We start from the raw sequence: 284,180 nt of genomic DNA, 5'->3' as shown, positions 1-284,180 counted from the left end.
TTCGGGTTTACTTCGTAAACCCTCAACCCTAAACCCTAAACCCTAAACTCTAAACCGTTCGTGTTAAAATACTCAATCTAAACCCTAAACCCTAATTTTTAAACTCAAAACCCTAATTTCTAAACCCTAATAGCTAAACCCTAATTTATAACCCCCTAATTTATAACCCCTAATTTCTAAACCCTAATTTCTAACCCCTTAAAAAAAACTCAGCAACAAAACATTCAATGCATTGAATGTTTTTATTTTTTTTTCTTCTGTTATCCCGTCAAAATAATGACATTCATCACAAAGTGTCTATTTTAAATGTTCATAGTTTCATCTAATCTATAATGTTCGTGAACAAAGTTTTTTTTAAAAACGAAAAAAAATTACTTCCCCCCAAAAAAGTGATTCCTCTTGATTATATATATATATATATATATATATATATATATATATATATATATATATATATATATATATATATATATATATATATTAGATGAGTACAAATCGAATAAGCAAATATGGACCACAAAATATCATAAAACTTCAATTTAACTTAAAATGCATAGAAGGGTAAAAAGGTCATTTTAGTAATTATAATTAATAAAAATTAATTATACAATAATTAACAAATTATGAACCACTTTCATCACCACCACCCACCACCACCAACAACCACCACCCACCACCAACCACCACCACCCACCGCCACCCACCTCCACCAACCACCCCCACCACCACCAACCACCACCCCCACCACCACCCCCACCACCAACCGCCACCAACCAACACCACCAACCACCACCCACCACCACCACCGACCGACCACCCACCACCACCACCCACCCCTACCACCAACCACCGCCTACCACCACCACTCACCACCACCTACCAACCACCACCCACCACCACCAACCACCACCACCCTCCACCACCACCAACTACCACCAACCACCACCTACCAACCACCACAAACCACCACCCACCACCACCACCACCCACCACCACCATCACCAACCACCACCACCACCACCACCACCTACCACTACCCACCACCACCACCACCCACCGCCATCACCCACCAACCACCAACTACCACCCCCCACCACCACTACCTACCACCTACCACCCACCACCAACCGCCACCCACCTACCACCACCATCCACCACCACCAACCACCCCCCACCACTACCACCACCCCCACCACCAACAATCACCACCCCCACCACCCACCACCAACACCTACCACCACCCACCACCACCATTAATCATCCACCAACCACCACCACCAACCACCACTACCTACCACCACCACCCACCACCACCTACCACCGACCACCCACCACCACCCACCCTACCACCAACCACCGCCCACCACCATCACTCACAACCATCACCACCCACCACCAACAACCACCACCATCACCTACCACCCACGACCACCTACCACCCACCACCCACGACCACCTACCAACCACCACCCTCATTGCACCACACTCTCGACAATTCACCACCCCATTACACGAGGTTTCTTCTTTGTTCCTAACAATGCCTAACGCCAACCGACTTCCTAGCACTAGCATGGAAACTATTATTGTACTAGAATTCTGTCATCAACGAGTTCTCACCTCGTCAACCGTCGCACTTCATTACACATCTCACCCTATGCTTTCCAACGCCGTATGAGCCTCTTGCCTTGATCGTCCGTAAGGACGAACCCGACATTCTAACCTAATCTCAAGTCTCAAGATACCTCTTACAAATCCAGGGACCACACCCCACGTACCCAAGTGTAACGACCCGTCAAAATCGCTATTGACGCGGCACGTTAATCATTGATTTCACAGTGAGGTTTTGACCTCTATATGATACGTTTTGATAAAATATTGCATTCATTAAAATAAGTGACTTTCTAAACATAAAAAGTTATAAACATGTGGGCGAGTGCTTAGGTATAAGCAAAATCTCAAAATACATAAGTCTTTAATTTACAGGTTGACATCATAGTCCAATTATTTATTACACAACGCAGTTTTATTTTGAATGCAATAAACTTTATACAAAGCATGAGAGACTCCATGCAGGCAACAAGCACAATACGGTTTCACTGTATCAAATAGTGTTTTACCGTAGCACTGTAGCAAAATACGGTTTCACTGTATCAAATAGTGTTTTACTGTAGCAAAGTCGTTTTTACAGTAGCAATTAGTGTTTTACTTGTACATCTTATAATATATATATATATATATATATATATATATATATATATATATATATATATATATGTATATTTACATAATATTAAATCATATAGAGAATTAGTTTAAATTAGTCAAAAAAATTTCGGGTCATCACAGTACCTCCCCGTTGGAGAAAATTTCGTCCCGAAATTTTGAGTAGTACCTGTTTCATGAGCGATATCAGTGAACAAATGTGGATACTTTTGCTTCATTTGATCCTCACGTTCCCAAGTAAACTCGGGTCCTCGTCTAGCGTTCCAACGAACCCTAACTATCGGTATTTTGCTTTGTTTTAATTGTTTGACCTCATGGTCCATGATTTCAACAGGTTCTTCGACAAAATGGAGTTTATCATTAATTCGTATTTCGTCAAGAGCAATTACGACATCCTCTTCAGCTAAACATTTCTTCAAATTTGACACGTGAAATGTGTCGTGAACACTACTAAGTTCTTGCGGTAGCTTTAATCGATAAGCAACTGCTCCAATTCTTTCGGTGATTTCAAAGGGTCCTACGTACCTAGGACTTAGCTTTCCTCGTTTACCGAATCGTACAACGCCTTTCCAGGGTGACACTTTCAACATGACTTTGTCGCCCACTTGAAATTCTAGCGGTTTTCTTCTTACATCAGCATAACTCTTTTGGCGACTCATGGCCGTTTTCAATCGCTGTTGTATTTGAATGATCTTTTCGGTGGTTTCGTGAATAATTTCTGGTCCAGTAAGTTGTCTTTCTCCTACTTCACTCCAACAGATAGGAGATCTGCACTTTCTACCGTAAAGTGCTTCAAATGGCGCTGCGTTGATGCTCGTATGATAGCTGTTATTGTATGAAAATTCTGCCAACGGTAAGTGTCGATCCCAACTGGTTCCAAAGTCAATCACGCATGCCCGTAACATGTCTTCCAATGTTTGTATTGTTCTTTCACTTTGACCATCTGTCTGTGGGTGATAAGCGGTGCTCATATCTAATCGAGTTCCCAATGCTTTTTGTAATGACTGCCAAAAACGTGATGTGAATCAAGTGTCGCGATCAGATATGATGGAGATAGGTACACCATGCCTGGAAACTACTTCCTTCAAATATAGGCGTGCTAATCTTTCCATACTGTCTGTCTCCTTTATTGGTAGAAAGTGAGCTGATTTAGTTAGACGATCAACTATCACCCAAATAGTATCATGACTACTTGCAGTCCTTGGCAATTTCGTAATGAAATCCATGGTTATTCTTTCCCATTTCCACTGCGAAATTTCTGGTTGTTGCAGTAATCCTGACGGCTTTTGGTGTTCAGCTTTGACCTTTGCACACGTCAAACATTTGCTTACATAAGTAGCAATTTCTATCTTCATATTAGGCCACCAATAGAACTTCTTGAGATCGTGGTACATTTTCTCGTTTCCTGGGTGAATTGAGTACCTCGTTTTGTGTGCTTCATCCAGTACTAGTTGCCTTAGGTTACCATGTTTTGGTACCCATATCCTACCAGCAAAATACAAGGTTCCATCGGCTTTTACTTCAAGTTGTTTTTCTAATCCTTTGCTCATTTCACCTTTTTCGTTTTCTTCTTTTAAAGCTTCTAACTGTGCTGCTTGAATTTGTTTTGTGAGATCGGTATGAATTGTAATGTTCAAAGCTCGGACCCTAAGAGGTTTTACTCTTTCTTTCCGACTTAGGGCATCAGCTACAACATTAGCCTTTCCGGGGTGGTAACGGATTTCACAATCGTAATCGTTTAACAACTCTACCCAGCGACGTTGTCTCATATTGAGTTGTTTTTGATCAAAAATATGCTGAAGACTCTTATGGTCGGTGTACACTGTACACTTGGTGCCATATAGATAGTGTCTCCACATTTTGAGTGCAAAAACTACTGCTCCAAGTTCCAAATCATGCGTCGTATAGTTCTTTTCATGAATTTTTAATTGTCGTGAGGCATATGCGATAAATTTTGTGCGTTGCATTAATACACATCCTAAACCTTGGCGCGAAGCATCACAATAGATCACGAAATCATCATTTCCTTCCGGTAATGACAAAATGGGTGCAGACGTTAACTTCTTCTTTAATAACTGGAATGAGGATTCCTGTTCCGTGGACCAATCATACTTCTTTCCCTTTTGAGTCAATGCAGTTAAGGGTTTGGCGATTCTAGAGAAATCTTGAATGAATCTTCGGTAGTAACTAGCATGACCTAAGAATTGGCGGATTTGTGTTGGAGTCTTCGGTGTTTCCCATTTACTAATGGCTTCGATCTTGGCAGGGTCAACTTTAATTCCATGTTTACTGATAACATGGCCCAAAAACTGTACTTCTTGTAACCAGAAATCACACTTTAAAAATTTTGCGTACAATTCTTCTTTCTTGAGTATCTCTAGTACCAGTCTTAAGTGTTGCTCATGTTCTTCCTTGTTCTTCGAGTAAATCAATATGTCGTCGATAAAAACAATGACAAATTTGTCTAAATACGGTCTACAGATGAGATTCATTAGATCCATGAATACTGCTGGAGCATTAGTCAATCCAAAAGGCATGACTAAAAATTCATAGTGACCGTAACGGGTTCTGAACACGGTTTTAGGAACATCTTCTTCCTTCACTCTCAGCTGATGATATCCGGAGCGTAGATCAATCTTAGAATAAACACTTGATCCTTGCAATTGATCAAACAAATCATCAATCCTCGGTAATGGGTACCGATTCTTGATCGTTAATTTGTTTAATTCTCGGTAATCTATGCACATTCTCATAGATCAATCCTTCTTCTTGACGAACAGAATAGGAGCATCCCAAGGTGAAAAACTGGGATGAATAAATCCACGGTCCGATAATTCTTGCAACTGGTCTTGTAATTCTTGCATTTCTGAAGGTGCAAGTCTATATGGGGATCGGGCTACAGGTGCGGCTCCTGGTATGAGATCAATCTGGAATTCTACACATCTGTGTGGAGGTAGCCCCGGTAATTCTTCTGGAAATACTCCGGGATATTCTCTTACAACCGGCATGTCATCAATGCTTCTTTCTTCAGTATCGATCTTCTTTACTTGTGCCAGAATAGCATAACAACCTTTTCTTATAAGTTTCTGGGCCTTCATACAGCTGATAAAGTTCAGCTTTGAGTTGCTCTTCTCCCCATAAATCATTAATGACATTTCATCCTTACGAGGGATGCGGATTGCTTTCTCAGCGCAAACAACTTCCGCTCTTGTTTTGGACATCCAGTCCATGCCAACGATTACGTCAAAACTTCCTAATTCTACGGGTATCAAATCGATTTTGAAGGTTTCACCAGCGAGATTTATTTCGCAACCATGGCAAATGTTATCGGCTTTTATCAGTTTACCATTAGCAAATTCAATAGTATATTTATCGTCTAGAGGCAATGATGCACATTTTAGTTTAGAACTAAAGTCTTTACACATATAACTTCTATCAGCACCCGTATCAAACATAATAGAAGCTAGTTGATTATTAACGGTAAACGTACCCGTGATAAGATTAGGATCCTCATGTGCTTCACTGGTACTAACATTAAATGCCCTCCCACGTGCGGGTTCTTTGTTCTTCTCCTTATCAGGGCATTGATTTATAAAGTGACCAGACTTCCCGCATCCAAAACATTTCTTGACATCGGTCGGTTTTGTATTTACTTCAAAAACGGTAGCATAACAATCTTTCGCCACATGTCCTTTCTTGTTGCACTTATCACAGACCACTTGACAATAACCTGCATGATGTGTGTAACATCTTTTGTAGAATGGATGGGGTCCCTTATAGTTTGGACTTGCAGTTGCCCCATCTTGTTTACCTTTAAAAGTTTCTTGTTTCTTCAAGTGGGTACTTTTGCCCTTATAGTCTTCCCATTTCCTCTTTCCTTCAGTTGTCTTGACTTCGGTAATTGGTGTCTTAATCGAACTCTCTGTGATCTGGTCCATGAGTTGGTGTGCCATTGTCATGGCTTCCTGCATCGTATTCGGTTTGGACGATGTAACATTTCCTTTGATATTGATCGATAAACCGTCAATATACATTTCTATCTTTCGTTTCTCGTTTGGCACCAATTCGGGACACAACAAGGCTAGTTCCATGAAATGCTTTTCATAGTTATTGAGATTCGCGACGATAACCTTCAGATTACGTAACTCAGATTCCATTTTTCTGATCTCGTTTCGATGACAGTACTCCTCGATTAGCATCTTTTCCAGTTCTTCCCAAAAGATATCATATGCCGTATCTATTCCTTATGCTTTAGCATAATTGTTCCACCAAGTAAGTGCACCGTCTTGCAACGTGCACGAAGCATACTTTGACTTGTCTCCGTTCGCACAATTACTGATTTTGAAAACGGACTCCATCTTTTCAAACCATCGGGTTAGACCGACTGGTCCCTCGGTCCCACTAAATGTCTGTGGTTTGCATCCTTGAAAAGTTTTGTATGAGCATCCGTTTCGTGAGTTTGTGTTTACGGCTGCTGCTTTGGTTGCTGCTTCGGCTGTTGCTTTTGCTGCCTCAGCTGCAGCAATTCTTTCATTCACACGTTTCTCGACTAGTTCCTCAAACTCAGCATCCGACATTTGAGACATGTTTCTTCAATAAACACAACAGATATAATTTAATCATATAGAATATTATAGGTAAAATGAGTTGTCAATAGTTAATCGTAGCATATTACTAATATGAACCAATTATTATAAAAGCCTTTTCTTCTTATTCGCATTTTATAATTATTTCTAGGGTATTACCTACCCGTTAAGTTCATACATAATAGCTAGTACAAGGAATTAACTACTAAAATCCTAATAATATTCCACTATAAAAAAATTATAGCGAGTTACTACGTTATTATGTAATAATAATAAGAAGAAGTAGTAATAATACAAATAATCATTCCATGCATTTATTATTAATAAACCAAAATAATACAATACCATACAATACCGATATTTTACATATGATTATTCTACATAACAAGATAGAGTAGCACACATAAGCAATAGAATAGCGCATGAAAGATTTATGGTTGCGAGGTCGTTTATTCAGAACTATCAGAAACTTCTTCCCATTTGGTTCTCTCTGCCAATTGTTTGTGTGCACATGGTCCGACAGACATTCTAGCAGTGTATTTTATTTTTGGTTGGGGTTTTGAGGTACCCGTTGCCTCAGTGGGTTTAATACAATAAGGGTGGTTACGGATCGAATGGTACTGTTCCTTTTTTAATAATTAAGGATATTTTATTATTGTGGTTGTTTTTATTATCTATAGCAAGTTGGAATTTCTCCTTAGTGACCTCTTTTATTTCATTAGCGAAATCCTCCTCCTTACTGATCTCGTCTGATGACGAACTGTCTGAGTCATGTGTAGGAGAATATGATGACGAACTGCGAGAATATGTACCGGTGGTCATGAACCGAAATCTGCCAGGCGTAATAGGCACAACCCGCCCCGTCGGCGGTATATCTGGACCAATGTCCATATTCGTTTAGAAATGGACGATATTCGTTTACTCCAGAGATCATGGGTCCATGCCAACGATACTGTGGCTCCGGAAAACTAAAGCTGGGTGGAGCTGGAACCTCCTCTGGGTTTACCGGGAGTTGAGATTCCCCGACTAACACAATTTCTTCTTTAATAGGTATTGAAACGCCCTTTTCAGTTGTGGATAGAATAGATTCAGTGTCCGATTCCGAGTCGTACAAAATGATAGGATTATAAGAAGTCATCTATCACATAATTGAAACAACAATTACGTTAGCATATAAATATATCACATATAATGTTTTTGACCAAATGATTAGAAAAAATCAGTAAAAACAAATATGGTCATAGTCCAGACTCACTAATGCATCCTAACAATTACCAGTTAAACACACTAATGTAATTTCTGGTTCCCTATGACCTCAAGCTCGGATACCAACTGTAACGACCCGTCAAAATCGCTATTGACGCGGCACGTTAATCATTGATTTCACAGTGAGGTTTTGACCTCTATATGATACGTTTTGATAAAATATTGCATTCATTAAAATAAGTGACTTTCTAAACATAGAAATTTATAAACATGTGAGCGAGTGCTTAGGTATAAGCAAAACCCCAAAATACATAAGTCTTTAATTTACAGGTTGACATCACAGTCCAATTATTTATTACACAACGCAGTTTTATTTTGAATGCAATAAACTTTGTACAAAGCATGAGAGACTCCATGCAGGCAACAAGCACATCACAGCGGAAGCAGTCTAAGTACCTGAGAATAAAACATGCTAAAAAGTCAACACAAATGTTGGTGAGTTATAGGTTTAATTGCTCGAGTCATAAACATATATAAAGATAGACCACAAGATTTCATTAAAAGTTTATCAATAGATTCTACGTAACAGAGCACCCTGGTAACTAAACTTAACGCTATATTGATAATTACCACATTCATTTTAATACACGCAAACCAACGTGTCATAAACTCAAATAACATACGTCCGTTAAAAGGCTAGCACTCTAGCTCGGACGGGGATGTCAAGCCCTATGGATCCATATACAATTATTCGCCCCCACCAGTCCATATCCTATGTACTGGCAGCTACTAGTTACCAAAGCTAAGGGATTTCCGGTTAACTCAGTGTAGAATTTAGTATGTACTTGTGTCTTATCGCGTTTAAAATAAATTGCATGTATTCTCAGCCCAGAAATATTTAAAGTATTTAAAAAGGGATCTATAACTCACAGTTCAATATTGAGACTCAATATTGTAGGCAAATTGCGTAGACGTAATAATGGTAGATGACTATATGGTTGGCCTTGGATTCAAGAACAATATCCCGAACAATACCCAATATTTCCTTAGCTTAAAGCGGTTTGAAACCCGAATTAAAACACCCTCGAATATACTTTATTATTATTAAACTTAAATTAAAAGTATAATTATAATTATAAATTTAAATTTAAATTACATATGAAAATAGAATATGAAGTATATCGTCGAACAAACTGGCCTTTTATAGTACTTTTCGATTTACTGTAGCTCCTGCGATCGCATGAGTTTTCGGTGTTTTTGCCATGCGATCGCATGGCCGCCTTTTCCATTTTTGTTTGCTAGTTCGTCGACATCAAATAGTGTTTACTGTAGCAAATAGTGTTTTACTGTAGCAAAGTCGTTTTTACAGTAGCAATTAGTGTTTTACTTGTACATCTTATAATATATATATATATATATATATATATATATATATATATATATATATTTACATAATATTAAATCATATAGAGAATTGGTTTAAATTAGTCAAATTTTTTCAGGTCATCACACCAAGCAAACAACTGTGTGTCTCTATATGAGACAGTCGGAACTAGAAATCCTCACCATACCATCGTCCTCATAGTGGAGTAATCCATTAATGATTCCTACAACAATGTTCCCCGAACAGGGAAAAACGACAATCCATCTCAGCAAAAACTCAGAATCACTCACAAACACCATCCGAACTTTACGCCATCCTGATAAGTTTTGTGAAAACACCCTTCATGATACACTCAAACAATCACTTCAAAATTCCCAGATTGATCATCATCGGCCTCCTATCACTTACTAGTGACACCTGATCGCTCCTCATAAGAGAACCGACTCTTCATTCGAAACACATCGTCATAGACTCCACTCATGGCACCCTCGAACCATAACTCAGCGGTCGAATCATCCGACCTTAAGTCCGTTACCAATGCCCCGTTACTCTACATAATAGGAGTTAGAATCCTTATTGAGGTCTAGAACGGTTCTTTTCAACACATCTTCCGATATAACACTACCTGAGCGTCTTCGTGCGGTAGTATAAACTCCCCCCACTTAGATCTCTGCTCCACATTCACATCGCCAAGATGATAACACCTTGCAAATTCACCGCTCTCCGACGGGCATGACCACTCTCATCGTTTGTCATAGTCTTTGAATTCTCAAGAATTCACCTAAAGCTATTATAGCTGACGTACACAATCACCCTTTAGCGTCATTCAAACAATGACATAACGCCTACATAACGTGTACCTCGCACTCCGCCTCTCCGTTATCCACAAGGTAGACTTATTCAAAATTCTACCTACACCTCCAGACCTAGACATAAGCCACCTTGCTTTACCAATTCTACAATTCAGTCGAATCCACTCAACCTTTCATTCGCTTAACCATCCAACTTCCGACATACGTTTACTCACTCTCATGGGAAAGAGTGATCACTACGGCATCGTGAATGCGTCGCCCGCATTATCAACACCTCAACACCTCCCTCGACTTATCCGACCGTCAAGTCCGAGCCCCACCGGGAAACCTCATACACCCAATTTCGTTAAAGAGACGAGATTCACCCGTCTCACAAATTTATCGTACACACGCCATCAAACTTTGCTCCAACGTTGAGCATACGAAGGATCTTAGATTGTCCCTTTTTTACTTCATACGAAGTGTATACTACAACTTTCTCAAATTTCGACTCTCGCAATTGTCGAATTGTTAAAATCCGTCGTACAACACGACCATCCACTACTAGCCTCAAGGGTCTCTCACTGGTTCCCTAAGCACACCACGACTTCATCATCATCGGAGGCGAACATCACACTAGCAGGTATATAAGGGTACCTGACGCAGTGTCTTACCGACTCTCACCATCCTCTATCGAGATTTAAAGACTCGACCACTAGGGTTCCATACACCCGATGTCACCCAATACTTAACCTAATGACCTGAGGTCATACCTACTCAATGAACCTTACGGCTCACAAGACCACCAATCTTCCCAACGAACACACGCCACAACGAACCCGCCTAAGCTAAGTAACATAGCCTAGCTAAATCCTTCACAACGCACTAGGGATTGCTTGGTAACACCAAGGCTTACACTCCATCGCATACCGACACAATCGTCAATACGGGAAAAATTCCATAAGGAACTCACCCTAATTTTGCAAACATCTAACGCGAACCATCATCGATAGGGTCTTACTCCGCAAGTTTAACGACCCAAGCACACTCTGATACACCTTCATAGTAGACGACCAACAACCAAAATCACTACCGGGTTCTCTAACTACGTACTCACCCGAGTATCATCACAAAAATGCACCCAATGACTCACCGTCACAATATCATCAAGGGTAACCCACTATTAGAATCACGACATGATTCTCTAACCTCACACTCTACCGAGTGTCGTCACATATCACACTCATGAGACCTATTATATCCCAACACGGGATCCTAGTCTCCACTACACGCTCACGTAGATCATCCTAGTCACGGTAAATCACTATACCCAAGTGAAAGGACCCGTTCATATACATTATAAACGATTCACAATAGTTGATTACATCGCGAGGTATTTGACCTCTATATGATACATTTTATAAACATTGCATTCATTTTTAAAAGACAAACTTTCTTTACAATGAAAGTTGACGGCATGCACACCATTTCATAATACATCCAACTATAATTGACATAATAATAATCTTGATGAACTCAATGACTCGAATGCAACGTCTTTCAAAATATGCCATGAATGACTCCAAGTAATATCCTTAAAATGAGCTAATGCACTGCGGAAGATTTCTTTAATACCTGAGAATAAACATGATTTAAAGTGTCAACCAAAAGGTTGGTGAGTTCATAGGTTTATCATAACAATCATTTCAATATATTAATAAACCACAAGATTTCCGTTTATAAATATATGTACACTCGCAAATGTATAAAAGTATTCTATAAGTTGTAGGCACCTGGTAACAAGCCTTAACGTTCATGTTTTACCCTCTGAAGTACACCAGATCAGGTGTGTTTAAAATAACCTCGAAGTACTAAAGCATCCCATAGTCAGGATGGGGTTTGTCAGGCCCAATAGATCTATCTTTAAAATTCGCGCCTACCGTACATAGACAAGTAGTTTAATGTTACCAAGCTAAGGGTATATTTCTGGTTTAAACCCACATAGAATTAGTTTTAGTACTTGTGCCTATTTCGTAAAACATTTATAAAATAGCGCATGTATTCTTAGCCCAAAAATATATATTGCAAAAGCAATTAAAAAGGGAGCAAATGAAACTCACAATACTGTATTTCGTAGTAAAAATACGTATAACGTCATTTAACAAGTGCAAGGTTGGCCTCGGATTCACGAACGTATCAATATTGAGATTCAATATTGCAGGAAAGTACGTAGACGCAACGGAGATGATAAACACTAGATTGACCTCACGAGCATACCCATGAACCATACCCATCACCTCCATAGCTATAACCCATAATTTCCTTAGCTTCGACTCATTAAAAAAACTATTTTGAAATCACTCGGACAGTACTCCGTCGTAATATTTTATGTATACTAATAATATCTTGAAATAATACAGAGCAAATATATATATATATATATATATATATATATATATATATATATATATATATATATATATAAATCGATTGAGAGAGTTTAGAGAAATATATTTTCAAGTTTCTATGAAATAATGAAACCTATTGAATTCTATTTATAATAGATTTTTGAATTATTAAAGTGAATTATTAAAGTTAAAGTAAAGTAAAGGTAAAGTTAAAGTATAGTAAAAGTATAAAAACTATGTATGTATAATACGCGTATAAATATATATAATATTAATTTAAATTGTTATATATATTTAATGAAATAAAATATAAATATCGTTATATTTATTATACTGGTTAAGTAATGATTTGTCAAAAGTGATTCTAGATATTTATAAAAGTTATATACATTTTAATAATAAAGTTCTTTTTAAACTGAAAACGTCTTTGTACGTTTGAAAATAGATTAATAGAATATTATGGAAACCAATTCTCCACTAACTTTTGTCTAAATTTCGTAAATGACACTTTTTATTTTTATTTATAAATAGCTTTATAAATTATTCCGAATATCGTTAAGATGAATAGATTTTCTCAAATCATAGTGGACCTCTCAACAGAGACTTGTAATCATAATTCAATGTTTCTGATAATTCAATCATTTAATATATTTTTTTTAATTTCGTCGATAATCATATTGAAACAAATACGTTCATATAAAGCATTATATGTTTAAATACTTTGTTGACATTTTCAATTTATAACATATACACATATACATACATATTCATATATGTTCATTTAATGGTTCGTGAATCATTGGAATTTGGTCGAGGTTTAAATGAATGTATAAACATAGTTTAAAATCCTTGAGATTTAACTTAACAAACATTGCTTATCGTGTCAGAATAATATAAAGATAAAGTTTAAATTTAGTCAGAAATTTCCGGGTCGTCACAGTACCTACCCGTTAAAGAAATTTCGTCCCCGAAATTTGATAGAGGTCGTTATGGCTAACAATGAGAATGTTATTATGACGATTATAAAGTTTTATCATGTCTAAGAAGTATGGATAAAATAATTCCATTACTCAAAGCGTATGAGGGAAGTTATCGTAAATGAAGGAAATAAGATTATAGTAATTCGTCATATCTTTTGACATCATCACAATTGATCTCCGAATTTAAAGAAAATCTTTGTAATCTATGTTGGATTTGATGCTTCGGTGATTAAGGAGATTATGATTCTCTTCGAATTAATACGATAATCCATCTTAATTTCTCTGTCGGGTATTTCATTATAAATCCGCCTCCTTCGTTTCCATACAACTCACACCTTCTATTCTTTCTCCCTCAACTCATATTTTAAGGTATTTGTCAATATGTTTCATCCAGTACTGATTCTCGATATACTCCTCACTTTCATATCTGTCGTTCTTCTTTTTTATCTGCCTCCGGAAAAATCTATTTACTTCTACTATACTCTCGATTTTATAGTGTTTTTAGTTCTTTCGTGTCTTTATATTGCTATATGCATCGATATATACGGTTTATAATTTTTGGGTGGTTGTTGGGTTTTATATCTTCCCTTATATTTCAAAGCCCCTGCTTTTGTCTTCTATAATCATTGACATCCACAATTAATGCTCCCTTCTATTTGCTGCGATTTATACTCCAATTTCTATTTTGGAGTTTTGTCCTTTCGTTTCTTCTTCTTGCGAATAAGCAACGTTTGTAATGGTCCAGTATTCGCAGATATGAATTTAAGAATGAACATAGTTAATGTTCTAAGAAGGAAATGGTAATGGCACGATCTTGATTTGTTAATTTACCAGAATATCCTGAAAAGACCGAATCATCAAGAAAATATATTCTTGATATTTTTAGAGATTAAATAGAATACAAGATTCGTGTAACATGGAACATGATGACGGCATGGTCTGTGAATTGTCATGTCCCATTAGAAACTCAGCATGACTTACTGTAATATAATCACGTTGATCAAGTGTCATTATATTATACTAACTCATGCTTCAGTTCCCAACACTACTTCAAAACATTCATAATTTAAACTCGAAAGTTTATAGAATATAGAAACTAATAGTTTCTTATATGCTGTAACACTGATAGCGCAAAGAGATAAATGACTTCAGATAAGATTAGTTGTGAAAATATATTCAGAAATATCGCGGATATTTATAATGAAAGATATGATAATAACTTAGAATTTCTAATATTGATGGATGATGATGAAGATTTGTCTGTAAAGGTTTAGAATAAAGAGTAAGGTATTCGTTAATGACTTTAGCAGGCACTGAATCATTTGGATTCTTTGAAGGTAGATTTAGTCTTTGTGATTTGTCCACAGCCTCCTTCATAGTCTGTTCAATCCATTTTCCAGTTCCAAACCTTCTCTTTTTCTCAGCTTTACCACCTTACTATTCTTTGTCATCAAAATTTTTACTGTTAAGATCGTTTATAGTTTTTGATGCTTCGTCAGCATTTCAAGAACTAGTTTGCAGTTCAAAATATTTTTCAGAACTTCACATTCAAAGTATGTAAGTCCAGGAGATAGACGTTTTACGTACACATATAACTGTTGGTGTAGACATGCTGCGAGATTTCAAAATACTGGTTACTGTTTTTCGATGATTCGTATGACAATTCTCGTTACAAGATGCGAATGAGTAAATGATGTGATTTCAATAAATATAATGATTTTTCGAAAAGTCAAAGATAATTGAAGTTGTTGGTAAGTTTATTGCTAAGGTGGCGAGATATAAAAGGTCCCCAGTAACGATGACAAAAGGGCAACGTATCTATCGAGGTTATAATAAGACTAGTCCGACTGAAAAGTCAAAGTTGACTTGCTGGAGCTGTGACAAAACTGTCTACTTTGAAAAGGAATTGAAAAGTCATTTTAGCTAATAAATGCCAAAGGGTCTGACACGGATACGCGTCGAACTATGACTTTGGCTTCGAGAGCTTTTTAGGTACATAAATGTGGGTAATATATGGTTGGATCATCATCTCGATTGTTCATTGTTTGAAGTGTCTTCAAAAACTCTGGAGAGTTTGAACACAGTTTGTAATCATTAATATACATATGATGTTCTAAGATTTTGAATGATACAAATATTTTTGTGAGTTCCATGAATAGAAATGAGGTTCTAAGACAGTTTTAAAGTCAAAGTATAGTTTTGAAAGATGTAGAAATCTAAGAGTGATGATTTCGGTTATATCTTGAATCGAATTCTGAGATTTCAAAATCAGAATATGTAATTAGATTTTGAATGAGTATGGTTGTTTTGATTTCTATAAAAGAATGTATATTGTTATGAAAGTAGGGAGTATAATGGATGATTTGCTGAATCAGATTCGAAGAATGTAACATATTAATTGTGAATTTATATATCTCTCGGGTATTACCTACCCGTTAAAAAAAAAATTTCACAATTAATATTTTGTACCAAAGAATTTTATTACAGTCTTTATGGAAATATATATGTGTATATTTCTTCAGATGTAATATAGATTTAATGAGTTAATATTAAATTAAACTCATTTGATTTATGGTTAAGGCTAGGATAGATAATTTCTAAACTTTAGAAATTACATAATCGTCGTAGAATGTTTCCCCAATGAAGTTATGAATCAATACTTCATCGTTGTGGTATTCCTTGGTATCTACATGGCGTATGACATCGATGCTCGTGGGACAGATTGTGAAGTTGAGGTTTGCGATGCGGTTGTTGTTGGTGGTGGTAATGGTACTGTTGATGTTGTTGATGGTGGTACTGGTTATGCTGCTGGTGCTGCTGCTGGTGTTTGTAACCTTTGCACCATATTCTCCAAAGCCACTACCCGAGCGCGAAGCTCGTTGACTTCTTCTATTACACCGGGGTGATTGTCGGTTCGGACGAGCGGATAGATAAGATCTAGAATTTGGTGTAGTATGTAATCGTGACGAGATACTCTAGAAATAAGAGAGAAAATGGTGTTTCGGACAAATTTGCTGGTAAGTGCTTCAGGTTCATTGCCAAGAGGGCAATGTGGTGGATGAAAGGGATCACCTTCTTCTTGTCTCCAATGGTTAAGTAGATTACAAACCCATCCCCAATTCATCCAAAATAGATGATGGCTAATTGGTTGATCCATTCCGGTCACGGTGCTTTCGGAGCTCATGTGAAAATCCATATCGGCATAGCTGTCAGAATCCGAGGAACTCGAACTGGTTGAGGGATCCATCTTGTATGATCAGGGAAAGAATTTTTTGGTATGAAATAGATTGTAGAATTTAGATTTGGTATTCTTCAATACATAATTTACATATGTATATATAATACCAAAATCCCATAAATTACGGAGGAATCTTTGAAAGATGTCAATCAAAGTTCACAGTAACAGATATGCTAAGATAAGAATTCGTCTATACATTATTATGCAATAAATGTAGGAAAACGCGTCTAGACTTAAGAATGATAAGCAGGTAATTTCCTAAGGATGGTAAGTAGATGATTTCCGACTAAAAATGATAAGCAACTTTTGACATTCAGACACGGTCGAAGTCCAGACTCACTAATGCATCTTAACAACTATCAGTTAGACACACTAATGCAAGACCTGGTTCGCTAAGACCACCGCTCTGATACCAACTGAAAGGACCCGTTCATATACATTATAAACGATTCACAATAGTTGATTACATCGAGAGGTATTTGACCTCTATATGATACATTTTATAAACATTGCATTCGTTTTTAAAAGACAAACTTTCTTTACAATGAAAGTTGACGGCATGCACACCATTTCATAATACATCCAACTATAATTGACATAATAATAATCTTGATGAACTCAATGACTCGAATGCAACGTCTTTCAAAATATGCCATGAATGACTCCAAGTAATATCCTTAAAATGAGCTAATGCACAGTGGAAGATTTCTTTAATACCTGAGAATAAACATGCTTTAAAGTGTCAACCAAAAGGTTGGTGAGTTCATAGGTTTATCATAACAATCATTTCAATATATTAATAGACCACAAGATTTCCGTTTATAAATATATGTATACTCGCAAATGTATAAAAGTATTCTATAAGTTGTAGGCACCTGGTAACAAGCCTTAACGTTCATGTTTTACCCTCTGAAGTACACCAGATCAGGTGTGTTTAAAATAACCTCGAAGTACTAAAGCATCCCATAGTCAGGATGGGGTTTGTCAGGCCTAATAGATCTATCTTTAGAATTCGCGCCTACCGTACATAGACAAGTAGTTTAATGTTACCAAGCTAAGGGTATATTTCTGGTTTAAACCCACATAGAATTAGTTTTAGTACTTGTGCCTATTTCGTAAAACATTTATAAAATAGCGCATGTATTCTTAGCCCAAAAATATATATTGCAAAAGCAATTAAAAAGGGAGCACATGAAACTCACAATACTGTATTTCGTAGTAAAAATACGTATAACGTCATTTAACAAGTGCAAGGTTGGCCTCGGATTCACGAACGTATCAATATTGAGATTCGATATTGCAGGAAAGTACGTAGACGCAACGGAGATGATAAACACTAGATTGACCTCACGAGCATACCCATGAACCATACCCATCACCTCCATAGCTATAACCCATAATTTCCTTAGTTTCGACTCATTAAAAAAAAATTATTTTGAAATCACTTTGACAGTACTCCGTCGTAATATTTTATGTATACTAAAGTTAAAGTATAGTAAAAGTATAAAAACTATGTATGTATAATACGCGTATAAATATATATAATATTAATTTAAATTGTTATATATATTTAATGAAATAAAATATAAATATCGTTATATTTATTATACTGGTTAAGTAATGATTTGTCAAAAGTGATTCTAGATATTTATAAAAGTTATATACATTTTAATAATAAAGTTCTTTTTAAACTGAAAACGTCTTTGTACGTTTGAAAATAGATTAATAGAATATTATGGAAACCAATTCTCCACTAACTTTTGTCTAAATTTCGTAAATGAAACTTTTTATTTTTATTTATAAATAGCTTTACAAATTATTCCGAATATCGTTAAGATGAATAGATTTTCTCAAATCATAGTGGACCTCTCAACAGAGACTTGTAATCATAATTCAATGTTTCTGATAATTCAATCATTTAATATATTTTTTTTAATTTCGTCGATAATCATATTGAAACAAATACGTTCATATAAAGCATTATATGTTTAAATACTTTGTTGACATTTTCAATTTATAACATATACACATATACATACATATTCATATATGTTCATTTAATGGTTCGTGAATCATTGGAATTTGGTCGAGGTTTAAATGAATGTATAAACATAGTTTAAAATCCTTGAGATTTAACTTAGCAAACATTGCTTATCGTGTCAGAATAATATAAAGATAAAGTTTAAATTTTGTCAGAAATTTCCGGGTCGTCACACCAAGTCAAACTCAATAGCACCCACTACTTAGAGTGGCTATAAACTCACCAATCTCGCGAGTCCACCTAGTTGCCCTAAGTGTTTATATTCACCGTAACCCTCCTCTACCTACAACGCACCCGATGTGACAAGCACATCACCCAAAACCACCGCAGTCTAGGAACCATTACATGACTCCACCTGAAACGACTCCAAAATTGCTCCCAAACCCAATGTCAGTCTACTTAATCTAATATACTTGTTTATCGACATGTATCCCAAAGTCAACATAATCTAAGATCTACATGACATCCTACTCATCACTAACCTCTTCTAACCATGTCACGTTTCTCCGTTCGATACTCAATATATCGTGCTCGTGTGACAAGATAAACGATTGTAATAATGTTGATCAGGCATTCTCACAAACATGTACTTTATCGCCTTTACATGACATAAGAAGTACTTTACGTGGAGTGAGGTGACATTCACACAATCCTTTACACAAATTCTACTCATATAATTTCACATTCGCAATTACATGCATACATATAAAATCATTGAAAATAATCAGTACATAATAATGCTAATTACTTTCTTATATCCCACAGGTATTAAGCTTATATCAAGGCACATAAAACACAACAACTAGTTCGGTTCATACCATCAAACACGGTCCCACAAAATTTCACGTAATATGTCATTCCTACGGTTTAAGTCTAGGAAACTCTACTCTACAAGCAAGTACCTAGATCCCTTAAACCATGCTCTGATACCACTTTTAACGACCTCGACTAATTTTCGAAAAACGACAGTTTTTTTTTTTTTTTTTTAAAGATCCCACTATGGGATCTCAACCGTCCCACTATGGGATCCTGTTCTGACCAAAACAAGAATGGCCACATTTTTGCACATTGACCCATTTTCCACCTATTTCGACACCAAACCATGTTTCATTTCAAATGTAAGTAAATCACCACTTTTAACGAGTTTATATCATGATTACAATACTTGATATTAAGCCGACCCGTTACAACATTAGGTGGCAAATTCGACCCATCTTTACAAAATGTGGTTATTTTAACCCAAATGACAAAACGACAACCAAAATCTCAAAGCATGATTCTTGGGATATCACTATCCCACCCAAAGCACCTAGCATAAGCACAAACAAGTCTCGGCTACATCACATCAAGCTTAACCGCATCGCAAAGCATTAAAGGCATAATTCGACTAAGCATATATCTTATCCATTCTTGCTCAATCCGTAACCTATAAAAAAGTTAAACAACAACGGAGTAAGCGAAAACGCTTAGTGAATACAACAAATATATACGTGTATGCATACCGTCAACCACAATCAATCTATCTCGTACATCAACCAAGGATAACTCATGTCATCCCGAGGTTTGACCATACCATCGTGATACAAACCCCCTCAGCATCCCAGATGCCGGCTCCAGAAGTGCCCCGTACCGAACACTAATATAGAGACTTCCAGCAATACATCGAAGTACCAAATTGGACACTCTAGTGTGCCCTGTACCGAGAACACCTAGAGGCCCCACCTGCATCCCGGATGCATGACCTCAAACTTAACGCAAAACGATAAGTAGGTAACCAATGTCCCAAGGACTCTTTCATATTCCGGCTTACCTATCATTCAGCCATCCACAGTCTCACGGGGCGTTAAAGGACCCCCGCCTTCCCCATTATGCATACATATACATATCCATTGTACTCACATTGGTTGAGAGATTATCAATACAAAGCACAAATAAGCAATAAGTCAATGCAAGACTTTCAACTTCAACAAAGCACGATCCATAATCAACTTCCAAGTAAATCAACCTAGTATACAAGCAAACACACATACACATTACAACATAAATAACTTGTCTCACAAGACCAACTTCCTGGGGTTTATCATTAAACCCCCAATCTCATCTTTAAACATCATATAACTAGTTTCAAGACTTATAACCATAAGTCTATCCGATTTCCAAAACTCAATTTGACAAGTTCAGTTACTATACTCACTTTAATACACAAAACTCAATTTGAGAGGGAGTGAAACTCCCCTTCCGTAAATGAAAATTAGTTGTTTTCAAAGCACGCGTGCTTGTATTTGTTTTTATTTTTATTTTTTACTGATTATTACTTGTAGTATATTGATGTTTTTGTTTTTTTATTTTAAATAAATAAATTAAATCTTAACATAACATCATCAAGGAGTCTAGATTTTTTTTTTTTTTGATTTTTTTATAAGCTGCTAAATAATTTTTAAAGACATCAACAAAAGTCTCTTTCTCTCTCTCTCTAAATACTTTTTCGGGTTTACTCCGTAAACCCTCAACTCTAAACCCTAAACCCTAAACTCTAAACCGTTCGTGTTAAAATATTCAATCTAAACCCTAATTTCTAAACCCTAAACCCTAATTTTTAAACTCAAAACCCTAATTTCTAAACCCTAATAGCTAAACCCTAATTTATAACCCCCTAATTTCTAAACCCTAATTTCTAACCCCTTAAAAAAAACTCAGCAACAAACATTCAATGCATTGAATGTTTTTATTTTTTTTCTTCGGTTATCCCGTCAAAATAATGACATTCATCACAAAGTGTCTATTTTAAATGTTCATAGTTTCATCTAATCTATAATGTTCGTGAACAAAGTTTTTTCAAAAAATGAAAAAAATTACTTCCCCCCAAAAAAGTGATTCCTCTTGATTATATATATATATATATATATATATATATATATATATATATATAGATTAGATGAGTACAAACCGAATAAGCAAATATGGACCACAAAATATCATAAAACTTCAATTTAACTTAAAATGCATAGAAGGATAAAAAGGTCATTTTAGTAATTATAATTAATAAAAATTAATTATACAAAAATTAACAAATTATGAACCACTTTCATCACCACCACCCACCACCACCAACAACCACCACCCACCACCAACCACCACCACCTACCGCCACCCACCAACCACCTCCACCAACCACCCCCAACACCACCAACCACCACCACCCACCACCACCCCCACCACCACCCCCACCACCAACCGCCACCAATCGCCACCAACCAACACCACCAACCACCACCCACCACCACCACCACCACCGACCGACCACCCACCACCACCCACCCCTACCATCAACCACCGCCCACCACCACCACTCACAACCTCCTCCACCCACCACCACCTACCAACCACCACCCACCACCACCAACCACCACCACCCTCCACCACCACCAACTACCACCAACCACCACAAACTACCACCCACCACCACCACCACCAACCACCACCCACCACCCACCACCACCATCACCAACCACCACCACCACCTACCACTACCCACCACCACCACCACCCACCGCCATCACCCACCAACCACCAACCACCACCCCCCACCACCACCACCACCACTACCTACCACCCACCACCAACCACCACCCACCTACCACCACCATCCACCACCACCAACCACCCCCCACCACTACCACCACCCCCACCACCCACCACCAACAATCACCACCCCCACCACCCACCACCACCACCCACCACCACCCACCACCACCACTAATCATCCACCAACCACCAACACCTACCACCACCCACCACCACCACTAATCATCCACCAACCACCACCAACCACCACTACCTTCCACTACCACCCACCACCACCTACCACCGACCACCCACCACCACACCCACCACCACCACCCACCACCACCACCACCTACCACCACCAACCACCACCACCACCCACCCCTACCACCAACCACCGCCCACCACCATCACTCACAACCATCACCACCCACCACCAACAACCACCACCATCACCTTCCACCCACCACCACCCACCACCACCTACCGCCCACCACCCACGACCACCTACCAACCACCACCCTCAACTACCACCCACCACCACCAACCACCACCTAACAAACACCACCACCCACCACCACAAACCAACACCCACCACCACTACCAACCACCACCACCCACCAATCACCACCCACCACCACCACCACCACTTACCACCACTCACCACCACCACCAACAACCACCACCATCCACCACCATCCTCCACCCACCACCACCACCCACCACCAACAATCGCCACCCCCCACCACCCACCACCACCAACCACCAACAATAATCACCACCACCAATCACCACTAACCACCATCACCAACCACCACCAACCACCACCACCCCCCACCTCTACCTACCACCCACCAACCACCACCAACCACCACCAACCACCAACACCACCCACCACCAACAATCACCACCCTCTACCACCACCAATCACCCACCAACCACCACCAACCACCACCAACCACCACCACTACCACCCACCACCACCACCACCACCAACCACCACTACCAACCACCACCACCCACCCCCACCACCACCACCCACTACCAACCACCATCACCACCACCCACCAACCACCACCACCAACCACCACCCCCCACCACCACCAACCACAACCAACACCAACCACCACCACCTACCACCACCACCACCTCCCACCCCCACCACCACCCACCCCCCACCACCACCCACCCCCACCATCACCCACACCCACCACCACCAACCACCACCCACCACCACCACCACCTACCACCACCAACAACCACCACCACCCACCACCACCAACAACCACCACCACCACATACCACCCACCACCAACCACCACCACCACCTACCACCACCAACCACCACCCACCACCACCCACCCCCACCACCACCCACCACCAACCACCACCCACCCTCACCACCACCCACCACCAACCACCACCCACCACCAACCACCAACAACCACCACCACCAACCAACAGCCACCAACAACCACCACTAACAACCACCAACAACCACCACTACCAACCACCACTTACCACCACCACCAACCACCACTTACCACCACAATCACCACCATCTTCGAAAAATATTTATCATTCATCTAAATAAATGTATCATTCATCGAAAAACATTTAGCATTCATCGGAAAACAATTATCATTCATAAAACATTAATCATTCTTTAGAAAAAATTATCATTCATCTAAATTAATTTTCATCAAATAGTTATCATTTTTTTTAAAATCGGTTATCATTCATATGAAAACAATAACCATTCATCACAAAATGAATATCATGCATTAAAATATTTTTATATCATCAAACATTTTAATAGAGTTACAAAGTAGTGGAATTTCAAATAGTTGATATAATATAATTAGTTTTATTAAAAAGTATAGGGCATTCCGAGAATCGAACTTGGGACCTCCCGCACCGAAAGAGAGAATCATACCACTAGACCAAATCCCCAATTATCAAACAATTATCATTTATCTAATTGTTGTCATTCGTATAAAAACAATTATCTTTTATCAGAATACGGTTATTATTCATCATAATGCTATCATTCATCAAACACTTCTCATTTATCAAAAAACAGTATCATTCATCAAGCATTTATCATTCATCAAAATACCCGATAATTGATAAAAATACCAAATGAATGATAAAAGTAGCTGATGAATGATAAACGTTGAATGATAAAAGAACGTGATAAATGATAAAAGGCACCCGATGAATGATAAAAATACCCAGTAAATGATAAAGATAGCTGATGAATGATAAAAAGGAGGTGATGAATGATAAAAAGGAGGTGATGAATGATAAAAATGGGGCGATGAATGATAAAAATTAGGTGATGAATGATAAAAAGGAGGTCAATGATAAAAAAGGATTTAATGAATGATAAAAAAGATATAATGAATGATAAAAGATTTGCAAAAAATGAGGTGAAGAATGATAAAAAACGAGATGAATGACAAAAAAGAAGGTGATGAATGATAAAAAATAAGTTGATGAATGAAAAAAAAAAAAACAAGATGAATAATAAAAGGTAGGTGATGAATGATTAAACACAAGATGAATGATAAAAAAGATATAATGAATGATAAATGAATGATAAAAAGAAAGTGATGAATGATAAAAATGAGGTGATGAATGATATAAAACAAGATGAATGATAAAAAGGAGATGATTAATGATAAAAATGAGGTAATGAATGATAAAAAAATAAGGCGATGAATGATAAAAAAAAACAAGATGAATGAGAAAAAACTAGGTGATGAATGATTAATTTTTTTTTTACCATTCATCACCTCATTTTATATCATTCATCACTCACAAAGTTATCATTCATCTTGTTTTTAATCATTCATCACCTCCTATTGTCATTCATTTTGTTTTTTTATCATTCATCACCTCATTTTATATCATCTCACTCGAGCCACTCATCAATCTACAAGAAGCAAAAAAAAAAACTCAGAAAAAAATTACCACAACGTATGTTATTCCGTCCTGATTAGCTAGAGTACTAGTGCCAGTAAGGGTAGACATATTATCATTTATTTGCCTTGATGATTTTTGAATGTACTAGTTTTCATATATTAAGTATATATTTGAGCTAAGTGTATGAAAGCACAAGATACCTGCAGCCTCTCTCGCTGTATGTGCAGTAGCTGCGACTTTGCTTTCTAGTGCACTAATTTGCACAAAAGTATTTTCATTTCTGCAGCTCTGTAATTTTCAATTATTAGAAAGTGTGGTAGAATTCAAGTCATACAAGGAGCTTAAAACACCGTTGAAGCATTAGAGTTACCGTTATTGTGAAATATAATCACCAGCATCATCAAGACTTTTCCGAATCAATAATAAAGTTTATTAAGTAGTAGCAGGTAAAAGTTAAGTTAAAAATCTGATAATCAAGTGCCAAACCTGAGATTGAATTTTGTCACTAAGAATCTGATATATTTTAGACCTTTGAAGTTGATCCACAATGCCTATCAGACGATTAATCTACATCACCAAACTGAATATTAATAGATATCTATTTGATAATAGCTGATAAAGACTTTTTTTAACAGGATAAGGAAGCATACCATATGCACATTAGACTTATCTACAAATTGAGCCAAAAGTTCCTTAATTTCTTTAGAAAGCATTGTATTTATCTGCATAATAGAATCACAAAGTATAGATTTTATCAAACCGGTTTCACGAGCATATATAGCCGTGCAAGAATTTATAACAAACCTCGTTTGGATGTTTAAACTGGTGTACAGTGGATGGTATTCTTATCTCACTTGGGACTTCATGAGTTGTGCAATCTTTTGAGACATTTGGGCTACTTTGAGTTCTCTCAGAAATTATATCTCCATTTGATAAATTTTCCTCCGTTAAGGAATTAAGGTTGTCATCATGCAACACGTTGTGTGGCTCTTCAATTGATGGACTTTCACAAAACTCACCATGCAAATTCTGAACACCATGAATTACAAGAGTCAAACAAACTTGAAAATAATTATCAATATTAATATATTCATATTATATCATCAGATTATATAAGCTAAGCTTAGCCAAACTACTTTCAAAAGGGAGAATTAATCATTATATAAGGTAGCCTTGGGCTTCCTAGTATTGCTTCTAAGTAAAAAGTAGACATAACAAACTTTGCATAAGCGAATTAAAGCATAAAATATCACATAAAGAATGATGGATTGCAAGGCTGATTACATCTTGCTCACGTTTTTAATGTTCTAGAGACCTTAATAAGAAATGATGAGCACTGACCTTTTGACAAGATTGAATATGTGTCCTTTCATGTGTAACCATAGAAGTTTTGGTCTCTTTCCTGGCTATGTCACTTTCTGTAATGCTAGTATGAAACTTCTCAAGTTCTTTATCCTTCAACAAGGTTATTGAGTTCCCATCTGGTTCTAATTCAGTGGAAATTAACGAACCAATATTCTCAATGGACAAGTACATAAATTGTTAGGTTTCAGTGACCATAATTCATTCAGGCATTTCATCAAAATTCATCCAGGCATTTCATCAAAATTCATTCAGACATTTCATCAAACACTTTGAGTGCATCATAATAAATAGTTTATTTTTTATTAGCTGCACGAAATTATAGTTGGTGGATGATGAAAAACTTAATTATGATATATATACTAGTAGTGATTAATAAATCATTAACAAATTGAGGTTTTACCTTAATAAACTATTGTGGTTCATGGTGAGTTGCAGATACAAAATAGAAGGATCTATTACATCTATAAATGGTGAAAAATGGTGAAGACGGAGCTATTGTGGTTCATGGTGACGAGAATCAATTGTGTGAATTGTGTCAATTAGGGTTCTGAGATTAGGGTAGAAGGTAGATAAGGAATCGTGAGTGAAAATGAAATTTGGGGGTTGAGGGAAGGTTTTACAGGAAAGAAAAGGGAGGAAAAATTAATAGGTGATAATTATAAAATGACCATAATACCCTTCCGTATTTTTCAGGCTTTTTACTAAAATTTACAAAATGAGAGGTCCATATTCACTTATTCAGTTTGTACCCCATTTAGTGCTTATCCATGGATTGGTCCAATATATATATATATATATATATATATATATATATATATATATATATATATATATATATACTCATAAGAAAGGCTATTTATTTACTGTTCATGGTTGTCTTTTGTGGGTTGTTCTTGGCTAGCTGTTTTCATGTTTTTTCTTTAGCAACCTAATTCAAGTTCCTAGGCTCGACTTAATGGCTGGTAACTTTGGATCCACTTCAGCTATTTTGCAAAAAGTTTGGACTGGCGGAGAAACCCTGACCCCGTGTGCCTTTGACACCCATACCGCCCACCCCGTAAGGGCTAAGTATGCCTTGTAAAATACCTCCCCCTAATACCCACAAGAAACTTGCAGGCTGAAGAATCGAACTTGCACCCATTTATTACATTAGGGCATACTCCTGTGGGCCAAGGGATCATTAGCAACTGGTACCATCTGAGCTATTAACCATATAGAATGAAATGATGATTTTCACAATATTCTAGAGTACCCCTGAGTAAAGGAAAGTTTTACTTAATTACTACGTGGACATATGTATTTATTTACAACGCATCACATGAATTCTTTTATTATAATTATAATTATAATTATAATTATATAATATAATTTACAGATGTTGATTTCTTGATTTCTCAAAGGGTGAGGTGTATTCTCTTCTTTTATTAGCCGACACGCGTCTTTTACCAATTGAAGCTTCATCTTTATCATAACCCCATTTATATTCATTTTCTACCAATTACCACTACACTTTCAAGGTATTGTTTTGCATGGAAATTTTAATTATATACTCCGTATATGCTTTCTAATTCTAATTATTTACTTTTCGTGTTCTATATCTTCAGGATTAAACTGCTCACAGTTGACGGGTATGATTTTTTTTTAAAAAATATATGTCCATTTTATTTTGTTTTTTATAGCTATATTATGCGATTTGTGTAGAAAATTAGGTTGTGCTCTGCTTTTCATGACGTCAACTTCAAGTGCTTAGGTTGCTTGTTTTTGTTCCTTTTGTTTTGAGTTTTCATCATATGATTTTTGCTTAGGTTTTACAGTTAATTTCCACATTTTATGTTAATATCAGTATCAATGCCTTTTTCTTTTAACAATCTATTAACTATATTGTGTTGATTTGTTTTAAAATCAATCAGAATCAAAATTAAGGACGATGAGTGTCCACAAGCAGATGCTGAAAAAGATTCTGGTAGCCAGAAGAGGAACTGAAAGTTCGGCCACCAGTTCGGCCACCACTTCCGGGACAAGCAGCCTGCGTTGTTAGCGCGGGTATGAGTCACAAAAACATTAAAAAAGGACCCGATCCCATTGTAGCGATTGTAGAGTACGTGTATCATCAGCTGTCTACGATGATGTTCTGATTTGTTTGAACATATTGAAAGACATATTAAATTCTATGAGCGTGGGCAGGAGGGAGATATATCAAAATCATGGAGTTAATTGATGTTTAGCTTATAGAAAAAAAATTTAATAATGATACAAAAGAGTTTGTTATATCTCTTTGTTGTAGTTTTTGATGATGATGATAAAAAAAAGAGTTTATGTTGGTGAATTGTTGGATCATATTAAAGTGAACTGGTATTGCAGTGGTGTATGTTTGTGAGCTTTTCATTCATTTAGTGTCGGCGTGTAATATATTGGAAATGAAATTGATTTTCGTTTTTGTACAATGTATCGTATTTCTTACTATGACACTCATTTTACAAGTTTATTGGATCACTATAGCGTGCGAGTGTTCTTCCGTTAGAAGACCCTCACCAGATCATGCATTAATAGCAAATGTGAAGGGACTTTCTATTTTTTTATTCTTGATGATACAAAACATGTGTTATGTGTTATGTGTTGTATTTGATGCCGATTAAAATTGATTTTAATGTTATTGTTTTCTCGATAGGAATTTTGAATATACATCGAAGCAACTGGCATCCTTGTGATGTTTAGGTCTTACCTATTTCTTTTATTTTTATACGCATTCAAAAAATAAGAAGTTATTTATTTTTCAATAATATCAAGTGTTACGTCACGAGCCTGATCACTTGTTATCCAAGTTACCGATTTACTTAACATGCTATTCATTTTACAAGCTTATTATTCATAGATTATTAATTAACACATGACAATAGATTGGTTGCCTCATGGGCGTATGCACGGCAAAAACTGACTAGTGTGTATATATATATATATATAGATCAATGGGGAAGTAACTAATCGGGGGAAGCAAAAAAAAAATTCGTTTTTTTGGAAAAAAAATTCCGGCATCAAGATCACACGAAAATATGAACATTTAGAAAAAACACTTCTTGATGAATGTTATTATTTAGGCGGGAAAACGATCGACAAAAATAACATTCAAGATAATTTTGTTCGTGAAGAATATGAACGTTTTTTTCCATGTTTTGTGAAGTAAAATTTAGCTCAATTTATGTAACACCCCGTTTTTCTAAACATGACGTTTGTGACGTCATTTGATATCCAAGGATGATAATTTAATCGTTTAGACGTATTGAGTTGACCGCATTTGACTTTGGGTGTAATTAAAAGTGAAATTGGTTTGATCAGGTCCCTCATCGCGTTCCCTAAAGGTTTATCGCGTTCTGATGTGTCGCGATACGCGACAGATGTGGTTGAGATGCGACGGCATAGGAATCTCAGCTCCTGATCAAATATCGAGTTCAAGTTTAGTGTGTCACGTTTGGAGGTGTCGCGTAACGCGACAGGGTGTCGCGAAACGCGACAGTCACGCTGAACAGACAATTCTGGCCCGTTTTTAATGGCTATTTTGGGGGTATTTTGGGGGTATTTTGGCATGGTGAACGGGTTTTAAGCCCTAAATCAGTTCCAAACATCATCTTATCTTCATTTTCACTCAAAAACACTCTCATCTCCAAACCCTATATAGAGATTGAGTTTTAGAGAGAGAGAACTCCATTGGGAGAAGAAGGAGGTTGTTTCGGGTCAAACCTCAAGTATTAAAGTTGTTCATCTCGTCGACGGCATCCTTTTGGTGGTATTGGTAAGTCTCAACTCCGAATTTCATCTTTGTGATTTGATATTCAAGTTTAGGGTTTTGGAGCTAGCTACTTATAAAACCCATTTAGATGGTGAAATGGGTAATTGTAGCTAGTTATTGTTGATGTTGGTGGGTTTTGGGTTGGTTAATGATTTAACCATGTTTAAGGCTTGTATGTAGTGTGTAATCACTAGTATTAGTGATTATAGAAATGTTGGAACCACTTTGGGTGTATTTGGGTTAACTAATTTTGAAATGGGTCAAAATTAGAGTTTAGGTGTCATATTGGGCAACATTGGTGTTTAACACTTGTGATTGGGTTTAATTGGCGTATTAGGACCATTTTCACTTGTGTTAGTGATTATTGGCGCGGTTTGAGCTTGGAAGTGCAATTTGGGTCGAAATTGCACTAGTTGTCAATTTGGGTTGATTTGTAAATCCACCCTAATTGTGTTGTTGTGTTTGTGATTAATGGAATAGGTACTTTCCATTGGCGTGTTGCGGATTATTGGATTTCACTTCATCGAGGCGTTTAAGGTGAGTGTAAATTTACTATGCACATGTGTATGTGTGAAATGGGTGCGTGTGTGTAGAGTGACCCTTGCTTGGGTTTACTCTATGTTGTTGTGGTTGAATGGACTCCTCTTGTGCTCCGGGTCCATGTGATACGCTTATGCGATGAGGTTTTTTTACCCATGGTGTTATGAATTGGCTAGCGCTTTGGATAACCCTTTTTGGCGATGGGTTGCTAGCATTTGTTGTTGAGGAAATGAATCCCAGTTAGTGCGGATTCATGATGACTCGGGTTGTTTCGGTCATCTTGTTGAAGTGGTGAATTTCGGGTTGTGCGAGTTCACTAAGGCTCAGGTAGTTCGGCCATTCTCGGTTGTCAATGTGGTGAAGGTAGTGAATCTCGGGTAGTGCGAATTCACTAAGGTCCGGGTAGTTCGGCCAACCTTCATGTGGTTTGGGTTAAGGGTTAACCTTATCGATATTGTTGATTATATTTATTGCATACGCGTATATAATTATGGTTGTGTTGTAGCTAATCTTGTGACGTTAGCTTGGTGATTACGTAGCGTGTAGCTACTTTGTGTATTGTGCTCTTTTGTAGTTTGTTTACCATGCGGATAAGGTATGTGTTATTTTGATGCTTGGTGATGCTTAGCCATTTTATGCATATGTATGTGTATAGTATCTTTATGCATATGTATGTGTATAGTATCTTTACATTCACTAAGCATTAGTATCCTTAATGGAAGTAAGGAGATTATTTAGTTCCGTTAATTCGTTGAGGGCCCTTCCGTTTGGTGGTCGTGTCCAATTCCATGAGACGGTTGTCGAAGAATCATTTGATGTGAGACGATCTGATACCGTTGTTACTTTGTTGGATTCAAGCATGAAGAGTCTTCGAAATTGTGTACAAAACTTTTCCGTTCCGCACCAGTTATCTAACCAAAATTTTGTGTCGTTTCCATTACCGATGCTTTTGGAGATCGAAGAGGTGAAGTTGGCTCCGAGGTTGTCAGCTATTTTTCCGGCTTTAATGATCTAGTTCCAAATTGTGCGACCTGCAACATTTCTGGATAAAACATTAGTCCAAACCCCACCCCCCCCCTCCCCATATATGCTCGATATGATTTTAACCCAAAGTGCATTCTTTTCATTGTGAAATCTCCACCACCATTTACATAGTAGGGATAAATTTTTGCAAAAAAGCGACCCAATGTTTAACCCACCTTTATCGTATGGCATTAGAGAGTGTTCCCATTTAATCCAGTTAATTTTATTTTCCGTACTCGAACCACCCCAGAAAAATAATCTTCTCTTAGTTTCAAGTGAGTTAATGATTTTAATAGGCGCGTGGAATAATGAGAAATAGTGTAGGGGAATACTGGATAGGACAGATTTAATTAGGGTGAGACGTCCTCCATATGACATGGATTTGGCTTTCCAGTCAGAGAGGCGTTTGTCAAACTTTTCGATGATAGGCTGCCAGGAGGAGGCTTTTGTAGTGGGGATGCCAATTGGGAGACCGAGGTAAGTAAAGGGGGTTGAGCCCGCTGAACACTCGATGTAATTGGCCATCTCCACAACCTCATTATGTGGGACCCCGATACCATATAGGTTACTTTTTTTAAGATTGACTTTTAGGCCGGATATATTTTCGAAGCATTTTAAGAGTTTGGAAATATTTTTTGCGTTTTATCTGCTCCATTCGCCAAAGAAGATAGTGTCATCTGCGTATTGGAGGTGGGATACCACGATCTTGTCGTGACCAACACAAATACCACGGAGTCGATCATTTGCGATGGTACGTTTGGCGAGGATGTTTAGTGTGACGACCCGGAAATTTCTGACCAAATTTAAACTTAACCTTTATATGTTTCCGACACGATAAACAGAATTTGTAATGTTGAATCTCAAAAAGTTTGGAACTACATTCATGTAATCAATTACCCTTTGACCGTGTTCGACGATTCACGAACAATTATGTGTATATAGATATGTATATATAATATATAATATTAACTGAAAACATTAACAATGTATTAGATATATGATACTTTACATGAGCGTATTTGTTTCGATATATTTATCGACAGAATTAAGAGATAATATCAAATGATTGAATTATCAGATACATTATGATATGATTACGGGCCTATGTTATGAGGTCTACTGTGATTTAAGAAATCTATTCTTTTTGACAATATTCGGAAAATGGTAAAGTGATTTATAAGTAAGAACGTGGAGTGTAAATAACTTAGATGTTGGATATCGACAAGTTAAGTAACTCGACATTTTTCATTAAGATGATTTCATACGTTTATTTAACCTTTGGATTTTATCCCATGCTTCACCAACAGACTGTAATTTAAAAACTTGAAACCTATTATGAATATATATAATTCTACTTTTCTAAAATGTTTTATGATATAACGATTTAAATTAATATTAAATATATTTATATGCGTATTATACGTACATAGTTTTATACTTTTACTATACTTTAACTTTACCTTTACTTTACTTTTAATTTACTTTAACTTTAATAATTCATACTTTAATAATTCACTTTAATAATTCACTTTAATAATTTACTTTAATTATTCATACTTTAATAATTCACTTTAATAATTCATACTTTAATAATTCACTTTAATAATTCATACTTTATTAATTCACTTTAATAATTCATACTTTAATAATACACTTTAATAATTCATACTTTAATAATTCACTTTAATAATTCAAAAATCTATTATAAATAGAATTTAATAGGTTTCATTATTTCATAAAAACTTGAAAATATATTTGTCTAAACTCTCTCAATCGAATTACATATACATATTTACTTAGTATTATTTCAAGATATTATTAGTATACATAAAATACTACGACGGAGTTATATTCAGACGATTTCAAAATAAGTTTTCAAACGGGATAGAGCTAAGGAAATTATGGGTTATAGCTATGGAGGTTATTTGTATTGTTCGAGGGTATTACTCGTGAGGTCAACCTAACGTTTATCATTTTCGTTGCGTCTACGTACTTTCCTGCAATATTGAATCACAAAATTGATACGTGAGCATTCATATCTTATCTTTTATATATTAATAGTGTATCCCTGACTAGTGCTCGAGTATATATGATTATGCATGTTTGTATGCTTAGTTTCGTCGTTAAATAGTTTATGATAAATCACGAATTTGATACATATGCTACTGAGATAAGGTATATGATATGCATGTCGTTGAAAAGCTAAAGAAAAATTAATAACTTTTCATTTAGAAATCGTGTGGTTTCGATGAACGGATTAAAAGATATGGTAAACTGAATTATCATTAATTTTAATATTATTATTAAAACGATTATTATAATTGTTATCAGTTGATGTTATTACTAAAATTTTATTTATTACTAAAAATTAATATTTTTATTGAAACTATCATTTTATTATTTTTATCATTATTATTGTTATCAATATTATTTTATCAAATAAATATGCGTACAAAGATATTTTTACCACACGTAATATAATTACATTAATAATACATACCACTATATTTTTATGATATTAAGTGAATTTTATAAATTTTATTACTTGAGATATATAAAAGTATATTTTTATCATATATGAATTTTAATATAAATTTTTATTTATTAATAAATGACTTGTATTATTTAGTACAATAAGATCTGATAAATATATTTAAATATATAAAACGACTATATATAAGTTATATAATAAACATGTATAGATTTTGGAAGTCATTTTGGGTCAAGTTGACTTTTGTTGACTTTTGCATGTCGGTCTCGAGCATTAGGATTGTGATATACTACGACTTGACCTAAATTGTTAGATAGATATTGACCAAGGTTCATCGCCGGATACTACCATAGATTCATCAAGGATTTCTCTTTGGTTGCTCGTCCTCTAACCGCGTTAACTCACAAGGGAAAGAAATTCAATTGGGCGACTGAACAAGAATTCGCATTTCAAATCTTGAAAACAAAGCTAACCACTGCTCCTATCTTGTCACTTCCCGAAGGCAATGACGATTTTGTTGTATATTGCGATGCCTCAAAACATGGTTTTGGGTGTGTGTTGATGCAACGAACGAAAGTCATTTCTTATGCTTCTTGACAACTCAAAATTCATGAACGAAACTACACGACACATGATCTCGAACTCGGAGCCGTTGTCTTTGCACTTAAAATGTGGAGACACTATCTTTATGGAACCAAGAGTACTATCTTTACCGATCACAAAAGTCTCCAACACATCTTCGATCAAAAGCAACTAAACATGAGACAACGAAGGTGGATTGAAACCTTAAACGATTACGATTGCGAGCTTCGTTACCATCCCGGAAAGGCAAATGTAGTAGCCGATGCCTTAAGTCGAAAAGAAAGAGCGGTGCCTCTTCGTGTCCGAGCCTTAAACATCACCATCCACACCAACCTTAATAGCCAAATTCGGGTAGCCCAAGATGAGGCTCTCAAGGATGAAAACATTTCACACAAGCTCTTAAACATTCTCGTCTCTCGATTCGAAATTAGGGAGACCGGACTCCGATATTACGCCGGAAGGATTTGGGTGCCTAGCTATGGGGACCTACGAAGCCTTATTTTAGATGAAGCCCATAAGTCACGATACTCGATTCACCCCGGTGCTAATAAGATGTACCACGACCTTAAAGAACAATATTGGTGGCTGAACATCAAAAGGGACGTAGCTACTTATGTTGCCAAGTGTTTGACATGCTCCAAAGTCAAAGCCGAACACCAAAGACCGTCCGGGTTACTTAAACAACCCGAAATCCCGCAATGGAAGTGGGAAAGAATAACGATGGACTTCATCACCAAGTTACCAAAGACAACAGGCGGTTATGATACCATTTGGGTTATTGTTGACCGTCTCACCAAATCCTCACACTTTCTCGCTATGAAAGAAACCGACAAAATGGAGAAACTTGCACAACTTTACATTAAGGAGATCGTAGCTCGACACGGTGTACCTTTATCGATTATCTCCGACCGAGATGGCCGTTTTGTTTCTAGATTTTGGCGTACCTTGCAAGAAGCGTTGGGAACGCGTTTAGACATGAGCACCGCATATCATCCCCAAACCGATGGACAAAGCGAACGCACAATTCAAACCTTGGAGGACATGTTACGAGCTTGCGTGGTTGATTTTGGAAAAGCTTGGGACAAGCACTTACCTCTCGCCGAGTTCTCTTACAACAATAGTTATCACGCGAGTATTAAAGCCGCACCTTTTGAAGCGTTATATGGCCAAAAATTTCGTTCACTTCTTTGTTGGGCCGAGGTAGGCGACGTGCAAATCACCGGACCCGAACTCATTCACGAAACCACCGAGAAGATTGTACAAATCCGAGATAGGCTTCGGACGGCCCAGAGTCATCAAAAGTGCTACACCGACAAAAGATGCAACGACCTCGAATTTCAAGTCGGTGACTGAGTAATGTTAAAAGTCGCACCTTGGAAGGGTGTAATCCGTTTTGGGAAACGCGGGAAGCTAAATCCGCGGTATATTGGTCCTTTCGAAATCTTGGAGCGTATTGGAACCGTTGCTTATCGTTTAGATCTTCCGCCCCAATTGAGCTCCGTTCATCCTACCTTCCATGTATCTAACTTGAAAAAGTGTCTTGCCAAACCCGATATCGTCATCCCTCTCGAGGAACTTACTATTGATGACAAACTTCATTTTGTGGAGGAACCGGTTGAAATTGTGGACACCTCCGTCAAGACATTGAAACAAAGCCGAATCCCGATTGTCAAGGTTCATTGGAATGCTAAAAGAGGACCCGAGTTTACTTGGGAAAGGCAAGATCAAATGTAAAAGAAATACCCTCACTTATTCTAGATTCCGGAAACGCAAAATTTCGAGGAAGAAACAACGACTACTACGCCTACTTAAATTTCGGGACGAAATTTCTTTTAAGGAGTAGGTAATGTAACATCCCGCCTTTTTCCGTTTACCTTTCCGTTTAACTATTTAAATTCCGTTATATGATTATGACATCCCTCGTTAATACGCGTTTTAAAATATCTCGTTTAGGTAATTCACGCACCCGCAATCGAACTCGAGGGACTAGTTTCGCCAAAGTGCCAAAGAGGTGACTAGCATTTGACTAGTCAACCCACCTCCTCTTTCTTTTCCATTTCATTTTCCTTTTCTTTCTATACTTTCCATTTTTCTCTCAAATCTTCAAACAAAGAATCATCATCTAAATCCAAGCTAGCGGGTGTCTTGCAAAACAAATTACATATTTGGAATCCTTGCAACTTCCTCTTCGATTCCATACCGATTTCATTACATTAGGGTAACTTTCTAAAATCACTAGATTTTGTGTTCTTGATATTTTTAACTTATAAAGTTGTTAATTAGTGTCTATGGCTCAAGTCTTACATGAATATATGATTTATATGTTCGATTTTGTTATTTGAAGTAACTAGCATGAACATAAACTTTGGTGTGTTTGATTTGATGATTTGGTTGTTTGAATGATGTTAAATGTCATAAATGCATGTATTAAATGTGTTCCTAACATCACTAGCTTCAATTTCATGTGTAGGTTGCTTGAGAAAACTCCATAAACTTGATTAGTGATTTTGGTGAATTTGGGTTAGGGTTTGATAAGCTTGAAATGAATATTTGATGCATTGAATGCCATGAATTATTGTTAGTAAGTAGTTAGTTGTATTGTATGCTTGATTATCTACAAAACGGCGTGTTTTATGTATGCATTAAATGCCCGAATCATAAATATGCACTTGTAAAATTTGAAGCATTAATTGTGTGCATTGATTGATCATTTGATTTGAAAAGTTGGTTATTGCAAATAATGTTTTTGGTTGATGAAATGTGTTTAGTTGTGTTCTTTGTCAAATTAGCTTTCCAACGATATAAAATACGTGTCGTAAGTGTCTACGGTTTGTGATTTGTGTTTGATCGAAGTTAGGAAAAAGACTTGAACAATTGAAACTGACCAGGTACTAGCACCCGTTAAATGCCGCGGCGCGGCAGCCTTTGGTCGCGGCGACACCTAAGGTGTGTACAGCTTCTGACCTATATGTCAATTATATGAAAAATGTTTGGCACGCTATGGACCTCCGATTCATATGAGACTTGTTCTAACATGCTTATATATGAATAACTAGCATAGAAAAATAGTTCGAGACCCGACCCGAACGCGTTGACTTTTTCGTTGACTTTGACCGACCAAAGTTTGGCTTTTTGTCAAACTTAACCGAATGATTATGCAATCTTCCTAACTTGTTTCTATACTTGTATCTTGCATGAAACTTGACAAATTGATTCACATGCTACATAATCGAGTCGTAACGAGCCATAGGACTAATTGAACATCTTTGACCTATCGTGTTTACCGTTATTGATACGACCTATTTGTTTAGGTCAAGACTAGCATTATCCTTTGCACACGTTACTTTGTGAAGTACTTTTCATACGTGCACTCAAGGTGAGATCATAGTCCCATCTTTCAAACAACTTTTATGCTTTAAACTATGGGATGAGAAACATATACGTATCATACTTTTACACATTGAACACAAGTACGAAAACGAACATTCCACGTACGGGTTTGAACGAAAATCCTCAATTCAATTATCATTAGTTACACTTGCAGGGTGTAAACGTGAACTTATATTATGTGATCACATGGGCTTGACGAGCCTCATTCGGACGGTTCGCTACCGTTAGCGGATGAAATATATTTTCAGGTCTAGTGTATGTTCTAACACTACGCAAAGGGTACAAAACACTTAAGTTTGATAATTGGGTGCCCGCGAAACAAATAACAACTTTGGAATGCAAATGATTTTGATAATCATATTATATTAAATCTTGTGGTTCAAATGCAACGTTTACTAAAACACCTATGATTTCACCAACTTTTTCGTTGACAGTTTTCTATATGTTTTCTCAGGTCCTTGAGCGCTACTTGATACATGCTTCCGCACTCTTTTTGATACTTGCTTGGATGTCGAGTATACATGCATAGTTGGAACGTCTTTTGACTACTTTAAATTATGTCGCATAGGTTTCATTCGTATGTTAAACATTGTAATGTAACTAGTCTTTTGAACTACATTTGTAAACTTGAAACATCCTTTTTCTTATGAATTGAATGCGACATATTTTGGTCAAACGTCATGTTAAAAGACTTATGACCACGTAACGGGACCTAAGTAGTCGGCGCCGTCAAACATGATTTGGTCGGGTCGCTACACTTTATAACTGTTTTACGCTTAGACACAAGTACTAAATTGTTAACTATGCTGTCATGCTTTGATTCATGCTAAATCCCTACCATAATATCGTTAATTGCTACGTTTAAATGCAAACTTAATTATTGTGAATAGGCCTATTGAGAGTAACGTCTCTAACCATTCGACCGTTGGTCTTTGGTTACATAATAATGATTCCACGACACTGACAGTACAAGGTGTCATAGGGTAAACTTGTTTAGTAGCGATATTACAAACTGCAGCAACACTTTTAGATTGATATTTCTATATCAATCAACTTTAAACTAAATCTTGTGATCTATCATTATTATCAAAATCATTGTTTATGATAAACCTATGAACTCACCAACCTTTTGGTTGACACTTTTAAGCATGTTTTGTCTCAGGTATTTATATATTATGCTCTCGCTGTAGAACTTTGATGTACTTAGAAGTCAAGCCATGCACTGGGACCAGAGTTAACATCTGCGTTAATGTCGATTTTGACGGGGTGTTACACCTTTTAACTTCAATCCAAACTAGTCGACTTTGAATAGAACATTCCTCCGGGTCCCATGGTTTTATATCATCGAACCAATTCCAACGGGGGTGTTTTTTACCAAAACCTTGAGGGTTAAGAACCTCAAAGCTGTTACGCATGTCATCAAATAATAGTAGAATTTGCTTACCCCCTAAGTACTTGGGTACGAATCCAGTGAGGTTTTCAGCTCGACAAATTTCATCAAAGTACTCAAGGTGTTCGACATTTTTGATTACACCGATAAGGGCATGACCAAGGAGATCGATAAGCTTGTCGTCTTTTGGTATTTTAATCGAGAATTCTCTATTAGCGTTGTTAACAGCAAGAACAGGGAATGATTGTGATGTATGGGTACCGTTGAGGATATCAGTGAATTTTCGACTATCAACAAAACTATCACGACAGTGTTTAGGCATATCATTGGGCAGGCTAGTTTTGATGTTCGATCGGTGAGAGTCAGGAGGGTTTCCATGGTGACCAGTACGATTGTGGGCCTTATAAGCAACAAGAAGTTTACCTTCAATCTCAATCATATTGAGTTTCGGTTCCATTGCGTCTATGAGATGATTATGTATATTTCTGTATCGAACAAAACCGAAACGGCTACCATTCTTCAGCCTTTTTTTAGGGATATACACCTCAAAGATTTCGCCATATTTTTTCGCCATATTTTTTGAATAATCCCCATAATTTCAGAGAATTCCATGTATCAGGAAAGTTAAAAAAGAGGAAGGATGTAACCGTTTTGTTATCTGGTTTTTGTGAGGAAGGAGAGATCGATGGTTTTCCAAATTTGTTGATTAGGGTTCTGGCATGTTCCTGAGTTTTGAACCGTTGGTATATGGAGTAACTTGCTGCATTTAGGTTCGTGAAGATCGAAGGTTTATTGTTAGTGTTATTTGTCTTAGGGTTGCTGTGAAAAGGAGGTTTAGGGTTAGAAGATGAAGGGTTTAGGGGTGGAAAGTCGTCTGTGGTTGGGATTGCTGGTTGGTGATCGATTTGTCTTTTCCGGTTTCTATCTACCTTAACCCAGATCCCGACATTATCAGGTTGGTATTTGATACCATTTATCATGTTTGAAGATCTAGTTTGTGTCTGGTTACTCTTCGATGAGAGTTTTTTGGGTGTGAATGGAGAAGTGGGAATTGAAAACATGGTGGCGATGATGAAAGACGATGGTACAGCAAAGAAGAAAAGAAGAGTTGCAGAAAAATAAAGACGTTAACGGTGAATTACTTACCTGATTTTGGCCGGAAATTGCAAGAGACGCAAGTAAGAGAGAGAGAGCATTTTTTTTTATTAAGTTTGATTTGGATGGTTAGATTTCATCAGCTATATATTTCTCGTGCTTTTCAAATTCATGTTCATGCTTCCTTATACTCTTTTTAACCCTAGAAGAACAAACTCATTTAACCTCACAAAGAAAGCATTTCCCTTGAAAGAACCTATCAATCTTATTTTGCTTTGTGATAACTATCCAGACTATGTATATATATATATATATACAGTTGTTTTTTTTTTTTTTTTTCTCCTGACATGTGTAATCAACTTAGAAAGACAACCCCACAAAAGCAGCCACACTATTCTTTCTCTGACTTGGCAATTTACACTTACATGTCACTAATTTGGCAAAAACTATTAGCATCCTTATCTTCCATCAATATAGTAGACTATGAGTTGTAAATGGGACCCACCTAAATTTGAATACTGTCTTAATATTTGCATTCATGATAGAAATAGAGATGTGTCTCATAGCTAATGATAAAAACCGTTTACCATATTTTGAAGTCAACAATGATAGGAAGCGGATAGTTCAGAAGATTAAATGCTGGATTTGTTATTACATAAACAAGTAAATTGAGAGAAAAAAACTATAGCAAAATGTTTCTTCTTTTCAAGTTTGTTGTTCTATTATCTTCAGTCTTCACCATTATTTATATTTACTATGGCTTTCACTTCGTTCCCCCTAGCAAAGCCAGGTTGCAAGAAACAATGTGGGAACTTGACAGTTGGTTACCCTTTCGGTATCGGAGTAAATTTAAATTGCTCGATAGGCAGATGGTTTGACCTGACCTGCGACTCGACTCATTATAACCCCCCCAAGTTGTTCTTGCAAGATGGAAATGTTGAAGTATTGAACATTACAGATTCTGAATTGCGTATTAAAGCAATTGTTTCTTGCTACGACAAATTTGGTCAAGTAGCTCAAGATGTTGCCGATTGGAATGACTTAGGCAGCCGCCGAACCTACAGTTTTTCGCAGAAGAATAAGTTCACGGTCATCGGGTGTGATGATTTTGCCATTATCAACGGGACAGATAGTGAGGGCGCCACCGTAGCTAGTGGCTGTTTCGGATTCTGTAATAATCCAAATGATGTGCCTGATTATGGTAATTGCTACGGACTCGGGTGTTGTGAGACATCTATACCACAGGGGCTTAGATATATTACGTCGTCTACGCTTTCCTCCTTTAATAACCACTCAAGTGTTTATGACTATGGCAATAATTGTGGCCGGACCAAACTTTTGAGTTTCGTGGTGTGCAGGATTTAACTGATGCTCCCAAATTGTTCACGCATATTTTTACACACTTGTAAGAAAGTGTGAGTTTTTTGTCAAATTCCTCACACTTATAAATATGTATAAGTTTGTTACATTTATAAATATTGAATGTTATTCAAACTTCACACTTAAAAGACAAAATTGCTGAAACGGTCCCTGTGGTTTGTATCAAAAAGCACGTTTAGTCCCTGTGGTTTTTTTCTGATGGACTTGATCCTTGTCGTATGTAACTTGAGCGGATTTAGTCCCTATTTCTGACGTCCGTTTAATTAAACCGTTTAGTGGACGCATGTGACAAAAACGTGATGGGTAATCTCGGTATTTTGCAATTTCTTGATTGAATCAAACCTCAGGGACTATTAATACACTCACCTAACTATCGTACCTAGTAAGCCATTGAAATTGAAACAGATGCTAAACCCTTGAACTAAAATTGTAACCTAAATCGACAATGGCTGAAGATCTTTACAGAATTAGACCAGAAGGTGTTGATTACGATCTTGTAGGCGTATACGGTATGCATTTGTTTAATTTTGTTAACCCTAGTTATCCATATAATTAGACTATCTTTTTAATAAAAATTATTTTATTTGTTTCAGCTCATTATCCACAGTATTTTTCGATTAAGCTTCACCATGGTGGTTATTTTACAAGCAAACCGGGAAGGGAATACGTCAATGGTAAGGTCACATACATTGATCTTATTGACATTGATACATGGTCTGTGATAATGTTGAATGATATCATTGAGGAACTTGGGTACGATGGTAGGAGTTTGATATTATTCCACTTTTTAAAACCAAATACTGATTTAGATTATGGATTACAAGATTTTGGTAGTGATCAGGATGTGTTAAACTTGAGTAAGTATGTAGATGATCACAAAGAAATATGGATGTATAGTGAACATGATTGGAGTAATGTATATGCCTCAATGAGTCCATCGAATCGAAAGAAACTTATCATTGAGGATATTGAAGAAGATGAACCAGTTGTCAATAAATCTAGGGTTAAAAAACATAGTGTTAAAAATGCTAGTCTTTGTAGAAATCTTGCATTAGAATATGGTGAATCTTCTCAGAGGCAAGGAGATAATGTTAACACCCAAGACAGTGTAGTGTTGGATGAGCATGTTAATGATGAAATTATAGCAGATGTTGAGCCACCTATTATTGAATATATTAGTGATGAAATTCTACCAGATGTTGAGGTAGATGTTAGTGAGCATGTTAATGATGAAATTCTAGCAGATGTTGAGCCACCTATTATTGAACATATTAGTGATGAAATTCTACCAGATGTTGAGGTAGCTGTTAGTGAGCATATTAACGATGATATTCAAGCAGATGATGATGCAGTTGTTGTGGATAATTTAGATGAAAATGATGATGAGTTAGTAGAAGATGAAATCCATCAAGTTATTGAAGACCATGTGGATATGAGAGACTTTAAGTGTACGTTGTCCAAGGTCCCTGTAAGTATTGAAAATAATTCTGAAAACAATGATGAAATTGAAGATGATTTAGAAGTACTGGATTTTGATGACTTTTCAAGTGGTGATGATGTTGATCTTGGGGATGATGCAGTAAGGAGTAGAAAGATAAAGGAAATCAAAAAGCAACAAAGATAGGGTACAGATTTAACAAAGACTTATTTCTGCTTGGGTCAAAAGTTTTCAAGTGCTGAAGAGGTAAAAGAATCAATTAGGGTACATGCTGTTGAAACTAGGAGGCACCTTTTTATAAAAAAAAAATGACAAAATCAGGGTTAGAGCTATTTGTAAAGGTATAGTGGATAAGACTAGTCAATCTTTGAAAAATGTACCAGAAGTGGGTACCTCATGTGGGGTGAGCAACAAGACAAAAAGCAATAAGGATGCTTTAAAGTCACATGAACAACCAAACAATAAAGAGGAAAAGCCAAAAAAATGTGAATGGGTCCTTCAAGTTTCAAAACTTCTACTTTTACATACCTGGCAAGTTAAAACCTACAAAGATAAACATACTTGTTTGCATTCTAGGGTTAATAAGCATTGTACCTACAACTTCCTTTCAAAGGACTTGCTTGGCCAGTTAGCAACAAACCCTAACATTCCAACTAAAGCTGTTAAGGCTCAAATGGAAGCAAAGCATGAAGTTCAAGTTTCTAAATACAAGGCTTACAGGGCATTGTGCAAGGCAAAACAGTTAATGAAAGGTGATTACATTGACCAATATGCAGATCTGAGGGATTACCTAGAAGAGTTAGTGAGGTGTAACCCAGGAACAACTGTTAGGGTTCAAACTGAAAATGCAAACCCTAAAGATAACACACATGTGTTTAAAAGGGTGTACATCTGTTTAGGTGCTTTGAAACAAGGTTTTAGAACTATTGGAAGGGATTTAATTGGTGTTGATGGTGCTTTTATGAAGGAGCCTGCTAGTGGACAAATGTTGACTGCAGTTGGTGTTGATTGCAATAATGGAATTTACCCAGTTGCATATGCAATAGTTGAGCAGGAATGCTTTTCATCCTGGAAATGGTTTTTGGAATTGTTAAGTTCAGATTTAGAGCTTACTCCAATGTCAAACTTCGCATTCATAAGTGACAGGCAGAAGGTACTAATTATATTTGTATTATAATTCACATTCATATTGCATCATAAAGCTTTTATTAAAGTCCCTATTATTATGTGTACAGGGTCTACTTCCAGCTATTGAACAATTATTTCCTTGTGCTGAGCACCGTTTCTGTCTTAGGCATATTCATGAGAATATGAAGTCAAAAGGTTGGAGAGGACATGCTTACAAGAATCATTTGTGGAACTGTGCAAGAGCAACTACTATCCCTCAGTTTGAAGCTGCAATGTTGGAGATGAAAAAGTTAGATGCAAAATGTCACAAATATCTATCTGACATTCCACCAAAGCATTGGGCTAGAAGCCATTTTACACACAGAGCAGTGTCTGATGTTTTACTAAATAACATGTGTGAAGTGCTCAATATGTGGTTATGTGATGCTAGGGATAAACCAATAGTGACAGCATTGGAGTATGTTAGAGAGTACATGATGAAAAGGATAGCTAATGTGTTGACCAAAGCTTCCAAATGTGATGGACCTCTCACTCCAACTGCAACCAAAATATTTGCTGTGGTACAGAAAGAAGCTAATAGTTGTGGTGTTATGTGGAATGGTACTGGTCAATATCAGGTTAATGGACCTCATGGATTCCAAGTTGTGGTTGATATGGAAAACAGAACCTGTTCTTGTAGAATATGGGAGATAACAGGAATTCCATGTAAGCATGTTGTAGCAGTACTTTATGACAAGTCTGAGAATTCAATTGATATTGGTCATGTTGAGAATTGGGTGCACCGTGTTTATAAATTAGAGACTTGGAAAGAAGCATATGCTTTTAGCATTAAACCTGTTCCTGGGAGAGAACTTTGGACAAAGTCTTCAGTAACTACAAAGTTGTTACCACCAAAAAAAATCAAGTCTGCTGGTAGGCCAAAGAAGTCTAGAAGGAAATCAATGGATGAGAAGGAAGAGGTTAGTGTCAGTGGGAAATTGACAAGAAAGGGAAAGACTGTAAAGTGTGGTCATTGTGGGCAATTTGGGCATAACCAGAGGGGATGTGGAAATGAAGGCATTGGAGAGAAAAGGAAGAATCCAAGTGAAGCTACAACAAGTGCAAGGGCAACTAACAAGAAAGGGAAACAGGCTGCTGTTTAGGTACTTAGTTTGATGCTATTTAGTTATTGTCTTTTGAATATGTAATGTTAATGGTAATTGTCTTGTGAACATGTTGTTAGATGTTAATGTCACTTGAACTTGTTATTGTAATAGTTTGATGTTAGGGTATCTAACATATTTCTTTTGAACTTGTATTTTAATGTTAATGGTTTGTTCTGAATATGTACATGTAATGGTTGCTTACATTGACCTGTGATCCATGTCTTTTGAACATATGTCTTTTGAACTTGTATTTTAATGGTAATAATGGTTTGTTCTGAATATGTACATGTAATGGTTAATTACATTGACCTGTGATCCATGTCTTTTGAACATATGTCTTTTGATGAAAGGACCCGTTCATATACATTATAAACGATTCACAATAGTTGATTACATCGCGAGGTATTTGACCTCTATATGATACGTTTTACAAACATTGCATTCGTTTTTAAAAGACAAACTTTCTTTACATCAAAAATTGACGGCATGCATACCATTTCATATTACATCCAACTATAATTGACTTAATATTAATCTTGATGAACTCAACGACTCGAATGCAACGTCTTTCAAAGTACGTCTTGAATGACTCCAAGTAATATCCTTAAAATGAGCTAATGCACAGCAGAAGATTTCTTTAATACCCGAGAATAAACATGCTTTAAAGTGTCAACCAAAAGGTTGGTGAGTTCATTAGTTTATCATAATCCATCATTTCCGTAATAGTAATAGACCACAAGATTTCAGTTTCTATAAATATTCGTACACTCGCAAGTGTATAAAAGTATTCTATAAGTTGTAGGCACCCGGTAACAAGCCTTAACGTTCATGTTTTACCCTCTGAAGTACACCAGATCAGGTGTGTTTAAAATAACCTCGAAGTACTAAAGCATCCCATAGTCAGGATGGGGTTTGTCAGGCCCAATAGATCTATCTTTAGGATTCGCGCCTACCGTACATAGACAAGTAGTTTAATGTTACCAAGCTAAGGGTATATTTCTGGTTTAAACCCACGTAGAATTAGTTTTAGTACTTGTGCCTATTTCGTAAAACATTTATAAAAACAGCGCATGTATTCTCAGTCCCAAAAATATATATAAAAGGGAGCAAATGAAACTCACAATACTGTATTTTGTAGCAATTATGTATATGACGGCACTGAACAAGTGCAGGGTTTGTCTCGGATTCACGAACCTATATTAAGTATATATATTTATATGTTGGTCAATATCTGTCTAACAATTTAGGTCAAGTCGTAGTGTATCACAATCCTAATGCTCGAGACCGACATGCAAAAGTCAACAAAAGTCAACTTGACCCAAAATGACTTTCAAAATCTATACATCTTTATTATATAACTTATATATAGTAGTTTTATATATTTAAATATATTTATCAGATCTTATTATACTAAATAATACAAGTCATTTATTAATAAATAAAAATTTATATTAAAATTCATATATGATAAAAATATACTTTTATATATCTCAAGTAATAAAATTTATAAAATTCACTTAATATCATAAAAATATAGTGGTATGTATTATTAATGTAATTACATTACATGTGGTAAAAATATCTTTGTTCGCATATTTATTTGATAAAATAATATTGATAATAATAATAATGATAAAAATAATAAAATGATAGTTTCAATAAAAATATTAATTTTTAGTAATAAAGATAATTTTAGTAATAACATCAACTGATAACAGTTATAATAATCGTTTTAATAATAATATTAAAATTAATGATAATTCAGTTGACCATATCTTTTAATCCGTTCATCGAAACCACACGATTTCTAAATGAAAAGTTATTAATTTTTTTCTTCAGCTTTTCAACGACATGCATATCATATAACTTATCTCAGTAGCATATGTATCAAATTCGTGATTTATCATAAACTATTTAACGACGAAACTAAGCATACAAACATGCATAATCATATATACTCGAGCACTAGTCAGGGATACACTATTAATATATAAAAGATAAGATATGAATGCTCACGTATCCATATTGTGATTCAATATTGCAGGAAAGTACGTAGACGCAACGAAAATGATAAACGTTAGGTTGACCTTACGAGCAATACCCTCGATCAATACCCATAACCTTCATAGCTATAACCCATAATTTCCTTAGCTATATCCCATTTGAAAACTTATTTTGAAATCGTCTGAATATAACTCCGTCGTAGTATTTTATGTATACTAATAATATCTTATAATAGTACTAAGTAAATATATATATATATATATATATATATATATGTAATTCGATTGAGAGAGTTTAGAGAAATATATTTTCAAGTTTCTATGAAATAATGAAACCTATTGAATTCTATTTATAATAGATTTTTGAATTATTAAAGTGAATTATTAAAGTATGAATTATTAAAGTGAATTATTAAAATATGAATTATTAAAGTGAATTATTAAAGTATGAATTATTAAAGTGAATTATTAAAGTATGAATTATTAAAGTGAATTATTAAAGTATGAATTATTAAAGTGAATTATTAAAGTATGAATTATTAAAGTTAAAGTAAAGTAAAAGTAAAGTAAAGGTAAAGTTAAAGTATAGTAAAAGTATAAAACTATGTACGTATAATACGCGTATAAAAATATATAATATTAATTTAAATTGTTATATATATTTAATAAAATAAAATATAAATATCGTTATCTTTATCATACTGGTTAAGTAATGAGTTGTCAAAAAGAATAGATTTCTTAAATCACAGTGGACCTCATAACATAGACCCGTAATCATATCATAATGTATCTGATAATTCAATCATTTGATATTATCTCTTAATTCTGTCGATAAATATATCGAAACAAATATGTTCATGTAAAGTATCATATATCTAATACTTTGTTAATGTTTTCAGTTAATATTATATATTATATATACATATCTATATACACATAATTGTTCGTGAATCGTCCAACACGGTCAAAGGGTAATTGATTACATGAATGTAGTTCCAAACTTTTTAAGATTCAACATTACAAATTCTGCTTATCGTGTCAGAAACATATAAAGGTTAAGTTTAAATTTGGTCAGAAATTTCTGGGTCGTCACAGTACCTACCCGTTAAACAAATTTCGTCCCGAAATTTGATCGAGGTCGTCATGGCTAACTATAAAAATGTTTTCATGATGAATATGAGTTGATAAATAGAGTTTTATCATCATTGAGTAATATAGATAAAATAATTTGATTACGCGAAGAGTATAAGTGAAGCTATCGCAAGAGAGTGAAATGAGTAAACGTATATTCGTTTTAACCGATGACGTAGTTATGATTGATTTTCGGAATTCATGGAATTTAAAGAAAATCTTTGCAATAAGATTTGGTTCTTCGGCGATTAAGGAAATCAGGATCTTCTTTGATTAAATGCGATAATCTGTCTCGATTTCTCTGTATGATATTTTACTATAATTCCACCCCCTTCGTTTCTTTATTTCCACATCTCACACCTTCTAGTCTTTCTCCCCAATTCATACTTTAAAGCATTCGTTAATATGCTTCATCCAGTATTGATTCTTGATATACTCTTAACTTTCATATATGTCATTCTTCTTTTTCATCTACCACCAGAGGAAGTTATTTTCTTCTACCATTACCTTGGGGTTATTGTGTTTTTCATTTTCCCGTGTCTTTATATTGCTATACGCAATGATATACACGGTTTGAAATTTCGGGGTTGTTATCGGGCTTTATATTCTCCATTATATTTCGGAGCTTCATGCTTTCGTTTTCTCTTTCCGACCTCAAGTCAAGCGGATAATGGTCCAGAATTCGTAGATATGAATTTTTGGATGAACATAGTTAATGTTCCAAGAAGAAAATTGTAATGGCACGATCTTGATTTGGCAAATTACCAGAATATCCGAAAATATAGAGTTATCAAAATGATATGTTCTTAATATGTTTGGAAATTGGGTAGAATGTAAGAGTCGTGTAAACAGTACATGATGACAGTATGTTCTGTGAATCATCACGTTCCATTAGAAACTCAGCATGACTTACTGTAATATAATCACGTTGATCAAGTGTCATTATATTATACTAACTCATGCTTCAGTTCCCAACACTACTTCAAAAACATTCCTATTTTAAATTCAATTTTTTTTTTTTAGAATTTAGAAACTAACACAGTTTCTTTTTATGTTGTAACGCAGATATTGCGAAGAGATAAAAGATTTCAGATAAGAATAGTTGTGAAAATATCTTCAGGAATATCGAAGATATTATAATAAAAGATACGATAATATGGATGATGAAGAAGATTTGTCTGTGAAGGTTTAGAATAAGAAGTAAGTTGTTTGCTAACGATTTCAGTAGACACTGAATCATTTGGATCCTTTGAAGGCAGGTTTAGTCTTTGTGATTTGTCCACAGCCTCCTTCATGGTCTGCTCAATCCGTTTTCCAGTTTCAAACCTTCTCTTTTTCTCAGCTTTACCACCATACTATTCTTTATCATCAAACTTTTGACTGTTAAAGTCGTTTACAGTTTTTGCTGCATCATCAGCATTTTTCCATTTTCGGAGAACTAGTTCATGGTTTGGGATGTTTTTCAGAAAATTCACATTCGAAGTATGTAAGTCTAGGAGATAGACGTTATATGTATAACTTTTGACGTAAAATTGTCGCAAAATTCAAAATACTGATTGCTAATTCCCAGTAGTTGGTGTGACAATTATTGTTACAGGATGTAGGTGAGTACATGATGGGGTTTTAATGAATAAGTATAGTGGCTTTTCGGAGAGGCTTAAGTCGAAGGTTAATGAAGTTGTTGATAAGTTTACTGCTAATGTGGCGAGATATGAAAGGTTCCCCGGTAACAATGATGAAGGAGTAATTGTTATAATAAGGTTTATTAGTATAAACAAATGAAGGTGATTTGCTGGAGCTGTGACAAAACTGTCTATTTTGGAAAGAGATTGAAAAATTATATTTGGTAATAAATATCAAAGGATCTGACATGGATACGTGTTAAACTATAACTTTGGTTTCGAGAGCTTTTCAGATGCATGACAGTGGGTAATATGTGGTTGGATCATCATCTCGCATGTCTTTAGGAATTTCGAAGTGTTTGAACACATATTGTAATTGTTAATATACATATGATGTTCTAAGATTTTGAATGATACAAATATTTTTGTGAGTTCCATGAATAGAAATGAGGTTCTAGGACAGTTTTGAAGTCAAAGTATAGTTTTGAAAGATGTAGGAATCTAAGAGTGACGATTTCGGTTATATCTTGAATCGAATTCTGAGATTTCAAAATCAGAATATGTAATTAGATTTTGAATGAGTATGGTTGTTTTGATTTTTATAAAAGAATATATATTGTTGTGAAAGTAGGGAGTATAATGGATGATTTGCTGAATCAGATTCGAAGAATGTAACATATTAATTGTGAATTTATATATCTCTCGGGTATTACCTACCCGTTAAAAAAAAATTCACAATTAATATTTTGTACCAAAGAATTTTATTACAGTCTTTATGGAAATATATATGTGTATATTTCTTCAGATGTAATATAGATTTAATGAGTTAATATTAAATTAAACTCATTTGATTTATGGTTAAGGCTAGGATAGATAATTTCTAAACTTTAGAAATTACATAATCGTCGTAGAATGTTTCCCCAATGAAGTTATGAATCAATACTTCATCGTTGTGGTATTCCTTGGTATCTACATGGCGTATGACATCGATGCTCGTGGGACAGATTGTGAAGTTGAGGTTTGCGATGCGGTTGTTGTTGGTGGTGGTAATGGTACTGTTGATGTTGTTGATGGTGGTACTGGTTATGCTGCTGGTGCTGCTGCTGGTGTTTGTAACCTTTGCACCATATTCTCCAAAGCCACTACCCGAGCGCGAAGCTCGTTGACTTCTTCTATTACACCGGGGTGATTGTCGGTTCGGATGAGCGGATAGATAAGATCTAGAATTTGGTGTAGTATGTAATCGTGACGAGATACTCTAGAAATAAGAGAGAAAATGGTGTTTCGGACAAATTTGCTGGTAAGTGCTTCAGGTTCATTGCCAAGAGGGCAATGTGGTGGATGAAAGGGATCGCCTTCTTCTTGTCTCCAATGGTTAAGTAGATTACGAACCCATCCCCAATTCATCCAGAATAGATGATGGCTAATTGGTTGATTCATTCCGGTCACGCTGCTTTCGGAGCTCATGTGGAAATCCATATCGGCATAGCTGTCGGAATCCGAGGAACTCGAACTGGTTGAGGGATCCATCTTGTATGATCAGGGAAAGAATTTTTTGGTATGAAATAGATTGTAGAATTTAGATTTGGTATTCTTCAATACATAATTTACATATGTATATATAATACCAAAATCCCATAAATTACGGAGGAATCTTTGAAAGATGTCAGTCAAAGTTCACAGTAACAGATATGCTAAGATAAGAATTCGTCTATACACTATTATGCAATAAATGTAGGAAAATGCGTCTAGACTTAAGAATGATAAGCAGGTAATTTCCTAAGGATGGTAAGTAGATGATTTCCGACTAAAAATGATAAGCAAAAATTTTGACATGCAGACACGGTCGAAGTCCAGACTCACTAATGCATCTTAACAACTATCAGTTAGACACACTAATGCAAGACCTGGTTCGCTAAGACCACCGCTCTGATACCAACTGAAAGGACCCGTTCATATACATTATAAACGATTCACAATAGTTGATTACATCGCGAGGTATTTGACCTCTATATGATACGTTTTACAAACATTGCATTCGTTTTTAAAAGACAAACTTTCTTTACATCAAAAATTGATGGCATGCATACCATTTCATATTACATCCAACTATAATTGACTTAATATTAATCTTGATGAACTCAACGACTCGAATGCAACGTCTTTCAAAGTACGTCTTGAATGACTCCAAGTAATATCCTTAAAATGAGCTAATGCACAGCAGAAGATTTCTTTAATACCCGAGAATAAACATGCTTTAAAGTGTCAACCAAAAGGTTGGTGAGTTCATTAGTTTATCATAATCCATCATTTCCGTAATAGTAATAGACCACAAGATTTCAGTTTCTATAAATATTCGTACACTCGCAAGTGTATAAAAGTATTCTATAAGTTGTAGGCACCCGGTAACAAGCCTTAACGTTCATGTTTTACCCTCTGAAGTACACCAGATCAGGTGTGTTTAAAATAACCTCGAAGTACTAAAGCATCCCATAGTCAGGATGGGGTTTGTCAGGCCCAATAGATCTATCTTTAGGATTCGCGCCTACCGTACATAGACAAGTAGTTTAATGTTACCAAGCTAAGGGTATATTTCTGGTTTAAACCCACGTAGAATTAGTTTTAGTACTTGTGCCTATTTCGTAAAACATTTATAAAAACAGCGCATGTATTCTCAGTCCCAAAAATATATATAAAAGGGAGCAAATGAAACTCACAATACTGTTTTTTGTAGCAATTATGTATATGACGGCACTGAACAAGTGCAGGGTTTGTCTCGGATTCACGAACCTATATTAAGTATATATATTTATATGTTGGTCAATATCTGTCTAACAATTTAGGTCAAGTCGTAGTGTATCACAATCCTAATGCTCGAGACCGACATGCAAAAGTCAACAAAAGTCAACTTGACCCAAAATGACTTTCAAAATCTATACATCTTTATTATATAACTTATATATAGTAGTTTTATATATTTAAATATATTTATCAGATCTTATTATACTAAATAATACAAGTCATTTATTAATAAATAAAAATTTATATTAAAATTCATATATGATAAAAATATACTTTTATATATCTCAAGTAATAAAATTTATAAAATTCACTTAATATCATAAAAATATAGTGGTATGTATTATTAATGTAATTACATTACGTGTGGTAAAAATATCTTTGTACGCATATTTATTTGATAAAATAATATTGATAATAATAATAATGATAAAAATAATAAAATGATAGTTTCAATAAAAATATTAATTTTTAGTAATAAAGATAATTTTAGTAATAACATCAACTGATAACAGTTATAATAATCGTTTTAATAATAATATTAAAATTAATGATAATTCAGTTGACCATATCTTTTAATCCGTTCATCGAAACCACACGATTTCTAAATAAAAAGTTATTAATTTTTTTCTTCAGCTTTTCAACAACATGCATATATTATAACTTATCTCAGTAGCATATGTATCAAATTCGTGATTTATCATAAACTATTTAACGACGAAACTAAGCATACAAACATGCATAATCATATATACTCGAGCACTAGTCAGGGATACACTATTAATATATAAAAGATAAGATATGAATGCTCACGTATCCATATTGTGATTCAATATTGCAGGAAAGTACGTAGACGCAACGAAAATAATAAACGTTAGGTTGACCTCACGAGCAATACCCTCGATCAATACCCATAACCTTCATAGCTATAACCCATAATTTCCTTAGCTATATCCCATTTGAAAACTTATTTTGAAATCGTCTGAATATAACTCCGTCGTAGTATTTTATGTATACTAATAATATCTTAAAATAGTACTAAGTAAATATATATATATGTAATTCGATTGAGAGAGTTTAGAGAAATATATTTTCAAGTTTCTATGAAATAATGAAACCTATTGAATTCTATTTATAATAGATTTTTGAATTATTAAAGTGAATTATTAAAGTGAATTATTAAAGTATGAATTATTAAAGTGAATTATTAAAGTATGAATTATTAAAGTGAATTATTAAAGTATGAATTATTAAAGTGAATTATTAAAGTATGAATTATTAAAGTTAAAGTAAAGTAAAAGTAAAGTAAAGGTAAAGTTAAAGGATAGTAAAAGTATAAAACTATGTACGTATAATACGCGTATAAAAATATATAATATTAATTTAAATCGTTATATATATTTAATAAAATAAAATATAAATATCGTTATCTTTATCATACTGGTTAAGTAATGAGTTGTCAAAAAGAATAGATTTCTTAAATCACAGTGGACCTCATAACTTAGACCCGTAATCATATCATAATGTATCTGATAATTCAATCATTTGATATTATCTCTTAATTCTGTCGATAAATATATCAAAACAAATATGTTCATGTAAAGTATCATATATCTAATACTTTGTTAATGTTTTCAGTTAATATTATATATTATATATACATATCTATATACACATAATTGTTCGTGAATCGTCGAACACGGTCAAAGGGTAATTGATTACATGAATGTAGTTCCAAACTTTTTAAGATTCAACATTACAAATTCTGCTTATCGTGTCAGAAACATATAAAGGTTAAGTTTAAATTTGGTCGGAAATTTCCGGGTCGTCACATTTGAACTTGTATTTTAATGGCAATGGTTTGTTCTGTTCTGAATATGTACATTGACCTGTGATCCATATATGTGTTGAACATATGTCTTTTGAACATGTCTTTTATGTTCTGAACCTGTTTCCTTAAATTAGTCTTTTGTACATTACACAAGAACAAGTGTATTGAGTTGCTTAAAAAAGGAACATTTCATTGAACAAAACCAACATAATTCAACATGTACCAAAATACAATACCAAATTACATTACCAAGGTTGGACAGAAACAAGATAAACAACCCTTAAAACTACTAAAACAGAAAATAAAAACCAAACATAATCCAACTACAAATTAGCATCATCTTCAATGTTCTAACTTTATTCTCCAGCCTGTTTATCCTGTTCAATAACCCTGGGATAATGGCAACTGCACGTGCACCCATTGGCGGATCAGCCCACAAGAAAAAATTGCAATCGGACCACTGAAACACGCAAATAATAAAAAAATTAATTCAAAAGGATAGTTTTATACAATCTAATCACCTCGAAAATCGTTCATGAGTTCATCACTTACTCGATTTGGGCATGAGTAAAAACGACGACCTGGGTTTGTGTTCGTCCACGCACATTTACGCACGGCTACTTGACCACAATAACAATTAACCATTTTGAAGCAGCTCTAAATCGATCGAATTTCTAGTTCTAGGGTTTATATTGATAGAAAAGAGAGGAAAGAGATGAAAGAGATGAAGGAAATTAGGTGACCGGTGTTTGGATAGTTAGGTGAGTGTATTAATAGTCCCTGAGGTTTGATTCAATCAAGAAATTGCAAAATTCCGAGATTACCCATCACGTTTTTGTCACATGCGTCCACTAAACGGTTTAATTAAACGGACGTCAGAAATAGGGACTAAATCAGCTCAAGTTATATACGACAAGGATCAAGTCCATCAGAAAAAAACCACAGGGACTAAACGTGCTTTTTGATACAAACCACAGGGACCGTTTCAGCAATTTTGTCCACTTAAAATTATAGGAAAAATTTGTTCACACTTATTAGTGTATACAAAACACAAATTTAATCACATTTAAAAATGTGAGTAAAATTTGTTACACCTCATTTTTTCACACAAGGGGGAGCGTGAACATATCTAGTATGACAAAATTAACTTAACACTCTTAAATGTGGTTATATTTATAATTATACACACAAATTAGTGTGAACTTTTTTCCCCATACTTTTATGTGTGAAACTATAATGATTATCTACACTTATAATGGTAATACATTTACACACATTTACAAGTGGGGAATTTAACAAAAAAGTACACACTTTATAAAAGTGTGTAAATTTATGCGTGGTTAATTAGCAAATTTGTTGTAGTGGGTCCACTGTCCCAGCTGTGGTCGATTGGGTAATCACAGACAGCGAGAATTGCAGAGAGTGCAAAGGAAATAGTACATGTATTCTTCCAGATATAGGTGGGTATCGTTGTAGCTGCAAAAAGGGTTACGAGGGCAATCCTTATCTCGATCCAGGCTGCCAAGGTCAGTTTCACCTTTTAACTAACCCTTTTGTTGAGTGTATCCGACCTCTTATAAATTGTTACTGTTGGTGTTGGTTACTCACTTATGTGATGACGTGGCAACTTATAACACATCCCAAAGGTTAGCCACAATTTAGACTAGTCTTTAGACTAGTACGGGACTTAAACTTCTTATCTCAATTTGATTTGGGACGGGGGCAGCGGAAATGAAGAGGGGCAAGTGGTGTCACCCGCCCTCAGTGAATTTTTTTTTTAGTACAAAAAATTTGAGTTTTTTCGTTTCGAAATCAGTGGAATTTTTTTTGACTAAAAGTCTTCATATTTTGCCATTTTGCCCCCAAGGCTTCAAGATTTTGTCCAAAAACCTTCAATTTTAGCCAAAAAAAAAAAAAAAAAAAAAAATTCAAATTTTGCCTAATAACCTCCAAATTTTGCCTAAATACCTTCATATTTTGGCAAAAAAAAAAAAAAATTGCTACGCTTTTAAAAAGAATTTCGCCCTCAGTTTCCGCCACTGGACGGAGGCTGTTACATATATGGTTGCCATGCACATCGCCTGAACAAGTCGTCAAAACATACAAAAGTGAAAACGTAACTTTGAGTAAAGTTGGATACAAACACTAAACTCGGTATCTATTGAGTAACTTGTAAAGCACACAAAATATTGTGTAGAACACTCAGTTGCAACTTTGTTTTAGGATATGTCTGATATAACTAGTTGCTAAATGTTAGCTATTAGCTGATAGTTGGTAGTAGTTGATAACTTAGCTAGTAGTTGATAGCTGCTGCAAGTTATTTGAATATATTTATGTGTTTGGGATCTAAAAAAAGAAGGTAAAATGACAAAAACAACTATGAGTGTTATCTCAAAGGCTCATTCTAATAGCTTTTAGTTTTAAGGTTATTTTATTACGAACTTTTAGCTTTAAGCTTTTATGTAAAATCTCTTATCTAATGTAAAAAGCATCATTTTCTTAAAAGAACTTAAAGCTTTTAGATGGAGGAAAAAAGTTGTAACCTAAAAGCTCACAGAAGTAGCATTCGAGAAAAAGCTTGTAACTTTTTGTTATTATACTCTTTATTTTAACCCTTCTAACTATTCTGTTAAACACCTAAATACATATACTCCATTCGTCCAGAAATAATTGTCCCGCTTTGACTTTTTGAGTTTTCTTTTACAACCTTGACTAAAATTATATTCTCTTGTGTTATATAATATTTGTTGAAAGTTATACCAATAATAAAAAAAATTAAAATCGAATCTATTCATATAAATTTTATCAAATATTATATAGTATAAATAAATAAAAATATTTAAAATCAAAATTTAAGAAGAAAGACGTTGAACAGTCAAACGAGGCAATTATTATGAGACGGATAGAGTAAAAAACTATCAGCTAATTTTGCTAAACGAAGTTTTTTAAACTCCTTTAACCAAACGAAGTTTTTTAATATATATGGACCTTTTAATAGACCTTTTAATAAAAGTTGAAAAGCTTTTAAAAACTCTAAAAAAACTCCTTACCAAACATACCCTTAATCTGTGAAATTATTGTTACTAGACATGAACTAGTGCGAGGTTCCAGGAATATGTTATGGGAAATGTAGCAATACAGTAGGAAGTTACATCTGCACATGTCCAAATGGATATGAGCGCGATGCAACAGTGCTAGGTGGCTGCCGACCTTTTGCTAAAGGTTCAAAGTTTCCACTCATGATATTCACTTTAGGTAATTCATCGTATAAGCAACAATCTATTAATCTATTTTTAATACTATTAAATTATACTCGGTATTGTATATTTCTTTTGAGTAGTAAACGCACACACACCTATTTGTCCACGGTGGAAATCGAACTCACAACCTTAAAGTTGATAAGTTTCCTAGATATCACTAGGTCAGAAGCCCTTTGAGAACTGTAAACAATGTAGTAAACCATGGCCCATAAAGATCATGAACGCGTTCGATTATAATTTTATCTTAAAAATACTGAACGTAGAGGGTCATGCTACTCCGATTCTTCAAGAATCTTTGATGTGCTAAATCTATCCTATAAAAATTAAACTAGAAAGTCCTGGTTCGTTCTACATGGAACAGTAAATTAAAGAATTTAAACCAATAATTATCTTAATTATTGGGGAGTTTGAATTTGAATTAACGCAAAAAGTAAATAAACTTAAACCAATGGAGACAAAAGTATCTACTTAGAATCAATTCCGTAGCTAGGATTACTCAATTAAATTCGTTATTATCAATTGTATAATTGTGTCACTGTATTTATCCGTCGATTCCTACATTTTAATAACTACTAACTAGGGATGGCAATAGATCGGATATGGATAGGGTGATGTCGTATCCATATCCATATCCATTTAGTTTTTGTTCATCCATATCCATATCCATATCCATTTAGTTTCAGATCATCCGTCCATATCTATATCCATTGGATTAAGCCAGTGTTGCAAAACTCGGCCTACTCGGCCGAGTAATCGGCTGGAAGATCAAAACGAGAAATCGGTGTCTAACTCGCCCAATTACTCGGTCAACGCCGGTCAACGCCGGTCAAACGGTGGTCAATGACATCGGAAAAACTCAGATCTTGCCTGAAATATTTAAAGAGGAGGAAGGAGAGCAAGAAAAGGAAAAGGAAGAAGGAGCAAGGTGAAACCTGTCGTGAATTAAGGAAGACCACAACTTCTTGTATAGTTGACACTGTATATGAATAAAGGGAAGGAAGCGTGTCTGAATTTTAGATCTAGGAAGATGTACAGATCTTAGACACTTGATAAAAAGTGATATTTTAAATATTTTAATAATTTCTTTTTTTTTATCAAATGACACTAACAGCCCCTCAACTATTACCAAACGTTAATAATAAGAATAAATTTGATAATCACTCTTGAACCTTTGATAAAATGACAATAACAGTCCCTGTTATTTATATATTATCAAAATATATATATTTATCTTAAAAAGTCAACGAAAGTCAACATCCGATTACTCCCCCGAGTACTCCCCGAGTCGCCGATTACTCCTCAAAAACCTCCTGACGAGTACTCCCCGAGTCGCGAGTTTTACAACCTTGGATTAAGCGGGTTAATGGATATCCAATGGATATTAAAAAAAATGTTATAGTATTTTTTGATATGCGATTAAAACATAAACGTAGTATAGCAAAAATAAATATGACATGACATTAAAAATTCTATCCATAAAAATGTGTAATCTTTGTCGAAGATATAACAAAATTTGCTAAACTTATTATAAAACACTGATTATAAAAAATTAAATATGAAATTTGTAAGTTTATTTTGTTAGATATACATGTTTTATTGTAATATATTATAGTTATTTCATTATAGGGTTGAAAGCAAAATGTAAATCTAACGGTAAATGATCTTGTAATAGTAAATATATAAGAATATATCTATATTAATTTTTTTTTGTATACGTATTTCGGGTGGTAATGGATATATACATGGATGAAACTTTTCATCCATGTCCATATCCGTATCCATTTAGGTTCATCCATATCCGTATCCATATCCATTTAGGTTCATCCATATCCATCACGAAGCGGGTGGATCGGGTGGATATCCATCTGATCAGGTGGCCATTGCCATCCCTACTAGTAACCTAAGAATAACTGTCGTTAATCTAGTCACTAATCAATTCACAATCACAATCACTCAAGTAAATAATCTAACTTAGGTTGTTTTGGTGTTCCTTTACAACCTCACAATTATCGCAATAAGTATCAAGTTTATTCGTTAAACGTCTAGTTATTTCATCGGTGTCCCTCATATAATTCAACACATTCCTAAATCGTTCATCAATAACCCGTTCAAATTATCAATCAATCTAACCTTTATTAAACAATTAATAATTGCGAAATTGGTCAAAATGCCCCCATTTTTTGATTTGTTTAACACCATGCCCTCAAAATTTTGAAATTGTAAAAAATGCCCCTTATCCACGCATCACGCACCAGGCATGATGCGTGCATGCCCTTACGTGGTGCGTGTGTACGAGATATTCATCGAGACAACCCTTTTTTGTCATAAACATGCACCAAAAACCAAGAAACACACACCGTGCGTGATGCTTGGTGCATTATAACGACCCTCATTTTTCCATTCTACATTTCTCATTTTTCCATTCTATACTTTTCCTTGTTAAATGCCCAATAAAATAATTAAACTTAATAATTAAACTTTAATCGATAATTATTAAGCTTTAAGAATTATAAGATACGATAATTAACTTTGTACATTAATTGACAAGTTAATAAAAATAATAAGTTAATAAACTTTTGTGAGTAAATAAATAACTTTAAAACTTGTGTAATTAAAATAATTAAACTAGTATAATTAAGGGGTCATTTAAGCAAATTAAAGTGCAAGGTTTAAAGTGAAAAATGTTAAACCCTAACCCTAATTTACCCTAGCCGATTTTTAGAGGGAAAAATTACCCTCATGCCCTCCAAAATTTCAGCCCTAAGCAACCCTATAACCCCCTCTCCAAGTTCAACTTGTTCCCTAAGTAATTTCTTATAAAACCCTAATTCTAGAATAATCCTAACACTCCTATAAATAGGGACCTAGGCTAAACCATTCCATGTACCAAATCACAATCAAAAATCTCTCCCAAATCTCTCTCTCTCCCTCTCCAATTTTCGGCCAAAACCGAAAATATCACCACCACCACCATCGAAATCCACCACCACCTTCAAGGGATTTCCAAGTGATCTTCAAGTCGTTCTTCGTGTTCTTCAAGGTTCTTCGAAGATCTTCAAGGTGTTCTTCAAGTTTTTCAAGGCTTTAATCTTCAATCTTCATCGTGTTCATCTTTTCTTTGTTAATATTCTTGGATCTTCAAAGGTATAACATAAAACCCTAAACTATTTCCATAATTCTTTGATCTTTGTTTTAATCTATATTCATATAAATTCATAAACATATAAACATAAGAACAAACTTAGATCTATACATGTAAAATAATAATAATAATAATAATAATATATATATATATATATATATATATATATATATATATATATATATATATATATATATATATATATATATATATATATATGTATGTATGTGTGTGTCGACTAGAAGAAAAAAAAAGGGAATGAAACTTTGATCTTTAAAACCCTAGATACAATTACAAGATTTGTTAGTGTTAATTAAGGAAACAAAATAACTATATATACATATATATATATATATATAAATCGACATATACATATATATATGTAAAAAATAAATTTTCATATACATATATATATATATATATACACGACATTATATACATATACATATACATATTAAAACCCTAAACCCTAATTACACCTAAACTATACTACTTTAATCAAAACCCTAGTTTTATTAAAATCCTAATAAATAAATAAACCCCTAAACCCTGGACATTTATGAAACCCTAGGACATTAATTACTAAACCCTAATTATTTATTACTACTCTAATTAACTATCCCTAATTAATGAAACCCTAATACTACTTATACTATTAATTAACATGTATACACTATTACTATTACTAGCACCTATAATCTACTACTTATATTGTAACACGTAAAAATATTTTGGGATATGTATTAGAGATGTATAGATCTTCGAACTTTCTTGACGAATGGTTTCTACGAAACTCTAGGCGGAAGGGTTTAGATTTTCCGATTTAAAGGATCCTATAGCTCAAGCCCCTAGACCTGAAATGGCTATTCGAAAGGAAAGGGGTGATTGGAAGCTTATCTAATACGGCAAGTATCCTAAAATGAAAAAATACTCTTAAAGTAGAAATTTTCTAGTTATAGAAACTTACTAAAATAAGGAACTTACTAAAATAAGAAACTTTCTAAAAATGGAAACTTTCTAAAAGTAGAAACTTACTAGGAATGGAAACTTAGTAAGACAAACTAAACTTAAACACATACTTAAACTTAAACATGAGCAAAACACTTAACTACTCTTAAATGTCATAGATTGACTTTCCTGCTCACTCGTCCAACTTTCTATTCCGAGGAATAACTAGCTCTACTTACTAAGGTGAATTCATAGCCCCTCTTTATTGCTAGCAAACTTATTTACTTTTCTTGGGGTGAGACACATGCTGTTTTTACTTTTTACAACTTAGACACAAGTACCAAACTGTTAAACTATGCTATACCCGGCTATGTCCGACTAAGTAACTACAGTGATATTTTTAATTGCTGCTGCATGCTTAATTATTGGGGGTAGGCCTATCGGGAGTAACGTCCCCAATACATTTGACTAAGTCTTTGTATTACTTGATAATGAAATTTAAACCGACAAGGACAGACACAACTTGTCATGGGGCAAACTTGAACGTTTAGTCTAAATATCACGCTTTGGCATAACTTTTTTGATCCGGCGGGAGATCAACTTACAAACTAAATCTTGTGGTCTAAAACAACGGTCAAACTTTTGTTAAACCTATGAACTTCACTCAACCTTTTTGGTTGACACTTTAGCATGTTTTGTCTCAGGTGCTGTTTGATTCAAGCTTTCCTATCTACTGCTTATGTGATGCTACTTGGACATAGGATCAAGAGATTATCGCATTTATTACTATTGCATTTAAACAATTACATTATTCTTTTGTAACGACATTTCATTTTCTGCTGCGTACTCATTCAAGTTAATTTTATCATTTAGTATTGTTCTCGTTTATTATATTATGTTGGTATATTTTGATATTAAGTCACATTTCCCCCAGGCCCTAACTGGGGGTGTGATAGATTGGTATCAGAGCATAACCAGGCTGTTATAGAGAACCATGATTGCATTTTTATGTGTGCCTTATGTGTTCATTAGGGTACCTTAGCAATCTAGGAAACTATAACCTTTCCTGCCATAGACTTTAATGCACTTAGGATTGCCCTATAATCTTAACATTTATGCTTTCCTAAACTTGACTAAAAGATTATTATCAAAGTCTCTTTCCTAAATGATAGGATGTCAAGCTCAAGCGTTAACAAGCCCATCAAGGCAACTCACAACCCTACCACCGAAGTAGGTGTTGGACACTCTGTAACATCAAGGCCTGTTCGAAGTCCTTCCTACAGTCCTGCCTCACCGTCACCAAACTATAGCCCAAATACTCTTCGGAATTCACAAAGGTCTCCTCAATATTATCCAACTCCAATAATCGAGGATAAAAGAAAACATCATGAAGAAGCTGGCCCGTCAAGAAAGAGAGCCCGATCTTCATTTTACGATGGTCCTAAGTATGAAATCATGACTCTACGAAATTATACTGAGAGGAACATTGGAGGTCTGCTTCGCCATGTGGCAAGAGTGGAGCTTCGAATGGAGAAACTTATGAAAGAAAACGTCGAGCTAAGGAATGAGTTAATGCTGCTAAGGAGCGAGGAAGAACGCAACACTCGCTGGGATCTCCAGGAGGATGTGGACTTCCGAATGAAAATAGAAAGAAGTCGAGTCGACAAACAGCTTGCTCTAAGAGAGTACAACACCAATTCCGTTAACAATCGTGTTACCAACCTTTACGACAATCTCGAGTACCTCTACGAAAAGCAAAAAGCAAAGAACGAGCGATACGAGAAGTTCATCAAAGAATCTCTAGAATCTCAAACTGAAAAGTTGGAGAAACTTGTGAAGGATAACATGGAAAAAGTTATGAAGCAGTTTGAGGACGAAAAGAAGAAATATGATGACTACTTCAATCTTAATATTCTTTAGTTATCTTTCTATTTTTCATCTATGTAAAGGCTATGCCTTAAAACTATTTCTATTTCCGAATCGTGTATTAAGGCTTATTTAATGCCTAGTTCCTTAATAAAATAAAGCGTTTTATTTATATCATGCGATATTAATACTTTATCTTATTCCTACTTGTAATTGCTCAACCCTATAATCTGTTAACTTATCCGACTTATGTTCACTTATGTAGCGACATCATGGTTCGTCCAGCTGCACCTACTGTTAACAATATCGTTTTGACTACCGAGCAATTCCAACAGTTACTCACTACCGCACAAGGCAATGTTCAAGCCAATAATACCAATCCTCAACCGAAACCTTGTTCCTACAAGGTTTTTTCAAACTGTCATCCTCCTGCATTTAAGGGAACTGAGGAAGTTGTCGAGCTAGTTCGTTGGTTCGAGAAGATGGAATCTATTTTCCGTATTTGCAACTGTGGTGATGACGATCGAGTAAAGTATGCCACTAGCTCATTGGGTGGTAATGCTTTAACTTGGTGGACTGCTCATGCCAAGTCCGTAGGAATTGACAATGCTAATGCAATTCCATGGGATGAACTCAAAAGCATGATGGTTAACAAATTCTGCCCTCGAAGTCAAGTTCAGAAACTTGAAGCTGAGTTCTGAGAACTCAAGGTCAAGGGAACTGACATTGAGAACTATACCAATCGTTATCTAGAACTTTCTACTCTATGTCCTGAGATATTTCCTACCGAAGCAAGGAAGATTGAGCGGTATATTGAAGGTCTTCCCGAGGATGTACAAGGGAATGTTATTGCTGCCGAGAAGGTTACTCTGGATGCTCTGATTCTCATGGCACAAATTCTGATGTTAGCCAAGAGAAGAAGAGCGTCGGCTAATAAGCAGGTTGAAACCAAGGGTAATGATGGTAAGAGGAAGTTTGAGCCATCTCAAGGTTCGGCTCAGAATGATAATAAGAAGCCTGCGGATAGCACAAGGTTGAATTATAAGGGTACTTATCCTTTCTGTGTTCGTTGTGAGAGGCATCACCCAGGGAAGTGTAATGCGACCTGTTCGTTGTGTAAGAAAGTGGGACACGTTGCTAAGATGTGTAAGACTCCTCCAAAGGATAAGGCTATTGTTCCAGCCAAAGCTCCTCCAACCTGCTATACTTGTGGAGAGAAGGGACACATTAGTCCTAATTGTCCTAAGAAGAAGGATAATCCCGCTATTGGAGCAAATACTACTGCTGCGAAGGGTCGTGCTTTTGTTATTACGGCTGCTGAAGCTCGGGATGAGGTCATCACGGGTACGTATCTTGTCAATAATTGTTATGCAACTATTTTATTCGATACTGGTGCCGACAGAAGTTACGTGTCTAGTGATTTTTGTACCCTATTTACTGAAAAGCCTCAACCCTTAGAAACTAAAAGATTAATAGAAGTAGCCAATGGAAAGATTATCAAAGTCGATAAAATCTATAAAAACTGCAACCTAATCTTAGCCGATAAAGAATTTAAGATAGACCTTTTGCCGGTCGAGCTCGGAAGTTTTGACATCGTAGTTGGAATGGATTGGTTACGTCCATTACATGCTGCTATCATGTGCTACGATAAAACTGTAAATGTTCCATTGGGAAATAGAGATACTCTCATCATCCAAGGTGAAAAGAGTGGTTCCAATCTCAACATCATCTCCTGTATTAAAACCCGCAAATACCTTATGAAAAGTTATCCAGCTATTTTAGCCCATGTTAAGATGATTGAATCGAAAGAGAAGCGTATTGAAGATGTACCAGTAGTTAAAGACTTTCCCGATGTGTTTCCCGAAGATCTTCCTGGTCTTCCACCTCCTCGACAAGTTGAATTTCAAATTGATTTAACTCCAGGTGCTGCTCCTATTGCTAAAGCTTTGTATCGTTTAGCACCCTCCGAGATGAAGGAATTATCCAATCAGCTCCAAGAACTATTGGATAAAGGTTTCATTCGTCCTAGTTCATCCCCATGGGGAGCTCCTATTCTGTTTGTTAAGAAGAAGGATGGTACGTTAAGGATGTGTATTGACTACCGTGAACTTAACAAGCTTACTATCAAGAACCGTTATCCGTTGCCGCATATCGATGATCTGTTTGATCAACTTCAAGGGTTAAGCGTCTATTCAAAGATTGATTTAAGATCTGGTTATCACCAACTCCAAGTCAAGGAATCTGATATTCCTAAGACTGCTTTTCGTACTAGCTATGGACATTATGAATTCTGTGTCATGCCTTTTGGTTTGACCAATGCTCCTGCTATTTTTATGGATCTTATAAACCGTGTTTGTAAACCTTATCTTGACAAATTCGTTATTGTTTTCATTGACGACATCTTGATCTATTCCAAGAGTGAGGAAGAACATGAGCAACATTTGCGTATGATTCTTGAGCTCTTACGAAAGGAACAACTTTATGCTAAATTTTCTAAGCACGAGTTTTGGCTCAAAACCGTACAATTCCTTGGACATGTGGTTGATAAATATGGAATACATGTTGATCCTGCTAAAATCACTGCTATTCAGAACTGGGAGATACCAAAGACTGCGAAGCATATTCGCCAATTTTTGAGACTTGCCGGTTACTATCGGAGATTTATAAAAGATTTTTCTCTCATTGCTAAACCTCTTACAAGGCTAACTCAAAAAAGGAAGAAATTTGAGTGGTCCGAAGAACATGAATCTGCTTTCAAGGTTCTGAAAGAGAAGTTGACCACAGCCCTAATTCTATCTTTACCTGAAGGGACTGATGATTTTATTATTTACTGCGATGCTTCGAAGCAAGGCTTTGGTTGTGTTTTGATGCAACGAGAAAAGGTTATTTCCTACCATCTAGGCAGTTGAAGAAACATGAAGAGAACTATACCACACATGACCTTGAGTTAGGTGTCGTGGTATTTGCATTAAAGATATGAAGGCATTATCTGTATGGTGCCCAGTTTACGGTGTACACTGACCATAAAAGTCTTAGACACATATTTGATCAGAAACAGTTGAATATGAGGCAAAGTCGATGGCTCGAGACATTGAATGATTATCACTGTGAGCTGAAATATCATCCTGGCAAGGCGAATGTAGTTGCCGATGCTCTTAGTCAAAAAGACGATGTTAAACGTGTTCGTGCTCTAAATCTAAAAATAAAATCGAATATTATCTCACGAATCTGTGAAGCTCAATTGGAAGCTATCAAACCGACACTTATCGAAGGTGAAGGACCTATTGGTTTCGAGAACCAACTTCAAGTGAAAGCTAATGGTACACGGTACTTTGGCAACAGAATTTGGGTTCCTCGCTTCGGTAATCTCCGTGAAGTAGTCTTGGATGAAGCACACAAGACTAGATATTCTATTCATCCCGGTTCCAGTAAAATGTATCACGATGTGAAGCAATTCTACTGGTGGCCTAACATGAAAGCCGACATTGCTACTTATGTTAGTAAGTGTCTCACTTGTTTGAAGGTCAAAGCCGAGCATCAAAAGCCTTCTGGTCTGTTGACACAACTCGATATTCCGCAGTGGAAGTGGGAGTGCATCACTATGGACTTTGTTACTAAGTTACCTAAGACTTCAAACGGTAACGATACTATTTGGGTCGTAGTTGATCGTCTTACTAAATCTAGGAATTTCATACCGATCAAGGAAACCGACAAGATGGAGAGATTATCACAGCTTTATATTAAAGAAATTGTCTCACGTCATGGTGTTCCTATCTCGATTATTTCTGATCGTGACAGTCGATTCGTTTCTAGATTCTGGAAAATTTTACAATCTGCTCTTGAAAATCAACTCGACATGAGTACAGCTTATCATCCGCAAACTGATGGTCAAAGTGAACGAACTATTCAAACCATGGAAGATATGCTACGTGCTTGTGCAATCGATTTCGGTAAAGGATGGGATATACATCTACCTTTGGTTGAATTTTCTTATAACAACAATTATCACTCTAGTATTAAAGCTGCACCTTTTGAAGCTTTATACGGACGGAAGTGTAGATCCCCTCTGTGTTAGGATGAACTTGAGGACAGACATTTAACTGGTCCTGAAATTATTCACGAAATTACCAAAAAGATCATTCAGATTAAGCAACGTTTAGAAACTGCCCATAGCCGACAGAAGAGCTATGCCGACAAGAAATGAAAAGACATCGAATACCAAGTTGGAGATAAAGTCATGTTGAAAGTATCCCCTTGGAAAGGTGTTGTTCACTTCGATAAGCGAAGTAAACTCAGTCCACGATATGTTGGGCCATTCACAATCACTGAAAGAGTCGGTCCCGTGGCGTACCGATTAGAACTACCAACTGAACTCAATCAAGTACATGCTGTGTTTTACGTCTCAAATCTTAAATGGTTTCTTGCTGATGAGACACTCGTTATTCCTCTAGATGACGTCCGCATTGATGAGTAAATGCACTTCGTTGAAGAACCTATAGAAATCATGGAAGGAGAGGACAAACAAAAGCGTAAAAGCAACATACCTATCGTTAAAGTCCGGTGGAATTCGCGTAGATGCCCCGAATATACCTGGGAACGCAAAGACCATATGAAATGGAAATATCCCCATCTCTTCTCAACTGCTGATGCAAACGAGGAAACTACCTAAAAACTTCAGGACGAAGTTTTCAATAACGGGGAGGTACTATAACGACCCTCATTTTTCCATTCTACATTTCTCATTTTTCCATTCTATACTTTTCCTTGTTAAATGCCCAATAAAATAATTAAACTTAATAATTAAACTTTAATCGATAATTATTAAGCTTTAAGATTTATAAGATACGATAATTAACTTTGTACATTAATTGACAAGTTAATAAAAATAATAAATTAATAAACTTTTGTGAGTAAATAAATAACTTTAAAACTTGTGTAATTAAAATAATTAAACTAGGATAATTAAGGGGTCATTTAAGCAAATTAAAGTGCAAGGTTTAAAGTGAAAAATGTTAAACCCTAACCCTAATTTACCCTAGCCGATTTTTAGAGGGTAAAATTACCCTCATGCCCTCCAAAAACTTGTTCCCTAAGTAATTCCTTATAAAACCCTAATTCTAGAATAATCCTAACACTCCTATAAATAGGGACCTAGGCTAAACCATTCCATGTACCAAATCACAATAAAAAATCTCTCCCAAATCTCTCTCTCTCTCCCTCTCCAATTTTCGGCCAAAACCGAAAATATCACCACCACCACCATCGAAATCCACCACCACCTTCAAGGAATTTACAAGTGATCTTCAAGTCGTTCTTCGTGTTCTTCAAGGTTCTTCGAAGATCTTCAAGGTGTTCTTCAAGTTTTTCAAGGCTTTAATCTTCAATCTTCATCGTGTTCATCTTTTCTTTGTTAATCTTCTTGGATCTTCAAAGGTATAACATAAAATCCTAAACTATTTCCATAATTCTTTGATCTTTGTTTTAATCTATATTCATATAAATTCATAAACATATAAACATAAGAACAAACTTAGATCTATACATGTAAAAAATAATATATATATATATATATATATATATATATATATATATATATATATATATATATATATATATATATATATATATATATATATGTATGTGTGTGTCGACTAGAAGAAAAAAAAGGGGAAGGAAACTTTGATCTTTAAAACCCTAGATACAATTACAAGATTTGTTAGTGTTAATTAAGGAAACAAAATAACTATATATACATATATATATAAATCGACATATACATATATACATGTAAAAAATAAATTTTCATATATATATATATATATATATATATATATATATATATATATATATATATATATATATATACACACGACATTATATACATATACATATTAAAACCCTAAATCCTAATTACACCTAAACTATACTACTTTAATCAAAACCCTAGTTTTATTAAAACCCTAATAAATAAATAAACCCCTAAACCCTAGACATTTATGAAACCCTAGGACATTAATTACTAAACCATAATTATTTATTACTACTCTAATTAACTAACCCTAATTAATGAAACCCTAATACTACTTATACTATTAATTAACATGTATACACTATTACTATTACTAGCACCTATAACCTACTACTTATATTGTAACACGTAAAAACATTTTGGGATATGTATTAGAGATGTATAGATCTTCGAACTTTCTTGACGAATGGTTTCTACGAAACTCTAGACTGAAGGGTTTGGATTTTCTGATTTAAAGGATCCTATAGCTCAAGCCCCTAGACCTGAAATGGCCATTCGAAAGGAAAGGGGTGATTGGAAGCTTATCTAATACGGCAAGTATCCTAAAATGGAAAAAAACTCTTAAAGTAGAAACATTCTAGTTATAGAAACTTACTAAAATAAGGAACCTACTAAAATAAGAAACTTTCTAAAAATGGAAACTTTCTAAAAGTAGAAACTTACTAGGAATGGAAACTTAGTAAGACAAACTAAACTTAAACACATACTTAAACTTAAACAAGGGCAAAACACTTAACTACTCTTAAATGTCATAGGTTGACTTTCCTGCTCACTCGTCCAACTTTTTATTCCGAGGAATAACTAGCTCTACTTACTAAGGTGAATTCATAGACCCTCTTTATTGCTAGCAAACTTATTTACTTTTCTTGGGGTGAGATGTAACGACCCGGATTTTTTCAATCGTTTTATACATATGAGATTAATATTTACATAAATTAAACATTACCAACATGATAAGCAATCCAAATTGTTGAGTCTTGTGTTTTTGAAAAGAGTTTTACACAACGTTTGACCGTCCAATTTGACCGATGATATCACGAACTATATAACATACGATAATTATACAATTGTGTACATATACATATTTATACATATTTAACATGAACTAAGGATGTTTTAACATATCATTGTGTACTAATAACAATGAGTTATAAGTATACTATGAGACTACTAACTAAAGTTTTCAAAACGGAAACTATACGTAACGTTCTTTGATATATATACCTATAACCTATAATGCTTATACAAGTATCGTATAAATACGTATTTAATTACTTTTAAAGGGCTTAAATACATAAAATAATATAAGTATATTCACAAAAGATAGTTATATTTGAATTCTCGTTCCGTTTCCTCAAGATTTTTACACGTATACCTAGGATATATGTAACCGTATTGTACGCAGCTTCTAGATGTATTTACTATTGGTATATACACCTTTAATCATTCATTATTAGCAGCCATCTTAGAGTCAAAAATATGTGGAACCATTATTTATCAACTTGTATGACTAATGAGCTAAAAAACAAACTTAAGGATTTTTTTTCTATATAACAAGTAAATTCGTTTTTATGATTTCACCCCATTTTTCCATTCCATTTTCTTATACTTACACTCCAAATTCTCTCTCAAAATACTTCTAACATCATACTTGATCATCTCCAAGCATTTTCACCATCTTTTAGCTTCATAATCAAGGTAAAACTATGTTTAAACTTTGATTCGATTCATCTAAGTTATTTATCTTAAATCAAGATATAAACTTACTTACAACCTTTGTTTCTTTTTATGATTTCACTTCTTAATCTTCCAAGTCATCAAGAACAAGTTCATATCTTGTTTATTCAGTAACTTTCTTCATCAAACTTGAGGTATAACCTTGGTTCATCATCTTGTTCAATTCATATATGACTATCTTACTACGAATATATATAACAACAAGAACATAGTTTGAATGATTTCAAACTTGTTCGCAAACTAAATAGATCCTTCTAACTTGACTTTTAAAACACTTCAAGACCTGTAATATATCATAATGATATGCTAACTTAACAAGATACAACTTGATTTTACAAAGAACACCTTAAAACTGAATCTACGTCGTCGGAGTGCAACCGGGGGTTGTTTTGGGTTGGATAATTAAAAACCATCTTAAACTTTGAGTTGGAAGTTTATATTCTGGAAAAATGATATTTCTTATGAATATGTTAATATATAAAAATCTCATGGTGTAACTCAAAGTGTAAGTATTTTTGTAAAAATGATCATCTAGATGTTGTTTTTACAACGGAAATGATCACTTTCATAAGATTCACCAAAGTTTGACCTATAACCTGTGATTTTGAATGCAAACTAAGGTATTTACAGTTCAAATTCATAAATAATGACTCGATCCAAGGAAGTGGCAAGTTGAACCAACAAAAACGGAGTTATATTGAAGAAACTACGGCTAAAACAAAATTGGGTATCCGAAGCTAGTTTAGCTACGAAATTAATTGGAGTAAAACTAAACTAATCATATCTTTGCTAATTAATATGATATTTCATATATATTTACTCATGATTTAATTCTACATATTTCAGGACCACCCGTAAACAACACGAGAAGATTAATCATAAGACCTCATGATTGTACGCAACACGTCATTTGACAACACGGTACTTTATGTACGCAACACGTCATTTGACAACATGGTACCATGGGTCGAGATTAATTCCGATCAATACGAATACGATGGGGTCTTTATTTATTTTATTGAACAACTAATTGTGGACCACTAATATCAGACTACTAACTACGGACAATTAGATATTAAAAGTATTATAAGTATACATGTAACGATTATTTGAAAAGAAAACATGTTGATATATTATATATGGTTAGGTTCGTGATATCTATCGGAGACCAAGTCGTATATCTTCAAGACAAAAGTGAGTATATAGTCCCACTTTTAAACTCTAAATATTTCGGGATGAGAATACATGCATTTTATGATTTACGTTATGGATACAAGTGATAAAAATATATATATTCTACGTTGAGTTGTACCACTGGCATACTTCCCTGTAACTTGGTAACTACTATTTACATGCGGTATTGTAAACGCGAATCCTGTTGATAGATCTATCGGGCCTGACAACCCCAACCGGACTGGACGACCAGTATTCAACGGTTGCACAGTACTTCATTTCGGTAACTATACTTGGTACGGTGTAGTGAGATTTCATAATAAAGGGAATATGCGACGTTGATTAAATGTTAAGTATGGTTATCAAGTGCTCAACCGCTTAGAATATTTTTATTAAAACGTTTGTGTATATGAAATCTTGTGGTCTATATTTATAACGATGCTAGCATTAAATCTATAGCTCACCAACTTTATGTTGACGTTTTAAGCATGTTTATTCTCAGGTGATAATTAAAAGCTTCCGCCGCATTATGCCGAATTTAAGCAAGATTTGGAGTATGCATATTTGTGTCAAAAATAAAACTGCATATCGGAAGATTTGTAATGTGAAATATGTTGGAAATCGTATTGTTATTATCAAATGTAAAGTTTGTAAAACTAAGATTATCACTAAACGATAATCATTATTATGCTGTTTGAACCTTCGATTATAATAAAGGTTATGGTTTGTATTATAAAAACGTATGCAGATTCTGAAAAATGTCACATATAGAGGTCAATACCTCGCAATGACACCAATGAGTACGTGACGTTTATATTCGATATGAACGGGACGCTTCAGGTGGTATCAGAGCGTTGGTCTTAGAGAACCAGAAAATTTGCATTAGTGTGTCTTATCGAGTTTGTTAGGATGCATTAGTGAGTCTGGACTTTGACCGTGTTTGATTTCGAAAACTATTGCTTATCCTTGTTGGTTAAAAATTAATATGTAAATATTATGTGGTACTAACGTGCTAGTTGTTATGTGATAGATATCTGGCTTAGAACTTGTTATCAAATATTATGTGTTCCAGTCATTAACCTATCCGATGATGAAAACGACACCTTTGGGGAAGACTCACAATTTCCGGATGAATCAATTGAAGAGGAACCGGAAAGTGATCCTGAGGAGGAAGAAATACAAGAAATTACGAAAGACAAGTTCGAACGAGGAAAGAAACGAAAGGCTACTGAATTGGAAAATCCAAATCCCGAGTTTAGTGAGGATGTTGTGGCACCAACTCCACCAGACACTTCCACCTCTATTCCCGCTATTCGTATTAGTTCTATCCCGACATTCAGTTCTTCGGTCCCTCAGCCAAAACGCAGGGAGACAGCCAGGATAACCTTTAAGTGATTTCTTTGAACACAAACGTTTTGGGTTAAATGATGCGCTATTGTTTTAAACCATGGGATCATATAACGTTTTGTATAATATTACTAGTGTGGTTTGTTTAATGTTTGATGTAAGATAAGCATATGTAAAATAGTGAAGTGTGAAATGTAATAATTTTCATGGTTGTGTATTATTTGGGTGGTAGTAATTGATTTTCTTACTAAGCTATTAAGTATGAACTTTAACGGGTAGGTACTACCCTAGATATAATTATAAAACGCTAATAAGAAGAAAAGGCGTTTATAATAATAACTGGTTCATATTATTAATAAGCTACGATGTACTGTAAATATACACTACATCTATAATATTCCATGTGAATATTTTTTTTTTTTTCATTTTTATGGAAGATTATGGCGCGATTGAACCGAATGACGGAACAATAAATCGAGAAACTCATCAATCAGCGAGTGAACGACAGAATGTTATGGGTCAAGGCTGCAAGAGGTGCTGCAGTTAACCCAAATCGTCGTGTGGGATGCACCTACAAAGCTTTTCAAGGTTGCAAGCCCTCATCATTCAGTGGAACAGAAGGACCAGTCGGTTTAACCCGGTGGATCGAAAAGATTGAGTATGTGTTTAAAATCAGTGGTTGTATTGAGAAGGACATGACCAAGTATGCATCGTGCACCCTACAAGATAGTGCACTAACGTGGTGGAAAAACTATGTGAAGGCCGTAGTAGGAGATGTAGCTTATGATACTCCATGGGAAGAATTCAAAACAATGCTAATCAACGAGTATTATCCAAGGAATGAGGTTAGGAAGTTGGAAACTGAATTACGAAGCCTGAAAGTTGTGGGTACTGAACTCACCAACTACAATCAGCGATTCATGGAATTAGCTTTGCTATGTTCCGAATTGGTACCAACTGAAGAACGGAAGATTGAACTGTACAAAGATGGTTTGCTCAAAAATGTCAAGGCAAATGTTACAGCATCGAAACCCAAGACTATTCATGAAGCCATCACTATGGCAAATGAGTTGATGGACCAGATTATTCTGGATAAGAACACCGATGTCAAGACATCGGGAAACAAAAGAAAGTGGGAAGGTAATCATCAACAATCCAACAAGAAACAAGAAACCACGCAAGGTGCGGGTAGCGGTTCGAGCTCAGGTTACAAGGGACGAAATCCTTTATGTAACAGATGCCACAAACATCACTCTGGTTATTGTAATGTGGTGTGCAACAATTGTAATCGAAGGGGTCATCTTACTGAAGATTGTAGGGTTCCCGTTACAATTACAAATGACACCAAGACTCCTGCCACCAATGCAAATATAACTGCCTTGACCACTGTTAATTGTTATGGGTGTGGGAAACAGGGTCATTATAAGAGCCAGTGCCCGAATCCAGAGAAGAATAACGGACCTACACGTGGAAGAGCATTTATTATTAATGCTAGAGAGGCGCATGAAGACCCGGAGCTTGTTACGGGTACGTTTACCATTAATAACTTATCAGCGTCTATTATATTTGATACTAGTGCCGATAGAAGTTATATGTGTAGAGACTTTTACGATAAATTGAATTGTTCATCATTACCTCTCGATGCTAAGTACATGATTGAGTTAGCTAATGGTAAACTAATTAAAGCCGATAAAATTTGCCGTGATTGTAAAATAAATTTAGCCGGAGAAACGTTTAAAATTGATTTGATACCCGTAGAATTAGGAAGTTTTGATGTAATATTCGGCATGGACTGGATGTCCAAAATAGGAGCTGAAGTTGTGTGTGCCAAGAAGGCAATTCGCATTCCTCGTAAGGATAAAATGCCGGTAATGATTTATGGAGAGAATGGTAACTCAAAGCTAAAACTCATTAGCTGTTTGAAAGCCCAAAAGTTCTTGAAGAAAGGGTGCTATGCAATCTTAGCACATGTTAATAAAGTCGAAATGAAGGAAAAAGAAAAAAGAGCATCAATGACGTGCCTGTGGCAAGAGATTTTCCTGAAGTCTTTCTGGAAGAGTTGCCAGGATTACCTCCATTTAGATCTGTAGAATTTCAAATAGATCTAGTACCAGGAGCTGCACCAGTGGCTCGTGCTCCATACAGACTTGCACCATCTGAGATGAAAGAGTTACAAAGCCAGTTACAAGAATTACTGGACCGTAGTTTCATTCGACCAAGCACTTCACCGTGGGGAGCTCCGATTTTATTCGTCAAGAAGAAAGATGGATCTTCCGAATGTGTATAGATTACCGTGAATTAAATAAGTTAACTATCAAGAATCGGTATCCACTACCGAGAATTAACGACTTATTTGATCAACTGCAAGGATCATGTGTTTATTAAAAAATCGACCTAAGATCGGGCTATCATCAACTACGCGTCAAAGAAGAAGATATTCTGAAAACTGCTTTTCGGACACGCTACGGTCATTACGAATTTTTGGTCATGCCGTTTGGATTGACGAATGCGCCAGCAGTATTCATGGACCTCATGAATCGAGTTTGTAGTCCGTATTTAGATAAGTTTGTTATCATTTTCATTGACGATATTCTCATCTATTCCAAAAATGAGCAAGAGCATGAGCAGCATTTAAGGTTGGTATTAGAATTGTTAAGAAAAGAACAGTTATATGCCAAATTTTCTAAATGTGCTTTTTGGTTGAAAGAAGTGCAATTTCTTGGCCACGTTGTTAGTAGCAAAGGAATTCAGGTTGATCCAGCTAAAGTTGAGGCCATTGAAAAATGGGAGACTCCTAAGACACCAACGCAGATACGTCAATTTTTGGGCCTAGCCGGTTATTATAGAAGGTTTATTCAAGATTTTTCCCGAATAGCTAAACCATTGACAGCGTTAACACAAAAAGGGAAGAAGTACGAATGGACCTCTGAGCATGAGAGTGCATTTCAATTACTGAAGAAGAAGATGACTACGACGCCTATTTTATCGTTACCTGAAGGGAACGATGATTTTGAGATATATTGTGACGCTTCGCGACAAGGTTTTGGTTGCGTCCTTATGAAACGGAAGAAAGTTATAGCATACGCATCCCGACAATTGAAGATTCACGAGAGGAATTATACGACGCATGATTTAGAATTGGGAGCAGTAGTGTTTGCATTGAAGATATGGAGACACTATTTATATGGGGTTAAATGCACCGTGTTTACCGATCATAAAAGCCTTCAACATATCTTCGATCAAAAACAGCTGAACATGAGGCAACGTAGGTGGGTCAAGCTGATAAACGACTATGATTGTGAGATTCGCTATCATCCCGGGAAAGCGAATGTAGTGGCCGACGCTCTAAGCAGAAAGGAACGGGAACCAATTCGAGTACGAGCGATGAACATAAAAATTCGCATGAATCTCAAATCACAAATCAAAGAGGCTCAACGAGAAGCTCTTACTAAAGAAAACATAGGAAATGAAATAATGAAGAAGTATGAGAAGAAACTCGTTATACGGGACGATGGAATTCGATATTTTGCAAAACGTATTTGGGTACCAAAGTTGGGTGGATTAAGGAAGTTGATATTGAATGAGGCACATAAGACAAGGTACTCGATACATCCTGGAGTTGGAAAGATGTATCAAGATCTTAAGACGCATTATTGTTGGCCTAATTTAAAGACAGACGTTGCAACATATGTCGGGGAATGTTTAACTTGTTCCAAAGTCAAAGCAGAACACCAGAAGCCGTCAGGGTTACTTCAACAACCAGAAATCCCAGAATGGAAGTGGGACGGTATTACCATAGATTTTATCACGAAGTTACCCAAGACTGCATGGGGTTATGGCACCATTTGGGTAATAGTTGATCGTCTCACCAAATCTGCACATTTTTTGCCTATAAAAGAAACGGATAGAATGGAGAAACTATTACGATTATACATAAAGGAAATTGTTTCAAGGCATGGAATACCTATTTCCATTATATCCGATCGTGATAGTAGATTTACATCGAAGTTCTGGCAATCACTACAGGAGGCCCTGGGAACTCGTTTGGATATGAGCACCGCCTATCATCCGCAAACTGACGGGCAGAGTGAAAGAACAATTCAGACTCTTGAAGACATGCTCAGGGCATGTGTGATCGATTTTCGAAACGGATGGGATAAATATCTACCATTAGCAGAATTCTCGTATAATAATAGTTATCATGCGAGTATTAAAGCTGCACCATTCGAAGCACTGTATGGAAGGAAGTGTAGATCCCCTATCTGTTGGAATGAAGTAGGAGATCAACGATTAACTGGTCCTGAGATCATACACAAAACTACTGAGAAGATAGTACAAATCAAGGAGAGATTGAAAACAGCCTGTAGTCGCCAAAAGAGCTACGCCGATGTTCGAAGGAAACCATTAGAGTTTCAGATCGGTGACATGGTTATGCTAAAGGTGTCACCTTGGAAAGGTGTAATACGTTTCGGCAAAAGGGGTAAACTGAACCCAAGGTATGTAGGCCCATTCAAGATCATCGAACGCATTGGACCGGTAGCTTATCGACTCGAGTTACCACAACAACTCGCCGGAGTACATAATACGTTTCATGTTTCAAACCTTAAGAAGTGTCTTGCAAAGGAAGACCTCACCATTCCTCTTGAAGAAATCCAAGTCGACGAGAAACTACAATTCATAGAAGAACCAGTCGAAATCATGGACCGTGAAGTTAAACAACTCAAGCAGAGCAACATACCAATCGTTAAGGTTCGTTAGAATGCACGAAGGGGTCCCGAGTTTACTTGGAAACGAGAGGATCAGATGAAACAAAAGTACCCACATTTGTTTCCCGAGAACGCAAAATAGGTACAACTTTAAAATTTCGGGACGAAATTTATTTAACGGGTAGGTACTGTAACGACCCGGATTTTTCCGATCGTTTTATACATATGAGATTAATATTTACATAAATTAAACATTACCAACATGATAAGCAATCCAAATTGTTGAGTCTTGTGTTTTTGAAAAGAGTTTTACACAACGTTTGACCGTCCAATTTGACCGATGATATCACGAACTATATAACATACGATAATTATACGATTTGTACATATACGTATTTATACATATTTAACATGACCTAAGGATGGTTTAACATATCATTGTGTACTAATAACAATGAGTTATAAGTATACTTTGAGACTACTAACTAAATTTTTCAAAACGGTAACTATACATAACGTTCTTTGATATATATACCTATAACCTATAATGCTTATACAAGTATCGTATAAATACGTATTTAGTTACTTTTAAAGGGCTTAAATACATAAAACAATATAAGTATATTCACAAAAGATAGTTATATTTGAACTCTCGTTCCGTTTCCTCAAGATTTTTACACGTATACCTAGGGTATATGTAACCGTATTGTACGCAGCTTCTAGATGTATTTACTATTGGTATATACACCTTTAATCATTCATTCTTAGCAGCCATATTAGAGTCAAAAACATGTGGAACCATTATTTATCAACTTGTATGACTAATGAGCTTAAAAACAAACTTAAGGATTTTTTTTCTATATAACAAGTAAATTCGTTTTTATGATTTCACCCCATTTTTCCATTCAATTTTCTCATACTTACACTCCAAATTCTCTCTCAAAATACTCCTAACATCATAATTGATCATCTCCAAGCATTTTCACCATCTTTTAGCTTCATAATCAAGGTAAAACTATGTTTAAACTTTGATTCGATTTATGTAAGTTATTTATCTTAAATCAAGATATAAACTTACTTACAACCTTTGTTTCTTTTCATGATTTCACTTCTTAATCTTCCAAGTCATCAAGAACAAGTTCATATCTTGTTTATTCAGTAACTTTCTTCATCATACTTGAGGTATAACCTTGGTTCATCATCTTGTTCAATTCATATATGACTATCTTACTACGAATATATATAACAACAAGAACATAGTTTAAATGATTTCAAACTGGTTCGCAAACTAAATAGATCCTTCTAACTTAACTTTTAAAACACTTCAAGACCTGTAATATATCATAATGATATGCTAACTTAACAAGATACAACTTGATTTTACAAAGAAAACCTTAAAACTGAATCTACGTCGTCGAAGTGCAACCGGGGGCTGTTTTGGATTGGATAATTAAAAACCATCTTAAACTTTGAGTTGGAAGTTTATATTCTGGAAAAATGATATTTCTTATGAATATGTTAATATATAAAAATCTCATGGTGTAACTCAAAGTGTAAGTATTTTTGTAAAAATAATCATCTAGATGTTGTTTTTACAACGAAAATGATCACTTTCATAAGATTCACCAAAGTTTGACCTATAACCTGTGATTTTAAATGCAAACTAAGGTATTTACAGTTCATATTCATAAATAATGACTCGATCCAAGGAAGTGGCAAGTTGAACCAACAAAAACGGAGTTATATTGAAGAAACTACGGCTAAAACAAAATTAGGTATCCGAAGCTAGTTTAGCTACGAAATTAATTGGAGTAAAACTAAACTAATCATATCTTTGCTAATTAATATGATATTTCATATATATTTACTCATGATTTAATTCTACATATTTCAGGACCACCCGTAAACAACACGAGAAGATTAATCATAAGACCTCATAATTGTACGCAACACGTCATTTGACATAATGGTATCATGGGTCAAGATTAATTCCAATCAATACGAATACGATGGGGGTCTTTATTTATTTTATTGAACAACTAATTGTGGACCACTAATATCAGACTGCTAACTACGGACAATTAGATATTAAAAGTATTATAAGTATACATGTAACGATTATTTGAAAAGAAAACATGTTGATATATTATATATGGTTAGGTTCGTGATATCTATCGGAGACCAAGTCGTATATCTTCAAGACAAAAGTGAGTATATAGTCCCACTTTTAAACTCTAAATATTTCGGGATGAGAATACATGCATTTTATGATTTACGTTATGGACACAAGTGATAAAAATATATATATTCTACGTTGAGTTGTACCACTGGCATACTTCCCTGTAACTTGGTAACTACTATTTACATGCGGTATTGTAAACGCGAATCCTGTTGATAGATCTATCGGGCCTGACAACCCCAACCGGACTGGACGACCAATATTCAACGGTTGCACAGTACTTCGTTTCGGTAACTATACTTGGTACGGTGTAGTGAGATTTCATAATAAAGGGAATATGCGACATTGATTAAATGTTAAGTATGGTTATCAAGTGCTCAACCACTTAGAATATTTTTATTAAAACGTTTGTGTATATGAAATCTTGTGGTCTATATTTATAACGCTGCTAGCATTAAACCTATATCTCACCAACTTTATGTTGACGTTTTAAGCATGTTTATTCTCAGGTGATAATTAAAAGCTTCCGCTGCATTATGCCGAATTTAAGCAAGATTTGGAGTATGCATATTTGTGTCAAAAATAAAACTGCATATCGGAAGATTTGTAATGTGAAATATGTTGGAAATGTAAAGTTTGTAAAACTAAGATTATCACTAAACGATAATCATTATTATGTTGTTTGAACCTTCGATTATAATAAAGGTTATGGTTTGTATTATAAAAACGTATGCAGATTTTGAAAAATGTCACATATAGAGGTCAATACCTCGCAATGACACCAATGAGTACATGACGTTTATATTCGATATGAACGGGACGCTTCATGAGACACATGCTATTTTTACTTTTTACAACTTAGACACAAGTACCAAACTGTTAAACTATGCTATACCCGGCTATGTCCGACTAAGTCCCTACAGTGATATTTTTAATTGCTGCTGCATGCTTAATTATTGGGGGTAGGCCTATCGGGAGTAACGTCCCCGATACATTTGACTAAGTCTTTGTATTACTTGATAATAAAATTTAAACCGACAAGGACAGACACAACATGTCATGGGGCAAACTTGAACGTTTAGTCTAAATATCACGCTTTGGCATAACTTTTTTGATCCTGCGGGAGTTCAACTTACAAACTAAATCTTGTGGTCTAAAATAACGGTCAAACTTTTGTTAAACCTATGAACTTCACTCAACCTTTTTGGTTGACACTTTAGCATGTTTTGTCTCAGGTGCTGTTTGATTCAAGCTTTCCTATCTACTGCTTATGTGATGCTACTTGGACATAGGATCAAGAGATTATCGCATTCATTACTATTGCATTTAAACAATTACATTATTCTTTTGTAGCGACATTTCATTTTCCGCTGCGTACTCATTCAAGTTAATTTTATCATTTAGTATTGTTCTCGTTTATTATAATATGTTGGTATATTTTGATATTAAGTCACATTTCGCCCAGGCCCTAACTGGGGGTGTGATATGCATGGTGCTTGTTGGGCAAGAACTTTGAATGAACGTATCTTTTGAGTCGTTAAATAATTAATAATTTTAGCGAATAAGCATATCAACAAACTTTAATAACGGACGTTCATTAGTTAAGCATAAACATGAACAATTTAATCAATTATAATAACCATAAGATAGCAATCTATCACCTAGGTTCAATCATCTAAGTGAATACGAGTAAATTAGCTAGACATAGTAGTGTCATGCACAAAGAATAACAATTGCAAACCATTGTATTAATCACAAGAATAAAAGAAATAATTATCAAATAATAAATGAATCCAAAATTAAAAGCTAAGTGTTAAACCTCAATTACAACCATGAAAAATCCTTGAAAAATGACCTAAAAGCTGCTCCAAAAAAGTTATTTCGTAACTAGAAGTGATACCCTAATTAGGAGATTGAATGGGGTATTTAAAGGAAGCTAAAAACTTGTTATATACGTCCGAATCTCGCGTTTTGTGAATATACTTGCGTTTCGCGAGGTGCTTGAAACTTGAAAACCAAAACTGAAACGCGACCAAGTGACCAGGAACTGAAATCTTGAAAGTTTGGGGATTCCGCATATTGAACATCTATCTCGCGTTTTGTAAGGTCTTCAGGACTCAAGATTCTACTTTGAAACGCAAGATTTACAGCTGAAACTCGGATCCTTTTGTTTTCTTGTTGTTTGTCTCCGTCTCGATGTCGGTTTATGTTAAATTCTGATAAATTCATAACAAAGAACCATCAACACTTTCTTGACCATAATTCTTCATTTTAATCTCATACGAGCTCAAAGTCTTCAAAAAGTGTTAAAAATAATATCAATGAGAATCGATAACGCTAGTAAAAATGTGTATATATGTGGCGTTAGCGAATTCCTCCACACTAGAACATTGCTTGTCCACAAGCAAGACTAATCTCTGAAATCACCAACAAGTCTTCAAATAATACAACCTCTTCTCAAACAAATTCCCATAATGATTATGAACTTCCAAACTTCAAAATTACCAAATTACTTATACGGGTGGAACCAAAGTTTTAAGGTGGGTGTGCCATCCACTGTTGTCTTCGTGTTCAAGGCAACGACACGTTTACCTGATTAGTAGCACATATTTCATTAAACTCAGTGATGTGTTCATATGGTTCCTCATTGGCCATACCTCGGTAGGTTGGCAGGATTGAAATGAGTTAAGGTCGGACCTCAAATCTTCGTGTGTTTCCCCCTACCGGTGCGGGAAAAACAATGGGCAAATGATCCGCATAATCACCCGGTTGGTAGTAGGTGTCTACTCCTCTTTGACGTTCAGCCATTTCGGTTGGTAGAACAAAAACTTCCTCTTCAGTATCAGAATCTGACTTAGGAGAGTTTGGTGGAACACTTGAATTTTGTTCTAGTGGTGGTTGTGTGGATGTTGAAGCCTCTGTCGAGCTCTTCGAAATCCTTGTAGCTTTTCGATTAGCTTTTGCAGATTTCTCGATTTTCGAGTTTAAAGGCTTAAGATTCCGATTTCCCGACTTCCGAGTTTGCATACACTAACCTGCACTTCAACAAAAACAAGAATACCGAGCGTAAAACTGACAAAAACAAAATAAACAAAAGCACTATTTTTGGTTTTTAATGGTTTTATATTTTTTATGATTTTTTCTAATTTAACACAAAAGCAAATAAAATAAGAGCTTGCAAACCAAGCGCACACTTCCCCGGCAGCGGTGCCAAAATTTGATAGGTGTCGAAGGGTCGGTCAAACATAGCCTAATTACTCTACTTTAGATAGGGTAAGCATGATTCGTTCCACGAGAAGTTATGGTTAACTAGAAAGCAATTTCAAGATTGGTTTGATTGTTTGACTAAGAGCTACTAAGATTAATCAACTAATTTAAAGCTTAAAACTTAAACTAAAGTGCAATTAAAAATGTTGAAATGTAAACAATGAGAGTAAAACCTTTATTCTTTCACAATCTCAATCTAGCATGCATTCATTCAAACAAGTATTATGTTTACTAAGTGTTGATCAAATCTCATAGACAGGACTTCTTAAGTTCATCAATTTTATTATCTTGGGATTGAACTATGCAACCTAGAAAATATGTCTTTATCTCTAATCTATTTAACACTAAGTTGGATAAAGAATACACTGTTAAATCACAATAATTCAACTTGCAATAACAAAAACATAGAACTTGCATTAATCAACAATTGATTTGGTTTACAATATCATAATCCATAAGTATTAAAACATCATAAACCACATAACTTGAATGAAATCATACATGTTTAATTGTTTATGGAAAGGATAAAGTTAAGAAAACTAGCCAAACATGTTGGTGATGATAATCATGGAGATTCTTGAAGATTACATGATGAACAACACTTGAATCCTTGAGCAATGATGATTTTGGAGTGTTATTGTGCATTTAGGGATGATCTCTGCTGTGAAAACTGGTGGAAAAAGTGTGTTTTTCGTAACCCTAATGCTCCCTTTATATATGGGTTGGATAACTTGATCACAAAGCTATAATTCGTATTTCCCGGAATCAGAAAATTTGCATGGGCATAATTTATGCCAAGCCTGGCGTAATTTACGCCAGTACTAATCCCAATGTGGCGTACTTTTACGCCAGAAATTTAAATTTTCCCTGAAACGTATCTGAGATGTGGCGTAATTTACGCCAATACTGGCGTATTTTACGCCAGTGTTGAATCCTGGTTTCATTTTTAATCTCTCCATTCTTGTCCACAATTCGCCTTTAATCGCCGTTTTCGATCTCTTTTCACACCAATCTCTTTTCTCAACTATAAAACACAAAACCACATCAAAGTATCTCCTTTTTCACTCAACTATGGTTACTTTTGCGTTGTTAAGCATAAACGATCGTGTCAAATAAGGACCGATCAACTAATCGAGTCTGTAAAATCTTATATATGCTTTCAGTGTGTCTAAGCTATCAAGGTGTACTCTGTATCATCCAATTATCTATTCCACTCTAGACAAATTGTGATTCTTTGAGATTTATATCAATAAAAGAATAAGTTGAAAATTACTTGGACTCGTGTTGATTTAATTATTTGCTTAATTTTAAAAAACTGTTAAAATACTTTTAATTAGCAAAAGAAATTGTATTCACCCCCTACAATATTTCATGTTGTTAATCGGGACCAACAACTGGTATTAGAGCTTTCGATCTTGATAATTAATATCTTGTATCTGAATCTCTAAAAATAGTCGTCTATAACAACTCATCCTATCTCGAAAATGGTTCTACTAATAGACCACCAAGATGAATATGAAACTTGGAGAGATAGACTGATGTTCCACCTTGAGTCTATTGTCACTCTCATGCCTGACATTGCAAACAATGGCCCTTATGTCCCCAAGGAAACAATCAATGCTATTCCTGCTTCTACAGAATCCCCTGGTACTGAAGCCAGAGAGATTATTCTTCCTCCACATAAATGGGAGGATGAGGATAAGCGTCGTGTTAGTCTAGACCCAAATATCGAAACTATAATAGCTGTATCTTTACATAATCCTGTTTTCAGAATGATTAAAAATAAACTAAATGCTAAAGATATTTTAGACTATCTTGACCTGACTTACGATGGTAAACATGAGGTTAGACAAAACAAAATTATTACTTTAAAATAGGATTATGAACTGTTCTTTGCTTATAAAAATTAGACTTTGAAACAAACTTTCAATAAATTTAATTCTTTGATAACTGACCTAGACTATGTGAAAGTCACTTACACTGACTTTGAACATGTCAATAAATTCATTGACTCATTACCTGCTAAGTGGAAACCTGTTACTGACCTTCTTAAGACAACCCAGACTTTAAATTATTTTGATATGTCATCTCTATATGGTACTCTTTGAAACCATGAGAGGTAGAAGCAAAAATTGAGTTGAACATACAAGAGAACTTTAAATCTGCTCCAACTACTTCAACAAAATCTTCAAAGACAGAAGATGCTGCTCTTATTGCTGCTTCCAAGAAGAAATCCCAGAAAGCTTTGCTAGTTCAAAAGCTACTAGCTGAAGAAGAGACAACAAAAGGAAGTGAAGTAAGTGTGACTAAGTCAGAAGAATGCAGTAATGGTGATGATGTAGAAGGATTTTCTGAGGTTATGACATTACTTGCTAGGCGTTTCAAAAAGTTCAATCATAATAAAACCAGCAAGCCATACAGAATCAGCAAAAAGCCATGTTCTAGTTACTCTAGCATATCTGTAGCTGGCCCCAAATCTGAATGTTACAATTGTAGGAAGTTTGGACACTTTGCATCTGAGTGCATGTCTATAAAACCAACCTTACATGCTAATTCATTCTCAAAAGTTGACAAGTACAAAGCCATAAATGCTCAGCTGAATGAAAATACAAAGGTAGAGAAGAAAGAAAAGTAACCAGAAAAGGTTTTGGTGGCTGAATATCATGATTGTGATAAAACCAGTTCATCATCTTCATCTTCAGATAGTGAGTGTGAAGAAAAGTGCATTGGCTACTTATCTGGTCAAAAGTTGTGTTTGATGGCCAAGGAAGTTGATGATGAAGATAATGGTAGTATATTCATGACTGATATGAGGGAGGTAAATTACAAAATGGACTCACCTTAATGAAAATTTGAAATGCTGTTTAAGGTAGAAATTTTTTGAACACACACACACACACACACACACACACACACACACACACACACACACACACACACACACACATATATATATATATATATATATATATATATATATATATATATATGAAAAAGCCTACATGTTTGACAATATGAGAATTGATCTATGCAGAGCTAGCAAACGCGAAGAAAATTTCAAAAATTAAATTAAATTTGTAAACGAAAAGCTAAAAGGAAAAAAGTGATGAAATTAAAACCTTAAACAGTAAAATTTTAAAAATCAAAAATTAAATTTTTGCTCTACAAGCTCTTTACGTTGAGGCAGCAGAAGTCAAAATCTAGCTAGCCAACTTTAAAAAGTTCGTAGTTTCTTGGTGTACATATGCTCAACGCCCTGTTAAGTGTGTTAATGAGCAGGTGTCTGCCCAAGTAGAAGTTTTCTTTGCTGGTGACTATACTATTGCTGCTTCTCATGCAGAAGTTTCATTCATGGACCCTATTCCTCGAAACTGATCTTGAAGCTATCTTGTCAAATACTTTTGCTAAGATAGTTAAGGGTAAAAATGTCTTGACAAATAAATTTGTTAGATCTAAACAAACCCCACCACCGTCCATGAATGAAATTATGGAGAATGAAGTTAAATTTGAAGAAGTCAGTACTTCGTTTAGTGAAGTTACTGACCCTTCTAGTATCTTCTACATGTCTCCCAAAGAACTTGAGAAAAAAGGGATATAATCAACAATAATAAAAGAAAAATTAAAACCCAAGTTGATCAATCCCCCAATTTCTCAAAGTATTTCTCCTGCTTTGCCTACTTCTGAGATCTCTATTAGTCTGTTAGTAACTCAAGACCAAGTAGTAGTTCAACTATCTGCTAGGTCTATTGAATGCTTAGCTACTGGTGAACTAATTGATAAAGGCAAGACAAAAATCAACCACAATGTTGTTGCTGGTTAAAAAAGAAAGGTGCTTACAAGAGCAAGTCTTAAAAGACCAAGAGTGATGAATCACCTGCTGAGTCTTCTATGACCCAGATACTGGCTGAAAAGCTAGAAAAACTTTTGCTGGATGTTACCAATAACATTCAGTAGCAGAGTCTGACTCCTAACTCATCTAACCCTAACCAGCACAAGAAATCAAAAGTGAGAAAATGATACAACTGTGGCAGCAATAATCACTTGTCCCATCAATGCTCAGAGTATAAGAAGGTAGAAAGAGATTATTTTGATAAAATAGGTAAAATCCCCTATATACCTGCTGCTCAGACCTTGACCACATCTACTGGTGCTTCTTCAAGCAAACTAGCAGAAAGGAAGATAAAATCATCTAAGATGAATCTTCCAAAATCCATCCTTGGATGGATTCCCAAAAGAACTGATTTATTTGTTACTGTGCAGTGCATTCAAAATAGGAAAATATGGTATCTCGATAGTGGTTGTTCGAGACATATGACCAGAAGTAACTCTCTTCTGATGGCCTATAAGAAGAAAGATGGTACAGTGATTACTTACGGATATAATTCGTGTGGTTATACAAAGGCTTTTGGTACTTTGACTAATGGGAATGTCACTTTTTCAAAAATGTGGCATATGTCGTTGGGCTTAAACATAATGGCCAATATGTGTTTTAATGCTTTCGTTAAGGATTGGTATCCCTAATTCGAGAGACATGATGTGTTTCAATGTTTTCGTAACGATTGGTAAATAGAAGATCCGTAAGGTTCTTAACTAAACAAATAGTTCCTTAATTAACTAAAGAATCCCTCAGCTTAATGCAATGTCGAAACCATATTATGGTGCAATGTACTTTATTCTATCCAAGAGACTATTTCTAAGACCACATATAGTAGGGTTACAGCTTACGCTTACCACAACTGCTGCGCTTCGGTGTGTTCTTACTATGATTATTATGCTAGTGACTACATTGCATAGCTCAAAGGTTGGCCTTGTACTCCTAGTATGTCATAACCCGACCTTAACCATAAGGACGAATACAATAACATATGATTTCATCGCGAGGTATTGACCTCTATATGCGACATTTTTCAAAAACTGCATTCGTTTTTACAATGCAAACCATAGCTTTTATTACAAATACAAGGTTTAAACAACTTAATAATGATTATCGTTTAGCGATAATCTTAGACTTACAAACTTTACATGTGATAATAACAATACGACCTCCAACATATTTTACATTACAAATCCTCTGATATGCAGTTTTATTTTTGACACAAATATGCATACTCAAGATCTTGCTTAAATTCAACATGTTGCAGCGGAAGCTTTTAGTTATCACCTGAGAATAAACATGCTTAAAACATCAACATAAAGTTGGTGAGATATAGGTTTAATGCCGGCAGCGTTATAAATATAGACCACAAGATTTCATATATAAACGTTTTAATAAAAATATTCTAAGTTGTTGAGCACTTGATAACCATACTTAACATTTAATCAACGTCGCATATTCCCTTTATTATGAAATCTTACTACACCGTACCAAGTGTAGTCACCGAAACGAAGTACTGTGCAACCGTTGAATACTGGTCGTCCAGTCCGGTTGGGGTTGTCAGGCCCGATAGATCTATCAACAGGATTCGCGTTTACAATACCTCATGTAAATAATAGTTATCAAGTTACAGGGAAGTATGCCAGTGGTACAACTCAACATAGAATATATATTTTTAATCACTTGTGTCCATAACGTAAATCATAAAATGCATGTATTCTCATCCCGAAATATTTAGAGTTTAAAAGTGGGACTATATACTCACTTTTGCCTTGAAGGTATTTATCACGACTTGGTCTCCGATAGATATCACAAACCTAACCATATATATAATATATCAACATATTTTCTTTTTAAGTAATCGTTACACACACACACACACACACACACACACACACACACACACACACACACACACACACACACACACACACACATATATATATATATATATATATATATATATATATATATATATATATATATATATATATATATATATACTTTTAATACTTTTAATATTTTCTTAGTCCGTAGTTAGCAGTCCGATGTTAGTGGTCCACAATTAGTTGCTCAATAAAATAAATAAAGACCCCATCGTATTCGTATTGATCAGAATTAATCTTGACCCATGGTACCATATTGTCAAATGACGTGTTGCGTACATAAAGTACCGTGTTGTCAAATGATGTGTTGCGTACAATCATGAGGTCTTATGATTAATCTTCTCGTGTTGTTTACGGGTGGTCCTGAAATATATAAAATCAAATCATAAGTAAATATATATGAAATATCATATTAATTAGAAATATATGATTAATTTAATTTTTCTCCAAATATTTTCGTAGCTAAACTAGCTTCGCATACCCGATCTTGTTTTAGTCGTAGTTTCTTCATTACAACTCCGTTTTTGTTGGTTCAACTTGCCACTTCCTTGGATCGAGTCAAATTTTAAGAATATGAACTGAAAATACCTTAGGTTGTATTTGAAAACACAGGTTATAGGTCAAACTTTGGTGAAACTTATGAAAGTGATCATTTTCCATCATAAAAACAACATTTAATGATCATTTTTCTAAAAATACTTACACTTTGAGTTAAACCATGAAATTTTTATGTGTTAACATATTCATAAGAAATATCATTTTTCCAGAACATGAACTTCCAATTCAAAGCTTAAGATGGTTTTTAATTATCCAACCCAAAACAGCCCCCGGTTGCACTCCGACGACGTAGATTCAGTTTTTAAGATGTTCTTTGTAAAACCAAGTTATATCTTATTAAGTTAGCATATCATTATGATATATTACAGGTCTTGAAGTGTTTTAAAGGTTAAGTTAGAAGGATCTATTTAGTTTGCAAACAAGTTTGAAATCATTCAAACTATGTTCTTGTTGTTAAAATTTTACAACACAAAATAAGATAGCTATATAAATATGAATCGAATAAGGTTATGAACAAGGTTACTACCTCAATTTACTTGGACAAAGTTACTGTAAAAGATGAGAAAAATCTTAGAACCAAAAGAGTGGTGGAGTTGGATCAAAAGGTTGGAAGTAAACTTGTATTTTTGGAAGGATTATTGAAGTTTTCTTGTAAGGAATTTATTATGATGATTAAGGCTTGTTTTTGAAGCTAGATCTTTATGGTTATTTACTGAGATTGTGAAGAACACTTAAGGTTCCTAAGAGTGTATTTTTGGTTAGAGAAAATGTGTAGTAAAAATGAAATTGGAATGGAGTATAAATGGTGGTGAAAAGATGTATAAATTTGTAATATTGTGCAAAAGTCTTGTAATATGCCAAATTGATTAATCATGCATGCTAAGATCCAAAATTGGCTGACTCATGGCTGCTAATAAAGTGATTGTGATGTGTATATACTAATAGTAAATATGTATAGGAGCTGGGTATGATACGAGTACATATACTCTAGGTATACATGTAGAAATTTTGAGGAAACGGAACGAGAATTCAAATATAGCTATCTTTTGTAAATATACTTATATTGTTTTATGTATATAAGCCCTTTAAAAGTGATTAAATACATATTTATACGATACTTGTATAAGTATTATAGGTTAAAGGTATATATGTCAAATAACGTTACGTATAGTTATCATTTTGAAAACTTAAGTTAGTAGTCTCAAAGTATACTTATAACTTATTGTTATTAGTACACAATAAGATGTTAAACCATTCTTAGATCATGTTAAATATATATAAATACATATATATACACAAACGTATAATTATCGTTTGTTATATAGTTCGTGATATCATCGGTCAAATTGGACGGTCAAACGTTGTGTAAAACTCTTTTCAAAAACATAAGTCTCAACAATTTAGATTGCTTATCATGTTGGTAAGGTTTAATTTATGTAAATATTAATCTTATAAGTGTAAAACGATCGGAAAAATCCGCGTCGTTACAGTACCTACCCGTTAAATAAATTTCGTCCCGAAATTTTAAAGTTGTACCTATTTTGCGTTCTCGGGAAACAAATGTGGGTACTTTTGTTTCATCTGATCCTCTCATTCCCAAGTAAACTCGGGACCTCTTCGAGCATTCCAACGAACCTTAACGATTGGTATGTTGCTCTGCTTGAGCCGTTTAACTTCACGGTCCATGATTTCGACTGGTTCTTCTATGAATTGTAGTTTCTCAACGACTTGGATTTCTTCAAGAGGAATGGTGAGATCTTCCTTTGCAAGACATTTCTTGAGGTTTGAGACGTGAAATGAATTATGTACTCCGGCGAGTTGTTGTGGTAACTCGAGTTGATAGGCTACCGGTCCGATGCGTTCGATGATCTTGAATGGGCCTACATACCTTGGGTTCAGTTTACCCCTTTTACCGAAACGTATTACACCTTTCCAAGGTGAAACCTTTAACATAACCATGTCACCGATCTGAAACTCTAATGGTTTCCTTCGGACATCGGCGTAGCTCTTTTAGCGACTACGGGCTGTTTTCAATCTCTCCTTGATTTGTACTATCTTCTCAGTCGTTTCGTGTATGATCTCGGGACCAGTTAATTGTCGATCTCCTACTTCATTCCAACAGATAGGGGATCTACACTTCCTTCCATACAGTGCTTCGAATGGTGCAGCTTTAATGCTCGCATGATAACTGTTATTATACGAGAATTCTGCTAATGGTAGATATTTATCCCATCCGTTTCCAAAATTGATCACACATGCCCTGAGCATGTCTTCAAGAGTCTGAATTGTTCTTTCACTCTGCCCGTCAGTTTGTGGATGATATGCGGTGCTCATATCCAAACGAGTTCCCAGGGCCTCCTGTAGTGATTGCCAAAACTTTGATGTAAATCTACTATCACGATCGGATATAATGGAAATAGGTATTCCATGCCTTGAAACAATTTCCTTTATGTATAATCGTAATAGTTTCTCCATTCTATCCGTTTCCTTTATAGGCAAGAAATGTGCAGATTTAGTGAGACGATCAACTATTACCCAAATGGTGTCATAAACCCAGGCAGTCTTAGGTAACTTTGTGATGAAATCCATGGTAATACCATCCCATTTCCATTCTGGGATTTCTGGTTGTTGAAGTAACCCTGACGGCTTCTGGTGTTCTGCTTTGACTTTGGAACAAGTTAAACATTCCCCAACATATGTTGCAACATCTGTCTTTAAATTAGGCCACCAATAATGCGTCTTAAGATCTTGATACATCTTTCCAACTCCAGGATGTATCGAGTATCTTGTCTTATGTGCCTCGTTCAATATCAACTTCCTTAATCCACCCAACTTTGGTACCCAAATACGGTTTGCAAAATATCAAATTCCGTCTTCCCGTATAACGAGTTGTTTCCCATACTTCTTCATTATTTCATTTCCTATGTTTTCTTTAGTAAGAGCTTCTCGTTGAGCCTCTTTGATTTGTGATTTGAGATTCATGCGAATTTTTATGTTCATCGCTCGTACTCGAATTGGTTCCCGTTCCTTTCTGCTTAGAGCGTCGGCCACTACATTCGTTTTCCCGGGATGATAGCGAATCTCACAATCATAGTCGTTTATCAGCTTGACCCACCTACGTTGCCTCATGTTCAGCTGTTTTTGATCGAAGATATGTTGAAGGCTTTTATGATCGGTAAACACGGTGCATTTAACCCCATATAAATAGTGTCTCCATATCTTCAATGCAAACACTACTGCTCTCAATTCTAAATCATGCGTCGTATAATTCCTCTCGTGAATCTTCAATTATCGGGATGCGTATGCTATAAATTTCTTCCGTTTCATAAGGACGCAACCAAAACCTTGTCGCGAAGCGTCACAATATATCTCAAAATCATCGTTCCCTTCAGGTAAAGATAAAATAGGTGCTGTAGTCAACTTCTTCTTCAGTAATTGAAATGCACTTTCCTGCTCAGAAGTCCATTCGTACTTCTTCCCATTTTGCGTTAACGCTGTTAATGGTTTAGCTATTCGGGAAAAATCTTGAATAAACCTTCTATAATAACCAGCTAAACCCAAAAATTGGCGTATTTGCGTTGGTGTCTTAGGAGTCTCCCATTTTTCAATGGCCTCAATTTTAGCTGGATCAACCTGAATTCCTATGCTACTAACAACGTGGCCAAGAAATTGCACTTCTTTCAACCAAAATGCACACTTAGAAAATTTGGCGTATAACTGTTCTTTTCTTAACAATTCTAATACCAACCTTAAATGCTGCTCATGCTCTTGCTCACTCTTGGAATAGATAAGAATATTGTCAATGAAAACGATAACAAACTTATCTAAATACGGACTACAAACTCGATTCATGAGGTCCATGAATACAGCTGGCGCATTAGTCAACCCAAACGGCATAACCAAAAATTCGTAATGACCGTAGCGTGTCCGAAAAGCAGTTTTTGGAATGTCTTCTTCCTTAACACGTAGTTGATGATAGCCCGACCTTAGGTCGATTTTCGAGTAAACACATGATCCTTGCAATTGATCAAATAAGTCATCAATTCTCGGTAGTGGATACCGATTCTTGATAGTTAACTTATTTAATTCACGATAATCTATACACATTCGGAAAGATCCGTCTTTCTTCTTGACGAATAAAATCGGAGCTCCCCACGGTGAAGTACTTGGTCGTATGAATCCACGGTCCAGTAATTCTTTTAACTGACTCTGAAGTTCTTTTAACTCAGACGGTGCAAGTCTATATGGAGCACGAGCCACTGGTGCAGCTCCTAGTACTAGATCTATTTGAAATTCTACAGATCTAAATGGAGGTAATCCCGGCAACTCTTCCGGAAAGACTTCAGGAAAATCTCTTGCCACAGGCACGCCATTGATGCTCTTCACTTTTTCCTTCATTTCGACTTTATTAACATGTGCTAAGATAGCATAACACCCTTTCTTCAAGCACTTTTGAGCTTTCAAACAACTAATGAGTTTTAGCTTTGAGTTACCCTTCTCTCCATAAATCATTACTGGCGTTTTATCCTTACGAGGAATGCGAATTGCCTTCTTGGCACACACAACTTCAGCTCCTATTTTGGACATCCAGTCCATGCCGACTATTACATCAAAACTTCCTAATTCTACGGGTATCAAATCAATCTTAAATATTTCTCCGGCTAAATTTATTTTACAATCACGGCAAATTTTATCGGCTTTAATTAGTTTACCATTAGCTAACTCAATCATGTACTTAGCATCTAGAGGTAATGATGAACAATTCAATTTAGCGTAAAAGTCTCTACTCACGTAACTTCTATCGGCACCAGTATCAAATATAATAGATGCGGATAAGTTATTAATGGTAAACGTATCCGTAACAAGCTCCGGGTCTTCACACGCCTCTCTAGCATTAATAACAAATGCTCTTCCACGTGCAGATCCATTATTCTTCTCTGGATTCGGACACTGGCTCTTATAATGACCCTGTTTCCCACACCCATAACAGGTAACAGTGGCCAAGGCAGTTCTATTTGCATTAGTGGCAGGAGTCTTGGTGCCATTTGTATTTGTAACAGGAATCCGACAATCTTCAGCAAGATGACCCCTTCGATTACAATTTTCGCACACCACATTACAATAACCAGAGTGATGTTTGTGGCATCTGTTACATAAAGGATTTCGTCCTTTGTAACCTGAGTTCGAACCGCTACCCGCACCTTGCATGGTTTCTTGTTTCTTGTTGGATTGTTGATGATTACCTTCCCACTTTCTTTTGTTTCCCGATGTCTTGACATCGGTGTTCTTATCCAGAATAATCTGGTTCATCAACTCATTCGCCATGGTGATAGCTTCATGAATAGTCTTGGGTTTCGATGCTGTAACATTTGCTTTGACATTTTTAGGCAAACCATCTTTGTACAGTTCTATCTTCCGTTCTTCGGTTGGTACCAATTCGGGACATAGCAAAGCTAATTCCATGAATTGCTGATTGTAGTTGGTGAGTTCAGTACCAACAACTTTCAGGCTTCGTAATTCAGCTTCCATCTTCCTAACCTCGTTCCTTGGACAATACTCGTTGATTAGCATTGTTTTGAATTCTTCCCAGGGAGTATCATAAGCTACATCTCCTCCTACGGCCTTTACATAGTTTTTCCACCATGTGAGTGCACTATCTTGTAAGGTGCACGATGCATACTTGGTCATGTCCTTCTCAATACAATCACTGATTTTAAACACAGACTCAATCTTTTCGATCCACCGGGTTCCACTGAATGATGAGGGCTTGCAACCTTGAAAAGTTTTGTAAGTACATCCCACACGAGGATTTGGGTTAACTGCAGCACCTCTTGTAGCCTCGACCCATAACATTCTGTCGTTCACTCGCTGATTAATGAGTTCCTGGATTTCTTGTTCTGTCATTCGGTTCAATCGCGCCATAATCTTCAATAAGAATGAAAAAAAATAATTATTCACATGGAATATTATAGATGTAGTATGTATTTACAGTACATTATAGCTTATTAATAATATGAACCTGTTATTATTATAAAAGCCTTTTCTTCTTATTAGCGTTTTATAATTATACCAAGGGTAGTACCTACCCGTTAAAGTTCATACTTAATAGCTTAGTACGAAAATCAATTACTATCACCCAAATAATACTCAACCATGGAAAATTATTGCATTTCATACTTCACTATTTTACATATGCTTATCTTACATCAAACATTAAGCAAACCACACTAGTAATATTATACAAAACGTTATATGATCCCATGGTTTAAAACAACAGCGTGTCATTTAACCCAAAGCGTTCGTGTTCAAAGGGATCGCTTAAAGGTTATCCTGGTTGTCTCCCTGCGTTTTGGCTGAGGGGCTGAAGAACTGGATGCCGGGATAGAACTAATAGGAATAGCGGGAATAGGTGTGGAAGTATCTGGTGGAGTTGGTGCCACAACATCCTCTCTAAACTCGGGATTTGTATTTTCCAATTCAGTAGCCTTTCGTTTCTTTCCTCGTTCGAACTTGTCTTTCGTAATTTCTTGTATTTCTTCCTCCTCAGGATCACCTTCTGGTTCCTCTTTAATTGATTCATCCGGAACTTGTGAGTCTTCCCCAAAGGTGTCGTTTTCATCATCGGATAGGTTAATGATTGGAACACCATCTGAAGATTCTGGTTCGGAGTCGCTGAATGTGATAACAAGTTCTAAGCCAGACATCTATCACATAACAACTAGTAAATTAGTATCACATAATATTTACATATTAATTTTTAACCAACAATGATAAGCAATATTTTTTGAAATCAAACACGGTCAAAGTCCAGACTCACTAATGCATCCTAACAAACTCGATAAGACACACTAATGCAAATTTTCTGGTTCTCTAAGACCAACGCTCTGATACCACATGTCATAACCCGACCTTAACCATAAGGACGAATACAATAACATATGATTTCATCGCGAGGTATTGACCTCTATATGCGACATTTTTCAAAAACTGCATTCGTTTTTACAATGCAAACCATAGCTTTTATTACAAATACAAGGTTTAAACAACTTAATAATGATTATCGTTTAGCGATAATCTTAGACTTACAAACTTTACATGTGATAATAACAATACGACCTCCAACATATTTTACATTACAAATCCTCCGATATGCAGTTTTATTTTTGACACAAATATCCATACTCAAGATCTTGCTTAAATTCAACATGTTGCAGCGGAAGCTTTTAGTTATCACCTGAGAATAAACATGCTTAAAACGTCAACATAAAGTTGGTGAGATATAGGTTTAATGCCGGCAGCGTTATAAATATAGACCACAAGATTTCATATATAAACGTTTTAATAAAAATATTCTAAGTTGTTGAGCACTTGATAACCATACTTAACATTTAATCAACGTCGCATATTCCCTTTATTATGAAATCTTACTACACCGTACCAAGTGTAGTCACCGAAACGAAGTACTGTGCAACCGTTGAATACTGGTCGTCCAGTCCGGTTGGGGTTGTCAGGCCCGATAGATCTATCAACAGGATTCGCGTTTACAATACCTCATGTAAATAATAGTTATCAAGTTACAGGGAAGTATGCCAGTGGTACAACTCAACATAGAATATATATTTTTAATCACTTGTGTCCATAACGTAAATCATAAAATGCATGTATTCTCATCCCGAAATATTTAGAGTTTAAAAGTGGGACTATATACTCACTTTTGCCTTGAAGGTATTTATCACGACTTGGTCTCCGATAGATATCACGAAACTAACCATATATATAATATATCAACATATTTTCTTTTTAAGTAATCGTTACATATACATATATATATATATATATATATATACATATACATATATATATATATATATATATATATATATATATATATATATATATATATATATATATATATATATATATATATATATATATATATATATATATATATATATATATATATATATATATACTTTTAATACTTTTTATATTTTCTTAGTCCGTAGTTAGCAGTCCGACGTTAGTGGTCCACAATTAGTTGCTCAATAAAATAAATAAAGACCCCATCGTATTCGTATTGATCAGAATTAATCTTGACCCATGGTACCATGTTGTCAAATGACGTGTTGCGTACATAAAGTACCGTGTTGTCAAATGACGTGTTGCGTACAATCATGAGGTCTTATGATTAATCTTCTAGTGTTGTTTACGGGTGGTCCTGAAATATATAAAATCAAATCATAAGTAAATATATATGAAATATCATATTAATTAGAAATATATGATTAATTTAATTTTTCTCCAAATATTTTCGTAGCTAAACTAGCTTCGCATACCCGATCTTGTTTTAGTCGTAGTTTCTTCATTACAACTCCGTTTTTGTTGGTTCAACTTGCCACTTCCTTGGATCGAGTCAAATTTTAAGAATATGAACTGAAAATACCTTAGGTTGTATTTGAAATCACAGGTTATAGGTCAAACTTTGGTGAAACTTATGAAAGTGATCATTTTCCATCATAAAAACAACATTTAATGATCATTTTTCTAAAAATACTTACACTTTGAGTTAAACCATGAAATTTTTATGTGTTAACATATTCATAAGAAATATCATTTTTCCAGAACATGAACTTCCAATTCAAAGCTTAAAATGGTTTTTAATTATCCAACCCAAAACAGCCCCCGGTTGTACTCCGACGACGTAGATTCAGTTTTTAAGATGTTCTTTGTAAAACCAAGTTATATCTTGTTAAGTTAGCATATCATTATGATATATTACAGGTCTTGAAGTGTTTTAAAGGTTAAGTTAGAAGGATCTATTTAGTTTGCAAACAAGTTTGAAATTATTCAAACTATGTTCTTGTTGTTAAAATTTTACAACACAAAATAAGATAGCTATATAAATATGAATCGAATAAGGTTATGAACAAGGTTACTATCTCAAGTTACTTGGACAAAGTTACTGTAAAAGATGAGAAAAATCTTAGAACCAAAAGAGTGGTGGAGTTGGATTAAAAGGTTGGAAATAAACTTGTATTTTTGGAAGGATTATTGAAGTTTTCTTGTAAGGAATTTATTATGATGATTAAGGCTTGTTTTTGAAGCTAGATCTTCATGGTTATTTGCTGAGATTGTGAAGAACACTTAAGGTTCCTAAGAGTGTGTTTTTGGTTAGAGAAAATGTGTAGTAAAAATGAAATTGGAATGGAGTATAAATGGTGGTGAAAAGATGTATAAATTTGTAATATTGTGCAAAAGTCTTGTAATATGCCAAATTGATTAATCATGCATGCTAAGATCCAAAATTGGCTGACTCATGGCTGCTAATAAAGTGATTGTGATGTGTATATACTAATAGTAAATACGTATAGGAGCTGGGTATGATACGAGTACATATACTCTAGGTATACATGTAGAAATTTTGAGGAAACGGAACGAGAATTCAAATATAGCTATCTTTTGTAAATATACTTATATTGTTTTATGTATATAAGCCCTTTAAAAGTGATTAAATACATATTTATACGATACTTGTATAAGTATTATAGGTTAAAGGTATATATGTCAAATAACGTTACGTATAGTTATCATTTTGAAAACTTAAGTTAGTAGTCTCAAAGTATACTTATAACTTATTGTTATTAGTACACAATAAGATGTTAAACCATTCTTAGATCATGTTAAATATATATAAATACATATATATACACAAACGTATAATTATCGTTTGTTATATAGTTCGTGATATCATCGGTCAAATTGGACGATCAAACGTTGTGTAAAACTCTTTTCAAAAACATAAGTCTCAACAATTTAGATTGCTTATCATGTTGGTAAGGTTTAATTTATGTAAATATTAATCTTATAAGTGTAAAACGATCGGAAAAATCCACGTCGTTACATAGTAACTAGACATAGGTTCCATTACAAGAGTGTCATCTGTGGGAATCCATAGCGTGGGTTGACATACTTCAATCGTTGTGCCTCTGTTAAACGCACTACGTATCCGACATAGTTTTCTTACCAAAGCTTGACACGGATAGTGTACTCTGAATCGGGGTTCACGACTTCCCAATAACAGAGGCTATAACCACGTTCTATTAGTTGGAAAAGCGATTGCGTTTAAAACGTAATCGGAAAGCATTTAAACAGCATCACATTTCACATCATTATTTTAGCTTCATAACTAAGTACATCATAGCATACACTTAAAGATAACCACTCGCTAATCATGGAAATAACATCATCTATCGTAATAATAATGGAACACATTGTAAAAGATATATAAAAGTGATAGAAATAACCGTACATTAATCGAGTTTCGAAGTACAAAAGTGAAAACTTTCGATGCACCTCCAATTGTTTACATACTCCGTTTAACGCCTACTCTAGGAAATTATCACTAATTTATAATTATTTCATAATCCTAGAGAGAAAAACTAGAGAAAGAAGTGAGATTGAGAGTAAGAATGTGTGTGAAAAATGGATGACAAATGAGCCATTAAATACGCAAAATATGGAGTGAGCAAGTCGTGGAAAGAGGCTGGGCAGACCAGGAAAGCCGTGGAGAGAATCCGTGTGCATGGCCTCTGTGTTGATCATACCGGGTACATGAACCATGTGGGTAAGCTGTGTGCACGGGTTTCTTAGCTTGGACACCCCTTGGAAGCATGCTGTGGGCTGCTTGTTCACTGGATCAAAACTTGGTTCCCGAGGTCGTAACTTGATTTTCATCATTTTCGCTCTAGATTCTTCGTTTAAGTCCATTTTCTACGATTCTTCTTGCATCATCTTTATATTCACCTGATCTAACAAATAAAGCAAATAAGCGCTCAGTTCTTAAATAAAGTTAATTAAATGATTATTTTAGGGCTTAATAACGGGGATAAAAACATGACTTTTTAGCCGATATCAAGGACTATGGTGTTCATTTCACAAAGACCCAAATCTACTATGATAATACAAGTGTCATTTCCATTACCAACAATCCTATAATGCACTTAAGGACTAAGCACATTGATGTACGGTATCACTTCATCAGAGATCATGTTCAAAACGGAGATGTCGAGCTACACTTCATATCAACAGATCAACAACAGTTAGCAGACTTGTTTACAAAACACTGGATGAGGGACGTTTCAACTATCTCATTTATGAGCTGGGTATGCTTTAACTTTAACAAGTACGGAAAGCCTTTGCTGTCGTGCTGGGTCTACTGTATATAGGGCAAACCATCAGTACATAATGTGTATGAGTAGTGACCAACCAACACAACAAGGTTTTCTACTTAACACATTTGTAAATATATATGATAAATAGGTGACACAATAAAAATGATCCCAAATTAAATGGACCTCATTATTTTCAATGATTTGAATTTAATATGAGAAAAATTAAATGTAACAAATAATTTTGTATTTAATACATCAAACATTTTCTGTTTCAAAAAGAATTTGAATTTGAATTAAATATCTAACACATTTAATGCTTAATGGGAATAATGAGTGTTTAAGCCGTATAATGAAATGTCCCGTTCTTATTGATTAAAAACGTTCCATATTAATTGATTTCGTTGCGAGGTTTTGACCTCTATATGAGACGTTTTTCAAAGACTGCATTCATTTTTAAAACAAACCATAACCTTTATTTCATAAATAAAGGTTTAAAAAACTTTACGTAGATTATCAAATAATGATAATCTAAAATATCCTGTTTACACACGACCATTACATAATGGTTTACAATACAAATATGTTACATCGAAATCAGTTTCTTGAATGCAGTTTTTACACAATATCATACAAACATGGACTCCAAATCTTGTCCTTATTTTAGTATGCAACAGCGGAAGCTCTTAATATTCACCTGAGAATAAACATGCTTTAAACGTCAACAAAAATGTTGGTGAGTTATAGGTTTAACCTATATATATCAAATCGTAACAATAGACCACAAGATTTCATATTTCAATACACATCCCATACATAGAGATAAAAATCATTCATATGGTGAACACCTGGTAACCGACAATAACAAGATGCATATATAGGAATATCCCCATCATTCCGGGACACCCTTCGGATATGATATAAATTTCGAAGTACTAAAGCATCCGGTACTTTGGATGGGGTTTGTTAGGCCCAATAGATCTATCTTTAGGATTCGCGTCAATTAGGGTGTCTGTTCCCTAATTCTTAGATTACCAGACTTAACAAAAAGGGGCATATTCGATTTCGATAATTCAACCATAGAATGTAGTTTCACGTACTTGTGTCTATTTTGTAAATCATTTATAAAACTTGCATGTATTCTCATCCCAAAAATATTAGATTTTAAAAGTGGGACTATAACTCACTTTCACAGATTTTTACTTCGTCGGGAAGTAAGACTTGGCCACTGTTGATTCACGAACCTATAACAATATATACATATATATTAAAGTATGTTCAAAATATATTTACAACACTTTTAATATATTTTGATGTTTTAAGTTTATTAAGTCAGCTGTCCTCGTTAGTAACCTATAACTAGTTGTCCACAGTTAGATGTACAGAAATAAATCGATAAATATTATCTTGAATCAATCCACGACCCAGTGTATACGTATCTCAGTATTGATCACAACTCAAACTATATATATTTTGGAATCAACCTCAACCCTGTATAGCTAACTCCAACATTCACATATAGAGTGTCTATGGTTGTTCCGAAATATATATAGATGTGTCGACATGATAGGTCGAAACATTGTATACGTGTCTATGGTATCTCAAGATTACATAATATACAATACAAGTTGATTAAGTTATGGTTGGAATAGATTTGTTACCAATTTTCACGTAGCTAAAATGAGAAAAATTATCCAATCTTGTTTTACCCATAACTTCTTCATTTTAAATCCGTTTTGAGTGAATCAAATTGCTATGGTTTCATATTGAACTCTATTTTATGAATCTAAACAGAAAAAGTATAGGTTTATAGTCGGAAAAATAAGTTACAAGTCGTTTTTGTAAAGGTAGTCATTTCAGTCGAAAGAACGACGTCTAGATGACCATTTTAGAAAACATACTTCCACTTTGAGTTTAACCATAATTTTTGGATATAGTTTCATGTTCATAATAAAAATCATTTTCTCAGAATAACAACTTTTAAATCAAAGTTTATCATAGTTTTTAATTAACTAACCCAAAACAGCCCGCGGTGTTACTACGACGGCGTAAATCCGGTTTTACGGTGTTTTTCGTGTTTCCAGGTTTTAAATCATTAAGTTAGCATATCATATAGATATAGAACATGTGTTTAGTTGATTTTAAAGTCAAGTTAGAAGGATTAACTTTTGTTTGTGAACAAGTTTAGAATTAACTAAACTATGTTCTAGTGATTACAAGTTTAAATCTTCGAATAAGATAGCTTTATATGTATGAATCGAATGATGTTATGAACATCATTACTACCTTAATTTCCTTGGATAAACCTACTGGAAAAGAGAAAAATGGATCTAGCTTCAATGGATCCTTGGATGGCTCGAAGTTCTTGAAGCAGAATCATGACACGAAAACAAGTTCAAGTAAGATCATCACTTGAAATAAGATTGTTATAGTTATAGAAATTGAACCAAAGTTTGAATATGATTGTTACCTTGTATTAGAATGATAACCTACTGTAATAAAAAAAGATTTCTTGAGGTTGGATGATCACCTTACAAGATTGGAAGTGAGCTAGCAAACTTGAAAGTATTCTTGATTTTATGAAACTAGAACTTTTGGAATTTATGAAGAACACTTAGAACTTGAAGATAGAACTTGAGAGAGATCAATTAGATGAAGAAAATTGAAGAATGAAAGTGTTTGTAGGTGTTTTTGGTCGTTGGTGTATGGATTAGATATAAAGGATATGTAATTTTGTTTTCATGTAAATAAGTCATGAATGATTACTCATATTTTTGTAATTTTATGAGATATTTCATGCTAGTTGCCAAATGATGGTTCCCACATGTGTTAGGTGACTCACATGGGCTGCTAAGAGCTGATCATTGGAGTGTATATACCAATAGTACATACATCTAAAAGCTGTGTATTGTACGAGTACGAATACGGGTGCATACGAGTAGAATTGTTGATGAAACTGAACGAGGATGTAATTGTAAGCATTTTTGTTAAGTAGAAGTATTTTGATAAGTGTATTGAAGTCTTTCAAAAGTGTATAAATACATATTAAAACACTACATGTATATACATTTTAACTGAGTCGTTAAGTCATCGTTAGTCGTTACATGTAAGTGTTGTTTTGAAACCTTTAGGTTAACGATCTTGTTAAATGTTGTTAACCCAATGTTTATAATATCAAATGAGATTTTAAATTATTATATTATCATGATATTATCATGTATGAATATCTCTTAATATGATATATATACATTAAATGTCTTTACAACGATAATCGTTACATATATGTCTCGTTTAAAAATCATTAAGTTAGTAGTCTTGTTTTTACATATGTAGTTCATTGTTAATATACTTTATGATATGTTTTCTTATCATAGTATCATGTTAACTATATATATATATATCCATATATATGTCATCATATAGTTTTTACAAGTTTTAACGTTCGTGAATCACCGATCAACTTGGGTGGTCAATTGTCTATATGAAACATATTTCAATTAATCAAGTCTTAACAAGTTTGATTGCTTAACATGTTGGAAACATTTAATCATGTAAATATCAATCTCAATTAATATATATAAACATGGAAAAGTTCGGGTCACTACAGTACCTACCCGTTAAATAAATTTCGTCCCGAAATTTTAAGCTGTTGAAGGTGTTGACGAATCTTCTGGAAATAGATGCGGGTATTTCTTCTTCATCTGATATTCACGCTCCCAGGTGAACTCGGGTCCTCTACGAGCATTCCATCGAACCTTAACAATTGGTATCTTGTTTTGCTTAAGTCTTTTAACCTCACGATCCATTATTTCGACGGGTTCTTCGATGAATTGAAGTTTTTCGTTGATTTGGATTTCATCTAACGGAATAGTGAGATCTTCTTTAGCAAAACATTTCTTTAAATTCGAGACGTGGAAAGTGTTATGTACAGCCGCGAGTTGTTGAGGTAACTCTAGTCGGTAAGCTACTGGTCCGACACGATCAATAATCTTGAATGGTCCAATATACCTTGGATTTAATTTCCCTCGTTTACCAAATCGAACAACGCCTTTCCAAGGTGCAACTTTAAGCATGACCATCTCTCCAATTTCAAATTCTATATCTTTTCTTTTAATGTCAGCGTAGCTCTTTTGTCGACTTTGGGCGGTTTTCAACCGTTGTTGAATTTGGATGATCTTCTCGGTAGTTTCTTGTATAATCTCCGGACCCGTAATCTGTCTATCCCCCACTTCACTCCAACAAATCGAAGACCTGCACTTTCTACCATAAAGTGCTTCAAACGGCGCCATCTCAATGCTTGAATGGTAGCTGTTGTTGTAGGAAAATTCTGCTAACGGTAGATGTCGATCCCAACTGTTTCCGAAATCAATAACACATGCTCGTAGCATGTCTTCAAGCGTTTGTATCGTCCTTTCGCTCTGCCCATCAGTTTGTGGATGATAGGCAGTACTCATGTCTAGACGAGTTCCTAATGCTTGCTGTAATGTCTGCCAGAATCTTGAAATAAATCTGCCATCCCTATCAGAGATAATAGAGATTGGTATTCCATGTCTGGAGACGACTTCCTTCAAATACAGTCGTGCTAACTTCTCCATCTTGTCATCTTCTCTTATTGGTAGGAAGTGTGCTGATTTGGTGAGACGATCAACTATTACCCAAATAGTATCAAAACCACTTGCAGTCCTTGGCAATTTAGTGATGAAATCCATGGTAATGTTTTCCCATTTCCATTCCGGGATTTTGGGTTGTTGAAGTAGACCTGATGGTTTCTGATGCTCAGCTTTGACCTTAGAACACGTCAAACATTCTCCTACGTATTTAGCAACATCGGCTTTCATACCCGGCCACCAAAAATGTTTCTTGAGATCCTTGTACATCTTCCCCGTTCCAGGATGTATTGAGTATCTGGTTTTATGAGCTTCTCTAAGTACCATTTCTCTCATATCTCCAAATTTTGGTACCCAAATCCTTTCAGCCCTATACCGGGTTCCGTCTTCCCGAATATTAAGATGCTTCTCCGATCCTTTGGGTATTTCATCCTTTAAATTTCCCTCTTTTAAAACTCCTTGTTGCGCCTCCTTTATTTGAGTAGTAATGTTATTATGAATCATTATATTCATAGATTTTACTCGAATGGGTTCTCTGTCCTTCCTGCTCAAGGCATCGGCTACCACATTTGCCTTCCCCGGGTGGTAACGAATCTCAAAGTCGTAATCATTCAATAATTCAATCCACCTACGCTGCCTCATATTCAGTTGTTTCTGATTAAATATGTGTTGAAGACTTTTGTGGTCGGTATATATAATACTTTTGACCCCATATAAGTAGTGCCTCCAAGTCTTTAATGCAAAAACAACCGCGCCTAATTCCAAATCATGCGTCGTATAATTTTGTTCGTGAATCTTCAATTGTCTAGACGCATAAGCAATCACCTTCGTTCGTTGCATTAATACACAACCGAGACCTTGCTTTGATGCATCACAATAAATCACAAAATCATCATTCCCTTCAGGCAATGACAATATAGGTGCCGTAGTTAGCTTTTTCTTTAATAACTGAAACGCTTTCTCTTGTTCATCATTCCATTCAAATTTCTTCCCTTTATGCGTTAATGCAGTCAAGGGTTTTGCTATTCTAGAAAAGTCTTGGATGAACCTTCTGTAGTAACCAGCTAGTCCTAAAAACTGGTGTATGTGTTTCGGAGTTTTCGGGGTTTCCCACTTTTCAACAGTTTCTATCTTTGCCGGATCCACCTTAATACCTTCTTTGTTCACTATGTGACCGAGGAATTGAACTTCTTCCAACCAAAATGCACACTTTGAAAACTTAGCGTACAATTCTTCCTTCCTCAATACTTCTAACACCTTTCTCAAATGTTTACCGTGTTCTTGGTCATTCTTTGAGTAAATAAGTATATCATCAATGAAAACAATGACAAACTTGTCAAGGTATGGTCCACACACTCGGTTCATAAGGTCCATGAACATAGCTGGTGCATTAGTTAAACCAAACGGCATGACCATAAACTCGTAATGACCGTAACGTGTTCTGAAAGCAGTCTTTGGAATATCATCTTCTTTCACCCGCATTTGATGATACCCGGAACGTAAGTCAATCTTTGAATAAACAGACGAGCCTTGTAGTTGATCAAATAAGTCATCGATTCTCGGTAGTGGGTAGCGGTTCTTGATGGTAAGTTTGTTCAACTCTCGGTAGTCGATACACAACCTGAATGTACCATCTTTCTTCTTGACAAACAAAACAGGAGCTCCCCACGGTGATGTGCTTGGTCGAATGAAACCACGCTCTAAAAGTTCTTGTAATTGGCTTTGTAGTTCTTTCATCTCGCTGGGTGCGAGTCTGTAAGGAGCACGAGCTATTGGTGCAGCTCCTGGTACAAGATCTATTTGAAATTCAACGGATCGATGTGGGGGTAATCCCGGTAATTCTTTCGGAAATACATCGGGAAATTCTTTTGCAATGGGAACATCATTGATGCTCTTTTCTTCAGTTTGTACTTTCTCGACGTGTGCTAGAACATCATAGCAACCTTTTCTTATTAGTTTTTGTGCCTTCAAATTACTAATAAGATGTAGCTTCGTGTTGCCCTTTTCTCCGTACACCATTAAGGGTTTTCCTTTTTCTCGTATAATGCGAATTGCATTTTTGTAACAAACGATCTCCGCTTTCACTTCTTTCAACCAGTCCATACCGATTATCACATCAAAACTCCCTAACTCTACTGGTATCAAATCAATCTTAAATGTTTCGCTAACCAGTTTAATTTCTCGATTCCGACATATATTATCTGCTGAAATTAATTTACCATTTGCTAATTCGAGTAAAAATTTACTATCCAAAGGCGTCAATGGACAACTTAATTTAGCACAAAAATCTCTACTCATATAGCTTCTATCCGCACCCGAATCAAATAAAACGTAAGCAGATTTATTGTCAATAAGAAACGTACCCGTAACAAGCTCCGGGTCTTCCTGTGCCTCTACCGCATTAATATTGAAAACTCTTCCACGGCCTTGTCCATTCGTGTTCTCCTGGTTCGGGCAATTTCTAATAATGTGGCCTGGTTTTCCACATTTATAACAAACTAAATTGGCATAACTTGCTCCGACACTACTTGCTCCGCCATTACTCGTTCCGACACCATTTGTTCCTTTCGTTCTATTAACCCCTGGTCCGTAGACCTCACACTTCGCCGCGCTATGACCATTTCTTTTACACTTGTTGCAAAATTTGGTGCAGAACCCCGAGTGATTCTTTTCACACATTTGGCATAGCTGCTTCTGATTGTTGTTGTTGTTGCGGTTATTATTGTTGTTGGGATGATTGTTGTAGTTGCTGTTGTTGTTGTTGTTGTTGTTGGGCCGTTTGTTGTAGTTGCGATTGATGTTGCGATTATTGGGATAATTGTTGCGATTATTGTTGTAATTGCTGTTGTTGTTGTATTGGTGATTCTTATCACCGTTTTCCTCCCACTTTCTTTTGACTTGCTTCACATTGGCCTCTTCAGCAGTCTGTTCTTTAATTCTTTCTTCAATCTGGTTCACTAGTTTGTGAGCCATTCTACATGCCTGTTGTATGGAGGCGGGCTCGTGTGAACTTATATCTTCTTGGATTCTTTCCGGTAATCCTTTCACAAACGCGTCGATCTTATCTTCCTCATCTTCGAATGCTCCCGGACACAATAGGCACAATTCTGTGAATCGTCTTTCGTACGTGGTAATATCAAATCCTTGGGTTCGTAACCCTCTAAGTTCTGTCTTGAGCTTATTGACCTCGGTTCTGGGACGGTACTTCTCGTTCATCAAGTGCTTGAATGCTGACCACGGTAGTGCGTACGCATCATCTTGTCCTACTTGCTCTAGATAGGTATTCCACCATGTTAACGCAGAACCTGTGAAGGTATGCGTAGCGTACTTCACTTTGTCCTCTTCAGTACACTTACTTATGGCAAACACAAATTCAACCTTCTCGGTCCACCGTTTCAATCCGATCGGTCCTTCGGTTCCATCAAATTCCAAAGGTTTGCAGGCAGTGAATTCTTTGTAGGTGCATCCTACACGATTTCCTGTACTGCTAGATCCAAGGTTATTGTTGGTATGTAGCGCAGCCTGTACTGCAGCTATGTTTGAAGCTAGAAAAGTACGGAATTCCTCTTCATTCATATTCACGGTGTGTCGAGTAGTCGGTGCCATTTCCTTCAAAATAGTTAAATGGAACAAGTTAATCATACAGAATATTAAGAGTAGTTAATAGTATTTCGTAGCATAATATGAACTCATTTATAAAAGCTTTTTCTTCATATTAGCGTTTTATAAGTTTAAATTCGGGTAGTACCTATCCGTTAAGTTCATACTTAGTAGCTAATATACAATTCAACTACTACAATTCTATATGAAAAACTGATTATAATAATATTTCGCGTTCAAACTTTTATACAATATTTTACAAACTTACAATACCGCTTATTTTACATAAAGCATGAAATATAGCACACAATAACTTTGATACAAGATAGTTGTGAAGACAATTCTAGCTAGTACACAAGTCGTTCAGCAAAGGCAATAAAGACACGTAATTCATACGTCCAGAAACAAGTCATGCATTCTGGTTTTACTAGGACTACTTCCCATCCTTGGTCTTGTGCAACATAACCGTTATGGCCGTTGATAAGACAGTGTGTTGTAACGTCATCAAAGGGACGAGGGTTACGTAATGTCCAACAGTCCCGTAATAATCTAAAAACCTCATTTCTTACCCCAATTACCGACTCCGTCACTTGTGGAAACGTTTTGTTTAATAGTTGTAGCCCGATGTTCTTGTTCTCACTTTGGTGAGAAGCGAACATTACTAATCCGTAAGCATAACATGCTTCTTTATGTTGCATGTTAGCCGCTTTTTCTAAATCACGAAGTCCAATATTCGGATATATTGAGTCAAAATAATTTCTTAACCCGTTGCGTAAAATAGCATTTGGGTTCCCCGCAATATATGCGTCAAAGTAAACACATCGTAACTTATGGGTTTCCCATTGTGATATCCCCCATCTTTCAAACGAAAGTCTCTTATAAACCAAGACATTCTTGGAACGTTCTTCGAATGTCTTACAAACTGATCTAGCCTTAAATAGTTGTGCCGAAGAATTCTGGCCGACTCTAGACAAGATTTCATCAATCATGTCTCCGGGTAGGTCTCTTAAAATATTGGGTTGTCTATCCATTTTGTGTTTTTAAACTGTAAAATAGACAAGAGTTAGATTCATAAAAAAAATACTTATTAATACAAGCAATTTTTACATATATCATAAAGCATAAGAACACTATATTACATATATTACACCACACGAATACAACTATCTTATTCCGACTCGCTCGTTTCTTCTTCTTCGGTTTTGGTTCGTTTTGCCAAGTTTCTAGGGATATATGATGTTCCCCTAATACGAGCCGTCGTTGTCCACATTGGTTTAGAAAAACCTGGTGGTTTAGAGGTTCCCGGGTCATTGTTACAACTTAAGGACTTCGGGGGTTGACGATACATATAAAGTTCATCGGGGTTGGAATTAGATTTCTCTATTTTTATGCCCTTTCCCTTATTATTTTCTTTTGCCTTTTTAAATTCAGTTGGGGTAATTTCTATAACATCATCGGAATTCTCGTCGGAATCCGATTCATCGGAGAATTGGTAATCCTCCCAATATTTTGCTTCCTTGGCGGAAACACCATTGACCATAATTAACTTTGGTCGGTTGGTTGAGGATTTTCTTTTACTTAACCGTTTTATTATTTCCCCCACCGGTTCTATTTCTTCTTCCGGTTCCGATTCTTCTTCCGGTTCCGACTCTTCTTCCGGTTCCTCTTCGGGAACTTGTGAATCAGTCCACAAATCATTCCAATTTATATTTGACTCTTCATTATTATTAGGTGAGTCAATGGGACTTGTTCTAGAGGTAGACATCTATCACATAATATCAAACACGTTAAGAGATTAATATATCACATAATATTCATATGTTAAAAATATATAGTTTCCAACAAAAATGTTAAGCAATCATTTTTAAAGAAAACACGGTCGAAGTCCAGACTCACTAATGCATCCTAACAAACTCGATAAGACACACTAATGCAAATTTTCTGGTTCTCTAAGACCAACGCTCGGATACCAACTGAAATGTCCCGTTCTTATTGATTAAAAACGTTCCATATTAATTGATTTCGTTACGAGGTTTTGACCTCTATATGAGACGTTTTTCAAAGACTGCATTCATTTTTAAAACAAACCATAACCTTTATTTCATAAATAAAGGTTTAAAAAACTTTACGTAGATTATCAAATAATGATAATCTAAAATATCCTGTTTACACACGACCATTACATAATGGTTTACAATACAAATATGTTACATCGAAATCAGTTTCTTGAATGCAGTTTTTACACAATATCATACAAACATGGACTCCAAATCTTGTCCTTATTTTAGTATGCAACAGCGGAAGCTCTTAATATTCACCTGAGAATAAACATGCTTTAAACGTCAACAAAAATGTTGGTGAGTTATAGGTTTAACCTATATATATCAAATCGTAACAATAGACCACAAGATTTCATATTTCAATACACATCCCATACATAGAGATAAAAATCATTCATATGGTGAACACCTGGTAACCGACAATAACAAGATGCATATATAGGAATATCCCCATCATTCCGGGACACCCTTCGGATATGATATAAATTTCGAAGTACTAAAGCATCCGGTACTTTGGATGGGGTTTGTTAGGCCCAATAGATCTATCTTTAGGATTCGCGTCAATTAGGGTGTCTGTTCCCTAATTCTTAGATTACCAGACTTAATAAAAAGGGGCATATTCGATTTCGATAATTCAACCATAGAATGTAGTTTCACGTACTTGTGTCTATTTTGTAAATCATTTATAAAACCTGCATGTATTCTCATCCCAAAAATATTAGATTTTAAAAGTGGGACTATAACTCACTTTCACAGATTTTTACTTCGTCGGGAAGTAAGACTTGGCCACTGTTGATTCACGAACCTATAACAATATATACATATATATTAAAGTATGTTCAAAATATATTTACAACACTTTTAATATATTTTGATGTTTTAAGTTTATTAAGTCAGCTGTCCTCGTTAGTAACCTATAACTAGTTGTCCACAGTTAGATGTACAGAAATAAATCGATAAATATTATCTTGAATCAATCCACGATCCAGTGTATACGTATCTCAGTATTGATCACAACTCAAACTATATATATTTTGGAATCAACCTCAACCCTGTATAGCTAACTCCAACATTCACATATAGAGTGTCTATGGTTGTTCCGAAATATATATAGATGTGTCGACATGATAGGTCGAAACATTGTATACGTGTCTATGGTATCTCAAGATTACATAATATACAATACAAGTTGATTAAGTTATGGTTGGAATAGATTTGTTACCAATTTTCACGTAGCTAAAATGAGAAAAATTATCCAATCTTGTTTTACCCATAACTTCTTCATTTTAAATCCGTTTTGAGTGAATCAAATTGCTATGGTTTCATATTGAACTCTATTTTATGAATCTAAACAGAAAAAGTATAGGTTTTTTAGTCGGAAAAATAAGTTACAAGTCGTTTTTGTAAAGGTAGTCATTTCAGTCGAAAGAACGACGTCTAGATGACCATTTTAGAAAACATACTTCCACTTTGAGTTTAACCATAATTTTTGGATATAGTTTCATGTTCATAATAAAAATCATTTTCTCAGAATAACAACTTTTAAATCAAAGTTTATCATAGTTTTTAATTAACTAACCCAAAACAGCCCGCGGTGTTACTACGACGGCGTAAATCCGGTTTTACGGTGTTTTTCGTGTTTCCAGGTTTTAAATCATTAAGTTAGCATATCATATAGATATAGAACATGTGTTTAGTTGATTTTAAAGTCAAGTTAGAAGGATTAACTTTTGTTTGCGAACAAGTTTAGAATTAACTAAACTATGTTCTAGTGATTACAAGTTTAAATCTTCGAATAAGATAGCTTTATATGTATGAATCGAATGATGTTATGAACATCATTACTACCTTAATTTCCTTGGATAAACCTACTGGAAAAGAGAAAAATGGATCTAGCTTCAATGGATCCTTGGATGGCTCGAAGTTCTTGAAGCAGAATCATGACACGAAAACAAGTTCAAGTAAGATCATCACTTGAAATAAGATTGTTATAGTTATAGAAATTGAACCAAAGTTTGAATATGATTGTTACCTTGTATTATAATGATAACCTACTGTAAGAAAAAAAGATTTCTTGAGGTTGGATGATCACCTTACAAGATTGGAAGTGAGCTAGCAAACTTGAAAGTATTCTTGATTTTATGAAACTAGAACTTTTGGAATTTATGAAGAACACTTAGAACTTGAAGATAGAACTTGAGAGAGATCAATTAGATGAAGAAAATTGAAGAATGAAAGTGTTTGTAGGTGTTTTTGGTCGTTGGTGTATGGATTAGATATAAAGGATATGTAATTTTGTTTTCATGTAAATAAGTCATGAATGATTACTCATATTTTTGTAATTTTATGAGATATTTCATGCTAGTTGCCAAATGATGGTTCCCACATGTGTTAGGTGACTCACATGGGCTGCTAAGAGCTGATCATTGGAGTGTATATACCAATAGTACATACATCTAAAAGCTGTGTATTGTACGAGTACGAATACGGGTGCATACGAGTAGAATTGTTGATGAAACTGAACGAGGATGTAATTGTAAGCATTTTTGTTAAGTAGAAGTATTTTGATAAGTGTATTGAAGTCTTTCAAAAGTGTATAAATACATATTAAAACACTACATGTATATACATTTTAACTGAGTCGTTAAGTCATCGTTAGTCGTTACATGTAAGTGTTGTTTTGAAACCTTTAGGTTAACGATCTTGTTAAATGTTGTTAACCCAATGTTTATAATATCAAATGAGATTTTAAATTATTATATTATCATGATATTATCATGTATGAATATCTCTTAATATGATATATATACATTAAATGTCTTTACAACGATAATCGTTACATATATGTCTCGTTTAAAAATCATTAAGTTAGTAGTCTTATTTTTACATATGTAGTTCATTGTTAATATACTTTATGATATGTTTTCTTATCATAGTATCATGTTAACTATATATATATATCCATATATATGTCATCATATAGTTTTTACAAGTTTTAACGTTCGTGAATCACCGATCAACTTGGGTGGTCAATTGTCTATATGAAACATATTTCAATTAATCAAGTCTTAACAAGTTTGATTGCTTAACATGTTGGAAACATTTAATCATGTAAATATCAATCTCAATTAATATATATAAACATGGAAAAGTTCGGGTCACTACATATACTTGTCCACGAACCGTCTGTCACACCTTGAAAACGTACAGAACCGTCAGGATGAGAATACACGCTGATTATTTTTACAAATGCTTTTATGTTTAACACGAGTACTATTATACATATTGAGTTTTGTTCACAAAGCCCCTAGCTTGAATACTTTAATTACCTTCGGGTAAGCACAAATTAGATGAACGGATCCGTTAGGTTAGACAAACCTCATCCTACTATAACTGTGGTGCATTTACTTTGAACTATATGTACACTCGAACAAGTGTATACGTTTTTATGGGGTAAAGGATACGTGTAGTGTATACTATACGTAGGTATTTATGCTAGTATTCAAGTGCTGATGGATTATGTACTTTTTGCAAAACTTGGGTTGTGCTTATTGAAATCTCTGGTCAAATGCAAATGAATTATTTTTCTGAATACTGTTTTTCAGATACTACTTTACGTTACTTAAAGCTGTGGTTTACAAACAAGAGAAGTGATGTTTTAGCAGAGTAGTATATAAAATACTATTAAATTTTAGCAGGAAATACTATTAAATACGATACAATTTTACACAAGATATTTATTTATTTATAGAATGGATATACTTAAACCTTGCTACAACACTTATAGGCAGTGTACCTAATCGTACAGTAGTGTAGTTTTTAGTAAGTCTGGTTCGTTCCACAGGGAATCTTTTTTAAACAAAGCTCAACGCTATATTAGTTTACTTTTATAAAAATACAAATATATATATAAGTAATATTATTATTATAAAGGGGGGTTTTTACCGTTTAATGACCGGTTTGTCGATTTTAAAACTTTAGTCGCAGTTAAAACCTAATGTAAAATATTAAATAAATAAAAGACTTAATTTAAAGCGTAAAATAAATAACGATAATGAAATTGCAATAAATAAAAGTGCGATAAAATAAAATTGAGATAATTAAAAAGTACGATAATTAAAAGTGCGATTAAATAACAATAAATAAAAGTGCGATAATTAGAAGTGCAATTAAATATAAAATAAAGGAAATTAAATATGAAATAAAAGAATTATGCTTATTTAAACTTCCGTAATCATGATGTTTGACGTGTTGATTTTAGTTTTATGCCCATGGGTTAATTGTCCTTTGTCCTGGATTATTTAATATGTCCGTCTGGTTTTTGTCCATAACAGTCCATCAGTCATAAATATAAAGTGCGAGTGTCCTCGTCAAATTATTCTTATACCCGAAGTTAAATATTCCAACTAATTGGGGACTTAAACTGTAACAAGATTTTAATACTTTGTTTAATAATTACACCAGGATGTCGACTGAGTGTAACCCAAGGTTTTAATATTTTGTTATCAATTATACCAAGTGTCCTTGTACATAATTTCACCCCTGTTTTAATTATTCTAGTGACTATTAATCCATTCCCGTGTCCGGTTAAATGAACGATTATTTGTACATATAAATACCCCGCCCATCGTGTCCGATCGAGTGTATATGGTAATTTATAGGGACGCCCAATTGTAAATCTTTATATTAACATTAACAAACTATCATTTAGTTAAACAAATATAAAGCCCATTAATAGCCCATAGTCTAATTTCCACAAGTGTCGTTCTTTTGTCTAAACCCCAATTATGGTACAAAGCCCAATTACCCAATTTTAATAATTAGCCCAACATCATGATTACTTCGTTTTAAATAAGCATAATAATAACTTAGCTACGAGACATTAATGTAAGAAGGTTGAACATAACTTACAATGATTAAAAATAGCGTAGCGTTACACGGACAGAATTTCGACTTACACCCTTACAACATTCGCTAACATACCCTTATTATTAGAATTATAATTAAAATTAAAATATAAATTATAAATATATATATATTTTACGATATAGATAGAGAGATGGATGGATATATTGTAATTTTTGCGATCAGAATTCGTTTGCTTTTATAGGGATTTTGAGACTTTGGGGCTCCGTGACTCGCGGCCAATTTTGCCTTCAAACTCCGCGAGTCGCGGAGTTTGAAATTACAGCTCAGAGGAGTTTGGCTCTTTGTTTACCGACGGTTTTAAATAAATATAATATATTAAATAATTATAAGAATTATTTAAATATTATATTATATTTATGTGCATAGTTAACTTGTAATTTTTAGTCCGTTGCGTCGAGCGTTGAGAGTTGACTCTGGTCCCGGTTCCGGATTTTCGAACGTCCTTGCGTACAATTTAATATCTTGTACTTTGCGTTTTGAATCTTGTACTCTTGTAATTTCGAGACGTTTCTTATCAATAATTGGAACCTCTTTGATTGTCTTTTGTACTTTTGAGCTTTTTGGTCATTTGCGTCTTCAATTCGTCGAATCTGTCTTTTGTCTTCACCTTTTATTATTTAAACAAATATCACTTGTAAATAGAACAATTGCAACTAAAAGCTTGTCTTTCTTGAGGAATAATGCTATGAAATATATGTTCATTTTTAGCATTATCAAATATTCCCACACTTAAGCATTGCTTGTCCTCAAGCAATATCGTCTTGAAATACTAGAATCACTTCTTTATTCTTCACACTTTGTACATCAGTGATTTTCTATACGGCGGTATAAACAATGGTAGTAATGATATGGTTTACAGTCCCACATGACTATAAAAATTTAGATCCATTAAGGAAATTGGATCTTTATGAAAACATTTGATCTTTTGAAAATTAAATCTAGTTTTTACCCTAGATAAGTTTTCCGGAATAACCCTTTACCGGTGTTTGCAAAATATTTTTGTGGGTTTGGTGGGTTTCAGATTTGAAAATTTTAGCTCAAAACTTATGGTTTTGTGTCACCCACTTGCTAACCTTGTATTTGGAAAGCAACACGTCCAGTTTACTTGTCCCATATATTACCTTTCGGTAAACTACCGTCCGGCTGTAAAGGAAAGCGTTGAACAAGCAACTGTTAAGGTAATGTCCCCTGACATGCTTTTAATTATGGTCTATAACGTGTCGGACGCAATTATTATCCTTGGTAGGAGCAATAGTAAAGCTCACCCTTATAATTTTTCGGTATGGCACAAGGTCCTGTCTTTGACCACTATGCAACCACCGTTCTTACGGTTGACACCCGATTTGGTTCAGGTGACCTAATGAATTCCAGGTGAATTCCTAGGATTTTACGTTCAATGGTAATGAACGCATTGAAAATAGGGTTTTTAGAAAACAAATCGGTTTGTAATTTTGATCAAAATATTTTCTCGTTCAAGCTCGAGTTTAGATATCATTGAATTCCATGAGTTTGAATTCTCAATCTTTAAGGTCAATCTCTAGGATTGAGTAATATCAGTCTTAAAAGCTGATTTTTAATCTTTAAGGAGATTATCCTTTCTGGGGATCTGATTCATTTGTCTTATCCAGCGAATTTGCATGGTGCCCCCCCATTTTACAAGATAAATCCTTCTCATGGTTAGGATAAATCTGACCACTTGGCAACCCTGTTTAATGCTGAGGTCCGTGGATTTCCTGCTGATTTTAGTGATGACTTTTCTAGATTTTTTGTCAACCTACAGCTGGTCTGGACGACAACTTCTTGACCTAAATCAAGAAGCGCGTTTCTTTTTCGGAAGACTTTACTTCCTTTTAATGATGGAATTGATTCATCGTGTAGATCCATCTCTTCTTTTCTTTCATCGGGTAAAACAGTTTAGTTTAGTCCAAAGCAAAAGTATTTTCAGTTATTTGTTACAGATATATGTGACATATGTTTAAGATAACTTGGTAAATTTTCCCACACTTGGCTTTTATTTTCCTTTTTATCGTCCTCTATTCCATTTTAAATGAATTTTAACATTTTAGTTTGTTTCTCAATTTATGTCCTTTCCGAGGTAACAATAATTTCGGTGTTAACACCTAGTTTTATCGTTCATAAATATGTATAAACATGAATTTGAGTTCATTTAATTGAAAATTTTTAAAAATTTTACTAGAATTGGGTAGTCAGTATATAAGACTAGGGCTGTTCTTTATTATCAGAGAGCACTAGATTCTAATACAACTACTGCTTTACTAGTATTTTTAATGGTAACCAAGTGTATAAAGTAAAAAAAAAAAATTTAAAATCCGAAAGAATTTAACCCCTTCCCACACTTAAGATCTTGCAATGCCCTCATTTGCAAGAAATCAGTAATAATTTAAATTATTGAGGGTGATTTGTGTGAAAATGATTAAATTTTTACCAAAGTTTCCAAATATATTGGCGTTTGTTTGCTGAATGATAAATGGTGCACATCATTTGTTCATTCCGTCTTGTTGTTATTTCACATATATTTTGCATCTTGTCGTCAAAATTAGTTGCTTTTGCTGAACTTAATGCCAGTCTTTGAAAATGCATTGTTTTACCCTGTTGTGTACATAAGATAAACTGCAAACATATATACATATTTTTGAAGTTTGGTATATTACCCCACATTCAAAAATTATTAAAATCTAAGAATAAAAGTTAGACAATTATAAAAACTATTACAATATTAACAAAAGTATTAAACGTATCAATCATTACAAATTACAAAATAAATAAAACTAAGTATATAAGGGATGATACTGGTACCAATAGGGGTTCCAAGTATAACCATAGGTGCTATAGAATACTTCGGCAGGGTTATACGTAGGATACGGTGGTTGCATCTCTATAGTCCAGGGAGGGAAGATGGGTTTCGGTGTAGGAATATAGTTTCTACCTATATGTTGGCAATGAGCTATGATTTGGTTCTGATGAACTTGCCAATCTTCAAATGCTCTCTGTCTAACATTTTCGTACTCCTGTGAAGCTATAAACCTTTGCATTTCTTGCATCTCATTTCCCCCTCCTACATTACCTTGCTGTTGGTTTCTCTCAACCTGTGGATGTCTACCATGGTATGGTACTGCGGCATTATTTCGCCTCTTCAAAACTTTCGCACCATGGTATACATTTAAACCTATAGTATCGCGGGGTTCTGGTTCTTCTACTAATAATCCCCCCCGACTTATATCCACACCGAGATATTCACCAATCAAAGTAATAAAAATACCACCTCCTATTATGCTATGCGGTCTCATCCCCCGAACCATAGCTGATAAATAATAACCCACACAATACGGTATACTTACAGCGCTTTGTGGGTCTCGAATACACATATGGTAAAACAAATCCTGTTCATTTACCTTTTCCTTGTTCTTACCCCTTTGTGTAATCGAATTAGCTAAAAACCTATGAATCACTCTTAATTCGGCTCTATCTATATCCAAATAAGAGTAATTTCCCCCTTTGAAACGGTGATGGCTTGTCATTTGACTCCACACACCGTGTGTATCAAAATTTTCATCTATCTTTCTACCGTTTAGTATCAACCCTCTACAATCGGCAGATGCTAACTCCTCAGGCGTATATATACGTAAAGCCTGAGCCATGTCCAGTAAAGACATGTGGCGCATCGAACCGCCTAACAAAAATCTAATAAAAGATCGATCGGTTAAACTAGTTACCCGATCATTCAACTCTATACTACACAATAATTCTTCACACCATACTTTATATACAGGTCTACGCATGGTGAATAAACGTACCCAGTCATTAAAAGTAGAATTACCATACCTCTGTACAAGTAATTCTCTAATTGGCCCGGCCAATTCTACAGCTTCTAAGGGTCCCCATTCTATGACCCTCGGTACCTCAACAACCTTAGAATGAAGAGTATGCAAACCCCTTTGGTATTTTGGATAATCTATCCAAAGTCTGTCAAATCTCAGGTTCGGGTGCAACTCTTCCAAGTGCATATCAGAAAAGGTCATGACTGGATGAGGTATATCCTGCTTGTTGTAGTTATCCACCTCCTGTTGTTCCGCGTTCTCAGCAGGAGCATTGCGGGCTTGGGATGAAGATTCACCCCTTTCAGTCTGCAAAACACATCAAACACAATTTTTGTGCATCCAAATATGCATTAGTGTCAGCAAAATCATCAATCAAAATAATTTCAATGACATGATCAATTTATATCAAACTTAAGCTTATTTTCATATTTTCATCAAATCTATACTTTTTCAAATAAGCATATACGAAAATGTTCGCCAAGTTCATAAGCATTCAACTCAAATAACATGTCAAAATAATCATTACTAGCAATTAAACAAGTTTCAAATGGCATTATCTTTCAAAAATCAAGTTCATGAATTTTAGACTTGAAAAAGTCCACTTTAATTCTCAAAATCATGTTTAGGCTCAAAGTTTGGATCATTTAACTACCTAGACATGTTACATTACTTAATTTAGCAACAATTCATGACAAAAATCGGCCATAACCTGTTTATATCAAAAAGCCCCAAATTTGCTCAAGAACACAAACCCTAGATTACTCAAAATTTGAAGTTTAAGGCTTCTAATCATGTTAAATAGCATCAATCTAGGTTATACAAGCATAATACATAAACAATTTAAGCCTAATTACACTAAAAAGCATCAAAATCAAATTGGGGAAAAAATTGCTCAAGAACACTAATTTTGGATTAAATGGTGTTTAGGTGTAGAAATTTACCGTTTTTCTTGAGTAATTCCTAGATAGCATCCTTCTCAACATGATTTTAGTAAAAGATTTGGTGATTAACGGTTAAAAATTGTGATTTTGGGGGTGTTTTTGGGTGTTTTTTCGGAGTATTTCGCAGGTTTTTCGCTGTGTTTTCTGTTGTGGGGAGTGAACTGATCAGTTTCAGCTCTTTATTTTTTTTCTGATTTTCGGTCCTCCCGCGACTCGCGGTGTTTGGACACTTCAAACTCCGCGAGTCGCGGAGTTTGCTAATTTTTTTTTTTATATAATCTTTAACTTATAAAACAATTAAGTAATTAATTTTAAAATTTTGTTTCCCTTGTTATTTAGGACGTGGTCGTTTCGGATCGATGTCCTAGTCCGTCCTTCGACAAAATTTTAAAATTTGTCTTTTTGTAGCGATTGTTTTAAAAGCTAAGATTTTTGGGGTTTTTTTTTTAATGTTTTTGACATACTTTAATTCAATAAGATTAAAAATAATGATAATAAAAGTTCTCGTCCCTCCCTCGGGTAAAGCAATTTCGGTTCAAAAACCTAGTCTTCAACTTATGACGAATTTTAAAAATCATATTTTTAACTTAATGAGATAAAGTAAATTTTTGTTTTTAAATTCACACAATTTAATTATAAAATTCAAAATTAATATTAAAAATTCACACCAAACTTAAAATTTGAAATGCATAAAATTAAAAGTTCATATTTTAAAAATTAAAAATTCATATCATAAATTCACACCAAACTTATTTTAATTTTTCAAATATTTACAATTTTAAAAATATTGATTTTACAAAGTTTACAATATTTATAAAGGGTTCAAATATTAATTTTAAAAACATGGTAAAAACAAAATTAAAAATCTTTTTGGCTTTTTATCCCACTTTAATCAATCAAATATTATCAAAAATATGCGCCCCTCTTTTCGGTAAAGTAATTTCGGTTCCAAAACCTAATTTAACTCATGACAAATTTTTGAAATATTTTGGGTTGATTGATTAAAGATATTTATACCTTAAGAATAAACGTTAAATTTCGCAGTGATGTAATAAATTTTTGAATGATATCAATAATTTCGGTCGCCAAACCTAATTTTATTCAATACCAATTTAATACTTTTTAGCGAACAAATTAGCGTTTATTATCAAAAGGTTAAAAATAAAAAATAAAATAAAAACTGTACAGACATACCTGTGAAATAGATTTCTTAGTTATATGATCTATCCCATTCATAAGATAGTCGGTTTAATTGGTTTTCCATAGCTACATAGGCGTAACCTCGAGCATTCAGTGTCTTTTCTTATAAACATATGAACGGTCCGTCTCTGCATAAAGTTACAAATTCGGTATTTGAATAGGTTTGATTATTTGAAAATTTACCTCCATGTGACCATTTTCTGCATTTGTGACATCTTTCTAGGTGTCGTGCTCTTCTTTTCGCTGCGGATTTTGATTTTCCTTTACCAAATTGTAACTTATTATCTTCGCATCTGGATTCTTTTCTAACTCCGTCCATTCTTTCTCTGATTACTGATACTAGTTCACTCGGTAGTATGTCATTATTACGTTTAGTGATCAAAGCGTGTAGCATTAGACCATGGTTTAGTTCACAGGCAGTCTTCATTTTGTAAAAACCTAAAAAAATAAAAATTCAGAATGGGGGAAGAAGACTAGTTCTTTAGGGTCTGCTAGGGAAAGACCATTCGGGTTCCATTTTCGAGAACTACACGAAAACAAATAATCTAACTCTAACAGAAATACATATTATCCTTTAAAGACTTGATTCTCCCCACACTTAGTTAGCTGTGGTGTCGAAATTGTGATTAACTTCGTTGTCAACTTCCATCGGACCATGTATGTAATGTTTAACTCTGTGACCATTAACTTTAAATTCAATCCCTTTTGAATTTATTAATTCTATTGTTCCGTATGGAAAAACTCTTTTGACTATGAATGGTCCAGACCATCTTGATTTCAATTTTCCAGGAAATTGCTTGAATCGTGAATTGAAAAGAAGAACTCTGTCTCCTTCTTTAAATTCTTTTGAACTTCTGATTCTTTTATCATGCCATTTCTTCGTTCTTTCTTTATAGATTAACGAATTATCGTATGCTTCATGTCTTAATTCTTTTAATTCATTTAGTTGACTTAATCGTAAACGTCCAGCTTCATGTAAATCAAGATTACATGTCTTCAAAGCCCAAAATGCTTTGTGTTCAATTTCTACTGGAAGATGACATGCTTTTCCATAAACAAGTCTAAAAGGTGTGGTTCTAATTGGAGTTTTGTAGGCTGTTCTAAAAGCCCAGAGTGCATCCTCCAATTTAATGGACCTTTCCTTCGGATTTGATCCTACGGTTTTCTCTAGAATACGTTTTAAAGCTCGGTTGGTATTTTCAACTTGTCCACTTGTTTGTGGATGATATGCGGTGGAGATTTTATGAGTTACTCCATATCTTTTAAGAAATTTCTCAAGTTGATTATTACAGAAATGAGTACCCCGATCACTTATTAAAGCTTTCGGTGTTCCAAACCTTGCAAAAAGACGTTTTAAAAAATTGACTACAACTCGTGCATCATTAGTTGGGAGAGCTTGTGCTTCCGCCCATTTAGATACATAATCAATGGCTACGAGTATATATAGATTATTATGAGATTTTGGAAATGGACCCATAAAGTCAATACCCCAAATGTCAAATACTTCACATACTTGGATGACATTTTGTGGCATTTCATCACGTTGACTTATTTTTCCGGCTCTTTGACATGCATCACAGGATTTGTAAAGAAGGTGTGCGTCTTTGTAAATTGTAGGCCAATAGAATCCAGCTTCATAAACTTTTCTTGCTGTTAGTTGAGGCCCATAATGCCCTCCTGTTGGTCCTGTGTGACAATGGTTTAATATTTTACTAGCTTCATCTCCAAATACACATCGGCATATTATTCCATCGGGACAACTTTTAAACAAATGTGGATCTTCCCAGAAATAGTGTTTTATATCACTGAAGAATTTCTTTCGTCTTTGGTACGATAATCCTTTTTCAAAGAATCCACATACTAAATAGTTTGCATAGTCTGTAAACCATGGAATTTCTTTATAATCTATCTTCAATAGATATTCATCAGGAAAGTTGTCTTGTATGGCCGATTCATGTAGAACTTCTAATTCGGGATTTTCTAGACGAGAAAGATGATCAGCGGCGAGATTTTCTGCTCCTCTTTTATCTCGGATTTCAATATCAAACTCTTGTAAGAGTAAGATCCAATGGATTAATCTTGGTTTAGCATCTTGTTTCAAAAATAGGTATCTAAGAGCAGAATGGTCGGTATAGACCACCGTTTTTGCTAGAACGAGATATGAACGAAATTTGTCAAAAGCAAAGACAATAGCAAGGAGTTCTTTTTCAGTAGTTGTATAGTTCGTTTGTGCTCCTTGTAACGTCTTACTAGCATAATATATAGGTTGAAATCGTTTTTCAATCCTTTGTCCTAAAACGGCTCCCATTGCAAAATCACTTGCATCGCACATTAGTTCAAATAGTAGATTCCAATTTGGTGTTATCATGATCGGCGCATTAGTTAGTTTTTCTTTAAGAATATTAAAAGATTTGATACACTCATCTGAAAAGATGAATGGAGCATCTTTTTCTAGGAGTTTATTCATAGGAGTGGCAATTTTAGAAAAATCTTTTATGAAACGTCGGTAAAAACCGGCATGCCCTAGAAAACTCCTAACTCCTCTAACATTGGTGGGATGTGGAAGTTTAGCAATTACATCTACTTTAGCTCTATCCACTTCAATTCCTTCTTTTGAAATTTTATGTCCAAGAACGATGCCTTCTTTAACCATGAAATGACATTTTTCCCAATTAAGTACTAGATTTGATTGTTCGCATCTAATAAGCATTCGTTCCAGATTAACTAGACATGATTCAAATGTATCACCGAAGACTGAAAAGTCATCCATGAATACTTCCATGCATTCTTCTATCATGTCGTGAAAAATCGCCATCATACACCTTTGAAAGGTTGCAGGGGCGTTGCAAAGTCCAAATGGCATGCGTTTGTAAGCAAAAGTACCATAAGGGCACGTGAATGTGGTTTTCTCTTGATCTTCGGGTGCTATTGGAATTTGAAAATATCCGGAAAATCCATCTAGAAAAAAATAGTAACTATTTCCGGCTAATCTTTCCAACATTTGATCTATGAAAGGTAAGGGAAAGTGATCTTTTCTGGTGGCGTCATTTAATTTTTTATAATCAATACACACACGCCATCCTGTTACAGTCCTAGTAGGAATAAGCTCATTTTTCTCATTTGTAATGACAGTCATGCCACCCTTCTTAGGCACGCATTGAACTGGGCTTACCCATGGACTATCAGAAATTGGATAAATTAGACCTGCATCTAGCAGTTTAATAATCTCTTTCTTAACTACATCTTGCATATTAGGATTTAGTCTTCGTTGGCGTTGCACATATGTAATGACCCGCACTTTTTCGATCAATTTATACTTATAAGATTAATATTTACATAAATTAAACCTTACCAACATGATAAGCAATCCAAATTGTTGAGATTTATGTTTCCGAAAAGAGATTTACACAACGGTTGACCGTCTAGTTTGACCGATGATATCACGAACTATACAATATATGATAATTATACGTTTGTGTATATATATGTATATATACATATTTAACATGATCTAAGAATGTTTTAATATTCCATTTTGTATTAATAACAATAAGTTATAACTATATTTTGAAACTACTAACGTAAGTTTTCAAAACGATAACCATACGTAACGTTATTTGACATAAATACTTATAACATATAATGTTTATACATATATCGCATAAGTAATGTATTTAATCACTTTTAAGGACTTAAATACATAAAACCATATAAGTGTATTCACAAAAGATAGCTATATTTGAATTCTCATTCCATTTTTCACAAGATTTCTATACGTATATCTACGGTATATGTACTGTATCATACCTAGCTTCTATACGTATTTACTATTGGTATATACACATCAAATCACCACCTAACCAGCCCTTGTTCATGCCTTATGTATAAGGTAATTGCTTTTGTATGATTGTTTGACAAATACACAAGATTACAAGCTTTAAAATTTTGTCCATATACCCCCCATATCACGTTTTTAATAAGCTTCATGGATCATCATTTTGATTCATTTTAACTTCCATTTTCTACCTAAAAACACACACTCTTTCAAGAACTTTAAACTCCATAACCATTCAGCAAGAAACCATGAAGATCTAGCCATAGAAACAAGCCTTAATCATCATAAGAAAAACCTTACAAAAACACTTCAAGAAGCCTTTCAAGAACACAAGTTTACTTCCAATCTTTCATCCAATTCCATCACTCTTTTGGTTCTAGGTCTTTACTCCTCTTTTACAGCAATCTTGTCCAAGTAACTTGAGGTAGTAACTATGTTCATAACCTTATTAGATTCATATATGTATAGCTATCTTATTTTATGGTATAAAATTTTAACAACAAGAACATAGTTTGAAGGTTTTCAAACTTGTTTGCAAAATAAATAGATCCTTCTAACTTAACTTTTAAAATACTTCAAGACCTGTAATATTTCATAAATATATGCTAATTTAACAAGGTATAACTTGGTTTTTCAAAGAACACCTTAAAAACTGAATTTACGACGTTGGAGTGCAACCGGGGGCTGTTTTGGGTTGGATAATTAAAAACCATCTTAAACTTTGAATTGGAGGTTTATTTTCTGGAAAAATGATTTTTACTATGAATATGATAACACATAAAAATTTCATGATTTAACTCAAAGTATAAGTATTTTTAGAAAAATAATCATTTAAGGTTGTTTACATGATGGAAAATGATTAACTTCATAAGTTTCACTAAAGTTTGACCTATGACCTGTGATTTTGAATACAAACTAAGGTATTTACAGTTCATAGTCTTAAAGAGGGACTCGATCCATGGAAGTGGCAAGTTGAATCAATGAAAACGGAGTTGTAACGAAGAAACTATGACCAAAACGAGATCGGATATCTAAGACTAGTTTAGCTACGAAAATAATTGGAGAAAATTAAATAAATCACATCTTTTTAAAATAACATGATATTTTATATATATGTACTCATAATTTAATTTTATATGGTTCAGGATCACCCGTAAACAATACGAGAAGATTAATCATAAGATCCCATGATTGTACGCAACACGTCATTTGACAACACCGGTACCGTGGGTCAAGATTAATCTCGACCAATACATATACGATGGGGGTTTTATTTATTTCGTTGGGGGTTTATTAAACACCTAAAAATGAACCATTTAAAATTGAATTACTAACATCGAACTGCTAACTACGGACTAAGGAATTATTAAAAGTATTAAAAGTATTATAAGTATATATATGTGACGTTTGTTTAAAAAGAAAAGGTATTGATATATTATATATGGATAGGTTCGTGATATCAATCGGAGACCAAGTCAAAATTACATATCTTCAAGACGAAAGTGAGTATATAGTCCCACTTTTAAACTCTAAATATTTCGGGATGAGAATACATGTATTTTATGTTTTACGATATGGACACAAGTAACTGAAAAATATATTCTACGTTGAGTTGTACCACTGGCATACTTCCCTGTAGCTTGGTAACTACTATTTACAACGGTATTGTAAACGCGAATCCTGTTGATAGATCTATTGTAGCGACCCCGACAAATTTTCAAGTGACGGCGTCGTCTACGTAGGTCCCATTGCGTGGTCATAAGTCTTTAAGACAAAGTTTGACCAAAATATGTCGCCTTCATTTCAAAATAAAGATTGTTTCCAAAGTTTACAAGAATTGTTCAACCAAAAGTTAAGTTACAAGGTTATAAGTACAAAGGAAATCTAGGCGACACGGTTTAAAGTAAAGTCATAAGACGCTCCATGAAAAGCATGTATACTCGACATCCAATGCAAGTATCAAATAATGAGCGGAAGCATGTATCACATATCGTGCAAGACCTGAGAAAAACATTGAAATCTGTCAACGAAAACGTTGGTGAAATCATAGGTTTAAGTAAGTTTGTGAGTAAAAGTAAAGTAAGTCGAACCACAAGGTTTGCAAAGTTGAAATAATAGTAATACATTCTAAAAGTTAATATTCACGAGCACCCAATTATCAAAGCTTAACATTCCATCCATTGTAAACCCCATCCATAGTGCTAGAACAAAAACTGATTCTCGAAAATATATTTCATCCGTAGACGGTAGCGAACCGTCAAAGATGAGGGTTGTCAACCCATATGGCCATATAACATAAGTTCTCGCTTACACCATCTGATGTAACTAATGATAATCGGATTGAGGATTTTCGTTCTAAACTCGTATGTAGAATGTTTGTTTTCCCGTTCTTGTGTTCACTTAGTTCAAAAGAATCGTTTATGTTTTCTCATCCCAAAAGTAAGTTTAAAAGAGTAAAAGTGGGACTATGATCTCACCTTGTATGCACGAACAAAAAGTACTTCGACAAGTAACGTGTGCAAAGAACAATGCTAGTCTTGACCTAAACAAATAGGTTGTATCAATAACGATAGTCACGAAGGGTCAAAGATGTTCAATTAGTCCTATGGCTCATTACGACTCGATTATATTAGCATGTGAATCAACTAGTGAAGTTTCATGCAAGATACAAGTAAATAATCATGTTAGAAAGGTTGTATAAGTATTTGGTTAAGTTTGACAAAAAGTCAAACTTGGTCGGGTCAAAGTCAACGGAAAAGTCAACATGTTCGGGTCGGGTCTCGGACAAATTTTCTATGCTAGTTATTCATATATAAGCATGTTAAAACAAATTGCACGTGAATTTGAGGTCTAGAACATGCCAAACATTTTTCGTCAAAAGACTAAGCGAACAGCCAGTTTTAGGCCATTAGGACGGCGTCCCAGATGACTGGACGGCGTCCTATATTGAAGAGTGGGACGGCGTCCTGAGTACCTAGACGGCGTCCAGGTATTAGAAGTGGGACGGCGTCCTGAGTTTCTGGACGGCGTCCTGGTTGGTTTCCAGGCCCTGTTTGCTGCAACTCTAAGTGCACGAACCAACAATCAAACCAACCCAAATTACAAACCGCAAACAATTAGAACATGTATTTTATATCACCGGAAAGGTAATTTGACGAGGAAAACACCTAGACACATTTCATCAAGCAATTCAACACTTACACACCCCAAAACCGCATTTAAACGTCCATAATCAAAGTTCAAGTTCCAAATATGCATTTCATGATTCGGGCAACCGTTTTACATGTATGATATGCCGTTTCGAAGGTGATGAAACACACATTGCAACAAAACACTTAACAACAATATCTCATAGCATTTGACGCATCAAAAGTTCATGTAAAGCTTATCAAACCCTAATCCAAGTTCACAAAATCACTAATCATGTTCTTGGAGTTTCCTTAATCAACCTATACATCAAAACGAAGCTAATGATACTAGTAACACTTTTAAAACATGCACTTTAACAATCTAACAACATTTGATCATCCAAAATCAAGGATTTAGCAAGTAATTTTCATATTGAACTAGTTACACCAAAAACATCGAATCGAGCATACAAATTACATACACGACATCACAATGAGCCATAGACGCTAATTAACAACTTTATAAGTCAAGAACACGAATTTAAAGAAATCTAGTGTTTTAGAAATGTTACCCAAATGAGATGAAGTTGGTACCAAAACGAAGAGGAAGTTGCAAGGAGCTCAAATATGTAATTTGTTTTGCAAAATACCCGCTAGATCATAAATGGATGATGAATCTTTGTGTTTGAATGTTGAGAGGATTTGAAAGTAGTAAAAAGAGGAAGAGGAGGTGAAATGAATGGATGAAAAGGGGTTGACTCTTTGACCTAGTCAAATGTTTCAACCTTTGGCAAGTTTGGTCCCTCAACTTTAAACCGGGTGCGGGAATTACCTAAACGAGATAATTCAACGCATATTAACGGGATGTGTTATAAACATATAACGGAACTTAAATAGTTAAACGGAAAAGTAAACGGAAAAAGGCGGGATGTTACATTACCTACACCTTAAAAGAAATTTCGTCCCGAAATTTAGGTAGGCGTAGTAGTCGTTGTTTCTTCCTCGGAATCTGACGTTTCCGGGACCGGGAATAGATGAGGGTGTTTCTTTCGCATTTGATCTTCTCTTTCCCAAGTAAACTCGGGTCCCCTTTTGGCGTTCCAACGGACCTTAACAATCAGGATCCGGCTTTGTTTTAATTCCTTCTCGACGTAGTCCACAATTTCAACCGGTTCCTCCACAAAATGGAGTCTGTCATTAATAGTAAGTTCCTCGAGAGGGACGACGATATCGGGCTCGGCGAGACACTTCTTCAAGTTAGATACATGAAAAGTAGGATGGACGGAGCTTAGTTGAGGCGGAAGGTTTAAACGATAAGCAACGGTTCCAATACGCTCTAAGATTTCGAAAGGACCAATGTACCGCGGATTTAGTTTCCCACGTTTCCCAAAACGGATGACACCTTTCCAAGGTGCGACTTTTAACATGACGCGGTCACCGACTTGAAATTCGAGGTCTTTGCGTCTTTTGTCGGTATAGCATTTTTGACGACTCCGGGCCGTCCGAAGCCTATCTCGGATTTGAAGAATCTTCTCGGTGGTTTCGTGAATGAGGTCGGGCCCGGAAATTTGCACGTCACCCACTTCGGCCCAACAAAGAGGAGAGCGACATTTTCGGCCATATAATGCTTCAAAAGGTGCGGCCTTAATACTCACGCGATAACTATTGTTATATGAGAACTCGGCGAGGGGTAAGTGCTTGTCCCAAGCTTTTCCAAAATCAACAACGCAAGCCCGTAACATATCCTCCAATGTTTGTATGGTACGTTCACTTTGCCCATCGGTTTGGGGATGATATGCGGTACTCATGTCTAAACGCGTTCCCAAGGTTTCTTGTAACACTAGAAGTGAAACGAGTATTTCGATACAGGATAAATGACGAAGATACACCGTGTTGGTGTAGAATCTCTTAAGATATGTTTGAACAAGTCAGTTAGGGTTCGAAAAAATGTTCGTTAGGACTATTCACCCTCGTGGCGAATACTAATGTAATATAAGGAGTTTCTCTATCCATGGAGAAATGTTACAAGGAGTTTCCTTAAACGGAAATGCGAGCGATAAAGATAGGAGTGAAATGAGGACCTAGAATAGGATGAGCTTACATCTCGAGGTTGCCATAACGTGCCTCTAGTTGTCAAAAGTTGAAGTCTGAAAGAGAAACGAGGTAGTACACGTAGTTGTCTAGTTCGGGGTTGAACAATAGTTGACCGATTATCAGAAACACAAGGGCGTTAAGTCAAAGAAGAGTGAAGTATCGTTGGATTGTGTGTTATCTTAAATTCCAGTAATAGCAGACGGTGATGGTGAAATAACAGAGGTAGGTAGTGTGGTACGGGATGACGAGAAAATTGATCGGATCCACAATTTAGTATTCAAATTCTTCGTGCAAAATAACGAATTTTAGTTATGTTGATTTTTGAGTCGAGAGAGTATGCCTTTCGTCGTTCAAGTAGAAATATTTCCATGTTTGAGTTCCATCTGTTGCTATACGATTTTTAACTAGAAATGTTGGTGTGAAGAATCACGCTCAAGGTGCGAACACGGAGAGGTTTAAAGTTTTCCTTAGTGAGTTAACGAGTTTAAAAGTCGTGTAACACGAGAAAAGTCAGAAATGAATCTTCAGTAATAACAGACGAGATCTAAGATTTTTACGAATACAAGTCCGAGTTGGTAGAGTTTCCTGATTACATGTGGCTTGATTTCGAGATTGATTGTAATGCCTTGACCATTAACATCATGGTCTAGAAAATTGGACTTCGTTCAACAGAAATTCTCACTCGGAGAATTTGGTATAGAGTTGCTCTTTTCTCAAAAGTTCGAGCGTAAGATGGTGATGTTGTTCGTTTTCCTTCTTTACTTAAATAAGTTAAGATGTCATCCATAAATACGATAACAGATTTGTCTAGATAAGTTGCATACGTGGTTTAGGAGGTTCATGAATACGGACGGAGTCCTAAATAAATCAAACGGTACTAAGAGAGATTTACAACTACGTTGCGAGTTCGGAAAAATGGCTTAGGAGACATCGTCTCCCTTAACCCCCAATTGATGATAACTGAACGGAGGTTGATTTAGAATACACGGGATCCACGCAAATAATCATGAGGTAATGGATACGAGGAAGAGGGTATCGGCTTCCAACTGAAAATTACTCGGTTCACAATAATCTATACCTAGTTGTAGGGAAACAATTTCTCCCTAACGAATAGGTTCTGAGCTCCTTAGTTCTATAGGTGCCGAGTCCAATTTCTTAACGCATATCCTCCGATAAAATTTATAGACACACAATATCTTTCCGTTGGTCGCTTACATTGCCTAAGTAGTATCTAGGGGAAAAAGGTGGAATGTAAAGAGTACAAGTCAAGGTCTCGGTTGTAAAATGTCTAGCGGTAATCGAATCGAATAAGTATGAAATATACGGTTTGTTGTGAAGAAACGTACCCGTGACTAGTCCATCGTCGTCTCGGGCATCCTAGGCGTTGATGTTGAAAGTTCAACGGCGTGCGTTGGGGTTGATTTCTTCTTTGGGCACACATTCCTAAAATGACCCAGTTGACCACATTCGAAGCAAGCACCCGTCCTGTGTGCGTTGGGCATCATTCGAGCGACGGGGGTGGTACTTCCACAACGTTTGGCGACGTGACCACTTCCTTGGCGCCGGTGGCGAAACCTGCCACATCCTTCAAAGTGATGCTTGTGGCATTCGTTACAAAAAGGTAGTTTTCCGGCATAGCCTTTCTTGTCGTTGGAGGTGAAAGGCTTTTTGGCGGGGTTGTTATTATTGTTGTGGTTGCTAAATTGAGAGGCTCCCCATGTTCTTTTGTTGTTACTCGGGTGGTTCTCGACCATTGGTGCCGGTGCTTCCATTTCATTCACCGTTTCCAAAGTTTGGTGGGCCTTTGCTAAAGCCTCTTGTAGGTTAGTGGGTTGGGATGTCATTACCCCGTGTTGAATGCTCTTAGGGAGGCCATCCATGTAAAGTTCGACTCTTAGGGATTCGGGAGTCATGAGATTGGGACACATTGAGGCTAGTTCGGTAAACCGTTGATTATAAGCTTCGAGGTCATTCCCGACCGTTTTTAAATTCCTTAGACCCTGTTCGAGCCTTCGAGTCTCGTCGCGCAGAAAATATTCGGTGATCATTCTTTCTCTTAATTCGGTCCATGAGAGTGTGTGGGCTCCATCGATACCCACCGATTGTACGTACTTGTTCCACCACGAGAGAGCAATGCCGGTGAAAGTGAGGGTGGAAAACTTGACCTTATCTTGGTCTCGACAACTGCTTGTGTTAAAAACGGTCTCCATTTGTTCAAACCATCGGGTGAGAACAACCGGTCCTCTGGTTCCATCGAAAGTGGGAGGGTTGTACTTCATGAAGTTCTTGTAGGAGCAACCTTCGCTTGAATTACCGGCTCCACGATTGGTGTTGTTAGAAAAGTGATCGGCCACGGCCGTACCCACGGCGGTGGTTATCATGCGTTGAAGAGCTTGTTCTAGAGTTTCGAGAGGAGTATTGTGTTGACCTTGGTGAGCCATTGTTCCTTCATGACACAAGAATATCGTTGGTTAGTATTTTCAACAATACTAATCGGAGTATGGAATAAGGATAAAGAGAAAATTTTCCTTGACTCGCCTTAAATTCTCTATGTCATAGTGTCGGAACATCCATGTGAATCACCGTAATATAATCCCGGAAATTATATTACCCTGATTCTCATGTGCATTTAACATTACTTCATAAAGTCAAGGTGGCGCATCAACAAAATTTATCAACGTAAGATCAAGATCGAATACGAGTTAGATATGATAGAAGAGTTCGAGTATAAATGCACAAATAGTCAAGTAATTCCTACTTCAATCTATATGCCGGTTGTAGTCTAGATTCACCTATGTACCCTATGACTCGGGGTGGACACAAATGAACTCTAAATCCCTACAACCAATGCTCTGATACCACTTGTAGCGACCCCGACAAATCGTCAAGTGACGGCGTCGTCTACGTAGGTCCCATTGCATGGTCATAAGTCTTTAAGACAAAGTTTGACCAAAATATGTCGCCTTCATTTCAAAATAAAGATTGTTTCCAAAGTTTACAAGAATTGTTCAACCAAAAGTTAAGTTACAAGGTTATAAGTACAAAGGAAATCTAGGCGACACGGTTTAAAGTAAAGTCATAAGACGCTCCATGAAAAGCATGTATACTCGACATCCAATGCAAGTATCAAATAATGAGCGGAAGCGTGTATCACATATCGTGCAAGACCTGAGAAAAACATAGAAATCTGTCAACGAAAACGTTGGTGAAATCATAGGTTTAAGTAAGTTTGTGAGTAAAAGTAAAGTAAGTCGAACCACAAGGTTTGCAAAGTTGAAATAATAGTAATACATTCTAAAAGTTAATATTCACGAGCACCCAATTATCAAAGCTTAACATTCCATCCATTGTATACCCCATCCATAGTGCTAGAACAAACACTGATTCTCGAAAATATATTTCATCCGTAGACGGTAGCGAACCGTCAAAGATGAGGGTTGTCAACCCATATGGCCATATAACATAAGTTCTCGCTTACACCATCTGATGTAACTAATGATAATCGGATTGAGGATTTTCGTTCTAAACTCGTATGTAGAATGTTTGTTTTCCCGTTCTTGTGTTCACTTAGTTCAAAAGAATCGTTTATGTTTTCTCATCCCAAAAGTAAGTTTAAAAGAGTAAAAGTGGGACTATGATCTCACCTTGTATGCACGAACAAAAAGTACTTCGACAAGTAACGTGTGCAAAGAACAATGCTAGTCTTGACCTAAACAAATAGGTTGTATCAATAACGATAGTCACGAAGGGTCAAAGATGTTCAATTAGTCCTATGGCTCGTTACGACTCGATTATATTAGCATGTGAATCAACTAGTCAAGTTTCATGCAAGATACAAGTAAATAATCATGTTAGAAAGGTTGTATAAGTATTTGGTTAAGTTTGACAAAAAGTCAAACTTGCTCGGGTCAAAGTCAACGGAAAAGTCAACATGTTCGGGTCGGGTCTCGGACAAATTTTCTATGCTAGTTATTCATATATAAGCATGTTAAAACAAATTGCACGTGAATTTGAGGTCTAGAACATGCCAAACATTTTTCGTCAAAAGACTAAGCGAACAGCCAGTTTTAGGCCATTAGGACGGCGTCCCAGATGACTGGACGGCGTCCTATATTGAAGAGTGGGACGGTGTCCTGAGTACCTAGACGGCGTCCAGGTATTAGAAGTGGGACGGCGTCCTGAGTTTCTGGACGGCGTCCTGGTTGGTTTCCAGGCCCTGTTTGCTGCAACTCTAAGTGCACGAACCAACAATCAAACCAACCCAAATTACAAACCGCAAACAATTAGAACATGTATTTTATATCACCGGAAAGGTAATTTGATGAGGAAAACACCTAGACACATTTCATCAAGCAATTCAACACTTACACACCCTAAAACCGCATTTAAACGTCCATAATCAAAGTTCAAGTTCCAAATATGCATTTCATGATTCGGGCAACCGTTTTACATGTATGATATGCCGTTTCGAAGGTGATCAAACACACATTGCAACAAAACACTTAACAACAATATCTCATAGCATTTGACGCATCAAAAGTTCATGTAAAGCTTATCAAACCCTAATCCAAGTTCACAAAATCACTAATCATGTTCTTGGAGTTTCCTTAATCAACCTATACATCAAAACGAAGCTAATGATACTAGTAACACTTTTAAAACATGCACTTTAACAATCTAACAACATTTGATCATCCAAAATCAAGGATTTAGCAAGTAATTTTCATATTGAACTAGTTACACCAAAAACATCGAATCGAGCATACAAATTACATACACGACATCACAATGAGCCATAGACGCTAATTAACAACTTTATAAGTCAAGAACACGAATTTAAAGAAATCTAGTGTTTTAGAAATGTTACCCAAATGAGATGAAGTTGGTACCAAAACGAAGAGGAAGTTGCAAGGAGCTCAAATATGTAATTTGTTTTGCAAAATACCCGCTAGATCATAAATGGATGATGAATCTTTGTGTTTGAATGTTGAGAGGATTTGAAAGTAGTAAAAAGAGGAAGAGGAGGTGAAATGAATGGATGAAAAGGGGTTGACTCTTTGACCTAGTCAAATGTTTCAACCTTTGGCAAGTTTGGTCCCTCAACTTTAAACCGGGTGCGGGAATTACCTAAACGAGATAATTCAACGCATATTAACGGGATGTGTTATAAACATATAACGGAACTTAAATAGTTAAACGGAAAAGTAAACGGAAAAAGGCGGGATGTTACATCTATCGGGCCTGACAACCCCAACCGGACTGGACGACCAGTATTCAACGGTTGCACAGTACTTCGTTTCGTGACTACACTTGGTACGGTGTAGTAAGATTTCATAATAAAGGGAATATGCGACGTGATTAAATGTTAAGTATGGTTACCAAGTGCTCAACCACTTAGAATATTTTTATTAAAACGTTTATATATGAAATCTTGTGGTCTATATATATATTGCTGCCGGCATTAAACCTATATCTCACCAACTTTATGTTGACGTTTTAAACATGTCTATTCTCAGGTGATAATTAGAAGCTTCCGTTGCAACATGTTGAATTTAAACAAGATCTTGAGTATGCATATTTGTGTCAAAAATAAAACTGCATATCGGAGGATTTGTAATGTAAAATATGCTAGAAATCGTATTGTTATCATCACATGTAAAGTTTGTAAGTCTAAGATTATCGCTAAACGATAATCATCTTTTTATTGTCTAAAGCTTGTATCAAAAATAAGAATTATGGTTTGTAATGTAAAATATATGCAGTTATTCTTTTAAAAATGTCGCATATAGAGGTCAATACCTCGCTATGAAATCATACGTTATCTAACACGTTCTTATGGTTAAGGACGGGTTATGACATGTGGTATCAGAGCGGTGGTCTTAGTGAACCAGGTTTGCATTAGTGTGTCTAACTGATAAGTCGTTAGGATACATTAGTAAGTCTGGACTTTGACCGGATCTGATTTAACAACCATTGCTTATCATTGTTGGTTAAAATTTATATGTAAATATTATGTAGTACTAATGGGTTAGTTGTTGTGTGATAGATGTAGGGCTCAAAACTTATTATCACATTCAGCGACTCCGAATCAGAATCTTCAGATGGTGTTTCAGTCATTAACCTATCCGATGACGAAAATAATATCTTTGGGGAAGACTCACAAATTCCGGATGAACCAACAATAAAGAACCCGGAAAGTGAACCCGAGGAGGAAAGTGAACCCGAGGAGGAAAGTGAACCCGAGGAAGAAATACAAGAAATTACGAAAGACAAGTTTGAACTAGGAAAGAAACTAAAGGCTAATGAATTAAAAAATTCAAATCCTGAGTTTAGTAAGGATGATGTGGCACCAACTCCACTAGACACTACCACCCCTATTCCCGCTATTCCTATTCGTTCTATCCCGGCATCCAGTTCTTCAGTCCCACAGCCAAAATATAGGCAGACAGCCAGGATAAGCGTTAAGCGATTCTTTGAACCTAAACGTCCTAGAAAATAGACCAAACGATGCGCTGCCGTATTAAACCATGGGATCATATAATGTTTTGTATAATATTATTAGTGTGGTTTGTTTAATGTTCGATGTAAGATAAGCATATGTAAAATAGTGAAGTGTGAAATGCAATAATTTTCCATGGTTAAGTATTATTTAGATGGTAGTAATTGATTCTGTACTAAGCTATTAAGTATGGACATTAACGGGTAGGTACTACCCTAGATATAATTATAAAACGCTAATAAGAAGAAAAGGCTTTTATAATAATACCTGGTTCATATTATTAATAAGATATAATGTACTGTAAATATACACTACATCTATAATATTCCATGTGAATAATTATTTTCTTTTCATTCTTATAGAAGAATATGGCACGATTGAACCGAATGACGGAACAAGAAATCCAGGAACTCATCAATCAGCGAGTGAACGACAGAATGTTATGGGTCGAGGCTGCAAGAGGTGCTGCAGTTAACCCAAATCCTCGTGTGGGGTGCACTTACAAAACTTTTCAAGCTTGCAAGCCCTCATCATTCAGTGGAACAGAAGGACCGATCGGTTTAACCCGGTGGATAGAAAAGATGGAGACTGTGTTTAAAATCACTTTGCAAGATAGTGCACTCACGTGGTGGAAAAATTATGTGAAGGCTGTAGGAGGAGATGTAGCTTATGATACTCAGTGGGAAGAATTCAAAACAATGTTAATCAACGAATATTGTCCAAGGAACGAGGTTAGGAAGTTGGAAGATGAATTACGAAGTCTGAAGGTTATTGGTACTGAAATCACCAACTACAATCAGCGATTCATGGAATTAGTTTTGCTATGTCCAGAATTGGTTCCAACCGAAGAACGAAAGATTGAAATGTACAAAGATGGTTTGCCCAAAAAGGTCAAGGCAAATGTTACAGCATCGAAACCTAAGACAATTCATGAAGCTATAACCATGGCAAACGAGCTAATGGATTAGGTCATCATGGATAAGAAAGTATCCAATACTGATGTGAAGGTATCAGGTAACAAAAGAAAGTGGAATGGAAATTATGATCGAGGTAACCAACAACAATCTTTTAAGAAACAAGAAAACACGCAAGGTGCGGGTAGTGGTTTAAGCTTTGGTTATAAAGGACAAAATCCTTTATGCAACCGATGCCACAAACATCACTCTGGTTACTGTAATGTGGTATGCAACAAATGTAATCGAAAGGGTCATCTTGCTGAAGATTGTAGGGCTCTCGTTACAAATACAAATGGTACCAAGACTCCTGCCACCAATGCAAATAGAACTGCTTTGGCTACTATTACTTGTTTTGGGTGTGGAAAACAATGTAACTATAAGAGCCAGTGCCCGAATCCAGAGAAGAATATCGGACCTGCACGTGGGAGAGCATTTGTTATTAATGCTAGAGAGGCATGTGAAGACCCGGAGCTTGTTACGGGTACGTTTACCATTAATAACTTATCCGCATCTATTATATTTGATACTGGTGCTGATAGAAGTTACGTGTGTAGAGACTTTCACGCTAAATTGAATTGTTCATCATTACCTCTAGATGCTAAGTACATGATTGAGTTAGCTAATGGTAAACTAATTAAAGCCGATAAAATTTGCCGTGATTGTAAAATAAATTTAGCCGGAGAAACATTTAAGATTGATTTGATACCCGTAGAATTAGGAAGTTTTGATGTAATAATCGGCATGGACTGGATGTCCAAAATAGGAGCTGAAGTTGTGTGCGCCAAGAAGGCAATTCGCATTCCTCGTAAGGATAAAACGCCAGTAATGATTTATGGAGAGAAGAGTAACTCAAAGCTAAAACTCATTAGTTATCTGAAAGCTCAAAAGTGCTTGAAGAAAGGGTGCTATGCTATCTTAGCACATGTTAATAAAGTCAAAAAGAAAGAAAAAGAGAAGTGCATCAATGACGTGCCTGTGGCAAGAGATTTTCCTGAAGTATTTCCGGAAGAGTTGCCGGGATTACCTCCATTTAGATCTGTAGAATTTCAAATAGATCTTGTACCAGGAGCTGCACCGGTTTCCCGTGCTCCATATAGACTTGCACCGTCCGAGTTAAAAGAACTTCAGAGTCAGTTAAAAGAATTACTGGACCGTGGATTCATACGACCAAGTACTTCACCGTGGGGAGCTCCAATTTTATTCGTCAAGAAGAAAGATGGATCTTTTAGGATGTGTATAGATTATCGTGAATTAAATAAGTTAACTATCAAGAATCGGTATCCACTACCGAGAATTGACGACTTATTTGATCAACTCCAAGGATCATGTGTGTACTCAAAAATTGACCTAAGGTCGGGCTATCATCAATTACGTGTCAAAGAAGAGGACATTCCGAAAACTGCTTTTCGGACACGTTATGGTCATTACGAATTTTTGGTCATGCCGTTTGGGTTGACAAATGCGCCAGCTGTATTCATGGACCTCATGAATCGAGTTTGTAGTCCGTATTTAGATAAGTTTGTTATCGTTTTCATTGATGATATTCTTATCTATTCCAAGAGTGAACAAGAGCATGGAGAGCATTTAAGGTTGATATTAGAGTTGTTGAGAAAAGAACAACTATATGCTAAATTTTCTAAGTGTGCTTTCTGGTTGAAAGAAGTGCAATTTCTTGGCCACGTTGTTAGTAGCAAAGGAATTCAGGTTGATCCAGCAAAAATTGAAGCCATTGAAAAATGGGAGACTCCTAAGACACCAATGCAGATACGCCAATTTTTGGGTTTAGCCGGTTATTATAGAAGGTTTATTCAAGATTTTTCCCGAATAGCTAAGCCGTTGACAGCGTTAACGCAAAAAGGGAAGAAATATGAATGGACTTCTGAGCAGGAGAGTGCATTTCAATTACTAAAGAAGAAGTTAACTACGGCGCCTATTTTATCGTTACCAGAAGGGAACGATGATTTTGAAATATATTGTGACGCTTCGCGACAAGGTTTTGGTTGCGTTCTTATGCAACGGAAGAAAGTTATTGCATACGCATCCCGACAATTAAAGATTCACGAGCAGAATTATACGACGCATGATCTAGAACTGGGAGCAGTCGTGTTTGCATTGAAGATATGGAGACACTACTTGTATGGGGTTAAATGCACTGTGTTTACTGATCATAAAAGCCTTCAACATATTTTCGATCAAAAACAACTGAACATGAGGCAACGTAGGTGGGTTGAGTTAATAAATGACTATGATTGTGAAATTCGTTATCATCCCGGGAAAGCGAACGTGGTGGCCGACGCTCTAAGCAGAAAGGAACGAGAACCAATTCGAGTACGAGCGATGAACATAAAAATTCGCATGAATCTCAACTCACAAATCAAAGAAGTTCAACGAGAAGCACTTACTAAAGAAAATATAGGAAATGAAATAATGAAGAAGTATGAGAAGCAACTCGTTATGCGGGAATATGGAATTCGATATTTTGCAAATCGTATTTGGGTACCGAAGTTGGGTGGATTAAGGAAGTTGATATTGAACGAGGCACATAAGACAAGATATTCGATACATCCTGGAGTTGGAAAGATGTACCAAGATCTTAAGACGCATTATTGGTGGCCTAATTTGAAGACAGACGTTGCAACATATGTTGGGGAATGTTTAACTTGTTCCAAAGTCAAAGCAGAACACCAGAAGCCGTCAGGGTTACTTCAACAACCAAAAATTCCAGAATGGAAATGGGACGGTATTACCATGGATTTCATCACGAAGTTACCAAAGACTGCCTGGGGATACGACACCATTTGGGTAATTGTTGATCGTCTTACCAAATCTGCACATTTCTTGCCTATAAAGGAAACAGATAGAATGGAGAAATTATTACGATTATATATAAAGGAAATAGTTTCAAGGCATGGAATACCTATTTCCATTATATCTGATCGTGATAGTAGATTTACCTCAAAGTTCTGGCAATCACTACAGGAGGCACTAGGAACTCGTTTGGATATGAGTACCGCATATCATCCGCAAACGGACGGGCAGAGCAAAAGAACAATTCAGACTCTTGAAGACATGCTCAGGGCATGTGTGATCGATTTTGGAAACGGATGGGATAAGTATCTACCATTAGCAGAATTCTCGTATAATAATAGTTATCATGCGAGCATTAAAGCTGCACCATTCGAAGCATTGTATGGAAGGAAGTGTAGATCTCCTATCTGTTGGAATGAAGTAGGAGATCAACAATTAACTGGTCCCGAGATCATACATGAAACTACTGAAAAGATAGTACAAATCAAGGAGAGATTGAAAACAGCCCGTAGTCGCCAAAAGAGCTACGCCGATGTCCGAAGGAAACCATTAGAGTTTCAGATTGGGGACATGGTTATGTTAAAAGTGTCACCATGGAAAGGTGTAATACGTTTCGGCAAAAGGGGTAAATTGAACCCAAGGTACGTAGGCCCGTTCAAGATCATCGAACGCATTGGACCGGTAGCTTATCGACTCGAGTTACCGCAACAACTCGCCAGAGTACATAATACCTTTCACATCTCAAACCTTAAGAAGTGTCTTGCAAAGGAAGATCTCACCATTCCTCTTGAAGAAATCCATGTCGACGAGAAACTACAATTCGTCGAAGAACCAATCGAAATCATGGACCGTGAAGTTAAACAGCTCAAGCAGAGCAACATACCGATCGTTAAGGTTCGTTGAAATGCTCGAAGAGGTCCTGAGTTTACTTGGGAACGAGAGGATCAGATGAAACAAAAGTATCCACACTTGTTTCTCGATGACGCAAAATAGGTACAATTTTAAAATTTCGGGACGAAATTTATTTAACGGGTAGGTACTGTAATGACCCGCACTTTTTCGATCAATTTATACTTATAAGATTAATATTTACATAAATTAAACCTTACCAACATGATAAGCAATCCAAATTGTTGAGATTTATGTTTCCGAAAAGAGATTTACACAACGGTTGACCGTCTAGTTTGACCGATGATATCACGAACTATACAATATATGATAATTATACGTTTGTGTATATATATGTATATATACATATTTAACATGATCTAAGAATGTTTTAATATTCCATTTTGTATTAATAACAATAAGTTATAAGTATATTTTGAAACTACTAACGTAAGTTTTCAAAACGATAACCATACGTAACGTTATTTGACATAAATACTTATAACATATAATGTTTATACATATATCGCATAAGTAATGTATTTAATCACTTTTAAGGACTTAAATACATAAAACCATATAAGTGTATTCACAAAAGATAGCTATATTTGAATTCTCATTCCATTTTTCACAAGATTTCTATACGTATATCTACGGTATATGTACTGTATCATACCTAGCTTCTATACGTATTTACTATTGGTATATACACATCAAATCACCATTAACCAGCCCTTGTTCATGCCTTATGTATAAGGTAATTGCTTTTGTATGATTGTTTGACAAATACACAAGATTACAAGCTTTAAAATTTTGTCCATATACCCCCCCATATCACGTTTTTAATAAGCTTCATGGATCATCATTTTGATTCATTTTAACTTCCATTTTCTACCTAAAAACACACACTCTTTCAAGAACTTTAAACTCCATAACCATTCAGCAAGAAACCATGAAGATCTAGCCATAGAAACAAGCCTTAATCACCATAAGAAAAACCTTACAAAAACACTTCAAGAAGCCTTTCAAGAACACAAGTTTACTTCCAATCTTTTGTCCAATTCCATCACTCTTTTGGTTCTAGGTCTTTACTCCTCTTTTACAGCAATCTTGTCCAAGTAACTTGAGGTAGTAACTATGTTCATAACCTTATTAGATTCATATATGTATAGCTATCTTATTTTATGGTATACAATTTTAACAACAAGAACATAGTTTGAATGTTTTCAAACTTGTTTGCAAACTAAATAGATCCTTCTAACTTAACTTTTAAAATACTTCAAGACCTGTAATATTTCATAAATATATGCTAATTTAACAAGGTATAACTTGGTTTTTCAAAGAACACCTTAAAAACTGAATTTACGACGTTGGAGTGCAACCGGGGGCTGTTTTGGGTTGGATAATTAAAAACCATCTTAAACTTTGAATTGGAGGTTTATTTTCTGGAAAAATGATTTTTACTATGAATATGATAACACATAAAAATTTCATGATTTAACTCAAAGTATAAGTATTTTTAGAAAAATAATCATTTAAGGTTGTTTACATGATGGAAAATGATTAACTTCATAAGTTTCACTAAAGTTTGACCTATGACCTGTGATTTTGAATACAAACTAAGGTATTTACAGTTCATAGTCTTAAAGAGGGACTCGATCCAAGGAAGTGGCAAGTTGAATTAACGAAAACGGAGTTGTAACGAAGAAACTATGACCAAAACGAGATCGGATATCTAAGACTAGTTTAGCTACGAAAATAATTGGAGAAAATTAAATAAATCACATCTTTTTAAAATAACATGATATTTTATATATATGTACTCATAATTTAATTTTATATGGTTCAGGATCACCCGTAAACAATACGAGAAGATTAATCATAAGATCCCATGATTGTACGCAACACGTCATTTGACAACACCGGTACCGTGGGTCAAGATTAATCTCGACCAATACATATACGATGGGGGTTTTATTTATTTCGTTGGGGGTTTATTAAACACCTAAAAATGAACCATTTAAAATTGAATTACTAACATCGAACTGCTAACTACGGACTAAGGAATTATTAAAAGTATTATAAGTATATATATGTGACGTTTATTTAAAAAGAAAAGGTATTGATATATTATATATGGATATGTTCGTGATATCAATCGGAGACCAAGTCAAAATTACATATCTTCAAGACGAAAGTGAGTATATAGTCTCACTTTTAAACTCTAAATATTTCGGGATGAGAATACATGTATTTTATGTTTTACGATATAGACACAAGTAACTGAAAAATATATTCTACGTTGAGTTGTACCACTGGCATACTTCCCTGTAGCTTGGTAACTACTATTTACAGCGGTATTGTAAACGCGAATCCTATTGATAGATCTATCGGGCCTGACAACCCCAACCGGACTGGACGACCAGTATTCAACGGTTGCACAGTACTTCGTTTCGTGACTACACTTGGTACGGTGTAGTAAGATTTCATAATAAAGGGAATGTGCGACGTGATTAAATGTTAAGTATGGTTACCAAGTGCTCAACCACTTAGAATATTTTTATTAAAACGTTTATATATGAAATCTTGTGGTCTATATATATATTGCTGCCGGCATTAAACCTATATCTCACCAACTTTATGTTGACGTTTTAAACATGTCTATTCTCAGGTGATAATTAGAAGCTTCCGTTGCAACATGTTGAATTTAAACAAGATCTTGAGTATGCATATTTGTGTCAAAAATAAAACTGCATATCGGAGGATTTGTAATGTAAAATATGCTAGAAATCGTATTGTTATCATCACATGTAAAGTTTGTAAGTCTAAGATTATCGCTAAACGATAATCATCTTTTTATTGTCTAAAGCTTGTATCAAAAATAAGAATTATGGTTTGTAATGTAAAATATATGCAGTTGTTCTTTTAAAAATGTCGCATATAGAGGTCAATACCTCGCTATGAAATCATACGTTATCTAACACGTTCTTATGGTTAAGGACGGGTTATGACAACATACATTTTATGACCTTCTTCCATAAGGATTTTATGTGTGCAATACGAAGGACTTATTCCTTTAATATCATGAATCTTCCATGCAATGGCTGGTTTATGAGCTTTCAACACAGAAATGAGTTGTGATTTCTCATTTTCAGTAAGAGAAGACGATATTATTACAGGTAATTCAGATTCACCATGTAAATAAGCGTATTCCAAATGGTTTGGAAGTGGCTTTAACTCTAATTTCGGTGGTTCTTCTATCGATGATTTATATCGATATCTGTCTTCTTCTTTTAGCATTTGAATTTCTTCTGTTGTTGGTTCATATCCATTAGCTATAAGTGTAGCTAACATTTCAGCTTCATCAATTGGTTCATTACCTTCTCCTAAAGAACATTCTCCTGTTCCTTGTAATTCTGGAAATTCTTCTAATAATTCTGCATGTGCATCTATAGTTTGAATATAATAACATGTATTATCTGCAGATTGCGGTTGTTGCATTGCTCTATCAACTGAAAAGGTAACACTCTCATCCTCTATACTTAGGGTCAGTTTCTTACCGAACACGTCTATCATTGCTTTAGCCGTGTTTAAGAATGGTCTTCCTAATATGAGAGGAACTTGAGAATCTTCTTCCATGTCCAAAACAACAAAATCTACTGGAAATACTAAAGTACCAACTTTAACTAGCATGTTCTCCATTATCCCTCTAGGATATTTTATTGATCTATCGGCTAGTTGTATGCTTATTCTGGTTGGTTTCAATTCTCCAAGGTCTAGTTTAGCGTATAGTGAATACGGCATTAAATTTATACTAGCACCTAAATCTGCCAATGCTTCTATTGAACTAAGACTTCCCAGAAAACATGGAATTGTGAAACTTCCTGGATCAGATAGTTTTTCTGGTATCTTATTCAACAGCACTGCTGAACAATTAGCATTCATAGTAACAGCCGAGAGTTCTTCCATTTTCTTTCTATTTGAAATTAGATCTTTCAAGAATTTAGCATATCTAGGCATTCCTGAAATCACATCAATGAAAGGAAGATTTACATTTATCTGTTTAAACATATTCAAAAATTTGGATTGCTCGGCTTCAAGTTTCTCTTTCTTCATTTTACTCGGGTAAGGAAGTGGTGGTTGGTATGGTTTAACATAAGGTTTAGCCTTAACTGTGTTATCTTCATTAACCTTTTCAACTACCGGTTCTTTTTCCTTATCTTGATCAGGTTGTGGTTCTTGTGGAGTAGGAATAGTTTCATCAGAAGTTACAGGTATTTCAGGTGGTTTAAGTGTTGTACCACTTCTTGTGGTAATGGCTTTAGCTGTTTCATTTCGGGGGTTAGCATTTGTATCACTAGGTAGACTTCCCGGTTTTCTTTCACCTATTAACCTTGCTAGGTTACTTACTTCTTGTTCTAGATTTTGAATAGAAGCTTGTTGATTTCTAAATGCTTGAGCATTTTGTTCATTGGTTTGTTTTTGAGATGTGAAAAACTGCGTTTGAGTTTCAACTAGCTTCGTCATCATATCTTCTAAATTCGGCTTTTTATCATCGGTTTGTTGTGGTGGTTTGTTTTGAAAATTAGGTCTTTGCTGATTGTAAGTATTATTGGATACTTGTTGATTGCTAGGACCTTGTTGGTTGTTGTATGGAATATTTCGGTTATAATTCTGGTTTTGATTGTAAATCGGTCTTGGCGGTTGATAATTATTCTGATAATTATTTCCAGGCCTTTGGTTTATGTATGAAATATTCTCTCTTTGTTCCATTGTTAATTCAATACTGAGACAATCTTTTGTCAAATGTGGTCCTCCACACTGCTTACAACTAATTCGTATTGAGTGAATATCTTTAGTCATCTTTTCCATTCGTCTCTCCACAGCATCTATCTTTGCGGAAATGGAATCTAAGTCATGGCTAGAATCGGCTCTAGCTGCTTTAGATGATCTAACGATATCTTTTTCTTGGTGCCACTCATGTGAGTGGGAAGCAGTGTTATCAATAATTTTATAAGCATCAGTTTCGGTTTTCTTCATAATAGAACCACCAGCTGCTATATCTATGTCTTTTCTTGTAGTGATGTCGCATCCTTGGTAGAATATTTGTACTATTTGACAGGTGTCTAAACCATGTTGCGGACATCCTCTTAACAACTTTCCATATCTTATCCACGCCTCATATAGAGTTTCATTCGGTTTCTGTGTGAACGTAACAATTTCTGCTTGAAGTCTTACGGCTTTAGATGCCGGAAAAAATTGTTTAAGAAATTTGTCAACTAAAACGTCCCAGGTATCGATCGCCCCTTCAGGTAACGATTCCAACCAATCTTTGGCTTCTCCCTTTAAAGTCCAGGGAAATAACATGAGATATATCTGTTCATCCTCCACTTCTCGGATTTTAAATAGTGTGCAGATCCTATTAAAGGTACGTAAATGTTCATTTGGATCTTCCTTCGGCGCACCACTAAATTGGCATTGATTAGTCACCATGTGTAGAATTTGTCCTTTGATTTCATAATCTGGCGCATTAATGTCTGGATGAGTAATTGCGTGACCTTGGCCAGTGCGTTTAGCTCTCATTCGGTCTTCCATACTTAAAGGTTCCAGATTCTCCATAATTGAATTTGTTGAATCGGTATCACTAGATGATTCTGATTTAATGGTTCGTTCCTCAACAATCTCTGTTTGAATGATTGGTGGTTCCGGAGGAAAGTTTAGTGGTTCAGGATCTACGAATCGTTCCTGAATATTCTCCGGATTCTCAATTGTGAGGTCGGGTTCAAAAAATGGATTATCGGAAATTTGAACTGAAGTACTTGGTCGACTGGATGACGATTCTAAAGAAAAATCAACGGCAGTAATATTTGCTAAATGTCTTGATCTAGTTACAGGTGGTGAACGTACAAAAGGTGGTGAACGTCTTGCTTGGTGCATTCACTGAATATCCTATTAGTTTTTAAAAGGAAAGAAAAATTATAATAAGTTATCCAATCAATAGACTTTTCTGATTTTGCCCACGTTTCGAATAGCCAAAAGATGCAGCAGAGGGGCAGGATTCGTTTGGTCTCAATATAATTGAGGACTGTTTGGCTCCAATAACCCGGTCCACGTACAAATCGAACTATTACTACGAACCAGAAAATTTTGATGTCTATCAATTTAACTATTTAAAATAAATTTTCATAATTTTAAGAAATTTAGATAAGAAGTAGAATAAAAATCTATGTCCTAAAACTAGAATAGCGAGAAATAAGAAAGAAAAAGAGTTCGTCGGAAAAGGAAAAATGGTTGAAAAATAAAAGGTGACGGAAAAATTAAAGAAACTTATAAAACTTAAAAGTTCTTGACTAACCTAACCTTATTACTACAACTAACTTAAAATTATAATCGCAAATTGAGATTACTAATTGGAATGATAATTGATACATAGGTAAAAGGTGTCTAAAAATATTAAAGCTTACAAGTAAAACTATATTCCAAATGGAAATAACTTTAAAAGAAACTAAAACTTAAAAAGGCGTCACAAAATTCTAAAACACCTAAATCTTATTCTAAAGAAAAAGCACTTAAGGAATTCTACGGCAAAGCCTAAAAATCTAGAAGTAAAAAAAATAACTATGGCAAAAACTAAGTTTAAAACTAAATATGAGCGAAAAATACAAATATTACGCTAAAACGATTGAAAAAGGGACAAAATATAAAAATATACAAAAAGTTGTAAAAAGTACAATTTTTATAAAAATATTATTTTTATATTATTTATTTATTAAAACTACTAATTTTATAAATTAATTAAACTAATTAACACTAAATAAAACAAATTAAATAAAAAGAAACTAAACTAATTAATAAATAAATAAAACCTATTTTAGGGTTTTTAATTAAATAATAATAATAATAATAATAATTATTACACCATAATTAATGCCTGATTAGGGCTTCTGTCGCGTGTCAGAGTACTTTCGCGAGTCGCGGTATTTCAAACAGCAAACCCCGCGAGTCGCGGGGTTCAGAAATTCAACTCGGGTGCAGTTTTAAATCGACGCGTTTTTCTTTATTTATTTATTTTTTTTTCTGTTTAAAAAAATATGTGTATAATAAAAACTTATATTTAAAACTTAAATAAAAATAGAATTACTTTATAATTTTATAAAAAAATCTTAAAACTAGATTTATATATTTTTTTTTATATGTTTTTAAATAAAAACAAAATACTTAAATAAAACTTATATAAAAATAAAGAAACTTTATAAAACTTAAATATTTAACAAAATCTTAAAAATACATAAATTTTTTTTTTTTATATTAGCGTTGCGCTTCCGGCTTTTAAGAGAGTCCCCGGCAGCGGCGCCAAAAATACTTGATGTTTTAGCAGAGTAGTATATAAAATACTATTAAATTTTAGCAGGAAATACTATTAAATACGATACACTTTTACACAAGATATTTATTTATTTATAGAATGGATATACTTAAACCTTGCTACAACACTTATAGGCAGTGTACCTAATCGTACAGTAGTGTAGTTTTTAGTAAGTCCGGTTCGTTCCACAGGGAATCTTTTTTAAACAAAGCTCAACGCTATATTAGTTTACTTTTATAAAAATACAAATATATATATAAGTAATATTATTATTATAAAGGGGGGTTTTTACCGTTTAATGACCGGTTTGTCGATTTTAAAACTTTAGTCGCAGTTAAAACCTAATGTAAAATATTAAATAAATAAAAGACTTAATTTAAAGCGTAAAATAAATAACGATAATGAAATTGCAATAAATAAAAGTGCGATAAAATAAAATTGAGATAATTAAAAAGTACGATAATTAAAAGTGCGATTAAATAACAATAAATAAAAGTGCGATAATTAGAAGTGCAATTAAATATAAAATAAAGGAAATTAAATATGAAATAAAAGAATTATGCTTATTTAAACTTCCGTAATCATGATGTTTGACGTGTTGATTTTAGTTTTATGCCCATGGGTTAATTGTCCTTTGTCCTGGATTATTTAATATGTCCGTCTGGTTTTTGTCCATAACAGTCCATCAGTCATAAATATAAAGTGCGAGTGTCCTCGTCAAATTATTCTTATACCCGAAGTTAAATATTCCAACTAATTGGGGACTTAAACTGTAACAAGATTTTAATACTTTGTTTAATAATTACACCAGGATGTCGACTGAGTGTAACCCAAGGTTTTAATATTTTGTTATCAATTATACCAAGTGTCCTTGTACATAATTTCACCCCTGTTTTAATTATTCTAGTGACTATTAATCCATTCCCGTGTCCGGTTAAATGAACGATTATTTGTACATATGAATACCCCGCCCATCATGTCCGATCGAGTGTATATAGTAATTTATAGGGACGCCCAATTGTAAATCTTTATATTAACATTAACAAACTATCATTTAGTTAAACAAATATAAAGCCCATTAATAGCCCATAGTCTAATTTCCACAAGTGTCGTTCTTTTGTCCAAACCCCAATTATGGTACAAAGCCCAATTACCCAATTTTAATAATTAGCCCAACATCATGATTACTTCGTTTTAAATAAGCATAATAATAACTTAGCTACGAGACATTAATGTAAAAAGGTTGAACATAACTTACAATGATTAAAAATAGCGTAGCGTTACACGGACAGAATTTCGACTTACACCCTTACAACATTCGCTAACATACCCTTATTATTAGAATTATAATTAAAATTAAAATATAAATTATAAATATATATATATATTTTACGATATAGATAGAGAGATGGATGGATATATTGTAATTTTTGCGATCAGAATTCGTTTGCTTTTATAGGGATTTTGAGACTTTGGGGCTCCGCGACTTGCGGCCAATTTTGCCTTCAAACTCCGCGAGTCGCGGAGTTTGAAATTACAGCTCAGAGGAGTTTGGCTCTTTGTTTACCGACGGTTTTAAATAAATATAATATATTAAATAATTATAAGAATTATTTAAATATTATATTATATTTATGTGCATAGTTAACTTGTAATTTTTAGTCCGTTGCGTCGAGCGTTGAGAGTTGACTCTGGTCCCGGTTCCGGATTTTCGAACGTCCTTGCGTACAATTTAATATCTTGTACTTTGCGTTTTGAATCTTGTACTCTTGTAATTTCGAGACGTTTCTTATCAATAATTGGAACCTCTTTGATTGTCTTTTGTACTTTTGAGCTTTTTGGTCGTTTGCGTCTTTAATTCGTCGAATCTGTCTTTTGTCTTCACCTTTTATTATTTAAACGAATATCACTTGTAAATAGAACAATTGCAACTAAAAGCTTGTCTTTCTTGAGGAATAATGCTATGAAATATATGTTCGTTTTTAGCATTATCAAGAAGTAAAACTTGACATGGTATTGTCTACGAACATTTGAAACTTGACATGGTATTGTCTACGAACATTTGAAACTTGACATGATATTGTCTACAAACATTTGAAACAGGACACAGTGCTGTCTACAAACTTTAAATATGAAACCGTTGTGGTCTCATACGTTGAAATTGGTTACTTAAACTTGTGTTTTACAAGCAGGAGAAATAAAACATTTTTGAATGTCATACACAGCTGAACTTGACATTGATGTTCACAAACAGACTAAAACTTGGCAAATGTTGTCTGCAAACTTTTAATATTAAACCATGATGGTCTTTCACTAATAAACATTTTTGAAAATCGTTTCTTAAACATACTGTATTATTTACCTAAAACCTGTAGATTCACTCAACATTGTTGTTGACCCGTTTTGCGTGTTAGTTCTCTGGTATTAATTGCTTCCACTGTAGAACATTGCTGTTACGTAAAAGTCGAGCCAAGCATTGGGACCAGAGTTAACATTCCGTTAATGGATTTTGAAGGGGTGTTATAGTTGGTATCAGAGCTTTGGCTATAGGGAACTAGGATGCATTAGTGTGTCTAGCCGTAGGGTGCATTAGTGGGTCTAGTCTATAGCCGTATACCTTGGATGACTAATATACACCCTGCTTGCACTGTTTGGTTTAATATGCTACATGTAGGGCTACACATTACATCACATACATATACATGTCTATACCCTTATTGATATGGACTTGGACTAAATATACTATATCACGAATCGCATACGTACACACGACGCAAGACTTAATTGAATTAAGTTGACTACGATACCTTGAACTTATGGAGTGATGTCGAATGGAAATATGAGATAGCGTAATGTAATGACTGGGATTACATTACGGTAACTCATATAGAAGTTCCGACATCGCAAAATAAGGAATTGGGAGCGAGTCAAGTAGTTTATTTAGATAAATATGGTTAAGAACATAAACTGCATAATCTCAAATATAAGTAAAAATGTACACTGTGAGAACTAATTATTATTGTAACCCATTGATAGCACGTGATCACATCACAACTCGTCACTAATCGACACCATCCGTCACCACCGATCACTACTTGGCACTACGAAGACACTGCTTGGAACCTACTCATCATCTCATACCACTACTCCTTACTACTTATCGTTTCTAACTACTACTCAACGCCGCCCCTCACTGCTAGTCTCGACCGATCACTACTTCTCATTGCTTGTCATTACTAGTTACTACTTAATTCTACCCATTACTACTTACCACTACTAAATAATACTCATCACTACTAGCACCATCACGATTTACTACTAGCTACTATGCATCACAACTCATTTCAGATACATCTTTAGAGGATGAATTCCTGGTAACAGCCCGCACAATACATAGTAGATATTGTCTACTTGACTTCCGACTTACCTATCATTAAACCACTCGCAGTTACACGATTTTGCTTTTCAATACGATTCTACCGAAAGAGGTATTCACACCCTCCCTCATAAAGGGTATTCAATTCTTCTCCCCCACAGATGTGGGACACGTCTGATAACTCACTCTGCTTTCAACATCCACTTCAATGAAGTTCGTCACGAGTTTGTTCTTACTCATCAATCATAATATTTATATATTGTCAACACCGATGGTGATAGAAGCTTTATCGCTATAGAATTCTGTCACAATATTTAGAACCCAATATCTTCCTTAGACAACGTGTGCTCTGTAGAACTATCAAACTGGGAAGTTCTGACCTTGTGGTTGGAACGGGCTGGTTATCTGACAACAAAACCAAGGTTTTTGCGACCAGAAGGCTATTTGAATTTCTTTCACCAACGGTGATGGTGTACGGAGTGAAGATCAGTACACTGTTGCGTTACATTAATTGCTCGAAGGTCCAGAAGTACATGAGGTAAGAATGTCTTGCAATTCTGGCACATATGAGCAAAGTTGAATCAACAACTAAGGAACCCACAGATGTCCCAACCGTTAGAAATTTGGTATTCCGTTCTTCTCCCCCCACCGATGTGGGACAAGTCTGATAACTCACTCTGCTTTCAACATCCACTTCAATGAAGTTCGTCAGGAGTTTGTTCTTACTCATCAATCATAATGTTTATATATTGTCAACATCGGTGGTGATAGAAGCTTTATCGCTATAGAATTCTGTCACAACATTTAGAACCCAATATCTTCCTTAGACAACGTGTGCTCTATAGAACTATCAAACTGGGAAGTTCTGACCTTGTGGTTGGAATGGACTGGTTATCTGACGACAAAACCAAGGTTGCCGCGACCAGAAGGCAATTTGAATTCCTTTCACCAAGGGTGATGGTGTACGGAGTGAATATCAATACACTGTTGCGTTACATTATTTGCTCGAAGGTCCAGAAGTACATGAGGTAAGAATGTCTCGCAATTCTGGCACATCTGAGAAAAGTTGAATCAACAATTAAGGGATCCGAAGATGTCCCAACCGTTAGAAATTTTCCTTAAGGTCCTTTCAGAAGAGTTACCTGGTCTTCCACCTCACCGTGAAGATGAATTTCAGATCGACCTAGTGCCAGGAGCGGCCCCAGTGACTCGAACACCGTATGATCTTACACCCCAGAGCTATAAGGGTTGTTGGCTATGAATGCCAAGCTGAGGATTTCAGAGTTTGAGCTTCGGTCCTTTTTGTTAAGAAGAAGGATGGACCTATGAGACTTTGTATTGATTACATAGAACAAACTGACTATCAAGAATAGATATCCGCTATCAAGAACCGATGATCTGTTTGATCAGCTCCAAGGATTTGGATGTTACTCTAAGATTGACCTGAGATCGGGTTATCATCATATGAGAGTAAAAGAGACTGATATACCGAAGACATCGTTCAGAACACGCTACGGATATCATGAATTTATAGTAATGCCATTTGGTTTGACGAACGCATCGGCGGTGTTCATGGATCTCATGAACCGTGTGTGTAAGACATACCTAGACAAGTTCATTATTGTGTTCATTGATGATATTTTGGTATATTCAAAGAACGAGAAGGAGCATGAACAACATCTCCGTTTGATACTTGAAATGCTCAGGAAAGAGCAGTTATATGCTAAATTTTCGAAGTGTGACTTTTGGCTACGAGAAGTTCAATTTTTGGGTCATATTGTGAGTATCAATGGTATTCAAGTTGATCCTGCGAAGATAGAAACGGTCAAGAAATGGGAGACTCCTAAGTCGCCAACGCAGATTCGGCAATTCTTAGGTCTCGTCGGGTACTACAGGAGATTCATTGAGGAATTTTCTACTATTGCCCGACCGTTGACAGTATTGACTCACAACGTAAAAAGTATGATGAAATGCCCCGTTCATATCGATTATAAACGTTTCATATTAATTGGTTTCATTGCGAGGTTTTGACCTCTATATGAGACGTTTTTCAAGGACTGCATTCGTTTTTAAAACAAACCATAACCTTTATTTTATTGATAAGGTTTAACTGACATAATATAGATTATCAATCAATGATAATCTAAAAATACACGTTTACACACGACCATTACATAATGACTAATGATATGTTACAACACAAGATGTTTCCGAATGCAGTTTTAAACAATATAATACTATCATGCTGACTCCAAATCTTGTCTTTAAATAGCATGCAAAAGCGGAAGCTCTTAATAATCACCTGAAAATAAACATGCTTAAACGTCAACAAAAATGTTGGTGAGTCATAGGTTTAACCTATATAATAAATCGTAATAATAGACCACAAGATTTCATTTTCATAAACAGCATACAGAATCTCTCATCTGTAATAAAATGATTCATATGATGAACACCTGGTAACCGACATTAACAAAAATGCATATAGAATATCCCCAAACATACATAACTGTCATAACCCGTCCTTAACCATAAGAACGTGTTAGATAACGTATGATTTCATTGCGAGGTATTGACCTCTATATGCGACATTTTTAAAAGAGAAACTGCATATATTATACATTACAAACCATAACCATTATTTTTGTTACAAGCTTTAGACAATAAAAAGATGATTATCGTTTAGCGATAATCTTCGACTTACAAACTTTACAAATGATAATAACAACCCGATTTCTAGCATATTTTACAACACAAGTTCTTGGGTATGCAGTTTTATTTTTGACACAAATATGCGTACGCAAGATCCTGCTCAAATTCAACATAATGCAGCGGAAGCTTTAGTAATCACCTGAGAATAGACATGTTTTAAAAGGTCGACATAAAGTTGGTGAGATATAGGTTTAATGCCGGCAGCAATATATATATATATATATAGACCACAAGATTTTGTATATAAACAGTTTAATAAAAATATTCTAAGTGGTTGAGCACTTGGTAACCATACTTAACATTTAATCACGTCGCATATTCCCTTTATTATGAAATCTTACTACACCGTACCAAGTGTAGTCACGAAACGAAGTACTGTGCAACCGTTGAATACTGGTCGTCCAGTCCGGTTGGGGTTGTCAGGCCCGATAGATCTATCAACAGCATTCGCGTTTACAATACCGCTGTAAATAACAGTTACCAAGCTACAGGGAAGTATGCCAGTGGTACAACTCAACGTAGAATATATTTTTCAGTTACTTGTGTCCATAACGTAAAACATAAAATACATGTATTCTCATCCCGAAATATTTAGAGTTTAAAAGTGGGACTATATACTCACTTTCGTCTTGAAGATATATATATAATTTGACTTGGTCTCCGGTTGATATCACGAACCTATCCATATATAATATATCAATACCTTTTCTTTTTAAACAAACGTCACATATATATACTTGTTATACTTTTAATACTTTGAATAATTCCTTAGTCCGTAGTTAGCAGTTCGTTGTTAGTAATTCAATTTTAATGGTTCATTTTTAGATGTTTAATATACCCGCAATGAAATAAATAAAACCCCCAACGAAATAAATAAAACCCCATCGTATATGTATTGGTCGAGATTAATCTTGACCCATGGTACCGGTGTTGTCAAATGACGTGTTGCGTACATAAAGTACCGGTGTTGTCAAATGACGTGTTGCGTACAATCATGAGATCTTATGATTAATCTTCTCGTGTTGTTTACGGGTGATCCTGAACCATATAAAATTGAATTATAAGTACATATATATAAAATATCATGTTAACTTAAAAAGATGTGATTTATTTAATTTTTTCCCAATTATTTTCGTGGCTAAACTAGTCTTGGATATCCGATTTTGTTTCGGTCATAGTTTCTTCGTTACAACTCCGTTTTCGTTGATTCAACTTGCCATCTCCTTGGATCGAGTCCCTCTTTAAGACTATGAACTGTAAATACCTTAGTTTGTATTCGAAATCACAGGTCATAGGTCAAACTTTAGTGAAACTTATGAAGTTAATCATTTTCCATCATGTAAACAACCTTAAATGATTATTTTTCTAAAAATACTTATACTTTGAGTTAAATCATGAAATTTTTATGTGTTATCATATTCATAGTAAAAATCAATTTTCCAGAAAATAAACCTCCAATTCAAAGTTTAAGATGGTTTTTAATTATCCAACCCAAAACAGCCCCCGGTTGCACTCCGACGTCGTAAATTCAGTTTTTAAGGTGTTCTTTGAAAAACCAAGTTATACCTTGTTAAGTTAGCATATAATTAAGATATGTTACAGGTCTTAAAGTATTTTAAAAGTTAAGTTAGAAGGATCTATTTAGTTTGCGAACAAGTTTGAAATCATTCAAACTATGTTCTAGTTTATAAACTCTTATATATATAGCTTTAAATATATGAATTGAAAAAGAGTTGAAGTAGAGTTTTTACCTCAAGTTTAAAATGTAAAGTTGCTTGGGAAGAAGTAGTAAAATAAAAGTTGAGAGAGTTCTTGCAAGTGTGTGTGAAAATTGGAAGTAAAATTTGGAAAATGAATGTGTAAAAATGAGTTAGAAATGGTGCTTATTTATAGGCTTGAAAATTTGGTTTTTAGTGAAAATATCTAAGATAAGTTAAAATTTATTATGTCATGAATGACATATTATTCCAATAATTGAAGATTTCTATTGGTATATACCAATAGTAAATACTTCTAGAAGCTGTGTATAGTACCCTAGATATACGTATAGGATTATTGAGGAAACGGAACGAGAATTCAAATATAACTATCTTTTGTAAATATACTTATATTGTTTTATGTATAAAAGTCCTTTAAAAATGATTAAATACATTACTTATACGATATATGTATAAACATTATAAATCATCAGTATTTATGTCAAATAACGTTACGTAGGTTATTGTTTTGAAAACTTAAGTTAGTAGTTTCAAAATATACTTATGACTTTTTGTTATTAATACAAAATGAGATATTAAAACATCCTTAGATCATGTTAAATATGTATGTATAATTATCATATATTGTATAATTCGTGATATCATCGGTCAAACTAGACGGTCAAACGTTGTGTAAAACTCTTTTCAAAAACATAAGTCTCAACAATTTGGATTGCTTATCATGTTGGTAAGGTTTAATTTATGTAAATATTAATCTCATAAGTATAGAACGATCGGAAAAGTGCGGGTCGTTACAGTACCTACCCGTTAAATAAATTTCGTCCCGAAATTTTAAAATTGTACCTATTTTGCGTCATCGAGAAACAAGTGTGGATACTTTTGTTTCATCTGATCCTCTCGTTCCCAAGTAAACTCAGGACCTCTTCGAGCATTCCAACGAACCTTAACGATTGGTATGTTGCTCTGCTTGAGCTGTTTAACTTCACGATCCATGATTTCGATTGGTTCTTCGATGAATTGTAGTTTCTCATCGACATGGATTTCTTCAAGAGGAATGGTGAGGTCTTCCTTTGCAAGACACTTCTTAAGGTTTGAGACGTGAAAGGTATTGTGTACTCCGGCGAGTTGTTGCGGTAACTCGAGTCGATAAGCTACCGGTCCAATGCGTTCGATGATCTTGAACGGGCCTACATATCTTGGGTTCAGTTTACCTCTTTTACCGAAATGTATTACACCTTTCCAAGGTGACACCTTTAGCATAACCATGTCCCCAATCTGAAACTCTAATGGTTTCCTTCGGACATCGGCGTAGCTCTTTTGGCGACTTCGGGCTGTTTTCAATCTCTCCTTGATTTGTACTATCTTCTCAGTCGTTTCGTGTATGATCTCGGGACCAGTTAATTGTCGATCTCCTACTTCATTCCAACAGATAGGAGATCTACACTTCCTTCCATACAATGCTTCGAATGGTGCAGCTTTAATGCTTGCATGATAACTATTATTATACGAAAATTCTGCTAACGGTAGATACTTATCCCATCCGTTTCCAAAATCGATCACACATGCCCTGAGCATGTCTTCAAGAGTCTGAATCGTTCTTTCACTCTACCCGTCGGTTTGCGGATGATATGCGGTACTCATATCTAAACGAGTTCCTAGTGCCTCCTGCAGTGATTGCCAGAACTTTGAGGTAAATCTACTATCACGATCGGATATAATGGAAATAGGTATTCCATGCCTTGAAACAATTTCCTTTATATACAATCGTAATAGTTTCTCCATTCTATCCTTTTCCTTTATAGGCAAGAAATGGGCAGATTTGGTAAGACGATCAACAATCACCCAAATGGTGTCGTATCCCCAGGCAGTCTTTGGTAACTTCGTGATGAAATCCATGGTAATACCGTCCCATTTCCATTCTGGGATTTCTGGTTGTTGAAGTAATCCTGACGGCTTTTGGTGTTCTGCTTTGACTTTGGAACAAGTTAAACACTCCCCAACATATGTTGCAACGTCTGTCTTTAAATTAGGCCACCAATAATGCGTCTTAAGATCTTGATACATCTTTCCAACTCCAGGATGTATCGAGTATCTTGTCTTATGTGCCTCATTCAATATCAACTTCCTTAATCCACCCAACTTCGGTACCCAAATACGGTTTGCAAAATATCGAATTCCATCTTCCCGTATAACGAGTTGCTTCTCATACTTCTTCATTATTTCATTTCTTATGTTTTCTTTAGTAAGTGCTTCTCGTTGAACTTCTTTGATTTGTGAGTTGAGATTCATGCGAATTTTTATGTTCATCGCTCGTACTCGAATTGGTTCTCGTTCCTTTCTGCTTAGTGCGTCAGCCACCACATTCGCTTTCCCGGGATGATAATGAATTTCACAATCATAGTCGTTTATTAACTCGACCCACCTACGTTGCCTCATGTTCAGCTGTTTTTGATCGAAAATATGTTGAAGGCTTTTATGATCAGTAAACACAGTACATTTAACCCCATACAAGTAGTGTCTCCATATCTTCAATGCAAACACGACTGCTCCCAGTTCTAGATCATGCGTCGTATAATTCCGCTCGTGAATCTTCAATTGTCGAGATGCGTATGCAATAACTTTCTTCCGTTGCATAAGAACGCAACCAAAACCTTGTCGCGAAGCGTCACAATATATTTCAAAATCATCGTTCCCTTCTGGTAACGATAAAATAGGCGCCGTAGTTAACTTCTTCTTCAGTAATTGAAATGCACTCTCCTGCTCAGAAGTCCATTCATATTTCTTCCCTTTTTGCGTTAACGCTGTCAACGGCTTAGCTATTCGGGAAAAATCTTGAATAAACCTTCTATAATAACCGGCTAAACCCAAAAATTGGCGTATCTGCATTGGTGTTTTAGGAGTCTCCCATTTTTCAATGGCTTCAATTTTTGCTGGATCAACCTGAATTCCTTTGCTACTAACAACGTGGCCAAGAAATTGCACTTCTTTCAACCAGAAAGCACATTTAGAAAATTTAGCATATAGCTGTTCTTTTCTCAACAACTCTAATATCAACCTTAAATGCTGCTCATGCTCTTGCTCACTCTTGGAATAGATAAGAATATCATCAATGAAAACGATAACAAACTTATCTAAATATGGACTACAAACTCGATTCATGAGGTCCATGAATACAGCTGGCGCATTCGTCAATCCAAACGGCATGACCAAAAATTCGTAATGACCATAACGTGTCCGAAAAGCAGTTTTCGGAATGTCCTCTTCTTTGACACGTAGTTGATGATAGCCCGATCTTAGGTCGATTTTCGAATAAACACATGATCCCTGGAGTTGATCAAATAAGTCGTCAATTCTCGGTAGTGGATACCGATTTTTGATAGTTAACTTATTTAATTCACGATAATCTATACACATTCGGAAAGATCCGTCTTTCTTCTTGACGAATAAAATTGGAGCTCCCCACGGTGAAGTACTTGGTCGTATGAATCCACGATCCAGTAATTCTTTTAACTAACTCTGAAGTTCTTTTAACTCGGACGGTGCAAGTCTATATGGAGCACGGGCAACCGGTGCAGCTCCTGGTACAAGATCTATTTGAAATTCTACAGATCTAAATGGAGGTAATCCCGGTAACTCTTCCGGAAATACTTCAGGAAAATCTCTTGCCACAGGCACGTCATTGATGCACTTCTCTTTTTCTTTCTTTTCGACTTTATTAACATGTGCTAAGATAGCATAGCACCCTTTATTCAAGCACTTTTGAGCTTTCAAATAACTAATGAGTTTTAGCTTTGATTTACCCTTCTCTCCATAAATCATTACTGGCGTTTTATCCTTACGAGGAATGCGAATTGCCTTCTTGGCGCACACAACTTCAGCTCCTATTTTGGACATCCAGTCCATGCCGATTATTACATCAAAACTTCCTAATTCTACGGGTATCAAATCAATCTTAAATGTTTCTTCGGCTAAATTTATTTTACAATCACGGCAAATTTTATCGGCTTTAATTAGTTTACCATTAGCTAACTCAATCATGTACTTAGCATCTAGAGATAATGATGAACAATTCAATTTAGCGTGAAAGTCTCTACTCACGTAACTTCTATCGGCACCAGTATCAAATATAATAGATGCGGATAAGTTATTAATGGTAAACGTACCCGTAACAAGCTCCGGGTCTTCACACGCCTCTCTAGCATTAATAACAAATGCTCTTCCACGTGCAGATCCATTATTCTTCTCTGGATTCGGACACTGGCTCTTATAGTGACCTTGTTTTCCACACCCAAAACAAGTAATGGTAGCCAAAGCAGTTCTATTTGCATTGGTGGCAGGAGTCTTGGTACCATTTGTATTTGTAACGAGAGCCCTACAATCTTCAGCAAGATGACCCTTTCGATTACATTTGTTGCATACCACATTACAGTAACCAGAGTGATGTTTGTGGCATCGGTTGCATAAAGGATTTTGTCCTTTATAACCAAAGCTTGAACCACCACCTGCACCTTGTATGGTTTCTTGTTTCTTAAAAGATTGTTGTTGGTTACCTCGATCATAATTTCCATTCCACTTTCTTTTGTTACCTGATACCTTCACATCAGTATTGGATACTTTCTTATCCATGATGACCTGATCCATTAGCTCGTTTGCCATGGTTATAGCTTCATGAATTGTCTTAGGTTTCGATGCTGTAACATTTGCCTTGACCTTTTTGGGCAAACCATCTTTGTACATTTCAATCTTCCGTTCTTCAGTTGGAACCAATTCAGGACATAGCAAAACTAATTCCATGAATCGCTGATTGTAGTTGGTGATTTCAGTACCAATAACCTTCAGACTTCGTAACTCATCTTCCAACTTCCTAACCTCGTTCCTTGGACAATATTCGTTGATTAACATTGTTTTGAATTCTTCCCACGGAGTATCATAAGCTACATCTCCTCCTACAGCCTTCACATAATTTTTCCACCACGTGAGTGCACTATCTTGTAAAGTGCACGATGCATACTTGGTCATGTCCTTTTCAACACAACCACTGATTTTAAACACAGTCTCCATCTTTTCTATCCACCGGGTTAAACCGATTGGTCCTTCTGTTCCACTGAATGATGAGGGCTTGCAAGCTTGAAAAGTTTTGTAAGTGCACCCCACACGAGGATTTGGATTAACTGCATCACCTCTTGCAGCCTCGACCCATAACATTCTGTCGTTCACTCGTTGATTGATGAGTTCCTGGATTTCTTGTTCCGTCATTCGGTTCAATCGCGCCATATTCTTCTATAAGAATGAAAAGAAAATAATTATTCACATGGAATATTATAGATGTAGTGTATATTTACAGTACATTATAGCTTATTAATAATATGAACCAGGTATTATTATAAAAGCCTTTTCTTCTTATTAGCGTTTTATAATTATATCTAGGGTAGTACCTACCCGTTAATGTCCATACTTAATAGCTTAGTACAGAATCAATTACTACCATCTAAATAATACTTAACCATGGAAAATTATTGCATTTCACACTTCACTATTTTACATATGCTTATCTTATATCGAACATTAAGAAAACCACACTAATAATATTATACAAAACATTATATGATCCCATGGTTTAATACGGCAGCGCATCGTTTGGTCTATTTTCTAGGACGTTTAGGTTCAAGGAATGGCCTAACGCTTATCCTAGCTGTCTGCCTATATTTTGGCTGTGGGGCTGAAGAACTGGATGCCGGGACAGCACGAATAGGAATAGCGGGAATAAGGGTGGTAGTGTCTAGTGGAGTTGGTGCCACATCATCCTTACTAAACTCGGGATTTGAATTTTCTAATTCATTAGCCTTTCGTTTCTTTCCTAGTTCGAACTCGTCTTTTGTAATTTCCTGTATTTCTTCCTCGGGTTCACTTTCCTCCTCGGGTTCACTTTCCTCCTCGGGTTCACTTTCCTGGTTCTCTATAGTCGGTTCATCCGGAATTTGTGAGTCTTCCCCAAAGATATTATTTTCGTCATCGGATAGGTTAATGATGGAACACCATATGAAGATTCTGGTTCGGAGTCGCTGAATGTGATAACAAGTTTTGAGCCCGACATCTATCATAAAACAACTAACCCATTAGTACTACATAATATTTACATATAAATTTTAACCAACAATGATAAGCAATGGTTTTTAAATCAGACCCGGTCAAAGTCCAGACTTACTAATGTATCCTAACGACTTATCGGTTAGACACACTAATGCAAACCTGGTTCGCTAAGACCACCGCTCTGATACCACATGTCATAACCCGTCCTTAACCATAAGAACGTGTTAGATAACGTATGATTTCATTGCGAGGTATTGACCTCTATATGCGACATTTTTAAAAGAGAAACTGCATATATTATACATTACAAACCATAACCATTATTTTTGTTACAAGCTTTAGACAATAAAAAGATGATTATCGTTTAGCGATAATCTTCGACTTACAAACTTTACAAATGATAATAACAACCCGATTTCTAGCATATTTTACAACACAAGTTCTTGGGTATGCAGTTTTATTTTTGACACAAATATGCGTACGCAAGATCCTGCTCAAATTCAACATAATGCAGCGGAAGCTTTAGTAATCACCTGAGAATAGACATGTTTTAAAAGGTCAACATAAAGTTGGTGAGATATAGGTTTAATGCCGGCAGCAATATATATATATATATATATATATATAGACCACAAGATTTTGTATATAAACAGTTTAATAAAAATATTCTAAGTGGTTGAGCACTTGGTAACCATACTTAACATTTAATCACGTCGCATATTCCCTTTATTATGAAATCTTACTACACCGTACCAAGTGTAGTCACGAAACGAAGTACTGTGCAACCGTTGAATACTGGTCGTCCAGTCCGGTTGGGGTTGTCAGGCCCGATAGATCTATCAACAGGATTCGCGTTTACAATACCGCTGTAAATAACAGTTACCAAGCTACAGGGAAGTATGCCAGTGGTACAACTCAACGTAGAATATATTTTTCAGTTACTTGTGTCCATAACGTAAAACATAAAATACATGTATTCTCATCCCGAAATATTTAGAGTTTAAAAGTGGGACTATATACTCACTTTCGTCTTGAAGATATATATATAATTTGACTTGGTCTCCGGTTGATATCACGAACCTATCCATATATAATATATCAATACCTTTTCTTTTTAAACAAACGTCACATATATATACTTGTTATACTTTTAATACTTTGAATAATTCCTTAGTCCGTAGTTAGCAGTTCGTTGTTAGTAATTCAATTTTAATGGTTCATTTTTAGATGTTTAATATACCCGCAATGAAATAAATAAAACCCCCAACGAAATAAATAAAACCCCATCGTATATGTATTGGTCGAGATTAATCTTGACCCATGGTACCGGTGTTGTCAAATGACGTGTTGCGTACATAAAGTACCGGTGTTGTCAAATGACGTGTTGCGTACAATCATGAGATCTTATGATTAATCTTCTCGTGTTGTTTACGGGTGATCCTGAACCATATAAAATTGAATTATAAGTACATATATATAAAATATCATGTTAACTTAAAAAGATGTGATTTATTTAATTTTTTCCCAATTATTTTCGTGGCTAAACTAGTCTTGGATATCCGATTTTGTTTCGGTCATAGTTTCTTCGTTACAACTCCGTTTTCGTTGATTCAACTTGCCATCTCCTTGGATCGAGTCCCTCTTTAAGACTATGAACTGTAAATACCTTAGTTTGTATTCGAAATCACAGGTCATAGGTCAAACTTTAGTGAAACTTATGAAGTTAATCATTTTCCATCATGTAAACAACCTTAAATGATTATTTTTCTAAAAATACTTATACTTTGAGTTAAATCATGAAATTTTTATGTGTTATCATATTCATAGTAAAAATCATTTTTCCAGAAAATAAACCTCCAATTCAAAGTTTAAGATGGTTTTTAATTATCCAACCCAAAACAGCCCCCGGTTGCACTCCGACGTCGTAAATTCAGTTTTTAAGGTGTTCTTTGAAAACCCAAGTTATACCTTGTTAAGTTAGCATATAATTAAGATATGTTACAGGTCTTAAAGTATTTTAAAAGTTAAGTTAGAAGGATCTATTTAGTTTGCGAACAAGTTTGAAATCATTCAAACTATGTTCTAGTTTATAAACTCTTATATATATAGCTTTAAATATATGAATTGAAAAAGAGTTGAAGTAGAGTTTTTACCTCAAGTTTAAAATGTAAAGTTGCTTGGGAAGAAGTAGTAAAATAAAAGTTGAGAGAGTTCTTGCAAGTGTGTGTGAAAATTGGAAGTAAAATTTGGAAAATGAATGTGTAAAAATGAGTTAGAAATGGTGCTTATTTATAGGCTTGAAAATTTGGTTTTTAGTGAAAATATCTAAGATAAGTTAAAATTTATTATGTCATGAATGACATATTATTCCAATAATTGAAGATTTCTATTGGTATATACCAATAGTAAATACTTCTAGAAGCTGTGTATAGTACCCTAGATATACGTATAGGATTATTGAGGAAACGGAACGAGAATTCAAATATAACTATCTTTTGTAAATATACTTATATTGTTTTATGTATAAAAGTCCTTTAAAAATGATTAAATACATTACTTATACGATATATGTATAAACATTATAAATCATCAGTATTTATGTCAAATAACGTTACGTAGGTTATTGTTTTGAAAACTTAAGTTAGTAGTTTCAAAATATACTTATGACTTTTTGTTATTAATACAAAATGAGATATTAAAACATCCTTAGATCATGTTAAATATGTATGTATAATTATCATATATTGTATAATTCGTGATATCATCGGTCAAACTAGACGGTCAAACGTTGTGTAAAACTCTTTTCAAAAACATAAGTCTCAACAATTTGGATTGCTTATCATGTTGGTAAGGTTTAATTTATGTAAATATTAATCTCATAAGTATAGAACGATCGGAAAAGTGCGGGTCGTTACAATAACCTCTCGTCTATAATACGAAACCTCTCGTCTATATAAATTTCGAAGTACTAGAACATCCATAACCTAGATGGGGTTGTTAGGCCCAATAGACCTATCTTTAAGATTCGTGTCAATTAGTGGCCAGTTCACTAATTCTTAGTTTACCAAGCAAAAGGGGTGATATCCGGTATAATAATTCAATCATAGAATGTAGTTTCAAGTACTTGTGTCTATTTTGTAAAATATTTACAAAGCTGCATGTATTCTCATCCCAAATATATTAGATAGTAAAAATGGGACTATAACTCACTTGAATAGATTTTTCAATTCGTTGAAAAATCAGACTTGGCCTCGAAACGATTCACGAACCTATAATATATATATATATATATATATATATATATATATATATATATATATATATATATATATATATATATATATATATATATATATATATCAAAATGTAATACAATTATTTTCATATCATATTTTCAATTACGTGTGATAATTTAAGTTGTCAAGTTGGTAGTCTAACGTTAGTAGTCCAATAGTCCAATATATATAATCTTAGAATTTAATCAAGACGTATTGTATATGTATTGTTATAGACTCAATCATTACCCAAGGTATGCGTATTGTCTTAGAATTAACCCAGACGTATTGTGTACATGGTGTCTTACGATTTATCCGAACGTATTGTATAACTATTGTCTTAACTAATCAAGATTATATTATATTGTCTCGGACTTAACCAAGACTAGTATATTACAAAGAAATAGTCATGAAATGTTTAAATACGTGTAGGATATAGGAACAGTTAGCTAGGTTTGGTTAGTATAGATTTTGTTAAATAAATCCTGTAGCTAATTTAGCTATTTCTAACCAATATTGTTTTGCCCATAATTTCTTCATTACAAATCGTTTTGAGTGATTAAAATTGTTATGGTTTTGTAATGAACTAAATTTTCTAAAACTAAACTTTAAAATTATTGGTTTATAGTCGGAGTTACAGGTTACAAATCAACTTAGAAAGAGGTGGTCATTTCCGTCGAAAGAACGACATCTTGATGACCGTTTTGAAAAACATACTTCTACATTGAGTTTAACTATAATTTTTGGATATATTATCATGTTCATATGAAATAACATTTTCCCAGAAGACAAACTTTTAATTCAAAGTTTAAGATAGGTTTTAAATATCCAACCCAAAACAGCCCCCGATTTCTCTACGACGGCGTATGTTCAGTTTTACGGTGTTCTTCGTGATTACAAGTTTTAAATCCTTATGTTAGCATATCATATAAATATATTATATGTGTTTAATTGTTTTTAAAAGTCAAGTTAGAAGGATTAAGTTTGTTTGCAAACAAGTTAGAATTAACTAAACTATGTGTTTAGTGATTACCGGTTATATATCTTGAATAAGATAGCTATATAAATATGAATCGGACAAAATTATGAACAAGGTTACTACCTCAAATTTAGAAGGTAAAGCTACTGGAAAAGATAAGAAATAAACTTGAGCTTGAAAGGATCTTTGATGGCTTGAAAACTCTTGAAGTATAAACATGAAATGAAACAAAGTTCAAGTAAGATTACTACTTGATTTAAGATAGTTATGGTTATAGAAATTTAACCAAAGCTTGAATATAATTATTAATTTGATTTAGAATAAAACCCTACTGAGATAAATGAAGGTTTCTTGATCTTGGATAATTATTTGGAATGGATTAGAAAGAATGAAAGTAATCTTGCAAACTTGAAAGGATTTTTGAAGTGTTCTTGATTGATTCTTTTTATGATATTTATAGATTGATTCTTGGAGTAGTTTTGATGAAGATGAAGATTATTTTACTGGAACTTGGAGTGTTCTTGAAAGAGTGTGTATTTTGAGAGAGAATTAGAAAGAAAATTGGAAATGAAATGAAGTGAGTGGTGAGTGGTGAATGGTGAGTGGTGAGTGGGGTTAAAATGAGTTCTAGTTAGTTGACTAGTTCATGGTAGAAGTTAAATGGTTGGTTCCCACATGTTTCCTAAATCATTTAGGGCTGCTAAGGAGCAGATTTTTATGTGTACTTAGTATATACTTCTAGAAGCTGGGTATTATACGGATACAAATACCGTGTGAATACGAGTAGAATTCTTAATGAAAACGAATGAGAATATGATTATAGCTATCTTTGTTAAGTATAAGTATTTTGATATAAGTATTTAAGTCTTTCAAAAGTGTATTAATACATCTTAATACGATACATATGTATTCATTCTAATAAAGGCGTTATTACGTCGTTAGACGTTACATATATATATTGTTTCGAAACCTTTAAGTTAGTAGTCTCATTTTATGTATATAGTTCATTGTTAATATACTTAATGAGATACTTAATTACCATTTTATCAAGTTAGATATATATATATATATAAATATATATACACACACACACACACACTAACACATACACTATTATATCGCTTTTACAAGTTATGACGTTCGTGAATCGTCGGATGAACTGGGTGATCAAACGTTTATGTAAAATCGTTTCAAACATTCAAGTCATAACAAGTTTGATTGCTTAACATGTTGGAAACATTTATATATCTAAATATTAATCTCATATATATCTATGGAGAAATCCGGGTCGTTACATATGAGAGGACTGAGCAACATGAGTCTGCATTTCAGTTATTGAAACAGAAATTGACTACTACTCCGATTTTGTCCTTACCCGAAGGGAATGAAGATTTCGTGATTTATTGTGACACTTCACGACAAGGTTTTGGTTGCGTGTTGATGCAACAGAAGAAAGTAATTGCCTATGGACCACGACAGTTGAAGATCCACGAGCAGAATTATACGACACATGATTTGGAACTTGGTGCCGTGGTCTTTGCACTGAAGATGTGGAGACACTACTTGTATGGTACTAAGTTTACGATTTTCACCAATCACAAGAGCTTACAACATATCTTCGATCAGAAAACAGCTCAACATGAGACAGAGACGTTGGGTAAAACTGTTGAACGACTACGACTGTATCTACCCCAAGAACTCAGCGAAATTCACGACACGTTTCATGTGTCGAACTTGAAGAAGAGCTTGACCGATGTGAATGTGATAATTCCTTTGGAAGGGATACAAGTTGATAGTAAACATCGGTTCATGGAGGAACCTGTTGAGACCATGGACTGTGAGGTTAAACGTTTAGAACAGAGCAACATACCTATTGTTAAAGTTCGGAGGAACGCACGTAGAGGACCAGAATTCACGTGGGAACGTGAGGTTCAAATGAAACAAAAGTATCCGAAACTGTTTCCGGACGAATCAACTACAACCTACGTGCACTAAATTTCAGCATGAAATTTCATTAACGGGGGATAATGTAACAACCCTGCTATTTCCGCTAAGCTTCGTTAACTGACCGTTAAGTTATTTAACGGAATTTACTTGAATTTTGTGTATTTAATCTAATTAAGTGCATACTTGGTTCTTTGAGGACTACTATAATTAATATGAGAATATATTAATCAGAAAACTCCATGTTTTGAAATACTTAGAAAACAATACGGTTTTGAAAACTGCAACAGAGGTCCCGCAAGACTGCGAAACGTTCGAATTTTAATAAAATAATTATTTTTAATAATTATTCACTTTGATAAAAACCTATTTAGTTTATTATATATTTAATGAGTTAAACTTGATGGATGCGTTTTAACGATCAGTTAACGTTCCGGGAACTCGGTAGGGTTAACGGCAACTAGAAACGAACCACACTTTGTGAACAAGCAAGTCAAAATATAATATAATTCACTTTTAATAATTATTTGATATAATTATTATGTTTTAAAAACACTTTCAATTTATTAGAATTTTTATAGATTAAAAACGCGAGAAATTAACGTTTAGCGATTCGGTTCGCTTTTTCAGCTAACGAAACATAATGGGTACACTTAGAATACTTGTCTAGCAACTTTTTGAGCCCAAGGAGCCTTCTTTTACAGCCCATGGTCGAAATCCACAAGAGGGGGTTCCCTTGGTTTATAATTTTGGGCTTAATGGTTCACTAGTGATAAAATTAGGCCCTAATCTAAAGTATAACTAGCAAGTAAATCATTCAGACTCCCATTCTAACCTAATAATGATCGACATCTGCTCCCTCTCTCCTTCTTTACAACCGTCGACCACCATCATCATCGAACACCATTAAAAACTCAAAATTAGCAAAAACCTTGAACATAAACGTTGTTCTACACGTCGTTCTACATCTAGTAACGTCCATTGATTGCTCGATTAAGGTATAATTCTATGAACCCTAATTGTTATAAATCTGATTTTTATCAAGTTTCTTAGTGTATGATGTCTATTGCTCAATTCTATACGTGTACATGTAAATTGCTTGCGTTAATTCGTTCGTTTGATGTGATTGGGGTTAATCCCGAATTTGTTTTGCATGATTACAGAAACTTAACTTTGTTGAATCTTAAATATTATTACATATTTAGAATCCTCTCGAAAAATTAATAATTTTAGGCTTTGGATTTGCGTATTTTCGTTAACGTATGTGCAAGTTATGATTAAATGAAGTTTTGTTGATGAATATGTGATTTATTCGAATTCTAGAAAAATGGGTATGGAATTGAGTTATAAACTGATCACCATTGTGTAAAGAATTCAAAAACATTCAATTTAGACTAGGATATAATGCTATTTTGAGTTGTAAAGCTCATGCTATGCTTAAACGAATGTTCTTGACAAAACTGATTTGCTCGGTAACTTAAAATAAATTTTAAAAGCAATTTGAAATGAGATATTGAATCAAATCTTTACATATCTGTAAAATTCATATGTTGTAGATAACGTTTCATCTAGGCCTTGTGTTATATGGATTTGTATAGCTTGCGTAATGTGCATGCGAAAACGATAACCTGTATTCTGTCTGAATCTGTCAAGTATGCACCTTTAGCCCTATAAGTTGAGTTGTGAGTAGTTTTAGGACTTGATCTTCTGGATATTTATTCTTTATATGTTATGTGACAAAAGTCTAGTTTATTGTAAACCTTGAAACCTGATACATTATGCACAATAAGGCCATAGTTTTGATAACTACTGAATTGAGCTGAAACAGAACGTCTAACATGCATGAATAAACTGTACCAATTGGATAAACAAAAATGCCTCATCTTTTGATATGTGGTATTTTAACTTGTCCTTGAAATTTAGCCACTGACCTAGCTTGATTTACATGTTCCTAGCTCCGGTTATGACCATTTCGAGATTGATGCGCAGATTGAAACAGATTTCGTGTAACGTGTTTTGTGAATACGATTATGTGTTTCATGCTAAGAGTATAATTTTGAAACCGTGAATGGTTATATGTTGACTAATGAACAGTTACATGTTTTAAGTGAAGCTTGTTTGTCATATGCTCATACGTGTCTTAGTTGTACACTACTTAACATGTGGTATGACAATGAAGTCGGAAATCGATGAAACTTGAAACCGAAACTGAAAATGCATGATATGAACCAAGTTTGACTATTTGACCAACCTTTGACATGAACCTACTGATGTGTTGACTTTGGTTGACCACTTTGACCAAGTTTGACTTTTGATTTCACTTTGGTTGACTTGCATGAACTAGTTGACTATGTGTTGACTTTTACTTTGAAACGCGTCGGTCTGAGCAATAGGACAACTTACTCTATGAAACCGCTATTGTATGAGATACAAATATTGACCAACCTAAATACGTATATACCTAGGTTGCATTATTCGGCAGTAAACCGTACAAGCTATTTTCTTAGTTTTCATTTCGAGCTTTTCAAAGGTGAGTCTACATTATGACGACCCAGAAAATTTTGACTTATTTTTAATTTAAATCTCTAAATGATTTAATATTTTCGACACGATAAGCAAAGTCTGTTATCCTGAGTATCAACAATTTTGAAATGTTTTCATACATTCATTTAACCTCGATCATTTTCGACGATTCACGAATAATTATTTGTAAATAGATATGTATATATAAATAATTATATATAAATAATAATTATATATAATAATTTTAAAAATATTAATAAATTATTATATGATTTAGTTATTATGAAAAATAACTTAAGATATAATTAAAACTTATTATTAAAAATGTATTTATATAAATATAATGTGTTTCGACTGTAATTGTTAAATAATATTAAAACGCTGATCATTCGATCGTTATTAAACAAGCTAAAATACGAAATTTTGAGAATATAAAAATAACGCTGATCCGTAATTAAATTATATAAATTTTAGGCTTGCTAAAAATATATTTAAATACCTTAAGTTGAGTTTTAACACTCCGTATATTTTACTTGGGATTGAGCGCTAATAATCGATCAAGTTTTTATGAATGATTTTAAACAGTAAATGACCGAAATAAATAAATGTGTTTAATATAAAAAGATGAGATTTTTCCGAATACTTTTATCCGTAACTGATTAGCAACAGAGCACGAAATATCACCCGTGATAAAACTGTCAGTAAATAAATAACAAATAAGAAGCTGCTATATTTATTCACACGTTTATTATTATTATTATATTATTATTTACTTTACAACTAGATACAACTAGGGGTGGCAATGGATCGGATATGGATCGGGTGATGCCGTATCCATATCCATATCCATTTAGCATTTGTTCATTCATATCCATATCCATATCCATTTAATTTCAGGTCATCCATCCATATCCATATCCAATGGATTAAACGGGTTAATGGATGTCCATTGAATATTCTAATAATGTTATATTATTTCCTAACATGCGATAAAAACAAAAACGTAGTATAGCAAAAATAAATATAGCATGATATAATTAAAATCTCTCTACAAGAAAATGTAACTCTCATCGAATATAAAACACAATTTGTTGAATTTACTATTAAAATAGATTATGAAAAATTAAATATGTAATTTGTATGTTTGTTTTGTTAGATATATGCATTTTATTATAATATTTTATAGTTTTTTTTTATTATAAAGTTGAAAGCAAAATGTAAATTTAACGATATATAAATTTGCAATAGTAAATATGTAAACATATATCTATATTTATGTATTTTTATATGTATTTCGGGTGTAAATGGATATATCCATGAATGAAATTTTTCATCCATATCCATATCCATTTAGGTTCATCCATATCCGTATTCATATCCATTTAAGTTCATCCATATCCATCACGAAGCGGGTGGATCGGGTGGATATCTACCGGATCGGGTGGTCATTGTCGTCCCTAGATACAACTAGATACATGCACCCAATTACTCTTTTTCTTTTCCATCTCAAGATTCCAACCCATATCCCCACCATTTCCAATCACTCCCTATCATATTTGTTTGTGTGAGACACCAAATCAACCACACAAACACATTATTGATTCATTCAATCAAAATAACCCCACCTCATTACCTTTCATCTTATTATATATAGACATATACATAATTTAAACACAAATCAAATTCCCTTTTGTTTCTCTTAACCGCAACTAAACATACTAGGCTATTGGTGTTTCTATTCCAAACATAGCTCTTACTACTTGTTATTACATACATCAAGAACATCTTCAACAATTGCTTGATCATAAAATCGTTTGCAAATTTGGATTCTTCTCATCGTGATCTACACATCTATACCAACAATTGTATAATTATGGTATGATTTAAAAACTCTATTTTCCAGATTTAATTGTTAATCACAAAATATAGATGTTCTATTGCTCAATTGGTCGCGTTTGTACATGTAATTAGTCGTTATATTGTCCGAATTACGAGTTAGGGTTTAATCACGAATTGTATTGCTATGCTACTGGTTTTGTGACTTTGTTTTCTATAATTGAAAAGTGTTTGGATGGATAGCTATCGAAAAACTATTGAGTTTGCTCGCTTGAATCGCATGATTTGGTTTTGTATAACTTAAGTTATGCTCGTTTGAAGTTTCGGTATGTAATTATGCTATAAATCAAAAAATCGCTATTTGTGTGTTTTGAATTGCCTATAAACTGATGCTAGATGGATAGAGAATTGAAAAACACAAAAAATCGACTAGGATATCATAGTAATCGAATTTTTAAAAATCGTTTTATGATTACTTGAATGTTCGTGTTACAACGTGTTGACTAGTGAATTGTTCATAGACCAAACGACCATTTAACATGCTTTTTGCTAACTAAGCTTTTGTATTATCTAAAGTGCATGATTAGTACTTGACATTTCATTTAGACTTCACATGCTAATTGTTTATAGATGCTTGTATATTCGAACCCAAAAACGACTACCTGAATAAGATCAGATCTGTCTAGTTTGCACAAATAATTGTCTAGCATAAAGTAGAAGTTGAATTGGACTTTGTGCTTCTGATATGTTCTTAAATGTATATTGCTTAGAATATCTTGTTTGTATGTCTGGCTCTGAAAGTCTTATTTACTGTGTGTTATATGCGCGCCGAAACCGAAGGTCTGAATTCTGGCTAAATCAGAAAATCCGACTTGTTGGTCAAAACTGTACAAATCGGCTACATTGTTTTCTTTGATCTTTTTACCACTGATAATTTGAGGTGTTAAGAACCATCTCCAATTGGCCGTTTGTTAATTGCTATTTTCTAGACTAAATGAGAATTAAAATGAAACTGATGCGCAAACAGAAACTGAACTTGAATATTTTGCATGCTACGTGAGTTCTAGGAATCGTATGATAGCGTGCTTGATCTTTTTAGAAAGCTTATGACATGAACTTATGAAGATTCTCAAAATTGGTTGATGTGTCATTTGTAAACTATGCTTGTCCGATTGCATGATCGTTGCGAAAAAGTACGATAACTAAACTAGTAAACGTTAATTGGCTAAACGAATGTGTGAAACTCATGAGTTGACCTTGGTTTGACTTTGTGACATCATTGACATGACCTCGGATCCGACACCCGGATCTCCCGAAGAATCTCTCCGCAACGAACCCATCGACCCGGCCTTGACTCCGTAACGCTTCGCGAAAAAAATCAACATCATGATGCAATCAGCGTCCCGATTACAAAATGACTTCCAAGAACCGATACCCGAATCATGTGTGATGAACTCTTCCGGATACATAAACATATCCATGAGTTCATCGCGACCAGCTAAGTCACATGGTCTCGATACATGTTGCAAACAAAATCCCTAGAACCGTCGTTTAAAAAAAAAGAACAAACCGAACCTGGCTGACTAGACCTCGCGATCGCGACCAAAGGTCTCGCGATCGCGAGTCGAAAACCTCCAGCACCATCGATCTTTTTTTTTTCTTGCTTCCAATTCGCCATCGTGCCCGTAAAACCGAACCTGGCTATGATACCACTTGATAGGAATTTGGAAGGCCCTAACAAGACAAGTGATTTAAACCAATCATTTACCCACGAACGATAAACGAATAATTAAAGCATAACGATAAATAAACGATTCGGGATTTAACGTGATTATATCCCAACTTCAAAACACGGAGAAGGGTTTACTCCACGGGTGCAAACCAGAGAACTTTCGCTATTAATTTCGTGCACATAGCATAGGGTCACATAGGGCCCTATTTATAGGGGAAAAATAGCTTAGAGAACAAGTAAATAACAATCTGAAAGTTTCCTGGTCGCCCTAGCATCGCGATCGCAACCCCATACATCGCGGTCGCGATCTCCACCTAGTGCCAGCTTCCACGTTTCTTCCTTGTTTGTTTAAGCTCATTCACACCTCAACAATAAGCAAATCCATTGGGGGAAAGATGGGTGTATAGTTCTTAATAGAATTCGATGTGCTCTATCCTTCTATATCACATCACATTATCATGCAATTTGATATCCTTTACTTTTCAATTTTCACATGTAGCTCTAGTGTTCAGCTTGGTGGTAACAATATGTGGAGTAACTGCTGTTTTCTTTGGAATGAGAAAGAAAAATCTAATGAAGCTACGCGAAAAGTTCTTTAAGAAAAATGGGGGCGCATTTTTGAAACAAAAGCTTAGTGCACTAGGGACTAGGGACGCAGTGATTATGTTCAGTGCTGGACAACTTTTAAAAGCAACTGACAACTATTCTGAGGAGCGAGTTATTGGGCGAGGTGGTTATGGCATAGTGTATAAAGGGATTTTGGCAGATAACAGTGTTGTTGCAATAAAGAAGTCTAAACTCATTGACGGGACCCAAACAGAGCAATTTATCAATGAAATATTGATCCTTACACAAGTCATTCACCGAAATGTGGTAAAGTTATTAGGCTTCTGTTTAGAAGAGGAAGTCCCGGTACTAGTTTACGAATTTATTGCTAATAACACCCTTTATTATCACCTATATGATAATAATTTGGGTGGAATGAGTTGGTTATCATGGGATAATCGGTTGAGAGTTGCTACTGAAACAGCAGATGCACTTGGGTACCTTCATTCACAAGCCACTATGCCTATCATCCACAGAGATGTTAAGTCTACTAATATATTGTTAGATGAAAACTACACCACCAAAATTTCAGATTTTGGAGCCTCTAGATTAGTCCCGTTAGATCACGACCAAGTGACTACACTCGTTCAAGGAACATTAGGATATCTTGATCCTGAATACTTTTACACAAGCCAATTAACCGAAAAAAGTGATGTATATAGCTTTGGATTGGTACTTGCAGAACTCATAACGGGCCAAAAACCTCTTTGCGCAAATAGAACCAATGAAGAAAAGAATTTAGCAACGTACTTTGTTAAGGCGATTAAAGAAAACCGCTTGTTTGAAATTGTTGAACCACGCGTTCTGCGTGAGGGTACTTTTGAACAGATACAACAAGTTGCTGATCTGGTGAAGAGATGTGTTAACTTACAGGGGATTGATAGGCCTACAATGAAAGAGGTAGCAATGGAGTTAGAAAGCTTGAAAAAATCTGAAACTCATCCTTGGGTTCAACAACAAACAAATGAAGAATCTAAAAGCTTAATCCTTGAAGTTGAGCAATCTGATCTTTATCAAGTCCCATTAATCCCATATGCTTCCAGTGAATGGGAGTCTCACTCAGGTAGTGCTAATATGGGATTACCAGACAACAAGCCACACTAAGTTTTTAAGGATCTTACTATTGTAGTTTTAAATGTTTTATAACGACAACGAATAATAATGTCTGATATGATTTTAGGTTATGTAACTTTACATTCTAATAGTTGTATGTATGATATATGTTTTCAAATTTCACATTAGTTGGATTGTGCGAAATGAAATATATATTTTGATCACTGAATAAACTTAAATATTGGTCATAGCAATTAAGTGGATGATAAGCTTTTACTTATAGTTTTTCTGAAAGATTTGGAATGATCATTTCTTGTTGACAAGTTTCTGGGTAAAACAAAGGAACATGATCTTGTAATGTTGCTAAAACCTTTTTCACTATTATCTTAGTAATACTAGTTTAAAAAAGATTTGATGAACACATTATATCAAGGCCAGAAATTTAGATTGTAACATACAAATATTAATCCAAGTAACTGAATACATAAATCTTAGATTTTTTTCTTGCATTTTAGGATCACAAGTCAAATCAGTATCAAGATTCAAAAGTAAAGGCAGCAACAGGAAACCAAATTGAAGAACCAATTTATCATCAAGAATAATTAAAAAAAGGCACTATAAACAGTTAATAAAACCAAATATTTTCCAATTATCAGAAAGCAATCTTACAACAACAGACATTTGTAATAACATGAGCTTTAACAAAATCATACATACCTACAAAGTTATCAGAAAAATTCAGAAGGTGAAGTAGTATCTGGCTTCCCATTATCATCCAATCCCCTTGAAATCGAATGATGCTGCGAACCCAAAGTTCCCAACAACCCATCATTCGCACCTGCAGCCGACCCAAAAAACTGACCAAAAAACCGACCCATAACACCAAGAATCTGCATCTGATTATGGCAAGCATTAGCATGTAACTCCATCATTTGTTTCTCATGCTCCATTTGCATACTCACCATCTTCTCCCTAAACTTCATCTCCTCTTCTTCCCACCTTTCTTCCACCTCCATCCGCCATCTCAGCCTCTCGTCATCAAATTCCCGCCATTCTTCCAACAACTCCAATTCTCTAACACCATTTTCGTCTGCCATTTTCTTTAAACCACATTCATCTCTACTCCATTCCCTCTCCCTTCTTTTATCTTCTCTTCTAATCGCAACATCTCTCAATTCCAAAACTTGTGCACTAACTAACCCTAACATCCTCCCACCAATCCCCTTTCGCAATTTCTTCGCATCCGAATCATCATCATTACTCTCCTTTTTCTCATCAGCATTATTACTCCCCGATTCATTAAACCCTAGAAATTCAGAATCCTCACACACATCATCAATACACCTCTTATGATTACTATTATTATAATTAATTTCAAGTTCAATATCACCGAAAACTTGTTTATACTTCATGAAATTCTCCCAATGATCATCTCCATCCTCCCAATTAAACTCATCAGTAGTATCAGGAACCCTAATTTTTTGCTTAACTCCTAAATACTGATGACGCATGTTTTGAACTTTAATTGACACGTCACGCCATGACCACTTGAACGGGAAATTGACCGGATCACGGAGATGATGAACGGAATTGACATGTTCGGCGATTGGTTTGAATTTTTTTTCTCTGGTTTTAAGCTTGGCTAGGGTTCCAGATGTTTGGAGGTTGGAGTATTTGGTGAGAAGTGTTACTTCTTCAGCCTCTGACCACTTTTTTCGCTTCATTGATTTGATCTGATCTATTGTATGTATGTAAATCAAAATTTAGGATTTGGAAGTACAGCACTGAAAGATGAAGATGAATGATTTTGGTACGGTTTTTGGAAACTAAATTGGGCGAGTAGTATACTTTCACGTGTTTCAATACATTTTCATTTTCACTAGAAATTAATAGCCATTTAATTAATTAATAAAAAATAAAAGAAACGAGAAGTACATTCAACGAAAGCAACCAAAAACAACAGATGGAGTTCATATTTTCAACATTGCTTTTACTTGTTCCAACATAATTTAATACTTTCTTTCTTAAATACCCCTCAATGAATTATAATAAAAAATTTTAAATAATTTGTGTAAGTCTTTCATTAAGGGCAATATAGACAATTATGGTGGAACAAGTAAAATCAATGTTGAAAATATCACCTCCCAAAACGAAAATATCTCGGTATAAGTTTGACTGTTTGAGGGAAAGGCTTGAAACTATAAAAACGCTACTACCAACAATGAAACAAGCAACCGCTTACCTACTAGTCTAATGAATGAAAACAAATGTCAAACTACAAACCGGAAACAAACACAAGTGACTAAAGCAATGTAAAACAATAGCTAGATTAACAAAGATCAAACTAAAACCAAAAAAAAAAAAAAAAAAAAAAAAAAAAAAAAAAAAAAAAAAAAAAAAACCAATAAGCAAAGTACAAACAAACCAAAATAAGAGGAACACCAAGCATCCTCGGAAGAAGCTTTTCGCCCTTTACGCTACTTGGGACCCGATTTGATCATTGACCATTAACCATATCTCGATGGAGCTCCTTACCCAACCTTGAATTAATCGAATATCACAACACGTTTGACGGCCCGCTACTAATAAGAATTGCCGACGAAAGAGGCAACAAGCCGCGTTTTACTAGCCCATCAAAGAAACTACCCTATTCTTTACACTATTGGGCCAAGATCATATGTAAAGATGTTTTTGTAGAAAAATACGTGGATATATCATTTGGCTTATATAAGTTTATTAGTACATGAACATCTAGTAAAATTATTTGAAGAACAAATCTGACATGACATAAGGATCCTAGCTCGCTCACTTAGGAGCAAGGAAGAAAAATTCGTTATTCATGGATCAATCAGTCGAGACTTTGGAATGAGTAATCGCAAATTCGGAAATTAATGGGAGATTAATCGAATTGTACTTTATATACTTAAATATTAAATTTCAAAAATTATATGCGTAAATATAGAAGAAAATCATAAATATAAACATAAACTTTAACATAATTGTCTAAATCATTCATTTGTTCAAACACTTTCTATTTCTAGTTTAAATTCATGTTAAAATATTGACCAATTTTGACTTTGATTACGAAATTCGATCTTGGCCCATCGATATTGACCGATTAATTAAATGAATGTTGAAAAATCGGACCAAACTGCTCTTAAAAATGAGTAATCGAGAATTAATCGGGTTTTTTTTATAACACTACTTAGGAGTGTTTGTCTTAGCGTTTTAAAAATTAATTAATTATATATTTTAGACAAAATTTCTCAAATCTTCCTTGTGTTTATGTTTTTTTCTTCCCAAATCGTCCATGTGTTAACAAAATTGCATAATCCTTAAAAGTCAAATAACGCCCCAAATTAGTCCCTGACTTAACTTCCGTTAAACTCTTCGTTAGTACAAGTACATGTGCAAGTCACGTGACAGAAAAGTAACCATTTTAATACCTGACTAAAACTCAATTCCCAAATTGAGTTCGATTCAAAACCCTAATTTCTGTTTGTTTTCCTTCTGCCCTCAAAAACCACCAAATTTAATCTTTGATCTAATGGCCGTGAAGATTAATGAATAAGGTTCCTGGAAGAAGAGAAGCATCAACTATGACAACCTCAAGAACACTAGTTAACGACAAGAAATTCTTTGCGTATATAGAATCGATAGTAATCGTGTTTGGAAGCTTTCCTCTCTTATGCTTCTATATCATCTGATCAATACATTTCGTCCTTTTCTTCTTTGTATACCCTCCTCTTTGATTCTCAACCCATGCATAAGAATTCAAGCATTAGAACATCAACAAGTAGTTAAAATATTATATGAAAATAAAGGTATACTGAGTAAAATTTTAACAAATTCTAGCTTAAATAAGCTTTACAAACTTAATGGGTAGTGTCAATTTGTATCAAGTTGTAATCTTTAAAAAATTTTATACTATAAATAAATTATTATATTCAAATTTGTAAATTAAACATATTTATAAATAAATTAAAACCTGCGAAAGTTCAGAGAGAAGAATAGCAGGGGTGACGCCACTTGAATAAGCTTTACAAGCCTGCAACCTGAAATGTCCCGTTCATATTGATTATAAACGTTCCATATTAATTGATTTCGTTGCGAGGTTTTGACCTCTATATGAGACATTTTTAAATACTGCATTCGTTTTTAAAACAAACCATAACCTTTATTTTATCGACAAGGTTAAAAGGACTCCACCTAGATTATCCAGAAATGATAATCTAAAAATATCACACTTACACACTACCAATACATATTGGTTTACAATATTAATATGTTACAATAAAGTAAAACTCGAATGCAGTTTTAAACAATATTATACAAACATGCTGACACCAAATCTTGTCCATATTTTAGCATGCAACAGCGGAAGCTCTTAATAATCACCTGAGAATAAACATGCTTTAAACGTCAATAAAAATGTTGGTGAGTTATATGTTTAACCTATATATTTATCAAATCGTAATAATAGACCACAAGATTTCATATTTCAATATACATCCCATACATAGAGATAAAAATCATTCATATGATGAACACCTGGTAACCGACCTTAACAAGATGCATATAGAATATTCCCATCATTCCGGGACTCCCTTCGGACATGATAAATTCGAAGTACTAAAGCATCCGGTACTTTGGATGGGGCTTGTTGGGCCCAATAGATCTATCTTTAGGATTCGCGTCAATTAGGGTGTCTGTTCCCTAATTCTTAGATTACCAGACTAAAAAGGGACATATTCGGTTTAATAATCAAGCCATAGAATGTAGTTTCGATTACTTGTGTCTATTTCGTAAAACATTTATAAAAGCAGGGCATGTATTCTCAGTCCCAAAAATATATTGCAAAAGCATTTAAAAAGGGAGCAAATGAAACTCATTTTCACAGATTTTTACTTCGTCGGGAAGTAAGACTTGACCACTGGTCAATTCACGAACCTATAACAAATATGTACATATATATCAAAGTATGTTCAAAATATATTTATAACATTTTTAATACGTTTAAATGTTTTAAGTTTATTAAGTCAGCTGTCCTCGTTAGTAACCTACAACTAGTTGTCCACAGTTAGATGTACAGAAATAAATCGATATATATTATCTTGAATCAATCCATGACCCAGTGTATACACGCCTCAGGCTAGATCACAACTCAAAGTATATATATTTTTGGAATCAACCTCAACCCTGTATAGCTAACTCAAACATTACTGCATATAGAGTGTCTATGGTTGTTCCAAATAATATATATACATGGGTCGATATGATATTTCAAAACATTTGCATACGTGTCTATGGTATCCCAAGATTACATAATATAATAGAATACATGTATAATACAATATGAGTTAGCTAGGATATGATTAATATAGATTTGTTACCAATATTCACGTAGCTACAACAAGAAAAAATTATCCAATCTTGTTTTACCCATAACTTCTTCATTTTAAATCCGTTTTGAGTGATTCAAGTTGCTATGGTTTCATATTGAACTTAAGTTTATGAATCTAAACAGAAAAAGTATAAGTTTATGGTCAGAAATACAGGTTACAAGTCGTTTTTGTAAAGGTAGTCATTTCAGTCGAAAGAACGACGTCTAGATGACCATTTTGGAAAACATACTCCCACTTTGAGTTTAACCATGATTTTTGGATATAGTTTCATGTTCATAAGAAAAATCATTTTCCCAGAAGAACAACTTTTAAATCAAAGTTTATCATAGTTTTTAATTAACAAACCCAAAACAGCCCGCGGTGTTACTACGACGGCGTATATCCGGTTTTACGGTGTTTTTCGTGTTTTCAGGTTTTAAATCATTAAGTTAGCATAACATATAGATATAGAACATATGATTAGTTGATTTTAAAAGTCAAGTTAGAAGGATTAACTTTTGTTTACGAACAAGTTTAGAATTAACTAAACTATGTTCTAGTGATTACAAGTTTAAACCTGCGAATAAGGTAGTTATATATATATATGAATCGAATGATGTTATGAACATCATTACTACCTCAGGTTTTGTGGATAAACCTACTGGAAATGAAAAAAATAGATCTAGCTTCAAAGGATCCTTGGATGGCTTGAAAGTTCTTGAAGCAAAATCATGATACGAAAACAAGTTCAAGTAAGATTTCAACTCGAAATAAGATTGTTAAAGTTATAGAAATTGAATCAAAGTTTGAATATCAGTATTACCTTATATTAGAAAGATATCTTAATGTAAATAAGAAATATTTCTTGAGGTTGGATGATCACTCAAAGTGGATTTGCAAGATTGGAAGTAAGTTAGCAAACTTGGAAGTGTTGTTGGTGTGTTCTTGAGTAGTTGTTTTATAACTTGGTTTATGTATGGATTTATGAACTAGATTGACTAGATTTTGTTGAAGATGATGAAGAACACTTAGAACAAAGGAAGAATACTTGAGAGAGAGTAGTTTGATTCAAGAAAATTGCAAAGTGAATGTGTTTGTGGTACCTCTCATTCACGTGAATGTTAGTCTTCCATATAGGCTCCATTAGTTTGTAATTTTGTGAGATATTTCATGCTAGATGTTAAATGATGGTTCCCACATGGTTAGGTGACTCACATGGGCTGCGAAGAGCTGATTATTGGATTGTATATACCAATAGTAAATACATTTAGAAGCTGTGTATTGTACAAGTACAAATATGAGTGCATACGAGTAGAATTGTTGATGAAAATGAATGAGGATGTAATCGTAAGCATTTTTGTTAAGTAGAAGTACTTTGATAATTGTTTTGAAGTCTTTAAAAAGTGTATGAATACATATTAAAACGTTACATGTATATACATTTTAACTGAGTCGTTAAGTCATCGTTAGTCGTTACATGTAAATGTTGATTTGAAACCTTTATGTTAACGATCTTGTTAAATGTTGTTAACCCAATGTTTATTATATCTAATGAGATGTTAAATTATTATATTATCATGATATTATGATATATTAATATATCTTAATATGTTATATATATATATATATATATATATATATATATATATATATATATATATATATATATATATATATATATATACATTTAAATGTCGTTACAATGATAATTGTTACATATATGTCTCGTTTCGAAATCCTTAAGTTAGTAGTCTTGTTTTTACATATGTAGTTCATTGTTAATATACTTAATGATATGTTTACTTATCATTTATCATGTTTATATATAGTGTATCAATATCTTAAAATGATTCATATGTAATTAGTAAGACATTGTTATAACGATAATCGTTATATATACCGTTTTCAAGTTTCTTAATTCAATAGTCTCATTCTTATGTATATAACTCATTGTTAAAATATTTAATGAGGTACATACTTATCATAATATCATATTAACTATATATATATATATATATATATATATATATATATATATATATATATATATATATATATATCCATATGTATGTCATCATATAGTTTTTACAAGTGTTAACGTTCGTGAATCGCCGATCAACTTGGGTGGTCAATTGTCTATATAAAACCTATTTCAATTAATCAAGTCTTAACAAGTTTGATTGCTTAACATGTTGGAAACACTTAATAATGTAAATAACAATATCATTTAATATATATAAACATGGAAAAGTTTGGGTCACTACAGTACCTACCCGTTAAATAAATTTCATCCAGAAATTTTAAGCAGTTGGAGTTGTTGACGTATCTTCTGGAAATAAGCGCGGGTACTTCTTCTTCATCTGATCTTCTTGTTTCCAGGTGAACTCAGGTCCTCTACAAGTATTCCATCGAACCTTAATAATTGTTATCTTCTTTTGCTTAAGTCGTTTAACCTCACGATCCATTATTTCGATGGGTTCTTCGATGAACTGAAGTTTTTCGTTGATTTGGATTTCGTCTAACGGAATAGTGAGATCTTCTTTAGCAAAACATTTCTTCAAATTCGAGACGTGGAAAGTGTTATGTACAGCTGCGAGTTGTTGATGTAACTCAAGTCGTTAAGCTACTGGTCCGACACGATCAATAATCTTGAATGGTCCAATATACCTTGGATTTAATTTCCCTCGTTTACCAAATCGAACAACGCCTTTCCAAGGTGCAACTTTAAGCATGACCATCTCTCCAATTTCAAATTCTATATCTTTTCTTTTAATGTCAGCATAGCTCTTTTGTCGACTTTGGGCGGTTTTCAACCGTTGTTGAATTTGGATGATCTTCTCGGTAGTTTCTTGTATTATCTCCGGACCCATAATCTGTCTATCCCCCACTTCACTCCAAAAAATTAGAGACCTGCACTTTCTACCATAAAGTGCTTCAAACGGCGCCATCTCATTGCTTGAATAGTAGCTGTTGTTGTAGGAAAATTCTGCTAACGGAAGGTGTCGATCCCAACTGCTTCCGAAATTAATAACACATGCTCGTAGCATGTCTTCAAGATTTTGTATCGTCCTTTCGCTCTGCCCATTAGTTTGTGGATGATAGGCAGTACTCATGTCTAGACGAGTTCCTAATGCTTGCTGTAATGTCTTCCAGAATCTTGAAATAAATATGCCATCCCTATCAGAGATAATAGAGATTGGTATTCCATGTCTGGAGATGACTTCCTTCAAATACAGTCATGCTAACTTCTCCATCTTGTCATCTTCTCTTATTGGCAGGAAGTGTGCTGATTTGGTGAGATGATCAACTATTACCCAAATAGTATCAAAACCACTTGTAGTCATTGGCAATTTAGTGATGAAATCCATGGTAATGTTTTCCCATTTCCATTCTGGGATTTTGGGTTGTTGAAGTAGACCTGATGGTTTCTGATGCTCCGCTTTGACCTTAAAACACGTCAAACATTCCCCTACATATTTAGCAACATCGGCTTTCATACCTGGCCACCAAAAATGTTTCTTGAGATTTTTGTACATCTTCCCCGTTCCAGGATGTATTGAGTATCTGGTTTTATGAGCTTCTCTAAGTACCTTTTCTCTCATATCTCCAAATTTTGGTACCCAAATTCTTTCAGCCCTATACCGGGTTCCATCTTCCCGAATATTAAGATGCTTCTCCGATCCTTTGGGTATTTCATCCTTTAAGTTTCCCTCTTTTAAAACTCCTTTTTGCGCCTCCTTTATTTGAGTAGTAAGGTTAGTGTGAATCATTATATTCATAGCTTTTACTCGAATGGGTTCTCTGTCCTTTCTGCTCAAGGCGTCGGCTATCACATTTGCCTTCCCCGAGTGGTAACGAATCTCAAAGTCGTAATCATTCAACAATTCAATCCATTTGCGCTGCCTCATGTTCCGTTGTTTCTGATTAAATATGTGTTGAAGACTTTTGTGGTCGGTATATATAATACTTTTGACCCCATATAAGTAGTGCCTCCAAGTCTTTAATGCAAAAACAACCACGCCTAATTCCAAATCATGCGTCGTATAATTCTGCTCGTGAATCTTCAATTGTCTAGACGCATAAGCAATTACATTTCGTTCATTGCATTAATACACAACCGAGACCTTGCTTTGAGGCGTCACAATATATCACAAAATCATCATTCCCTTCAGGTAATGACAATATAGGTGCCATAGTTAACTTTTTCTTCAACAATTGAAACGCTTTCTCTTGTTCATCCTTCCATTCAAGTTTCTTCCCTTTATGCGTTAATACAGTCAAGGGTTTTGCTATTTGGGAAAAATCTTGGATGAATCTCCTCTAATAACCAGCCAGCCCTAAAAATTGGCGTATGTGCTTCGGAGTTTTTGGGGTTTCCTACTTTTCAACGATTTCAATCTTTGCTGGATCCACCTGAATACCTTCTTTGTTCACTATGTGACCGAGGAATTGAACTTCTTCCAACCAAAATGCACACTTTGAAAACTTAGCGTACAGTTTTTCTTTCCTTAACAACTCTAGCACTTTTCTCAAATGTTCTTCGTGCTCTTGGTCTTTTGATGATGTAGCGTGAGGGTACGAAATAGTATTATTTTTAATACAAAATACTACAAAATATGACACAAGTTTTATTAATTTACGGATGGGATATACCTAAACCTTGCTACAACACTATAGGCAGTGTACCTAATCGTAGAGTAGTGTAGTTTTTAGTAAGTCCGGTTCGTTCCACAGGGAGCTGGTGAAGTTAACGCTATATTATTAAGTTTATTTGTAAAAATATATATATAAATAAGTAGTAGTATTATTATAAAATGGGGGTTTTACCGTTTAATGACCGGTTTGTCGATTTTAAGCGTAAAAATAAATGACAAAAATTAAAGTGCGTAAAATAAATTGCGATAAATAAAATGACAGAAAATAAAATTGCGAGTAATAAAATGACAGTAAATAAAGATACGATGAGAAATATAATAAAAGAATTATGCTTATTTAAACTTCCGTAATCATGATGTTTGACGTGTTGATTTTAATTTATTACCATGGGTTAATTGTCCTTTGTCCTGGTTTATTTGATACATCTATCTGGTTTTTGTCCATAATAGTCCATCGGTCATAAATATAAAGTGCGAGTATCCTCGTCAAATTACCCTTATACCCGAAGTCAAATATTCCAACTGATTAAGGATTTAAACTGTGACGCAGTTATCACTTCTGTCAACAATTACACCAGTTATCACTGTATGTAATCCACCCCTGTTTTAATTAGTTTATGAATATTAATTCATCCACTTGATCAGAATGAATAATCAATTACCCAACCCAATTGATTAATTAAATGATTATAACAGATTCCATATGAACATCACTAAATAGGACAACCATAATCATTATTAATTATTAGGTTTATTAATTTGAAGATAGGTTCGACAGACTCCAATGAGTTGTCACTCAATTAGACAATACCCCCCATCTATTAATAGTCAATAGTTCAATTTCCACAAGTGTCGGTCTTTTGCCCAAACCTTAATTATGGTACAAAGCCCAATTACCCAATTTTAGTAATTAGCCCAACATCATGATTACTTCGTTTTAAATAAGCATAATAATAACTTAGCTACGAGACATTAATATAAAAAGGTTGAACATAACTTACAATGATTAAAAATAGCGTAGCGTTACACGGACAGAATTTCGACTTACACACTCAAACGATCTCTATCATAAATCTTATTATTATCATAATTTAAAATTAAAATTAAGATTATTGTTATATCTTATTAAGTTAACATTATGATAGAGATATAGAATATAGATATTGATAATAGATAGATGGATCGATATATAGATTTAGGATAGAAAAATGTATATTTCAATTGATCGTTACATAGCCTTTTATAGGCGAAATTAGAAATTGAATTTTCATTTACGACCCCTGAACTATGCTCAATTAACAACTTTTTATTATTTAATATTATTCTTATTATGAATTATTTAAATATTATATTTTATTCTTGTGCATAGTTGACTCGTAATTTTTACACCGTTGCGTCGAGCGTTGAGAGTTGGTTCATGTCCTGGTTCCGGATTTTCGAACGTCCTTTCGTACAATTTTATATCGTGTACTTTGCGTTTTGTAACTTGTACTCTTGTCATTTTTAGACGTTCTTCATCAATAATTTGAACCTTTTTTATTGTATCTTGTACTTTTGAGCTTTTTGGACCTTTTTGTCTTCAAATCTTCGTTTTCGCCTTTTGTCTTCGCACTTATTAAATATAAACGAATATTACTTGAAAATGGAACAATTGCAACTAAAATCTTATCTTTCTTGGGGGATTTTGCTATGAAATATATGTTCCCTTTTAGCCTTATCAATATCCCCACACTTGAGCGTTGCTTGTCCTCAAGCAATACAGTCTTGAAATAATATAATACATCACACGAATCACTTCTTTATTTTTCACACTTTGTACATCAGTGATTTTGATAGAGCGGTATAAACAATGATATTAACAATAGAACCATGGTTAAAGGTGGGTGTGTCATCCACAGTTGCCTCGGGTTTAGGTCAACGACACTTGCAATCAAATAGCCGATTTACTTTCAGTTTCCAAAGCAAAGTGCACATTTGAAAGGCGGTTTACAGTCCCACATGACTATAAAAATTTAGATCCTTTAGGAAATAGGATCTTTATGAAAACATTTGATCTTTTGAAAATTCAATCTAGCTTTTACCCTAGATAAGTTTTCTGATTTGATCCACCATTGGTGTTGCAAAATATATTTGTGGATCAATATTTTGGCTAAAAACATTTAGGTTCGTGTAATCCACTGCTATCCCGGTATCGGAAAGCACACATCCAGTTTACTTGTTCCGTATATTACCTTTCGGTAAACTACCGTCCGGTTGTAAAGGAAAGCGATGAACAAGAAACTGTTAAGGCAATGTCCCGTGACATGCAGATGATTATGGTCTTTTAACGTGTCGGATGCTAGAACTATCCTTGGTAGGAGCGATAGTAAAGATCATCCTATGATTTTTCGGTCTGGCACAAGGTCCTGTCTCCGACCATGCTATGCAACCATCGTTCTTACGGTTGTCACCCAATTTGGTTCAGGTGACCTAATGAATTCTAGGTGAATTCCTAGGATTTTACGTTCAATGGTAATGAACGCATTGAAAATGGATTTTCAGAAAACAAATCGGTTTGCAATTTTGATCAAAATATTTTCTCGTTCAAGCTCGAGTTTAGATATCATTGAATTCCATGAGTTTGAATTCTCAATCTTTAAGGTCAATCTCAAGGATTGATTAATATCAGGCTTAAAAGCTGATTTTTAATCTTTAAGGAGATTATCCTTTCTGGGGATCTGATTCATTAGTCTTATCCAGCTAATTTGCACGGTGCCCCCCCATTGTACGAGATAAATCCTTCTCATGGTTAGGATAAATCTGACCACTTGGCGACCCTGTTTAATGCTGAGGTCCGTGGATTTCCTGCTGATTTTAGAGATGACTTTTCTAGATTTTTCGTCAACCTACAGCTGGTCTGGATGACAACTTCTTGACCTAAATCAAGAAGCGCGTGTCTTTTTCGGAAGACTTTACTTCATTTTAATGATGGAATTGATTCATCGTGTAGATCCATCTTTCTTTCAAAAGTATTACAGTAAACAGGGTAAAACTGATTAGTATCGTCCAAAGCAAAAGTACCTGCAATAATCTTATACAAAAACATGTGATAGATAGTTTTTAATTGAATAACTTGGTACATTCTCCCCACACTTGGCTTTTTTCATACGTCTTTTTATATCTTAATAAATAAATTCAAGCGTTTTAGTTGTTTCTCAATTTATGTCCTTTCCGAGGTAACAATAATTTCGGCATTAACACCTAGTTTTATCGTTCATAAATATGTATAAACATGATTTTGAATTCATTTAGTTAAAAAGTTTTAAAATTTTCATAATATTTAGAAAATAAGCCAAGTATAAACCCGAGAGAATTTATAACCCTTCCCCACACTTGAGATCATGCAATGCCCTCATTTGCATGAAATCAGACTATAATTATAAATTCATGAGGGTGATTAGTGTAGGAAAGTGATTAAAAATACCCAGTTTGTAATTACAAAGCTCGTCGAATGATAGATGGCTCGCCTCATCGTTCATTCCTTCATCTATTATATCACATTTGTTGTTTTGCATCTTGTCGTCAAAATCAGTAGCTTTTGCTGAACTTAATGTTAGTCTTTGAAAGTGCGTTGTTTTACCCTGTTGTTTACATGATAAAATACAAACATATATACATATTTTTAAAGTTGGGTTTATTACCCCACGTTCAAAAATTTATAAAATCAAAATTTTTTTTTTTTTTTTTTTTTTTGCATACTTTAAATCAATAAAATTAAAAATAATGATGACAAAATTTTTCGCCCCGCCCTCGGGTAAAGTAATTTCGGCTCAACGACCTAGTCTTCAACTCACGACGAATTTTAGAAATCATTTTTTTTTTCAACTTAATGAAATAAAGTAAATTTTTGTTTTTAAAAACTTAAATTAAAATGCATATTAATTTCATAAAAAAACCTACAAAACAAAAATTCAGAATGGAGGGAGAAAACTAGTTCTTTAGTGTCTGCTAGCGGAAAAGACCAATCGGATTCCATTCTCGGAACTACACGAGAACAGAACAACTAACTCTAGATAGCATTTTCTTGTTAGAACATTTGAATCTCCCCACACTTAGGTAGTTGTGGTGTCGAAATTGTGATTAACTTCATTGTCAATTTCTCTTGGTCCATAATCAACTTGCATATCTGTGACTTTTTCTTTAAGCCATTGCCTAGCTTCTTCTGTGAAATCCCATAATTCAACTAGTTTCGCCTTTTCTTTAGGCGACAGATTGGATACTAACCGGTTACATAACTTAAAGTTCCCCTTACTTCTAGCATCGATAGCCCGTTTAAAAAGTTTCTTCATTGAACTGTTAATAATGGGGTCATTTAATTTCGTATCAACAACGGGGTTCTTTGTTATCAAGTCATCATTAGGTGTTACTTCATCTTCCCCACACTTAGGCGTTTTATTATTGTTAAGCACTACCGTTGGAGTTGGTAAAACAACATGGTTATTACCAATTGTTTTTACTGGTTCAACGGTTTTGGTTGGTGGAGATTTAGACTTTCGAATCATAAAGGTGATCGATTTGTCACCACTTTTAAGTGTCATTCTTCCATTTCCTACATCAAATAACGCCCCGGTGGACGCAAAGAATGGTCGACCTAAAATTAGAGGAATGTTTGGGTCCTCTTCTATGTCAATGACAATGAATTCGACTAGAAAGGTTAAATTACCTACTTGAATGGGTAGGTTGTCAGCAATTCCAACTGGGTGCTTAATGGTTTGATCAAAGAGTCGAACACTCATATCCGTTGGAGTTAACTTACCTACACCTAATCTCTTATATAATGAAAGAGGCATAACACTTACACTCGCACCTAAATCTGCTAGTGCATCATACATGACACAATTGCTAAGTAGACAAGGAACAATAAATTCACCCGGATCACCTACCCTAGGTGGAGGTTTTGGTGGAACTGTCTTTACCGGGTTTACTTCTATGATTTTTGTTTCTTGCACTTTCTTATTCTTCTTCTTCTTCTTCTTCTTCTTTCCAGAGGTATCACAAACTTTATTACCTATTACTTGCTCATACTCAACTCCTTTTCTTGAAAACGGGATGGGTGGTTTATATGGTTCCACCACTGGCTTTACATACTCGGGTGGTGGTGGTGTTGTAAATTCTTCATTGTTACTCTCATCTAAAACCTTCCCATCTTCTGGAGCTGGTTTTTCAGAATTTGTTGAAACCATGTTAACATTCTCATTCCGAGGATTTACTTCAGGATTACTCGGTAGCTTTCCTTGTTCCCTCTCACTCATCATACTAGCAAGAGTACCTACGTGTTTTTCTAGATTCAAAATGGAAGCTTGTTGAGTTCTTAATGACTGATCAAATCTCTCGTTCGTTTAGGTTTGAGTTTCAATAAATTGTGTTTGAGATTCAACTAGCTTGAATACCACGTCTTCCATATTTGACTTTTTCTCTTCGGTTTGTTGTTGTGGTTTATATAAGCCAGGTCTTTGTTGATTGAAAGTGTTGTTTTGAGTTGGTTGGTTATTCGGACCTTGTTGGTTATACCAGTTATTTTCGGGTCCTTTTGGATTGTAAAGAATGTTTTGATTTCGATTGAAGTTTAGCTTTGGCGGTTGATAATTATTTTGATAATTATTTCCAGGCCTTTGGTTCATATAGGAAACATTCTCTCGTTGTTCCAATGTTGGTTCAATGTGACAATCTTTCAATAAGTGTGGTCCACCGCATAGCTCACAACTGATTCGTATTGCGTGAATATCTTTATTCATCTTTTCCATTCGTCTTTCGAAAGCATCTATTTTTGCGGAAACGGAATCAAAGTCATGGCTAGAATCGGCTCTAGCCACTTTAGATGAACGAAAAATATCTTTTTCTTGGTGCCACTCATGCGAGTGGGAGGCTGTGTTATCAATAATTTTGTAAGCTTCAGTTGCGGTTTTCTTCATAATGGAACCACCAGCTGTTATGTCGATGTATTTTCGTGTAGCAACGTTGACACCTTGGTAGAATATTTGTACTATTTGGTAAGTGTCTAAACCGTGTTGAGGACATCCTCTCAACATCCTTCCGAATCTTGTCCACGCCTCATATAATGTTTCATTTGGCTTTTGCGTGAACGTAACAATTTCTCCTTGAAGTCTCACGGCTTTGGATGCCGGAAAGAATCGTTTAAGAAATTTTTCAACTAAAACATCCCATGTGTCAATCGCCCCTTCAGGTAACGATTCTAACCAATCTTTGGCTTCTCCCTTTAAAGTCCAGGGAAATAACATGAGATAGATTTGTTCGTCTTCCACTTCTCGGATTTTGAATAGTGTACAAATTCTATTGAACGTACGAAGGTGTTCATTCGGATCTTCATTAGGCGCACCACTGAATTGGCATTGGTTAGTTACCATATGTAGAATTTGTCCTTTGATTTCATAATCTGGAGCATTAACTTCTGGCTTAATAATGGCGTGACCTTGGCCCGTGCGTTTAGCTCTCATTCGATCTTCCATACTTAGAGGTTCCGTTACTTCCATAATTGAATTCGTTGAATCGGTATCACTAGATGATTCTGATTTAATGGTTCGTTCCTCAACAATCTCTGTTTGAATGATTGGTGGCTCCGGAGGAAAGTTTAGTGGTTCAGGATCTACGAACCGTTCCTGAATATTCTCTGGATTCTCAATTGTGAGGTTGGGTTCAAAAAAATGGATTATCGGAAATTTGAACTGAAGTACTTGGTCGACTGGATGACGATTCTAAAGAAAAATCAACGGCGGTTATATTTGCTAAATGTCTTGATCTAGTTACAGGTGGTGAACGTACAAAAGGTGGTGAACGTCTTGCTCGGTGCATTCACTGAATATCCTATTAGTTTTTAAAAGGAAAGAAAAATTATAATAAGTTATCCAATCAATAGACTTTTCTGATTTTGCCCACGTTTCGAATAGCCAAAAGATGCAGCAGAGGGGCAGGATTCGTTTGGTCTCAATATAATTGAGTACTGTTTGGCTCCAATAACCCGGTCCACGTACAAATCCAACTATTACTACGAACCAGAAAATTTTGATGTCTATCAATTTAACCACTTAAAATAAATTTTCGTAATTTTAAGAAATTTAGAGAAGAAGTAGAAAAAATTCTAAGTCTTAAAAACTAGAATGGCGAGAAATAAGAAAGAAATAGATTGCGCGTCGAAAAATGTCGAAAAATAAAAGGTCGAAAAATAGGCGTCGAAAAATAAAAATAAGAAAGTAGCGCGAAAAACGGCGTCGCAAAATTCTAAAGCACCTAAATCTTAGTCTAAGGAATAAGCACTTAAGGGATTTTACGGCAAAGCCTAAAAATTCTAGAAATAAAAATAACTATGGCAAAACTAAACTTAATACTAAAAATTGTAACTATAGTCTAAAAATATAAAGGTAATAAAACTTAAAAAAAAAATTATAATTTATTATATTTTTTAAAAAAAAAATTTTTTTTAAAAATTTTTTTTTTTAAAATTTTTTTTTTTTTTTTTTTAAAAAACGAATTTTTTTTTTCTTAAAAAAAATAAAAACGTTTTTTTTTTACAATTTTTTTTTTTTAAATTTTTTTTTTTTTTTTTTAAACGAATTTTTTTTTCTAAAAAAAAAACATTTTTTTTACAATTTTTTTTTTTTAAAAAAAAACGAATTTTTTTTACAAATTAATACTTTTTTTATAATTATTATTTTTTTTCAAAACTTTTTTTTTAATTCATTTACTATTCATGAATAGTAAATGAAAAGAAATTAATTAATTTACTATTCACATGAAAGCGACATGATAGAAATTATTAATTACAAGTTACATAATATACCCCTGAAGTATTTAATAAATACGACTTTTTAAAACTTTTACGATTCAAAATATATTCTAAAATATTATTATATTATTATATTCTATTTCAATATTATTATATTATTATATTCTATTTCAATATTATTATATTATTATATTTTATTTCAATATTATTATATTATTATATTTATTAAATTATTATTATAATTAAAAATATAGCGTTTTAGCGCTCCCCGGCAGCGGCGCCAAAAACTTGATGATGTAGCGTGAGGGTACGAAATAGTATTATTTTTAATACAAAATACTACAAAATATGACACAAGTTTTATTAATTTACGGATGGGATATACCTAAACCTTGCTACAACACTATAGGCAGTGTACCTAATCGTAGAGTAGTGTAGTTTTTAGTAAGTCCGGTTCGTTCCACAGGGAGCTGGTGAAGTTAACGCTATATTATTAAGTTTATTTGTAAAAATATATATATAAATAAGTAGTAGTATTATTATAAAATGGGGGTTTTACCGTTTAATGACCGGTTTGTCGATTTTAAGCGTAAAAATAAATGACAAAAATTAAAGTGCGTAAAATAAATTGCGATAAATAAAATGACAGAAAATAAAATTGCGAGTAATAAAATGACAGTAAATAAAGATACGATGAGAAATATAATAAAAGAATTATGCTTATTTAAACTTCCGTAATCATGATGTTTGACGTGTTGATTTTAATTTATTACCATGGGTTAATTGTCCTTTGTCCTGGTTTATTTGATACATCTATCTGGTTTTTGTCCATAATAGTCCATCGGTCATAAATATAAAGTGCGAGTATCCTCGTCAAATTACCCTTATACCCGAAGTCAAATATTCCAACTGATTAAGGATTTAAACTGTGACGCAGTTATCACTTCTGTCAACAATTACACCAGTTATCACTGTATGTAATCCACCCCTGTTTTAATTAGTTTATGAATATTAATTCATCCACTTGATCAGAATGAATAATCAATTACCCAACCCAATTGATTAATTAAATGATTATAACAGATTTCATATGAACATCACTAAATTGGACAACCATAATCATTATTAATTATTAGGTTAATTAATTTGAAGATAGGTTCGACAGACTCCAATGAGTTGTCACTCAATTAGACAATACCCCCCATCTATTAATAGTCAATAGTTCAATTTCCACAAGTGTCGGTCTTTTGCCCAAACCTTAATTATGGTACAAAGCCCAATTATCCAATTTTAGTAATTAGCCCAACATCATGATTACTTCGTTTTAAATAAGCATAATAATAACTTAGCTACGAGACATTAATATAAAAAGGTTGAACATAACTTACAATGATTAAAAATAGCGTAGCGTTACACGGACAGAATTTCGACTTACACACTCAAACGATCTCTATCATAAATCTTATTATTATCATAATTTAAAATTAAAATTAAGATTATTGTTATATCTTATTAAGTTAACATTATGATAGAGATATAGAATATAGATATTGATAATAGATAGATGGATCGATATATAGATTTAGGATAGAAAAATGTATATTTCAATTGATCGTTACATAGCCTTTTATAGGCGAAATTAGAAATTGAATTTTCATTTACGACCCCTGAACTATGCTCAATTAACAACTTTTTATTATTTAATATTATTCTTATTATGAATTATTTAAATATTATATTTTATTCTTGTGCATAGTTGACTCGTAATTTTTACACCGTTGCGTCGAGCGTTGAGAGTTGGTTCATGTCCTGGTTCCGGATTTTCGAACGTCCTTTCGTACAATTTTATATCGTGTACTTTGCGTTTTGTAACTTGTACTCTTGTCATTTTTAGACGTTCTTCATCAATAATTTGAACATTTTTGATTGTATCTTGTACTTTTGAGCTTTTTGGACCTTTTTGTCTTCAAATCTTCGTTTTCGCCTTTTGTCTTCGCACTTATTAAATATAAACGAATATTACTTGAAAATGGAACAATTGCAACTAAAATCTTATCTTTCTTGGGGGATTTTGCTATGAAATATATGTTCCCTTTTAGCCTTATCATCTTTCTTTGAGTAAATAAGTATGTTATCAATGAAAACAATGAAAAACTTGTCAAGGTATGGTCCACACACTCGGTTCATGAGGTCTATGAACACAGCTGGTGCGTTAGTTAACCCAAACGGCATAATCATAAACTCGTAATGACCGTAACGCGTCCTAAAAGCAGTCTTTGGAATATCATCCTCCTTCACCCGCATTTGATGATACCCAGAACGTAAATCAATCTTCGAATAAACCGACGAGCCTTGTAGTTGATCAAATAAGTCGTCGATTCTCGGTAGTAGATAGCGGTTCTTGATGGTAAGTTTGTTCAACTCTCGGTAGTCGATACACAACCTAAATGTATCATCCTTCTTCTTGACAAACAAAACAGGAGCTCCCCACGGTGATGTGCTTGGTCGAATGAAACCATGCTCTAAAAGTTCATGTAACTGACTTTGTAATTCTTTCATTTCGTTGGGTGCGAGTCTGTATGGAGCACGAGCTGTTGGTGCAGCTCCTGGTACAAGGTCTATTTGAAATTCAACGGATCGATGTGGGGGTAATCCCGGTAATTCTTTCGAAAATACATCGGGAAATTCTTTTGCGACGAGAACATCACTGATGTTCTTTTCTTCAGGTTTAATTTCCTTGATGTGTGCTAGAATGACGTAACAACCTTTTCTTATTAGTTTTTGCGCCTTCAAACTACTAATAAGATTTAATTTCGCGTTGTTCTTTTCTCCGTACACCATTAAAGGTTTTCCTTTTTCACGCATAATGCGAATCGCATTTTTGTAACAAACGACCTCTGCTTTCACCTTTTTCAACCAGTCCATGCCAATTATTACATCAAAACTCCCTAACTCGACTAGTATTAAAACAATTTTAAACGTTTCATCCCCCAGTTTAATTTCTCAATCCCGACATATATTATCTGCTGAAAGTAATTTACCGTTTGCTAATTCGAGTAAAAATTTACTATCTAAAGGCGTTAATGGGCAACTTAATTTAGCACCAAAATCTCTACTCATATAGCTTCTATCCGCACCCGAATCAAATAAAACATGAGCAGATTTATTGTTAATAAGAAACGTACCCGTAACAAGCTTCGGGTCTTCCTGTGCTTCTGCCGTATTAATATTGAAAACTCTTCCGCGGCCCTGCCCATTAGTATTCTCCTGATTCGGGCAATTACTTCTAATGTGGCCCGGTTTTCCACATCCATAATAAACAAAGGCGGCATTACTTGTTCCGACATTATCTGTTCTTTTATTTCTGTTATTCTTTGGGCCGTAGACCTCACACTTTCTCGCACCATGGCCAGTTCTTTTACACTTGGTGCAAAATGTCTTGCAGAACTCATTCTGGTGGTACTCTTCACACCTTTGGCATTTTTGGTTTTTGTTGCCATTGTTGTTGTTGAAATTGTTGTTGGGATTTTTATTGTTGTTGAAACGATTGTTGTAGTTGTTGTTGTTGTTGGGACGTTTGTAGTTATTGTTAGGATCACGGTTATTATTACGATTATTGTTGCGGTTGTTATGATTGTTATTGTGATTATGGTTGTGATTATTGTTGTTGTTGTATTGGTGACCCTTGTCACTGGTTTCTTCCCACTTTCTCTTGAGTTGTTTCGTGTTGGCTTCTTCGGCCGCCTGCTCTTTAATTCTTCCCTCAATCTGATTTATGAGTTTATGAGCCATTCTACTTGCCTTTTGTGTGGAAGCAGGCTCGTGTGAACTCACATCTTCTTGAATCCTTACTGGTAACCCTTTTACAAACGCGTCGATCTTCTCTTCTTCATCTTCGAGCGCTCCCGGACACAATAGGCACAACTCTGTAAATCGTCGTTCATATGTGGTAATGTCGAACCCTTGTGTTCGTAACTCTCTAAGTTCTTCCTTGAGCTTATTGACTTCATTTCTAGGACGGTACTGCTCGTTCATCAATTGCTTGAATGCCGACCACGGTAGTGCGTAAGCAACATTTTGTCCTACATGTTCAAGATAGGTGTTCCACCACGTTAACACAGTACCTGTGAAGGTATGCGTAGCGTACTTAACTTTGTCCTCTTCAGTACACTTACTTATGGCAAACACCAATTCGACTTTCTCGGTCCACCGTTTCAATCCAATTGGTCCTTCGGTTCCATCAAATTCCAAAGGTTTGCAGGCAGTGAATTCTTTGTAGGAGCATCCTACACGATTTCTTGTGGAATTAGTTCCACTGCTAGATCCAGAGTTATTGTTATTTTGCATTGCAGCCTGTACTGTGGCTATGTTCGCAGCAAGGAAAACACGGAAATCTTCCTCACTCATGTTCAAGTTCTGACGAGTCGTCGTTGCCATTTCCTTCAAAAATAGCCAAAAGAATTGAGTTAATCATATAGAATTTAGGAGTAGTCAATAGTATTTCGTAGCATTATATGAACTTATTTATAAAAGCTTTTTCTTCATATTAGCATTTTATAGTTTTAATTCAGGTAGTACCTACCCGTTAAGTTCATACTTACTAGCTACTATACAACTCAACTACTACGCTTCTATATGAAAAACTTATTACAATAATATTTCGCGTTCAAACTTTATACAAAATTTTACAAACTTACAATACCACTATTATACATATAGGATGAAATATAACACATAATAACTTTGCTACTCGGCAGCTATAAAAGTAATTCTAGTTAATACGCAAGTTGTTCAGTAAAAGAAATAAAGACACGTAATTCATAAGTCTAGAAACAAGTCATGCATTCTGGTTTTACTAAGACGACTTCCCATCCTTGGTCTTGTGGAAAGTAACCGTTATGACCATTGGCTAGGTAGCATGTTGTAATGTCGTCAAAAGGACGAGGGTTTCGTAATGTCCAACAGCCCCGTAATAATCTAAAAACCTTGTTTCTCACCCCAACTACTGAATCCGTCACTTGTGGAAAGGTTTTATTTAAAAGTTGTAATTCGATGTTCTTTTTCTCATTTTGGTAAGAAGCGAACATCATTAACCTATAAGCATAACATGCTTCTTTATGTTGCATGTTAGAAGCTCTTTCTAACTCACAAAATCCTATGTTGGGATATGTTGAGTCAAAATAGGTTCTTAACCCATAGCGTAAAATTGCATTTGGGTTCCCCGCATTTAATGCTTTAAAGAAAACACGGCGTAACTTACGGTCTCCCCAATGCGATATACACCACCTATCAAAGGAAAGCCTTTTGTAAACTAAGGCATTTCTGGAAAGTCTTTCAAATATTTGACAAGTTAATTTCGCCATAACTAAATGTGCTGATGAATTCTGACCGACTCTAGACAAGATTTCCTCAATCATATCCTCTGGTAGGTCTTCTAAAATATTCAGTTGTCTACCCTTAACGTCCATTTTGTTTTTATACTGTAAAATAGACAAGGATTAGATTCATCAAAGATAATTAACAAACAATACAAGCAATTTTTACATAGAACATAAAAGTACAAGCACATTACAATACATATAATACATAACATGATTACAACTCCCTAATCTGAATCACTGGTTTCTTCTTCTTCGGACTTGGTTCATTTTCCTAATTTTCTAGGGATATATGATGTTCCTCTAATACAAGCCGTCGTTTTCCACAATGGTTTAGAAAAACCTGGTGGTTTAGAGGTTCCCGGGTTATTTTTACAATTTAGAAAATACGGAGGTTGTCGATACATATAAAGCTCATCGGGGTTGGAATCAGGTTTCTCTATTTTTATACTTTTTCCCTTATTATTTTCTTTTGCTTTATTAAATTGGATCGAGGTAATTTCTATAACATCATCAGAATCCTCATCGGGATCCGATTCATCGAAAAATTGGTAATCTTCCCAATATTTTGCTTCCTCGGTGGAAACACCATTGACCATTTTCAACTTTGGTCCGTTGGTTGAGGATTTTCTTTTATTTAATCGATTTACTGTAGGTATCAATATTTCTTCCTCCGGAACCTCTTCTTCTTTCAGTTCCTCTTCTTCCGGTTCCTCCTCTTCCGGTTCCTCTTCTTCTGGTTCATCCTCTTCTGGTTCCTCTTCGGGAATTTGTGAATCTTCCCAAAATATATTCGACTCTTCATTATTATTAGGTGAGTCGATGGGATTTGTACTAGAGGTAGACATCTATCACACAATATCAAACATGTTAAGAGATTAATATATTACATAATATTTACATGTTACAATTTGTAGTTTCCAACAAAAGTGTTAAGTAATCGTTTTTAAAGAAAACACAGTCGAAGTCCAGACTCACTAATGTATCCTAACAAACTCGATAAGACACACTAATGCAAATTTCTGGTTCTCTAAGACCAACGCTCAGATACCAACTGAAATGTCCCGTTCATATTGATTATAAACGTTCCATTTTGACCTCTATATGAGACGTTTTTCAAAGACTGCATTTGTTTTTAAAACAAACCATAACCTTTATTTTATTGACAAGGTTAAAAGGACTCCACCTAGATTATCCAGAAATGATAATCTAAAAATATCACACTTACACACTACCAATAGATATTGGTTTACAATATTAATATGTTACAACAAAGTATATCTCGAATGCAGTTTTAAACAATATTATACAAACATGCTGACACCAAATCTTGTCCATATTTTAGCATGCAACAGCGGAAGCTCTTAATAATCACCTGAGAATAAACATGCTTTAAACATCAACAAAAATGTTGGTGAGTTATAGGTTTAACCTATATATTTATCAAATCGTAATAATAGACCACAAGATTTCATAGTTCAATATACATCCCATACATAGAGATAAAAATCATTCATATGGTGAATTCCTGGTAACCGACCTTAACAAGATGCATATAGAATATCTCCATCACTCCGGGACTCCATTCGGACATGATAAATTCAAAGTACTAAAGCATCCGGTACTTTGGATGGGGTTTGGTGGGCCCAATAGATCTATCTTTAGGATTCTCGTCAATTAGGGTGTCTGTTCCCTAATTCTTAGATTACCAGACTAAAAAGGGGAATATTCGGTTTAATAATCCAGCCATAGAATGTAGTTTCGATTACTTGTGTTTATTTCGTAAAACATTTATAAAAGCAGCGCATGTATTCTCAGTCCCAAAAATATATTGCAAAAGCATTTAAAAAGGGAGCAAATGAAACTCACTTTTACAGATTTTTACTTCGTCGGGAAGTAAGACTTGGCCACTGGTCGATTCACGAACCTATAACAAATATGTACATATATATCAAAGTATGTTCAAAATATATTTACAACATTTTTAATACGTTTAAATGTTTTAAGTTTATTAAGTCAGCTGTCCTCGTTAGTAACCTACAACTAGTTGTCCACAGTCAGAAAGACTTCCTAAAGGATTTCTTCCATTCGAAATAGTTTTGACGTCGAAAAAGTCGTTTTGCTATATCTAAAGGTGAATTTTGAACTTTCAGATTTTACGATAATTAGTAACTTTGCATTTGAACACTTATGCATATTTAAATACCATTATTATACTTGTATTTTATGAAACACTTTATTTAGGTACATTGACAATATTTTTGTGGTTAATATATCCTCATTAGCCATAAATCCTTACACGTTTAGTGTCATCTTAATTTAATGGTTCGATTATTTTATGAAATTTTTTTATATCACTCAATCCATAACACTATAATTGTTTCTATTTTAATATTTCATATTGAACGCAAATATATTTGACTATAGTTTTGTTTCGATAATAATTCATGGCCGCAAAACACATTTTTGAGCACATTACGCTTGCCACATAATCGGGCCAAATTATGTGGCAAGCATGCTAAAAAAACTTGGGTTGAAAATTGGACCCACTTTCGCACAATGTATAGATAACGATGCTATGGGAAAGAATTCAAGAAGGCTTGCTTCCATTCGAAATAGTTTTGATGCCGAAAAAGTCATTTCGCTATTGTCAAAGGTGAATTTTGAACCTTCAAATTTTCCGATAATTATAACCTTTGTATTTGAACTCTTATGCATATTTAAATACCGTTTCGATACTTGTTTTTTATGTAACACTTTATTTTGGTACATTGAGAACATTTTTGTGATTACTATATTCCAAATAGCCATAAATCCTTACACGTTTAGTGACATCTTGATTTAATGGTTCGATATTTTGTGACACTTTTTGATATCTCTCAATTCATAACTCTACAATTGTTTCTATTTTAAAATTTCATATTGAATGCATTATATTTGAGTATTGTTTCGCTTCGATAATAATTCTTGCCCGCAAAACACATTTTTGAGCACATTACGCTTGCCACATAATCGGGCCGAATTATGTGGCAAGCATGCAAAAAAAACTTCGGTTGAAAATTGGACCCACTTTCGCACGATGAATAGATAACAACGCTATGATCAAGACTTATTGAAGGCTTGCTTCCTTTCGAAATAGTTTTAACGCTGAAAAAGTCGTTTTGCTATTTCTAAAGGTGAATTTTGAACTTTCAGATTTTACGATAATTATTACTTTTGCATTTGAACTCTTATGCATATTTAAATACCATTTTGATACTTTTATTTTATGTAAAACTTTATTTAGGTATATTGAGAATATTTTTGTGGTTAATATATCCCCACTAGCCACAAATCCTTACATGTTTAGTGTCATCTTGGTTTAATGGTTCGATTATTTTGTAACACTTTTTGATATCTCTTAATTCATACCTCTATAATTGTTTCTATTTTAAAATATCATATTGAATGGAAATATATTAGACTATTGTTTCGTTTTGATAATAATTGATGACCGCAAAACATATTTTTGAGCACATTACACTTGCCACATAATCGGGCCGAATTATGTGGCAAGCATGCTAAAAAAACTTCGGTTAAAAATTAGACCCACTTTTGCACGATGAATAGATAACGAGGCTATGAGAAAGACTTCCTAAAGGCTTTCTTCCATTCGAAATAGGTTTGACGCCAAAAAAGTCGTTTTGCTATTTTTAAAGGTGAATTTTGAACTTTTAGATTTTATGAGGATTATTAACTTTGCATTTGAACACTTATGCATATTTAAATACCATTATGATACTTGTATTTTATGAAAAACTTTATTTAGGTACATTGAGAATATTTTTGTGGTTAATATATCCCCACTAGCCACAAATCCTTACACGTTTAATGTCATCTTAGTTTAATGGTTCGATTATTTTGTAAATTTTTTGATATCTCTCAATTCATAACTCTATAATTGTTTCTATTCTAAAATTTCATATTGAACGCAAATATATTTGACTATATTTTCGTGTCGATAATAATTCATGGCCGCAAAACACATTTGTAATGACCCGACTTTTTCGACTTGCTTTTGTGCTTTGTGTTTTTAGCGAAACTGCGTATTTGTGCGTACCGTGCTAGTTTATACTCTGGAATCTTTATATACATGGTTTACTTTCATTAATATGTTAAAACGTGCCTTAGAGTACGTAGGATACTTAACTTGATCACCGGATGCTTTATGACCGTTAGTGTCGCTTAACGTTTCGATTAAACCACGAACTGCGCGCACGTTTAACTTTTGTCGTAACCGGAAGATTATGACTACAAAATATTAATTATTATTTTATAATAATAATTACTTGGGTTTATGGATGCTTAATTATGCGTAGTAATTTAATTATGCTTACTAGTTAGTATTGTTGGACTTTCTATCTTGTTGGACTTAAGCCCACCATACTCTAGCTAGTAGCCCATTTATTTAGCCCACTTATTAATTACTAGTGACCCATTAATAAGTAAGACAAATGCCCATTTATTAGAGGGAACATGCTAGCATTTATGTCAAGTATTATCCCTAATGTTGCATGGGATCCCAACATAAGTACCTACTTTAGACAACCATTAACCAAAAAGTAAATTTTGTCTTCCCCTCCCCCTACCAAAAATCACGGCCAAGAAGGCCCCCCCACCCTCATTTCACTATAAATACAAGCCTCATTCCTCTCATTTTAACACTTGCTTTCATTTCTAATTCACACACACTCACTCTCTAATTCTCTCTAGTTCTTTCTCTCTCTAAAAGTGTAAGTAATTTTGAACTTTTCTTCTTCTTCTCCTTCTATTATTTTCGTGACCATCATCATCATCAAAGGGTCTTGCTTTTTAGCTTTGATCTTGATTACATCTTGTAGATTCACACATGGATTTGAATCCTTCAAGAACATGGAAGATTCCAGCTTTCTAGCTTTGAATCTTCACCAACTTTGTAGATCTAAAACTTTTTAGCTTTAATCTTCTTATTTTGTATTAAAGATTCAAACTTGTGTTTGTAATCTTCATGTAACTTAAAGATCCAAGCTTTATGCTTCAAGATCTTCAAGAACAATCAAGGTGCAAGCTTTCTAGCTTGGATCTTCATATCTTTTGTTGGATCTAAGTATTCTAACTTATGATCTTATTATTTTGTTATAAAGATCAAAACTTGTGTTTATGGTCTTCATGTAACTTAAAGATCCAAGCTTTATGCTTCAAGATCTTCAAGAACACTAAAGGTTCAAGCTTTCTAGCTTTGTGACCTTATAACTTGTGTGAAAGGGATCCAAGCTCTCTAGCTTAGGGTTCCATCACTTCATTTGACTTAGATCATGTTCATACTTGTTTGATTGATGTAAAGTTTGTAACTTTGTGTTAAGATTAAGGATATGATGTAACCTTGGTTCATCATCCATCTAAGACTCTTAAATGAGTTGTGTTATTACTTGGTCTTAACATATTGTGTATTGATGGTAGAATCTTGGTCAAAAGTGATGCTAAACCATCAACGAGTTGTACACTTGAAGCTACAAGCATCAAGGATGAGAACCGTGATGTGCATCAAGCACCAAGAACCCCACCGGAGCACTTGTTCACTTTTTTTGGGATTTTATCAGTAACCTGGGCTACTGGAAAGTTGATTTTCAGTTAGTTCGGTTCGATTATATGATTTTCCATTTAGACCTCGTCTTAATCCGAGTTACGGTTTAGGATTTATGGCCTTCTTAAAGTCGTTACACCCTATTAACGTTGTGCTGAAATTTCTGACCGACTCACACTTAAACTGTCGCCACGGTCAAACGAAGACGATTTTGGTTCTAGAAATTGCTCAGCAACTAGGGGACTCATATACGGAGCCATAGCCACTGACTACGCATCTTTTTGATTTACGTAGAGGTCATAACAGCTGACCGAAGTCAGCCTATTGTTTCGATCTCTATTCTTGTCAAACTTACTTAGCTTTTATGATGATGAATGATGATGATGATGACACTTAAACTTATTTGATGCACTATTAGAACTTATAAAGACAAACTACTGACCTAGTAACCTTTGATTTAGGTTGACGACCTTTCGGACCGACTTACTACTTGCATACTTTCATTACCTACTTTACCGCTTTTATCACTGTGAGTTATAGCATCCCTTTTTACTTATACTATTTTTGGGACTGAGAATACATGCGCTTTTTATGTTTTACTTACTTGACACGAGTACTTAAACTTTACATATGTGTGGGTTATACAACGGCATAAAGATTCCCCTTAGCACGGTAACGTTTAACTATTGGTTTTTGAACCGGTAGACGCGAATATTAGATATGGATCCATAGGGTTTGACATCCCCACTCGGGCTAGTCGCGCTAGCATTTAACGAGTGTTTAGTACTTTGAGGACATACGCACTCGCCAGGTGTGCTTTTAGGGGGTGATATTTATATTTACGTTAAGTCTAGTTACCATGTGCCCACGGTTATACATATGCTTTTCATACTGTTTTGAAACATTGAAATCTCGTGGTCAATCTTATGTTACTATTACAATTTAAACTATAGCTCACCAACATTATTGTTAACGTTTTTAAGCATGTTTTCTCAGGTGCTTAGAGGTTTGTTGCTTCCGCTGTTAGACTTGCTGTCATGCTGTTTAGTCTTGCTGTTAAGGACTGCTGTGTTAGATATCCGCTGCATAACTTAGAGATGTCTCAATCATGAAACTTTTATTTTGCAACTTATGTTATTTGAATAATGGCTTTGTAATGACCTCTGTGTCATGTTATCTTTTGTAAACACTATGTTTTTATGAATGCAAACTGGTTTTCAAACAACATGTAGTATTCAACCGTGTAAAGATCCTGTTGTTGACGAATCGTACACGATGGTTTTGTACGGGGCATCACATTTGATATCAGAGCTTTGGTTGTAGGGAATTAGGTTGCATTAGTGAGTCTAGACCGACCCGAATAGGATTCACTAATAGGACTAATCTATAACTTGCTTGTTTACTTGTTTCTGCGAAACTTACTGCATGCTACTGATTAATTTTACTGCTATGTGATATTACTGCATGCCATTACTTATCTTTACTGTCATGCGAACTTGCTGTATGCTTATTTCTGCTATTGCATGATTACAATCTGCTTTCACACGTTATTTCTATTTAGCGTTGTTATGATTGCCATGCTGCATACTGTTTTAGACAACTTATGTTGCTATAGTGCCTAATACATGCTTGCTTTATGACTTACTGACATGGAAAAAGTTATTTTTCCATTGTTCAGATGTCGGATATCCCGCCCGTTGTCATTTTGTAGAGAAACTCAGACACATCTGCCACCTCGCCTGCCATTGTTGCCGATTCTCAGATCCCGTCGTCGACACACTCCAGTGACCCTGGTGCTTCGTCCTCCAGAGCCAGCAGCCATGTACCCGACCTAGTGGTTATCTCTGACAGACATGAGGATCCACTGGAGATTCCAGCTCCACTCATCCCAGTACCTCAGGAGCCACAGCCTCATCCCAGTGGTGCTGTGATTCCCGGGGAATACGAGGACGTTCCGTTCCGTAATGAGCATAACCATTGGTGCCGACGCCTTCCTGATGGACGTGTCATACCGATCCCACCTTTCAGATACCGGATTATGACTACAGGCCGCCGAGCGCCGCCACCTCCAGCTGTTTATGATGACTCATCATCCTACGACTCATCCTCCGACGATTCCAGTGACGATGATTTCGACGAGGACCCTGAGGAGACGCCCGTGCAGCCACCCTCTACCCTGCCGAAGAAGCAGTATCGTTTCGATGGTACCGTTATTCCAGGGGTTAACGGAGGTCGACCATTCGTTAGCGCACATGGACTGAGGACTAGGGTCACCGCCTGTAAGCGGGTTATGCCTTACCCCGCTGATCCATTTGTGCGTTAGCCTTACCGCTATGCAGCATCTATTTCTGGCGCTGGACCATCTGCACCACCTGCACCGACTGCACCGCCTGCCCCACCATCTCCCTCCGTCGAGGAACTGACGAGGGAAGTGAAGATCCTCCGTGCTCGGGTAACTGAGCTCGAGGACCAGATGTCCCACGTAATGGACATCCTTTACCCACCGTCACCATAGGGCATTGTAGTAGATTTCATTATGTAATCTCGTTGTAGTTTCATGTTTTACTCATGTATTGTACGAACCTATGCGGATGTATGCAACTTATTATTAATGAATGGAACTTAATGTTGTTTACTTTTGTACGGTGTTCTATATTACGTTACTGTATGTTGTTTTTGTTGTATCTGCATCTGGTTGCATTGCTTAGTTAACATGTGTTGCGTTGTTTCCATGTTGGTTGCTATATACTATATTACTATTTATTAAATGCTGGTTTTTGACTTAAGTCAAAATTTCTGTTTAGAAGAGCAATGGCAAACGGACGAGCAGCACCCACAGCAGCACAGATTGAGGAAATGATCGCTGAGAGAGTAGCCACTGCTATTGCAGAAATCAACCCACAAGCTCCACCAGTTAACCAGCCCATTTGTAACGGGTGCACATATAAAGAGTTTCAAAGCTGCAAGCCCCACAACTTTAGCGGTACTGAGGGGCCAGTTGGTCTGACTAGGTGGTTTGAGAAATTAGAAGCTGTGTTCCGTGTAAGCAACTGCTCAGAGGAGAACAAAACCAAGTATGGTTCGTGTACGCTGTCAGATGGCGCCCTAACCTGGTGGAACACACTGGCTCAAGCTAAGGGTATTGACGAGGCTTATGCCACTCCGTGGGAAGAATTTAAGGGAGCCCTGATCAAAGATTACTGCCCCAGAGCAGAGATACAGAAAATGGAGGCTGAGTTCTGGGAGTTGAAGATTGTGGGAAACGATCTTGATGGTTACAACCGTAGGTATCTGGAATTAGCACTGATGTGTCCCACGATGGTTACCCCGGAATTTAAGAGAATGGAGCGATACTTATGGGGACTTCCCAAGTCCATTCAAGGAAATGCAACCTCTTCTAATCCACCCAATGTCCCGGCAGCTATGCGCATGGCGCGAACCCTTATGAACCAAATTATCAGCAAGGAATCGGAAAGGGCAAAATCCGAATCAGGAGCCGGTGGTGATAAGCGTAAGTGGGACAACAACAAGGGGAGAGTCTATGATCAAACCCCCGCTAAGAGGCATAACGATGGAAGGAACCCCAACCCGACCCCTAGCTAGAACCCCAACTACAAGGGTAATCTACCGCAGTGCAAGAGGTGCTACAAGCACCATACCGGGTACTGTAATGTGGTCTGTGAAAAGTTCAAAAGGACCGGGAATATTGGCAAGGACTGCAAGATTCCCATCCCAACTGTGAGGACCAACCCCAATGGACCAAGAAAGTGTTATGAGTGTGGACAAAAGGGCCACTTCAGGAATGTGTGTCCCAACAAGCGAAAGGACGATGGACCCCCGCGTGGAAGAGCTTTCAATGTAAACGCAAGGGATGCTCGTGAGAACCCCGACTTGGTTACAGGTATATTCACTATCAACAATCTATTAGCTTCTGTCCTATTTGATACTGGTGTCGATAGGAGTTATGTTTGTAGACACTTTTGCTCTAAGATAGATTGGTCGTTAGTGCCTTTAGAGGAGAGTATGCTAGTTGAGGTAGCCAATGGGAAACTTGAGAAAGTCGACCAAATTGGCCGAGGAGCTATTATAAACATAGTTGCTGTGAATTTCATAATTGACTTGATACCCATCAAATTAGGAAGCTTTGACGTGATTGTCGGCATGGACTGGTTGACCAAAGTGAGGGCCGACATTATCTGTGGAGATAAAGCTCTTCGTATATCACAAGGAGATGGTAAGCCACTGGTTATATGCAGAGAGAGATGTAGTTCGAAGCAGAACCTCATTAGTCGTATGAAAGCACAAAAGATCATGAAGAAAGGACGTCTTGCTGTTTTAGCACACGTGAAGGCTTTAGAAACAGAAGATAAGAGCGTGAATGATGTGCGAATCGTGAATGAATTCCCCGACATCTTTCCGGAAGAACTGCCTGGATTACCGCCACCGAGAGCCGTGGAATTCCATATCGATCTAGTGTCAGGAGCTACACCCGTAGCTCGCGCACCTTATCGACTAGCACCTTTCGAACTGCAAGAGTTGCAGAGTCAACTGCAGGAATTGCTCGACCGAGGGTTTATCCAACCGAGCTCGTCGCCTTGGGGCGCACCTGTTTTATTCGTGAAGAAGAAGGACAGATCCTTCCGCATGTTTATCGACTACCGCGAACTCAACAAATTGATGATCAAGAACCGATATCCTCTTCCCCGAATTGACGATCTTTTTGATCAGCTGCAAGGATCAAGCGTTTACTCTAAGATCGATTTGCGATCCGGTTATCAGCAGTTGAGGGTAAAGGAGAGTGATGTGATGAAGACTGCGTTCAGAACCCGTTATGGTCATTATGAGTTTCTCGTGATGCCGTTCGGTTTAACCAACACACCCGCTGTATTCATGGACCTCATGAATCGTGTATGCAAGCCATACCTGGATAAGTTCGTTATCGTCTTCATAGATGATATCCTCATCTACTCCAAGAGCGAAGAAGAACATGAGCAACATCTCCGACTAGTGCTTGAACTCTTGAGACAAGAGCAACTTTATGCCAAATTCTCCAAGTGTGAATTTTGGTTGAAGGAAGTCCAATTTCTGGGTTATATTGTGAGTGATCAAGGTATCAAAGTTGATCCCGCAAAGATCGAGGCTATCAGCAAGTGGGAGACACCCACTACTCCAACTCACATTCGCCAATTTCTAGGCCTTTCCGATTATTACCGGAGATTTATTGAAGGTTTTTCATTGATTGCACGTCCTTTGACCGCACTGACTCACAAAGGAAAGAAGTTCGTTTGGGAGAACGAACAAGAATCAGCATTTTAAACCCTGAAGCAGAAGTTAACCACCGCACCTATCTTGTCGCTTCCGGAAGGCAGTAACGACTTCGTTGTGTACTGTGATGCTTCGAAGAATGGTTTTGGTTGCGTATTGATGAAAAGAACGAAGGTCATTTCTTATGCTTATCGTCAACTGAAGATACACGAGCAAAACTACACTACCCATGATCTCAAACTTGGAGCCGTTGTCTTCGCTTTGAAGTTGTGGAGACACTATCTTTATGGGACAAAGAGTACCATATTCACCGATCACAAAAGCCTCCAGCACATCTTTGATTAGAAGCAGCTGAATATGAGACAACGTCGATGGATCGAGACGCTGAACGACTATGATTGTGAACTCTGTTACCATCCTGGCAAAGCCAATGTTGTAGCCGACGCTCTGAGTCAAAAGGAGAGAACGGTACCTGTTCGCGTTCGTGCCTTGAACATCACCATTCATCCGAACCTCAACAGCTAGATCCGAGTAGCCCAAGAAGAGGCTCTCAAGGAGGAGAACATATCCCGTGAATACTTGAACATTCTCATCTCTAAATTCGAGGTTAAGGAGTCTGGACTCCGATGTTATGCCGGAAGAATTTGGGTACCTCGTTATGGAGATTTACGATGCCTTATACTAGATGAAGCCCATAAGTCGAGATATTCGATTCATCCAGGAGCCGACAAAATTTACCATGATCTTAAGGGACAGTATTGGTGGCCTAATCTTAAGAAGGATGTTGCAACTTATGTTGGGAGGTGTTTGACTTGTTCAAAGGTTAAGGCCGATCATCAAAGGCTATCTGGATTACTTCAACAACTGGAAATCCCACAATGGAAATGGGAAGCAATTACGATGGACTTTATCATGAAGCTACCAAAGACGGTAGGCTGATACGATACAATCTGGGTTATCGTTGACCGTCTTACCAAATCTGCTCATTTCCTAGCGATGAAGGAAACATATACGATAGAGAGGCTTGCTCAACTGTACATAAAGGAGGTTGTATCTCGTCATGGTGTGCCTCTATCAATTATCTCAGATCGCGATCCCCGTTTTGCTTCCAGATTCTGGCGTTCTTTGCAAGAAGCCTTGGGAACTCGACTCGACATGCACCCGCAGACCGACGGTCAGAGCGAACAAACTATTCAGACTTTAGAGGACATGTTGCGTGCCTGTGTTATTGACTTCGAAAAGTCTTGGGAAAGGCATTTGTCGTTAGCCGAATTCTCTTACAACAACAGTTATCACTCGAGTATTAATGCCGCACCTTTTGAAGCGATGTATGGCTGTAAGTGCCGTTCTCCTATTTGTTGGGCCAAGTCAGGCGAAGTGCAAATCACTGGACCTGAGATAGTCCATGAAACGACGGAGAAGATTGCCCAGATTCAAGCGAGACTTAAGACGGCCCGTGATCACTAAAAGATTTATGCTGATCTTAAACGTAAAGACTTCGAATTCAACGTGGGTAACCGTGTGATGTTGAAAGTCGCACCTTGGAAAGGTGTGATCTGATTTGGAAAGCGCGGAAAGTTAAACCTGCGATACATTGGTCCTTTTGAAATCTTGGAGCGTGTTGGACCCGTAGCTTACCGTCTGGATCTTCCAACTCAATTGAGCGCAGTTCATCCTACCTTCCACGTATCAAATTTGAAGAAGTGTCTTGCTCCACCGGAACTTATCATACCACTAGAAGAACTCACAATTGATGATAAACTCTACTTCGTGGAAGAACATGTCGAAATTATGGACCGTGAGGTCAGAACTTTGAAACGCAACAAGATTTCGATCGTCCGAGTTCGATGGAATGCCAAACGTGGACCTGAGTTTACTTGGGAACGAGAGGATCAAATGATGCAGAAGTATCCTCACCTCTTCCCGACTTCAACACCTGCATCAGCTTAAATTTCGGGACGAAATTTCCATTAATAGGTGGGTAATGTAACGACCCGACTTTTTCAACTTGCTTTTGTGCTTTGTGTTTTTAGCGAAACTGCGTATTTGTACGTACCGTGCTACTTTATACTCTGGAACCTTTATATACATGGTTTACTTTCATTTATATGTTAAAACGTGCCTTAGAGTACGTAGGATACTTAACTTGATCACCGGATGCTTTATGACCGTTAGTGTCGCTTAACGTTTCGATTAAACCGCGAACTGCGAGAACGTTTAACTTTTGTCGTAACCGAAAGATTATGACTACAAAATATTAATTATTATTTTATAATAATGATTACTTGGGTTTATGGATGCTTAATTATGTATAGTAATTTAATTATGCTTACTAGTTAGTCTTGTTGGACTTTCTACCTTGCTGGACTTAAGCCTACCCTACTCTAGCTAGTAGCCCATTTATTTAGCCCACTTATTAATTACTAGTGACCCATTAATAAGTAAGACAAATGCCCATTTATTAGAGGGAACATGCTAGCATTTATGTCAAGTATTATCCCTAATGTTGCATGGGATCCCAACATAAGTACCTACTTTAGACAACCATTAACCAAAAAGTAAATCTTGTCTCCCCCTCCCCCTACCAAAAATCACGGCCAGGAAGGCCTCCCCCACCCTCATTTCACTATAAATACAAGCCTCATTCCTCTCATTTTAACACTTGCTTTCATTTCTAATTCACACACACTCACTCTCTAATTCTCTCTAGTTCTTTCTCTCTCTAAAAGTGTAAGTAATTTTGAACTTTTCTTCTTCTTCTCCTTCTATTATTTTCGTGACCATCATCATCATCAAAGGGTCTTGCTTTTTAGCTTTGATCTTGATTACATCTTGTAGATTCAAACATGGATTTGAATCCTTCAAGAACATGGAAGATTCAAGCTTTCTAGCTTTGAATCTTCACCAACTTTGTAGATCTAAAACGTTTTAGCTTTAATCTTGTTATTTTGTATTAAAGATTCAAACTTGTGTTTGTAATCTTCATGTAACATAAAGATCCAAGCTTTATGCTTCAAGATCTTCAAGAACAATCAAGATGCAAGCTTTCTAGCTTAGATCTTCATATCTTTTGTTGGATCTAAGTTTTCTAACTTATGATCTCATTATTTTGTTATAAAGATCAAAACTTGTGTTTATGGTCTTCATGTAACTTAAAGATCCAAGCTTTATGCTTCAAGATCTTCAAGAACACTAAAGGTTCAAGCTTTCTAGCTTTGTGACCTTATAACTTGTGTGAAAGGGATCCAAGCTCTCTAGCTTAGGGTTCCATCACTTCATTTGACTTAGATCATGTTCATACTTGTTTGATTGATGTAAAGTTTGTAACTTTGTTTGTAAATAGGACTTGTATTTGTGTTAAGACTAAGGATATGATGTAACCTTAGTTCATCATCCATCTAAGACTCTTAAATGAGTTGTGTTATTACTTGGTCTTAACAAATTGTGTATTGATGGTAGAATTTTGGTCAAAAGTGATGCTAAACCATCAACGAGTTGTACACTTGAAGCTACAAGCATCAAAGATGAGAACCGTGATGCGCATCAAGCACCAAGAACCCCACCGGAGCACTTGTTCACTGTTTTTTGGGATCTGATCAGTAACCTGGGCTACTATAAAGTTGATTTTCAGTTAGTTCGGTTCGATTAAATGATTTTCCGTTTAGACCTCGTCTTAATCCGAGTTACGGTTTAGGATTTATGGCCTTCCGAAAGTCGTTACACCCTATTAACGTTGTGCTGAAATTTCTGACCGAAAACAGTCTCCACGGTCAAACGAAGACGAGTTTGGTTCTGGAAATCGGTCAGCAACTAGGAGACTCATATACGGAGCCAAAGCCACTGACTACGCGTCTTTTCGATTTACGTAGAGGTTGTAACAGCTGACCGAAGTCAGCCTATTGTTTCAATTTCTATTCTTGTCAAACTTACTTAGCTTTTATGATGATGATGATGACACTTAAACTTATTTTATGCACTATTAGAACTTATAAAGACAACCTACTGACCTAGTAACCTTTGATTTAGGTTGACGACCTTTCGGACCGACTTACTACTTGCATACTTTCATTACCGACTTTACTGCTTCTATCACTGTGAGTTATAGCATCCCTTTTTACTTATACTATTTTTGGGACTGAGAATATATGCGCTTTTTATGTTTTACTTACTTGACACGAGTACTTAAACTTTACATATGTGTGGGTTATACAACGGCATAAAGATTCCCCTTAGCACGGTAACGTTTAACTACTGGTTTTTAAACCGGTAGACGCGAATATTAGATATGGATCCATAGGGTTTGACATCCCCACTCGGGCTAGTTGCGCTAGCATTTAACGGGTGTTTAATACTTCGAGGACATACGCACTCGCCAGGTGTACTTTTAGGGGGTAATATTTATATTTACGTTAAGTCTAGTTACCATGCACCCACAGTTATACATATGCTTTTCATACTGTTTTGAAACATTGAAATCTCGTGGTCAATCTTATGTTACTATTACAATTTAAACTATAGCTCACCAACATTATTGTTGACGTTTTTAAGCATGTTTTCTCAGGTGCTTAGAGGTTTGTTGCTTCCGCTGTTAGACTTGCTGTCATGCTGTTTAGTCTTACTGTTAAGGACCTGCTGTGTTAGATATCCGCTACATAACTTAGAGATGTCTCAATCATGAAACTTTTATTTTGCAACTTATGTTATTTGAATAATGGCTTTGTAATGACCTCTATGTCACGTTATCTTTTGTAAACACTATGTTTTTATGAATGCAAACTGGTTTTCAAACAGCATGTAGTATTCAACCGTGTAAAGATCCTGTTGTTGACGAATAGTACACGATGGTTTTGTACGGGGCATCACAACATTTTTGAGCAAATTACGCTTGCCTTATAATCGGGCTGAATTATATGGCAAGCATGCTAAAAAAACTTCGGTTGAAAATTGGACCACTTTCGCACGATGTATAGATAACGATGCTATGGGCATGAATTCATGAAGGCTTGCTTTCATTCGAAATAGTTTTGACGCCAAAAAAGTCGTTTCGCTATTGTCAAAGGTGAATTTTGAACCTTCAGATTTTTCGATAATTATAACCTTCGCATTTGAATTATAATGCATATTTAAATACCATTTCGATACTTGTTTTTAACGTAACACTTTATTTAGGTACATTTAGAATATTTTATGATTAATATATCCCCAATAGCCACAAATTCTTGCACGTTTAGTGACATCTTGGTTTAATGGTTCGATTTTTTTTGTGACAGCTTTTGATATCTGTCAATTCATAACTCTTTAATCGTTTCTAATTTAAAATTTCATATTGAATGCAATATATTTGACTATTGTTTCGTTTCGATTATAATTAATGGCCCGCAAAACACATTTTTAAGCACATTACGCTTGCCACATAATCGGGCCGAATTATGTGGCAAGCCTGCAAAAAAACTTCGGTTGAAAATTGAACCCACTTTCGCACGATGTATAGAAAATGATTCTATGGGAAAGAATTCATGAAGGCTTGCTTGCATTCGAAATAGTTTTGACGCCGAAAAAGTCGTTTCGCTATTGTCAAAGGTGAATTTTGAACCTTCAGATTTTTCGAGAATTATAACCTTTGCATTTGAACTCTTATGCATATTTAAATACCATTTCGTTACTTGTTTTTTATGTAACACTTTATTTAGGTACATTGAGAATATTTTTGTGATTACTATATTCCCAATAGCCACAAATCGTTACACGTTTAGTGACATCTTGGTTTAATTGTTTATTTTTTTTGTATATCTATCAATTCAAAACTCTATAATTGTTTCTATTTTAAAATTTCATATTGAATGCAGTATATTTGACTATTGTTTCGTTTCGATAATAATTCATGGCCGCAAAACACATTTTTGAGCACATTACGCTTGCCACATAATCGGGCCAAATTATGTGGCAAGCATGCAAAAAAAACTTCGATTAAAATTGGACCCACTTTCGCACGATGAATAGATAATGTAACGACCCGACTTTTTCGACTTGCTTTTTTGCTTGTTACTTTCTGCAAAACTGCGTATTTATGCGTACTGAGCTATATTATATTCTGGGATCTTATTTCATGATTAATTACCTTCGTTTATACCATACAACGTGCCATTAAGTACTTAGTTACCTAACTTGATCCCCGAATGCTTTTATGACCGTTAGTGTCACTTGACGTTGAAAACAAGCTATGTATTTTGATACACGTTTGACTTTGGTCATAATTGGAATATTATGACTACGTAATACTAATTGTTATTTTAACAATTACTTGGGTTATTGGTTGCTTAATTATGCTTAGTAATTTACTTATGCTCACTAGTTAGTCTTGTTGGAGTTTCTACCTTGTTGGACTCAAGCCCACCCTACTATAGCTAATGGACTATTTAATTAGCCCAATTTTGATAAGTTTATGACCCATATAAATGTAAGACAAATGCCCATTTATTAGAGGGAACATACTAGCATTTTTGTTAACCATAATCACAATTGTTGCATGGGATCCCAACATAAGCACCAACTTTAGACAACCATTAATCAAAAAGCAAAAGTTGTTCCCCCCCTTGTCCCCCCTAAACCTACAGCCAACCCACCCCCATCCCCTATAAATACCACACAAACCTCACCCATTTTACACTTGATCTCATTCACAAATTACACACACTTACTCTCTAATTCTCTCTCTAGTCTTTCTCACTCTAAAAAGTGTAAGTTTTAAATTTTCTTCTTCTTTTTCTTCTCTTCTCAATGTCGACATCATCATCATCATTAAAGGATCTACCTTTTTAGCTTTTTGATCTTGTTATATCTTGTAGATTCAAACTTGGGTTTGAATCCTTCAAGAACATGAAAGATTCAAGCTTTCTAGCTTTGAATCTTCATTTACTTGTTAGATCCAGTTTTTATAGCTTATGATTTCTTTATTTTGTTATAAAGATCAAAACCCGTGTTTATGATCTTCATGTAACTTGAAGATCTAGTCTTTTGCTTTAAGGATCTTTAAGAACATTAAAGATCCAAGATTTCTAGCTTAGGGTTTCATTATTTTGTTAAAGATCTTAGCTTTTTAGCTTATGGTTGTAACACCCTAGGCAAATCCCACATCGCCCACGGACATGAGTGATCATGGGATTATAAGGTAATACTCGGGCTTAAATTACACAACGCGTTTTGGGATCATAGGCTGAGTAAAAGTGCGAGTACGTTATGGTTAAGCGTGCTCGGGGGAGAGCACTACCAGGATGGGTGACCTCCTGGGAAAGTGCTTATCGTGTGTGGTCGCCAAGAAAAAGCCGTGCGCCTGCAGGCAAAGCGGACAATATTGTGGTCATGTTAAGCTGGAGTGTTACAGAATAGTATCAGAGCCACTCATGTGATGTTGGGGGTGGTGGGGCAAACCTCATCGAGGACGATGAGTCCCTAAGGGGGGGGGGGGTGAATGTAACACCCTAGGCAAATCCCACATCGCCCACGGACGTGAGTGATCATGGGATTATAAGGTAATACTCAGGCTTAAATGACACAACGCGTTTTGGGATCACAGGCTGAGTAAAAGTGCGAGTACGTTATGGTTAAGCGTGCTCGGGCAAGAGCACTACCTGGATGGGTGACCTCCTGGGAAAGTGCTTATCGTGTGTGGTCGCCAAGAAAAAACCGTGCGCCTACGGGCAAAGCGGACAATATTGTGGTCATGTTAAGCTGGGGTGTTACAATGGTCTCATTACTTTTACTAGATCTTAGCTTTCTAGCTTATGGTCTCAATAATCTTGTAAAGATCCAAGCTTTCTAGCTTAGGGTTTTCTTAATACTTGAGTTCTAAGTTATTATTGTAGATGTCACTTACTTGGAACCTTTTTGTGATTGTTGTGATGATAAAAATCAAGTCTTCATCATCTCATATTATGAAGATGCGTAAACTTGTGTAAAAAGGATAACGGTTGAAGCTTTATTGGGTTTATGAAATAAAGAGGCAACCTTGATGTTCAAAACTTGTAGAATGATAGCTTTTACTTTTAGTTGTGTGTTGATGGTTGAAACTTGGTCAAAGTGATGCTAAAACATCAAAGAGTTGTACACTTGAAGCTTACACGCATCAAGGATGAGAACCGCGATGAGCATCAAGCACCAAGAAACCCACCGGAGCACTTGTTTGCTGTTTTTCGGGGTCTGATCAGACTCCCGGACTTCTGAAAAATTGATTTTCAGATAGTTCGTTTCAAGTAGATGACTTTTCGTTTAGGCCTCGCCTAAATCCGATATACGGTTTAAGATTTATAGCCTTCCGAAAGTCACTACGCCTTTGTAACAACGTGCTAAAAATTCTGACCTATTCGCACTTAAACCGTCTCCACAATTAAACGAAGATGAGTTAGGTTCTAAAAATTGGACAGCGGTTAGAGGACTCACATACGGGGCCTTGGCCATTGACCACGCATCTTTTCGTTTTGTATAGAGGTCGTAGCAGCTGTCCTAAGTCAGCCTTTTGTTTCGATCTCTATTCTTAATGAAAACTTACTTTATATTTTACGAATGATGATGACGATGATGATGTTTAGGAATTTACTTACATACTTTTAAACCTTTTGGGACAATATACTGACTTAGTGACCTTTGACTTAGGTTGACGACCTTTCAGACTGACTTACTACTTGCATACTTTTCATATCGACTTTACCGCACATTCACTGTGAGTTATAGCTTCCCTTTTTTACTTTACTATTTTTGGGACTGAGAATACATGCGCTTTTTATGTTTTTACATACTAGACACGAGTACTTAAACTTTATATATGTGTGGGTGATATAACGGCACAAACATTCCCCTTAGCACGGTACCGTTTAATCATTGGTTTTTGAACCGGTGAACGTGAATATTAGATATGGATCCATAGGGTTTGACATCCCCACTCGGGCTAGTCGCGCTAGCATTTAACGGGTGTTTGATACTTCGAGGACATACGTACTCGCTAAGTGTACTTTTAGGGGGTATTATTATTACGTTAAGTTAGTTACCGGGTGCCCACGGATAAGCATATACTTTTCATACTATTTTGAATACAAAATCTCGTGGTCTACATTACATTACTGAATACAAACTATAGCTCACCAACATTCGTCTTGACTTTTAAGCGTGTATTTCTCAGGTGCTTAGACGTTGTTGATTCCGCTGTTAGACTTGCTGTCTTGGTATTTTAGACTTGCTGTTACAGACTCGCTGTGTTAGACTTCCGCTGCATTACTTAGAGATGTCTCAATCATGGAACTTTTATCTTGCATTCACAACTTATTTTATTTGAATAATGGCTTGTAACGACCTTTGTGTCACGTTATCTTTTGTAAAACGTTATCCTTTTTGAATGCAAAACGTGTTTTAAAACAGCATGTAGTATTGTACCGTGTAATGGACCTGTTGTTGACGATTCGTACATGATGGTTTTGTAAGGGGCGTCACAGATAACAACGCTATGATCAAGATTTCTTGAAGGCTTGCTTCCATTCGAAATAGTTTTAACGCCGAAAAAGTCGTTTTGCTATTTCTAAAGGTGAATTTTGAACTTTCTGATTTTACGATAATTATTACCTTTGCATTTGAACTCTTATGCATATTTAAATACCATTTTGATACTTGTATTTTATGTAAAACTTTATTTAGGTACATTGAGAATATTTTTGTGGTTAATATATCCCCACTAGCCACAAATCCTTACATCTTTAGTGTCATCTTGGTTTAATGGTTCGATTATTTTGTGACACTTTTTGATATCTTAATTCATAAATCTATAATTGTTTCTATTTTAAAATATCATATTGAATGCAAATATATTAGACTGTTGTTTCATTTGGATAATAATTCATGACCACAAAACACATTTTTGAGCACATTACGCTTGCCACATAATCGGGCCGAATTGTGTGGCAAGCATGCTAAAAAAACTTCGGTTGAAAATTGAACCCACTTTCGAACGTTGAATAGATAACGACGCTATGAGAAAGACTTCCTAAAGGTTTTCTTCCATTCAAAATAGTTTTGACGCCGAAAAAGTCGTTTTGCTATTTCTAAAGGTGAATTTTGATCTTACAGATTTTACGATAATTATGAACTTTGCATTTGAACACTTATGCATATTTAAATACCATTCTAATACTTGTATTTTATGAAAAACTTTATTTAGGTACATTGAGAATATTTTTGTGGTTAATATATCCCTACTAGCCACAAATCCTTACACGTTTAGTGTCATCTTAGTTTAATGGTTCGATTATTTTGTGAATTTTTTGATATCTCTCAATTCATAACTCTATAATTGTTTCTATTTTAAAATTTTATATTGAACACAAATATATTTGACTATAGTTTCGTTCCGATAATAATTCATGGCCGCAAAACACATTTTTGAGCACATTACGCTTGCCTTATAATCGGTCCGAATTATGTGGCAAGCATGCTAAAAAAACTTCGGTTGAAAATTGGACCCACTTTCGCAAGATGTATAGATAACGATGCTATGGGCATGAATTCATGAAGGCTTGCTTTCATTCGAAATAGTTTTGACGCCGAAAAAGTCGTTTCGCTATTGTCAAAGGTGAATTTTGAACCTTCAGATATTCCGATAATTATAACCTTTGCATTTAAACTCTAATGCATTTTTAAATACCATTTCGATACTTGTTTTTAATGTAACACTTTATTTAGGTACATTGAGAATATTTTGTGATTAATATATCCCCAATAGCCACAAATTCTTACACGTTTAGTGACATCTTGGTTTAATGGTTCGATTTTTTTTGTGACAGTTTTTGATATCTGTCAATTCATAACTCTTTAATCGTTTCTAATTTAAAATTTCATATTTAATGCAATATATTTTACTATTGTTTCGTTTCGATTATAATTAATGGCCCGCAAAACACATTTTTAAGCACATTACGCTTGCTACATAATCGGGCCGAATTATGTGGCAAGCCTGCAAAAAAACTTCGGTTGAAAATTGAACCCACTTTTGTACGATGTATAGATAACGATTCTATGGGAAAGAATTCATGAAGGCTTGCTTCCATTCGAAATAGTTTTGATGCCGAAAAAGTCGTTTCGCTATTGTCAAAGGTAAATTTTGAACCTTCAGATTTTTCGATAATTATAACCTTTGCATTTGATACTTGTTTTTTATGTAACACTTTATTTAGGTACATTGAGAATATTTTTGTGGTTATTCCCAATAGCCACAAATCCTTACATGTTTTGTGACATCTTGGTTTAATGGTTTTTTTTTGTGACACTTTTTGATATCTCTCAATTCATAACTCTATAATTGTTTCTATTTTAATATTTCATATTGAAATATTGAATGCAATATATTTAACTATTGTTTCGTTTCGATAAAAATTCATGGCCTTAAAACACATTTTTGAGCACATTACGCTTGCCACATAATCGGGCTAAATTATGTGGCAAGCATGCAAATAAAACTTCGGTTAAAATTGGACCCACTTTCGCACGATGAATAGATAACAACGTTATAATCAAGACTTCTTGAAGGCTTGCTTCCATTCGAAATAGTTTTAATGCCGAAAAAGTCGTTTTGCTATTTCAAAAGGTGAATTTTGAACTTTCAGATTTTACGATAATTATTACCTTTGCATTTGAACTCTTATGCATATTTAAATACCATTCTAATACTTGTATTTTATGTAAAACTTTATTTAGGTACATTGAGAATATTTTTGTGGTAAATATATCCCCACTAGCCACAAATCCTTACATGTTTAGTGTAATCTTAGTTTAATGGTTCGATTATTTTGTGAAATTTTTTGATATCTCTCAATTCATAACTCTATAATTGTTTCTATTTTAAAATTTCATATTGAATGTAAATATATTTGACTATAGTTTCGTTTCGATAATAATTCATGGCCGCAAAACACATTTTTGAGCACATTACGCTTGCCACATAATCGGGCCGAATAATGTGGCAAGCATGCTAAAAAAACATCGGTTGAAAATTGGACCCACTTTTGCACGATGTATAGATAACGATGATATGGGCATGAATTCATAAAGGCTTGATTCCTATCGAAATAGTTTTGACGCTGAAAAAGTATTCTTGGTTTAATGGTTCGATTATTTTGTGACACTTTTTGATGTCTCTCAATTCATAACTCTATAATTGTTTCAATTTTAAAATTTCATATTGAATGCAAATATATTTAACTATAGTTTTGTTTCGATAATAATTCATGGCCGTGAAACACATTTTTGAGCACATTACACTTGCCACATAATCGGGCCAAATTATGTGGCAAGCATGCTAAAAAAACTTCGGTTGAAAATTAGACCCACTTTCACACGATCAATAGATAACGACGCTAGAACAAGACTTCTTAAAGACTTTCTTCCATTCAAAAAAGTTTTGATGCCGAAAAAGTTCGTTTTGCTATTTCTAAAGGTGAATTTTGAACTTTCACATTTTACGATAGTTATTACCTTTGCATTTGACCTCTTATGCATATTGAAATACCATTCTGATACTTGTTTTTTAAGTAACACTTTATTTAGGTACATTGATAATATTTTTGGGGTTAATATATCCCCACTAGCCATAAATCCTTACACGTTTAGTGTCATCTTGGTTTAATGGCTCGATTATTTTGTGACACTTTTAGATATCTCTCAATTCATAACTCTATAATTGTTTCTATTTCAAAATTTCATATTGAATGCAAATATATTTGACTATTGTTTCATTTTGATAATAATTCATGGCCGCAAAACACATTTTTGAGCACATTACGCTTGCCACATAATCGGGCCGAATTATGTGGCAGTCATGCATAAAAAACTTCGGTTGAATATTGGACCCACTTTTGCAGGATGAATAGATAACGAATCTATGAGCAAGACTTCCTAAAGGATTGCTTCCATTTGAAATAGTTTTAACTCCGAAATAGTCATTTTTCTATTTCTAAATGTGAATTTTGAACCTTCAGATTTTACGATAATTATTACATTCGCATTTAAACTCTTATGCATATTTAAATACCATTCTGATACTTGTTTTTTATGTCACACTTAATTTAGGTACATTGAGAATATTTTTAGGGTTAATATATCCCCACTAACCACAAATCTTTACACGTTTAGTGACATCTTGGTTTAATGGTTCGATTATTTTGTGATGCTTTTTGATATCTCTCAATTCATAACTCTATCATTATTTCTATTTTTTTGTATTGAATGCAAATTTATTTGACTATAGTTTCATTTCGATAATAATTCATGGATGCAAAACATATTTTTGAGCACATTACGCTTGCCATATAATCGGGCCGAATTATGTGGCATGCATGCTAAAATAACTTCGATTGATAAAACGAGGAATAGATAAAACGACGCTATGAGCAAGACTTCATGAACGCTTTCTTCCATTCGAAATAGTTTTGATGCCGAAAAAGTCGTTTTGCTATTTCTAAAGGTGAATTTTGAACTTTCAGATTTTACGATTATTATTATCTTTGCATTTGAACTCTTACGCATATTTAAATACCATTATGATACTTGTTTTTTACGTCTCCCTTCATTTAGGTACATTGAGAATATTTTTGGGGTTAATATATCCCCACTAGCCATAAATCCTTACACGTTTAGTGTTATCTGGGTTTAATTGTTCGATTATTTTGGAACACTTTTTGATATCTCACAAATCATAGCTCTATAAATGTTTCTATTTAAAAATTTCATGTAGAATGCAAATATATTTGACTATTGTTTCGTTTCGATAATAATTCATGGCCGCAAAATACATTTTTGAGCACATTACGCTTGCCACGTAATCGTGCCGAATTATGAGGCAAGCATGTCAAAAAAACTTCCGTTAAAATTTGGACCCACTTTCGCACGATGAATAGATAACGATGCTATGAGCAAGACTTCCTGAAGGCTTGCTTCCATTCGAAATAGTTTTGACGCCGAAAAAGTTATTTTGCTATTTCTAAAAGTGAATTTTGAACCTTCAGTTTTTACGATAATTATTACCTTTGCATTTGAATTCTTATGCATATTTAAATACCATTTTGATACTTGTATTTTATGTAACACTTTATTTGGGTATATTGAGAATATTTTTTGGATTAATATATCCGAGCTAGCAACAAATCTTTACACGTGTAGTGACATTTTGGTTTAATGGTTCGATTATTTTGTGACACTTTTTGATATCTCTAAATTCATAACTCTATACACGTTTAGTGTCATCTTGGTTTAATGGTTCGATTATTTTGTGACACTTTTTGATGTCTCTCAATTCATAACTCTATAATTGTTTCCATTTTAAAATTTCATATTGAATGCAAATATATTTTACTGTTGTTTCGTTTCGATAATAGTTTCATGGCCGCAAAACACATTTTTGAAAACATTACGCTTACCACATAATCGGGCCGAATTATGTGGCAAACATGCTAAAAAAACTTCAGTTGAAAATTGGACCCATTTTCGCATGATGAATAGATAACGACGCTATGAGCAGGACTACTTGAAGGCTTGCTTCCATTCGAAATAGTTTTAACATCGAATAAGTTGTTTTGCTATTTTTAAAGGTTAATTTGGAACTTTCAGATTTTACGATAATTATTACCTTTGCATTTGAACTCTTGTGCATATTTAAATATCATTATGATACTTGTTTTTTTACATCACACTTCATTTAGGTACATTGAGAATATTTTTGGGGTTAATATACCCCACTAGCCTCAAATCCTTACACGTTTAGTGTTAACTTGGTTTAATGGTTCGATTATTTTGGAACATTTTTTGATATCTCTCAATTCATAGCTCTATAATTGTTTCTAATTTTAAATTTCATATTAAATGCAAATATATTTGACTATTGTTTCGTTTCGATAATAATTCATGGCCGCAAAACACATTTTTGAGCACATTACGTTGTCACATAATCGGGCCGAATTATGTGGCAAGCATGCTAAAAAAAGCTTTCGTTGAAATTTGGACCCACTTTCGCACGATGAATAGATAATGACGCTATGAGCAAGACTTCCTGAAGGCTTGCTTCCATTCGAAATAGTTTAACGCCGAAAAAGTCGTTTTGCTAATTCTAAAGGTGAATTTTGAACTACTCTTATGCATATTTAAATACCATTCTGATACATTTTTTAACACTTTATATAGGTACATTGAGAATATTTTTGTGGTTGATATATCCCCACTAGCCACAAATCCTTACACGTTTAGTGTCATCTTGGTTTAATGGTTCGATTTTTTTGTGACCCTTTTTGATATCTCTAAAATCATAACTCTATAATTATTTCTATTTTAAAATTTCATATTGAATGCAAATATATTTGACTATTGTTTCGTTTTGATAATAGTTCATGGTCGTAAAACACATTTTTGAGCATATTACGCTTGCCACATTATTGGTCCGAATTATGTGGCAAGCATGCTAAAAAAACTTCGGTTGAAAATTGGACCCATTTTAGCACGATGAATAGATAACAATGCTATGAGAAAGACTTCTTGAAGGCTCGCTTCCATTTGAAATAGTTTTAACGTCGAAAAAGTCATTTTGCTATTTTTAAAGGTGAATTTTTGAATTTTCAGATTTTACGATAATTATTACCTTTGCATTTGAACTCTTATGCATATTTAAATACAATTATGATACTTGTTTTTTACGTCACACTTCATTTAGGTACATTGAGAATATTTTTGGGGTTAATATATCCCCACTAGTCACAAATCTTTACACGTTTAGTGACATCTGGGATTAATGGTTCGATTATTTTGTGACACTTTTTGATATCTCTCAATTCATAACTCTATAATTGTTTCAATTTAAACATTTCATATTGAATGCAAAAATATTTGACTATAGTTTCGTTTCGATAATAATTCATGGCCGCAAAACACATTTTTGAGCACATTACGCTTGCCACATAATCGGGCCGAATTATGTGGCAAGCATGCAAAAAAACATCGGTTAAAAACTGCACCCACTTTCGCACGACGAACAGATAACAATGCTATGAGCAAGACTTATTGAAGGATTTCTTCCATTCGAAATATTTTTAATACCGAAAAAGTCGTTTTGCTATTTTTAAAGGTGAATTTTGAACTTTCAGATTTTACAATAATTATTACCTTTCTATTTGAACTCTTATGCATATTTAAATACCATTATGATACTTGTTGTGTACGTCAGACTTCATTTAGGTACATTGAGAATATTTTGAGGGTTAATATATCCCCACTAGCCACAAATCCTTACACGTTAAGTGTCATCTTGATTTAATGGTTCGATTATTTCGTCACACTTTTTGATATCTCTCAATTCATAACTCTATAATTGTTTCTATTTTAAAATTTTATATTGAATGCAAATATATTTGACTATTGTTTCATTTCCATAATAATTCATTGCCGCAAAATACATTTTTGAGCACATAACGCTTGCCACATAATCGGGCCGAATTATGTGGTAAGCATTGTAAAACAACTTCGGTTTAAAATTGGACCCACTTTCGCACGATGAATAGATAACGACACTATGAGCAAGACTTCGTGAATGCTTGTTTCTATTCGAAATAGTTTTTATGCCGAAAAAGTCATTTTGCTATTTGTAAAGGTGAATTTTGAACCTTCAGATATTACGATAATTATTACCTTTGCATTTGAACTCTTTTGCATATTTAAATACCATTCTGATACTTTTCTTTATGTCACACTTTATTTAGGTACATTGAGAATATTTTGGGGTTACTATATCCCCACTTGCCACAAATCTTTACACATTTACTGACATCTTGGTTTAATGGTTCGATTATTTTGTGACACTTTTTCATATTTCTCAATTCATAACTTTATAACTATTTCTATTTTAAAATTTCATATTGAATGCAAATACATTTGACTATAGTTTCATTTCGATAATAATTCATGGCCGCAAAACACATTTTTGAGCACATTACGCTTGCCACATAATCAGGCCGAATTATGTGGCAAGCATGCTAAAATAACTTCGGTTAAAAATTGGACCTACTTTTGCATGATGAATAGATAACTACGCTATGAGCAAGACTTCATGAAGGTTTTTTTACATTCAAAATAGTTTTGATGTCAAAAAAGTTGTTTTGCAATTTCTAAAGGTGAATTTTGAACCTTCAGATTTTACAATAATTATTACCTTTGCATTTGAACTCTTATGCATATTTAAATACCATTATGATACTTGTTTTTTATGTCACACTTTATTTAGGTAAATTCAGAATATTTTTGGGGTTAATATATCCCCACTTGCCACAAATCCTTACACGTTTAGTGACATCTTGGTTTAATGGTTCGATTATTTTGTGACACTTTTTGATATCTCTCAATTCATAACTCTATAATTGTTTCAATTTTAAAATTTCATATTTACTGCAAATATATTTGACTATAGTTTCGTTTCGATTATAATTCATGGCCACAAAACACATTTTGAACACATTACGCTTGCAACATAATCGGCCCGAATTATGTGGCAAGCATGCTAAAAAAACTTTGGTTGAAAATTGGACATACTTTCGCACGATGAATAGATAACGACACTAAGAGCAAGACTTCTTGAAGGCTTTCTTCCTTTTGAAATAGTTTTGATGCCGAAAACGTCGTTTTGCTATTTCTAAAGGTGAATTTTGAACTTTCAGATTTTACGATAATTATTACCTTTAAATTTGAACTCTTATGCATATTGAAATACCATTCTGATACTTGTTTTTTATGTAACACTTTATTTAGGTACATTGAGAATATTTTTTGGGTTTAATATATCCCCAATAGTCACAAATCCTTACAAATTTAGTGTCATCTTGGTTTAATGGTTCTAGTATTTTGTGACACTTTTTGATATCTCTCAATTCATAACTATAATTGTTTTTATTTTAAAATTTCATATTGAATGTAAATATATTTGACTATTGTTTCATTTCGTTAATAATTCATGGCCATAAAACACATTTTTGAGCACATTACGCTTGCCACATAATCGGGCTGAATTATGTGGCAAGCATGCTAAAAAAACTTCGGTTGAAAAATTGGACCCACTTTCTCACGATGAATAGATAACGACGCTATGAGCAAGACTTCCTGATATCGTCTAAAAAGTCACGTTTTCACCCTGGTATTAAGGCCCAAAAACAATAAAGTTCCGAGCTTTATCGCGAAAATGCCCGCTTTGTCGATTAAATTGAAGATCGAGTAATTACGAAGACTGTGCAAAAAGAATCAAGAAAATCAGAGCTAAAACGAAGATTCTAGAGCAAAAATGTTGAAAGACAAGAAACCAAGCTACGATCAAGGAAATCAAGTTACGATCCAGTGAAATCAGCAAGCCAAACGGCCTGCCATAAGGGAAAACCGATTGCCAAACGGCCCAGGCAAACGGGCATAAAAAATGGTTCACCATTGCAAACGGCCCCTGCAAACAGCTTTTCAAATGGACTGCCAGCCGTTTGCAGGCAAATCCCAAGTCTATTTAAAGGGTCTTTGTCATCCATTTTTACACACACTTTAATTCACTTCCTTTTCTCTTTTTCTACAATATTAGTCATACTTTCAAGGCCTTCAACTCCGTGTGGGAAACCTAGTACCCGGAGAAGAACGTCTAAGATTGTATTAGGAGTAGTCTGGAGTTTGAAGTTGTCACTTTTGTATTCGAAACTCGTTTAATCTACTGGTACTTCTATCCTTTATCTTTATACAATGTCTTCCATTATTATGCTTTGTGATATTGTTGCCATTATTAGCGAGTAGTTATCTTTAGTGTATGCTATGATGTAGTTAGTTAAAATGCCGAAATAATATTATGGTTTGTGTATGTTGTCAAGATGCTTTCCGATTATGCTTTAAACTTAATTGCTTTTCCAACTAATAGAACGTAGTTATTGGCTCTGTTATTGGGAAGTCGCGAACCCCGATTTAGAGTACAATATCTGTGTCACTCCTTGGTAAGAGAAGTCTATCGGATACAATGTAAGTTTGACTGAGGCACACCGGTTGTATTAAGTCCACCGAGCCTTGGATTCCGACTGAGAACTCTTTCGTAGTGAAACATATAACTAGACCCCTAATACATTGTCGGTCCTAGACCATGCTAGTGTAGTCACCAAGCATATAAACTTCATAGGTGCACGCTGAAGCACAACGGTTGATGTAAGTTGTACCTCTACTACGTAAAGCCATAGAACCTGGCCAGTGCTGATTAGTACACTTCACCATAATGCGGTCTCAAGAATTGTACCCCGCTTGAGGGATTCTTAGTTAATTAAGGAACTGTTTGTTTAAACACATAAATGATTGGACCGTTAGGATAACCGAACGTGTTCATGGAAGTCATACCTGACTTAGCCATGGTGTTCTTTATGGTTGAACTCTTTTAAGGGCCTAACTATCTTTTAAACCCAATCATTAACGAAAGCATCGAAACACATCACGCCTCTCGGATATGGCAAACCCTGTATTCTATTATGCTTAAGAAAGTTTAGACCTTTGTGGAATGTTAATACTTCACCCAACTGCGTCACTCAATTGGATGAGCCGTCTGAACGTGTATGCCTGTAGTCAGACGGCACAGGCGTCGGGGGTAAGGGACGTTGCTGTCTATTCAGAATCTTCAAGCCTAACACATTGTCCAGTGACATGTCTTATGACAGGGGCGTTTAGTACCAGTGTAATGAATACAAGGTCACTACCTATTCATGTGCCAACATTTCATAATCTCGGCAAAGTAACTGATGAAATCATAGCATGCGCTTATTTTAACCTTATCTGAATCATAAATTTTATCGCATTTACTTTACTTTATCTTATAAACTAGAAAACACAAAAATTAGGTATATCACACCACTCCTTCACTTTAGAATTATCTTAAGCTTTAATTATAGGTTCGATTCTACTAATATCTTAAAAATACGACCCTAGGTCATACTTCCCTTACTCATAATAAGGAGTAGTACGATTTAGGCCTCGCTAAATATAAATTTAAAATTATTGATTCCCCCTCTTGGCAGCTGATTCTGACGCCTTGCGGCCAGACGACACCGCATAACTAAAACCGTTCGTTTCGGCCATATCAAGAGGGAACAAAGTTTTTGGCGCCATTACTTGGGAACTGGTATCAAACAATACTGCTTTTATCAAACTCATTCACAAGAATTTAGTGGTGTCTAAGAAAGATAATTATACACGAACTTGGTTGTTGGATTTTTCGAACAGTCTCCAATTATATTGGAACCAAAAGGATCCCGCCTCTCCGTAGTTGGCCTGGCCACTTGGTTTGTTAAATTGTCTGTGCGAAGCTCTGTTATCGAAATACGAGGGAATCAGTAGCAAGAACCAAAAACATATTTAAACTTAGGATAATTAAATTAGATTACCTTATATTAAAATTGCCTTAGATTACCTTAGATTAAAATTGCCTTAGACTACTTTAGAATTGTCTTAGAGTACCTTAGATTAAATTAGGAACTTAGCTTATCAACTTAAAATTTTAAACAAAAAGGCATACCCAGTGTATGAACCAAACCCGATCTAGACCAGGGCCGTTGTTATTCGCACTTGATCCATACGCAATAATCTCTAAAGCACGCAAGGATGAACGAATCAGAAATCGAATAGCTTTACATGTTACCTTAGCAGAAAACACCAAACCCTCGATTGAAGGTCGAGGAGGACCAATCAGATTCCCGGAGATTCAAGGACAATCGTTCGAGTTAAAACATCACATTATACAGCTCATTCAAAACAACTGTCAGTATCATGGAATACCGAATGACGATCCTAAATCTCACCTTGATAAATTCATATCTCTTTCGAACTCCTACAAACAGTCAGGGATAGGACAAGATATAGTCCGGCTATACTTGTTCCCATATTCTCTCACTCATCATGCACAAACATGGTTTGAAGGATTGAAAAAAGATTCCATCACGTCATGAACGGAGATGGCTACTAAATTCCTAACCAAATATTTCCCTCCTTCTAAACAAACCAAGCTTAAGAATGACATCATTAACGTTAAACAAAGTTATGATGAATCTCTTTACACTGCATAGGAGCGATTCAAAACCCTGCTGAAGAAATGCCCTAATCACCAGTTAGAACGGTTAGCTCAAATCTGTACCTTCTACAATGGTCTTACGGTAAATCATAGGACGACGATCGATGCAGCAGCTCAAGGAAATCTGATGAACCAAACCGCAGACGAAGCATGGGAGTTGCTCGAGAACATGACAATGCATCATCATGACTGGAATAGTGGTGAAACAACTTCATCATTTGCCCCACTCTCCACACTTAACAATCAAACGGAGGCCATCAAATCCCTCACGGATAAGATGGAATCTCTTGCCAAACAACTCAGAGAATTGAAGACGCAGTCGCAGCAGGTTAACTAGGCTCAAGCCTGTGTTAATTGTACCAACCCGCAACCCACTGAAGAATATCAAGTTGAGTATGAGAACCCTGACGGTTCAATCTGTAACGTTCAATACCCAGCTCGTCAATCTAATCCCGGATTTAATCAACAACTTAGGGTTAACCAATTTCAACGAAACAACCAGCCTTTTCGTTATCGTTACCTACCTTATCCACCCCAACAATCTCAATTGACCTACGATCAACCACTTCCACTCACTGGTCCACCAACTGAGGAAAATTCCCCAACCACCCAAATTACAAAAGTAACCAACCCTACTCTCGGGACTGATGGTCAGTTCACTCAGTTAATTCAAAGGCAACAACAGCTAAATCAGAGAACTGCATCTAGACAAGACCAGATGGAGATACTAATGAGAAATCAATTGGCTCTGCTCAAAAGTCTAAAAACGCGGCTCGGACAGTTATTACAATGCCTTGAAACCCGACCAAAAGGAAGATTACCTAGTAATACTATCCAAAATCCCCACATAGAGGAAGCTAAGCAAATGGACTCCATAATCCCAAAGGAAGAACCACAGAGAAGGTCAACTAGGCTCAAGAACAAATCAACATATACTCAGAAGCTGCCCACTGCAACTCCAGTTTGTATACCCTACCCTGGGAGGCTACAGGAAGAACCATCCACGCTCGATACCTACAAACTTGATGGAAGATTCCTGGACACATGTCTAAAGTCCCCAACCAGAAGAGATACATCCGAAGGCTTCTCTCTATGGAGGAAAGGATACCAGATTCCATCAAAATTCCACTGAATGAAGAATGCTCGGCATTACTCAGAAACTCTCTATCAAAGAAACTAGGAGATACGGGCCGATTCATTTTCTCGTGTTCAATCTACCAGTCTGGAACCATTCATGCGCTAGTAGATTTAGGAACCAGTATAAACCTAATCCCCTATTCTCTCCACAAGAGATTGGAGCTAGGAGACATGTCACCCACTAAAATGACTATCCAGCTTGCCGATCATACAATTCACTATCCTAAGGGCATAGTTGAGAACGTCTTGGTGAAAGTCGACAAATTCTTGTATCCTACGAATTTCGTAGTAATGGATATTAAGGAAGACCTACATACACCAATAGTATTAGGGAGACCTTTCATGAATTAATCAAACCTTGATCTTGCGATCACATGGGGAGAGCGTTACCTTCAAAATTGACCGACCTACCGATATTTCTGAACAGGCCGAGATGATTGCTATTTCCACCAGACGGATCACTTCCGATGATGAGTCTCCACTACCAGCCAATGATATCGAGATGCGTGTCGATTCAAAGTCTGCCGACGACCTAAAAATGGAAGAAGAGGATCCCATCGAAGAAATAGAGGAAGAGGAAGAAGCTGAGGAGGAAGCGGAAATGGGAGACGTAAAAGAAACTGCGATAATACCCTCTCTAAGCTTGAAACGTCATGAACAATTAATGAGGCTCGAGATGGGAGATCACAGTTTAATCATTCATTTGAAGAAGAAAATTAATAAGGCTGAGGTTAAAGATATAGAAATTGACCCTGCAAGTGTTGAAGTGAAGCACCAGAATACTGAAGAAGCCCATTCATCAGACGAATCCACAGAAGAATATTGTACAGATGATGACGAGGAAGAGCAACATGAAGACATTATGGATGACTCATATTCTCCACCCGAATCAGATCAGGAGGAGCAGGACTCTTCTTCAAATCGGATTTCGGTCATATCTGATCACGCCGACATGATAACTTTCATTAATAACACCGATGAATTTGAAGATATTCTCGAAGCTATCCGTAAATCAACAATTGATTTCACACTACGCTTAACAGAACGGATCATGGCTATCCGAGATGAATACAACCTCTATCTACAGAGAGAAGATAACAATGTTGAAATCTTTGAAGTGCGCATTCAAGACTTTATTAATACTCTTCACGATCAAATCTACTGTGAAGAAAGGCAACAAAAGCATAATTCAGTGGTTCGCACTATTCTCGAGACAAGATTTTGTCGAGATCAAAAGATCATTTACTCTAAGGTTTACAACGCCTTAGCAGGATCTGCACTCCCGTTCTCAGCAAACCAACGAGCACTACTGAGTCTCATTTGGAAGCATATGGATCTTTCCACTGGACGCCCGACTTATCACTCTGATTTGCAAATGATCGAAGATATTCACAGCCTCTTCGCTCTTTTGGAAAGAGATAATTTCGAAAGCACACCAGACAGGCTAGAGATTTACGTAACAATCGATCACCACGCTGAGCTGATTATCAAAGAGTTACGAGACGTAGTAGCGGAAGAAGTAAGACGCAACAATCCGTTTTCACATCTTAAACCAGACCGAGTCAACATTGCCACCTACGTTACGAAGCAGATAGAACGTATCTTCCACGAATCCACATATCCTAGTTTCATATTTAAAGCTGGATGTTGGGAGATTTACTCAAAGACGGTGACATTAATGCTTAGGTTAGGACTGTTATTCACTTCTTTTCAGCTTTACCTCTTGACCAATCTGTGCAAGGCTACAGACTCCTACTGTGGATATCACCGTTCCAAAGACTTTGAGATAATGAATATACAAATTCTGACACTATTTGAAGACCTCCGAAATGAACATCCTATCAGAGAGATAATCACCACCAGAACTGCCTCAATGATTGATATTCATGGGTCAATCAGCAGAGCCGTGGATCATATTCTCATCGGACTTCGAGATTTGTCACGAGCTGAAACTACACATTACCTATCTTTCAGAAGATCTTCAAGAGAAGTGTCGGATCTACTACCACTTTTAGTCCGAAACTTTCTTAGGATTTATCCCCCAAGACTCACATTCCCTCGAGAAGACCAAGATCACAACTACCAGAGGGGAATATCAGCTTTTTAGGCATTATTACGGTCGAGCCAACGACATTAAACAAAAGTGCTTCTCGGGAGGTAACCCGTGTAATAAAGTAGAGTAGAAGAATAAAGGATGACAAATGAGCCGATCAATAAAGGACATAACTTCCAAGATTGCTGAGACAACCTGTCTTCACAAGACCATCAGCTAGGGGTACTCCTTTCTCCTCGTTATTAGCACATATTTTAATTATGCCACATCCTAGCTTATCACTAAGTGTGGGATTCCAACCCAAATAAACACTAGATAAATACTCCCAAATCTGTAATTAAAACTCCTAAGTGTGGGATACACTAGGAACATTGAGGACAATGTTCGTCTAACTGTGGGATATTGGTATAATCTTTTTATGCTATATTAAAATAACCCATTACAAAGATTCCAAGTTTTTAAGCCAAATTTCTAAATTTTTAACAAGAGAAAGCCTTTCCAAAAAAGTACTTTCGAAAACCTGAAACGTTTGTAAATAAAATTAAGGCTTAAGTAAGGTAGAAATCTTGTTGGGATGAACCGAATCTCTAATAGAGCATTACATGACTAGGCATTATCGACCTAAATTGATTATGGTGAGGCACCCAAATAAGACCAGCATTCATCTTTAATGCTTCACTATTTTCCGTTGAGAGTGCCGATGTCTGTACTCAGAATCAAAACTTGCTTTAGACCTGCATTTCCAAGTAACGAAATGTGATTCGTGTAAAATCAGAAGAGCTAGCCATTTGTCCAAATAATCCTTCCACGCCTTTACTACTTCTACCAACCCATCATTTCCATCACCTTTACTATCACTCGAAGAGAAAAACCAGAAAAAGAGATTCCTTCTAAAAACCCGATGTTATAAGCCCCTCAAGTATCATGGCAAAGGTCTTGAAAAAGTTTACCATAAGAAAGTTTCTCGAGATAATCTCCAAAAAAATGTATTTTTAAAGTTCTGAGAAAAGGAGCAGAACTTATAAAGAGAAATGCCGAAGAAGAACTTGACCACAAATGCTTATTACTCTAGTGGAGAAAAGTTCAAAAGTGCTTCTCAAAAAGTATCAGCACTCCTATCTATCTTATGTTTTCTGAAATTCCGAATAAAATTCTTTAAAAAGACTATATTACCCTTTTCTCACCCCCTTAAAATAACTTCACCACCACTCCAAAATTCCTTTCCATCATTCTAAATTGACAAATGACCTAGAAGCTGTGGTTACTATCACTTTCACAATAGTAGCAAGGATTTGAGTCTTTATCTAGCCTATGACAATGGGTGCAACATGACTGGCTATGAGTGAATTCATTTCTTATATCTATAGGGAACCCTAATCACTTGTGTGATTTGAATGACCCTTGAAAGTTAGTCTAAGTCATGTAACCTCCTCGCATGCTTGCAGAGATAGTTTCAACCCTAACATAGATAACTCACCTTATTTTTTGCCCTTATAATAAAAAGCAAACCGCTTAGGCTATTAGAAAAGAAACTCCGAAAAGTTTTCTTAAGGTAAAAATGAGAAGTTTGTTTGAGGACAAGCAAAGTCTAAGTGTGGTATATTTGATATCGGCTAAAAAGTCACGTTTTCACCCCGGTATTAAGGCCAAAAAAAAATAAAGTTCCGAGCTTTATCGCCAAAATGCCCGCTTTGTCGGTTAAAATTGAAGATCAAGTAATTACGAAGACGGTGCAAAAAGAATCGGAGCTAAAACGAAGATTCTAGAGCGAAAATGGTGAAAGACACGAAACCAAGCTATGATCAAGGAAATAAAGTTACGATCCAGTAAAATAAGCAAGTTAAACGGCATGCCAAACGGCTTACCAAACGGCCTGCCATAAGGGAAAACAGCTTGCCAAATGGCCCAGGCAAATGGGCATAAAAAACGGTTCACCATTGCAAAGGGCCCCTGCAAACGGCTTTCCAAATGGCCTGCCAGCCATTTGCAGGCAAATCCCAAGTCTATTTAAAGGGTTTTTGTCATCCATTTTTACACACACTTCAATTCAATTCTTTCTCTCTCTTTCTACAATATTAGTTATACTTTCAAGGTCTTCGACTCCGTGCGGGAAACCTAGTACCCGGAGAAGAACGCCAAAGATTGTATTAGGAGCGGTCTGGAGTTTGAAGTTGTCACTTTTGTATTCAGAACTCGTTTAATCTACTGGTACTTCTATTCTTTGTCTTTATACAATGTCTTCCATTATTATGCTTTGTGATATTGTTGCCATGATTAGCGAGTAGTTATCTTTAGTGTATGCTATGATGTAGTCAGTTAAAATGCCGAAATAATATTATGGTCTGTGTATGTTGTCAAGATGCTTTTCGATTATGCTTTAAACTCAATCGCTTTTCTAACCAATATAACGTAGTTATCGGCTCTGTTATTGGGAAGTCACGAACCCCGATTATGTGACGACCCGGAGATTTCCAACTAAATTTAAACTTAATCTTTATAAGATTCTGTCACGATAAGCAAAGTCTATAATATCGAGTCTTAAAAAATTTTGAACTATTGTCATACATTCAGTTAACCTTCGACCAACTCTCGACGATTTATGAACAATTGTGTGTAAATAAAAATGTAAATATAGATAAATATAAACCTAAGTATATGTAATATTTTCGAATAAATAAAATATACTTTAATCAAGTAGAATTAAAAATGTAAAATAATAAATAAAATAATTAAGTTATTATTAAAATGAATATATAATAGATATATGATATTATTATGAATCAATATAGTAATATATATAAAAGATTCCTATTAATAACTATTATATTGTAACATTTATAATATATATAAATATTAAATATTCGATAGATATATTCATATAATATATGATATAAATTATAATATAAATTACAATTTTAATTATAATTATTATATGATTATTATTATATTCATTATTTAATATTAATAGCAAAATTTATACCTTGATTTGTTAATATAACTAGTAGTAAAGTTTTTTTTATAGTTATTATGATTAGTAATATTATTAAATATTATTACCATTTTTCATTAAAAATTATTATTATCATTATTATTATAATAACACCATTTTAATAATATTATTATGATTATTAGTATTATTAATAATAATAATAATAATAATATTATTATTATTATTATTATTATTATTATTATTATTATTATTATTATTATTATTAATTGAATATTTATGTAATTAGTAATACCAATTATATACAAATTATAAATACTGATATATCTATATATGTCACGGACTCAATTCCAACTTTTCTAAAACAAATGTATGTGATTGATTGAGAGTACCAATTTAATTATAATATGAACGAATTTTGTTAGCAATTGCTTTCAGTTTTATTTCTTTTTTATTTTCTGTCTCTATTTTGTTAGTAACCAATTGTCGACATTCCAAATCTTTCTATATACCAATTGATGAATGATATACAATTGATTCGACCTCCAAACATCATTATCAATTACAAAATTTCTATATTCCTGTAAATCCAAGATGAAACAGAATTTATTTATTTATTTTATTTATTTCTGCTCGACAACTCTGTTATCTTTTCATTTAACCAAAACTTCGAATCTGAAAATGATTTAAAAATGTAATAATGCAATCTTGTTAGTTTTCCTTTACTAAAACTATCTGTAAATTCATAGATTTCAATTCTTCGTATTCATCACGAATTTTTCGAGTCAAAGTTTTGAAAATAAATGTCAACCGATTTGATTATCAAGAAATTCGAGATATCTGTTGTATTTATGGTCCAATTGATGATTTGAAAAGTTTATAGGAGTGTTTTGAAACATAACTTGATTTATAACATTTGTTCATAACGTCCTCAAAAGCAAAATCACGATTTCTTTTCTTGTTCTTTTCAGCGACTGCAGTAGCAGCAAGAATAATTTTTATTTTTTTTACGTTTTCAAATAATTCAGAGTGTTATATACATTGATTACAGTTTATTTGAAAGTCTTAAACAAAATTATAATATACTGTTGTGATTTGGGTTTGATTTGTTCGTTTATAAATTGATGAAGAAGATGAATAATTAATACGGGATATAAGGAATCAGGGTGGGGTAATCTCAGGAAGAATGAGATTGGAGGAATGGTTTAGAGAGTATGTGAGTGAGCGGAAGGTCGCGGGTTCGAGTCTCGTTTGAGGCTTTTCTTTTTAGAAACCCTTCTTAAAGGTAGATTTCATTTTTTTTAAAAATTATTATTATTATTATTATTATTATTATTATTATTATTATTATTATTATTATTATTATTATTATTATTATTATTATTATTATTATTATTATTATTATTATTATTATGATTATGATTATGATTATTATTATTATTATTATTTTTATTATTATTATTATTATTATTATTATTATTATTATTATTATTATTATTATTATTATTATTATTATTAGTGTTGCTGTTGTTATTATTATTAATATTATTTATTGTTATTACAAGTATTATAACATTTATTGTTATTAATATCATTACTAATATATATATTAACATGTTTAGGATTATTATTATTATCATTAATATGAAAACAATAAAATTTATTATTATTTTCTTTAATTAGTATCATTTTTATAATTATTAGTATTATTGTTATCATTATTAACAATATCATTACTATTATTAGTATTATCATTATTAATAAAGTTATTAATATTAGTAACTCACTAACGTCAAAACTATCAATTTTAACAAATAAATAATTTTGTATATAAAATGTATTTAGTACATATACTATAACTATATTAATATTTCATATAACTATATATTAACATTATCTAGATAAATAATTACATGTAACAAACTATTGATTTTCAAACATAATAATAAATATGTATATAAAACATACATGTATATAAATGGATATATATATTAATATAACTAAATGAATAGATATTAATTATTTTAAAATATATATATACAAAATAAATATATATAACATATAATCTAAGATATAATATAAGTATATGTTTTAAAGGAATTTAATATAAATCCTATATAACTGCAAATATATATAAATAATATATATTAATAAATAAAATTATGTGATTTTCATTATATATTTTAATATATATACAAATGATATAGGTTCGTGAATCCGAGGCCAACCTTGCATTGTTCGGTTCCGTCGTATGAATATTTTTACTACAAAATATTGTAGAGTGAGTTTCATTTGCTCCCTTTTTAAATGCTTTTGCAATATATATTTTTGGGACTGAGAATACATGTGCTGCTTTTATAAATGCTTCACGAAATAGACACAAGTGATCGAAACTACATTCTATGGTTGGATTATCAAACCGAATATGCCCCTTTTAGCTTGGTAGCCTAAGAATTGGTGTTTATGATAATTTCCACTAATTGACGCGAATCCTAAAGATAGATCTATTTGGCCCAACAAGCCTCATTCGAGTTACGGATGCTTTAGTACTTCGATTTATCATGTACGATGTGAGTCCCGGAATGATGGGGATATTCTATATGCATCCTGTTAAGGTCGGTTACCAGGTGTTCACCATATGAATGAATTTTAATTCGCGAGTTACGCGTGTCAATATATGAAATCTTGTGGTCTATTAAAATGATGAAAATGAATGATTATGATAAACTAATGAACTCACCAACCTTTTGGTTGACACTTGAAAGCATGTTTATTCTCAGGTATGAAAGAAATCTTTCGCTGTGCATTTGCTCATATCAGAGATATTACTTGGAGTCATTCATGACATATTTCAAAAGACATTTCATTCGAGTCATTGAGTTTATCAAGATTATTATTAAGTCAATTATAGTTTGATATATTATGAAATGGTATGCATGCCTGTCAACTTTTGATGTAATGAAAGTTTGTCTTTTAAAAACGAATGCAATGTTTGTAAAATGTATCATATAGAGGTCAGAACCTCGCGATGTAATCATATGTTATTGTATTCATCCTTATGGATTAGGACGATTCATTTCATGTGGTATCAGAGCAGTGGTCTTAGCGAACCAGGTTTTGAATTAGTGTGTCTAACTGATAGTTGTTTAGATACATTAGTGAGTCTGGACTTCGACCGTGTCTGCATGTCAAAAGTGTTGCTTATCAATTAGTGTTGAAAATTACCTGCTTATCATTCTTAGGGAATCACTTGCTTATCATCCTTAGTCTAGACACATCTTATTGCATTGATTGCGTGATTAGTGTATAGACAAAATTCATATCTTAGCGTATCTGCTAATTCATATCTTAGCGTATCTGTTACTGTAAACTTTGCCTGACATATTCCGTAAATCCCTCCGTAATCTATGAAATCTTTTGTTCTATATATATATAGATATTCTATGTAAATTAGAATACCATCCGATAGCCAGAAAATCATTTGATATTGAAAAATCCTTTACTCAATCGTATGAATTGGAACTCGTCACTAGTTCAAGTTCTTCGGAACCCGACAGCTATTCCGACATGGATGTTCACCTAAGCTCCGGAAACAGCGTCACCAGAATGAATCAGCCAATTAGCTATCCCCAATTCATCTGATGGGCTCGTAGTCGACATAATCGATGGAGACGCGAAGAAGGCGTTCCTTTTCACCAACCGAATTTACATCTTGGCGATGAACCTGAAGCACTTACCGGCGAACCAGTCCGACACACCATTTTCAGCCTCCTTTCCAGGGTAGCTCAACACGATTATATTCTATCCACAATTCTAAACCTTATTCATCCGCTCGTTCCGATCGACAATCATCCCGGAATAATGTAAGAAGTTAACGAGCTTCGCGCCCGAGTTGTAGCCTTGGAAAATATGGTGCAAAACATACCAGCTTCAGCAACATCACTGGCACCAACAGTACCATCAGTAACAGCACCCGTACCATCAACAATCCATGCCTCAACATCTCATTCTGTACCCCGAGTATAATCATCGTTCTACGTATCGTTCTACATCAATTAGCTTCGTTCTTCATGGCAATTATGTAATATCTATTGTTTTAGAGATTATGTATTCTAGTTCTAACGGTAAATCAAATGAGATTAATATTATATTAACTCATTAAATCTATGATTACATCTGAAGAAAATATATATGTAAGTATATTTTCATAAAGATTGTAATAAAAAATTCTTTCGTACAAACTGTTAATGGTGAAAATATGTTAACGGGTAGGTAACACCCGAGGAATATTTAGATTTCACATTAATAAGTTACATTGTACATTCTTTTAATCTGATTCAACAAGTCATTTACTATCCTACTTACATCCACAAGATATACGAATCCGTTCACCACAAAATAACCATTTTCATTCAATTTCATATTTGGATTTTGACTTACCAGAATCTAACAAGTGGCATAATGAAGAAAACATTGGACAAAATAAAATTTGTTAGAAACAAACAAATTAACTATGAGAAATTTTGTTAAGAATCCACGCTAACAAAATCCTAGCTAACCGTTCCTAGCTAACTGTTAATTCCTTATTACATTTTATTTATCGCAATTTATTTATCGCAATTTATTTATCGCAATTTTAATTCTCTCAATATTATTTATCGTCATTTAATTTCTGTTATTTATTTTACGCACTTTAAATATCGGGACACGTATACAAGGTTTTGACATATCATATCGACGCATCTATATATATTATTTGGAATAACCATAGACACTCTATATGCGGTAATGATTGAGTTAGCTATACAGGGTTGAGGTTAATTCCAAAATAATATATATACTTTGAGTTATGATCGAGTCTGAGACATGTATATAATGGGTCACAACACGTATTAATTAATTCGAATATTATATATATATGAATTATTGAATTACTAACTATGGACTACCAACTGTGGACTACCAACATTGGATAATTAAAATAAATTAAAATATTGATTATAACATATGAAACTAAACAATTCTTCAAGTTTGCCACTTGATTTCATCTTAAACTTCATTTTTATCTTGACGATTCCAATCTACGTTCAAACCTTTCATGATTCTTGAAAACACCTCAAGCGAGAGGATAAACCAACCGCACTTTATCTACGAAAGAAAAGATTGAAGTATATAGTTATGCACCTGAAAATACTCGAAACCTGAGTAAACGTTTAACACGCATCTGTGCTAGCTCCTTTGGCGTTGTTATTATCAAAAATAACTTTGCAATCCCTTTCTAAAATAGCCAATTTTGTCACAGCTTCAGCAAAGCAATATTCAACTTTTTATTCAAATGAATTCTACTATAACTTTGATATATAAGCTTGTCTTTCATCATCGTTATCAGGGAACTATTTATATTCCACTACACTAGCAGTAAACTTACCAGCAACTTCATTACTCATTGACTTAAGTCTCTCCGAAGAATCATTATAATTTTTCATTAAAACTCTAGCATATACTCATCCGCATCTTGTAACTAGAATTGCCATGCCCATTATCGGGAATCAACAATCAGTATCTTGAAATCTTTCAGCATGTCTACATCAACAGTTATATAAATACATATAACATTTGTCTCTTAGGATTGTGATCTTCCATTCTGAAATTCTGAAAAGCACCCAGTCTGCGAATCAATACTCCAAAGTTTGAAAAAGCGGAATGAAGCAGCATAAATGGTATACAACCATAAACAACCTTAATCGTCGAAAGTATGATGATAAAGAATTGAGTGTTGGAAACGCTCAATAGAAAATCTAGTACCAAAAAGCGGATTATGCGAAATTAGGAAGGAGACTGTGGACAAATCACAAGGACTAAACTTGTACATAAAGAATCCTGATGATTCTGATTCTGATTCTGATGAAATCTTTAGCGAATATCTTGCTCCGGATTCATGTTAAAATCTTTCGGAAAATCTTTCTTCATCAACCTTCGAACTTAGAAATTCCAAAATATCATCATAAATATATTCGATATTTCTGAGGATATTTTCATAAATATTCTTGTCCGAAATTATTTATCTCTTTGCGATATCAATGTTACATCAGAAAGGAAACTAGTTTAGTTTCTAAATTCTATAAAAAAAAATTCAAATTTAAAATATGAATGTTTTTGAAGTAGTGTTGGGAACTGAAGCATGGGTTAGTATAATATAATGACACTTGATCAACGTGATTATATTACAGTAAGTCATGCTGAGTTTCTAAATAGAACGTGATGATTCACAGATCATAACGTCATCATGTGCCATGTTACATGACTCTTTTAATCTATTTAACCTCTAAAATATCAAGAAAATATTTCTTGATGATTCGGTATTTTCCAGGATATTCTGGTAATTTGACAAATCAAATCGAGCTATTAGGTTCTTTCTTGTTTAGAACATTAAGTTCATTCGAAACTCCATACTTACGAATTCTGGACCGTTACTCGCTTTACTAAAGGTCGAGAAGATAATAAAAAGGCAAAGAGCTCCAAAATATAAGAGAAAATATAAAGCCCGATAACAAAACGGAGGTTAAAAACCGTGGATATTAATACGAATAGCAATATAAAGACACGGTATAATTAAGAATAGTATCACCCCAAGGTAATAGTAGAAGTAAACAGATTTTTCTAGTGGAAGATTGAAAAGAAGGATGACAGAAATGATAATTAGAAAATTATCAAGGATTAGAACTGGACCTAAGAAAGAAAGTATAGGAATGGTGAGAATAATGGAACGGAAGAATTTAATCTATACAGGAAATATCAGACAGAGTAAATTGAGATAGATCACCGTATTTAATTATAGAGATCTTAATTTCCTTACTCGCCGAAGAATCAAATCTTTTAGATTTCAAAGATTTTTTTTAAATCCCTTGAATTTCGGAATTCAACCCTGACTACGTCAAAAGCTAGACGAATCTCTATTTCTTCATTTCACTCTTTTGTGATAGCGTCACTCATACGCTTTGAATAATCGAATTATTTTATCCATATTACTAAATGGTGATAAACTCTAATTTCCAGCTCATATGAGTCATGAAAACATACTTATTATCAGCCATGATGATTCCAATCAAATTTCGGGACGAAATTTCTTTAACGGGTAGGTACTGTGACGACCCGGAGATTTCCAACTAAATTTAAACTTAATCTTTATAAGATTCTGTCACGATAAGCAAAGTCTATAATATCGAGTCTTAAAATTTTTTGAACTGTTGTCATACATTCAGTTAACCTTTGACCAACTCTCGACGATTCACGAACAATTCTGTGTAAATAAAAATGTAAATATAGATAAATATAAACATAAGTATATGTAATATTTTTGAATAAATAAAATACACCTTAATCAAGTAGAATTAAAAATGTAAAATAATAAATAAAATAATTAAGTTATTATTAAAATGAATATATAATAGATATATGATATTATTATGAATCAATATAGTAATATATATAAAAGATTCCTATTAATAACTATTATATTGTAACATTTATAAAATATATAAATATTAAATATTCGATAGATATTGTCATATAATATATGATATAAATTATAATATAAATTAAAATTTTAATTATAATTATTATATGATTATTATTATATTCATTATTTAATATTAATAGCAAAATTTATACACTTGATTTGTTAATATAACTAGTAGTAAAGTTTTTTTTTTAGTTATTATGATTAGTAATATTATTAAATATTATTACCATTTTTCGTTAAAAATTATTATTATCATTATTATTAAAATAACACAATTTTAATAATATTATTATGATTATTAGTATTAATAATAATAATAATAATAATAATAATATTATTATTATTATTATTATTATTATTATTATTATTATTAATTGAATATTTATTTAATTAGTAATACCAATTATATATAATTTATAAATGCTGATATATCTATATATGTCACGGATTCAATTCCAACTTTTCTAAAACAACTGTATGTGATTGATTGAGAGTACCAATTTAATTATAATATGAACGAATTCTGTTAGCAATTGCTTTTAGTTTTATTTCTTTTTTATTTTCTGTCTCTGTTTTGTCTGTAACCAATTGTCGACATCCCAAATCTTTCTATATAACAATTGATGAATGATATACAATAGATTCGAGTTCCAAACATCATTATCAATTACAAAATTTCTATATTTCCTGTAAATCCAAGATAAAACAGAATTTATTTATTTTTTTATTTATTTCTGCTCGACAACTCTGTTATCTTTTCATTTAACCAAAACTTCGAATCTGAAAATGATTTAAAAATATAATAATACAATCTTGTTAGTTTTCCTTTACTAAAACTATCTATAAATTCATAGATTTCAATTCTTCGTATTCATCACGAATTTTTCGAGTCAAAGTTTTGAAAATAAAAGTCAACCGATTTGATTATCAAGAAATTCGAGATATCTGTTGTATTTATGGTCTAATTGATGATTTGAAAAGTTTATAGGAGTGTTTTGAAATATAACTTGAGTTATAACATTTGTCCATAACGTCCTCAAAAGCAAAATCACGATTTCTTTTCTTGTTCTTTTCAGCGACTGCAGTAGCAGCAAGAATAATTTTTTTTTTTACGTTTTCAAATAATTCAGAGTGTTATATACATTGATTACAGTTTATTTGAAAGTCTTAAACAAAATTATAATACACTGTTGTGATTTGGGTTTGATTTATTCGTTTATAAATTGATGAAGAAGATGAATAATTAATACGGGATATAAGGAATCAGGGTGGGGTAATCTTAGGAAAAATAAGATTAGAGGAATGGTTTAGAGAGTATGTGAGTGAGCGAGAGGTCGCTGGTTCGAGTCTCGTTCGAGGCTTTTCTTTTTAGAAACCCTTCTTAAAGGTAGATTTCATTTTTTAAAAAATTATTATTATTATTATTATTATTGTTGTTGTTGTTGTTGTTGTTGTTGTTGTTGTTGTTGTTGTTGTTGTTGTTGTTGTTGTTGTTGTTGTTGTTGTTGTTGTTGTTGTTGTTGTTGTTGTTGTATTATTAATATTATTTGTTATTATTACAAGTATTATAACATTTATTGTTATTAATATCATTACTAATATATATATTAACATGTTTAGGATTATTATTATTATCATTAATATGAAAACAATAAAATTTATTATTATTTTCTTTAATTAGTATCATTTTTATAATTATTAGTATTATTGTTATCATTATTAACAATATCATTACTATTATTAGTATTATCATTATTAATAAAGTTATAAATATTAGTAACTCACTAACATCAAAACTATCAATTTTAACAAATAAATAATTTTGTATATAAAATGTATTTAGTACATATACTATAACTATATTAATATTTCATATAACTACATATTAACATTATCTAGATAAATAATTATATGTAACAAACTATTGATTTTCAAACATAATAATAAATATGTATATATACATACATGTATATGGATATATATATTAATATAACTAAATGAATAGATATTAATTATTTTAAAATATATATATATAAAATAAATATATATAACATATAATCTAAGATATAATATTAGTATATGTTTTTAAAAGGAATTTAATATAAATCCTATATAACTACAAATATATATAAATAATATATATTAATAAATAAAATTATGTGATTTCCATTATATATTTTAATATATATACAAATGATATAAGTTCGTGAATCCGAGGCCAACCTTGCATTGTTCAGTTCAGTCGTATGAATATTTTTACTACAAAATATTGTAGTGTGAGTTTTATTTGCTCCCTTTTTAAATGCTTTTGCAATATATATTTTTGGGTCTGAGAATACATGCGCTGCTTTTATAAATGCTTTACGAAATAGACACAAGTGATCGAAACTACATTCTATGGTTGGATTATCAAACCGAATATACCCTTTTTTAGCTTGGTAGCCTAAGAATTGGTGTTTATGATAATTGCCACCAATTGACGTGAATCCTAAAGATAGATCTATTTGGCCCAACAAGCCTCATCCGAGTTACGGATGCTTTAGTACTTCGATTTATCATGTTCGATGTGAGTCCCGGAATGATGGGGATATTCTATATGCATCCTGTTAAGGTCGGTTACCAGGTGTTCACCATATGAATGAATTTTAATTCGCGAGTTACGCGTGTCAATATATGAAATCTTATAGTCTATTAAAATGATTAAAATGAATGATTATGATAAACTAATGAACTCACCAACCTTTTGGTTGACACTTGAAAGCATGTTTATTCTCAGGTATGAAAGAAATCTTCCGCTGTGCATTTGCTCATATTAGAGATATTACTTGGAGTCATTCATGACATATTTCAAAAGACGTTGCATTCGAGTCGTTGAGTTCATCAGGATTATTATTAAGTCTATTATAGTTTGATATATTATGAAATGGTATGCATGCCTATCAACTTTCGATGTAATGAAAGTTTGTATTTTAAAAACGAATGCAATGTTTGTAAAATATATCATATGGAGGTCAGAACCTCGCGATGTAATCATATGTTATTGTATTCGTCCTTATGGATTAGGATGGGTCGTCTCAGATTCAGAGTACACTATCTGTGTCACCCCTTGGTAAGAGAAGTCTATCAGATACTTAAATGTCCCGTTCATATCGATTATAAATGTTTCATATTAATTGGTTTCGTTGCGAGGTTTTGACCTCTATATTGTAGTGACCCGTCCTATTCCATCTGGACGAAGTCTTAAACAGTTGGTCCCATTGCGAGGTTCTGACCTCTATATGCCATGAACGACTCCATGTAATATGAGCAAATCGGAAGATTTCTTTCATACCTGAGAATAAATATGCTTTCAAGTGTCAACCAAAAGGTTGGTGAGTTCATAAGTTTATCATAAAACAATAAAATTCATCATTTTGATAGACCACAAAATTTAAATGCTGCATGGTACAAATGGGCCCGAATCCTATACCCACCTGTAATGTACATGCGATATCTTTTAAATACAGTACATCTTTCTCGTGTACGAAAATCATCTTTCATAAATCTTAGTAACCGTACACATATCTCGTGCACAAAAATAACATACACATAACCTGTGTATAAAATCATTCTCTCGATACATAACATTCACTTTTCATTGCTTTCATAGCTTGGTTTGGTAACCGACCTTAACATATAATGCGCATAATAATATCCCCAAAACAGAACATCTCGTCTGTATAATAATCATATAAACTTCGAAGTACTAAACACCACGCCCACTAGCCCTTCCGTCTAGTGAACATTCTGGGTGGGGGTGTTAAACTCGGTTGCTACCTTTAGGATTCGCGTCAATTAGGCGTGCACTAATTCTCAAAATTAGTGATGTTCCCTAATTCTTAGGTTACCAAGCAATAATAATCAGGGGAAAAATATTCATATCAATTGTGGCAATTATCACGTCCACATAATTCAATGGTGGCAATTATCACGTCCACATAATTCATTCGAGGAATGTTTTGCTTGCGTCTATCTCGTCAAACATTTATAAAAGCATTTCATGTATTCGCAGTTCAAAATGTATTTCAAAAGCATTTAATAAAGCAGTTGTAAAAGTATCGCATGTATTCTCATTCCCAAAAATGTAAAGAGTAAAAGGAAATCAAATGAACTCACCATACTGTATTTTGTAGTAAAAATACATATGACGACATTGAACAAGTGTAGGGTTGGCCTCGGATTCACGAACCTATATCATTTGTGTGTGTATATATATATATATATATATATATATATATATATATATATATATTAAAATATATAATCGAAATCAAACAAGTTTATATGTTATATCTAAAATTTTATACTATATTTATTTAGTTTGTGTATATTTTCAAAATATTTAATATTTATATAGTTATATAAATAGATACTTGATTTGTATTTTAATAAAAATACCTATCATGTTATATATGAAAATTTATATAAATTTTGTTAATATGTTTAAAACATACTTATAACCTTAATAATATTCTTAAAACTTTATTTTTCATAAACGTAATTATTTTAATAATAATATTATAGGTGATACTGATAATAATAATGATGATAGTTTTAATAATAAATCTCATAATAGTGATAATATCAGTAGTTTTTAATAACTTAAATAATTTGATAATAATGATAATGAAACTTATACTTTTTGATAATAATACTAACATAATGGTTTTAATCATAATGGTACTACTAATATCAACCTTAATGGTAGTACTAATAATGATAACAATACTGAATAATAATTACTATAAAAATAACAATGTTACGGGTAATGATAGTTATGATATTGTCTTTAGTGCTTACATAATAATATTACTCATAATAATATAAATAATAATACTTATAAATGTAACTATAATAATAATAATAATAATAATAATAATAATAATAATAATAATAATAATAATAATAATAATAATAATAATAATAATAATAATAATAATAATAATAATAATAATAATAATCCTATTATTAATAACATTCAATAATACTAATACTAACAATAACAATAATTGTAGTACTTAATAATAACAATGATATTAATGATAATGAATTTTAAAAATGAAACTACCTTGAAAACTAGCTCGCAAAAAGAATTGCCCAGAACGGGACTCGAACCCTAGACCTCCCGCTCACCCAAATACCCTCCTGACCATTGAACCATAACTGCTTTTTCTGAATTAAATTGTAACCCCTATATATATAATCCGTTCTATCTGTCTCAGTCCAAGAATTCGACCCAAATCAAAATCAAGAATATACTGGCCCAATATGGCAGCCCAATTAGCTGCACACACATGTTATTGTTTTAAAAAAAATGTCCTAGCCTAGAATCGAACCCTAGACCTCTCTTTTAAACATCCACAACCTTAACCACTTCTCTATCTATTTCTTTCTGTTGTACTTAGAATGCTAATTCCTTTTAACTCGTTTTCTATTTTCATCTTCTCCACCATTATTGATTCCAAACCCAGAACTATTTAATCACCCTAATTATAATCGTAATCATCTTTTCTTCCTCATTACTTCATCATCATAAACAATATCACATTATCAAGATCATACGTATTATCCTAATTATATCATCGCTATTTTCTGTTTCCTTTTTTTCTTTTTTTTTTCATCATCATCGATTGTATTATCATCTATGTCTTATATTCATCACTATCATCTAAACCGTCATCATATATCATCATCATCCTAATCTATATTATAACATCACTGTCGTTAATTGCATTAGAACCGAAACAGCATAGAGTAACAATAGTGTAGTGACCCAAACTTTTCCATGTTTATATATATATATATATATTAAATGAAATTTATATTTACATGATTAAATGTTTCCAACATGTTAAGAAATCAAACTTGTTAAGACTTGATTAATTGAAATAGGTTTCATATAGACAATTGACCACCCAAGTTGACCGACGATTAATGAATGTTAAAACTTGTAAAAACTATATGATGACATATATATGGATATATATATATATATATATATATATATATATATATATATATATATATATATATATATATATATATATATATATATATATATATATATATATATATATATATATATATATATATATATATATATATATATATATAGTTAACATGATATTATGATAAGCAAAACATATCATTAAGTATATTAACAATGAACTACATATGTAAAAACAAGACTACTAACTTAATGATTTTGAAACGAGACATATATGTAACGATTATCGTTGTAACGACATTTAATGTATATATATCATATTAAGATATATTAATACATCATGATATCATGAAAATGTAATAATTTAACGTCTCATTTGATTTAATAAACAATGAGTTAACAACATTTAACAAGATCGTTAACCTAAAGGTTTCAAAACAACACTTACATGTAACGACTAACGATGACTTAACGACTCAGTTAAAATGTATATACATGTAGTGTTTTAATATGTATTCATACACTTTTGAAAGACTTCAAAACACTTATCAAAATACTTCTACTTAGCAAAAATGCTTACAATTACATCCTCGTTCAGTTTCATCAACAATTCTATTTGTATGCACCCGTATTCGTACTCGTACAATACACAGCTTTTAGATGTATGTACTATTGGTATATACACTCCAATGATTAGCTCTTATCAGCCCATGTGAGTCACCTAACACATGTAGGAACCATCATTTGGCAACTAGCATGAAATATCTCATAAAATTACAAAAATATGAGTAATCATTCTTGACTTATTTACATGAAAATAAAATTACATATCCTTTATATCTAATCCATACACCAACGACAAAAAACACCTACAAACACTTTCATTCTTCAATTTTCTTCATCTAATTGATCTCTCTCAAGTTCTATCTTCAAGTTCTATGTGTTCTTCATAAATTCTACAAGTTCTAGTTTCATAAAAATCAAGAATACTTCCAAGTTTGCTAGCTTACTTCCAATCTTGTAGAGTGATCATCCAACCTTAAGAAATCTTTCTTATTTACAGTAAGATATCTTTCTAATACAAGGTAATACTCATATTCAAACTTTGATTCAATTTCTATAACTATAACAATCTTATTTCGAGTGGAAATCTTACTTGAACTTGTTTTCGTGTCATGATTCTGCTTCAAGAACTTTCAAGCCATCCAAGGATCCTTTGAAGATAGATCCATTTTTCTAATTTCCAGTAGCTTTATCTAGAAAACTTGAGGTAGTAATGATGTTCATAACATCATTCGATTCATACATATAAAGCTATCTTATTCGAAGGTTTAAACTTGTAATCACTAGAACATAGTTTAGTTAATTCTAAACTTGTTCGCAAACAAAAGTTAATCCTTCTAACATGACTTTTAAAATCAACTAAATACATGTTCTATATCTATATGATATGCTAACTTAATGATTTAAAACCTGGAAACACGAAAAACACCGTAAAATCGGATTTACGCCTTCGTAGTCACACCGCGGGCTGTTTTGGGTTAGTTAATTAAAAACTATGATAAACTTTGATTTAAAAGTTGTTTTCTTTGAAAATAATTTTTCTTATGAATATGAAACTATATCCAAAAATCATGGTTAAACTCAAAGTGAAAGTATGTTTTTCAAAATGGTCATCTAGACGTCGTTCTTTCGACTGAAATGACTACCTTTACAAAAACGACTTGTAACTTATATTTCCGACTATAAACCTATACTTTTTCTGTTTAGATTCATAAAATAGAATTCAATATGAAACCATAGCAATTTGATTCACTCAAAACAGATTTAAAACGAAGAAGTTATGGGTAAAACAAGATTGGATAATTTTTCTTGTTGTAGCTAAGTGAAAATTGGTAACAAATCTATATTAATCATATCCTAGCTAACTTATATTGTATTATACATGTATTCCAATATATTATGTAATCTTGGGATACCATAGACACGTATGCAAATGTTTTGACATATCATATCGACCCATGTGTATATATTATTTGGAACAACCATAAACACTATATATGCAGTAATGTGGGAGTTAGCTATACAGGGTTGAGGTTGATTCCAAAAATATATATACTTTGAGTTGTGATCTAGCCTGAGACGTGTATACACTGGGTCGTGGATTGATTCAAGATAATATATATATCAATTTTTTTCTGTACATCTAACATTGGACAACTAGTTGTAGGTTACTAACGAGGACAGCTGACTTAATAAACTTAAAACATCAAAATGTATTAAAAGTGTTGTAAATATATTTTAAACATACTTTGATATATATGTACATATTTGTTATAGGTTTGTGAATCGACCAGTGGCCAAGTCTTACTTCCCGACGAAGTAAAAATCTGTGAAAGTGAGTTATAGTCCCACTTTTAAAATCTAATATTTTTGGGATGAGAATACATGCAGGTTTTATAAATGATTTACAAAATAGACACAAGTACGTGAAACTACATTCTATGGTTGAATTATCGAAATCGAATATGCCCCTTTTTATTAAGTCTGGTAATCTAAGAATTAGGGAACAGACACCCTAATTGACGCGAATCCTAAAGATAGATCTATTGGGCCTAACAAACCCCATCCAAAGTACCGGATGCTTTAGTACTTTGAAATTTATATCATATGTGAAGGGTGTCCTGGAATGATGGGGATATTCTTATATATGCATCTTGTTAATGTCAGTTATCAGGTGTTCACCATATGAATGATTTTTATCTCTATGTATGGGATGTATATTGAAATATGAAATCTTGTGGTCTATTGTTACGATTTGATATATATAGGTTAAACCTATAACTCACCAACATTTTTTGTTGACGTTTTAAGCATGTTTATTCTCAGGTGATTATTAAGAGCTTCCGCTGTCGCATACTTAAATAAGGACAAGATTTGGAGTCCATGCTTGTATGATATTGTGTAAAAACTGCATTCAAGAAACTTATTTCGTTGTAACATATTTGTATTGTAAACCATTATGTAATAGTCGTGTGTAAACAGGATATTTTAGATTATCATTATTTGATAATCTACGTAAAGCTTTTTAAACCTTTATTGATGAAATAAAGGTTATGGTTTGTTTTAAAATGAATGCAGTCTTTGAAAAACGTCTCATATAGAGGTCAAAACCTCGCAACGAAATCAATTAATATGGAACGTTTTTAATCAATAAGAACGGGACATTTCAGTTGGTATCCGAGCGTTGGTCTTAGAGAACTAGAATTTTGCATTAATGTGTCTTATCGAGTTTGTTAGGATGCATTAGTGAGTCTGGACTTCGACCGTGTTTACTTGAAAAATGATTGCTTAACAAATTTTGTTGGAAACTATATATTTTTAACATGTGAATATTATGTGATATATTAATCTCTTAACGCGTTTGATATTATGTGATAGATGTCTACCTCTAGAACAAGTCCCATTGACTCACCTAATAATAATGAAGAGTCAAATGTAAATTGGAATGATTCATAGACTGATTCACAAGTTCCCGAAGAGGAACCGGAAGAAGAGTCGGAACCGGAAGAAGAATCGGAACCGGAAGAAGAATCGGAACTGGAAGAAGAAATAGAACCAGTGGGGGAAATAATAAAATGGTTAAGTAGAAGAAAATCCTCAACCAATCGACCAAAGTTAATTATGGTCAATGGTGTTTCCGCCAAGGAAGGAAAGTATTGGGAGGATTACCAATTCTTCGATGAATCGGATCCCGACAAGGATTCCGATGATGTTATAGAAATTACCCCAACACAATTTAATAAGGCAAAAGAGAACAATAAGGGAAAGGGCATAAAAATAGAGAAATTTGATTCCAAACCCGCTGAACTTTATATGTATCGTCAACACCCGTATTTCTTAAGTTGTGACAATAACCCGGGAACCTATAAACCACCAGGTTTTTCTAAACCAATGTGGAAAACGACGGCTCGTATTAGGGGAACATCATATATCCCTAGAAACTTGGCAAAACGAACCAAAATCGAAGAAGAAGAAACGAACGAGTCGGAATAAGATAGTTGTATTTGTGTGGTGTAATATATGTAATATAGTGTGCTTATGCTTTATGATATATGTAAAAATTGCTTGTATTAATAAGTATTTTTTTATGAATCTAAATCTTGTCTATTTTACAGTATAAAAACACAAAATGGATAGGCAACCCAATATTTTAAGAGACCTACCCGGAGACATGATTGATGAAATCTTGTCTAGAGTCGGTCAGAATTCCTCGGCACAACTATTTAAGGCGAGATCAGTTTGTAAGACATTCGAAGAACGTTCCAAGAATGCCTTGGTTTATAAAAGGCTTTCGTTCGAAAGATGGGGGATATCACATTGGGAAATCCATAAGTGACGATGTGTTTACTTTGACGCATATATTGCGGGGAACCCAAATGCTATTTTACGCAATGAGTTAAGAAATTATTTTGACTCAATATATCCGAATATTGGACTTCGTGATTTAGAAAAAGCGGCTAACATGCAACATAAAGAAGCATGTTATGCTTACGGATTAGTAATGTTCGCTTCTCACCAAAGTGAGAACAAGAACATCGGCCTACAACTATTAAACAAAACGTTCCCACAAGTGACGGAGTCGGTAATTGGGGTAAGAAATGAGGTTTTTAGATTGTTACGGGACTGTTGGACATTACGTAACCCTCGTCCCTTTGATGACGTTACAACACGCTGTCTTATCAACGGCCATAACGGTTATGTTCAACAAGACCAAGGATGGGAAGTAGTCCTAGTAAAACCAGAATGCATGACTTGTTTCTGGACGTATGAATTACGTGTCTTTATTGCCTTTGCTGAACGACTTGTGTACTAGCTAGAATTATCTTCACAACTATCTTGTATCAAAGTTATTGTGTGCTATATTTCATGCTTTATGTAAAATAAGCGGTATTGGAAGTTTGTAAAATATTGTATAAAAGTTTGAACGCGAAATATTATTATAATCAGTTTTTCATATAGAATTGTAGTAGTTGAATTGTATATTAGCTACTAAGTATGAACTTAACGGGTAGGTACTACCCGAATTTAAACTTATAAAACGCTAATATGAAGAAAAAGCTTTTATAAATGAGTTCATATTATGCTACGAAATACTATTAACTACTATTAATATTCTGTATGATTAACTTGTTCCATTTGACTATTTTGAAGGAAATGGCACCGACTACTCGACACACCGTGAATATGAATGAAGAGGAATTCCGTACTTTTCTAGCTTCAAACATAGCCGCAGTACAGGCTGCGCTACATACCAACAATAACCTTGGATCTAGCAGTACAGGAAATCGTGTAGGATGCACCTACAAAGAATTCACTGCCTGCAAACCTTTGGAATTTGATGGAACCGAAGGACTGATCGGATTGAAACGGTGGACCGAGAAGGTCGAATCGGTGTTTGCCATAAGTAAGTGTACTGAAGAGGACAAAGTAAAGTACGCTATGCATACCTTCACAGGTTCTGCGTTAACATGGTGGAATACCTATCTAGAGCAAGTGGGACAAGACGATGCGTACGCACTACCGTGGTCAGCATTCAAGCACTTGATGAACGAGAAGTACCGTCCCAGAACCGAGGTCAATAAGCTCAAGACAGAACTTAGAGGGTTACGAACCCAAGGATTTGATATTACCACGTACGAAAGACGATTCACAGAATTGTGCCTATTGTGTCCGGGAGCATTCGAAGATGAGGAAGAGAAGATCGACGCGTTTGTGAAAGAATTACCGGAAAGAATCCAAGAAGATATAAGTTCACACGAGCCCGCCTCCATACAACAGGCATGTAGAATGGCTCACAAACTAGTGAACCAGATTAAAGAAAGAATTAAAGAACAGACTGCTGAAGAGGCCAATGTGAAGCAAGTCAAAAGAAAGTGGGAGGAAAACGGTGATAAGAATCACCAATACAACAACAACAGCAATTACAACAATAATCGCAACAATTATCCCAACAATCGCAACATCAATCGCAACTACAACAAAAGGCCCAACAACAACAACAACAACAACAACAACAACAGCAACTACAACAATCATCCCAACAACAATAATAACTGCAACAACAACAAAAATCAGAAGCAGCTATGCCAAAGGTGTGAAAAGTATCACTCGGGGTTCTGCACCAAATTTTGCAACAAGTGTAAAAGAAATGGTCATAGCGCGACGAAGTGTGAGGTCTACGGACCAGGGGTTAATAGAACGAAAGGAAAAAATGGTGTCGGAACGAGTAATGGCGGAGCAAGTAGTGTCGGAGCCAGTTATGCCAATGTAGTTTGTTATAAATGTGGAAAACCGGGCCACATTATTAGAAATTGCCCGATCAAGGAGAACACGAATGGACAAGACCGCGGAAGAGTTTTCAATATTAATGCGGCAGAGGCACAGGAAGACCCGGAGCTTGTTACGGGTACGTTTCTTATTGACAATAAATCTGCTTACGTTTTATTTGATTTGGGTGCGGATAGAAGCTATATGAGTAGAGATTTTTGTGCTAAATTAAGTTGTCCATTGACGCCTTTGGATAGTAAATTTTTACTCGAATTAGCAAATGGTAAATTAATTTCAGCAGATAATATATGTCGGAATCGAGAAATTAAACTGGTTAGCGAAACATTTAAGATTGATTTGATACCAGTAGAGTTAGGGAGTTTTGATGTGATAATCGGTATGGACTGGTTGAAAGAAGTGAAAGCAGAGATCGTTTGTTACAAAAATGCAATTCGCATTATACGAGAAAAAGGAAAACCCTTAATGGTGTACGGAGAAAAGGGCAACACGAAGCTACATCTTATTAGTAATTTGAAGGCACAAAAACTAATAAGAAAAGGTTGCTATGCTGTTCTAGCACACGTCGAGAAATTACAAACTGAAGAAAAAAGCATCAATGATGTTCCCATTGCAAAAGAATTTCCCGATGTATTTCCGAAAGAATTACCGGGATTACCCCCACATCGATCCGTTGAATTTCAAATAGATCTTGTACCAGGAGCTGCACCAATAGCTCGTGCTCCTTACAGACTCATACCCAGCGAGATGAAAGAACTACAAAGCCAATTACAAGAACTTTTAGAGAGTGGTTTCATTCGACCAAGCACATCACCGTGGGGAGCTCCTGTTTTGTTTGTCAAGAAGAAAGATGGTACATTCAGGTTGTGTATCGACTACCGAGAGTTGAACAAACTTACCATCAAGAACCGCTACCCACTACCGAGAATCGATGACTTATTTGATCAACTATAAGGCTCGTCTGTTTATTCAAAGATTGACTTACGTTCCGGGTATCATCAAATGCGGGTGAAAGAAGATGATATTCCAAAGACTGCTTTCAGAACACGTTACGGTCGTTACGATTTTATGGTCATGCCATTTGGTTTAACTAATGCTCCAGCTGTGTTCATGGACCTTATGAACCGAGTGTGTGGACCATACCTTGACAAGTTTGTCATTGTTTTCATTGATGACATACTTATTTACTCAAAGAATGACCAAGAACACGGTGAACATTTGAGAAAGGTGTTAGAAGTATTGAGGAAGGAAGAATTGTACGCTAAGTTTTCAAAGTGTGCATTTTGGTTGGAAGAAGTTCAATTCCTCGGTCACATAGTGAACAAAGAAGGTATTAAGGTGGATCCGGCAAAGATAGAAACTGTTGAAAAGTGGGAAACCCCGAAAACTCCAAAACACATACGCCAGTTTTTAGGACTAGCTGGTTACTACAGAAGGTTCATCCAAGACTTTTCCAGAATAGCAAAACCCTTGACTGCATTAACGCATAAAGGGAAGAAATTTGAATGGAATGATGAACAAGAGAAAGCGTTTCAGTTATTGAAGAAAAAGCTAACTACGGCACCTATATTGTCATTGCCTGAAGGGAATGATGATTTTGTGATTTATTGTGATGCATCAAAGAAAGGTCTCGGTTGTGTATTAATGCAACGAACGAAGGTGATTGCTTATGCGTCTAGACAATTGAAGATTCACGAACAAAATTATACGACGCATGATTTGGAATTAGGCGCGGTTGTTTTTGCATTAAAGACTTGGAGGCACTACTTATATGGGGTCAAAAGTATTATATATACCGACCACAAAAGTCTTCAACACATATTTAATCAGAAACAACTGAATATGAGGCAGCGTAGGTGGATTGAATTATTGAATGATTACGACTTTGAGATTCGTTACCACCCGGGGAAGGCATATCATTAAGTAAACATGATATCATGATAAGTAAACATATCATTAAGTATATTAGCAATGAACTACATATGTAAAAACAAGACTACTAACTTAATGATTTTGAAACGAGACATATATGTAATGATTATCGTTGTAACGACATTTAATGTATATATATCATATTAAGATATACTAATACATCATGATATTATGATAATGTAATAATTTAACGTCTCATTTGATTTAATAAACAATGGGTTAACAACATTTAACAAGATCGTTAACCTAAAGGTTTCAAAACAACACTTACATGTAACGACTAACGATGACTTAACGACTCAGTTAAAATGTATATACATGTAGTGTTTTAATATGTATTCATACACTTTTGAAAGACTTCAAGACACTTATCAAAATACTTCTACTTAGTAAAAATGCTTACAATTACATCCTCGTTCAGTTTCATCAACAATTCTATTTGTATGCACCCGTATTCATACTCGTACAATACACAGCTTTTAGATGTATGTACTATTGGTATATACACTCCAATGATCAGCTCTTATCAGCCCATGTGAGTCACCTAACACATGTAGGAACCATCATTTGGCAACTAGCATGAAATATCTCATAAAATTACAAAAATATGAGTAATCATTCATTACTTATTTACATGAAAACAAAATTACATATCCTTTATATCTAATCCATACAGCAATGACCAAAAACACCTAAAAACACTTTCATTCTTCAATTTTATTCATCTAATTGATCTCTCTCAAGTTCTATCTTCAAGTTCTAAGTGTTCTTCATAAATTCTACAAGTTCTAGTTTCATAAAATCAAGAATACTTCCAAGTTTGCTAGCTTACTTCCAATCTTGTAGAGTGATCATCCAACCTCAATCAATCTTTCTTATTTACAGTAAGATATCTTTCTAATACAAGGTAATACTCATATTCAAACTTTGATTCAATTTCTATAACTATAACAATCTTATTTCGAGTGGAAATCTTACTTGAACTTGTTTTCTTGTCATGATTCTGCTTCAAGAACTTTCAAGCCATTCAAGGATCCTTTGAAGATAGATCCATTTTTCTCATTTTCAGTAGCTTTATCCAGAAAACTTGAGGTACTAATGATGTTCATAACATCATTCGATTCATACATATAAAGCTATCTTATTCGAAGGTTTAAACTTGTAATCACTAGAACATAGTTTAGTTAATTCTAAACTTGTTCGCAAACAAAAGTTAATCCTTCTAACTTGACTTTTAAAATCAACTAAACACATGTTCTATATCTATATGATATGCTAACTTAATGATTTAAAACCTGGAAACACGAAAAACACCGTAAAACCGAATTTACGCCGTCGTAGTAACACCGCGGGCTGTTTTGGGTTAGTTAATTAGAAACTATAATAAACTTTGATTTAAAAGTTGTTCTTCTGGAAAAATGATTTTTCTTATGAATATAAAACTATATCCAAAAATCATGGTTAAACTCAAAGTGGAAGTATGTTTTTCAAAATGGTCATCTAGACGTCGTTCTTTCGACTAAAATGACTACCTTTACAAAAACAACTTGTAACTTATATTTCCAACGATAAACCTATACTTTTTCTGTTTAGATTCGTAAAATAGAATTCAATATGAAACCATAGCAATTTGATTCACTCAAAACAGATTTAAAACGAAGAAGTTATGGGTAAAACAAGATTGGATAATTTTTCTTGTTGTAGCTACGTGAAAATTGGTAACAAATCTATATTAATCATATCCTAGCTAACTTATATTGTATTATACATGTATTCCAATATATTATGTAATCTTGGGATACCATAGACACGTATGCAAATGTTTTGACATATCATATCGACCCATGTGTATATATTATTTGGAACAACCATAGATACTCTATATGCAGTAATGTGGGAGTTAGCTATACAGGGTTGAGGTTGATTCCAAAAATATATATACTTTGAGTTGTGATTTAGCCTGAGACGTGTATACACTGGGTCGTGGATAGATTCACGATAATATATATCAATTTTTTTCTGTACATCTAACGTTGGACAACTAGTTGTAGGTTACTAACGAGGACAACTGACTTAATAAACTTAAAACATCAAAATGTATTAAAAGTGTTGTAAATATATTTTGAACATACTTTGATACATATGTACATATTTGTTATAGGTTCGTGAATCGACCAGTGGCCAAGTCTTACTTCCCGACGAAGTAAAAATCTGTGAAAGTGAGTTATAGTCCCACTTTTAAAATCTAATATTTTTGGGATGAGAATACATGCAGGTTTTATAAATGATTTACAAAACAGACACAAGTACGTGAAACTACATTCTATGGTTGAATTATCGAAATCGAATATGCCCCTTTTTATTAAGTCTGGTAATCTAAGAATTAGGGAACAGACACCCTAATTGACGCGAATCCTAAAGATAGATCTATTGGGCCTAACAAACCCCATCCAAAGTACCGGATGCTTTAGTACTTCAAAATTTATATCATATCCGAAGGGTGTCCCGGAATGATGGGGATATTCTTATATATGTATCTTGTTAATGTCAGTTACCAGGTGTTCACCATATGAATGATTTTTATCTCTATGTATGGGATGTATATTGAAATATGAAATCTTGTGGTCTATTGTTACGATTTGATATATATAGGTTAAACCTATAACTCACCAACATTTTATTTTGACGTTTTAAGCATGTTTATTCTCAGGTGATTATTAAGAGCTTCCGCTGTCGCATACTTAAATAAGGACAAGATATGGAGTCCATGCTTGTATGATATTGTGTAAAAACTGCATTCAAGAAACTTATTTCGTTGTAACATATTTGTATTGTAAACCATTATGTAATAGTCGTGTGTAAACAGGATATTTTAGATTATCATTATTTGATAATCTACGTAAAGCTTTTTAAACCTTTATTGATGAAATAAAGGTTATGGTTTGTTTTAAAATGAATGCAGTCTTTGAAAAATGTCTCATATAGAGGTCAAAACCTCGCAACGAAATCAATTAATATGGAACGTTTTTAATCAATAAGAACGGGACATTTCAAATAGTAGCTGGGATCGAGTAACAGAAAGATAGAAATGGTGCTGTAGTAGCAGCGTAGCACAAGCAATAAGGTTGCAGTCTTGCTCGATCGAACAGAAACAGATACTTTATTGCTGCAACGATGGTTGTCTTTGTGGTGGAAAGTTTTGTGGTCGTGGTGTTGGTCATCGAGTAGTAACGTAGCAGCAATCATCAACGAAGGAAAAAAAAATATATGCAGGTTATGGTTGGGTTAGTAGTTGTTGGTGGTGGGTTGTATCAAGGGGGTGACGGTTATGGTTATTTTGATGGCGCGTTTAGGGTGTTGGTTCTTGGAGGTTGACGATGGTGGTGATATGTTGGTGGTGTTCGGTTAAACAAAGAAAAATTGTATACGTAGTGGTAGCTACAATTATGTGGTGATGGATTATGTTCGGTTATGGAATGAACTAGGAAATATGAACGAGATGGTTTTGTTTAATGGGGTGTTTGAACAAAATAGAAAACTAGGACAAAAAGTAGTAGTGATCCATTGATGTTAATTCAGTTATGATATTGGTTCCAACGAAAGGTGAGCTTTGCTTCAAGATAATTATATAAATAATATGAATGAGAGTAGTGATCGATTAGTAAATAAGAATTAGATGTAGTTGGTGTGTTGGACTAAGATGAATATATACAAATATGATACTGTATGCATGTGTAATTATGTTCCAAAAGTAAACATTGAATATACATAAAGTCATACAAGTGGGTGATATCTATATGTAGGTGTAATGCATATGTGATTATGTAGACAAGAGGAATCGTTCACTAGTAGGAAAACAAACAAGAACAACAAAATTTTCAAAGTAGATTGAGATAGGTATCAAATTATATCATCTGTCCTTGATTTGTATTTAATAAATATTAATAGTAAATTTATTAATATTAATAATAATACTATTATTAATAAGAATAATAATAATAAATAATATTACTATTTATAATCAAAATAATACTAGTAATAAGAATGATATCATTATTAACAATGTTTAATAATAATAAAAATGATAATTTTTGTAAACTTTAATAATAATACTCTTATTATTATATATACACTTACTTATATATATATATATATATATATATATATATATATATATATATATATATATATATATATATATATATATATATATATATATATATATATATATATATATATATATATATAACTAAATTTATTTATTTACATATTCATTTACACATAATAGTCCGTGAATCGTCGAGGATGGTCAATGGTCAGATGTATACATGAACACAGTTCAAAGTTTTTGAGACTTCACTATTACAGACTCTGCTTATCATATCGGAAACATATAAAGATTAAGTTTAAATTTGGTCGGAAATTTCCGGGTCGTCACAGTACCTACCCGTTAAAGAAATTTTGTCCCGAAATTTGAGTGAGGTGGTCATGGATAACAATAAAAATATTTTCATGACGAATATGAGTTGATAAATAGGGTTTCCTCATTATTGATTAATACAGATAAAACAATTCGATTATGTGAAGCGTACGAGTGAAACTGTCACAAAACATTGAGATAGAGATTTAACTTTTGACGTAGTCACGGTGGATTTCCGGAATTCAAGGAATTTAGAGATAATCTTCGAAATCTATAAAAGATTTGATTCTTCGGTAATCAAGGAAATTATGATCCTTTTTAATTAAATGCGGTAATCTGCCTTGATTGCTTCGTCTGATATTTCATTATAACTTGATCTCTTCCGTTCCATTATTTTCACCCATCTTATACTTTCTTCTATTTTGAAGCTTCATGCTTTTGTTTGCTTCCTGACTTAAAGTAAAGTGATCAAGAAGTCTCGATTTGTAGGTATGTAGTTCGAAAGAACATAACTAAGATTATAAGCATAAATAAAAAGTAATAGCACGATTTGATTTGTAGATTTTTGAAAATCACGAAAGATAGAACAATCAAGAATATATTTTCCTTGATATGTTTGGAGGTTGAGTAGAATGAAAGAGTTGTGTAACATGGCACATGATGAGGATATGATCTGTGAATCATCATGTTCCAATAGAACTTATAGTATGACTTACTGTAATATAATCACGTTGGCCAAGCGCCATTATATTATACTAACTCATGCTTCAATTCCCAACACTTCTTCAGAATTCATTCATAGTTTATACTTAGATTTTACAGAAATTTCCAATATAATGTATTACAGATAGCACGAAGAGGTATATAATTTCGGACGAGAATATTTATGAAAATATCCTCAGAAATATTGAAGATATTTATGATGATATTTTGGAATTTCTAACTTCGAAGGTTGATGAAGAAAAATTTTCCGCAAAATTTTAAAATGACTTCGTAGTAAGATATTCTCTAAAGATTTCATCGGATCCAGAATTACTTGGATCCTTTGAATATAGGGTTTGGTCCTTGTATTTGTCCTTGGTCTCCTTCATGGTTAGCTCAATCCATTTTTCAGTACCAAATTTTCTATTGAGCGTTCCCAACATTCTGTGATGACCCGGAAACTTCTGACCAAATTTAAACTTAATCTTTATATGATTTAATGTTTCCGACACGATAAGCAAAGTCTGTAATGTTGATGTTTCAAAAACTTTGAACTGTGTTCATGTATTCAATTACCCTTCGACTATTCCCGACGATTCACGAACAATTGTGTGTAAATGTAAATGGAGATAAATATAAATATAAGTGTATATATAATATTTTGAATAAATAAGATACACTTTAATCAAATAAAATTAAAGATGTAAAATAATAAATAGAATAATTAAGTAACTATTAATATATATATATATATATATATATATATATATATATATATATATATATATATATATATGATTTCTATAAAGAAGTATTATGTTATGTATATTGGTGTATATATAAAGACATAAATAAATATATATATATATATATATATATATATATATATATATATAATATAACTATTAGATATTAAATAATTAGTAATATAAAATATTAAAATATGAAATTATAAATTAAAGATATAATTAAATATTAATATTAATGTTATTACTTTCATTATTAATATTAAATATTAATATCAATATTATTAGTATATATATATATATATATATATATATATATATATATATATATATATATATATATATATATATATATATATATATATATAAGAAATTAGATACATTTAATTATTAATATATCATTATTATTATAATTAGTGGTAAAGTTATTATTTTAGTTATTATTATTATTATTATTATTATTATTATTATTATTATTATTATTATTATTATTATTATTATTATTATTATTATTTTTATAATACTCATTATCACAAAAATCATTATTAATACTATAATATCATCATTAATAATAATATCATTTTATTGTTATAAATAATTATTATTATCATTGTTGTTAATATTATCATTTATTATTATTTATATAATTATTATTATTATTATTATTATTATTATTATTATTATTATTATTATTATTATTATTATTATTATTATTATTATTATTATTAGTATTTTTATTAATTCTAATAATAATAACTGAATTATTATTAGTAATGTATCTATATTTATTTTTTTTATTAATATTATATATAAAATACATAATAGCAATCATAGCATATATATGTTTGAATTTTGACAAACATCACGATCGTACTTATTTATTTATTGATATTTTTTTTTGTTCTTGTCCAATATTGTTACACATCCACTTCAAAGAATCAATTCGGTTACTGTTCTCTTGACTTATTTCCTTGCCTTAATCAACAAAGTAAATATATATATATATATATATATATATATATATATATATATATATATATATATATATATATATATATATATATATATATATATATATATATATATATATATATATATATATATATATATATATATATATATATTCATGTACATACATGAACTCATAACCCACTTGCATATAACACTACCATTCTTTTTTTTTCTGTTTCTACTTCATACGGTTATCAACACCTAACCTCACCACCTTGTTTCATTAATTCGATCATCATCAACAAACCACCACTTGTGTTATTGTTCTTTGACGAGCAAGAACCAAAACATCACTCTATTCGATCACAAAATCCCCACACTTGCTACCATCGAAAACTAGCTGCTACCTTTGTTTCCTTTCTATTTTAGACGCAAGACCAAACCGAACCATCACCTTACAAACAGCCATTGCAATTCACTACTCCAAACTGCTGCTGTAGCTGCAGTCACTTTCTGTTTCAATCTGCAAAATACAAGACAAATCACCACTAACAATCACCTTGCAAACCTGCAACTTGCTATCACTCATCTACGTGTACTACATCTATCAAGACCGCTGCTATACTTCCTTTTCTTTTGATTAATACTACTATGACAGCTTCCACGATCACCTTGAAATCACCATAACCATTTCTGTTTTATTCCAACAAACAAACCACCAATTATTTAGTCTATATATATATATATATATATATATATATATATATATATATATATATATATATATATATATATATATACGCATATAAATATATAATCAGTTCAATCAAACCACCACAACCCTACCAATTAAACTATTATCAAACATTACACATACCTAACTATTATTTGAATCTTCCTGTTTCTGGTTCAATTAGACAGTCATTAAATTAAACATCCATCGAATCATTATCATCAGACGATACTGCTATAATTGTTTATCCTGGTTCCTGTCAAAACAAACCAATCTCACCTTCGTTTTACAATCATACAACCCCAACCTTGTTACCTATTATTGAAAACAACTATGATCCATTATTTCCTAAATTACACAATTAACCAAATACTCACTTGACAAGCTGCTGCTGCTGCTAATGCTACGCTAGGTAACCCTCTGCCTTCTGTCAAGTTCACCACTTCAACTGCTAGATTCATTCCTGTCTTCCTGTTTAAATCTTAATAAAATACACCAAATAAATTAATTCATAATTGTCACTGCTAAACGATTATTTCTACTGCCCTCTAATGTTTCTATATTTTTTTTACTCCTGTTATCAACAATTGAATCAAACAGATAAATTACATCATAATAAACCTGGATGAATTAATTACTATTTTACAATGAACGAAGATGGTTGAAAAATATAAAAATTTATTTAAATAAATAAGTAAATAAATAACAAGAACATCATTTACCTAATTAATCAATTACTGTACCAAACATAATCGATTGATGATGATGCAATCACTGTTACTACTCGCTGCGATGTTTAATCATTCTTTCTAATTTGAACAGACACAAATAAAACACCAATTACTGCTTTGATTTTCTGAGTTATTCAATAACGATGAAGAGGATTGATGATGACGGTGGAACGGTGATGATGATAAATCCATGACCTATTGAACACCAATGATTGTTGTTAGATTGATTGATTTGTGATGAATCGAAGAACCCCTAAATCGTGTATCATCTGTGTGTGTTACTTCTGCTATTCGACCTAATTTGGGAGAAATAAACCGCGTGTTTTTATTTATTTATTAGGTACTCCGTATTATTATTATTATTATTATTATTATTATTATTATTATTATTATTATTATTATTATTATTATTATTATTATTATTATTATTAGAATTATTATTAGAATTATTATTAACAATATTATCATAAAAATGATTATTACTAATATTACTATTATTATCATTAATATTATTATCAGCATAATTATTAAAAATATTAGAAGTATCATTATTATTAAAATTTCATTATTATTACTATAATTATTACTATTAAAAATTATTATTCTACATATAGCTATTAATACTTAAAATTATAAAAATAATACAACTTAACATTATTAATATTATTATTATCATGGTTATTATTACTATAATTATTATTATTATTAAAAATAAATACTATTATTACTATTAGAAGATAATACAACTTTTTATTTAATATTATCAATTTATCAAATAACTAATAAAACTATACGCAATACATATAACTTAACAATATTAATATTTTCTTTATATAAAATAAATGTATTTAATTTATTAAGGAAACCTATAAATTTTTTTATATAAAATCCATATCACTGATTATATATATAAATTTCTTCGATTACAATTACACGTGTTAATATATATACTTGATATAGGTTCGTGAATCCGAGGCCAAACCCTGCATTGTTCAGTTGATCAATATTGTCATATGTATTTTTACTATAAAATACATTAGGTGAGTTTCATTTGTCTTTTTACCCTTTATATTTTTGGGCTGAGAATACATGCGCAATTTTTATAAATGTTTTACGAAATAGACACAAGTAATCGAAGCTACATTATATGGTTGAATGATCGAAGCCGAATATGCCCCTTTTTACTTGGTAACCTAAGAATTAGTAAACTGATCTACTAATTGACGCGAATCCTAAAGATAGAACTATGGGCCCGACGAACCCCATCCAAAGTACCGGATGCTTTAGTACTTCGATGTTGTTTTTATCATGTCTGAAGGATTTTCCGGAATGATAGGGGATATTCTTATATGCATCTTTTTAATGTCGGTTACCAGGTGTTCAATCCATATGAATGATATTTTTATCTCTATGCATGGGACGTATATTTATGAGAACTGAGAATGAAAATCTTGTGGTCTATTAAAATGATGGAAATGATTATTTATGTTAAACTAATAAACTCACCAACCTTTTGATTGACACTTTAATGCATGTTTATTCTCAGGTAAGAAAGAAGTCTTTCGCTGTGCAATTGCTCAATTTAAAGATATTACTTGGAGTCATTCATGACATATTTCAAAAAGACGTTGCATTCGAGTCGTTGAGTTCATCAAGATTATTATTAAGTCAATTATAGTTAGATATATTATAAAATGGTATGCATGCTGTCAACTTTCGATGTAATGAAAGATTGTCTTTTCAAAAATGAATGCAATGTTTGTAAAATGTATCATTTAGAGGTCAAGTACCTCGCGATGTAATCAACTGTTGTGAATCATTTATAATCGATATGGACTTCGTTCGGATGGATTAGGACGGGTCTTCATAGTTGGTATCAAAGCGGTGGTTTTAGCGAACCAGGTCTTGCATTAGTGTGTCTAACTGATAGTCGATAGGATGCATTAGTGAGTCTGGACTTCAACCGTGTCTGCATGTCAAAAGTTTTGCTTATCATTTCTAGTTAGAAATCATCTGCTTATCATCCTTAGGAAATTACCTGCTTATCATTCTTAGTCTAGACATGTCTTACTGCCTCTATTGCATAGACAGTGTTTAGATAAATTCATATCTTAGCGTATCTGTTATTGTTACCTTTGCCTGACAGCTTCCGTAGATTCCTCCGTAACTTATGGGATTTTAGTATTATATATGCATATGTAAATTATGTATTGCAGGGTACTAATATATGAAAGGACCCGTTCATATACATTATAAACGATTCACAATAGTTGATTACATCGCGAGGTATTTGACCTCTATATGATACGTTTTACAAACATTGCATTCGTTTTTAAAAGACAAACTTTATTTACATCTAAAATTGACGGCATGTATACCATTTCATATTACATCCAACTATAATTGACTTAATATTAATCTTGATGAACTCAACGACTCGTATGCAACGTCTTTCAAAGTATGTCATGAATGACTCCAAGTAATATCCTTAAAATGAGCTAATGCACAGCGGAAGATTTCTTTAATACCTGAGAATAAACATGCTTTAAAGTGTCAACCAAAAGGTTGGTGAGTTCATTAGTTTATCATAATCAATCATTTCCGTAATAGTAATAGACCACAAGATTTCTGTTTATAAATATATGTACACTCGCAAGTGTATAAAAGTATTCTATAAGTTGTAGGCACCCGGTAACAAGCCTTAACATTCATGTTTTACCTTCTGAAGTACACCAGATTAGGTGTGTTTAATATAACCTCAAAGTACTAAAGCATCCCATAGTCAGGATGGGGTTTTTCAGGCCCAATAGATCTATCTTTAGGATTCGCACCTACCGTACATAGACAAGTAGTTTAATGTTACCAAGCTAAGGGTATATTTCTGGTTTAAACCCACGTAGAATTAGTTTTAGTACTTGTGTCTATTTCGTAAAACATTTATAAAACAGCGCATGTATTCTCAGCCCAAAAATATATATTGTAAAAACAATTAAAAAGGGAGCTAATGAAACTCACAATACTGTATTTCGTAGCAATTATGTATATGACGGCACTGAACAAGTGCAGGGTTTGTCTCGGATTCACGAACCTATATTAAGTATATATATTTATATGTTGGTCAATATCTGTCTAGCAATTTAGGTCAAGTCGTAGTGTATCACAATCCTAATGCTCGAGACCTACATGCAAAAGTCAACAAAAGTCAACTTGACCCAAAATGACTTCCAAAATCTATACATGTTTATTATATAACTTATATATAGTCGTTTTATATATTTAAATATATTTATCAGATCTTATTATACTAAATAATACAAGTCATTTATTAATAAATAAAAATTTATATTTAAATTCATATATGATAAAAATATACTTTTATATATCTCAAGTAATAAAATTTATAAAATTCACTTAATATCATAAAAATATAGTGGTATGTATTATTAATGTAATTATATTACGTGTGGTAAAAATATCTTTGTACGCATATTTATTTGATTAAATAATATTGATAATAATAATAATGATAAAATTAATAAAATGATAGTTTCAATAAAAATATTAATTTTTAGTAATAAAGATAATTTTAGTAATAACATCAACTGATAACAATTAAAATAATCGTTTTAATAATAATATTAAAATTAATAATAATTCAGTTGACCATATCTTTTAATCCGTTCATCGAACCCACACGATTTCTAAATGAAAAGTTATTAATTTTTCTTTAGCTTTTCAACGACATGCATATCATATACCTTATCTCAGTAGCATATGTATCAAATTCGTGATTTATCATAAACTATTTAACGACGAAACTAAGCATACAAACATGCATAATCATATATACTCGAGCACTAGTCAGGGATACCCTATTAATATATAAAAGATAAGATTTGAATGCTCACGTATCAATATTGTGATTCAATATTGCAGGAAAGTACGTAGACGCAATGAAAATGATAAACGTTAGGTTGACCTCACGAGCAATACCCTCGAACAATACCCATAACCTCCATAACTATAACCCATAATTTCCTTAGCTCTATCCCGTTTGAAAACTTATTTTGAAATCGTCTGAATATAACTCCGTCGTAGTATTTTATGTATACTAATAATATCTTGAAATAATACTAAGTAAATATATATATGTAATTCGATTGAGAGAGTTTAGAGAAATATATTTTCAAGTTTCTATGAAATAATGAAACCTATTGAATTCTATTTATAATAGATTTTTGAATTATTAAAGTGAATTATTAAAGTATGAATTATTAACGTGAATTATTAAAGTATGAATTATTAAAGTGAATTATTAAAGTATGAATTATTAAAGTGAATTATTAAAGTGAATTATTAAAGTTAAAGTAAAGTAAAAATAAAGTAAAAGTAAAGTAAAGGTAAAGTTAAAGTATAGTAAAAGTATAAAACTATGTACGTATAATACGCGTATAAATATATTTAATATTAATTTAAATCGTTATATCATAAAACATTTTAGAAAAGTAGAATTATATATATTCATAATAGGTTTCAAGTTTTTAAATTACAGTCTGTTGATGAAGCATGGGATAAAGTCCAAAGGTTTAATAAACGTATGAAATCATCTTAATGAAAAATGTCGAGTTACTTAACTTGTCGATATCCAACATCTAAGTTATTTACACTCCACGTTCTTACTTATAGATCACTTCACCATTTTCTGAATATTGTCAAAAAGAATAGATTTCTTAAATTACAGTGGACCTCATAATATTGGCCCGTAATCATATCATAATGTATCTGATAATTCAATCATTTGATATTATCTCTTAATTCTGTCGATAAATATATCGAAACAAATACGTTCATGTAAAGTATCATATATATCAAATACTTTGTTAATATTTTCAGTTATTATATATTATATATACATATCTATATACACATAATTGTTCGTGAATCGTCGAACACGGTCAAAGGGTAATTGATTACATGAATGTAGTTCCAAACTTTTTGAGATTCAACATTACAAATTCTGCTTATCGTGTCGAAAACATATAAAGGTTAGGTTTAAATTTGGTCGGAAATTTTCGGGTCGTCACAATATACATCCTATAATCTATTTCTTATCGAAAATCCTTCATCTGATCGTACGAGATGAATCCCTCAACCAGTTCGAGTCCCTTAGATTCTGATAGCTATTCCGACAGCTATTCCGATATGGAGTTTCACCTAAGCTCCAAAAGCAGTGTCACCAGAATGAATCAATCAATCAGCCATCCCCAATTCATCTGATGGGTTCGTAGTCGACTTAATCAATGGAGACGCGAAGAAGGCGATCCTTTCCACCAACCAAATTACCCTCTTGCAATGAACCTGAAGCACTTACCGGTGAACCTGTTCGAGACACCATTTTCTCTCATTTCCAGAGTATCTCATCACGATTATATACTATACCAAATTCTAGATCATATTTATCCGCTCGTCCGAACCGACAATCACCCCGGTGTAATAAAAGAAGTCAACAAGCTTCGTGCTCGGGTAGTGGCTTTGGAGAATATGGTGCAAAGATTACAAACACTAGCAGCAGCACCAGCAGCATAACCAGTACCACCATAGTCAACGCCAACAGTACCATTACCACCACCACCAACAACAACCGCATCGCAAAACCTTAAATTCACAATCTGTCACACGAACATCAACGTCATACGTACCATAGATACCAAGGAGTACCAATAACAATGAACGATGAAGTATTAATTCATAACTTCATTGAAGAAATATTCTGCGAAGAATATGCGGTTTCTAAAAGTTTTGGAGATTATTTATTCTAGCTTAAACCGAAAATCAAATGAGTTTAATATCATATTAACTTATTAAATCCATGATTGCATCTGAAGAAAATATATATGTAAGTATATTTTCATAAATATTGTAATTAAAATTCTTTTGTACAAACTGATAATGGTGAAAATATTTTAACAGGTAGGTAATACCCGAGGAATATTTAAATTTCACATTAATAAGTTACACTGTACATTCTCTGAATCTGATTCAACAGTCACTTACTATCCTATTTACGTATTCGTTCACCGCAGAATAACCATATTCACTCAATTTCATATTTGGATTTTGACTTATCAGAATCCAACAAGTGGCATAATGAAGAAAACATTGGACAAAATAAAATTTGTTAGAAACAAACAAATTAAATATGAAAAATTTTGTTAAGAATCCATGCTAACAAAATCCTAGCTAACTGTTTCTAGCTAACTGGTTACATTTTAGTTATCGAAATTTATTTATCGCCATTTATATTCTCGCAATTTTATTTATCGTCATTTAATTTCTGTTATTTACTTTACGCAATTTATTTATCGTCATTTAATTCCTGCTATTTATTTTACGCACTCTAAATATCGGGACACGTATACAAGGTTTTGACATATCATATCGACGCATATATATATATATATATATATATATATATATATATATATATATATATATATATATATATATATATATATATATATATATATTATTTGGAATAACCATAGACATTCTATATGCAGTAATGATCGAGTTCTCTATACAGGGTTGAGGTTGATTCTACAATAATATATATACTTTGAGTTGTGATCGAGTCTGAGACATGTATACGGGTCACGATACGTATTAATTAATTCGAATATTATATATTAAACTATATATGAATTATTAGACTGTTAACTGTGGACTATCGACTGTGGACTATCAAGATTGGACAATTAAAAATGAATTAAAATATTGATTATAATATATAAAACTAAACAATTCTTCAAGTTTGCCACTTGATCTCATTTTAAACCTCATTTGTATCATGACGATTACAATCTACGTTCAAACCTTTCATGATTCTTGAAAACACTTCAGTCGAGAGGACGAACCAACCGCACTCCATCTACGGAAGAACAGAATGTTGAATATAGATATGCATTTGAAAACACTCGAAACCTGAGTAAAACGTTTAAACCGTATCTGTGTTAGCTCCTTTAGCATTATTATTACCCAAAACAACTTTACAATTCCTTTTCAAGGTAGCAAATTTTGTCACAGCTCCAGCAAGCCAATTTCGACTTTTCGTTCGAAACAACCTTATTATAATCTTGATATATATGCGTACTCTTTTATTGTTACCGGGGAACTTTTTATATTCCATCATATTACCAACAGACGTACCAGCAACCTCGTTGCTCCTTGGCTTAAATCTCTTCGGCAAAACACTATATTTATCTATTGAAGTCTTATCATGAACTCATCCGCATCTTGTAACAAGAATTGCCATACCAATTGATGGGAATCAGCAATCAGTATTTCGAATCTCGCAGCATTTCTACATCAACAGTTATATGTATACTTATAACATTTATCTCTTAAAATTATGATATTCCATTCTGAAATTGTGAAAAGCACCCAGCCTACGAATCAATACATTGAACTTTGAAAAAGCTGAATGAAGCAGTAGAAACTGTAGACAATCGTAAACGACCTTAATCGTCGGAAGTTTGATGATAAAGAATATTATGTTGGAAAAGCTCAAAAAAAAAAATTGGAACTGGAAAACTGATTGAGGAAACTACGAAGGAGTCTCTGAACAAAACACAAGGACTAAACTTGTACATTAAGAATCCCGATGATTCTGTTTCTGATGAAATCTTTAGTGAATACCTTGCTTCTGACTTCAAACTCTTGTGGACAAATTTTCTTCACCATCCTTCGATATTATAACTTCCAAGATATCATCGTATTTTTCAGTATAAATATCCTCCATATTCCTGAAGATATTTTTATAACTATTCTTATCTGAAATCATTAATCTCTTCATGCTATCAGTGTTACATCATATAGAAACTGTTAGTTTCTATATTCTGTAAACTTTCTAGCTTAAAATATGAATGTTATTGAAGTAATGTTGGGAACTGATGCATGAGTTAGTATAATATAATGACACTTGATCAACGTGATTATATTACAGTAAGTCATGCTGAGTTTCTAAATGGAACATGATGATTCACAGATTATAACGTCATCATGTGTCATGTTACATAACTCTTTCATTCGGATTAACTTCTGAACATATCAAGAAAATATATTCTTGATAGTTCTATTCTCAGTGATTCTGGAAATTTGACAAATCAAATCGTACTATTACGTTCTTTCTCGTTTAGAACATTAAGTTCATTCGAAACTCCATACTTACGAATTCTAGACCATTACTCATTTTACTAGAGGTCGAGAAGAGAATAAAAAGGCAAAAGAGCTCTAAAATATAAGAGAAAATATAAAGCCCAATAACAGCACAGAGATTACAAACCGTGGATATTAATACGAATAGCAATATAAAGACACGGTATAATTAAGAATAGTATCATCCCAAGGTTATAGTAGAAGTAATCAGATTCTTCTGGAGGAAGATCGAAAAGAAGGATGACAGAAATGATAATTAGGAAAATATCAAGGATTAGAACGGGATTAAGCATTTTTTACAATCGTTTGGAGGTAAGAATTAAGAAAGAATGTATAGGAATGGTGAGAATAATGGAACAAAAGAGCCTAATTTATAATGGAGATATCAGACAGAGTAATCGAGGCAGATCACCGTATTTAATTATAGAGATATTAATTTCATTATTCGCCGAAGAATCAAATCTTTTAGATTTCGAAGATTTTCTTTAAATCCCTTGAATTCCGGAATTCAACCATGACTAGTCAAAAGTTATGATAAAACTTGTCTTTCTCATTTCACTCTTTTGCGATAGCTTCATTCGTATTCTTAGAATAATCGAATTATTTTATCATTATTATTCAATGCTGATAAACCTCTAATTATCAACTCATATTGGTCATGAAAACATTTTTATTGTTAGCCATGACCACCTCATTCAAATTTCGGGACGAAATTTCTTTAACGGGTAGGTACTGTGATGACCCGGAAACTTCCGACCAAATTTAAACTTAATCTTTATATGATTTAATGTTTCCGACACGATAAGCAAAGTCTGTAATGTTGATGTTTCAAAAACTTTGAACTGTGTTCATGTATTCAATTACCCTTCGACTATTCCCGACGATTCACGAACAATTGTGTGTAAATGTAAATGGAGATAAATATAAATATAAGTGTATATATAATATTTTGAATAAATAAGATACACTTTAATCAAATAAAATTAAAGATGTAAAATAATAAATAGAATAATTAAGTAACTATTAATATATATATATATATATATATATATATATATATATATATATATATATATATATATATATATATATATATATATATATATATATATATATATATATATATATGTGTGTGTGTGTGTGTGTGTGATTTCTATAAAGAAGTATTATGTTATGTATATTGGTGTGTATATATATATATATATATATATATATATATATATAATATAATATAATATAATATAACTATTAGATTTTAAATAATTAGTAATATTAAAATATTAAAATATGAAATTATAAATTAAAGATATAATTTTTATATTAATATTAATGTTATTACTTTCATTATTAATATTAAATATTAATATCAATATTATTAGTATATATATATATATAATATATATATATAAGAAATTAGATACATTTAATTATTAATATATCATTATTATTATAATTAGTGATAAAGTTATTATTTTAGTTATTATTATTATTATTTTTATAATACTCATTATCACAAAAATCATTATTAATACTATAATATCATCATTAATAATAATATCATTTTATTGTTATAAATAATTATTATTATCATTGTTGTTAATATTATCATTTATTATTATTTATATAATAATAATAATAATAATAATAATAATAATAATAATAATAATAATAATAATAATTATTATTATTATTATTATTATTATTATTATTATTATTATTATTATTATTATTATTATTAGTATTTTTATTAATTCTAATAATAATAACTGAATTATTAGTAATGTATCTATTTTTATTTTTTTATTAATATTATATATAAAATACATAATATCAATCATAGCATATATATGTTTGAATTTTGATAAACATCACGATCGTACTTATTTATTTATTGATATTTTTTTTGTTCTTGTCCAATATTGTTACACATCCACTTCAAAGAGTCAATTCGGTTACTGTTCTCTTGACTTATTTCCTTGCCTTAATCAACAAAGTAAATATATATATATATATATATATATATATATATATATATATATATATATATATATATATATATATATATATATATATATATATATATATATATATATATATATATATATATATATATATATATATGTATTCATGTACATACATGAACTCATAACCCACTTGCATATAACACTACCATTCTTTTTTTTCTGTTTCTACTTCATACGGTTATCAACACCTAACCTCACCACCTTTTTCCATTAATTCGATCATCATCAACAAACCACCACTTGTGTTATTGTTCTTTGACGAGCAAGAACCAAAACATCACTCTATTCGATCACAAAATCCCCACACTTGCTACCATCGAAAACTAGCTGCTACCTTTGTTTCCTTTCTATTTTAGACGTAAGACCAAACCGAACCATCACCTTACAAACAGCCATTGCAATTCACTACTGCAAACTGCTGCTGTAGCTGCAGTCACTTTCTGTTTCAATCTGCAAAATACAAGACAAATCACCACTAACAATCACCTTGCAAACCCACAACTTACTATCACTCATCTGCGTGTACTACTTCTGTTAAGACCGCTGCTATACTTCCTATTATTTCGATTAATACTACTATGACAGCTTCCACGATCACCTTGAAATCACCATAACCATTTCTGTTTTGTTCCAACAAACAAACCACCAATTATTTAGTCTCTCTACATATATATATATATATATATATATATATATATATATATATATATATATATATATATATATATATATATATATATATATATATATATATATATATATATATATAATCAGTTCAATCAAACCACCACAACCCTACCAATTAAACTATTATCAAACATCACACATACCTAACTATTGTTTGAATCTTCCCGTTTCTGGTTCAGTTAGACAGTCATTAAATTAAACATCCATCGAATCATTATCATCAGAGGATACTGCTATAATTGTTTATCCTGGTTCCTGTAAAATCAAATCAACCTCACCTTCATTTTACAATCATACAACCCCAACCTTGTTACCTATTATTGAAAACAACTATGATTCATTATTTCCTAAATTACACAATTAACCAAATACTCACTTGACAAGTTGCTGCTGCTACTGCTACGCTAGGTAACCCTCTGCCTTCTGTCAAGTTTACCACTTCAACTGCTAGATTCATTCCTGTCTCCCTATTTAAATCATAATAAAATACACCAAATAAATTAATTCATAATTGTCACTGCTAAACGATTACTCCTACTGCCCTCTGATGTTTCTATTTTTTTTTTCACTTCTGTTATCAACAATTGAATCAAACAGATTAATTTCATCATAATAAACCTGGATGAATTAATTACTATTTTTCAATGAACGAAGATGGTTGAAAAATATAAAAATTTATTTAAATAAATAAGTAAATAAATAACAAGAACATCATTTACCTAATTGATCAATTACTGGACCAAACATAATCGATTGATGATGATGCAATCACTGTTACTACTCGTTGTGATGTTTAATCATTCTTCCTAATTTGAACAGATACAAATAAAACACCAATTACTGCTTTGATTGTCTGAGTTATTCAATAACGATGAAAGGATTGATGATGAAGGTGGAACGGTGATGATGATAAATCCATGACCTATTGAACACCAACAATTGTTGTTAGATTGATTGATTTGTGATGAATCGAAGAACCCCTAAATCGTGTATCATCTGTGTGTGTTACTTCTGATATTCGACCTAATTTGGGAGAAACAAACTGCGTGTTTTTATTTATTTATTAGGTACTCCGTATTATTATTATTATTATTATTATTATTATTATTATTATTATTATTATTATTATTATTATTATTATTATTATGATTATGATTATGATTATTATTATTATTATTATTATTATTATTATGATTATTATTATTATTATTATTATTATTATTATTATTATTAGAATTATTATTAACAATATTATCATAAAAATGATTATTACTAATATTATCATTAATATTATTATCAGCATAATTATTAAAAATATTAGAAGTATCATTATTATTAAAATTTTATTATTATTACTATAATCATTTCTATTAAAAATTATTATTCTACATATAGCTATTAATACTTAAAATTATAAAAATAATACAACTTAACATTATTAATATTATTATTATCATGGTTATTATTACTATAATTATTATTATTATTAAAAATAAATACTATTATTACTATTAGAAGATAATACAACTTTTTATTTAATATTATCAATTTATCAAATAACTAATAAAACTATACGCAATACATATAACTTAACAATATTAATATTTTCTTTATATAAAATAAATGTATTTAATTTATTAAGGAAACCTATAAAATTTTTTTATATAAAATCCATATCATTGATTATATATATAAATTTCTCCGATTACAATTACACGTGTTAATATATATACTTGATATAGGTTCGTGAATCCGAGGCCAAACCCTGCATTGTTTAGTTGATCAATATTGTCATATGTATTTTTACAATAAAATACATTAGGTGAGTTTCATTTGTCTTTTTACCCTTTATATTTTTGGGCTGAGAATACATGCGCAATTTTTATAATTGTTTTACGAAATAGACACAAGTAATCGAAACTACATTATATGGTTGAATGATCGAAGCTGAATATGCCCTTTTTTGCTTGGTAACCTAAGAATTAGTAAACCGATCTACTAATTGACGCGAATCCTAAAGATAGATCTATGGGCCCGACGAACCCCATCCAAAGTACCGGATGCTTTAGTACTTCGATGTTGTTTTTATCATCTCCGAAGGATTTCCCGGAATGATAGGGGATATTCTTATATGCATCTTGTTAATGTCGGTTACCAGGTGTTCAATCCATATGAATGATATTTTTGTCTCTATGCATGGGACGTATATTTATGAGAACTGAAAATGAAAATCTTGTGGTCTATTAAAATGATAGAAATGATTATTTATGTTAAACTAATGAACTCACCAACCTTTTGGTTGACACTTTAAAGCATGTTTATTCTTAGGTATGAAAGAAGTCTTCCGCTGTGCAATTGCTCAATTTAAAGATATTACTTGGAGTCATTCATGACATATTTCAAAAGACGTTGCATTCGAGTCGTTGAGTTCATCAAGATTATTATTAAGTCAATTATAGTTAGATATATTATAAAATGGTATGCATGCCGTCAACTTTCGATGTAATGAAAGATTGTCTTTTCAAAAACGAATGCAATATTTGTAAAATGTATCATATAGAGGTCAAGTACCTCGCGATGTAATCAACTGTTGTTAATCATTTATAATCGATATGGACTTCATCCGGATGGATTAGGACGGGTCTTCACACATTCCATTCTTTATTTTCAAACTTTTGGCCATTTAGACAATCTACAATTTTGTTGTTTCCTCTGCATTTAATGCTACCATATCTGAATCATCGGTAATCAATCCGAGGTGGTTTCAAGAGAATTTTAAGATGATTAAACACTGATGGTAATCGTCAAGATACGAATGATTGTTTAGGATGAAATCAAGTGGCAAAC

The 284,180-nt window shown here is 34.1% G+C and overlaps 1 pseudogene; it reads left to right on the top strand.

Moving 5' to 3' along the window:
* The first annotated feature begins 41,765 nt into the window (after positions 1-41,765).
* On the top strand, positions 41,766-179,051 carry LOC139881766 (wall-associated receptor kinase 2-like; annotated as a pseudogene).
* Positions 179,052-284,180: the final 105,129 nt, after the last annotated feature.

Source organism: Rutidosis leptorrhynchoides, chromosome 1, assembly GCF_046630445.1.
Source record: "Rutidosis leptorrhynchoides isolate AG116_Rl617_1_P2 chromosome 1, CSIRO_AGI_Rlap_v1, whole genome shotgun sequence".
Taxonomy (NCBI): domain Eukaryota; kingdom Viridiplantae; phylum Streptophyta; class Magnoliopsida; order Asterales; family Asteraceae; genus Rutidosis; species Rutidosis leptorrhynchoides.
This window is presented reverse-complemented; position numbering and strand designations above follow the sequence as displayed.